The following is a 288,358-nucleotide window of genomic DNA, read 5'->3' as shown; positions in this document are numbered from 1 at the left end:
TTATTCCATTCAGTTGCTGAGCCCACTCTCTGCTCTGGATGTACAGACAGAAGCGGGGAGGATCAGAGGCACAGTGGAAAGCGGCAAAAGGGCGGCAGATAATAAAAATCAGTGTGCGTCACAGGATGCCGTCAACGAGTACACAAACCTCGATGAGACTAACAGAGGAAACAGGGGGAAGATGGGAAAAAACAGAAGCAAGTGGAAGCATGAGAAGAGGACTGTTTTGTTGTATTGACCCCATCGAGTGCGAGGAGCGTGATACAAACAGTGCCGTGTGCGTCCTCGTGCCGACTGCAGGGGGCAGTGTTTTGAACATTTTCTTCCTACCGGGCAGGTCCCCTTCTACCCAAAGCTGTTGGCAGCTCAGTGTTGGGACTCTGTTGGATTGGTAGAACACAGAGAAAGAATTCCCTCTGCTGACAGTCTGAAGGCACAGAGCAGAGAGCCGAGACATTCTTTCAGGTGCTACCTTATGCAGCCGTCTGAACACGAGTACAATGAAGAAGACAGCACGCCTTGGGAAGGAAAGTCTTGCCGACGAACCAGAAATACCTTTTTTTCATACAGAGTCCCACTACGGTTCATTTACACAATGCTTCAGCTGAAAACGCATCGTTATTTCCACTTTTGTGTACGCGGAAAGATTTTGAAAACAATGTCCATTTAAACGGAAAAAGCGGAAACGCAGAAAACGATATAGTTCACATGCTAGGCCACGTGTGGGTGCACTATTTTTGTAATGAAACCACACACACACACACACACACACACACACACACACACACACACACACACACACTCTTGCTGTGTGTCCCTCTGGAGGAAGCTCGGGCATCAAGAAAGCATATTTTAGCATCAGCACATGCATTACTTCCCCTCAGCTGAACGACAGGAGTGACCTTGCATTGAGCAGCTGTTATTTCTGACTCATCATTAATGGCTGAAAACAGTAATAGTAAAACTTGGAATCCGATGCAAACAGAGGGTCAGACTTTGTATTTCTGGGATCTTCAGTCCGACCGTATCTCTTAACTCTCTCAGTTTCACTGGAAACTTTTTGGACAGAACATAAGTGCAGACTCAGCTGTCTGCACAAAAATATTCAAAACTCAGCCGTGGATCCAGAATAACCAGTGCTGGAACCAAAATGAAACAATGTATCTTCAATATTTAGAACTACATCTCAGAAACCCAATAATGTGTTACTGTTCTTTTCTATTCGATAGCTTTTATTGTCAAGCCCTTCTCTATGTACATATTGCATTATTTATATGATATCCAACTTTAGCATGTATTTACTGGCATTTACTATTAAACATTAAGATATGTATTTCATTTTATATTTTCCATATTTAATATTTATTAATATTGTGCATGGTATATTATATTTACTGTAAAATAGTGCTACTCTGTGTGGAGCAATGCCTCATGGGATTAATAAAGTTTCTCTATGTTTTTTCATTCTTTTCTATTCTTTCTTATAAAGCAGTGGTGTCCAACCTCAGGTCCAGGACCCCTATGAGGCCGGTACCACACAGTCTCTGCCTGCTGAAATTACATAATGCCACGTCAGTACAAACCATTATGTAACTCTTTGTGTTTGCAAACCAGAGAGCAGATAAGGGGGCTTCACCCATTCAGTGATCAGGGGTCAGGTAAACGAGTCACTCAGTAATGTTCATGTTGAGTCACTTTAGTACTTTAATTTCAAATCAATGCAATTTTATTACTGTAGCGCCGAATACAACACGGTCCTCTCAAGGCAGTTTTACGAAGAAAAACTCAACAATTCCACATGAGAGGGTGGCGGAAAGGAAAAACTCCCTTTTAACAGGAGGAAACCTGCAGAACCAGACTCAGAGATGGAGACTTTCTACAAGTGCTGTTATTAATACACACTGTACAGTAAGTTGCTACTGTGGTCACAACATTTACCAGTGAAGTGGACTTTATTTACAGCAATCGGGTGCATAGAGTGTATAGAGAGTATTGACTTGCATATTTCAAAGTACCCACTGTTCCTGAAGGCAACACAATCCGCAACCCTGTCACCCCAATCACACCCCCCCTCTCAGTGGAAGCCACGACCCCACGCCAGAACAGGGCCAAAAGTTTGAACCTGAGAAAATCTGATCTGAAAGTTAAAAAAAAATGTGAAACTTGAAAACAGGATTTGAATGTGAAAACAATAAGATCCCAATTTCAAACCTTTAAACAAGCAACTGAAAATATAACACCTACATTTAAAAAAAAAATTAAAACTTATATATATATATATATATATATATATCTCAAATGAAGGTGTTATTTAAGAGAGAAAAGTGAAAATAAAGGATTTTATTAAAAGTATTCCAGAGCTGAATCAAAATTAGATGTAAAGTGAAAAAACTTTTCATACTCTTATTTTTATTTTGAATACAGTGTTTTTGTTTTTGTTTTTTTCAAAATTGAAGCTCAAACCTCAAAATATTTTCAATTAATTTTTTTTTTTCAAATGAACAAATCTTTTGACATGGATCTAGTTCCATAAGACTAAATTTCAAGGCAATGGCCATGTAAACCAAAAAGGTTTCTGTAATCAAAAAAATGAAGATAAATTTTCACTTGTAAACGTGTAAACGGAGTCTAATTCATGGACAGTTAAAGTACCCCAACTTAAAGGTAGTTGGACATCATTATTAAAGGGTTGGAGTACTTTTAAATGAATGACATAATGAGGTTTCAATATTTGTACTGTTTGATAGTTGGGGGCTTTGTACACGAAGGTAATGGTAATCATTTACCTTGACTTCTTTCCTCCAGCTAAACACTCCAACTAGTTGTCCTCACAATAGTTTTTGAGCAGCTTTGGCTTGAGTCCAATTGCAGAATGTCACTGAAGCAAGGACAAAGCAAATAACAGCAACCATGTACTGGGTTTCTCTTGTCACTGTGCCCTCATTACAACAACCACCGGCCTTTTTTTTTTTCTATTCAGACAAACTGCTGCAGGTAAACAATCCAACAGGAGCCTCTGTGAGCCGCTTTCTATTCGACATGTCCACCAAACAGTAGCTGTGTAGGTGGCGACCTGTCTTGTCTTTGTCGTACAATTTCCTCAGTGTTGCAGACAGGGATTTTTTTTTTCCCCTCGCTCTTTTCTTTATTTGTCGTCCACCTCCGCCTCTGAACTTTGACTACTGTCCCTCATGCTGAGAAAAGTTCCTCTCCATGACTGCAGGTTGGAGATTTCCAGAGGTAGAGGAAGAGACTGGAGGCTCAGGGGGAGAGAGAGTGATTGGCGTGAAAGCCTCTTAACGGATTCTGAAGGAATGAGATGCAGATGACAACTGAGAGGTGGAAACTCTGCAGGCAGCAGTACGCAGACACACACACACACACACACACAATGCATATACATATTGATCAGCAAAAGTGAAGAAGCAGCTTCTATCTTCATTAGCAGCTGAAGTTTAAGCCAGCGTGAAGGTGAGCGAGTTGAGGTGTGTGTGTGTGTGTGTGTGTGTGTGTGTGTGTGTGTGTGTGTGTGTGTGTGTGTGTGTGTGTGTGTGTGTGTGTGTGTGTGTGTGTGTGTGTGTGTGTGTGTGTGTGTGTGTGTGTGTTCTTGTGCTTGAAAAGCTTCATGACAAAATATTCTCTTTTCCACTTTACCTTCGTAGCTTCTCTCTGCTTGAGCAGCAACAACAAGTCATTCTCCTCACGGTGAAAACAGATCTGCAGAAAGTGTGAGACACTTAGTAACTTTTTTTTCCCTAACGTTAACTTCTCTCTTATCTCGTTATACATCTCCCCACAGCCTCCTTTTTTTTCCCGGACTGTCACATAGACAGTCATTCGGTAACTCTAGCATTCCATCAATCTTTCTATAACCTAACCTACCAGCATCAGACACACCCATTGTCAGAATCTATATCTCGGAACAGTAAACAAGGGAGCATGAAGGCCCTGTTAGAAAAAAAAAAATTATCACAACCATATTAAACTTAGGAATCCAGATTTTAACCATACAAGTTAATTTCACATCATTTTAGCTCTAATCATGTTTGTTCTTAGATGATAACACAGCTCATCACAGCAATTATCATACAAGAACTAATTCAACGTAACTCTGTTCAAGCTAAATTTAAGGGATATTTTGAGCCTCAACATACTGAACTAGCCTGCCCTGACTTTCGTTGCATCTTGGGAGTCCATTTATTTGAAAACACAAGGGAAATTGCTACTTTGATAAAATGCCACTACTGTGCATGTGCACCATGATGACTGTAGCTAATAGTTCTTCTTCACATACTCAAGTAGATGGACAATATCAACAACATCATTGTTAATGTTAAAACCATATTGTTCTCTGCATGCTTGTGTGTGTTGCTTCACCACAAAAACAACCAAAATCACCAACTCATGCTCTGGTGGTCTAACTACATCTTTTTCAGCATTTCTGTCATTTCCATCTAAACGTTTATTGTTTTCAAAATGTTGCACAAAATGTCTCTGAAACAAATATGCCAAACGACGATGTGTTTTAACTTAACACAAAAAAAACTGTTTATTTTGGACTTTTCAAACTATTTAAATCATAATAAAATAGTTTCGCCGACAAATTAGTTGCAAGGAATATTATTAACTATTCCCGCTCAGAAAACGATACTCCAGAAAATGCAGTCATCAACACTCATCTTCTCTTCCATGGTACGTGTTGTCATTTCCTCAAAGTTGATGTGTTATAAGCAGGAAAAGTAACAATGTTTAAAAAAAAAAACTTTGACAGAAACAAATCTCATAGTTTATGAACAAAAGTGTGTTTTACGAAGCGCAACCCTGCAGTTTTTCTTTTTAAACTTTCTAAAGTCATGCCACGCTGTGTTGGTTGCCATGGGGACAGAGGTCCAACGTAATCATTGCAACTCATCCACAACAGTTTGTAAGGCGATTCCAAGGCAGGCAGGACATTGTGGCTCTTATTAATTCTTAGCTTTGGGTGGGGGGGGGGGAGTTCACGAAGGAATAATGTCCGTCCAGCCGTGCTAACACCACAAGCAGGTGATTGTCTTTCAATTACAGTTTGTCTTTTATGTCCTGGAGGTGAAAAGACCAGACAGCAGAAATAAACCTGTTCTGCCATTGATCTCTGATTCAACTGCAACACGTTTAAGTGGAGTGAAGAAAATAAATTTACCAAATCGTGCGCAGGATGTGATCATTAAAGATTCACTCACAACCTTCATGTGTGATCTAGCATGTTGCAGGCATTATCAACCACACAAACAAGACCTTCGCACCATAAAATAACCGACCAGCTGCTGCTGCTTCTTACAGCCAGTGCTGAAAAGCATGTGTGGAAGTGTTTATGATCCTCTTCATGGCTGTCTCGAGTCATAGCACAGTCTTATCCCGAACACTCTTCAGCCCCTCATAAACACACTCCGTAAGTCACACACTATATTGTCTTTCAATACTTCAGTCACTTTATTCGACAAGTATAGCTGACCTTCAGAAAGAAGGAAAAAGTCACATAAACAACTTTACCAATGGTTCGATAGCTGAAATGATGTCTTACGGACATCAACATAAAGGGGAGGGGGGGTTCTTACCGCCTCTGTGAGCAGGCAGCAGACTGTAGCCCAGACGACTTGCCCTTTATTCTGATGCTTCTCTTTATATCAAGTTATTCTTTGTGCTGCAGAGAACTGAGACTTTTCATTTTGATGAATTCTTCAACAGCAAACCAACCAGTGTGACTCACTGAAAACAAGTCAGAGTTTTCATCTGCTAATAATTTGAACCAGCCCTCCCTCCTTCAATACCTTCCTCCAAAACATCCTGTTACCAGGACAACATCGCATCGCCTTCTATTCAAGTACCACCTGGAGCGCAGCAGGTTTGATTACAATATAGAGAGGCATCTGACAGTGATTGCCAATATGATTGCGGTTTAATTTTGCAGCAGAGTTCCTGATACAAAAGAGTGTATTTGATGAATTCCAAGTTTTTTTTGTGAATCATTGGCAGGAACCCTATCGAGGTGGGAATGCTAAGGCAAGAACGTTGCTGAGGCAGTTTGACCGTGCCAATGCAGCTGCTGCCATCTGACGTGTCCTGCCAAACAGAAACAGCCCGGCGGATGATGGTTAGATTAAGAAGGACCGTCTTCAAACAGCCAAGCACCTGGGAAGTGTGAAGTGGTCGCTACTCCAATTTCAACCTTTCAAGATGATGGGAGGGAACACAGCAGCGGTTCATCTGAATAAGGAGACTAAATAATCTTCAAAAGTCCATCCATCCATGCATCTATCCATCACGTGCATTTTAAAAAGGGTTTACACTTGCACACACATGCTGTTGGTTAATCTGCTAGCAGTACTCGCATAATGAATGGATTGTATGTGGTCTCTACCAGAAACGTAAAACCAACAGACCACCAAAAAAAAAAGAAATGAAAACCTTTGCCGCAGCAGTACCTGAGCGCCTGCACAAAAGAGACTTGATCTTTTTAAATACTATTTGACCAATAGGAAACTACCTAAATGATACATTTTCCATCGGACTGACTCACTTCCTCTAAGAGGTTACTCCACAAATATTTGCAGGATCTCACTAACTCCAGAAATGTTCATTATTTTTCATGAATGACAACTATTTCTGGAAGAATCTGGAAAATGTTCCACTGGGAGTCAGAACCGACGAGAACATCAGGTAAAAACACTGCACACGCTTCCAAACTGTTAAGATTCACTTTGTGTACATGGTGAACAGCTTAAATCTATCTTCCATCATACTTTCAAAGACATGACAGGTGCACCACCTTTTAAATTACCACCTTGGCGCCGGGCTCTCAGCTTCGGGAGTGCTGTGATCTGCATTGCTTCTTGAAAGCAGAGCCTGTACTCTCCTTCCACTATATGTTTCTTCACTTTCACTGCGCACATCATGACAGCAGTAATGTCACTGTAGATGGCTCGGACTGTAACCGTTCTGCCAGGTCTGCTGCTCCTGGCCGATGTCCTCTGTCATCATTTTCTTTCTTTTACTTCTGACATTATCTTCAGATAGTTCTCACAAAAAATGCAAACTATCATCATATTTGATTCAGAAACTTGTTGGTGGAATTAATAGAATCTTACAGTAACAGAACAATAAATGATAGGGCTCATATAATGCTTAAATTCCTTTATCAAAGTTTTCTAACAGCAATATATGTCCCCAAAGCCTGTATGAGTCCCCAGAAGGGAAGAGAGTCTGTTGTCTCCTTCACTTTCTAGCTCCAACTTTTCAGTGAATGTGTGCTCACACAGACAATTCAGAGATTTTCCTTTTATGACCTCATGCAGGGAAATAACCCATCCCTCTCGGAGCACATATTCACTTTGAACATCACATTGGTAGATGGAAACTTACAAAGACTATTGACGTACTGAAGAAATTCATTATAATGTGAAAAACTGCAACAGTCCCTCTTACAGTTAGCGGGAGCTTGCCTTTGCTACTTGCTAAACTGAATAATATGGGACCTTAAATAAGTCACATGCAAAATGCACTCAAACTGAACATGCAATCTGCATGTTCATTTCCTGCAGGATCTTAGTAAATCAGCCCCTCTGCCTTCAATTAATGTAGCCATTTTGTTGATAGGAATTCTTAACCTTCTCGAATTGTTGGCACTTAGAAAGCCCTGTCATCAAATCAGGTGGTGACTGTTGAGCTGACACGCTGTTAAAAACACAGCCTGCATGCGACACCCATCTCTATCACACACAAGATCAAAATCTTCCCATGAAAGAATTGAATTTCTTTATCGGACTTTCCCTGTGCCTGTCAGTGTCTTCTGAGCAGAGTCTCTCCTCTCTCGACAGAGTGTCACTTCCACCTCGAGGTGTCAGATGTCTTACATGCCCTAAGAAGTGAAGATTAGAACTTAAAACAAGGGATTGTGTTACTCCCTTTACACAGCTTTCTTAGCAGTTCCACATGAGCATGACTCCTCACCAGAAGGGGCCATTTCAGTCTCACGAAGAAGAGATTGAGTTTTTCAAAAAGTGAGATTACAAGCAAATTTATGAACAGGGGGCCATTTATCATCGAGCTGTGCCATTTTGCATGGATCAGGAAATCAATAAGGACCTGCACAGAGATTGATAAAACACTGAGTAAGTGATAAAACCCTTCTGACATTTCTAGTACCAAAGCTGTTTTTGCTGGATGGTAATGATTATGTGCAGTTTGCTGAATGTACAAAATACTGCTGAAAGTTCACATTTGACTGATTTCATACTGGTTTGATTTAATTCATCTGCATCTCATGATTAAGACTGAATAATTTACAGCAGAATGGTTTGGACTGTCTACCACAGCAGAGGTGCACACATTCACTCTATTGCCCATTAATGCAAACTATTGCTGTCAAACGGTGAGCATTATTTAATCAGATTAATCAGAGTTGCCGTGGATTAATTTAGCTTAATCACAATTGTATATCATTGTTAATCTATATTAATTATGTTTCAGTGTCCGTGAGTGTGTGTGTGTGTGTGTGTGTGTGTGTGTGTGTGTGTGTGTGTGTGTGTGTGTGTGTGTGTGTGTGTGTGTGTGTGTGTGTGTGTGTGTGTGTGTGTGTGTGTGTGTGTGTGTGTGTGTGTGTGTGTGTGTTAAGCTGACAGTGATTCAGTGAAAAGAAAACCACTTCCTGCAGTGTGTGCAAGACTTTGTCAGTCAACTGAACAATTTGTGTATCTTTTTAAGAAAAGGAGAGTTAACCATTAATTTAGCATGTTCAAGTGTTTAGAAGATAGTCTATTCCTGACTGTGTGTGCCTTTTTTATTTATTGTATCAGTCTATATTATTTAGGCTGTATGTTGTTTCAACCTATTCAGTTTGTTCAAGTTGAATATGTTTCATGTTTGGAAAAAATACAATTGTTCCTTTTGGTGCAGAAGACAACTGCTTTTTTTTCCCCCCTGAAAAAAAATACTCAGCAATCAGTAGTAGAATTAATAAGGAATTGTATTGAAAAGCAGAATCAACAATGGCATTAATATTGATAAAATCTCATGAATTCCCACCCCTAGTTCTGGCCACATTCTGAAAACTGTCCTCCGTGAAGTGCTGGAAGCGACATACAAAACTTTGCAAAGTGTTGTTGTCAATTCCCATTAAAAATAAAATGAATCCACTGGGTCCTCACAGGTTCAGATGAAGGCAGTAAAAATCGACTCCTCTGATCGTTGATACAGTTCATAACGGTTCATGTGGCGTATTTTGCTTGTGTCTTCGCTACACCTACAGGTAAACATCCGCACCTGTCACAAGGGGGGAAAAAAAATAATAGAGTGGAGAATGATGCTTGTAAGCGGGTCAAAGCGAGGGTCTATCTGGATTGGGGTTGGCTAAAAACTGTGTTGACGACACCGAGGGTTTGCGTTCCGATTCGCTCATTGGAGGGAACACTTTAGAAACAATTAAACAAGCCAGAGAACAAGACGGCAGAATTTCCTCACTTCTGGAGTGTCATTTCCAGGTATGGGGACGCATATTACTAAAACCATTAGAAAGTGAATTTTGCATAATATGTCCCCTTTAATTAAATCTGAACTTCATAATATTCTAATACATTGCTGAACTAAAACCAGGACAGAGATTTACAGCTGTAGTTATTTATAGATTATGATGTAATTATTTATCAATCCGTCGCGCTTGAGATCAAAATGTGATGCATGTGGAGCCTGAAATGAAATCACTTGGACAGTCCTGCTCTGAGAGATTCTGTAGAAAACAGGAAAACTACACACCCAAATACAGTGTGCGGTTGGCTTGTTGTGTAACCAATAAGAAGTGATGAGACAAAAAAAAAACGCCTTTGCTCGAGTTTGAGCAAGTCATAAATTGGTCTCAGGGGGCATTCAGTCTCAACACTTTGCCTCAATAAAGTTCATGTGTTGGGGTTTGCATGTGTTCTCAGTACCTTTGGGTTTGCTACTGTTATTCCAGCAGCCTTGCACAATGCAAGGACACATGTGAGGTTACTTGGTGACTTTAGAATAGTCATAGGAGTGAATTAGGCAGGTGATCTGGCTCCTGTTCTGTGCTGGTTGGGATGAGCTGTGGCACTTCATAAATCTAATGTTATGAACCAAATGCGGAAAATTAACGGATGGGTTTTATGTGATAGAAAACATCTTGAATACACATCAATGATGTGAATGCTTAATCTGCTTTTACTTATCCTTAAAAAAATATGATTCCATAAATTCCATCTCCCAGCATAAATCATGACAGTAATGACACTGATAAAGTTTCGGTTTAAATACCAGTGAGATGACTTCCCAGTTTCTAGCATGAATTAGTCCTGAAACAGAGTCGAATCTGTAGGGTGATGATTATTTACTTCAGACATGCAGATCGTGATGATTTAAATATTTGCACATTAAAATATGAACTGAGCATATATATAATAACTGTAATGTAAATAAGCCCGCACACAAACAGCAAGCGTTACTGAGAAGGAGTGGAAAGAAGCCAATCTTACTTTATCCCAACTTACTATTCAGTGTGTTCCTGAATGAGTTTCACTACTGCCATATTCATTCAACGGTTTTCATCAAACTACTCAAGTCTACTTTTTAATGAAGGCCGTCTATATCTCGATCCCAAGGCCTCAGTATGTCACAGGCACGCATAGTTGAACTGGTGATGGAGCAAGTATGATTGTCAATACTTTCATCAAAAACAACATTTACACAGCAAAGGATATTTTAATCTTCAATGAAAAGCATGAATGGCGTGCAGTTATCCAAACGTGTCAACATTTTGGAAATGAAAAATTAGATTTATCATGGGTCTACAGAATTTGTCCCGCCTTGGTGGATTCCGCAGATTGAATTCCTCAGCATTTTGGAAAGAAAATTCGTCCAAATTCTTTGCCTCTGCCCTGGCATTTCAACGCATCAGGATCAGTCAGAGAATTACGAACCAATAAGAGGCCGATTTCAAAACATATATACCACATGGTATCATTTGACCAATCACGTTGCTCGTTACTGGTTGTAATACTAAACTGGAAGTCAGTTGTGAGCCAATAACATGCTGTATTTAGGCAAAAAAGATACATTTAGGCAAAATTAGACAGTGATAAGTACTGGTGGCCATTATACGCATATTTTCGAAGGCTTTGAGCAACACATCCACAATTTTTTCAGCCGTCTTTTAAAGAAATGTGCCCATCTGAACGACGGCTCGACACCTCGCTGCCTAAAACCATGCAGTCCCTTCAAGTCAGGAGTCCACCATTGTTACACTATCATTGTCCATAACTTGGTGCCATACCATTTAATTTAAAAGGAGTTTTTGTTGTAGCGCAGAGCCTATGTGATGTCACCTACTACAGACAATAACTACAATCACAACATGAGGCCAATTTTAATGAAACCTTCTGGTGGAAAATACAATGGAAGGTCCAAAACACTCACAGCCCACAAGACTTACTGTATATCATCAAGCCAAACTCAAAGGCAAGGATCCTTCGCTTTCCCAATGTAGGTTTGTACCAGGGTCCACACAGGCCTTGTGTCTACACTGGAAGTAATATGAAAACCAGCAGGGTGCCGGTGGCCCAGGTGGTGAAGTGGAACGCCTTCCTGTCCCACGGTTGGCTCCAAGCTGAACCCCACACTTTGCACAGCTGCTCTCTAACCACTGGTGGTCAAGAAGCCAGTTGCAAGTCAAGTCTTCTCAACTATTTATCAAACACAGAGCAGCCTTCTGAAGCCGTGAACTGCTGATTAAACAACATGCCATCTTAGACACACAGATATCTGCTGGATTTGTCAAATAAGGAAGAGGAAGAGGCTTCATCACCGTGAGGAATGACAGCAGAGAGGGTGACATCAGTTCACCTCCCATCCAAATATCAATTCACATCTCCTTGAGATTTTGTTTATTCAGTGTTTGCTGTAGAGGATATAAAGGGATAAGAGACGACTCCAGCATGACCCATAATGTTGTGTGTGTTCTTCATTGGCAGCTGTGGCAACATAATGAGATTATGTTGCTAAATTTGATCGATTCTGTGGGTTATGTGACAGATTCCAGACACAGTAAAGAAACACAAATTGAAGCTCGAAGGCCTCCAAAGCACAAAATGCTTTAAGTACAGTGAGAAATGAGTGTAGTGTGACAGGGGGATAAAAGTGAGGGGAGCAGGGGCCAGATTTTTTATTTTTTTTTTGCAGCCCAAAGCTAAAATAGTTTTATCCTCTTCTTCATGTGGACTATTTTTACCTCCTGCCTTAATCTCGCCACTTCAAGCAGAGGGGCTGGATTCAGCAACTCAAGACTATATATTTTTTTAATTTACTTCTTTTTAGATGTGAAAAATGAAGGCAGAGTCCGACCTCATTATGGGAAGTAAATCATATGCAAACAAAGACACAATTCAAATACACCCTCTAACTGTTTGAATTCCTTTTGTGTCCGAGTGTGCGACGACTTGCACACTGGTAGCTCTGCACGGGTATGTGTGCATTCAAATGACACAGGGTTGTATTTGTTCAGCCTGTGCATATGTATTTTTACTGGTGTGCTTCTTTGATCAAGGCGAGCAGAGTTAAGCTTGCTCCTGTCTGCCACGAAGGCTAATCGCCAGCTTAATGGAGCAAAGGGGGTATGGCTGATTTTATATATGTATAGAGAGAAGACACACTTTTCCAGAGCCACATATTACATTATGGATTACAAGTACAACAATAGGCATACTTTAATCTGCAAATTCGATTCGTTAATCTGTACTCTCGAGTGATGTGTTCCGCCGGCAAAGACAGTCCAAGCCTGTGTTTTTTTGGTTTGCATGAAATAATGAAAAGAAGATATAGGTGTGCAGCAGTTGGACAGACTCAAAATAACATAAAAGCCTTGCTGCATGTTCAGATCTGAAAGTCGGTGAATCTGACGTGTGCACTTCGATTAAAGTCCGCTAAGTGTAGGAGATCAAAGCTTGATTGACCACAGACTTCGCTGCTTGTTGTTCGAGCTAGCTTAAAACCAGTCCGCGTGCCCGAGGAAATGTCTGCTTGTTTTCCTACAATAAGTGGAAAGAGTGGTGCAATTAGTCATCAGGCGAAAGTCACATTGCAGACAAGTCGTGCAGAGTTGCAGGCTGAAGTTGTAGCAAGAAGTATCGTCCCTTCACTGACTGCAAAGTAAATAATACGTCCTTGACAAAGAAGCCAGATTCATCTCATACATTTAATATCTTCAAAGATCAGACTTATAGATCCATGTAATTATAAACTGCCAAGATGCAGTGTTATAGATGTTTCTTTAGTGGAACATTACTACTGAATCAGCAGCACCAGGTTCATATGTCAAACTTTCATCTTCAAATGATACAGTGGTGGATAGAACTGATTGATTGTCAATTGTGACAAAGTGTGTAACAATCAGTCTAATTTCAGAGTAAACGCATAAATAGCACGATGACAGCCATGCATAAAGCTGCAGCATGGGGAGAGCACACTGACTAGCTGTCGATGGGGATGTCTCTTCTGCTCCAGCTGCTTTTATTAGGATGTATAGCTATAATGTACAAACATACTACACTGTATGGACACCATAATAAAGTGAGTCTCTTGGAAAGTCTCATGCAAAAAAAAATCCCCCAAAAAACCAATGTAAAATTGGTAATTGTTTTCAGCGCCCCTGCTTCTCCAAAACCTGCCTTAAAAGTGATATTTCTGCTCTTCGTGACCTCGTCGTGTGCTGTTTTCCGTGATCCAGAACTCCAGCAGCTGACGGCCGTTAGTGTTGTTCAGGTGCATCACATAAAGCCAACCTGTTGCATCCGTGGCTGAGAAATCTTCCTGCTCAGGATCACAATCGGTAAATAACCGATAAAATACTTTATCAACAGAGATAAAACAACGTGCTTCTCCACGTTGGTTACAGACACATGAAAGGATTTGGCTGTATCCCTCAGCATTGTCCATTCTCTCCACAGGCTAATTATGGCTATTAGTGTACAATTAGCAAGTCCTAAAATTAACTGGGGATTAACCATGGAGAACCAGATTGGCAGTTGCTCTCCCTTCTTAAAACGATTGGGAATCAATGTGCTATGTTGTAGTATGCCGCGCCTGGAAGTTTATTTCCTTCATAGAGGGAAGGCCTTAGTTTGGAGAACGTGTATACAATTGTATTATGAAGACACACACTTATTCAAATCTTTGAAGACGGGTCGCTCAGTTTCTTTCTTTCAGTTAACTCCTGCATAGTTGGAAGCCTCGCTATAAGTAAACAGGGATGCTCGAGCACTGTCAGTATCACAGATTGTTATTGTTACCGCCATAAAAGATCATTATGTTTCACTTTGACAACTATTAATGTGACTCATGCAAATCGTACAATTCTGCATTTACTTTTGATTTCACCAAACAGCAATCCCCATCAAGCACCAACCGGCTTTATTTCAAGTAATTCAAGAAATATGCAACAGGTACATTCGTGGTAACCGCCAGATTGAGGTTCCAAGCGAGCTAAGGCAAGTAGACAATGTGATATTGGCGGATTGGCCAGCGTGTCACGACACAGACGATTCATGAGGACAACTTGTTCAACCCACCATTTTTTAAACTCAAAGACAACAAAAACACTCACAAACAGAGATAGACGTAGGGAAATAAACTCCATGGAGCAGCGACAGTGTGCAGGCGGTTTTTTTTTTCCAATCTGGTGGCGACGAGAGGATTCAGTGGCAGCTCGACAGACCAACCCACTACAAGTATCAGGAGGTCTCTGAGCCATGGTGTTTTGGATTAACTGGTTTCCATGTTCACTGGTGGCCGGTTTCCTTAAGCGTCCCCTTTTCCCAGCAGATGCTAAAAACCAGGCCAAAATCCGTCGCTATCCTGGCGAACGCTGTTCCATTAAAGCATTTCCAATAAAGTTTAAAGTATTGTACCGTTTGGTTGTCTTATATTAACATCAGCTGTGACTAACAGCTTGTGGCAGTAGTCACCAGTTAACAGGGGCACCAGTGAAACCAAAACACCTCACAGTGAAGCATCATATTCGAGGTGATCATTTGTGCACAATGGGAAAAGCTCAAATTAGCTTAAATTTGCTATACAAATAAAGTTGGATTGCATTGGATGCCTATTGTCTGAACAGCCATGAATGTTCAGAATCTTAAGCAGCTCACCAAAAAGGACAGCGGAATGTTGAAGCAATTTCGAGTTAAAAATGACCGATACTCTTCCAGGAGACTCCAAAATCCATTTTCATTTTCCCACCACGAGGAAGTCAATATTCTAAGGATTTTACCATCCTGCAAGATTATAAAGTTGTTGAGATGTTTTGTCAGAGCTCTGACAAACATCTCCTGGCAATACATGACAAAAAGCAAACAAACAATAGGAAAACAAAAATATACATTAGGAAAATTGTTCACAGCCATCCTTCTTGTTTTTGAACGTATAAAAGGACGTTATGTCTCCTTACGTTCATGCTTTCCCCACAAAAATCTCAGTGTTCTGCCCCGAATCGATCTTTGTGGATCTGTGGGCCCACAATATGAAATTACCCTGCATCCTTTGGGGCTTGAGTGTGTCTTTATGAAATATATGAACAACGTGAATGTCTGTGGACTGCCAGTCTGCTCTGCTCTTCAATTCTGACTCCCAACCTTTTAGGTTGGAAATATCTTTAACGCACATCACTCGAGCCACACATTTAAATGCCCTTTGTTGAAAGTTATTAGTTGTGCAAGTTGAGAAGACAAATAAACATCTCTTCTGGTTGTCTTATTTCTCAGCCAATGTCGAATGCGCAAGTACAAAAGCTAAGCCGTAATTTAAAAAAATTACTCATACTACAGCTCAAAGTTAAGTATTGATGTTGTAACTGTCAGAAAAAATACTCAATACACCACTTTGTGGTGCATATTAGTATTGCAAGTTCAGTTGATCTTTAATGTCTGATTTTTTAAACTGATGTCTTTTTATGTAGAACTGTCAAAATTGACACGTACAAAAAAAAACCCAAGATGGAACAGTCGACCAACATAAAATATTCTGCACACTCTGCAGGAAGGAGTTTTTCCACGGAAGCACTTCCAGATTAAAATCCCACATTAACATGAAGCAAACTTTAGTCTGGGATTGTGCCGATTGTTCTCCGCGACAGCAACATTGTAAATGAGAAGCTCCTTTCAGACGATGTGAACATGTTAGTTTGTCTTAGTAGCTGCTGAAAAACAAGAACAATTAATGATATTCAATTGCGATTAATCAAAATTAATCCACAGCAACCGGGTGAATCATGTGATTGAATATCTCAACCTTTTGACATCACTATTTTTGTTTTTAAAATTAATTTGACACTTTCACGTGAAAATAAAATGATGTCATCGATGTCCTAGTAGGAAGAACAAGCCCATCTTCTCTTCCCGCTTCCTCCATCCCCACTGTCAATCCCACAAGTTATTATTCTCGGTATCCCGCCCTCTCTGCCAGACTCCCAATGTTCATTCCCTGAACACACAGACTATTAATTAGATGAAGACCCAGGTGGTGATGGAGGAGACGGCGCAGGGCCCCAGCATGAACCTTTGCTCCCAGAGCTCCATCCACACCACGCAGCTCGTTTCTTATCCCATGGCAAAAGCCCACGGGTGGACAAAATCTCATCTCCTCAGATTGTTTTATTTTAATTTTCCCTTAATTGAATTGACGAACGCGTTTCGAAACCCCAGTAGGGTGGAGGTTGGAGGACGGGTGTGGCGGTGGTTGGGTGTCTTTACTGGGGATTTTATAAAGACTAAACCAGAGTGAAACATTTTCTGCTTCAATTCTCCCTCTCGTTTGATTTCGACACAAACTTTTATATTGTGTCTGCGAGAGAAGAGAAATTAGATTTAAGCTGGCACAGCACCACCAGGCAGCATCATGTCCTCCCTGAATCTGGGACTTCTGAAACGTTTCATCTCCTACATCTCCAGGTGGGGATGGCGAATAAACTCGTCGACAGTCTCCAAAATGCCTCACGACACAAAGTACAGACCAAACTCTGCTGTTGATGCTGATTACAGATGTATACAAGCCATCACCACCTTCAAAACGCATGTAAAATTCATCCACCTTGCCGTCATCTCAAACCGAGGGTTACGTGTGGTTGTGTGAAGTCATACATTGTACGCTGCTCTCAGTGAAACATTTTGACAACAATGTCACCTGTCAAACCATTTTGTGCCTCATCAATATCTTATCAGTTCTGCAAACAGTCGCTAATCAGACACAAACACCAACACACATCGTCTTAATCACAGTGGCTGCGTTTTCCTTCCGTCAACCGGCTTTGTTTGGACGTGAAGGAAATTTTGCTTCCTTATACACACACACACACACACACACACACACACACACACACACACACACACACACACACTTTTTGTGCTTATACATGCACAACACTTTTTTCAGCTGTGATTGTTTTTGAAATTCAATGTGTATGTCTTTGGAAATTAGCCTTTGGCAAAATCCAGCACCCACATTGAAAACACGCAAACAAAGTAAAGCCCAGAAGTCCAGCATCCAATCATGACTAGTAAAACACTGCACCACTATGTAGTACAGGTGACCAACAAGAGACCCATGGGCCAACGCCGGCCCACAAGAGATCAAATTTGGCCTCATGTTGAGATTCTAGTCATTTTTCAGTTTTGTGAAATTGTGAATTTTCATCACATCTACTCTGCACTCTGTAAAAGTTATTATGGCACAAATTTTTTGCAGCCGGGTCCATGAGGAAACGAGGCTGCATGTGGCCCCTGAACTAAAATGTGTTTGACGTCTGTGGTTTAGAGGAAAAATATTCAACATGAATATCTTCAGTTCACCTCTCCATATATTCTCCGACCATCATTTCCTTAAAAAAAAAAAAAAAAACTACTTCCGAATAGTTTAGCCTTCAGAGAACACTTGAACGAAGCTACATAACAAGTGTGCATTAAAGCATTTTGCTTTAAGAGGGAACAACAATCAAAGGCAGTCATACAGTCTGTATACTCCATGTGCGCACGACGGAAAAGATAATGCACTTGTGTTTGCACAATATATTGTGGATATTTTCAGGACAATGAAGTTGCTTTCCTTGAAGTTTCTATGAAAGAGTATCAGAAAAAGCCCTTTGAGGAGGTGAGACAACATCCTTTGAGTATGTATGTACCTTCAAAGGACAGATCTGATTGAACATTATGAGACTGTTTACATGGACTTGTCTCATCTTTGGCCGTGGTTGTAACACAAGAAACATTGTGTAACCAGGGCCTGGATATCCAACGGACATGCAAGTGTCACACGCACGCACATTTGACACATGAAAGTATAAAAGTTGTGACATTTACACCATTTGAAGTGCACACATCAGTTTTTAACCCACTCGTAGAGTCAAAATACAGCTTTGTACTTCTATTAAGACATGAACGTAATAAAGACTTCATGAGACTTGAGCGACAATCCTTGATTGTTACTTTTGTAATCTCCTCTAGCTGACATATTCTTAAATTGACATGGGGGGGATATAAATCTGTGTTTCTTAACTTGAGCCAGAAGTCACAAGAGTGCACAAAGGCTCTTCGATTTCGATGTCCACCGATTTATGATGTTGGTGAGTGAACGTCTCCACCAGCATTGCAAGGGGTTCCAAGACCTGTCTGAGGGAATGTATGGGAGCTTCAGAGGAAACAGAAGATTTAGAACCAGAACGTTCCGTTTGCTGCAACAATTTTTCAGAAGAGAAACTTTGACTCAACTGAAACCCAGTTTGCAATCTGTTCGTTGAACCGACTGATAGTAGTATTTTTTGTTCCCCTCCACAAGCAATCTGCCTCATTAGTAGAACAAAAACTTTAGTGACAATCGGATATTTCATAGGGGGAGATGAGAGCTTGTTACTTCAACTGTTTTCCATCCAAACAAAAACTCTCAGGAGAGCAGAAAGACGAGGCACAGTCACGACAGAAACGAGGCAGAAGCAAATAATTCAGCTTTATGTTTAAGATACACTTTTCTTCAAGAACACTGCTGGGATATTCATAGTCTGGTTTTATTGTGTATGTTTGCCTTTCATGGGCTTGGATTTGTTCCACCTTCTGTAGTGTGGCATTAAATGGGTCAGAGAGGGTACGATAAAATAGAGTGCACAGGAGATGAGTCTTTTTTTCACCTCGCTTTTATGGTGTGTTTCAATGACTGGAGTGACTTTCTGCTGTTGTTCAGAGATGAAGAAAGTCGTAAGTTTTTGTTTGAATTCATCGCACAATGCAAGTATAAACACAAAGTGATTAACCTGATGCCACAGAAGCATTTGCAGCTGATGTCTTTATCAAGGACAGGCATTACTTTCCATCTGTATGAAGGATGTGAAACGTCCTGGTGATGACTCAAATATTAGCTACTTAACAAATCTGACCCAAAACCCGATTCGAGCCAGGTTATGATGAAAATCATCCCGAAAGACTTCTAAATCAATATTTGATCACTAGCATCAGAACGCAATGGCTTGACTCCAAGGTCCCCTTGAAACATTACAAGAGGATGAAGAAATAGAGATCTGTGAATTAATCACAATGAAATTGGGCCGGGCGCAGGCTGGAGAAATTCTTAGGTGGGACATTTTTGGGGCCATAACAATTTGAACCAAACTCTTTCAATACCTGCAGACCTGCCCGATGTTCAGAAAGAAAGTTGAATTATTTCTCCTTTGACAAAGCTGCTTCCGCTCAGTAAGACTCGTCATAAAGGCATTGTACAACATTCAGGCAGCTCTGCAGGTCGTGACAGAGCTTGGTTTAGATCGTTACGGCCAAAAGAGGTTTGACAAGTTATTAACTTTTTTGCGGCCTTTGTGATTCTTTTGAGTTTCGCATTAAAAAGGCAGTTATGTGGCAAGTGAATATGAAGTCAAACACAGAAACTACTTCCAAAGTTGTAATATTTTCACTCTTACAAAGTACTTTAAGCAGTACAATTTGCTGGTGAGTCTGAAATGCCCGTCAGTGTAGGAAAGTGTGTTTGGTTGTCTGGTCCTATGTGTTTGTCCCCTCATGGGCTGACAACCTGTCCAGGGTGTACCACCCTGCCTAACCGGCACATGCTCATGTGAAATTGTTGGGTTTTTCTATATACATATGTATAGAAATTTAAAAAACATTGAATTGAAATTACAGGGGGAGAGACGAGTCAAGACCAAGACCAGAGCCTCTCAAAACAAAAATCAAAAAACAAGACTGAGACTGAGTCAAGACCAAGTTTTTTAAAAAGAGACCGGTCTCTAGTACAACACTAGCTTCCATTACCTTTTAACGTGTGGATTTTTGCATTTAATCTTCACAACTTAGCGCACCTTGCTAAAGCAAAGCCTGCTGATGCATCAACAGGAAGAACATATGAACACCCAGACCTATAGAATTGAATCAGGGATAGATAACAGTGCTGATCACGACACAAAGAGTGGCTCGGCTTTTAGTTCGATGCCGAGTTTGTCTGTTGCGTCGGGCTTGTGCTCACTTCCATGTTGGCATTTAGCTGCTGGGCACAGGAAGTGCTCCTGTAATGCCAGACACTTGGAGCTGGGAGCGTGCTACAGGGTGTGTTAATGGAGACTTTGTCAGTGATTGAGGCTTTCCCGTCTCAGCTTGAAGCCACTTTGATGTGAGAAAAAAGCAAAAGAGCATTTTTGAAAGCAAAACAAATTAGCTTAAAGAAGCTAAACGTTCAATAGAGCTGACAGCGGCTGTAGAGACAGACACGGTTATTATTTTTCACTGTGTGTATAAGAATATTGATCAGTACAACTTTAATACAGAGGGATAACTTCTGTACTTTCTCCTCACTCTTACCATTATTAAGTCCCATGACTGACTGATATTTGCTCGCACTCTTGAGCTTCGATCCGTTCAGGTGTGACTCACCGCCTGCTGGACTTCCATTGTTCTCAAAACCAATTAAAAAGCAGCTTGCTCACACAAGGATGACTTGACTGATACAATCCATCATATTGCACAGCACCTGTATTGTACCGACCACGAGCATCACTTCATAACGCCGCAGTGAAGCAAACAGTGGCTCCACCAAACCAGAACTGCAGACGACTGCGTCTGAAGCAGCCACGGCCCACACCGCCCACACCATGCCCACCACCACCCGCTATCCCCCTCAGTCCTTGTTCCACTTCTCTGTTGCAACAGGGTGCACTCCAGCAAAAGACTGCTCTCAATACCATTAAAAATCAGCTGCAATAGATGCTCTTGTTGATGTTTCGTTAATGAAAATGATGGATGGTGCTCATTAGTGCAGCAGTTTTTCTCTGTAAAATTTAATGGATTTTTTTTTTTTGAAACAATGGCAACCTGCCATGGAGCAGGCAGTTAAAGTTGAAGATTTTCTGGGGGTCGTGCAGAGGTGTAGTAGTTAGCACTCACAGCGAGACGTTTCTCCATTCAATTTTAGGCTTGGGGTCTTTTTGTGTTAGTATTTCCCTGTGCACGCATGGTGGGTTTTTTTCCTGCTGGAGGTTCAAAGACATGCATAACAGTCATTTGGTGTCTCTAAATTGCTCTGTGATGGCTCGGTAATATGCCCATAGGGGGGGGGGGGGGGGGCACAGAGAGTATTAAGCAGCAGCAGGGAAGATCTCCAAGATTATTATGCACCTTGTTGGCGTGACATACTTTCATTTTTATACAAGACTATTCTTGTGTTTTAATGAGATACATTGGCTATTATCATTTAATTTGAATGCATATGATGAGAGTAATTTGCACCGAGGTGACTTTTCATGTATTTGTGCCCATCTGACTGTAACCTGCTGCCTTCAGCTGTTGTTGCTGAGACAAATCTGCTCACATTTAGCATTAATGCGGAACTGCTGCTAGCGCCGAACGTAGACGAGCCATGAGTGTGTGTGTGTGTGTGTGTGTGTGTGTGTGTGTGTGTGTGTGTGTGTGTGTGTGTGTGTGTGTGTGTGTGTGTGTGTGTGTGTGTGTGTGTGTGTGTGTGTGTGTGGAGTCCCCATGGTAACCACGTGGAGGAACAGTTCAGTTTGCCACCCGACTGTGCTGAGATGCACCATCTGCTGTCGTGTGTGTGTGTGTGTGTGTGTGTGTGTGTGTGTGTGTGTGTGTGTGTATGTGTGTGTGTGTGTGTGTGTGTGAGTGTGTGTGTGTGTGTGTGTGTGTGTGTTTCCACAAACAGGAAAAGGGATAGCTGAGCGGCGTGCACATATGATGAGTGCAGTGTGCAGCGCACCGCATGCAGCAAACTGTGTGTCAGATCAGCGGCTCCTGAGATATTACCGAAGAGAGGGAGAGTAATTGCGGTGTTATCTGGTGACCTTGCAGAGACGCAACATTGGTATTTAGGCATTCAACAACGCCATGGGTGCAGTCATTTTTGTTGGCGTGTGTGAATGTGTGTGTATTTGTGTAGTCACCCATCTGTTGTGTTCACCCCGGGGGACAACAGCAGCAGACAGTCCTGAAACCTCACATTCACAAAGATTCACACACACACACACACACGCACACACGTGCGTCGGAGAAGAGAAATGACGGGTAGGCGCTCTTGGATACAAATCCACAGATTGTGTTTATGAAGAAACTGTGATAATTAAACATCTTTGAAGGAACTCGCAGATGTGAGAGCAGTAAATAAAAACTCTGCAGTCCCCAGAGCGAGTGCAGAGTGTTTTGCTGAGGAACATTTCCGCAGGGTCGGTGTAATAATGTTTAATCTTTACTCGATTCATTTATTAAACAGTTTAATTAACAGACACCATGAGAGGAAACGTACTGCAACCAGTGTTTTGTCCTGTCTGCCATTTTACGTACAGACTTTTTTTTTCTCCTTCTTTTTTATTTTCTGAAAAGAAAAGGTCACTGGATTTCTTCACAAGCACAGGAGAAAAAACCCCACCTAATTTGGGTGCAGCGTGGATGGTGAGCAGCAGGCCTTACAGGATGACTGCAGGGAGAGAGAGCTTGAAGAAGAAGCCAGCGAAGACGATGCATCTCCCATTCAAGGATTCGTCCGCAGTAGGTATCTGCATGCAGCCCGCAGGCACACACACACACACACACACACACACACACACACACACACACACACACACACACACACACACACACACACACACACACACACACACACACACACACACACACACACACACACACACACACACACACACACACACACACACACACACACATATACATACACGCCACACATCCCACTTTTTCAACACTTTGTCCATATTATCAGAGGCGTGCAGTTTTGTAGACGGCATAAATAACTGGATTTTATTTCCCCTGCCACCGGACAGTGTGTGCTGCTCATTTAACTGCTTCGTAGTAGAGTAGACCAATCCGCGACAGTCTGCGTACGTCACCTTCCACTCTGTGCCACGTCGATACGTATTTAGAAATTCTGGGAGGATGCGTCGGGCTTGGCGGCGGCATTCCATGGCAACAAATATTCTTTGTGTAGGTAGTATGAGTCAGACTTGAGTTAAGGCCACTTTCGGCTTTTTCAGCTTACATTTGGGTGAAAGTCTCAGTTTGTTAAACATGGAAACTCCACTTAGAATCAACCCAGCTCTTAAAACTGGGAGACAGCAATGCTAAAAATAAAACTACTAACATATCATCAGCCAACAATACACTTCAATGTGCTATTTTATGATTAACACCCATTAGTAGCCGTTCTGGAATCATCAGAATTTAACTTCTGTGCAATTCACTTTGAATGAGTTTTACCAACATATGTTTTTCTTATCAAAAAGGCCTGAAAACAAAATTACAGCAACATGAAAGAAGGAATAAAGCATTTAAAAATGATTCATCGTCCGCTGATTCCCCTCAGCAACATAAAAGAAGCTCACAGCAGGAGAGCTGGCAGGTACGTACAGGAGAGCAGCTTTACCCTTAAGTGTTGAGCTTCGAGGAAAGAAGAAATGTTCTGTCTGAACTGTCTGGTACAAGCAGCCGAGACAAAAAACCAACCGAGCAAGTGATTGGCCGGCTCGGTGTAATACATTCAAGCACACTGCAAGGAGCAGGAGAGTGTACCCAGTGACACACAGACCACCTTTAAAAGCCGAGGCAGTGCACGTCAGCTGTGATAAAGACTTAAAATACTGCGAGGGGAGCACTACAAATGCAGACAAAGTATACACACACAGAGACACACTTACAGATAAACAAGGAAACACATGTTTAATTCATAGCTTTAACCGAGTCGGGCTTATCTGGTTACTGAGGGCGATGCGCCAACACACACACATGCTTTAGACTTCAGATACAAATCAAGAGCCATACATTCACGCAGAGAGAGCAGGGAATGGAAGCAGAGAGCTGCACACACACAAATTATCACCGATTATACTGGTAAATAGACCTAGTGTATGTCGTGCCTGAGCATAGCCACACACGCGCACGCAGAAATCAAGTTAAAACATTATCTTTCCTTCTTCACTTTGTCTCAAAGCTGTTTATCCATGTGTGGCTTCATTCAAATACTGTTGTTGTGTTTTAGTGTGTTTGTGTTTGGTTCACACTGGTAAAATGACATAGATAAAGGGACATGTGTATAAAAACATTTATCCTCTTTGGCTGGAGTGACTCACACAGCCACACAAATAATAATCATTACTTCGATATAAACCATTTCATTGTGGTTTCTGCCTCCTCTGTCCTTGTAATTCCTGCTGTGACAAGCTCTGATTATATTAATATTGCTCAGTAACCAAGCTCATAACGAACTTTTTACACACTCACACACACACACACACACCCCGTGAACGTCTTCCTTGTTTTCGTTTTGTGTGTGTATGGACGAAGTGTTTTATAATTGGCTTATTTACTCAGCGGTTGCAGTTGCTTTATGTGCTTCAAACTAAGGTTACAGTGACCATTTAGTTCCTAATTGGTTTCATAAATCAGTTAATTAGCAGAGTGCAGCCTTAGGGCCTTGCTTTGTGTTCTCGGCGTGTTGTAACTGTGGGAAGGAACCTTCCTACGAAGGTTCTGGGAGGATTTTCTTTCAGCTTGCAGACAGACTTGTTTAGAAATAATTCATTCCAGATTCAACCGGGGCGATAGCTTCAACCACCTGAACCCGGGGTTTTGCAGTCTTTTCTAAGCAAAAGAGCCTTTTTTTCCCCACCTTTTAGCAATAGGATTTAGTTGCAGCCTCAATGCCTCAATAAACACAGTAGTTTTGCGACATATATAAAGAATGTTTCATACATGTTGGAATTTAAAATGTTCTATTGATTCCAGATGGAGTTGATGTCTTTTTCTTCTCCACCCTTTTCAAACATGTAACGCACGTATTGGAACATTGGAGTGTGTCGAGTGATCTCTGGATTACTCAATTAGATAAGCATCTCTCTTTTTTTTTTTTATTCATTCCGTTTCTTATTTTTATACATGTTTGGAAATAAATAAATAAATCAAATAAACAAGTTTGCAAATTGAATTTAGAGAAAACCATGATAAAAACCACTAAACTGCTAACTCCAGCATAGATCTGGCCAATGTTCTGAAAACACTCCTCCTTGAAGTGATGGGAGCGACACGTAAAACTTTATGAAGTATTGTTGTAGATTCACATTAAAAATCAAATCGATCCATTGGGTCCTCACAGGCTCGGACGAAGGCAGTAAAAACAGAGTCTTCTGATCGTTGATACAATTAATAATGGTGCATCTGGCGCGTCTATTTGAATTGGGGTCGGCTAAAAACTTTGGTGATGATAACGAGGGTTTGCTTTCCGATTTGCTCATTGGAGCACACACTTTAGAACAAATTAAACAAGCCAGAGAACGAGACGGCAGACTTTCTTCACTTCCAGAATGTCCTTTCCAGGTATGGGGACGGTTATTACTGTAGGAAAACCATTAGAAAGTGAATTTTGCAAGATATGTCCCCTTTAAAAAAATCTGTCTTAGTCTATTAAAGACTACAAACTGTGTGTGATCATGCCTAAAAATCTTGCCAAATTATAACATTAAAGTGGCATATACTGTGATTATTTAGAGACGTGCATGGGGACTTTTCAGTACTTTTAATTGCCAAACTTGTTTTGTCTATGCAGAACTATGTGTACAGTAAGAGATATTCAATGTGCACACTGTCCTGTACACCCCTTAAAAATAACAAGCAAACACTGAAACACTGACATTTACCTTTTCGTTCCACCACTGCGCCTCGCCACAACTTTTGTCTGCATTGGACAAGTTACAACTGTGTCTGACTGAAACAAGCAAAGAAACCTCATCAGGGGATGAAGTCAAGGCAGGACCCTGCAGACAGTGAGCTCCACATGTAATATAGATTTTGATCTAGCAAAGTAAACAAGATTCACTTTGAAAGGTACATAAATAACACATTATTGGGCGTGTCTCCCAGATTGCACAAAATCCTGGGAGTTTATGGCAATATGTTGTATACAATGCCTTTGAATGGGAGGTACAATTGGGATCCTTGTTGAAAGGTGTTGCCTTGCAACCAAAGACAAAACTTCATCATTGTCAGACATTTGTGTTGATGATGAGAGCTGCTGTGGCCTATTGGTTACACTTCAATCTCATGCGTATTGTTGGAAAATGAAAAACCATAATAGTAAACGCTAACATAAAATGCTGGTAGATGCCAACAAGTAGTTACTTCAAGATTCTTTTTGCAAAATTGGCATCCAGAGTTGGCCTCTCTTTACGAACTACGACCGCCTCCGTATTGTCCTTCTCCTTCTTGGGGATTTCTTCCCAAACGCATACCTAGGGCTTCATTCATGATTCTGTCCCATTTCATGTTTATGACGCATTATTTTTGCGCAATCATGTCAAAGGCTGTGATTCAGCTTGTGTTTTCATCATGCTATCTGCACATGGCCAACTTCCACCGTCATACAGCGTGGGTAGCTGTGAACTTATAAGTCCACAGGAGACTTAATGCAATCTATTTGTGTCTATTTTGTATTCATAATCTATATATATAATATAGATCCAACGTGACCAAATGATCCACATTTTTATTACGATGCACATGAATTTTCCTCGAGATTAATAAAGTATCTATCCATGCAGCCATCCAAGAATCAAAACTTGAGTCTCTGTAAGTGTTGCAGCACAGATTGTTCAAAAAGTGCTGAGTATTTTCTTGTAAACAGTGTTTTCTGGAAAGTGTTTCTGGCTCGGTTGTATCACACACATGGTTTGGAGGGAACAGGTGTTCACAATACCCAAACATTCAAAAAATAGAAATGAAAGTTTGCGGTTGCATTTGATTCCATGGCAAATAAAGTCATTTACAAAGATTACACGGGTTTATGTGCAGGCAAATGTGGGTTCGACTGAGACAAAGATGAGTAACAACGCTGCAGATCCCAACATGAGCAAACATTTCAATTTCCACACACTATAGGGAGTTTGGTTTTGTTCAGGCTGCAATAAAATTGTAAAGTTTATAAAAAAGATTTTTGTAATCTTGTGTGTTTAACTTCCTGATGTCTTTGACCAACCTGAATCTGCTCCTTCATCTGAAGACCATATCAACAAAATACATGAAAATAAGCTATTACATTTGATGGAAAACAAAGCCCGACTACCCAAAATATCCCTTTGAATTACCAAATCAATCATTTTCCTACAGCTCATTTAAGAAAGTCATTGGCTCAGTGGGCACAAGTCCCAACTTATTCCTCACCACTCCCCTGATGGAAAAGTGGATTTAGTCTCAGAAGAAATGACTGGGAATCCCTGTTTGCACACATGGAGGCTTGTGTTTTTAGTTCGTATTTAAGGGGAGAAAAGCCAACAGATGTTGGTTTGTCAAAGATTCGCTGCTGGTCTCATACAGACTTCGTATATTGAGAAAGTTTGGAAAGTTTCGATGTGTGTGCGCATGTGTGTGTTCATCACTACCATTTCTCCCTCATAGCCAGTGTTTCCTCACCTCCATCACCTCGAACAGCCGTGGAAACTGAACCTGCAGCCGGGGTTTAGTCATCGATTTACAATTTGGACAAAGTGCCTGAGATACAGACTGTAAGGCAGGCCAAGAAAATATACACTCATCAGCAACTCCTCTGCCAGGATAGAGAATTAGAAGGAAGCCATTGTCTTGTGTTGGCACAGCGTGTGCACCGATGGAGAAAAAAATAACTTTATACAGTCCAAAGCCATTTGAGATTATTAGAGCCTGGAGGTAAAGCATGGGAAGACAACACATAAACATTTCATTTCATTTTATTTATTCTTTTTTCAAGGTAATGCAACCTAAAATAAAGCAACAATCCAACAAAAAACAAACAAACAATACATTCCATGAAAAGAAGAACAGGAGTTGGATGAAGAAAAAAATCTTATAAACTCCAACCCCATTCTTGAAGAAAAACGTACAAACTAGATGGCCTAACCGATGTAAAAAACAGCAACAACAAAAAAACAACAATTACATATACACATACATACACATACACATATACACACATATACATACATTCACCACCGTCATCATCATCATTATTGTTGTAAATTTTAACGTTTTTCACATTCGTCTCTGTACAAGTTAAGTGTCCTCTGTTTATACTTATATTTAAATTGAAGAATATTTGAACAACATTTTAGATCATTTTCTAGAGAGTTCCACTGTATCACACCAGATACTGAAACACACATTTGTTTAAGGGTTTTTCCTGCGAAAGGTTGTTTAAAGTCATTATTTCTTCTGCTTGTCTCACTGTTTACTGTAAAAAGCGCTTGCAGTCCATGCGGTAACAGGCAGTGTTTTGCCTTGTGAACAACCAATAAAGTTTGTAAAGAAACCAAGTCCTTCAATTTGAGTAGTCCTGACCTCAGAAACAGTTCTGTAGTATGTTCCCTTGGAGCAACTCCATGAATTATTCTTATAGCCCTTTTTTGTAAAATAAATAAGGGCATTAAATTTGTAACATAACAATTTCCCCATACCTCCAAACCATACATTAAGTATGGCAAAATAAAGGAGCAATATAGGATTCTCATTGCCTTATAATTCAACATAAACTTTACTTTACTCAAAACTGCAATGTTTTTACAAATTTTATTTCTTACGTAAGCTATGTGTGACTTCCACTTAAATTTATCATCAATGAGGACTCCTAAAAACCTAAATTCTGACACTCTCTCAATACTTATTCCATTTAAAGTCAAAGTAACACTTTCAGGGCATTGTTGATTTGTGAACAACATAAATTTAGTTTTGCTTAAGTTTAAGGACAATTTGTTTTTATTAAACCATTTCTGAAGTTGAACCATTTCTTGTTCAATAGTTTTCATTAATGTTCTTAAGTTCTTCCCTGATACAAAAAAATTTGTATCATCCGCAAAAAGAACAAAACGTAAAATCTTTGATTCCTCACAGAGGTCATTAATATATAAAGTAAAGAGTTTAGGCCCCAGCACAGAGCCTTGAGGGACTCCACACTTTACTGTTTCTAACTTGGATTCATGGCCTATATGCTCTACATATTGTTGTCTATTTTCTAGGTAACTACTAATCCAGTTTAACACCACACCTCTAATACCATACGTCTGTAATTTAGATATCAATATACCGTGATCGATCGTGTCAAAGGCCTTTTTAAGGTCAATAAAAACTCCAACTGTGTGATTTTTATACCCCAATTCTGTTGTAATGTCCTCCGTGATTTTCATCAAAGCCATAGCTGTTGAGCGGGTGCTTCGAAACCCAAACTGATTGTCATGTATCAAGGAATGTTTCTCAAGGAAATTGTCAAATTTATTAACAAAAAGCTTCTCCAGAATTTTGGAAAATTGAGAAAGCAAAGATATAGGCCTGTAATTTGTAAGACTATGCCTATCACCAGATTTAAAAAGGGGGACAACCTTAGCCACCTTCATTTTATCTGGAAAGAAACCTGTATTAAAAGACAAATTGATAACATATTTTAATGGTCCTACAATGCAATGTATAGTTTCTTTGACAATGTACATATCTAAGCCATCACTATCACATGAATGTTTACTTTTTAATCTGGAGACAGTAGAAATAATTTCACTCTCACTGACTTCGCCAAGAAATAGAGATTGCATGACTCTGCTTTCACCTGTACAGCTTTTATTTTCGTTATGTAGTGGTATAGATTTGGCCAGGTTTGGGCCAACACTGACGAAAAATGAATTAAATTCCTCAGCCATTTTTTCACCACTTACCTCAGTATTCTGTTGATTCATTAAGTATAGTGGCTGACTATAATTTATTTTACCGCCCATAACCTCCCTTAAGACTTTCCACATTCCTTTGATATTACTTTTGTTTTCCATTAACAAGTTTGTATAATAATCTTTCTTTGCACGTCTCATTACAGCAGTCAACTTATTTTTATAGGCTTTATATTTTTTTTCTGCATTTATTGTCTGATATTTTACAAAGTCGCGATAAAGCTTGTTCTTCATTTTGCAAGACTTCAATATACCCTTTGTTATCCAAGGTTTATTTATTTTTTTTCCTGCTATATCATACCGTATTTTTGTTGGGCAATTTTTATTATATAACCATAGATACTTTTTTAGGAATGACTCATAAGCTTTGTTTACATTATTTGTACTATAAACGTTTTCCCAGTGTTCTTTCATAAGATCATCCCTAAATTTATTTAGTCTTTCCTCAGTTCTGGACCGAATGACTTTGGGGCACTTTTCTTTGTTTGTTTTCACTTTACAAAAGTCAGTTACAAATATGGGTAAATGATCAGTTGTATCATTTATCAAAAGACCACTTTTGACAGTTTTATCAAGTATATTAACAAAAATGTTATCAATTAATGTGGCACAGTTGGAGGTTATTCGGCTAGGCCTGGTAATAGTTGGATAAAGGCCTCTGCTATATATTAAATCTAGGAAATCTGAACTACTGGAATGATTAGACACATTCAAGAGATTTATGTTGAAGTCTCCACAAATTATAGATTGTTTGTTTTCATTCATCCCAACTAATAATTGCTCCAACTTGTTATTAAATGCTGTAATGCTAGACCCTGGAGTTCTATATATGCATGTGACAACAATATTCCTCTGTTTGTTCATTTCGATCTCAACGGTTAAACATTCCATTAAATCTTCTATTGCAGTAGTCATACACTCAATTGTTTTGCATTTCAACTCACTATTGACATAAAGAGCAACCCCCCCTCCTCTCTTCTTGATCCGATTAACATAAAACAATTCATAGCCCTCAAAATTAAATTCTGCACCTTTCGCATCCGTTAACCAAGTCTCAGACAGAGCTATAACTGTAAATTTATTTTTTAATGTGTTCAAATAATCATGTATTTTACTAAAATTTGAATACAGGCTTCTACAATTCAGATGAATAAGAGAAAATGACCCAGCCGTTTCTATGTTACTATTAAATTCTGCGTCTGTATAATATTTACATGTATCATTTGTGTTTGGAAATAAATTTGACTCGGAGTCCAGTTCATCCTGGTCATAGACACGACCTTCTGTGTATTCAGCTTGTGTAAGGATATGTTCACACACTGCGGACATCGCACTTAATTTATACAAATAAGCACTAGCCACAATGTTATATCCATACCTTACTCGTCGTCAGTCTTTTCATTTTCATAGCCATCCAAGGAAACTCGAAGAGATTCAACACTGGCTGTTATTTCCCCAGCGGGAGCGTGTTTGCTCCTACCGCGGGGGGACTGCCATCCCGCAGCCCGCAGCGCTGAGTCCCAATCCGGTTCTTTTCTTGGGACTTCCATCGTTACACCAAAGTCCTTTAGGCCCTCTGCTGCTTCTCGTGGGTTTCCAAAAATCTTAGTCTTTCCATCCTGCAGAAACAGCATGAGTTTTGCGGGATAGAGAATGCGAGACTTGATTTTTCGCTCCTGGAGTTGTTTCCTTGCGCTCCTGTATTTTGCGCGCTCCTTAAACACTTCGGTGGTGTAATCCTCGTCAAAATATATCCGTTGATCCTTGATACGAATGTCCTTTAGAGACCATGCAGCATGTAGCACTCGTTGTTTCTCCTTAAAACTTCGAAAACAAACGATAATAGATCTGGTGAAGTCCGCAGCAGCGCGTCCCGCGGAGACACCTGTTGCTGCGACGCGATGCGCCCTTTCAATGTAAATCTCCTCCCGGATATTAAGGTGCTCACGAATTAGCTTTTCTAAGAACACAATCATATTGCTACCTTCTGTTTTCTCCGGTACTGCGTAAATTCTTAAATTATTTCTCCGTGAACGGCCTTCAAGATCCTCGCACTTCTCCTCAAGGTACTTTTGTTTACGCATCAGCTGAAACAGCACTTTAGTCAGATCCATGCTACGGTCCTCGTTATCTCCAATCCTCTGTTCGGCGTCATTCACCCTTTTTTTTAATTCTTCGAAGTTCAGTTTTATGTCGCTCACCTCCTTCCGAAGCACACCAAAGTTCCCTGCCGTTTCAGTTCGAAATAGTTTGAGTTCCTTCAGTATTTCAGACGTACCATCGACGCTGCCAGCGCCCTTTTCCTCCTGGCAGGTTTGGCTTGCTGGCGTGGCATCCAACTCGACTCGTTTTGGATTTGTTTTTGGCATTATTTGTAGTTCCTTTTTTCATTGAATGATAACTTGATGTTTCAAATTGACATACAGTTTATCTGAGTCCACAAACAGTAGTCAGTGTTTCAAGTTTTAGCTTTTGTTTGTCAAGCGTTTCACCCTGGCACCGGCTGTTCGGCCATCTTTGCATAAACACAGATGACTCTATAGACGTCCTGACTTTGTTGTTTTAAGTCATTTTATTTATTTTTCTGTAGATCTGATTTCTGCTCACTTGCCACCGAGCATGATGAAGTGTTACAATCTGATTGGCTGAATGTGTTAACATGAAGGCAGAGTACATTAAAACATGATTTACTAATATTCAGTCTGTATAATGTGATATGTATGGTATTTTGTCTGTGTGGAGTACAGAAAGCATTAATTTATTCATTTAAATTTGTTTATTGAGAAAATTATATGAGCTACCATGTTAGCGCTCACTTCCAGTAAAACCAGCACATGGTACTAATTGATGTTTTAGAGAAGCGCCCTCTTGTGAATTCAATTCAATTCAACTCATTTAAGTGTTGGTGTTTATGCCATTTGGAGGGCGTGTATCTGTTTTTGTGTGTAGCTGAAGCATGAATGAGCCTTTACTGGGACTCTTGGCAATCCACGAGCCATGGTCAGCAGAGAGTTGATGTTGTCACTTGTTAGGTGGCAAAAATCTAAAAGTTAATGTGCGCCACAAAAGCTGTGAGGAGACAGTTAGTGTGCCACTTTACTTGTAGGGGCCAAAGCTCTAACATCTCAATCCTGGTGAGAAACTATTAGCCTTGAAGCTGGCACAGAGGAAGATAAATTCTCCTTTGGACAAATTGATTGGATCAGGAAACAGCTGCAGGTTCAAATCAGATTGTATTTCCATTTGCTGCTTTATTGTAGCACCGGCACAATAAAGCCTCCCGCCAATGAATTGCTTTTATTAAAAGTGGTCTCAGTCTGTTTGGACTGTGTTGCTGGGAAAGTGAAGATCTGTGTGCAGTAATGCACCGACACTGGTCAGATCCTCCAATGCCGGTGCGTATTTAACAATCTTGTAAGTTCACAGCGATCAGCACCATATGACGTCAATCTAATAAACTTCGGGCACGAAATGAAGCCACCCCAAACAAACTCACAAGTTAGACTTCTGTCCTTTTCCTCCCAATTGTTAAACGTTTCTCTCTGTAGTGCAGAGTATGACAGAACCTCCTCTCCCACAAGCATCTCTGGAAAGAAAACATTTCCCTGGTTATGGCATTGTATAAATACGCTCATATAACCTACCATCTGGCTTCCGAGGGGATATTTGCATAAGAGTTGCTCAAGGTCGTCACAAGGTGATGCAGGTATATTTTAAACGTTGAATCGATCCAGACAGGTTTCCTCCTGCGCTGCGTCGTTACACGGCGAGATGCTGAAACCATATAATGAAACCTCTCGCTGCTGTGGGTGTGGGTTTATTACTCACCTTGCATAGGAAGGAACTAAAACATTGTTCTTTAAACTGGCACATCGAGTTCAGTGAGTCCGTGTAGGTTTGTTAAACATCAACAGCCACAGAAACACGAGGTCGGCACCTGTGTGGGTGTTGCTCATATTTTTCTTGCTGCCGTTGGAAAAGTGGAAAAGGACACGGATCTAATCAACACTGGGCTGTATGCAAGTGTGTACTAGCGTCACTGTGCTCTCAACACGTGTGATCGCTGTCACGCTTAACCGTGACATGTTCATTAGGACCAGGCGACAGTTAATTTACAGCCATAACACCACAAAGACGCCAGTTTGACGTGAACGATATAAAAAGTAGATTAATGGGGGGAGGAAGCAGCATGTCTGGAGGCTGCCAAGGAAAAGACTCAGTGTGGGGTGGGGGGGGGGGGGGGGGGGGGGGGGGGGTTGCATGGCGGCAGACTGAACCCACTGTAGACCCCCCAGACTGGGCCTGTGAAAAGGATGAGATGAGGAAACAGAACGATCGGTGCTCAATGAGATTAGATTATGATTCTAGGAAAGTGGGAGGTGAGGGGGAATTAAAGAGATGAGGATGAACAGATGAATTCACTGATGAAAAGATTCGGGGGAAAGTGTGAATGGAAACACAAGACGAACGCATGAATTAAATTGTGCTTTTTGAGTGAGATAGATTGGGCATGATTTAAATGATGATGGATGAATTAAAGAAAGGGTGGACATGTGAGAAATGAGAAAAGACGATGAATTGATGGTCTGAAGCATGGGGGACGGAGCAAGCGGTGAAGATGAAGACATGACTCCAGAAAAAATTGACTCAGGGATGGTGCAGAATGAAAGAATGAATGGATGAATCTATGGATGTAGAGGTTGATGCATGATGGTAAATTAATCAAATAAGGGATGGCAGGTAAGGATGAGTGGATGAAATGAGGGATGCTACAGAAGGAAGAATGGTGAATGGATGACATAAGATGAGGGATGAGGATGAATGGATGAACACGGCTGGGCAAATGATGGATGGTAAATTAATTAAATGAATGGTAAGTGAGGGAGGGGGATGACTGGGTGAATTTAGTGATGAAAGACTTGAGATGATGAGGAAATGATTAAATAAAGGATGGCGTGACTAAGACAAATAGATAAGGAGAGATGAGTGAGCGAAGGATGAAGACGAGGGCAGATGATTGGAAGACGATGAATGGATGATGGATAGAAGATGAGAGGATGAATTTACAGGTGGACAGGTTTGGATAGGAATCAAAGGAGAAGACGAATGGATGACCGAGGGATAGCTGGAGAGAGGATGAATAGATAATGAGAGATGCTCGATAAGGGATGGAGATGAAGGTATGAATTAAGGACAGATGATGATGGTGATTGACGATGAAGCGAGGATGAATGGAGGAGGAATATGGAGGAGGTGGTGCTGGTTTGTTGTTGTGCAGCAGTTTGAGACAGCGATGAAGGCTGGGAGCTCCAGGGTACCCGGTCAGGAGTTGAAGGATCAGGGAGCAACCTGCTCATTTTTTGTCTGGCATTTGAGACTAATTACTTAAAAAAAACAAAAAACTAATTAGTAGCCATTTAGTGAGTGGTTCTATATTTAGACAAAGTTTGTCTCAGTTACCGTTTTTTAACTTGGGGGGGGGGGGGGGGCTCGCGCTCATCATGGGCCTGCTCTTCTTCTTCTTCCAACCCTGCTGATGTGTTTGACGCCAGTGCCCCCCGGTGGCGACTTTCCCGCAACTGCGCCCGAGATGCTGGCGCACGTCTGTACAGAACAAAGCCTGTGTCTCTCCTCGTTTCATCAAACCCCATCTCAGGTAAATCTGCTCGGCGACACAGCGCTCTCCCTCCGAGCGGTTCGATATCTTCCCTCCCTCGCCACCATGTGTCTCACCCAAGCTCTCACCCGTGTTCTCCCCCTTTATCCTGTAAAACGTGGCTGCATGCGGCTCAATAAAACCCCTGCGGATGACGAACCTGCAAAGCACAATGTTGCCTTTACAAACACAACTGATTCAGGATGCCATGGTATTGGATTGGAGGGGTTTTGTTTCATAACGGCGTGAAGGGAAAGTGTGAAAATAGCCTTTCCCTCTTCATTTTCTAAGAAATGCAACATGATGGAGGGAAAAGAAGACAAAAGTGTGGCATCAGTACCTCTAAATCAAGGGTGTCAAACATAAAGCCTGCGGGCCAAAACTGGCCACAAGTGGCTTCAATACTGCCCAACATCCCACGCAGCAATTTGGATAAACTAGAATTGAAAGAACAGATTTTTTTTTTTTTTTAAACAAATGTTTTGAGAGTAACAGACACAACATTACACTGAGACTCAAGATGAGACATCAGTGATGCTGCCATGGAAGCAATCAAACTATCCTCAAAGCTACGCTGTCAGGGTGAGTTTGTAAAAACATGCAGAAAGCAAGTTTTCTTTCGACATTTCACTCTATTTTGCATTGGAAGGTTGAATTAAAATAGGTTTTATTTTGAGATCGTGATCATTTTCAGTCGTAATGAGAATATTCACATTTTCATCACACATACTCTGTGCCACAACAAATAAGAAGTTTAAATTTGAAGGGTATTAAGGCACTATTTTACTGAACCGGTCCGCTCAAGATGAAGTTGTGATGTATGTGGCTCCTGAATAAAAAATGTGTTTGACACTTCTGCTCTGAATGGAGGAAAATACAGATCACTATATGTCGGCTGAAACGCCATACATCAGGGGTGTTCAACTTTTCATTCCTGCAGAAACACAATACATTAATCCTCACTACCTGAGGGGCAAATTCTGACAGAACACATCTACCACAAGGATGTATGGGAGCCATGGCAACAAATTCAGTGAAAAGGACAAACTGTACGTCTCCGATTTTAATCATGTGAGGATTATAGATTTTTCACTTTGAAATACACAGAGTGATAGTCATTTGGAATCACTTTGATTGATACCTAGTTCAATGTGCTTGAAACATTATCTTTCTATGACCCATGAATCCGGAAAGCCATTAGTTTTCTGGAAAATGGACAGGATGGCCAGTCGCACATCTTCCATATAAGCACAGAAATTATACGATTGGTTTACTGTACATGGTGAAACCAACTTCAAAGTGCTGGATTTTAACATTTGGTCCTTTTTTTCACCAGAACAGAGGCAATAAGAAGAAGAAGAACGCCATTTTTAAGTAAATGGCCATTTATGGCCATTTACTTAAAAACTACTGAAACTACTAAAAACTACTGAAAGTTTACCCTACCAGTGCCGACAGGGCCTTCAAGGCCTTCTCTGCAGGCTTAAGAGAAAAAGATCTGAATCACAGACTGATTATATTTTGTCCATGAATACTTATAAAATAATTCCAAATGGTCAGTCTGCTTCTTCTCAGAGCTTCTTCCCCTGGCTGTGCTGTTTCCAGACACGTATTTCCATATTAAAGCTTTTAACCAATCACATTTCAGCCATCACCTGTTGCCAGGGAAAGAAATCTGCCTGAGGCCTTCACTTTCAGTTCTGCAGGTCGTCTGCAGTGTAAAACTAGTGTCGGTCACGTAGCTGCTTCAACCAATCAGATTTTGATATTGGCGAGGCGGAGTCTTCTAGAACAGTGTTTTTCAACCTTTTTGAGCCAAGGCACACTTTTTTGTTTGGAAAAATCTCGAGGCACACCACCACCCGAAAATGTTAAAATTTTAAACTATGTAGCCTCTATTAACAATATAAAGTCATTCTCATCAAATTTTTATCAACAAGAATCAAATAAATACAGAAAAAAAGTATTTCCCAATTTCTTTTTTTTATTTTTACTCAGTGTGAAACCTGGACCTGATGGATGAAGAGCTGATATCCTGGTTAGATTCTTCCTTTTCAAAAACTTCTCCATCACTGTCACTGACTCAGTACTTTGATACAAGATGGTAGCAGCTGCAGGTGGCGGTGATTAACGAGACTCACGTCTGTTAAGTTTCGATTTTACTGGCAAATGTATGTGCTGCCATCTAGTGGCGAAGAGTATTTATACATGATTACTCTTCAACACACTGCTCTCACAGCTGACAGCGGCTGCGAGAGCGAATGATTTTTAGAAAAAAATTTGAAATTGGATACTTTCCCACGGCACACCTGGCACACCTGACTATATCTCGCGGAACAGCAGTGTGCCGCGGCACAGTGGTTGAAAAACACTGTTCTAGAAGGCCAAGTATGACGTCAGTGTATTCAAGCCCTCTGGTTGGATCGTCAGAGAGTTCGCTCTCCAGCGCGATCTGGCTGCATCTGTAGCGAGCTGCCTCGAACAACAATATAGTTGTATTCATTTGATAGCGGTTTTGTCAACCTACAATGACTTTTCCATTGAACGCACCGCAGCACTCGAGCACATGGAGATCAGTGTAATTTACTTACACTCACTACAAACTCCATGGCTGGATTCAGGATTATATTATCTACCATTATATTATTTTCAAGACCACTAAAAGCTGATGTTCGTCACCCTCCTCGACCCCCAAAAGTTTCGGGAAAAGCAGCCACTTTTTTATGAAGCTACAGCAGGAGAAGAGACATGAACATGGATTTTTTTCATTCTTAAAGATACTTATTCTGAGCTACACAAGTATCTATCTGTGATGCAAAGGCTTTTTATACGACATTTCTGCATGGTAACATGGTTTTTGTAGCCATGAAAAAGTCACTGAAGGGCAGCTTGACTCAGACCAGCAGTGAAGGCCTGCTATTGTGTACACTTTTGCTTTGGCACACGTCTCATAACACAAGCTTTAATAATAACCGAGGACATTTGCCACCAGCATCTTCACCCAGACAGCAGTGGTAAAAGCTTTTACTTAAAAGCTGTATGGATGAATTGACACTGAGCGGATCTCACTGGGGCCACAACAGTTTCAACAACAAAAGTTCTTGCTATAAATGTTATCAATGCCAACACTCTTTTCTAGCATCTCTGCCGTTTCTGTGGAAACGGACATTATTTCTAAATGTTGTGAAACTTTTCTGTAATGAAAATGCAACAACAATGCATTTTCAATCAAAGTATTGTCATGTAAATGAAGGGCCTTCAAATCATTTTCCATTTTAATGTTTACACTTTATCAAGCAATTTAAACAAATCTTAAATTTGGCACATTATCTGCTTGTGTGATTGAACTGTTCCAGCTGTCGCACAGAAATACAATCATACAACACTGACAGAGGATGAAGTGTAATATTACATAACTTCCAGCTTGCTGTAGATATTGTAGGTCCCGAGGCAAACAATGTGTACATGTACTTGTTCAGACAGATCTTACGTGGAACCTTTGTAAATACTGAGATGAGAATCCTGCAGACGACCTTCAACCTCAATACTTTCTTCTCTGCTTATATAAAAGTGGAGTTTATGCTTTTAAAAAAACCTTGAGTATTGAGTATTGACTTTTGTAATTCTGTTCTTACATTATGAAATAATAAGGGATAATAATGTCCCTTAAATGTATGATTCAAATAATGTAGAAATCTGTATAGTCGTGTTTGGGATTTTATTTATTACATGATACATTGACGTAGTTTACACTTGTATCTAAGACAAAAACGGAGTCTGGCCCTCCAGTTTGACCCACATTTAATTGGATAGTTTGACCGCCTCAATAAGAAAGCTACAGAGCTTGTTCTTCCTGTGTGTGGATTTTTCTTCTTTGGTTTCTTCCCCAAAACAAGCATATTCAAGGGATTAATGTCGTATAATTGACTGGATCTGTGTGTAAATTGCCTTTCATGTCTGCCTGTGATGGACCGAAGATAACTGGAGGCATTTGCACGTTTTTCTTCTTTTTGGAACATTCTGCAGGTGTTTGTGAACTGAACAGAGATGTTATTATAGTCCTTAAGAGAAAATGTTGCTCAGGGTTTCAGTTTCAGGGCTGAACTCTTTTACTGAGGAGTCTCTTATGAGCACCATCAATAATAATGAACACCAGAAATGTCTCTCATACAGCTGAATGTGTCTCCAAACACCAGAAAAGGTCTCCAATACACAAAACAACCTCGCAAACACCAGGAAAATTCTCCAAAATAGCATAACACTTCTCCACAACACCAGAAAAGTCGCTAACCGCAGCTGGCTTCACCGTGCTGTTTTTGAGCGGTCATAGGTCAGACCAGGGGGGGATCCACTCCATCCCTGAAAGACAGTCTGAAGATTGCTCCAAGAAAAACAGCACACAAACCACTGTCCATGTTATTTACAATTCAGAAGATTTACTGTTATTTCAGTGACAAAGTCACACATTTTGCTTCCAGTTGGAGCGACTGCCGTGTGCCAGACTTCCTCACGGACCTTTGTCCACCTTAACTCCGTCCCACGCAGTCGTGCCCCCTGTGTTTATCTGTATGATTACCACTGCCTCTTCACCTCTGTCAGCGCCTCTCTGCATCTCTTCTCATCACCGTCTCTCCTCTCCGCCGTTTTAGAGTCATTCCTTCACGCTCCTGATCTCCCCCCCCCCCCGACCCGCTGCTGCTGTTAGTGACTGGTCGCGAGCTGCGATCAGACAGCGGGATCTGCCCCTCGTGGCTCCGTCTCTCTGCCTGCCTGCTAAACTGTCTGTCTCTTTCTATCCGTCTGTGTGTCTTCTAAAGAGCTCATCATCTACACTTCAAAGTCTCCCTGCCTCCGTCCTCTCCTCCTTCTCCTCTCGTGTTATCTGGGTCTTCCTGCCAGAGAGCTGCCTGTACAATGAGATGGGTAAAAAACCTCCTTCGCCCTGCTTGAAACAAGTAATAACTGGTTCCCAGTAGACGGATTCGACCGGAATCCAGAGGCTGTCTGTGCACTGAGGGGCTCCCTCCCTGCTGGGAAACAAAGAGGGGCCAAGAAACTGGCTGAGAGCTTGTTTGTTTTTTAATGAGATTTTTGCTTTGGATAATAATGCATAAATAGATTTATCATTGGGAGCATCATGACAGCAGCACATTGATTAGATCATCAGCTGAATTTATAACATGAAACATCACCGTATTTGTGTCAAATCAGTGTGTGTGTGTGTGTGTGTGTGTGTGTGTGTGTGTGTGTGTGTGTGTGTGTGTGTGTGTGTGTGTGTGTGTGTGTGTGTGTGTGTGTGTGTGTGTGTGTGTGTGTGTGTGTGTGTGTGTGTGTGTGTGTGTGTGTGTGTGTGTGTCATGATATATGCACATTTCAATCTGTGAACATATTTGTGTGAATGTGGGTTTATTTGCTACTTTATATGCACATTTTTAACTCCTAAATTTTATATATATAAAATCCCTTAAATGTTTTGAGGGAAATGCTATCTCGGTTCTCTATATGTGTGAAAATGTGTAGCAGAGTTCAGAAATAAAGCAACTTTGACTACTTGTAAAGTTGTATAATGGCAACGGTTGTACAGTGATTAAGTGTCATGTCATATAGCATATAGCATATAGGATATACATACATACATACATACATACATACATACATACATACATACATACATACATAATAGTTGTGGGATAATCAAGCTCGAATTAATCCATTACTAGATTAGTCGAGCTGAAAGGGGGTAGGAATAAAAAGTGTAAAGTTCTTACTTTTTCAAAAAGTGTGCATTAGAATTTGCTTGATAATTGTACATTTTCCTATATGAAAAAGAACATTGTACTGTATTTTTTTCTGTGGTACCTGAAAGAATAATGCTTTCATTTTTTACGTTCCGTCTCAAAACTGGCCTTTGTATATTTACCTATATTGAGAGTCACGTCTTGTGCCTACTTGTTTAAGATCACCAGTCACTGTTGCTCAGTCGCTGTGATTCTCACACACTAACCTCGACCCACTCTGCCTCTTTCCCCATGTGTCAAGACATCAACTTTCAATGGATTCCCAATGAGTACGGTGACATGAAACATTCCCAGTCCAAGAAGTCCCATATAGACGTGAAAGCAGCGGGAGTCTGGAGGATTATGATATTTCCTGCTAAGCAGCTGTCGGTGCACTCGGAGGGGATCGTTCCACACTGAATGAGCCTCAAGTCTCACTGCAGACTCGATTACACCCTTCTTTTCCCCAACGTTTGTCACTCCTCCACGGAAGGCAGACATCTTGACGGGATTACCTTACATGCAAAAGCGTCGCACGCTGACCCATAATGCACTTTCAAACAAGAAAAAGTGGGATTTAGCTTCTGTGGAGTTTACTCTCCAAACTGACGGAGGCTTCCTGCTGATATGCCTGACTGCTTTGAATTCTTGTGAAACTTGTGAAAGTAAGAAAAAGAAAAAAACTCTGCAATTAACTCATCATGGCCTGTGGGAAATACAGCATTTTCCTGATAGCTGGTAATCAGCTTCTGGGCTGGCTGTCTTTCACTGTGATCAGGTTGTTAGACGTGTGGTCGGTGCTGATTAAGGAAAACTGTGTTAATCTGTCATAGCTGCAGTGCTAATAGTTTGATCCTAATATCACATGATGACACTGAAATGACTGCAATATGTTAATGGTAAATATTCCAGAAATGGGAATGTTAACAAATAAGACACACAGTACTCAGGATTGTGTGATCAAATGTACAATTAAAGATAAAGATATACTGTGGGAAAATGCACTTGCAAAACATGTTTTATTCTTCAAAAGGTCTAAGGTGCCAATATGTCCCTTAAATGTGTATTTGTTTTTAGTTTAAAAATATGGTTTTGGCACAGTAGTGATTTATTTACTTACATATTGGATATGTATGTATATATGTTTTATAAGGGGTGAGGTTGTTAATTTTCTAAATTTGTATTGTTGTTAATGGCTACATTTAGGTCTAAATGGGAAAAAGTTAACATAGCATATATCAGTATAGTATACTCAGGCAATATCTGCCCCACTGAGAGGAGAAATTATTATTTTGTGAATAACATGGAAAGGAAAGTCAAATCTCTGGTCCCCAAACCACAAGAAAACGGATTCCTTCATAAATGATCCAGTGATTTATTTTACAGTAACCATCTGATGACACAAGCCCCTGGCGAACAGCTCCTGTCATTACAAGATGACTGAAGGAGAAAAATCCGCAGATGTATGTGATCACTGTTAAACATGACAATTGTGAGGAAAAACTAACTACCTGAACGTAAAAGCCGACACTGACATCCTTTGGTTCTAGAATAAATCAAACTAAATGTAGCAGAATCACTCAAAAAACAAACACGTGTCTATCTCGAACATAGGATGCGGTTGTGAAAGTTTGTGGTACAAAGAACTGAAGGTGAAACGGCTGAACAAGTCCAAACGTCCATCAGTGTAACCCGCGAACCACAACCCTCCACCTGAAACATCCCACGTACAGAAATCTACACGTCTACAACACACAAAGCCATCAGTATTTTATTGGTTCCCTTGGGGAAATGACTTATCTGCATTAAACCCATTCTATTCAAAATCAACTTTAACTGTACTTACTGGTAGAGGTGGACTGCCCATGGCGTGCTGCCCGAGGAACCGTTTGAGTTCAGCGCCCCATACGGTGGTGATCTGCCAGCAGTGGGATGCGAACCTGTGATAAAAAAACAAAATAAAACACACATTTGAAGACGAGGATCAAGAGCCAGGGGTTTCTCATCACAAGCTGTTATCACCATTATCTCGCAGTGTTGGGTTGATTTTTGTTGTGGATACAGCCGTGTGAACCCGGAGCCCTCCAATCCCTCAGGTGTGTAACTCATGTTGTATGCTAATGTTTTAGTTTTTAACACTTTTGAATGAAGCCCAGGAAACACGGCTGTGGGGTCGAGTTGGTCCAGGACTCGAGAAAAATTTGACAAGTTCCAAACCTGCTTGTGTGTTCTGGATTATTAATTTACGCAGGTACGCGTGGTTTCAGTACGAAAACAACGCCAACTGGGATGAAAAATACATGATTTTCATAGTTTCTGCCATTTCCACGATAAGGGATATGGATAGATGAAAAATATACAACATGAAACAATGTGTACTGCTCCCTACTGGGTTAGGGTTCGAATCAATGACATTTATTAATAGAAAAACCCTTAAAAAGGCTATTAATTGTTGTAACACAAAGTTAAAAACTAAAACAACAAAAAAATCACCCTTACTTATTGAAAGAAATGCAATAAATGCAAAAAAAAAATACTATTTTGACTTTTATTATCATGAAAAGAATGTATTTAATGCATATGAATAGTTTAAGCATCCCAGTAGGAATAAACTCCACATTAAGTGTCATTATCAGGATCTCGGTGGAATAAAAAGTGGATACCAGCAGAGAGCTTCACGAGACATCAGCAAGTATAATAACAGTAACATTTGTCCTCTTACAAAAACCCAGAATTCTGGTTACAACTATGAATTTTGTATGAGAATGCGAGCGAGTAAAATGAGCAGCGGGAGGTTTGTGATGAAGGATTCTGTGTGTAACCTCGTCTTCCTTCTCCTTGTTTCCTTTTCTCTGTTCTCTGTGGTCAAACCACAGGAGACGAGACGAGTCTGAGAAAACTCTGGCTCAGGGTTTTTCCTCCCGCGCTCTCACAGAGAGAAGACTCTAATTGGATTTTGTGGAAATAGTGAGACAGACGATGCAGGGATGGATGGATGGATGGATGGATGGATGATGGATTGATGACTAAGGTTTCAGTTTTAGTTGCGTGAACTGCGGTGAGCACAGAAAGGCAATATTATCTGACTCCAAACTGGGTTTTTTTTCTGCATCAACAAATTGAACACAATCTGTCAGTCAACTTTGTAAAGACGTCCGTTTCCTTCTGTGTTTTAGCTACGCTGAGACAAATCTCCAACACCTTCAGTTGTTCAGCTTTCTTTTTTCATTTGACGAGTAGCATTTACCCAGCAACCAGCCTTAATTAATAACTATAGACACAGAAAAATATGATATTTGCACGAAAGGTTTTTAATCTTTAAGAGTGAGATAGCCATTATGAATTGAATAAAAAGCAACAACACTGGAAGGATGAATTATTTAACGTTATTTTGACAGTGTTTATGACAACAATGTGGAGATGGATAACCCCAACACAACTTACCACCCTTCAAATCTGGCAGTGAATAATAGTGTCATGATGAAATGTATCTAATAGTTCAAATATATGTATGTCATAACCATTAAATTACTGTTTGCCATTTTAAATGTAATAAAGCTGCTAATGTAATACTTGTCAATAGTGTATTTGATTCATTATCAGAGTTACCGTTTTTCAATTGCCAACCAAATGACTCCCCAGAGAAGTAGAATTACTTCTACTTATCAAAAACAGCGATAATGGATGGGATAGTATAGTACAGCTTCTTAACCAAGGATGATTTCCATCCACACTAAACGTGCTATGTTGCTGCCATTTCATGCTCTCATGCTGGCTTTAATGTTGCTTCGGTTGGCCGTGACAAAAGTGTGACTCTTTGTCTGAAAGGTGCCTGTAGGCTGCGCCCTCCTCGCCAACCAATGGCTGGAACATTGGACCTGTCCATGGTGCTGAAGGCCCTTCAGGTTTCTCCGTTTGAGCCCTTGGACCAGGCAGACCTGAAATGGCTCTCCCTTAAGGCAGCCGTTCTTTTGGCCACGGCCTCAGGTAGATGTGTCAGTGAACTGCAAGCCCTGTCTGTCCATGGGTCCTGCCTGAGGAGGGAGCAGATGGCTCCGGAAGGCCCTTGTGGACGGATGCATCTTTTGTCCCCAAGGTGTTTTCCTCTACACAGTGTGCTCAACCGCTCCAGTTGGCTCGGTTTGGTACACGGGCCTCTGCTGATCCTGTGTCCTGTCCGTGCACTTCAGGTGTACACATCGGCCATGGCGAGCATGCCAAAGTCCAATCGACTGTTTGTGTGCTATGCCGGGCCGCGGAGGGGTCTGGCCTTCACCACACAATGCCTTTCCCACTGGGTTGTGGAAATTAATAGGCAGGCCTAGAGCTCACAGGGACGTACACTGCCCGCGTTAGTGATTCCTCTGGACTTTGTCGTTATACGTAATCCGGTGCTTAAAGCTGAGATTCATATAACCGTAGTTACATACGTGACTTTCGTTCTTCTACACATGCATGAGTAAATGGATTTCAAAAACAACTCGTGAAAACGTGCAACGTTTCAGAAATGAAAAAGTAAAAAATTATGCAGAGCTGTGACCACATGGACCTGATCACCCTCTAACCAAATTGACGGTGTCAAATCTCCAAGATGGGACTGACGGGACGTGACCCCGGGCCACTTTTTCAAAGCACTACGTCACCACTCGGATGAGAGCAACTCAGTGTATAGTCATCACAGTCTTTCCAAAACACAGCAACATTCATCATGTTGATGCTCTTTTCACCAACATTGCGACAGTGTGAAAGGTTCAGCTGTGGATTCAGCTTCGCGGCCCGGCTGTGCTTTGTGTCCTTGGCTTTTAAAACCAGGAGCAGCACATAAAAACTCTGCAGGAGTGAGTGGGCAGCATTTGTTGGCACTCTGCATGTGGATGGATACCAGAGCATTAGTAAATTATAGAGTAGACTTTACTGTGTCTGGTGTCCACTATTAAAGGACTTTTTTTTTTTTTTTTTTTTTCTTTTGACAGCAGATAAAGCAGAGACACATTCTGGAAGAGATTTTTTCACATGAAGAAGAGCAATCATCTCCGGGTAACTTCAATTATAGTGCGTGCACATGTGCGTGCGTGCCAACATCGGTTATTATAATTGAACATTAAAGAAATGCATTTAAAAAAATATAAACAAAAGAGCAGCAGATGTTTCCAACAGAATAACGACCTACTCCAATCACAGGACACACACACGCACTCACAATGTCACACGCACTCGCGCGCACACACACACACACACCTTCCTTGTGTTTCATACTGTCTGATCATTAAATAATCAAACATATGAATCCAGACCTTAAATCAGCTCTTTTCAGTTTTTTTTTTAAACTGCTCTGTGTGTTTTTCTTGTGCTCTCTGTTTAATGAACTCACTACGTGAGGTGCTTGATCGTAAACCCGGAGATGACTGAAAATGATCACAAGCAGCTGTTATTCTCTCTCTCGCTCCACTTTTTAGACCAGATGCACCACTTTTTCTTTTTTTTCTTTTTTCTTTTTTCTTAATTAAAATTGGAGTCTCAGTTGCATTTGCACATTCGATGGAGGCTGAGAGCGTTGCATTGCACATTCCAATTACTTCCACGCACTGTGTTCACACAGCTGCACTTTTCCGCTCACAAGTTGTGACTTTTCAGCCGTTAACTCTGCTCTCTGGCAAACGAGGGAGCACTAAGTGAAAATAAACAGAAGGGAAATGCTCGCCGAAGCCGGAGCCGCCTCTCGGAGAATGATGAATTTGCCTCCCGCCGTTGTTTGGTGCACTCTGGCCCGCGACAAATGAACAATAAAATGGCAAACAAAGAAGCTCCTAAGTCCTTTGTTAATTGACGGCGGAAACATGCCTGTTGACTCGGAGCACATTTGCCGGCTTTCTGATCTCTAATCAGCTCAGTTGGGATGGGAATACCAGACCAGACTGCAGCTTCGCAGAGGCAGCAGCCAGTTTAAGAGTTTGTTGCAGCCGCCACGCAGCTTCAAAGATTTCCACCTCCATTCGCATCAGTGATTACAGCTATCGCGAAAAAAGGTGAGGATTTTTTTCTTTCACCGCGCTCATTCAGACCGCATGAATCCGGTTATGCTCAACCGAGATCAAGTAATTATATTTGTGCTGATATTTCTTTTTTTAAAGCCACCTCTGCAGGGATGAAAGCATGTGTGAGGTACGGCTTGAATAGTCGCTTACAAGCCTTTCAGGAGGATTCTTGCGCTGAATAAGAAATGAAATTAAAAGAAACCTTTTACAGACAGAAATATACGCCTGATCATTCACATACCTGCAGCTCAATGGCAACACATGTCCCATATCACATTTAAAAATGTATTATCGAGCTTTCTAGTGAAAGTGCTGCATTACGGTAGATGTTAATCCAAGGCGAGCGCCCGACAAGAAAGGCCGAGTCCAGGGGTTCTCAAAGTTTTGATGGATGACAGCCGATTTAGGAAACCAACATTGGACCGAGGGCCGCCGAAGTAAAAAAAAAAAAATAAGGAAAAAACAGACAAAAAAATCCAATCTGCAATCATTTTGATGACCAGTTTGCAATGCAAGACATTCCTTTGCAGGATAAAACACACATGGTTATTAACAGCCTGATGCTTTCTTGGGGCGTCGCTCCTGGTGTCCACCAGTAGGGGCAGCCGTCTCACAGCGACTAAACAATGGATTGAAAATCTTTTGATGACGTGAATTTTTCCACAAAAAGGAAGATAGTCACATGATTTTGCTATGCTGATGCAATCATTAAATCAGTATGGGATCGGTGTCCAATCGGTATCACCGACACCAGCTTTGGTTTTACTCAGTGTCAAATTGGAAAGAAAACCTGTTCTTCATCGTTCTTCATACAGCCTCATCAGACGGGGTGAAGAAGATGTCAGACTAGATGTCGGCCCAATGACCACAACTTGGATACATGATATTTGAACATGTCAGCCCTTCACAATCATCATCGCGGCACGTTTTAGAGCTCGACTCTAAAATTTGTCTCCATGTTTTCTCCAGGTTACGACGACCGGCCTAAACTCTTTCCCTTCCCGCTCCCCTCGCTCTGGTTGCTCTCGTCCTCTCTGCCTCACTCCAGATCTTCTCCACTGTAACCTTTGCCAATCCTTTCTAATGAGGACAGGGTTTCCACGGCAACCGGCGGCCCCAGGTACAATTGATCGCCGAGGGTCTGCGCACGTTGCCTCCGCTCTGTTTATTTGCACAGTCCGTCTTTCAAGTCGAGTCAAGGCGAGTGTATTTATAGAGCGCCTTTACCAAACAGGTGTGGCGCAATCTGCTCGGCAGCAAACAAAAGAGGCGCCGCGAATCAAAGGCGGGATAATTAATAAAAGATGCCAAACAAATGCAAGGGAGACGAGTTCAATGCAGTCTGGTTGGTGAACTACTTCTCTGCAGAGGTGTCCTTGAGGGGGGAAAGAGTGTGTGTGTGTGTGTGTGTGTGTGTGTGTGTGTGTGTGTGTGTGTGTGTGTGTGTGTGTGTGTGTGTGTGTGTGTGTGTGTGTGTGTGTGTGTGTCTCCTGAGCTAAAACCTGCCGAAGAGGTGCTGAAAAACATTAAAGAATGTCAAATAAACTACTTTATAAAGTCTAACTCCAGCTCCAGTGTTTGAGTGTCACGGTGCTGATGGATGTTTGGTACGTGATTGCAGGGTCAGGCTTTTTGTTGTCGTCGTTGTTTTTACGTGTCTTAACACCATGAAGTATTTTGAAAAGTTTGGAACATGAAGCAGATTTGGCTGTTCAGTTTGTATTTCTTTATCTTTTTCCACTCTTGACATTAATATTGGACCGCGTTTACACAATGTTTCAAGTGAAAACGCATCGTTTTGCCATTTCTGTACGGCAGCGACACTATACATTAACGAGTTGGAGTGTATGGTGGCACGCCGCCAGCTCAGTCCCTCGGTCTACAGACCCAGTAATATACTGGAGCCTTCAACGCTGTTAGAGGTACGTGACTTTTCCCATATAATGTCACCCGGCCGAGCCTGCTGGATGTTTTCCCCTTGTCTTGCTGTGACAGGTACAAGCCCGGAGACGAGGACCGGCCGTCACCTGACAGGAGAGGAATCAGGATCCAGCAGCTGCTATGTCGTCTGGAAACGGCACAGAGGAGCGTTTCCCCCTCAGATAATCAGAGGAGCTGCTGGACCGACGTCCATCAAACAACACTCTGCATTGACGGGAAGCGGCTTTCTTTAGTTATCGTTTTGGTTTTGTTCTGGAGCAGAGGCTGTTGTGTTGACTTGTGTTTGTGGGATCTCTGCCGCAGAGAGAAGAAATCAAGCCTCCCCGCCCGCCCGGTTGATGGACTCGTAGCTCAGTTACACACCATCTGTGCTCCGATTATCCAATGGCTCGCCAAGTTATCCATGTGTCGTCCCCCCCTCCAGCCAACTTTTTTTTTTTGCTTCACTAATTGATATGTCAGTCGGTTTGGTTTGGCTCCGTCACTGAGGTGGTCATTGAGTCCTTTTATTTTTTTCTTTTCTCTAAACTTTAACCACTCTACACGGGAACGTGTTTAGCCTCCACTGAAAGAGAAACGTGAGCAAGTTTAGATATCGGCTCAGAGTTTCCACACTGTGAGGTAGAGCAGGATCAGGACATCTTCTGTGAAGTGAAAGGAGCGAGTTAATCACTGATGATTCCTGGACTCCGCTCACAGATATGGCACCTGCTTGTAGGTGGACTTCTAATTTTCTACTCGCGAAACCTCAACAACAGACTGATGTTTGAGTGAAAACTATTCCTGCCTTTTGAAAACAGCTTTGCAGACTGTTGTCTCCAAAGCGCACTGACCACTCTCCGTCTCTGTGTGTACGGGGGGAAACTTTTCTGAAATAAAAAATTACTACAGAAGTGCACCAGGTTCTCCTGCAGAAGTTTGTGCTGCAAATATATATATATTTATTTTTTTACAATTCTTCTCTAGAACTGTGTACCTTCACTGACATTTATCACACCATCATCTGCACACATGGAGCCTCGTTTCTCACATACAGCAGATACTGACTGGATCTATAAGACGACTAAAGATAGTCTAAAGCAGCATGATTGTCTATTTTGTTTAAATTAGAGAAAGAGATTTGTTGGAGTTCCGTTTTATCTTGACACATAATACATTACATAATAATCAAACATAGCTTTGGGAAAGAATCAATATATTAATAATAGACAAGAAACTGGATATTCTCAGTGAGAGCAGAGTTTCTAACCACTTCAAGACTGTGGAAAAGACATTTAACGAAATATTCTACGTTATAAAACGTTACTTTTGTGGAAATGGACTTAATTTCACTTTAAGGAGAGAAAAGCCTCCATCTCTTGTTTATCTCCGGGTTTCTTTCTCCCCGGTGCGTCCTTCCTCTCACTCTCCTGCCTGCTAATCTTTTTCCTCCCATCTCTCCAACTCTTGTTCTTGCTCTCTGAGCTTGAAAATGTTTTGGAGGGGTTTTTTTTCCTCCCCCCCCCCCCCAACAGTGAGTAGAAAAGAGAGCAAGCATGATTGCGGATTTTCTGCTTGGTGGCATCTTATTGGAAACCAAGTAGTTATAATTAGAGAGCTGATAATGGCTTCAAATGTTTATCTGTCCTCTGCAAACACACACACACACACACACACACACACACACACACACACACACACACACACACACACACACAAACACACACACAATATGAAGGGCACTGCAATACTTTCGCAACCATTTTGCTTATTTTATCTTCTTTTCATTATGGAACCATCATCATATATATATATATATATATATATATATATTTATTTATTTTTTTATATAGATTTTGAGTTCTGAGTAGATGTACCAATATCCACATTTACACGTATTCAGGTGCACATAGAGCTAAATGCAAGTTAAAAATACACAGATGGAAATCAGCAAAGCTAAAAGTGCTCAAGAAAGCAACATGAACCGATTTCACACAGAAATACTTAAACTCTTGACATTTTGCGCCCGACTGGAACAACTCAGATCAGAGCTGGGGGCGGCGGCACACCTCACGGAGAAGATCAAACAAATGTGACGTGAAATGTGCAATAACACGCTCAGTCACCACGGGATCATTTAACCCGGCGGGTCTACGGACCCCCGCTGTCACACAATGGACGCACTTCGCTGTGACGCGACTGGGTACAATCACGGGTTGGTCATGCTCGTAGTTAACCTGTGATGAGCCTTCAAAAACATGAAGCCATTAATGCTGGGAATTGTGTTTTTCGCACAGTTAATATATATGCAGAAGGCAAAGTGTCCTTCAAGCCTCAAGAAAGACAGCCTGCCTTTTAAGATGGAGCAGCAGTGACTTTAAAGTTGCCCTCCACTCACAAGTGTGTGCTTTGTTTTTTCTTCAAATTTGTATTCAATTTACATTTTTTACCCGTCGGTGTGTAAGCTGAGAAATGTTTAGTTTTGTCCAGGAGGCATGCTGGGTAATGATGGGCTGATAATTGGATGTGGCTTTCAATTAAATTAAAGAATTTGGGACATTATGAACAGGGACGTTAACGGTAAATTAGTTTGCTGATAAAAAGAATAAATGTTGAAATAAAACATTAACAAAACACTTGAATCTCTTCATGATGCATGTGCTCATGTGAAAGTCTTATTTTCACTTACAGAGGTAGTGATTTGTGGGTTTTGCCTCGTGTTTTGGCTGAAAACTTTTCAAATCTGGATACCCTGGAGGTCACTGCGAGAAAATCTTGACTGCCTCTCTGTGTGGGGTTAGCATGTTCTCCCTGTGCATGCAAACCATAACGCAATGTGTCAGCATTCTATTTGATGCACCTATAATAATAATACAAAATATCCCATTTGACAACACATATTAATAAACAATAATGTCTTCACATTATTGTTTATTACTTCAATGCAAATCCCGAGGTATGCATCCAATGTCAACTTTTAATCTCAAGTTTCCACACATTGTCTTTATAAGAATCAATAAAACAGTGATCAAATAAAAACTATAGGAGAATATTTAGAAGAATTAGCCTTGAAAAAGAGTCTTCTCTGTAAATTCTGGAGGGGAAAACTGACTAATATCCTTCGCTGGGATTATTTGAATACTAATCAGTCAAATCTGATCATTTAAACTGCAAATAATTAAGCACTTGGTATTTACTTTATATGCAACTCAGAAACGGTTTAGTTAAAATACAACATTTGAAAACCCATCATGTTTTCCTCCATGGTTATTAAATGTATCTTTAAAGTGTGACATTTATAAGTGTTTAACATTCATGAAAACTGAATAAGCTTGAATTAAATCCACTGTTGGAAATTTCCCCATGGAGGTGTGAAATACCCAATTTAGCATTAAACTCGACATCTGAACTTTAGAAATGTACAAAAAAAAACAGATCGAGATATGTGTATACATATACATATTTTTTGAAAAAAGTTCTTCTGCTCCCCCTGCTGAGAAACAACCTTTTCGGAGGGAGAGTATTCCTCAACGGGGGTTTAGCATTTGCTTTAATGTTAACTGGATGTGAGGGGAGATGAGCCCACACACTGCTCCGACAGAACTCCCACACCAAGTGAGACCAAGGTAAAGTAGATAAATGAATGATTTTCTTTGTCTTTTTGTCACATTGTAAGATCTTACCAAATGTAGCGATACAACAATAGAAAGTGCAACACTTCTCGTGTTGCTACTTTAAATGTGAAGTCTCTGCATATATCCAATAACAATGTTTGCTTGCAGAGTGTCATGACTCCCAGTCCATATTCTCTGTGGACTTGGTAGTTTTATAGTCGAGTCACCCAGAATAACAATCCAACTTTGTCGTCTGTCCGTACGAATGTCCATGTACGCGCCTTTGTTGGCGTTCATACCGTATTGCTCTCTGCACACAAGTGTGTTTTTTTCATTACAAAAACAAACAGACCCAACACGTGGCCTGACATGCACATTACATTGTTTTCGGCATTTGCCACGTAAGCAGACATTTTGTGTAAATTCGAAAGTTCTCTGGAAAAAGCAATGCATTTCCCTGATGCAATGCATTTCCCTGATTGAAATTATTTGTAGTAAACTGGGCCTAAAGCTCGGAGGACTTTCTCCGTCAGCCTTTTAAAGGTATCGGAACAGAATACACACACAAAAACACACACACAAAAACACACACACATGCAATTTGCTAAATAATAAATGAGTTGATATTGTCGCAAAGGTACAAAGGACATTTCTTCTGACCAGAGTCTATGCTGAGTCAGTATTGTTCTTCAGAGCGTGCGTGCGTGCGTGCGTGCGTGCGTGCGTGCGTGCGTGCGTGCGTGCGTGCGTGCGTGCGTGTGTACCGACTCATGGAAATTCAGTGAAAAACTGCTTCTGCATAGAAAATGCGTCCTGAAAAAGACCCAGAAGTCAATTTCAGCTTCAGGTTACTGCAAACGAAAGGCTGATCTTTGGCAAAAGATAAAGACAATACTTTTTTTTTATGCTTGTCATATACAATCCCTGACAAAAGTCTTGTCACGTATCCATTTTGTAGAAACAACAGCGAATAGATTTTCTTGGTTGAAGAAATAGCTCATTTGGAAGCTGAAACCCTCCCTAATGATGTTTAATGTAAAAAAAAAAAAAAAATTTGATCATGATCATGTCAGGTGACTGGGCTGGCCAATCCTGGAGCACCTTGATATATTTCACCGTCTGGAACTTTGATGTAGAGATGGGAGTAAGTAATGGAGCACCATCCTGCTGCAGAGTTTGGCCCCTTTTATAGTTGGGCATGTAAGAGTCAGCTCAGACTTGTTAATATTTCAGACTATTAACGTTGCCTTCCACCCTACAGGTCTCACACACCTCCATACTGGATGGAACCCCAGACCAGGATTCTTCCACCACCAAACTTGACCGTTTTCTGGGTGAATCTGGGAACCATGTGGGTTCCAGTAGGACTCCTGCATTATTTGCAGTGACTGTGATGTAGTTCAACAGAAGATTCATCTGAAAAATCCACATTCTGCCACTTTCCCAACGTCCATCCTTTTTGCAGGCTGAGAATTGGACAAACGGTTCTGGTTGACACTGAGATTTCAGGCGACCAGTTCTGATGAAGACCTACTGCAGTGGAAAACCGACTTGCCTTGGATTCTGGGGCCAACAATCAGTCCTCAGTTGTCTTGAGGGTTCTGTCTGACCTGGGCTTGTCAGAATCGTTTCCAGTGTCTTCATATATTGTTCTTATCCTCTGTACTTGACGCTGAGACACGGTGAAGGTGTCCACCATCTCAGATGTTCAGCCTCTTGATAATAAACACTGTGGTCTCCTGGTGAACGTGAAGCATGCTGTCAGATTTATTTTATTTGTATATTTTATTCTATTTTTTGTGTATATACTTATTTATGTATGTCGGCTCCAGGGTAGACGGCAAAATAAGAATAAGAAAATAAGAAAACGTGAAACCTGGCTTTTACTGGTGATATGACAATAAAACACCTTGAACCTTGAGAGGAAATGTTGCTGTTGATGTGAAGGTCTGTGTTCTAAAGGTTCTTTTTGTACATGCCTGAGAATTAGTTGATCCAATATTTATAACAAGTGATGTTCTAATCTAGGACTGGGTGCATCATATGACAAGCCCAATAGACTTATGTCTTTGCAAATACCGACTTGGTGAGTTTGACCAAGATGTGAACATTAGAATACTTTGACAGTTTCGTTTTGCACCAAAACATTATTCCAGAAGCTGTTTGGATTAAAACGATGCATTTCCTGGGGTCTTCAGGCCAATGTGTGCCAAAGCAACAAGACTTTTGCCAAGGACTTTATAAGTGACATGCTTACAAAATTATTGTCAGAATTAATATGATCGGGCGTGTGCTGTTGGTTGAGTGGATAGGAGTCTTGTCCCATGCAGACGTCTTGTTTAGACGTTCGTACGACTTCCGGACAGAACCTACATGCAATGTCCAGGAAAGACGTACAAAACAAACTTTCATTCAGCCTCCCTGAAGACGTCTTCTGGAGGTAAGGAGAAGTCATCTTAAAGACGTGACTTGAACCACTCTTTGCTCAGTGGGGCTGCTCACATAAAAGTCAATCTGCAATAAAAGTATTAAGTCGTAGAAAAAGTAAATAGTTAATAATCTAAATGAAAAAAAAATACAGAATGACATGGTTCCCGTTAGTTACCGAGGTTACTGTTTTTAAACCTAAACTATCTTCCCTATGACCAAGTCCAGTTGACCAGATCAATTACTTTGAGACAAACTCTTATTAATTGTTGTTCATTTATTCCCCACAGGCATCGGTGGTGTGCGTACATGTACATGCCTGACAGGATGTCTGGAACACCGTATGTAGATTTACAAGAGCCGAGTCTCACCCTCATGGGATATTTGTTTTCAGCGTTTCAGCCTTCGCCTCCCCCTGATTGATAAAACTCGGAGCGGGTTCGAGAGTCGGCCCGGCCCGATCATCCGTGACAATGAATTTAGTTTTATCAGGAACTCGGGCGTTGTCATTATCTGTGGTGTACGCGAGTGTCTTCACGTGGCTGCAGCATCATATTACACTCTGCTGCCTGTCAGTCACCTGGCAGCCTCAGGACTGACGCTGATGCAGACTGACTTCGCTTAGCATGGTCATCAATCATTTTATATTACCTGGCATCGACACTGAGAACTGTTCCATATCCATATCATGGTGTTTGTGGTGGTTATTGGCACCGGTTTATTTCCCTCAGACTGCAGGCTGCAGGCTGAAGAGGACTGAGGGTAAGATACGAGGGAAATGATCCAGTAGAAGAGATCTGGGTGGAGTGAAGAGGATGGACCACGTTAAAGAGGTTGCGATGCGCCGTGAATGCGTGAGAGGAGGAGAATCACTGTTGAAGCGCTTATTAATAATTGAGTGGACGACCACACCTTTACTGCCCTCGAGCTGAGAGCGAGGATCACAAGGTGGAAGATGTGGAAGGCATGTCGGATAAAGCATTTATTTACTTTAAGTTTCTGAAGACCCAACAGGGCAGGAGACAGTGCAACCGCCACGAGCAAACGAGCCGTGACTAATTACATGATGCATCAAATAGCTGGCTATAAAATGACATAGGTGGAATTTGTCATAATTTCAAAATAAAATCTACATTTTTGCTTTAAATATGGAAATATTTGGATCCACGAAACATGTTCAAACTTTGCTGTTCAACAAGAAAAGGTTTATTAATGCATTGTTCTATGAAGGGAAGGGGCCTGCAGAGAAGAAAGTTTAAAAAAAAAAAAAGAAATGAAAAAACCCTCTATTAAAACATACTCACACCTTGCTATACATGAGATTAGGAGTTTAGGAAATTAAAAAAAAAAAAAAAAAAAGCTAAATTCGTAGCACTGATAAACGTGCTAATATGACTTGTTCTGGCCTGTCAGCACTGTGTTCTTCTTCTGCTTTGTAAAAAGAGTGACTGGAGAGCTGCACGCTGCCCCTCGGGCTCACGAATGAGTTACTGCAGTGTCTCACTTCGTCTCCTGCACTCTGTGCAGCAGTTTTTCCTCTTCCTGTCTGGCAGCACTGAGCCACGATGGAAACGAGCCTGTGATTGTTCTGTGGTTTTAATCCCCTTAAGTTATGTATCCTGCACACACACACACACACAAACGCACACACCGACGAGCGGCTGATTGCGCTGGAGCGTGTGGATGGATTGACCCTAATATAAGCACAGACACGGGGACAAAGTGTAGGAGGGGGAAGTTTTACAGCGCGAGGCGAGATTCCTGCAGGGCCGCTTTTACTGCTGCGGTGGTGTTGTGGATGCAGTGCATGATGTGTGGCCTCATTAGCCTGCATTGTAGAGTGGAAGAAGTGACAGCACACAGAGACCTGGAACGTGTCGCTGGTCGTGATGAGCCCAGGGAGAGTTGTCTCCCGGCTCTTGCAGAGAGCGCCCCGCCATTTTGTTTTCCGCGGCAGCGCCGTCATTTCAGCACGTCGGCAGGAACCGCTGAAAACAAACAGTCTGAAAAGACGAGAGACGCTCCCGGTGGCGTGACGGAGAAGGCGGGAAGCTCGCAACCAAAGTGTAAAACAAGAACGTGGATGCAGAAGAAGTGGGCCGTGGCGACGAGGCGGCGCCACACTTCTCAATTTCGAAGGTTGGAGAGTCGCCCTCATTGGTGTGTGTGAACGTGATTATAAAGCACTTCGGGTACTGTTAAAGAAGACTAATGGCGTTAAAACAAAAAGACAAAAAACAAAAAATAACAGTAAACTAAATGGTTACATCGACCTTTCTCACAAACAATTCTGTAGTTCATTTTCATTGTTGGTTGGCAATAAATAAAATGCCCTTGTGAGGAAGAGGAGGAGGAGAAGCAGAAGAAGAAGAAGGACTTATATTCCTTGGAATCAGAGCTGAGGCAGCTGTGTCGGAGTTTTGTATATTAGGGTTTCATCTTCAGATCGTGACTCCAACCACTCGGGTTCAGAACCAAACGAGTGCTCATTTGCACCAGTTACTGTTTCCATGATGAAAATTAAATTGAACCAAAGTCTGGCAGCAGATCGCCATCAAAGCAGCGCTGCCATTAAACTGGACTGCAAATATGTGCGTGCGTGTTCCTATAATCCTACAGATAGAAATAACAATTAGTATCAATGTCTAAAGTCCTCTGCAGGACAACAGTTGAGAAAGTTACACACACACACACTCACACACACCCTCCCATCCCGGTCGATTTGCAGCAGCAATAGGATCGCACTCTTCCACTGTCAATAAATCAGCCCTTTAAATCTAATGGAGAGATTATTGCTTCCAGCACAAACTGCATTTCCAATTTCACCTTGTTTTGCACTCGGCAAAAAAAAAGAAGAAAAAAAAAGAGCTCTGCTTTATAGCAGCGCTATGAGAAAGCCATTAATTTCTACGTAATGGAGTATGTCTTGTAAATAACAACTCTTCTTAAAATATGTACTATAAGTTGCATTATGCTGTGAACTGAAGATCCGCTCCTGTTTGGTTAAAGTGTCGTCAGGGAGGCCACGGTCTGGATTATGTGCGACTCATTTCAATATTAGACCGTTTGTTCCCGCCCGTTTTTTGCCGTCACGTCAGAACAGATGCAGGCAGCCGCTTGAGGACGGATTCTGAAACTCCCGAAGTGTGCTTTTAACCAGACAAAATATGATTTGAAAGCTGGGAGGGGAGTCCCGTGGAAGGCCCGGGTGGAGAACGCAGTCCACTTCCAGGTAAACTTGTATTCTGCTCGGGCCTAAATCCTTGAAAGTGGATCGCAGCTGTGAGAGGTGATAACGGCGAGTTGACAGTTTGCAGAGAGGATATCAAACTGTGTTACTTTAAATGGGCAGATTACCGAAGCCGCCTTCAACTTGTTTAACCTTTTTTCAATCTGGAAGGACCAGATAGTTTTCTTATCTGTAAAGAAGAAAAAATAAAACACAATCCACTGACACTTTTTTAAAAGTATCTCCTGGCTTCGTGAGAAGAAGCAGGATTGTGTTTTTCCTCTGAGTTATCGTCAATTAGATCAACAGATTCAGGACCATCAGTACCTATTTTGATATACAAGTCCAAATCTGCAAAATTTAGAAGAGAAACAAATGCCTTGAGGCTCCATTTACAATGTTTCGAGTGAAAACTCATTTGTTTCAGAAAAGTGAGAAATGTTTTGAAATTACATTATAAAACAATGGGGTCCCCCTTGTCCAAAGGGACTGAGCATTTTTTTAAAGTAGCATTTTGCCCGTTTCCATGGAGATGAAGCCAAAGCATTTTTTTGAAAAAGTTCCATCTTGGGAACCATTTTCAAAAAGTTACATTTTCAGAAAATTGGTGTCATGTAAACAGACACCCAAAACACAATGGATTGTACAATGTGACTATGAATTAAATGTAATGCAACATTGTTCAATTACAATAAAAAACATTTAAGGTTTTTTTCACATGTACTTCCAGCACCGCCTGAGAAACATCGAAACTACCGACGCGTCAGATTCATTACAATTACCGACCTGAAGCTGCTTCGCTTAAGATAAAGCTGTGAATCGCCGACCCGTCTGTGTTGCTGGAGAGTTCCAGACGTACCAGCATCCAGATAAAGACGCTCGCTCACAGGTGGCCGTAATCCTGAGCCTCCTGTTAGTTTCCACTCCTTTCTAAATATTTGATACACTTGAAATCCCTGTTTGATGTTTCAATAAAACGTGAGAGGAGGAGTCAGATGGTCGAAGAAAGAGCCAAACTGTTGTTTGGAGAAGTGCTGGCTGACTACAAATGGCTGCAAATCGACAAAAAAAAGCCTGTAAATTTTAGAAGACTGGAGGAAAAACAAAAAAAAATCAACATGACATCTAAAATGGCTTAAAGAGTCAAATCAGTTAAAACCATTAATATCAATAAAAGTTATCAATAAAATATCAATAAAGGTTCCGAGATGTTAAAAGAGCTGGAATGACTGCAAAATAATAAAGAAGTAAAATGCAAATGCCTAAAATGTTTGTTCTCAAAGATAGAAAAACAAGGATACTTGACATTTCTCCCCCCAAAAAATATGCATTTAAATTTACAATGACCATAAAATTAAAGAAATATTGTTAAAAACTATAGATGAAAAATCATAAATCAGTAAAATTGCCTTAAAAATAGGCAGAGACAGTCTGAAGACACTAGAAAAAAGAAATTGTGTCAAAATGGAAAGAAGCTACCGGGGAAGAAAAACATCTCAATCGTCAAAATATTTAAGATAATTAAAATGGTATTAAAAAAAAAGGTGGAATGGCTCAAATGATAACAGAAAATACTGAAGAAGCAAAACAACGAAAAGGCGGGAAACATTACCAAAATGGATGAATAACTGCATTTATAAACCATTTGCAGAATTCTGATGTGGTCGTGTGGTTTGGAGCGTCGAGCAATTCAACACTCGTTTTTATGTGTGTTGTTTTAGCTCAGGAGGAACACATTATTCAACCTGAAGTCAAATAAAACCACATTAAATTAACAAAGCAGTTAAATAAGCAATCAGATACACATACTGCATGAGGCTGGGGTAAAAAAAAAATAAAAAATCTAAAAACAGCACACAAATCTGCATCTAATTTAATTAATCCACTCTGTTATTCAAACCATATAATAACTACAAACCTTAAAAACCTTGTAAAACAGAACAAAACAAAGTAAGTTACCCTAATTTAATATATTAAAAGTAATTTAGTCATTTGTGGGAAAAACTTTCTTTATATATGTTGACTAAAGTAAACAAAAGCTATTTAATATATGTGGAATAAAAAAAAAAGAAAAGAGTAATCAGATCGTTTGACATGACTTACTTCTTTGCTCCAAACTTCAACCAATGTTTTCAAAGATTCTTCTGGAAGCCTCGGTCACCATGACAACTGTATGGAGAAGTAATATGTTATTTTCCAGATAAAAAGCTTAAAAAATTGAACAACAAACAATTGCAGACCAGTGGTCTGCAACCAGGTGTGTCTCAGTGCAGACAGGAAGCTGGGTTGCCAGATTTGCCAGATCAGCCAAAACACAAGACAAAACCAGTAGGAATCCCAACCTCCCTCGGTAAACCAAAGTCAAACTGGTCACAAGGTTATTAAAATGAATTCATGCATATAGAGATTCATGAATGGTTGAAATAAGTGACGACCAACAAACATGAAAACAGGTCGTTTCGTGGCGTCTTCGCAACCCAGATTGAGGCGCCCTCCCGTCTTTAGAGGCTCTGCACACCTGAAAAGTGACTCCGCTGCCTTCACGTTGGCTGAGATTCATACAAGGATGTGTTTATGCAAATTTCTTATAGATGCTGTACAGATGCAAAATCCCAGCTAAATCCCCATTTAACATTTTAAAGTAAAAACAGAACATTTGTCTCAAAACAAGAAAAAACTGCTGAGTATTTTATAGAAATCAGTGTATTTATGATTAAAAGTGACGTTTAAGGTATTTAATAAAATGGAATTTTTCCATAATGTGGTTTTTTCGGACATAAACTGATCAAATCCAATTTTTTTTAATGTTATTTAAAGATCGTTCATGAGAATAACCCATAACTATTACAGCCAGATTCTGCGTGTCAGTGATTAATCCAGCAATAACCACCATGTGAAGAAAACCCACACTATTATATTAGTCTGCTGGAGGAAACATGTGATCCTGAATCCATCCCATCCTCAACACTGTAATATTTGAACAACCTCTCGGTAAGTGTGCTCATTTGTCACACGAATGAAAGAAGCTGATTAAATTTCTGGTGGATAAAGATAAAAGGTCAAGACGGGAACCTTTAATTTCCACTTTTGTCAATCCTAAATGATGGTGTTATATCGTAGCTAAGAAAGGTCACCAAAATCATACCATCATAGGTCGAGGCTCACCTGACTCGTACTTATCCAATTTTTATAATACGGCATCACATAAAAATCAGAAGAAAGAAAAAGGTGGTCATTTTCAACAATTCTAAGTCGATGCTTCATGTATCTTTTCAACATCTACTCATACATGAAACACCTTTAATTGACCTTTGGCTAAGCCCCGCCCCCCATCTGGGCAGTTGGTAGTTGAACGCTATTGGTTCCTTTGCGTCGGGGGGCGGGGCTTAGCCAAAGGTCAATTGCGACCAGAGTTTGCTGGCCTCGAGGATAGAAAATCGGACTTCTTTAATGGACTTCGGGAGCTCGCAGGTTCGAATCCCACAGCTGCCGTGTCACCCCCATGGGTCCCTGAGCTCGCCCCCCCCCATCAGCTCCTTGGAGTGCCATCATGTGGCTGCACCCCCGCATCAATAAAATGGGATTGATTAATGTGGAAAAAAAATGTATTTCCCCAAGGGGATTAACGAAGTATAAATTCAGTTTATTAGTTCCAAGATTGTGAGGTGGTTTATTCTGATTACCTGATATGAAAATAAAGGTACAAGCAGCCTCTTATGTCAACATGTCAACACAGCTCACTGAATATAAATCAGTGCGATTGTGTTTTACAAGTCTCAAACTGTTTTATATTTCTGTCAGGTCAGCGTGAGGTTAAATCAAAAGTTCAATCCATGCATCTTAAGAATTTATTGTAAGACACCAGATTTAAAAAGAAACAGGCAGAGATTGACTCGGTGGCAATAAACTTAATTAACACTGAACCTGTTTGGCCCAGAGTTTAATTCCGAGGGTTTAAGGGAGCAGACGGAAGCAGCTCCAGAGGCGCCGGGACTGAGAACTAAAGAGCAAGATGCTGCAAAAGAACAGCTTACACTATTAAAACTGGATTTTTGTTGTCATTTCTTATCTCATCCATGGATGTCACACAAAAAAAAAACCTTCGCTGAATGACGTGTTTTATCGTAGGCCATCTTCATGAAAATTAAATGAGTCTATTTGAATTTGCTAAACAGCTGCACAATCTGTGGTCTTGGTTGAAGGAGCAGATACAGTTTATGTCCTCTTTATGATTTTACCACCTCAATGGGTCCTTGATTAAAGCAGCCAGGTGCCGTCAGCAGCTCACTGTGGGATGTGCTGCTAAGTCCAATCGTGATAAGAGTTTATTAGTGTCAGGACGGAGCTTCCTCTTTAGTACCGCCAGCGTCTTTGTGCTATTTAGCACTAACCTTTTGTGAACCGAAATACTGGACTCCATAAAGTTCGACTTAATTTAAGAGGTACGATAAGGTCTTCAAAGACAAGGTCATAATAAGGGGGCGATTGTCAAACTCACTTGAGTTGAAAAGTCACATAAAGTCCAGTTTGATCCAGAGTGAGCCGGTAAAAAGAAGCATAACCACCTCGACTCTTTGTTTTAGTGCAGATGCACGAGTGCATTCGCAAATGTATATTCACTGAGCAGGTTCTTATGAAAACGTTTTTTTAAATTCAACCTCAACATTTTGTCTTGATTTCTCATGATAAAAATCCAAATCACTTGACCTCTGTTCATATTGTTGCATCAAGAAATGTGCTTGGGGATGTTAAATCGTATCTTCTGCTCCGTTTCTCTTCAGGACGTATGAGTTCTTCGACCTTCAGTTCAGTGCTTTTTCACAGGCTCACTCCGATCATTACTTTAATAAGGCAGCTTGCTCTAAATTTTGCATTTAAAATTTTAAATAGTCTTTGACAGGGTGGTTTTGCCCTCAGGCTTTAGGTTTGACACACCGGGACGGCAAATAGAGAAGGAAACTATTCTGTGCATGCATGTTTTAGTGTTTAAGTGTTTGCAGGCCTGTAATCTGTTTACACATTATGGTTATTTGTCCTTGAACAAAACTGAAGCACATATGAGAGCAATCATTAATTAGTAGTTTTACACTAAAGTTAAGACTCCTGTGGGAAAACAAAAGAAAAGCGGGATAAAGGTCATAACGATGGTTACATTTATAATAAGTCTGCAGAAAATGAATCAGAGGCCTCGCAATATGGCCTTAAACACAAAGGGCAGCATTGTTTCTGCAGATGCTGGTTGAAATGTGAGGAATTACGTGATTTACACTAAGAGTCACATCATGTGGGAACAGGATTAATTATATAAGGGTGTTGCAAATATTATAGTTTGGATGTTATTGGAGTTGGATGTGTTTCTGTGGTGGAAGCTAAAAAACATATCAGAGCAATTAAATCCAAGTTTGAAAGAAGTGCAATCGAGGAGCTGACCTGTTGCAAAGTCTAAAAGTGCAGCACAAGAAGATTGCAATGTCAAACATACAACACAAAAAATAATAATAATTTGTATCATAAAAGTCATTGGAAGCCAGCTGAGGAAGTGTTTGCTGAAATCTGAGCTGATGTGCATCTTTTCCCAAACAGTGAAAACATTTTTAGATTAAATTTGCATAAAGTTCAGCAAACTCACACCTCATAGTCCAGATTGATAAATCCAGACGGGCAAAGGACCTGTTTCAAGTAAAAACACATCGTTTTTGCTTTTGCATTTCAGGAAAGTTTTGCATTTATACAACAATGTTTTAAAAATGATGTCTAAAATGCTGAATTTTTATTTTACTTTCTTGTCAGGCCACTAGTGGGTGCTGGCGGTTGTTTTTGTAATGAAACCAAGCAAACAATATGCTGTCAACATGCATAATGGCAAGTACCTGGACATTATTATGGACAGATCAGACTCTCAATTATAAAATTACCAAGACCCAGGATTCTGTGTGTTTTCAAAGAGCTGCATTTCCGACCGTTTCCATGGAGATGGAGTGGGAACGGTTTTGAAAAGTTCCACCTTAGGAGCAGTTTTCAAAAAGTTGCATTTTCAGTGACTCCGAGCACCGTTGTGTAAACAGATCCTCCAAAAATAAAGTTCTCCATTTTCACTCTCACTTCCTGACTGTCTCCCTCCAGCCGTCACAAACAGTGAGTTTGTATTTGGAGTCATTTTTTGTTTCAGTACCTGCAGAGCGTCGGTCAATCTTGCTCGGTGATCTCTGTTATTATTCACAGATTGAAGTCTTTAAGTCGTTTAACTCTCCAATCCAGCCTAATAGGGATTGAGCCGGGTTTCGGGGAGGATTTCGGATATGCTCAGACTTCCGGTGTAGGATTTTTGTGTGTGCAGCCAACCGGAGAATAAAGCTGCAGAGCAGGATCATTAAGTGAGTGGATGACTCTCCTCTCACAGCCCTGTGAGCATCATGAAGAATTTAGGTTTCTGTTCAATATTCCCAGCAGGAACTGGGCCCGTCTTGAAGAATAAACACTGCGATGAATGATACATTGCAATGGTGAAGCCTTTAAATGATTAATGGTGTTGTTGATACTCCCGTTTGGAGAAAAGTGAGGTGGCAGCATGACTGTGACAAACAGCCTCATGAGGAAACCAGCGCCGACAAATCAAGTCTGAACTAGGTTCTTTTGGGGGGGGGGTTGCGAAATTTAGATCAAACAGTTGAGTTCATGGTCATTTTTGCTCTGCATGTATCTTGACAGGATGGACTGAAGTTTCACAGGTGGAGAAAAACATTTTTACAATAATCAAAGCATGCAGTATTATTATGCAGTCTAGAATTGTAAATGGTTTAAATGACTCCAGGCAACTGGTGGTCTACAGGCCCACAATCAGGCCCACAATACGAGTGTATCCGCAAAAACTTTCTTCACTTTTGGGGGGTCCGTTTACACAGCACCATTGTGCAAATACAGTTTTTAATCCGGCTCACAAAGGTGGAAAGATTCTTTCACGGTTGCTGTTCCCTTCTGCGGAGACTGCCGGAGGCGACAGAGCCTGCTACTGCGCATCCGCACCTCTCCCCCTCCCTCCTGCTAATGCAGTTGTAAACAAACATGGCGGCCCGTAGTGGTATGACTCGCGGTCTGTGTTCTCGTTTTATCGTCGTTTTATCGTTTATCCGTAGTTTAATAGTTGGGACTCACCTCTGATATCATCCGATGCGTCATCAGTCCATGCGGATGCCGGACGCTCTCCATTTTCTTCACTTGACAGCATATTGTTCTCTGCACTCGTCTGTGTGGTTTCATTACAAAATCAACCAACAGCGCCCTCCTGAGGCCCGGCATACTAACTACACCCTTGTCTCTGTGTACTGCTGAGTGTAAACACACTTTTTTTTAACGGATTAGGTGTTGCCTCGTGAAACATTGTCATGTAAACAGGGCCTCAGCGTCCTTTAAGTCAATTTCCATAAATGAATAAAGTCTCATGGCTTATTTGAACGACAAGGCAAATAACTGAAAATAGGTAGATTGGTGTATTTCTAGGTTTATCTCAAGGTGGAAAATATACAACGCATGCATTTTGACTGAGATTAGACATTCACCCTGTTTTCTAGTCAAGTGAAAACACATAATTTCTGCTTTTTCGTTTCAGAAGAGATTTACGTCTACAAGACAATGTTTTGAAAAACGATGTTCGTTATTCAAAAATTGCAATATGCTATGAACATTAACACTGAGAGAACACAGACATTTGTATAAAGAGATGACCATGTTGGTACTGGGAGTCATGATACTCTGGAGGTCAACCTTGTTGTTAGTGACCATCTACTGAGTGCGTGCACAAGAACTATTTATTACAGCTGTGGTGCACATGGAACCAGAGCTGGAGCATTTTCAAAAAGTTGCATTTTCAGAGATTCCATCCACTGTTGTCATGGTAATGAACACCCAAAAGGCATTGCAAGTTTTCCATTTTCACTTGCAAACATTGTTGCGTTAACCTTGATTAATAAAATATCAAACCATCTAATTTAAGTGTTAGATTCGAGTCCATTTGAGATATTTTCTTTGAGTATATATGTAAAGTATAGGTGCAGTCACCAGCTGTTTTTGATTATCGGTGAGTGAATGAAGGTTCCTATTTACATGCGATTCGGCTTGTTTCTCCAGTTCTGAGAATGGCTGATGAGATGGAGGGAAAAAACGAGCCTGCGGCATCTCGTGTTGTTCTCCTTCACTCTCTCTCTCTCTCTCTCGCTCTCCCTCCTTCACTGTCTCTGTGTCTTATTTCCCAGGCTGTGGTTGCCAGGCAAACTGCCATTAATTCATACAGCCATCGATTCGATTGCTCCACTTATTACTGTTTACTTCTGCAACCCTGGAGAACAGTTTGTGGATGAACAGTACACCTCTGCTTCTCTGAGTTTTGCCAACTTCCATCAGCATCTCTATCTGCATTTGAGGTTTGTCCCTTTCTCACGCAGACTGACGCAGCGTGCACTCGGTGCTCAGACTCTGCAGCTTTTGTTTGGAAAAGAGAAACAAATGTACAACGCAGACACAGGATAAACTTGCACGCATAGAAAAGTGTATAGAAAAGTGTTGAATGAACAAGAAGTTGACGTAATGTGAAGATCCTTTCTGGAGATTTTCCTTTGTTCCTCATGTTGATTCACAACACCACCTGGTGGCACTAAGTGGTATTACCCATTTGGTTGAATCTGAACTAGTTCGTCAGCTTTGTGATTTCATCACGCGGGACAAACCCAGATTTATAATTTAAGTTCATATGTATTTTTCCAAATAAAGAGTTTTAAAAAGTCACACTTTAAGCCATCACCAAACCACTTCAGTGTAAAGGACACACGCTGAGCAAAGAACAATGAAGGTCTTCACTCCGGTGTTGCACTTCATTTTGTTCACATTACATGAATTTGTGGAGCAATTTTATAATCTCTGTGCCTTTTTTTAATTAATTTGATTTCATTTGTAGCCTTGGTTTCCTTTTTCTGCCAAGTCTAAACCAAGAGTGACTATTTGAAATGAAAACTGGATTAAACAGAACATTAGAAGACCAAAAAGGGAGATTAAATATCAAAATGACCAAAAAAAAGGTAACCGACGCAAAAAAAAAAAATTATTATGAATTTCAAACACAAATAGGTTGATAGCTCATGAGAATAGTGAAAAGAAATACATTTAAAAAGCTTTTATTTGACTGTTTTAACACTGAATGATCATCTTTTTTCTCGGGGCTAGCACGATAAGGCCAGTGTCAAATTACAAATGGCGGCCGATCAGCGCTCAGGAGGTGGTTTGGAAACAGACACAACGAGCCGTCACACAATAAACTGATATTTTTCACAGCTAAAATGTGAAAAGCTTGGCTCCAAAATGAAGTCAAATGAGTTTAATCACTCCCCCCTTTCACAACATGCATTTTACAGAATGATGTGTTCCTGCACACACACGCACGCACGCACGCACACACGCACACACACACACACGCACACACACACACACACACACACACACACACACACACACACACACACACACACACACACACACACACCTGACTTCATTATCTGGGATGTCAGCAGCAGCAGCAGCCATGGTAACGAGTCGGCAGAGCAGAGATGGTGCGATTGTTGAGATTCGCAGCCACTTCACACCGACGCATCATTAATGTCATTTAACTCGCCCCTCGGTGACACGTCCTCTTCTCCCAGTGTGTTTTCCTCTGCGGCTGCTGCTGCTGCATGCCCCCTCTCCCCCTCTCCCCCTCTCCCGTCCTCCTCTCTGAGTCAGGTTTCTTTTGCTGATGACTCATAGTACCTGGTTGCTTCCCGGCGTGTGAGCCGGAGCATGTTTGTGTGTGCCGAGCCCGATCCTGCCTCATTACGGCCCAGCTGCACCGGAGCAACTGCGAGGCCTAATTACTGACTTTTATCCATTTGCTTCACTTTGCGCATGAGTGACGAGGAACATATGCAGCTCCTGCACCATCGCCGCAGCACATTAAGTGTCGAAAATATGCAGCAGCGGGAGCAGCTATATATATGTGTGTGTGTGTGTGTGTGTGTGTGTGTGTGTGTGTGTGTGTGTGTGTGTGTGTGTGTGTGTGTGTGTGTGTGTGTGTGTGTGTGTGTGTGTGTGTGCGTGCGTGTTCTTTAATAGGAAAAAGAGAGAAGAGAGAAGGTGGCTGCTCAATAACTGAAGCAAGAGTGGCATCTGCTGGTCAGAGAGGAGCGGTGTCACAGAACGAAACGTTTCTATTAAAAAAAAAAAAAAAAGGCCTGGAATCTCCACCATTCGTGTCTGATGTTGTTTCTGTTTATTTCAGTCCAATCTAATGGGATAATGCCCTAAAATTGTCACTTAATGAGACTTTTTGTCCTTTAATTACAATATTCACACGCTCATCTTCTTAAAACGATATCAGAAGTCATATGAAGTGTTGGAATTTTCTGTTCATCATGATCTTATATTCACATATGATATCGGTTTTAATCAAAAAGCTTAATTTCGCTGTAAACGCCACGGAAATGATGAAAAATGTATGTACATTTAACCTATCAAGGCAGAAATACATACTAGAGCCACACGTTTCCATTCTAATTTAGAATTGTATATATTTGTTGCCATGATAGGTTTTTAATGCGAAATTGTATTCACAATTAATTTAAAGAAAACTTTTTTTCTTTTTTTTTTAATCCAGATTGTTTCTTGTGTCCAAAGAGGTTGGACAGAGATGAAATTATGAGGGGAAAAATACAGTAAATACTCAAGTAAAATAGAGATACTGTAAAAATGTGTAAGTCCAGGAGGAGGAGAAGGAGGAGAAGGAGGAGAGCTGATGGAGTCAGACTGCAAATACAATCATGTAGAAGCGAGTGGGATCATCTTCCAGAACGCTTCATCTGACCCGGCCTCGGCCAACATGAGAGCTGTGACTGAAGGAATGATTACATTTTCATACCCTCACCTCTCCTGACCCGCTTCCTGCTCCAACCCTCCATTTCTCTACGATCTCCACAAACACAAGCAACAAAAGCAACCCAGTAATACAATTGGCACATTTTAAAGTTAATAAAGAAAATTGTGTAATAATTAATGTATTGGAATAATGCCAACAATCTTAAAGCGTTTGGGCAAATGTAAATGCAATAAAGTAACAAATTTGGCAGTTTTCAATCAAATTATTTCAATACATGTAATGTCATAATTTTGGCTATTTTTAATGAAATAAAATAAAATAGTGTAATCAAAAAGTTTTTTTTTCTTCTTTTAAAATCTTTGTAGGATTTTATTTGTTAATATTTTGATATTTTCCCCCTATATTTTTATGACTTCTATAATTAATTTTTTTTAATCTTCAAACTTAGTATTATTAACTATATCTTTTTGGTTTTTATAAATGTTGTTTGTTTATGCCTCATGTTAGTATATTTGTATTCTGTTGGACGTTAGTATTTTATTATTTCATCTTTACCGACTTATATCATCTTAAAGTTTTATTATTTCACCCTGGTGTTCAATTATTTAGTCTCTTTTCATTTTTTAAATGTATTTTATTGTCTAATTTTAGTATTTTAACAGTGTTTATGTTATCTTAATTTTAAACTTTTAAAACATATGCATGATTATTGATTATTTCTAATCCTCTGGCTCTTGTCCTATGTGCTGTGGAGAGGATTGAGAGGGGAAACAATTATATTTATCCCTTTGTGTTAATTTTGTTTTATATAGAACTGCATCTTGATTGAATTCAAGTTGCCGTTTAGTGTTTGTCCAGCAGGGGGCATCAGTGAGATATCAGAAATTACATTCATGCCTCCAATATGATTTTTCTTTTTTTTTCCATCAGGGTTTTACTCCTTAAACTTAATATAGCGTCACTCAATGAGTGCATTTACTGAATGATCACCACTGTTGACAGTATGGATGATAAACGTGGAGTTATAGAGTGGTGTACGACTTTGAAGAAGAGGGAAAAACATAACTGAAGTTAAGTGTCGTCATGGAAACGGGCCAAACTCCCCACCAAGACAAACAGGAAGCCAAGCAAGAAACGAGAACAGAGAGTGAAACTGAAACAGCAGCTTTGGTTTAACTGAAAGAACTGAGAGACAGACAGTCACAGTCACAGTCACAGTCACAGTCACAGTCACAGTCAGACACACACCCACACAAACACACACACACACAGGGCAGGTGGGTCTGATACCTGCAGAGACTTGCATGATCGTTATTCCTCTCTCCGTCCTCTTTTATCTTTACAGCAGCAGTTATCCACGTGGTGGCCGTGTCATAAAGCGGGACTCTGATCTCTAACGAAGCTCCTCTCCGCCTCCCTCGCTCCACTTCTCCCCCCGCCAGGAGGGGAGGTGAGGGGTTACAAATGACACGCAACACCTGGGATTAAATACAAAAACAGGTCTTTATTCATGATTCACACAGTTTGCTGGGGCGAGACGGTGGTGACGGGCCAACAGAGACAAACACCGACTCTCACCTCCATGCAAAGCAGATAGAATACTCTTTGAAAAGAGTACAAAATGCACTTCAGTATTCATGTGTAGAAAACCTGTTTTTAAGGCAAACCATGGTCGGGTGTGCGAGTGTTTCTCTCTTCTTCTTTCTTTTTTTTTTCCTATTCAGATCACACGCATCATTTGCACAGGAGGCATTTGGCACATTTAAATATCACCTGTTATTGATCACATGCAGCAAACACGACGGCTGCAGAGACGAAAGGCTCACAAGCAAGTGGTCTGTTTAAATATCTCCTCTGAGGTCAAACAAAGGCACGAGGAAGAGACAAACCCCCCCCCCCGGAAGAGCCTGCAGATCAGTTCTGTGCATCCAGTGTTGGCTTCTCTCAGGAGGGGGGGGGGGTTGCTTCAGAAACTATTTCCTATAACGTGGCTGTGCTTCAGTCTGACAGAGCTCCTTCAGCTCAAGTCAACCACCGTGACTTTAAACCAGGAGTTCAAATGTTTGGTCCAAGAACACAATCCCGGCGAGGCAAAGTTTGCACCTCAATATTCTTGCGAGGAGTCAAACATTTAGAGGAAAACACGAAAGGAACAAGAAAAGCTGAGAAGTGAAATACAACGACAAGAAACTTTGAAAAAGTTGAGTTTAGTGAAAATACTTCAACTCACTTCCTTTTCGGACTTGCTATCGGATTATATTGTTCTGCTGTAATTATTCACCGTTTGTGTGGTGAAATATCTTTGGTTATCTAGTGTGCACTGTGGACTGGATATTGATTCTGAGCATGTCCGAAATCAAATAGAAAAGGATAGAAAATGAAAATACAGCAATAAAAAAACATTTGAATTCCACAAGAAATTGAGAAAATTGTGAGAAATGTCAGAGGTTAAGTCAACATACAACTTATGTTTTGAGAAATTAGTGAGGTTTTTTTTTTCATAGAAAAAAATAAATTATAATAATTCCTATGGGATTGTTTTTTGTTAATTAAAAAACTAATGTTAAGAATGACAGGAAAACATCTCGATTAAAGACGCTAAAAGGTGTTTTTTGTGAAATACATGATAGGAACGGGTTGTTCTCTTCGACATGATATAGCGCTTCCCATTCATCGTCAATGATTTCTTTCTTTTCATACGTTACATTAAAAAAAAAAAAGTGTCATCTTAAAACTGAGTGCAGTCTTCCTGACTGCAGCCTGTCGGGTTAGGAACCAGTCTTTCTCTGTACTCGAAACTCATGAAGTACTGCTCCAGAGGAAAAAGCTTGGATTTGCTTCTTTAATACTTTAAATCGGAGTTTTTGATGATTTGAACTGAAGAATAACTCCCAGACTAAAGCACAGATAAGTTTGAATCAAGCTGTGGAAGGCACACATTAATCTATAAGGCTCGCTTGACACACACACATACACACACACGCACACACACACAGTAAGGTGCTGAAGCTGCTTGCATTCATACATGAGAGCTATGTACACAATTGAAGGGAGAAGACATGATCACATTGTTCACCGTCCTGAGGTCTCCACACACACACACACACACACACACACACACACACAAATCAGGTCGTTCTTCATCTGAAGGAACGACACGATTCCGTCTATAAACAAGCTGCTCTGGTCAATCACTTTCTTTTTTGTATTTTAGTGTGCCTGACACTTAATCCCCACTACAGGCTTAAAAAGCCACATTTCAAAACGGTTTCAGAGGGATTGGATTTCAATTAAAAAAAAAAAAAAATCTAATTTTTAAGGTTATTTAATAAAAGCTACTTCTCTGAAATACCAGTTGGTTAAAAGTGTCTCCAAGGTCTTTGTTCTATATGTTCAACTTAATGAGAGTCAGATGTTTTTTTCCAAAGCAAAGATATTCCTGGCACTGTGGAAATCCTCGGAATGACAGCAGACGGTGCTTCATGTACATCAGGCTCCCAACAAAGAGGTGTGAATAGTGTGTCGTCACGATGGATTTGGGTTGGAGCTTCAGTTTCTGCCACGTCGACTGGAGATGCCAAAGGACCACCTGGTGTTTTTTGTCCACACATTTCATTCAGGTGCCAGCTCAGGTGCGACTTATAGTGCAGAAAATCTAGAAGTGTCCAAACTGTAATAATTACATGATTAAACGCTTTGCTTTCCATGATGGTTTCTGTCTCTATCGAGTAGGTTTTGCTCATTTTTCCAATAAAAACGTGTGATTTCAGCAGATTAATATTCAGGCAGCTTGAAGGGACAGCTAAAGGAGTCGGATCAGACGGGACCTGGATCGGGACTGAACCACCAGTGACTGTGTGATCTGGAAGCTGCAGACTCTTCGTGGTCCACACTTGTACAGAGGAGATACCCATTTACCTGAAGTGCTAACAGAAAGAGGACGCGTGGAGCCGGCGCCGACACAGAGAAGCTACAGTAAATCCTCGCTGTGGAAGTGCGGCGCTCCCCGCGGCCCCCGCCGGGACCCCCTGGAGGTCAGGAGGGGGTGACGTCCGAGGTCTTCATGATGACGCTGGCGCGCACCTCGTGGCCGCCCCCGGCCGACGACACGAGAGTGTTCTGGCCGCAGGCCGCCACCCAGTCTTCGCTGTGGTAGCTGATGAGGGGGGCGGGGTCCCGCGTGCTGGTCACCCGGAAGTTGGGCTTGCTGGGGCTGACGAAGGTGGCCATGCTGGGGAGGGAAAACGAGGGGATCCGGAGGACCGTGGTGCTGCTGCTCCTCCTCCAGGCCGCTCCGATGCCCTGACAGCAAGAGGAGGGAGAGGGGGGAGATGACACAAACTGTGAGAAGAGACAAACTTCTTTACTGCGTAATCACACAGGAGGCGTTTGAGAAGCGTGGGTCACCACTTTCCAAACACTCCACACATGTTTGATATCGCAATTATTGATAGGTTTGCAGAGTAAAAGCTATTCTGTGTGTATTTCGTTTTCTTTAAATCTGGATTATTGGCTTCGAGAGTTGCTGCAAGTGTTGGAATCTGTGTGCCGAGCTCAAACCATCTGCTGGGTAAACTCGTTTAGTTCAGGGGTGTCAAACACATTTTAGTTCAGAATCCACATTGCAGCCCACCCTAAAATAGTACCAGGATAACTTTTAAATTTAAACTTTTTTTTGTTGATGCTTTGCAGAGATTGAGATAGAGATTGTCTACATTTTTGCAAAATCTAAAGAATTAGTACAGAAAATTATGGGTGTTTTTTTTTTTTTTTACAAACTCACCCGGACTGCACGGCTCTGAGGCTAACGCTCGATTGCAACCCTTCATGACAGCATCACTGATATCTAAGCTCAAGTCTCAGCGTTGTGTTGTGTCTGCTAGTCCTAAGAAAGAAATTTGTTTAAAAAAAAATCCATCTTTTCTTTGAAATTTTTACCATTTGTTGGTGATCTGTTGGACCGTAGTGGAGGCTATTGCAGGCCCATTTTGGCTCACAGGCCTTATGTTTGACAACCCTAGCTTTAGGTTAAATAACAGTTTCAGGAGTTATCTATGTGGCAGTAAATGTTTATTGAACCCTCACGCCACCATTACTCCCTTGTTATTGTTGCACATGTGCAGAAAAAAAAAAAAATCCCACAGTTTCATCACAGCTGGAACACACAGAGTCAATTTCAGCAAGTCCAAATGCTGTTGTAGACAAAAAAAAGTCATGTAACATCCCCAAAAAAGCTTCAACTACTGCATAAGTGGATGTGAGTGGAGGTTTGCTAATGAAGGAGCAATAAATCAGAGAAGTCGTCATGAAAACTCTAAATTCATGGCCACTTACACTGACATGCTGCAGCTCCACGGGCCAAAAGTGTGTTTACTTTTCAAGTTGGTGGAAGCGCGTGTGTGTGTGTGTGTGTGTGTGTGTGTGTGTGTGTGTGTGTGTGTGTGTGTGTGTGTGTGTGTGTGTGTGTGTGTGTGTGTGTGTGTGTGTGTGTGTGTGTGTGTGTGTGTGTGTGTGTGTGTGTGTGTGTGTGTAGAAGGAGCTACAAAGAACAACTTCAAATCACACTGTTAATGTTTGACAGTAGCAGTTCCCGACTGAGCCCTCCCTTTTCTCACTCTTGCAACATTACAGGAAGGAACGAACACGCACACACTAACACACACAGTAACACACAAACACCGACACACACACACACTCATACACACACACTAACACACACCCAATCTAAGCGCGCAGAGCTCAAACAGGTAGCAACCTGTCGCGGTGAGGAGGAATCGTTAGTGATTCAGAGGCTCACCTCTTTGATTTCTTCTGTATCGCTGTCTGTCTCACTGTCTGTGTGAATCGGAACAAACACGTGTTAAAAAAAAAGAAAGAAAAGAAAAACACAAACACAAAGACAAGGAAGCAAAAGGGAAAGAGGAAACGCTGTGATTTAAAGCACAAGTTCGTGATTAGAGAAGTAGAAGCTCTCAGAGGGTAAAGATTAAGTAACATGTGGAGTGAGGAGCGAAGCATTGTGAGGCGACGATCACATCAGAGGTTTCTATAAACTCTGCACAGTCACGCCGTGCCGGCTCTCTGAGGGGGGCGACAGTGAAGACGTGGGACCGGTTGTCTCACCGCAGTAGGAGGACACGGGGGAGATCTGCAGCGGGTACGAGTGGGAGGAGCTCACGGTCTGCTCCTCGTTCTCCGTGGTCACCTCGATGGTCTGGCAGACGAACGGCAGCTGCTCGCTGGTGACGAGGCGGTCGTCCTCCGAGCTGTGGATGACTGCGGGACAGAGACAGGCGGGACAAGAGAAGACGTCAGACCAGGGACGTCAAACGTAAGGCCCGCGGCTCAAAGCCAGCCTGGAAGAGGCTCCAATGCGGCCAAACCACAAGGTTTAATGGACATGTCTCTGTACTGTGCATCCTGAAAACGCCACTGTCAACAAATAGCCGTTACCATAGAAACGGCTTATTATCGATGAATCGGAAATGGCGTGCCGTCTACAAATGGCGCCGCACAGCTTAACCCGAGGTAACTATGTGCACCTAATGAACAAGAAAACCCTTCATGATTTGTCACGCCTGAACGTTTCAGTCCACGAATCAAGAAGAGGAACAGGAGGATTCGCCAAAAAACTTTTTTTTTTTAAAAAGCTGGAGTTCATTCCTTCCTGCGTTTCAAAGACCCAGAACAAATATTTGTGCTCTCGCGCACAAACCCGAGGACAGAGTACAAAGAGAGGACGGCGGTTGTGGATACCTGACGTTCCGTCGATCACTGGCAGCTCCTCCGGCTCCTCCTTGACGTCCTCATGGTTCAGCCAGGACGCCGGGCCGGCCAGAGCTTCCTCGTGGGTCCGGTCCGGAGACGGAGAGGACACCTGTTGGACGGAGGTGCGTTGGAAACAGTTGTCCACAAAGATAGCCAGCTGACAAGACGCACAACCCTGACGAATTATTGAGGGAAATACAAAACATGTGGATTTTAGACGTTTTTGACACCAAGCTGAAGCAGCCTTCTCACTGCATCTCACTTTTTGAAGTCATTCCAAGTGTTTCCACACAATATCTGGTGTTTTCCCATGTTACGATGAAGAATGACTGATCAGATCCAGCAGATTTACATTTGCTCCATCTGAAGCCAATTTCTCTTGAAGCACTTGGCTGTTTTGGGGTTTTAACTCCAAGATATTTTTTATTGGTTCAGAAACGTTTAGAAACACCAGGAATAAAAACACATTCAGGTCCCGTGTTCAGGTGAAAACTGAAGATTTTGGTTGCGTTTTGGGGGTCCGTTTAGATTAAAAACAACTTAAAAAAAAAAAAAAAGCTCCCATCTCCATGCAAACAGTGTAAAATACAACTTCTTTAAATGATGCTACTACACGTCACCATGACCGTAGTAAATAGTTCTTCTGCACATGCTCAGTAGATGGACAATAACAACAATGTTTTCCTCCAGAGTGTCGTGACTCCCAGTTCACAATCCCCTGGGACTAAGTGGTAGTTTTTATATTTGACAGTCACATAAATAACAATTCAGTGTTAACGTTTATATTGATCTCTGTCCAGATGTGTGTGTGCGCGTGTGGTTTCAGTACAACTACTAACGGAACTAACTAGTGACAAGCCACGTGCTAACCAAGTCATTTCCCGCATCTCTGTTGCCATGTAAACGGACATTCTTTTCAGAACGCTGCCACGTCAACACGAAACCTTTCTGAAACCATTTCCACTTGAAAGGTTTTTGCGTAAACGGGTCCTAAAATGCTCCAAACACACATAAATAAATGATGTTGATACCCTGAAACGAACAGTGCTCTTTCTCTTGCCCCATGATTTACAGCGGCAGAGACTGGACCGTCCACTTTGTTATCCCTTTTGGCATAAAAACATGTTGAAGTGAGAGAAAATCTGTTTTTCAGCACAAGACGAGAAGGACTGGATTCTATTTCCTGTCTGGTTCTGTGGTGACGTAAACGTTACGTCACCGATGAAAAGTCATATTATCCGCGGAGCTGGGGAATGAAGATCTGAGAATGGCCGGGAATGATTCATTGGGACCATCCACACGCTCTCACGGCGTTCTCCTCACACACTTTGACCTGTAAATTTGTGGGTCATGTGGGAGTCGGGAGCTCCAGATGATGATTCAGCTGAGATAATGTGGCAGTGCGCCAGCGCCAGGCCTCGGACGGCTGCAGGAATGTTTTATCTGCGGCGCAGACAAAGAGCAGCTGCCTCACAGGAAGGCAACGAGCTGAAGGAGCAACCCGAGACCAAGGCGACGCCTCTTACCTCTTTGCTTCCTTTGCTTCGTCCCTCCCGGTCCGTCTTCTTCTTTCCTTTCTTCATGCTCCTCTCCTCATAGGAGAGCATCTTATACACTCTGAAGGCGTTGGTTCCCTTCTTGATGCTCTTGTCCTTCACCTCCTCGATGTCCGGCAGGCTGTTCATGGCACAGCGGAAATTGGCCTTCCACGTTTTGGGATCGGGACGGTCCACGCCCGGCTGGTATTTACCTGCACGCGCATACACACACACACACACACACACGCACACGCACACGCACGCACGGAGAAGAAATCCAAAGTTAGTCACTGTAACTTGTTCCTGACTGAACCAGTATTACCTGTACGCTCACAGAGATTATTACATAACCTCATTCTGTGGTTTGTTGGTTCCCTTCAGCCTGTTTATGGCTTTAATAAAGCAGAAAAAAATCTAACTTTTGTGATTTTGTTTTTGACGATTTATAATTTATATATTTGGTCACTTGGACTCCAGCTTCACAGTCTTGCAGGGTGGACCTCAGTGATCTGGATCAACAACGGATCTTTTTTTGTAGTGTGGAGATTTTACAAGGAATTGAGAAGCGGTGTGTGTGTGTGTGTGTGTGTGTGTGTGTGTGTGTGTGTGTGTGTGTCTGTGTGTGTGTTACCAGTGTGTACAGCCCATCTCATGAAGAGAGGAGCGTCCTTCTCCAGGTCCCAGCCATGACGTGCGGCATGCATCCACGGGATCTGGAAGATCCTCTTTTCCTGCACACAATTTATATGTTGTCAGAGCGAGCGCGAGAGAGAGAGATTGTGTGTGTGTGTGTGTGTGTGTGTGTGTGTGTGTGTGTGTGTGTGTGTGTGTGTGTTACAGTATTATGTCTACCTTGTTAACCCATTTCAGTCCGGGAATCTGGCAGGAATTGATCTGCTCTTCCAGCCATGGTCGCATCCTCATCCTCTCCACTGGCATGGTGACCTATGCACACGCACACACTGCTGGTTAAGATTTAGATTGTTTGACATTATAACGCATCATGATAGGAAACTATGACCTTTATGAGGCTGTTAAAACACTTTGATTTGAGATAACTCAACCTTTTTTTAACTCAGATAACTCTTCTTTTTTTTAAAACATATTATGTAAATGTCCATTCAGTTTCTACGAGTCTATTGAAGTCTTTTTAATCCATTAACGGCGTTCTTCTTCTGATCACACGTTTGTTGTTATTTTGAATTCCCAGGTCATAGAAACACAATAACCCCTGTTCAGTCTGAACTTCTGATGAAGATAAAATTGTGCATCTCTAATAAGCACTATCCATCCGATCAAATCAGACGCGTTTCACTGCTTCAAGCTGAAAAAGGTTTGTCTGTGAAACTGAGTGACACTGCACCTCAATACCAGCGTCATCAAGGAGAAAACAAATCCTAAAAAGTATTTATTGATCACACCGAGTCTTTGTTGAGCTCGTTCTCGCACCGTCATTAACGTCATACTGTCAGCCTGGTCTTTATTAATCAAAGCCAGACTGAGCAAACAGCCCGATGCTGTGAGCAGACCAAAGATCCCATCAGTCGTAAAGATAAATAATACTTTTACTCGTCACAATCGTAAAAACCAGGTGTTGTAAAGGTCAGAGGGAGATAACGAGGGCGCTGCGCCTTGCCATCAGTTGGAGAGGAAGACGCTTTTAACTTTAATGTAACAAAGTGAGAGTGACGTGTGGCGAAGCGGACACTCCCCCCCTGACGGGTCAGCCCGGGTGACATAGCGGCGCTTCAAATAAAACGCATCAGGCCATCAATGCTGAAGACACACCAGCACAGCAACAAACCTCACTTTAAACTAAGTTGTTACGTCAAGTGAGTCCTTTTACTGATTACTTTCTGGTTTACATAAATACGGAGTGAAAATGCTTCATAAATATTAGTTACTGAAGCTAGGAGTCGTATTAAGAGTTCAATTTGGAGGTTTTTCCATAATTAATAAACCTTATTATGACTTATAACGCAGTTAAAATACATTAATGCAAGTATAAATCTCATTTGTGTGCAGTTTAAACATGAGACAATACTTCTTCTTTTTTTTTTTTTTTTACCATTTTGTGCATGAAAAATTTCAAAGTGGGCAAATTTCCTGCCGGATTTCTGCGAAAGTTCAGGTACAACAGATGTATAATATCTGCAAAGAAAAAGGAGCCTCAATGATATTACCCAAGAGTTTTTGCATCAGTAATCAGCTGTATTATGACCTGTAACACAATTAGAATCGTATAAAGTCTGCATAAAAGATCTCTGTGCAGTTTAAATATGATAAAATACTAATTTTAGCTATAAATATATAATAAATATAGCTAAAAAAGAAAATCACAAAAAAAATGTTTAAGTTATCAGAATTTATGCAAAAGCTCAGCTTCAATCTACATGTACAATCTCCACAAACAAGACTTATTAACATTTCAAAGGTTTATCTTAAGATATTTTAATGATAAAAGCATAAATGAAGTGAACCAAGTGGAAGGAAAAGAGGCTTTAACAGGGAAAACTGCAGCAGATTAACATTCTAATGGATTATTTCATTGATATGATATTGTGATACAATTCATGACGAATTTGACTTAGCAACAGTGTATATCTATTCAAAACATATTTTAGGAAACTTTACAGATAAAAACCTTGATTAGGTGAACTGAGTGGAAAGAACAGAGGATTTAACAGAGAAAGCAGCAGCACAATAACAATCTAATGGATTATTTTGCAGCCACAAAGTAAATTAGGACAAGCACGATAATAACGCTAAGCAGTGATCTTTCTCTTGCCCCCTAATTTACAAACCTTTTTTTTTTTAATGTCATCACTGTCAACTTTTTTAAAAACTTTTTAACTTTCCGACTGCATGTGCAGCTCCGAGACTTTGTTTTGGGTCGGTTTTGCTTGATTTCTATGCTCCTGAGAATTATTTCAACTTTTCTTAATATTTTGGATTCTGTTAGCATGGATGCTATTAGCATGGAGACTCTGTGTGTGTGTGTGTGTGTGTGTGTGTGTGTGTGTGTGTGTGTGTGTGTGTGTGTGTGTGTGTGTGTGTGTGTGTGTGTGTGTGTGTGTGTGTGTGTGTGTGTGTGCGTGTGTGCGTGCGTGCGCTAATGGAGGTCACGTCAAAACTTCCTGTTTGTCCTCCGCCGCCTCGCGCTCCCTTCGAGCCGGACAAAAGTGACAATAACCGGGGACGGCTCATCAACAGGCGCCGCGGTGGAGGACGAGCCCGCGGCTCCGTCACGCAGTCCCGGAGGAAGTCTTTCTTTCTCCGGGTGAGTGTGTCAGAAAGAGAGACGCGGAAATCAGACGTTACCTGCTCGGGGTGGACGGCCGCGCGGCTCCGCTGTCCCGCCGCGGGAATGGAGGACGAGCGCAGCCCCGAGTGGAGAGAGGCGGCGCGGCGGGGACGGAGTTCGGAGAGGAGGCAGAAAAGGGAAAGTGACGCCGGGTTATTTCTGTTTCTGAGCGCAGAGTGAAAGCAAAACAACGGCCGCTCCGCAGCGCTCCGCTCCGGGAAGTGGAAATCCCCCGACCCCCCCTCCTCCTCCTCCACCCCCCCATCTCTGCTGCGCGCGCTCGCGACTTGAAGAGCGATCACTCCGCTCACTTTTCTGCTTGGCTCTTTCAGAAGAGTCGCTTCTTTTGCCTCAGCTCACTAAAACTAGTCCAAAAGTACAGGCTGTCACTGTTTGGCATCTGTATGTCGCTTATATACAATGTTTGTTATCATTTTTCTGATCATACTCAACAATGTAGAGAGCGTGGCCGATAAAAGGTAAAAAAAAATTGATATAGAATTAATTACAATTGTGTTACGATATACAGACATTTTCAAATATAAATCATATGTAAATGAAAGAAGAAGGGGGAAAAAAACACTTGGTGCATAATGTAGTTACCAGCTGCACCTGATAGGTCAGTTCACAGAACTCGCTCTAAGAGCCGAGCCGTTCACTGTCAACACATCGCTTTTAGTTTAACATTAACCAGAAGCTCTTAATCCACCCCCTCTTATCTCCCTTTTACAGCTTTTCACTTGTAGTTTCTGTAGTTTGTGTCTTGGAAGGAGGATATATATATATATATATATATATATATATATATATATATATATATATACTGAGTATAAGGAGTAAAAAATGACATACAGTATAAAAGGAAACAACAAAGTTCCCCATGTCTGCTGCTGTGCAGCTAGAAAACCACATAAAGATGCAATGGGAACTCATATGAACACACAAACAGCGGTAAAAGTGACAAATAACTACATAATAGACATATAATGGCCACAGACAGCCAATCACAAGGAGAAATAAAAAGACAGTAATGAATAATGAAATGACAAAAACCTATCACATAACTACAGTAGGGGTAAAAACACACAAAGAGACGTGAAACAACCACAAACAGTGACAAAAAAAAGACAAATCAACACAAAATGGACAGATGATGACTAAGGACACATAGAATAACAAGGAAGAGTATAAAGATATAGAATGAAACTCATAGATGGATCTCTTCACGTCAATAGACGATCTTTGGCTGGATTTTCATTTTCACTTCCTCCTCCCCTTTCACCTCCTCCTCTTCTTTCAGTACTGCTGGAAACGAAACCAGAAAGTTGACAGAAGCTCGTGAAGCCTTTGCTGAGGGGCACCTGCACTCCAAAAAAGACTGACAACAGTTTCCAACCCAGAAACGAACAAAAACACAAAGGAAATGTCATTTTAATACGAAGATACAGCTGGATGCTGCAGATTCAGGATGCACACGTGGAAATGCAAACGCGCGCGCTCACACAAACAAACAGAGATGTTAAATGTGAGGTTTTGCATGGACACCAACTGCTGTACACTGCTTATCTCTGTATAATGTATGAATCCAAACCCCACCCTGCTGCTGTTTGTCCAGACTGCAGACATGTTTGCAGGGTGTGTGTGTGTGTGTGTGTGTGTGTGTGTGTGTGTGTGTGTGTGTGTGTGTGTGTGTGTGTGTGTGTGTGTGTGTGTGTGTGTGTGTGTGTGTGTGTGTGTGTGTGTGTGTGTGTGTGTGTGTGTCGGGTTAAACCCGGCCACGGTTTCAGTTCCTGGAAAAGACACACTGCTGATTCATGAACGCTCCACTCGCGCCTCTCTGCCCCCCTCTAGTGGCAGCTCAGAGTCACAACGTCTCAAACAGACACTTCGTATTCGAAACGATGTTGCACGAGGCTGTGCTCACTTTAAAAATACAATATCACAAATGTATGAAACCCTCATTTCTTTTTAACACAAAACGGAACCTTATGGAATATTTGCTATTTTGAAATGATGCCGTCTTGAGATTTAGGCAAAATAAAAAATGCATAATCATGAATTCAACCAAGCGTGTCAAAGCTGCAAACAACAGTGTATGTGGAAATTCTGTTAACAGAGAAAATGAGAAATTCCTGATATCCAAAAGCATTTTAAGGTGTTTTGTATAATATAAATGCCAACATCTTTTATATTAATATAAGATCATGATATATTGCAATTCTTGACAGTTTCATTGCAATATTTTAGGCCTTGTTCATTCTGTCATAGAAACAAACTGATCTGTTTTTTTCTGCTATGATGATATGGAATTGGGTAATTTAACAGTTTTATCCAGGAATTTATTATGACAACCAACTGTTATAGTGTTAAAAAGCAAAAACAGGTCAGGTTAAGTTATTAACAGATAATTGCTGTACAAAACTTAAAGTCTTTAATAATGAAATGCAAATACAGGCTGTATGTTTTATTTTACATCAAAAACAACTGATCTGTTTATGTTCTACATCTTACAATGTACACAAGAAGAAAGAAATTGAGAGTACGATAATAAAATAGGCAGTAAGTTATTGTCGATAAATTTATGAAGATGGCCAATGTAAATAATCCTTTGAATAATATATTACTGAAAAATTTAACTAACATGTAACATACCTGATTCAGATAAAATACTGAGCTGGAGTGTCTCCAACACAACTTTTCTGCCAAAGCAATAGAACAAGTCTAAAACCTGGATCTCAAAAGGCCTTATATCCCATTACTCATGAACTCATAAAAGAACATTCTAAAGTTTTGAATTCCTTTATCAAATCTAATGTCAATCAAATCCAGAAAATACCTGCTACGTGAAAGAGATGTGGGAAAAGGGTGGATGCTTCAATATTTCAGAGGAAAAACAAAATCAACCTGTTCAAACATGTGGAGAGAATTCAGTTGAAGACATGTCATTGAATTCTTTACTTCAGCTTGATCAGGGAGGATGAGCTGTTATTGGAAGCTGTGTGGGGAAAAAGGAAACCAAACCTTTCCACATGTTTTGGAGTCAACCTCCCATTTAAATTAGAGAACGTATTTTTATGCTATAGTCATTTTGATGAGTAATAATGATAAAATGTTGGCGTAAAATCTGCCGATTGCAAGCAGCAGGAAGGAAGTGGCTTAAATATCATTTGCACAACAAGGTTGTCAGGTGAAAACACAAACGTTTTGAATCTGTTTAAACGACGACGACGCCTGGAGCCTTTGAAACCACAAAATACTCCCAACTCAGTCTCCAAGAAAACGGGAGGAAAAACGATATGATTTTAAAACACTTGAGCCTCGTCTCTGTCGAAACAGTGGAGACGCTGCGACTGTTGTTTGTTCTCAAAGTCCAGAAGAAAAGTTTTTTTTTTAATTGTATAAAATGGACTGAAAATGTCAGAACTATAAGACCCCATTTTTACTTAATTTGAATGTAAAGAGATGTAAACATTAAAATACCTACTGACTGCTAAACCACTCTGCCTTGTATTTTATCGTTTCTTATTTGATCTAAAAAAAACCAAACACGTTTTGCTTCTTGACGTTGCAGTGAGCTGCAGTGCACAACAACAGAGGATAAAGTTCACTCATTCATCGGCTTACAAACACATCGACTCCTCAACATTCTGTTTCTGTCACAGTTAAAAGGATCTGAAAAGCCATTTGATCAAATCTGTCATTTTTAATATTGGAAAAAGTGCAGAAGATGTAAAAAAACAAAACAACAACCTCGCACTCATTATTCTGTAAAATTAGTGCTTCAAAAAAAATAAAAATAAAAACATTCCTAAAACCCAGTTGAGACTGATGATGAGCCTCACTTAAGATTTAACGGGAAAGTAAAAGTCTTTGGTGAGCATGGACACGATGCAGGGGATCTGCTTCTTGCAGCTGAAGCCGGGCAGGTTGGAGGAGGACTCGAAGCACAGCGCCACCTTGCGGTTGACCCGCGTCATCACCTGCATGAGCTCCAGAGACCGGTGGAGGAGCAGCATCTCGCACAGCGACTGGATGAACCAGGAGCCGTTGGTGGTGTTTCTCCACGAGTAGTAGCCTGCGGGAATGGCGGGAGGGTTAGCGTTCGCGATAAGCCCAGGCTCAACTCCTGTTTGCTGGAGGCGCACAAGAAGCAACCGATAATGACTAATGGATTCATTTTGGCCGTTTTTAAACGTCAATAATGTCATGGAACAGTAAAACAAACAACCAACGCTGAGAGAGAGCTGCTTAGTATGTATCCTCATTAAATGAATGGTGGACCATCACATCCACGACATCCATTTCTGAATACACAATAATTTCCAGGAAATATTTGTATTCATGCCTTTCCACCACATTCCAGAGCATTCCCCCCCCCCACTAACTGGTGTGAATTCATCTCACATCCAGATCATCCTGGAGTGTTCGTGATACCTGGAGCGGTGGAGTATGCATACAGGAAGTCGGCCTCCACGGGGATCCTCTGCGTCACCGGCTCGGCCACGCTGTCGGTCTCCACCTCAGCGCCGTCGTCCAGAGCCGCGCCGCGGCATGCCTGTGAGCAGGAGCCAGTGAGGACTCGGATCACACGCCAACGTGTGCAGATTATGCGCGGCGTGTCGGTCGGAGGCGTCGCCCCGCGTGCCGGAAACCGACCTGTATGAAGAAGAGCTTGGGTTTGCCCAGCAGCGTCCTGCAGCGGTTTCCTTTGAAGCACTGCACCAGGGTCTCCAGCCGCTCGCAGCCGTCCGTGCCGTAGATGATCCCGTCCTCGCCGTGGCTGAGCAGCACACACACCACCGAGGCGCTCTGGCTGTGGTCCTCCTCGGACACTGCGTACGGAGCGGAGCGGAGCGCGTTCAAGTCCGACCGGACGGATCGTTCGTCTGTGTGGCTCCCCAAACATTTCACCTCATTTTTACTTTCGTGACATTAGCGGGTAATGTTTCCGCCACCCGCGGATAAATCTAAACAAACAAGCCTCAGGACTCGAGAGAATAACGGTTTCATTTTAAAAGGGATTCCGTCACCAAATCCACCTTGAACTCCTGGTTCAACGTAGAGAGGCTACAGTCACTGGTACAAACTTCAACTGGATAGAAAGTGACACCAAAACTTAAAAGAATGAAACAAACAGAGGCACGATCAGAGTGGAAACAGTGAGAGATGCCACCTAAATGCAAAGCTCTATTTCATATTCTCTCCTCAATATGAAATAGACCAACCAGATTTTTTTTACATGTATTTCAGGGCCCGTTTACGCGACAATCTTTCAAGTGAAAAATGCACGGCAACGTTCTGAAAACTATGGCCGTTTCCACAGAAATGCTGAAAACGATGTCGTTGGCATGCCAGGCCTCGAGTAGGTGCTGTTGATTGTTTTTGTAATGAGACCACACACACACACACACACACACACACACACACACACACACACACACACACACACACACACACACACACACACACACACACACACACACACACACACACACACACACACACACACACACACACACACACACACACACACACACACACACACACACACACACCAAAACTTGTCCATTTTCACTTGAAACCATGTTGTGAACGGAGCCCGATTCTCTCAGCAGCTTCAGATGAATAGATGAATGAATGAATGAGCTTCATTACCACTTATCATGAGTGACTTCATCTGGCGCACAGTCTGGTCGTTGGCCACTCGGACCTTGTAGCCCAGCTGGGAGAAGGTCTTCATGACGGAGGCGGCGTCCAAGTCCGTCCCGTTACGGAGGGTCATGTCTGCAGTACAGAAACACGGCACGGTTTGACGACACGCCAGCGCCAACGTGCTATAGCACTTTGAGTAAATAAGATCCTGGAGGGAAGATTTCAGTTTGAGTGTGTTTTTGCAGAATAACACTGTGGAGGACGTGATGCACAAACATTGCAAAACTAAATGAGTTTGTTTTTTTTCACCCTTCAGACCCTGATTGAACAAAGATTTACACTTGTAAAGTTGGAGCAGAAACATCACGGGCATGTCGGGACTGATCTGCAATGCTGGCATTAAGTGGGAACACTCCAAGCGATTATGTAACCTGCAACATGAGTCCACCTGTCTGCTACTGCGACATGACAGGCGTTTCTCCGTGGAGAAGAATGTGCCAGTATGAACGAGACGAGAGGTTTGCATTATGCTGTAAATATGTGGCATGGTAGATCTCTCCAGAGACACTCTACAAACCTGGACTATAACGGGTGTAATGCATGTGAACACGTGTGTCTGTGTGTGTGTGTGGAAGCACTGATCACTGAGGTGAAAATGTCCTGCTGCAAGTTTGAGCTATAGTGCTGAACACGTGGATGATTTTGGTTTTTAGGGATTGTGAAAACGAGGTTAAGGGACTATTTTGTTTTTGTTTGCGTCTTTCTGGGGCTGGATTGAGGATTCAGAGACCAGACGGTGTCAAAGTTTGTCACCTCACTTAAATCGGCTTCCAAACCACCAACTTTCCTTATAAAATACGCGGATCATCCCCGATGCGTGCCATTTTCGGGCTTTCTTTCCATTGCCTTCACACAAGCCCGACATGAAGCGTGACGGAAACCCGCTGCCCCTGCTTGTCTGAGCGTCAATAAAAAGTTGAGGCGGCGAGCGTGTGTTTACTGGTGCTTTTGTGGAAGTTCTTGTTGTTGATGATCAGACACGTTCCAATGCTGGCGTAGTCCATCTTGTAGCAGAAAGGGTCCGATGCGCTCTCGATGGGAGAGGAGTCCACCTCCTCAGAGGTCTTATTCCCGTCTGGTGTGACACATGCGCCGTTCGACCTGGGACCACAGAGACACACACACACACACACACACACACACACACACACACACACACACACACACACACACACGTCAGTAAAAGCCCGAGGAACTTGTTTGTCACCTTTACGAACCCGTTTGGCTCATTTCAGCGCACACATCTACACCCTAATGTCCCGATAATTGCCAGGATATCTCAATAAGTGAGTGCATCAGCGAGTGTGTGGTGGACTCTCGATGTTCACATGGAACCTCATAAACACATTTCAATAAGACGATAGGAGTTGCCTCTTTTTAAACCATTGCAATGCGTCCACAGCGTCTCCAGCACTCTGCGGGCCGCTGACGTCACCTTCCTCAGACATCTTCTCACAGGGGCAATTAATCACAGCCGGACACCTGCAAGTTGAAGAGAAGAAGAAGAGGAAAAGTGCAATATAATATGTATAAAATAACTAGGAAACCTATTCAATGAAAATAGCAAGAGTGGGGTAGAGATTCAGATGATGCACTACAAGCAACTACTTGTAGAACCTTTAAGTTGGCCCAGTAATTCAATTTATTCAGGTGCAACTATATTTGTGTTCAAAACAAACCTACGGACAGAAAATACCTATAAAAACACACATTATCAAAGTGCACGGCAGTAGATTCCGATCAAGATAATAAATTCAGCTCCAGTCTGTATATAAAGAATTGCCCAATATCTAAATGAGTCAACTGTGTTTTATTGCCTCTGGCTGTGACAAAAAGAAACCGTTTTGAGGGGATGATTCTGAAGAAGTGTGGTTTCACAATTTGGTTGAATAAAGGTCAGACTCAGTAAAATAACAGCAGAAACTGTGGCTCACTTCCAAGTTTCCGGGGAAGTCTGGCTTCTGCCAATTTGAAGCAAAGTACATAGGATGCAATAAATAAACGGATTCAAATATAGCCCAAAACCACTATTCCACCAACCAGACCTCTTCTTCTTTGAAAGTGCCCACATGATAACTACTTTTTTTTATTTGTAGCCTACAGATTAGACCTGCGCCTATTAAACAGATTGTAACTATATAATATTAACGATAGACCAGGACATAGTGCACTGTGAGACAGGAAACAATTTCCAGCTGTTTTACCACTGTGCTATTTTTTTTTTTTAATTCAGTAATTCCAACAAAAACATGCAAGAATATGTGGTTACCAGCAGGATTTCAGGATGTTACACCTTAAGTCTTAGTATTGTCTTGATCTTGACCAAGTCTTGGTTTTGTAGATGGATGCTCTGGTCTTCACTACACTAGTCACATCTATAAAAAGGTTTTGTGGCGACGTGTGCGAATTTAATTTAGTGATAAAAGACATGATCAGTGTCACAGTGGAATTAAAACCACAGGAAGTTACGTTTTACTTCCCATTGAACATTAAAGTAATATAACGCTAGAACTCGGTATCATTACGCGGGGACGTCCCACTAAACACAACACATAATACACACATTTTAAAGTCATTTTAGCTTCTTTGAAGGAACTTTCTGACCCAGAAATAGTAAAAAGCGTGACCTCCTTCCGAGGTAAGGTGTGTCGTTCAGTGAGTAACGCACCTCCGGTTTACCTGAGACTCTACCGACAACAAACACGACACGTTCACGTTCGCCGTCAACTCTTAAATGTGACAGTAGTTGAATATGTTGGTGTTGTTGACAATAAAACACGTACCTTTGTTGGAGATTCTTCACAGCTCTGCCGTCTCTGTCATGAGAAAGTGCAAGAAGAAACTTCCAGCCAACCAGGAGCCCTGTTTTATATGGAGGCGGGACTTAACCGCTGCGCAGCACCTTGACCGGGAAGGCACAAGTTGATTGGTTGACCGAACTCCGCACAAGCATTTCGACCAATTACCAGCGAGGGTCTGTAAATAATTCACTTGGCGTGCATGAAGTCATATTTCAATAAAAGTTGATTGATACAAACTGTATGTGAATACATATAGACACACACTTTATTATCATAATGAAATAAGGCACATGCATCCAGCAGAACTGTCCAAACTGATAAGCTTTATTATGCACTTAAAATGTGTGTGTGTGTGTGTGTGTGTGTGTGTGTGTGTGTGTGTGTGTGTGTGTGTGTGTGTGTGTGTGTGTGTGTGTGTGTGTGTGTGTGGCTTCAGACGTGCTCATTTTATTTCTTGGTCCGGGTTTTTTTCCTTGTCAAGGCGTTGCCTCCTTTCCTCTGAGGAAGCGCTTCCTTCATGTGTCTCGTCTCTAACAGCAGAGCCGGCAGGCTGGACGCTCCATACTGGAAACAGAACAAAACAGGATAAACTGTTCATAATCTCCAATCAGATCACTTTCTACCACCATATTGAGGGTCAGTCCAGCTTTGTCCATCCTACCGTCTCTTTCTGGTGAGGGTGCCGGCGTCGGTGGTCCAGGTACCGTCGGTTGAGCTCTCGGATGTCGTGGAGGAAGGACTGTCCTCCCCTCAGAAGAGTCAGTCTGTGTTGAAGTTGAGCTTTCTCCGTCTCCAGCTGGCAGATTTCTTTCTCTGTCCTAATGGACCAAACACTCACCGTGAGAACAGCTGATTTCAGCCACGAGCGTCAAAGTCACTCTTAGTATCATCATTTGGGCACAATTTGTGAAAAGACAGCATCGTAACCTTGAAATGAGAGTAAATCCAAGTTTTAAACATATATATACAAGCGCATACTGAAGATGTTCACGATATAATGCACATTTTTGATCAATCTGAAAAAATTTTACAAAACAAATATGATTCGTAAAGAAACTTAAATATTGAAATGGGCAAATTATACAAAATTTTAACCTGAGTTTGACAAAGGCTTCAAGCAATAGTAACAGGTCAGTGTGTCCTGCTCAAAGAAGGGCAGCTGGAGAGTTTAGAAACTTTAGGAAGGAAACGTGAGTCTAAAAGTCCCCCTGTACTTGTTCGTCACTATGATATGAATATGATGATTTCTGTGTGTGAGTTGTATATTTATGTGGCTGCTGATTCTCACCCCAACATCTCTTGCTTTCGATCCAGAAGTCTCTGAGTCTTTGTGCGGATTAAAGAACACGTCTGAGAGACACACGTATATAAACACACAATTACTGTACATTACAAAGCATCATTACATAACAAGTCATTTAAAGCATTAGCGTCAGCATGATGGTAGCGAACACATGAACAACTCACTTTTTAACATATTTGTCGACATGATCATGATCATAATGAAACTACACATGAGAAATATGTATCATAGGTTTATATATCCCAACAACCACTATAGACCAATGCTTTTAGTTCCATTAGATGGAATTGGACCCAGCAGTTTGTAGTTTTCACATAACTACTTGTAAATGCACTTTTCCAAGTGCACATTTCAGAAAGCTCACCCTAAATGAATACAAAAAGATTGAACCCCTCCAACTAAAATATTAAATGTGGTCAGTTGGACCAGTAAAACTGTACCATAATAACCTTTCAGTTTAAACTTTAAAGTTTTTCTTTGTCATGATGGACAGTATATGTGACATAAATGTCTATATTTTCACAAAAAACAAACAAATACGACTGAAAACTACTACAATCACAATGTAAAGTCAATTCTTAATCAGACATTCTGGTGCAAAATACAGTGAAGTATGTAATAATGTCATAAATGTTATTAAAAAGAAATGGTTATTAAAAATGTGGGCGTTCCACTTTCTTTTTTTTTAAGAAGGTATAATCAGGTCAGGTTGAACTTTTTAGATCACCTGGCATTGTGGCTGGTAGATGTTTAAAGTTACAAGCCAATCAGGATTTCCACCAGCCATTTCTATTTTCTTAGAAAGAAATGAAACAAGATTCGAAGTGCCACTGAGTGCATTTAAACATTCAACCTGCATTTTGTAATAACTGTTGCAATATGTGGCTAATTTATTACAAAATGTGACAATTTATTACAAATTGTGGCATTATTACACAATGAGTAGAAAATGTATTACATATTGCACCGTTATTACATAATCCAATGCTGCAGCGTATATTTCTAAAAATTGTTAAAATAGTCTAAAACTGCTGACGTGGCATTAGAATTCTTACATTTCATCAATTCAAACATAAACTAGCCATACCCAGACACATGAGAGTAGAAGCTCTTATCTCCATATTGAAGGTTAAACACGTTTTGCAGCCACGTTCATTTCATTTGCTTGTAACTGTCCGAAAATGTCCATATTAGTTATTAGTTAGTTTGAATTATTCTGCACTCAGAAGACACAGACAGAATCACATGACATGGTTACCTTGGTGTTTTCTCTTTTTAGAACTTTGAACTCCTTCAAAGAAGAAATCTGGAAGACAACGTATTACAACTGTAATGGGAATCAAACACAATGTTGGTATGCATGTGTTAGAAACACTGAGTTTGAGTATAAACTATTTTGTCACAACATGACTAAAGTGTTGTAATCGAACCTTTTCCAGGAGCTGGGCTTCCACATTTTTGGAGAAAGTAGAAATAGACTGTCGGACCTGTTGAGGCTCCACCGACTCCCTGAAAGCAAACATGACAATCTAAATAACGACAACTAACATTTCAGAGATGTCCATCAGTCCTCGGAGACGTTGTTATTTACCGGTACTTGTCACAAAACTCAAGGAAGGCGTCAAGAACGACGTCGAACTCGGTTTGTTGACGAGGTGGAGGTCTCCTCCTCCGCCTCGGTGTGTCGGCTGGTCGTCCCTCTGCAGATGTACTGTCTAGAGATTAGGAGACAATTAATGGATAAGATATGTATAAAGATGCACCGCAGACAAGCTCAAAATACTGAATGTGCCAAATGATGAAGAGTTAGAAGAAAAAAAACTAGTTTAAAACTATAACTTCCAGAAAAAAGAACTGCTAAATAATGTCTAATGTCACCGTTTGGTCTGTCTCACATCTTTCTCAACTTAATCCAATACCTCTCATTAACATTGTGTCCCATTATTTACAAAACCCTCTTAAAACTGAGTATAACGAGAACAGTGATCCTGTCAGTCCATGCTGAGGGGAAATAAAACCCTGCACTCTGGTCAAACCTATCACTGCCTCAGAGGAAATCCCTGCAAACTGCAATGAAGGAGACAATAACACATCCTTTTTAAGATAATGAACCAACACATCTAAGAATGTGCAACAGACACACACATAAACCCTGAAGCACACTGCCAATATCAATATGCACCCACAAATATTTTCCACCTGCCTGCACAAGTCAACGTTGAAAAAAGTGAAAATGTTGTCGATAACGATGTGATTTGCAATAAATCTAAACACGTCGTCTTTGGGATTTGTTCTGTTAAAAATGTGGTTTCTTACCCCTTATTTACAAAAAACTCATCATTTAGCGAGTTAGTTGCACTTTTTTTTTTTTTTTGAAATTACTTGATATTAAGAACTTTGCCTTCACAAAACTAAGGTCGGCCTGAAATCACTGATTGACATTTGGCGAACTCGCCTTTACGTCACTTTTGTCATTGCGACTCTGGTTTTACACAGGCTCATATGTGGGGAGAAGAATACTGCATATATAATCCATAAATGGTAAATTCCCTACAAATTAAATCATGTAGTCGTTATTTTTATTCACTCTGTCAGCACACTCACCTGTCGAAGAATTTCTGTTTGATCTCAGTGTGGTTTTCTTCGGACTTGGCTTCTGCATAAACAGCAAAGACCGCAGATTATTAAGAAAAATAATAAATAAATAAGGGGGTAATGTGGGCTGTTCCATTTACACTTTGAGTGAGTCGTACCCAGCTGGTATCCTCGTTCCCCTCTTCATCGGAGGACAGCACCACCCTCTTCCTCGGATTAGTTTCATTCACGTCTCTCTGCTCCTGGAGGAAAACAAACATTCACTCCCACTCTTCTACCTCTGGTGTACACAAGGCTCCACACTGGGACCACTTTTTTTTTTTTTTACTTGTAATGATGAGCTTCTGTTTTGCTGCAGTCGATGGAGTCAGGATTTAAAAACACTACGATGGGCTGACATTTGACTCGAGTCAAAAACGTCTTCTTCCACTCCAGTTAGTTTAACACTCAATGCTTGAATATGACATTACTGTCATAGCCTGACATACATGAAGTCATCACAGCTCTGATTTAGTTTAATTAAAAAAAGAAGAACTTGATTTTATAAACTGCATTGAGTTAATAAGTCAAAACGAATCTCCTAATGAACAAAACATATTGTTTTGACTATTGTCACAAAGGAGTCATGTAATTAATTACTTTCATTTTACTTTAAAATATCCAATGACAACAGCCAATGGAGCCTTTTTGTTTCCACATTCAGTTACATGTTTTACTTTTTTTATGCAGTCTTTTGAGCTTGATGATTTGTTGAGGACATATTATTCCAGTGCCGGTAGTTGACAGACTGAGATTTTGTGAACAAGATTGGTGACTTTATAAGCAGCGTGTTTGAACATTTTCCCAGTTAAAAAAAAATAACCTGCACAATTCCATGTTTAAACTCCAGGGGGCGCTGTGGCTCCACAATGTGAGCGGATGACTTCAGACAGCCAATCTGAACTGAAGGTACAGTGGATTGACTTCAGGACTTTAAAGTGAATTAAATATCAGACTATATCTGATATCATCAGCTAAGTTTACATCGTCTAACCTCCGATAAGAAGACATTTAGAGAATGATAGCCCAACAAGCCATGAAAGCCAGGGTCTTTACGACTTCAGAAGTGCAGTTTGTTTGTCATTTCTTTACCTGTGATGGATTGTTTGTGGAGTTTTCACTTGCTGGTTTCACCGACCTGGAAGAGACACAAAGACAGACACAGTAAATGGTCTGACAAAGTAAACATGAAGGATAAAGAGACGGGACAGACTGAGAGCTGCACACTGGATTGATTAGGGCTCTAAAAAGAGAAGTTCATGTTATTGTCACATGTCTGACTGTATTAGGATGTCCTGACAATGTACACTGAATCGTATTTTTTCTGCATGCCTCATATTGTCACATTGTTAACAAGAATTCATGATGGAAAAAAAAGGAAACGAGAAGCTATAAAAAAATTTATAAAAAAATCCTGTCAAGTGTAAAATCACAAGTGTGATTTGTGTAAAGAACGTGACTATATAGACGAAATACTCCTTTATTAGTGACACGGGAGAAAAATCCTTGTAACCAAGTTGGTATCAGACTGTGAATCTAAATATGAGCTCATAAAGCAAGTTATGACTTCAAATCAAACTGCGTGAGTTCAGTGAATTGGCGGAAGATGCTCTAGAATCTGAATGTTGGCACTTTTTGAAGGAGAAATGTTTATTCAAGACTGTTTATGAGTGTTGCACACAGTCTGACCTTGGTGCAGAGGTCTGGGCTGCACTTTTCCTCTTCGCAGGTTTTTTCCCCACCAGGCGTTTTGCTGCTGCTGCTGCTGCAGGCCGACTGCTCCCCTTTGGGACGGCGCTCTTCTTCCCTGGAGTCTGCCCTCCCGCTGTGACCCTTTCTGGACTGAACAAGTCTCATTGTTACAGTATTTACTACGATGAACAAAAATGAAGAACTACTTATTGAAGTTACCTGGTTTCGATCCCTCCGTCGTTTTTTTTTTGCCTCTTTATGTTCGGCTCTTTCGCCCTCTCTGCTTCTGCTGTCTCCTTCCTCTGAACAGCGGCTCCACGCTGCTTGTTGGTGGTTTTCTTGGGAATTTCTTTTTTTCCAGCTCTTCCTTCGTTCGCCTGCCCCGCTTCTGCAATGTTTAAATCCTCCTCTATGGCAGTGCTGTGCAGCGGAGGGCTTCCTAGGCCAGGGCAGAGTTTGGTCCGGTAGATTGACATCAAAATGCCTCAGAATAGATCCTCTATTTGCATTTGTGGGCTTTTAGGAGCTATATTGATGAGTCATGGTGACATACTGTTTGGACTCACCATTTAGACCCTGGATGCCATCCAGGAAACTAAAATTGTCAATAGAAGACAAGTTGGGAGAATCCATGTCATCTGCAGGCGGAATGTTCTGCAGCCAAACAAATTAAAGACAAGACATTATTGCAATATCCGGATTCCAATTGGAAAGAAAAGAAAACCTTTAAAACACTTTACTTTACATGAACTTATAATGAAATGCCATCTGCAATGCATCTAAAAACACTTTACTTAATTGTACTACACCAGAGACGCACAATACAATGCTAAATGTATTGTTATTGCCATCATGGAATATGTGCAATATACAAATCGCAAAAAAAAAAACTGGAACATGTATGGAAATTGTGTTTCCATACAATGTGGTTCCATGATCTGCATATTCAGGATATAGGACATAGAAGTGGTTTTTGAGCAACGTCACATGTTCCTGTTTGCACACACACTGACCATTGACCGTCTCACCTGTTTTTTCACCGCTGACCTCACGGGCAGCCTGGATCTTCCTCTCCCTCTCCCTCCCCTGGTACTGCAGACACAAACAAACAGAAAATGACCACGAGTAATGATTAGAGCAGGACCGTTGGGAGGGACAGCTTTTCAGTACAGTGGAAGATCTGTTCAACTCCAGTGAATTACAGTAAATCAAGAAACGCAAGCAGCTGTGGATTAAGCTCAAGATTTACGTAAATCATATGTTTTCTGATGAATCGGCCCTCGAGGAAATTGCATCACTATTGAAAGAAAACCATGTGAAGTTCAGCAGATTGGAAACTAGTTTCTTAAATTGGCAACGACTTGCAATCCACACAGCAAATGTGTGGTGATCACAACATCAACCTGTTCAAGACACAAAGTATGACAGTCGAAATGCACTGTGATCTGTGATTTTTTTTAATGTAGTGCTGCACAATAGCAGGTGAATATACAACAATGCCGTTTATCATTGTGACTGGGGCCTTTGTGTGGAATTTGCATGTTCTCCACACGTGTGCTTGGGTTTCCTCCCATGGCCCCAAAACATGCATGGAAAAGATTATTGTAAATACAAACACTTCAATGGATGTTGTTAATGTCTTGTGTTTTGAGATTTGTTCTTCTCAGCATGAATGGACCGTTGCATTAAAACATCAATTATCACAATACCATCATATTCCACATTTTGAAATCTCTATAAGCTTGATCAAGTGATAACAGTACTTAAAACGACTATAGATTCAAAATATCAATATTTTTCTACAGACTTCTGAACAGGTTGTGAGTGACTTTTTATATGAGCTTTGTAACAATTATTGTAGCCTGTTGGAAAATCTACAGGTTCTCAATGATTACAAGTGAAAATCTCAGTTAGAAATATTCCCACATTATAGATTAATATTTCTTTACTGTCACAAAAATTGAAAGCTCGTGAGCTGCAGTTTGACGCCCAAATCTGTCACTGAACTTTGAAGTATTTACGCGAACTGCTTGACTCTAGCCACACAAGATAATGTTATCTATGAGTACAGATATGCATTATACTCTTACATGGAATATTTAAAGAATATAATGAATAAAAATCGTTGCGTACCTCATTATGAAGCAGTTTGTAAACACTCCGGACAGCTGAGCTTCCCGCTTCGGTTCAAGCTTGGACTGTACCATCATGACTGAGACGCGGGGGCGCTGCCGGACCCGATAAAACAAACAGATCAAAACTATACCCCGAATTAAACTTTGGTGTAATTGAGAAGCAGTGTAAATAGACATATTTTCGTAATATAATGTTTTGGTAATTTTAATTAGAACTAAGCCAATCTGTAATAATTATGGGGGGGGAAATCCCCCACAACCGTTTGGTCTCGTTTTCTTTTCTATGGGGAGCGAAAGGGTTCAATATTTACAGTCAAGTGAAGAGCGAAGTGCTTTAAAAAAGACCCATCATTATCATTGGTTGTAAAAAGAAGAGGAAGAAAGAAAGAAAGAAAGAAAGAAAGAAAGAAAGAAAGAAAGAAAGAAAGAAAGAAAGAAAGAAAGGTGATTGATACATATTTTGATAAACAATATACAGGAACTGGGAATTGTATTTTCTAGACAGAATGTTGGTGGTTTAAATTATTTACCTTCTAATAACTACAGTAAAAACGTCTTAAATAACTCCCTAGCAGGGTGAGGTGCTGATTGAATCAATTTCAAATCTGACTGAGCCATTAATCTAATCAAAAAATGTTCCTGTGAAGTACAGAGATCACAAAGGACAAACCTTTGTGAGTTTGAGTTCATTTTAAGAATTGATTTTCTGCAAATTATAAGCATATGTCAGTCAGTGTCAGTGTTAAAATCCCCAAAAGTTGAAAGTTTGGCATTGTTGTGCCAGTACATACATGGAATCATGTGTACAGTCATGTAGTAATAGAAAAACCAGACCACAGTGCGCTTTTACATTTTTTTAATTAAAAATCTTCACAAAACAATTTGAGTACATTCTTAAAAGAATTATAGTGTGACTACAAACACTATCATGGAATTGCAACCACACCATTCAGGATTTTTAAAGATCTGCTTTTCATTATTAAGACAAGTGATTCCCTGATCAGATCGTTTCCGCTTCTTCTGCCATCATAAATAAATTCAAACGCAGTTGTTCTGTAGTACCTGGATTTTCTGCCATTGTGTCTTTTTTCACAAATAAAAATCCACCAACACCTTGAGACTTTCACCCATTCACACACTCATTCTCCTCCTTCCAGCTCCCCACTCTCTTGGAAATATCACAATTCATCTAAAAATCCACTTGTCAACTGGACCCCCTCCCTACACATCTGGTCAAATCCTGCCTCCCGTCTCTGGTCCCACTCATTTCTTTCATCCACTCCTCCCTCACTACTGGAGCTGTTCCCACAACCTTCCATGCCAACTGCCATCACCCCAATTTAAAAAAAAAACAAAAAAAAAAAAACCTGGTGCCGACCCCTCCAACTCCAACAATTATCATCCCATCTTCAATCTATCCTTCATCACCAGAATACTGGAAAAAAAACTTTTGCATCCCAACTCCACTTTCACCTATCCCATAAAAACTCGTAATATTTTCTGCAAATTTATCATTTTAACAGAGATCCTCCTCATTGGCAACAAGTCCACTTTATCCAAAACCAGCAACTTCTCCATCAACAATGACAATTCCTCCATTTCACTCTCCCCCCAGGTTAAGAGTCTGAGTGTCATCCTCAAGCGTTCTCATATCAGTCTCATATCAATAACGTTGCCTGGTCTGCCTTCTTCCATTGATAAAACGTCAATCGTCTCCGCCCTTCCCTCACCCCCCACGCTGCTGCCATCTTAGTCCACAGCCTCGTCACTTCCCATCTGGATTATTGCCCTCTCAACATTCAAGGCCATTCACAGCTTCGTCCCCCCCCATTTCTGTCCGACCTCCTCCATGATTCCACTCCCTCCTGTTCCCTCAGATTCTCTTCCTCCATTCGCCTGTCTGTCCTCTACGTACGTCTCACCACCGCCGCTCTGCTCTTCATCTGTGGAACTCACTGCCCCTCCAACTGAGAAACCTGGACTCATTCCCCCATTTCAACTCAGAACTCAAAATACATCTTTTCAAAACTGCATATTCTCTCTGATGCTAATTGACCTGCAATTAAAAAAAAAAAAAGTTTAACCGTTTTTAATGCACTGTTCTAAATATAAATGTATGACAGTACGGTGTGCTTGAGAGCAGAGAAAGGTGCCTTCAAATAAAATATATTATTATTATTATTATTATTATTATTATATGGCTCATGTGTTTAAGATTCACAGTTTTATCAAAGAAATAGGATACAATGTTCCAAACTACAAATATATCAATGTACAAGCTAGACAATTGTATTAAAGATGTCACAAAAACAATTTCAGTTTAAAAAAAAATCCTGCTTCCAAAAAAAGTGATACTACAATTTTAAGCAGGGGGTGTCAAACACAATTTAGTTCAGAGGCTACGTACATCCCAATTTCACTATTCATTTTGCATTTCATTAGAGTGAGCCAGACAGAATGTCGCATAATTACCTTTAAATGTAAAGTAGTTTTTTTGTGACGCAGCATAAATGTCAAGAAAATGTTGATATTCTCATAAACACCAAACAATTGCAATTGAAAATGACTACAACCTACATATATAAAGCCAATTTTAATGAAACCTTCTGGTGCAGTGAAACATTGTATCAAGAAAGCACAATCCAAATATCAGTTTCTTGCTTTGAAATGTTTATAATTTGTTTGGTGGGCCAGATTAGAGTCTCTTGTGGTCTAGTCTTGGCCCACGGACCTTATGTTTGACACCCCTGAGTTAGAATAGGAGAATGTGCTTTTATATGTTCAAAATCACTCTGATTGACTTTGTGTTGAGTTTTCACCTCCATGATCACAGCGTCTCACTCACTGCTCTGCAGATTAAAGCTGTGTGCTAAGTGATCGGTTTTTTCTTTTTACAGTTTTTTAAATAATCTGAGAACCAATTCAAGAAGACAAAGAAGCAGGTGCACACCTCTAAACCGCCCTATCAGAGACTGTTTGATAATGTTTCTAAAGTGTGCTGTTCTTCTATAGCAAGTGTTGCTATAGAGGAAAATGCAGCTTTGAGAATCAATGTATTCTTCTGAATTCGGCAAAGGCAAACTCATTAAAATAATTAGCTTTTACGTTCAGCATGAATTCTTCTCTGGACACTTGAATATGACGACTCTGCGTCTTTGGCTCCTCCTCCTCCTCCTACATATTGGTGGTGGCGTACAGCCCGTTTATATGGGACCGGAAGCACTGGAGCATTTCGTTCCTCTTGGATTTCATGGTGGGAGTGAGCAGACCGTTCTCCACAGAGAACAGCTCGGTGTGGATGTGGATGGATTTCACCTGAGACAGAAGGTTGTGTTAGTGGGGTTTTGCTTCGGGTGGGGCTCGGGGGGGCTCGGTTGGAGTTTCACCTGCTCGAAGGACTTGAGGCCTCCCTCTGTTCCCAGCCGCCGCATGTCCTGGAGGATCGCCGCCTTAACATCCTATGAATTGACAGTAAGGCCTCAGAATAGACTCAATGTCTGTTTAAGACCAACAACCAAAATATAGTTCACTTGCCTTCATACACAGTGTCTTTGATGTTTAAACTCTGCTCTTTTCAGATTCAGGTTGGTTTTATATCATCCTTTGCCATTCAGATTTCACTCCTTGACAATCTGGCAGAGTACTGGTGCTATCTGGTAGTCTAAATTTCAAATACCTGACGTGGTTCAAAGTGAAGATAGGTCTCCAAAGAATATATTCAATTCTCTGTTTTAGAATTAAAGCAGCTCTGGGCCAAAAGTGTTACAAGTTAAAAACATCTAACAGGGTGGTCAGGAAGAAAACCTGGAGAGCATTTTGTAATATGTGTCTATTTGACAAAACATTACAAACACTGATCTAATGAACTGTGGAGTTTGGTTTAGTATTTTCTTTCCTCCAGCTCACAGATTTAGTCCAGTTTGCTTTCTCACCTCTGATTTTTGAATTTCAGGCCAGATGTGATCATTTTGCATCACCAGAGAATGAAAGAAACAGATTATTAATACTCATATTGCTGTAAATAAGTAGTATATTAGCGTACCAGTATTTGGTACTGAGAGAGAGAGAGAGAGAGAGAGAGAGAGAGAGAGAGAGAGAATCACCGAGTGTTTTATCTGTTGATAAAGGATTTTATTGGGTTTTTTTGCTGATTGTGATTCTGAGGAGGAAGATTTCTCAGTCACAGAGTCCAGCAGGACGGCTTTACGTGATGCACCTGAATGCATCACTAACGCCAGTCAGCTGCTGGAGTTCCGGACCACAGAAAGCAGCACAAGGCGAGGTCACAAAGAACAGAAATATCGCATGAAGCCTGTTAACCCATAAAAATCCATAAATTAGCGACATCATATTATAAGCCACAGGGTTCAAAGCGTGTGAAAAAAGTAGTGGCTTATCATTTGGAAATGATGGTACTTTTTTATCTAATAGTGGGACATGTGTTATTTTGTAAATATGTATTTTTCTTTCAGCCTCATTAAAAGCCATATTGGTTTATTTAATCTGAATTTGCACGTCCTAATGTAACAACATAAACACGAGGCTACGCAGCAATTACTTGCTGCTTGAGTATGTTTTAATCCAAGTACATCATCACTCTGACTCAATGCCTACCCTTTACTTTTACTAGAGTAATATAGGCTTCTGTGTGAACGGATATCGTTTTCAAAACATTGGAAAGGTGAATCTGTTTCGAAACGGAAACGCAAAACGATGCATTATCACTTGAAGCATTGCGGAATGTGTTCGTGCTGTGGACTCACTGCTCTGCCACACAGCTCCTGGTAGCTGCCCTGCAGCTTCAGGGTCCTCTTGACCCATCCACACAGGAAGTCCGGGTCCGGTACCACCACTGCTACCAGACACGCCTGGACACAAACGACACCATGTAGCCTCGATCAAAGACTTCCAACGCGTTCCTCCCGCCGCTCTACCGTACCTGCAGGCTGTCTCCGTGCACGAAGACCTGCGCCACAGCGTCGCTCCGGGTGTACACGTTCTCGATCTTCTCGGGAGCGATGTACTCGCCCTGCGCCAGCTTGAAGATGTGCTTCTTCCTGTCCACGATCTTCAGCGTGCCGTTCTGTCAACAGAAAACTTGACCGTCAACCACATGGAGGTGCATCCTGCTGCAGCAGCGTCTCCTGAGGCACAGGATGTCAACCCTTCTTAAACGATTTTAGCCTACTCATCCCGATACTGATTTTACTAACGAGTTCCATCGTCATGCACACGATGGCTGAGGAACTGTAAAGTGAGTGGGACCCACCGGGAGCCATTTCCCGATGTCTCCGGTGTGAAGCCACCCGTCTTCATCCACAGCCTCTGCAGTCTTCTGAGGGTCTTTCAGGTAGCCCTGGAACACGTTAGGGCCCTTCACACACACCTACACACACACACACACACAAATGGACATCAGCACCCTCACGATACATTAAAAAAAGTAATTTGAGGATGTGCAGGTTTCACCTCTCCCTCCCCATTCACAGCGTGGTAGTTCATCTCGGACACGTCCACCAGTTTGATGGAGTTACAGGGGAGAGGAGGTCCGACGTGACCTGCAGAAACGAGCTGGCTTTTTAGTTCCCGTTCAACTCAGAGATCAGTTTCAGATTAAGTTCACACCGCTGAGTGCTGTGAGTTATCCAGACAAAGCCTCAAGGTAGTTAAAGTTCAACTTTACCAGCGGTCCAGTCGCCGGGTAACGTCACTGTGCAGCCTGCGGTGCACTCTGTCTGTCCATAACCCTCATAGACCTGAGACACAGAAAACCAGACACATTGACTTTAACATTAATAAGGCTGGATGAAGGAAGAAGAGTAAAGGGGGTAAAAAAAAAAAGAAGAAAAATGGAAAAAGGAGAGGAAAAATGGGAAAAGGGAACAATAATGGTAAGAAGAGAAAAGGGAAGATTAAAAGGGAAAAAACAAAAGAAAACAGGGGGGAATTGAATAAGAGAAACAAAAGAGGAAAATAGGAAAAGAAGAAACAAATGAAAAAGGGATTTTAAAAAAGGAAGAAAAGTGGAAAAGGCAGGAAACAAGGGGACAGTTTGAAAAAAGAACAAAAGGAAAAGCGAAAGGGGAAAAAAAAGTTTAAAAAAAGAGGAAAAATGGGAAAAGGAACCAAAAAGGGGAAAAGACAAAAAAGGAAAAGGGAGATAAACAAATTAAAAAGGGGGAAAAAAAAGGGTGAAAAGTTTAAAAAGGAAAATGAGAAAAAAAAGGAGCAATGGGGATGAAAGGAAAGGAAATTAAAAGAAGGAAAGAATAGGAAAAAGGAGGGGTGGAATAAAACAATAAATATCTGTTTCGATGTTGGGAAGAAAGAGAGGAGACAAATCATTCAATAAGGCAAACCCGAGGTGAACTCCCCAGTGTGTGTGTGTGTGTGTGTGTGTGTGTATGTGTGTGTGTGTGTGTGTGTGTGTGTGTGTGTGTGTGCGTGTGTGTGTATGTGTGTGTGTGTGTGCGTGTGTGTGTTACCTGACAGCCCATTGCAACTCGAAGGAAGGTGAGGACAGGAGCAGAGATGGGAGCAGCTCCAGTTAAAATCAGGCGCACCTGCCCTCCAAGGCTGGCCTGTAGGGGGCAGCACATCACTATTTACTACACACACATCTCTGACTAAATGCCACAGGAATAATAAAAGCCAGTCGAGTATCAGGCTTATTTATTCCTCATTGTTTCTCATAAATGCTGCTCGGTCAGTTCTGAGTTCACACTGACTTCCGTAGACTCAGACACACTTTTGTGGAATTTTTAAACGAAGGAGCCTGTGACAGCTTAACAGTCAGAAACTGAATCAAACTTACCGAGACGGATAAAAGCATCTCTCACCTGCACCTTCCTGAAGATCAGAAGATCCCAGATGCTGTTTCTCCTCACGATGCCCTTCTTCATCTCTGCCTCCTTCCTCCGGAAGGCAAACTCCAGCAGCCAGCGCTTCCAGGAGGTGTTGGCCTGGCCCAGGATCTGCACATGGCAAGAGCCCATACAGCTGATCTGACCGAGAGACGGGCCTCCTGTGTCCCACGTGATCACAGTACCTTGTCATACATCCTGTTGAGGAGTCGCGGGACGACAGGAAACACGGTGGGTTTCAATGTGTGCAGGTCGTCCGACAGCTTCTTCACGTCTCCCTGGAAGAAGCCGATCCTGGCTCCCTTCACCAGCATCACTCCCTGGAAGGAGACCGGAGAGGTGAGCAAAGGACCAATCTTCACTCCTTAAACACAAGGTGCTACGGGAAACTACCTGAACTATTCTCTCAAACATGTGAGCCAGGGGCAGATAGGAAATGTGGGCGTCGGAGGGACACAAGAAGCTGGACATCTACAACACACACACACACAGACAGACACACCACCAGATGGTGGAGGACAGTGTTAATCGGAGTACCTCCACCACTCGCTCCAGCATGTGGGCCAGAGGCAGAAAAGACAGCATGGCGTCCTCTGAGGAGGTCTGAACGTACGACTGCAGAGACAAGGAGGAAGAAGCACTCTCCGTAAAGAAGACAGGAATATTAATGAGTGAATTCTGCTCTCCTCACTCGGTGGATGGGTTAAAGCAGAAGTGTCTAACATTTTTTTTCCTCTTTTAAAGGGTGATGAATTTAATAATAATAATCAATGATCATATGAAAGCTTTTGGTTGTGAATTTGACCCCATTTTCCCTCACATTCATCGAACACTGACTCCTCAGTGACACATGCCAATTATTATAACTGGCTTTACATTCTATTCCAGTGAATTCCAAATAAAACCAAAGCAGGTGCTTCCAATAGCTATACTACAGGGTCAGGAAGACGTACAGTCATCTCACATATAAGATATTTTTATAGGCATTTAGAAGTGTTTCTCTCGTTTATCTCTGATTCAACCTCACATCTGTGATCTTGATGAAGGCTGAGCAGTTGCTGACAATGTTCCTGTGAGTCAACATCGCTCCTTTTGGGTTCCCTGAAAACACACACACAACACACACACACACAACACACACACACACTTCAGTCCATGTCTGAGTTGTATTATTTGAGGCGTATTGTGTACGGCTCACCAGTTGTTCCACTGGTGAAGCAGATCACCGCCATGTCCTCGGGCCGTGGATGCTGAAGAGATCATGTCATCACAATAAACACACCATCACTGAATTTTACGAGAAGACAAACATTTAATGTATTTAAGAGATGCAGTGCGTCGCTGTAAAACTGTAAAAAAAAAAAGATGTTATCAAGCTGTCTTGTAATACCAGTTTGAATCTCAAGGGGCAAAATCCAAGAATGGAGAAGCAGCAGCTGATTATGACGTGGGTGAAAATGGGAAAGAACATTTTTGGGAACAACTACCAAGGCGGACCTTTCGGAAAATGCTCCATCTCCGTGGAAATGACGGAAACAGTAACTTTTCAGCATTTTATTTTTGTGCTTTCGGTGCATTTAATTGACATCATTGTCACAACTTCACAATTTCATGAACAAGAATGAATAAAAACACGCTAAATGCTCCAAGTGAGATAAACATGATGAATGGTGTTTACTTACCACTGGCTCACGATAGTTGGCCTTCCCGATTGCCTGCAAAAGAACATGAATCGAAGTGATTGTGGTTAGAAAGTAGAATATGGAGCTAAAGTCAGACAAAAACAGTTGTTCGTGTGGCTTCAGCTGAGAAGGGCGTGGATTGCGAGTGACAGCATCGCAAAGAAAGCTCAGGGCCTTCCCTAATTATGTTGCCTTTTTGAATACAGTGTTTTTAATTTCTTTAAAGATTCAAGCTTGAACATTAAACATTCAGTGGCAAATTACATTTTTATAAATAACTTTTTTTGTTTCAAATGAACAAACCTTTTGGCCTGTATGTAGCGCCATGGTGGAATAGATAAAAATCTAAAATAAAGGTGAAAGAGTGAAACAAGTGTGGATAACTGATAAGTGTGGATGCTGACCTCCATCTCCTGCAGACTGAGGATGTGGATCCCGGCCTGCTGGCCTCGTCTGACCAGGCTCTCGCTGGGTCTCTCCATCAGGACCACGGTCTTCACCGTGTGTTCCTTCCCTTCCATACAGTCCAGCACCAGGTGCACTTTCGTCGTCACGTCACACACGATGGTCGAGATGGCCGCTGCGACGAGGAGACACACACACACACGCACACACAACGACAATCAGACCACCGGCAGCTCTCCGCTAACATGCAAATGTTGATGTTTACCTTTGTCGACGATGTAGTCGATGGCCTCCGTGCCCAGTGTGTCATATAGAGGGACGGCCACCAGAGAGTAGGTGTAACACGCCAGCTCGCTCATGGTCCACTACACACACACACAGACACACACATGTTAAGACATCAATCGTATCACTGGAGTTATTTCTTCTCTCATGCATGTCTTGTGTGTGAACCTCAGGTCTGTTTTGGGAGAATATGCCAATGTGAGGGTCTGCCGTCTTGGAGTGTCCTTTGTGCAGGAACGCTGAACCCAGATGCTCTGCTCGCTTCTTCACCTGTCACACACACGCACGCACGCACGCACGCACGCACGCACGCACGCACACACACACACACACACACACACACACACACACACACACACACACACACACACACACACACACACACACACCTCGTAAAAACTTACAAATAGCTACATAGAGCGAGCCATTACTGAACTCGTAAAGTATTACAAGGTGAATAATCTCGCAGTGAAACGGCTACTTTCGTCTGGATCAAAGCGGAGTTCAGACGACATGTCACCAAAAAGGCTTGAACCGTGTGACACTCTCACCTCTTGGTAGGAGATCCACTCATACGGCTGACCGGGTTTCCTGGAGCCCAGACACGGACCGTTATCTGCGGGATGAAGAGAGTGTGACTGTGGTGGCATGCATGTGTTCAAAGTTAGAAAAAAGAAAAGAGGAAAAAAAAGCACAGCGCCAAATCTAATCGAACAGGTTGCCTTCATACACCGAAGCACAGTGTGTTATTGTACGATGGAGATCTGCCTGCTCCATCGAGTAATAGTGTCATCCTTCAGCCTCATCAGGAGGTTGTTGAAGCAGAGAAAGTTGCCAACCAATATAATATTTAAATATCCATCCATCTTTTGTCTACCGCTTTTCCGGGGCCGAGTCACGGAGGCAGCAGTCTAAAGCACGGATGCTCAGACTTCCCTTGCTCCCGACACTTCCTCCAGCTCTTCCGGTGGGACCCCAAGGTGTTCCCTGGCCAGCTGAGAGACACAGTCCCTCCGCAAGTATCCGGGATCTCGTGCTTTCAGTCGTGACCCATAGCTCATGACCATAGGTGAGGGTAGGAATGAAGATCGACCGGTAAATCGAGAGCTTCGTCTTTTGGCTACAGCTCTTTCTTCACCACGTTGACCGATACAACGTCCGCACAACTGCAGACGCTGCACCGATCCGCCTGTCGATCTCACGCTCCATCTTGCCCTCGCTCGTGAACACGACCCGGAGATACTTGAACTCCTCCACTTGGGACAAGGGCTCTCGACTGACCCGAATGGGGCAAGCCACCGTTTTCAGGTTGAGAACCATGACCTCAGATTAAGAGGTGCTGATCCTAAGTCTGCGTCACTTACCTGTTTGTCTCTTCCTGTTTTATCTTGAAGTCTCATTCCCATCTGTCTTTGTTCACTTACCCTTCCTGTTTTTAACTCCCTCTGTGTGTGTCTGATTAGTGCTGGTTTGTATTACCTGTATCTGCCATTTCCTTGTGTATTTAAACTGCTCTTCCTCTTGTTTCTGTGCTCGATTGTCATTGGAGCTCGTCTCATGACTCCAGCCTTTTCCCTGAGTTTTCCTTGTGAACTTGTCCGTGTTTCTGACCTCTGCCTGGAGTTTGACGACTCACCTTTGGATCAGACCTCTGGTTTTGTACGCCTGGATTTAAATAAACTCTGTCAATAAACTGATCTGAGTCTGCACTTGGGTTCACCACGAATCGTGACACACCAGAAACGTAATCTTCGGAGACATTTGGAGTGAGCTCTGTCCCCCAGTCTACAGTTTGCAGAGGGCTGTACGGAGCTAGACACTCCAGTTATTGTAGACTATAAAGTTTTTGGAGGTGTGCATAACATTGGCACTGAGGCTGTGCATAAGTGGTTTGCAGCAACACCTAGCTTTTGTGTATCTTTTGCGAATGGAGTATAGATTAGGCTTTATGGCATTTAATAAGTATTTGTATCAGTACTCGGTATGGGCAAGCAGAGAAAGGTTAGTGCTGGTACTTGTACTTGTCCTTTAAGAAAGAGGTATCGGTGCATCCCAAATATTTACGTCTTCAAAGGCATAAAACATTTGGCCACATGGAGGTGGAATTCAAAAAAATAGGAAGCTAAGTTCACATTTTGATTGCAAAAACTTTCTCGAAATTATATTTCATGACGACACGTTTTAAATTGTAACCCTGATCACCTGACAAAAGAGCGCACCTGTAAATGTCATCATTTCTCACAGTCGAAAAAAAAACAACTTCTTTCTGGTGGATTGGACTGACTGGCCTTAAGGTTTCAGGAACCAGGCCAAGACAGCTTGATGAGTTCTTCAGTCACACTAAGACCAAGATAAATGAAGGTATTTGCAGCCTTTCATTGAGGAAAAACAACAAGATTGAATGAGGAGTGGCTTTCTAGTCATTTCCTTTAAGCGCTGACGTTTTCGTTATTTGTGAATCATTCCAAAGCCTCGGTGAGCTGTGGTGGATGTAACGACCTGAGACTTACTGGAGATTTTGACTCCTCTGAGGAAGAACTCGTACATCGTCTTGGCGTCATCGTAGATGTGTGTCAAGTGACTGTCTCCATTCCAAAACACCGATTGGCGAACGCCGTCTCTTCCCTGAGAAAAGAAGAGGAACTTAACTCAAGCAGCAGTTTTAGAATTGGAAGCTTTGCACAATGCAGACTCACCTGCACGGACTGCTCCTGCAGGTTGCAGGCCGGTGGCAGGGCTTTGGGCCGGGTGGCCAGGTAGTAGACGGTGGTGGTGGCTACGGCCCCCACGCCGATCAGCACGGGGGTGGGGATGTTCCTCACATAGCTGCTGACATGATCCAGATCCGGAAGCTTGAGTTTCTGCATGAAGTCCTGCATGATGCTGGGATGATGGGGCTCCTCTGGTCCCGAGCTAATACTTTAGAGGTGTGTCCTGTAAGGAGTGTGTGGCCAGCAGCTGACCTCCAGACAGAGAAACAAAGTGAACAAAGTTAACTCTTTGACTCCAGTAAGGAAAGGCTTTGTGGTGGCTAGGGCTGGGCGATGTATCGAGTTTTTACGATATATCGATATATTTTCAAACAAGATATGAATTAAGAAAATCTCGTAATATCGATATAATTTATTTCACGTTAAAATTAGCAAACTCCGCTTATTTGCTGTGTTCCTTGATTCTCGCCCGCCTCCCACTTCCTCTCCACACTCACACAAGCTATTAAACCCCTCCCCTTCCTCCTTCCAAGACGCGCTTGCCCTCTCACGCCCACTACACTTTCACTGACTCAATACAACAACAACACACTAGCAAAGATGGAGTCTGAATGTGCCACCGGCGACACGTGTGCTAGTGGCCAACTACTTGTAAGTAAAACGCGAAATTCTGGCTCGGTTGTGTGGCAGTGGTTCGGATTTAAGCCACTGGACAAAAAGCAGGAGAATGTGTCAGAAATCCGTGGCTACAAAAAGTTCGAGCACAACGAACCTATTCCACCACCTTCAACAGCGGCACCCAATACAATACGAAGAGTGCATAAAACTTCGTGGCACGACAGTGGCAGTGCAATCCACGTCCCCAGCACTAAAACAATGTACACTGCAAGCTTCGATTTCACGCGTAGTGCCTTATGAGAAAACCAGCAAAAGATGGGAACAGATAACCAGAGCAATCGCATATCACATTGCTAAAGATCTAGTCCCCATTTCCACCGTCGAACGCGACGGGTTTGTTCGCCTCATCAAAGTCCTCGACCCCAGGTACCAGTTGCCAAGCCGGGCATATTTTTCACGAGAAATGCTGCCAAAAATGTATGCCGAAGTGAGGAAGATCATTGCCGCACAATTAAGTAAAGTCACTTACTTCGCGCTGACCACAGACATGTGGTCTAGCAGGACCACCGAACCGTACATGTGTGTGACAGTCCATTACATCGTCGACTGGGAATTAAAAAGCGCCTGCCTGCCTGCCTCTATTTTATTTATGTTATGTAATTCTGTGCTACTTTTTCTTTTCTGTGCTGTTAATACCCATCTTGACTAACTGGGTTAATAAAGGTGCCACTGACTGTTTACAGTACAGTTGTCATTCAGTCCAATGAAGAATTTCAGCGAATTTCACTCAAAAATGAATATTTTTTTATGCATATTTTCACCAGAAAATATATCGAGATATATATCGAATATCGAGTTTATGTAAAAAAATATCGAGATATACTTTTTGGTCCATATCGCCCAGCCCTAGTGGTGGCTGTATGTCCCTTTTTTGTTTCAAATGAATCTTGAAGGTTCGATCACAAATACAAGCACCACTTTCAGTTTATTAAATGGGTTGAGGTTGAGTCAAGCCACCCCTTTTCAAATGCTAATTTAGTCCTGCCATTGAGTTGACATTTGTCAATATTTGATCCAGACAACTCTGATTATTTGAGAGAGTTAGACATTCATATTGATCTTCCACATGCAAGCGACAGGGAAAAGATTCTCTTTTTGCGGGAAACCAGCTCACGAGAGGTCCGTAAGTTTAACCCAAACACAACCCCCCAGGGCAAGACAACTACAATCAGCTTTGCCAAGCGATGATGGAAGATTTTTCTTCTGCATTTGACAAAACTGACCGTATAATTGAAGTTCTCCAAATTAAACATTCACATCTTGAAAATCCCAGGGATTTTTTGATCAACGTTTGAGACACACGTACTTTGAGGGTAGACATTCTTGTTCTTGCGTAACCTTCACCCTTCCATACGCGTTCACGTTGCACTTATGGCACTTAGAGGTATTCCATCCATGCGTGAGCGGAGGAAGCTCACACAAGCAGTATGGGAAGCTGCAGCCACTTCAAAAATCATTTCAAAACCATCTGAACCTGCCAGTTCCACTCCGATAGTGTCAAGCAGATTTTCTCCCCCACAGCGCTCTCACAACAGGTCGAGGGGGGGGGGGGGGGGGGGTGTGTGTGAAAAGACAGCAGGGGGCCCAGAAGCGTAACCGCTGCATCCCACCACTGTCTAGAGATGGTCATGCTCAGAACAGAAGCTGCAGAAGACCATACTGGGAGACTCTGACACAAAACCATGACGTGCACAGTGACCGGTCCAACAGCGATGCTACGTAGAGAACTGTTTAACTTTTATGAAGAAGTGTTGATGTCTTTTTTAGCTTGTTTCACACACACACACACACACACACACACACACACACACACACACACACACACACACACACACACACACACACACACACACACACACACACACACACACACACACACACACACACACACGAGTCAATGAAGGGATTAGATATGAGAAGAATGTTCAAATGGTTAAAATTGTCGAGGAATTCCATAAAATGCACAAAGCTACATTTAGTTAGCAATAGCTAGCTCGGCGTTGATTAAATGACGCTTCATGAGCACTTTGTCGTGCTGTGGATCCCAGAGGGCAGCTGGTTCAGCGAAGGCTCACACTGCTGCGTAATTAGCTCATATATCGCACGCTTCACAGGTTTTCTGAAGGCAACGTTAGCAGGTGTGTTCACACAGGTGGGAATGAGCTCTCGGTCTCTACTTCTCTCGTCGTCATTAACAACAGAGAAGGAGAGAATGAGATGACTCCAAACAAACATCACCAAAACACATTTCTAACTACACGTCTGCACACCTGCATGCAGCTTTATGTACAATATCCTACAGATTTGTCATCACTGCCACACCGACATTCGATAATGGCTCCAGGAGTTCGTTGCAGGCCTGGTTCACGCACCTTTGCAAACATTAAAGGGACAGAGTTACAAACCCGAGTATACTAATTCTGATCTCTCAACACATCCCATCTGTGCACATACTTGCAGATCTCCCTCACTCTCTTACTATCACAAAGCCTACGAATCTCACAAACACGACTATGCTATCCACACTGTGTTCCATTTAATTCACACACACATTAAACGTCATATAGGAGCAAAACTTGAGCGTGTAAAACATTGCCAAAGCGTTGTTAATAACTTATGAATTAACTGTGTTGTATCCCAGCATAGGTTGTTATATGCTTTTCATGGAAGCACTTGGAGATCTTGACATGTGAAAAGTTCCTCTCCAAATCTGCTTTCTGATCCTGCGATTGGTCAGCAGCCGTTCACAGTTCGTGCATGAAAGTGAAAACGACAGAGAGGGAAATCTGCAGTAATCTGAGACTGCTGTTTGCGTGGAATATAGCCTAACCTGTCGGTCTCCATCTTCTTCCTCTAATCCCGTGTTGTTTTGTTCCTACCGACCTGCAGCAGAGAGCAGCCAGGTGAGGCGGGAGGATTTCTATTTTCAGCTTTCCAGTGTTGTTACTGCGGCTGCCATAGCATCCGCTAACTGAATATAACTCGCCGAAGCCTCAATTGCACTTTGACCCGGGCTAATCGACCAACCACAGACACACGCCGGCTTCAGGGAGGATTCTGGTTCATTCTAAAGCCGGTTTGATTGAATCAGACAGAATGTAAACAATCACTCAACTCAGACGAGAACAAACTATCTAAAAGGAAACCGTTTCTCCACCACCAGGCTCACCTTTGCCTTAGTGACCTCTGTCCCCTGGTGAGGTGATTAAAGAGGCTCTGACACACTAAACTACACGGTGGTAACAAACCTGCTGACCACATGGATTTAGTAGATAGGAGCCTAGTTTATCTATTTCCATAAAGTCACATATTCATGTTCAAAATGGAGTGGAAAGACATAGAAACTTGTTAAAATGCCACAAAGACTCACATTACATGGCATTACAATGATAAAAAAAAAAAGAAAAGCAAAAGAAAGCAATCAAAGCATCATAATCTTTATATTTTCTTTTAAACTGTTTTATGTTTGGACATTAATTCAGTTCAGGGGCCACAAGCAACTCAATTTAATCCGGAAAGTGGCTTAACTGGTAAAATAGTGCCATAATAACCTTTAAATCGAAACTTTAAAGTTTTTCTTTGTTGTAGTGCAAAGTACACATGATGAACATGTCAATATTTTCACAAAATCTAACACAGAAAATTAGTAGAATCTCAACATAAAGTCAATTTTAATGAAAACCGCTCATGCAAAATACAGCAAAATGTCCAAAAAACTTCTCCTCTTGCTGTTGCATTATGGGTGTTTTTACAAACTCGCCCTGACAGCATGGCTTTGGGACGAGTTTGATGACAACAAATAGCAATCTTTGTGCTTTTCCACTAACTAAGGCAGGCATAATAATGATCCATTCTATTTGCGCAACGCTTTTCAAAATACTCAATCACACTTTAAATAGCTACATTATAAATTTGCCAAAGTTACATTTCCCTCTCTTCACAATCTCAGGTCCTTACTTGTACTTGATTTGTAAAGTTCTGTATATTTTATTAGGTTTCATGCAGGAAAAGTAAATGAATGCGTGACCCAAAGTTAATGATTTGCTTGTGCAGCTATTACTCCAGATCTCAACACAATGAATATAATATGATTTGTGACAATAAACCATGACTACATCATAAACTGGTGTCCTCACTGACACATTACAGGGAGATAGAGTGACAGTTAAAAAATTAAGATGAGATAAGTTTGACTTCTACAATCAATCAGTTAAAACGTGAGCTGCATCTCAAGCTTTAATCCAGCGTGATATTTCATTAGCATGTCATCATAAAATCGGGCTTTTTGTCAATCAAGCTTTGGAATCTAGTCTTTCTGGATATCTTGATATTTTCACGTATGTATGAATCATTACAAAAAAGCTCTGAATGAATATGAACCTGAAGATGCATCAGTCCCTCAAAAAAAAAAAAAGGTTTTAATCATCTTAAAGTTTTTCTGCTTCTTCGTCACTGTAAAACTTAACGTGGATGGAATTAATAATCAGTGATCAGAATCTTTCCCAGCTGACATTGAGCCAAGGGCAGAGTACACCCTGCCCATCACAGGACAAACACAGTGAATCAAACATTCGCCAGACGACCCGAAAAGCATGTTTCTGGACTGCAGCAGGAGGAACGGTCCAAACAATGAACACTATCGATATTTTGTTTGATTTGATTGCATTTCTTTCGAGACTTGGTTCATTAGAATATCAAAAAAAAAAAAAGACGTACACAAGAGTAAAAAAATAATACATTCAAACACTATAATTGGAAGAAAGAAAAAAAAAGATCAACCAGAGCAATAATGTTCTAAAGCAGGGGTGTCAAACTAAAGGCTCGTGGGCCAAAACTGAGAGGTTCCAAAAGACATCAACTCGATATTTTGCATAAAAAGTAACTGCTGTTTCCAACTTGTTGTCCAAATATTGCAGTGCGTTGTTTAGAATAGTGAACAATGCTGTAGTTAAAAGAGTCTGAGGTGGCATCAGCAAAATCAATGCTGCACAAAGCAGCAAACGCAGGACGTGGTTTTTGGGGAATTCCCCTGCATTTTGCGCCAGGCAGCCCTCCCAGAGCGGCTTCATTTGGAAAGTGCACGTTTTCAGATTCTGGGAATATTATGATTAAAACTTTCGGTAGCTCTTTGCACTACCGCACACAAAAAGACACTCCCACTCTCAATGCCAAATACTCGTCTTACCTCTTCTATTCGTCTTTCCAGCAGATATTTTTCAAGCATACTTGCATAATGGTAAGTACATAATGGGTCATTTCAGTTGGCTGCGGTGCGTGAAGATGCTTTCGCTGTATATTTTTTTTAAATATTTCTCCAATTTCTTCCATATTCGTGAAGGCAACATACTCACGAGTGAGATACCAAATACAAAACACTGACGAGTAAATGACTGGCCACTTGGCCAGATTTGGCTAAAGTAATGCTAGAGGAAGGGCTCAGTTTAAGTGAAATACTGGTGAGTATTCTTAATAAACAGCCTGGCCATAATAACAAAAAAAACCATAATACATTGTGCTCAATAGCAGTCATTGTGTCCTGTATTTAATCAGTTGAGCAACGTTTTCATCATTTCAATATTGTACAGGAACATCTCAAACCAAATAAGATTTAACATACTTTTTTGAACCTGCATATCAATATCTGCCCACATGCTGTGTTCTTACTCAGCATTTTAGAACTTGCTGACAACTTCTGCTGGACAGTGAACTTATTTTTTATATGCAAACGTTAACACACATACTCAGACTCCAAAAAGCACAAAGTGTAAAAAACAAAACAAAAAGAAAGACTGAAAAAGAGAATACTGAATAATGAACAATGTATAAATGTGTCTTTAAGGCTTTTATAACATGAAAGCATATAGCAAATGGTATTGGGTTTATGTTAGTATATGAACATTTTCTTTTTTCATAAAGATTAAAGTGGAGAAAAGAAAGAAAACGTAGGATTAATGTCATAAAACTCAGTTTTACAGATGAATATAGAGCGATCGCAGTGTGTTCATATTTTGTCGTGTTGTTTTTATCATGTCCGGGCTCTTTAAGGCTGTGAAATCTGAAGCTGCATGTTTACTGCTGCTAATTGTATAATTAGATTTCTTTAAGAAAAACTGCAGCTCAGCTTTAATACAGTGTCCTTCTGCACACAGCCCTGAGAATAGGAGATAAGGAGGAGGAGCAGGAGGAGGAGGAGGAGGGGGTGGATGACGAGGGGCTGGCAATACATGGGGGGGGGGTTCGCCCACAGCAGCCAATGGCAGCTGCCTCAGTTCATGGCTGCCATCCAATCAGAAAAGAGTCACCTTTCACCTCAAAACCTGCAGGGGGTCCCACCAGTGTCTGAGACCACTGCTCTGATCACCTGGCTGAGGCTCTCGGCAGAAGAAACCACACATAGATCACAATGCAGGGAAGTCCCTACAGGATTTTACACTTTTAACATATTTAACTTAGAAACTGTCGTGTAATGTGACTTTTACCAACAGATAAGCCAGTTTGATCCATATTTCACACCAGCTCCCGAACACGAAAGTTATTATGGTCCCTTTATAGCAATAGAATAGAACAGAATATACTGTAATAATCCCAAAGGGAAATTATATATATAGCAATAAATTGCCCTCTCATCATCTATCCCAAAACTGCATTTAAAATACATTTCTCACCTGTGTGATTAATATTAAATTATCATTGCCATACAGACATAATAGAGAATATTTCCCATTACTTAATGTACAATTAAATCATGAAAACTCCATATATTAGTTTTGTTCTTAGCATCCACCAAAACAAACTTTTTTTTCATTATCGGCGCGTGCCTTTGCATTAACTGTACAGGTAATTACAACTGTTTATAATAAAGTTAGTTGATCAACGGACTTTTCCTCTCAAAACTTGTTAAATTTAAGGTGTTACGTCTGTAAAGTCGTTGTTTGGTGCGTGCGGCGTAAAAACCGTGACGCTTGGCTGAGTTTTTCTTTAGCATTATGATAAAAAAGGTCAATTTAATCGGAGTGAATGAAAGTCCCACCTGTAGTCAGACGCGCGGCTCCGTTCCTCAGCACGCGCTCACATCCACGACATTGGAGTGTATACGCCATACACATCACTTCCGTCTGAGACCTTCAGAATAAAATACTCCAGTTTGAAACCGCTTTGAAACATCTTCCAACTCAATTTGGTCACAAACTATATTTAGTTTATTACAGAAACAAAGCATATCTTTATCAGTTATATAGTTTTTTTTTTAAACAATATCGTCCCTGGTTTGGCACCAATAAAGCGAACTGAGCATTTATTTTGAAGGTCAAATGGCTGTTTCCGTCATATCATACGCGAAAGATCTGCAAACTTTGGTCCAGTTAAACATTGACAGAATAATAGTTAATTCTAATAATCTGTGAACAGCTCGTGAACTTCAGCATGCACGACTGTCTGGACTCTCTTGTGCAACCACATGCACACACGTGTGTGCTCTGCAAGGTTTGTTTTGTTGAGTAATCTTCAATAATAATTTTTTTTACTGCAGTTTGGACACAGATTGTGAACTGGTGAGATATTAAAGACGTGTTTTTAGTTTTTAACCAAAACAGAAAATTTAAGTGGTTTTATCTAGCAAGAACATTTAAGGGATTAAGGAATTTGGGGCAAAAACAATATACACCTGAACGCTTTTATGGCAACCACAACCCTATAACCACCACCTCTTGAATTTAGAGAGGCAGTTCGTCATAGAGCAAACACACAGACTCATGCTCACATTCACGCCCAAGGGCAATTAACTTCACAGGCATGCTGTTATACTGTAGGAGGAAACCACCAGAGAAAATCAATATAAACCTGATATAGCATATTTATTATCTATTATTTCATGCTCAGAACAGTCCCCCCCCCAAAAAAAACAACAACAACCTATATGTAGCTGAAGAAATGCCACCAACCACATTGCAAACAGTGATAATGATATGAACAGTACAGATTAAATTATAAATAAATAACATTTCATTTGGACATGAGTTTCTCGGTGGGAATTTCATAGAAAAATCAAAGTGCAGCAAATCAAGAAGCACAAAACGGAGCAGTTAACCAAAATGTCATTCACACTGGAATCAGATAAATAGAGGCTCTTTCAGAGTGTAAGACATTGCATTGTGGCCGTTTTAGCTTCACGACTATCACATCCAGGAGACTTTAAATACAGTGGTGACATAAATAACAAATAACAGGGCGCTTCTGGACACATCTCTCTCTCTCTCTCTCTCCTTCAGCCATCACACGCTCTGCTGTCTGGAAACTGCCGCGTGTTCTGACAACTTTTTCAGACAAGAAATACTCTAATACTATTGGTCTGAGTGGATACTGATACTGAGTGGTTCATGACATCAGAACTTGTCTTCATTGGGTCAAGTGACAATCGCTGCTCAGGTGATCCAAATGAAAAAAGCACTTTGTGACGCGTAATAAATAATCTTTGTCGTCTCTCCATCGCTTCTTCTCACATGAGGTTAAAAGCCCCTGAATACTCTCATAAGAACAAGAAAGGTTCGGCTGTGACGGCAGCCAGCTGCCGAAAAGAATTCTTGTTCGGTAGTAGAGTTCATACTCAGAGAAGCTGTCAAACTCGCAGGCAACTTTTCAACTGCACAGCTTATTTGTCGCTTCCAATGTTTTCAGAAATACATTTCGCTGAACCGTTTCAGTTGATTAAAAAAAAAAAAGTTTGCGTCCGAGCCACCATGTTGGTCCCGTTTTAATGGTTTTAAATGCAGCAGCTGATGGCCTTGAGTGATGCATTCAGGGGCATTACGTAACTCCCAATCACAAGCAGCGCTGAAGTTTGGGCAGTGCGGCACGGCCGGCGAAAATAACGTCACTTTATTCGGCAAGACGCTGGAGTGCCGAACTTTCTTCTTGTTCCCATGGAGTATGTTTCGCCCTTCTGTCCTTCAGTCTCAGGGCATGTTTTGCCCTCACGAGGGGCGAGTGCCTGACGGTCTGATACCCCGGTGGGTGGGTCAGCTGGGGCAGAAGGAGCAGTGCACGCCCCCCGTCAGGTCTGCGATGGTGCCCTCCCTCACCAGGCTCTGCAGGAGCTGGGTCTCTCTGTCCACGTTGTGCATCTTCTGGGTCAGCATGTGGCTCATGGACAGCTGGTCGTAGTAGTGCAGTGGCACCCCCTCCTGGGACAGGTTGTAGCCGAAGCCCGCCAGGCTGACCTGGTCACACAGCAGGCTGGCCAGGTTCAGGGCGGAGACGCCCAGGGTGGGCACGTTCTGCAGGGGCGAAGCAAAACACGAGAATTGTTACGAAAAACACGATGAGTGAGGCTTTCTATGAACGCACGTGTCCCATTTATTTCATTTACTTCCATCTTCTTCCAACTGGAAACTATCAGTGACAGACTTCCCGTGTGTAATAGCAGTGTTTACATTTTACAATTACAAGAATGAAACACGCGTCTTCATCGTCAATATGAATGCAGAGCGGAGAGAAAGAGAACCGAGTTGATTCACATCCACAACCTTCAGGTTCACAACCTCAAAAGGGGACAAGATTGTTTTATAATGTAGGTTTGCATTAGCAATATCAAACTAAAGGGGTTTAAAGGAGATAGTAGTTCCACTTGTGTCTCATAATGTGATCAGAATGTATTGAAGTTAAAGAAAACTGAATTTGAACGAGTTAAACTCAGACAGAAACTACTCAAGGAGCTGAATCTGCCTTCTTGAGTCAACAGCGCTGTTTCATCCACACCGGGATGAGCGAGGAACAGGAGCTGGGTGACGGAACGAGAACCACGGGGTGATACTGTATAACCGGCACTGGGGGGCGCTGCTGTTACACAACATGGAACCGAGGCTGGACTCTCAACCTCTTCTTAAATCTGTGCGGAAGTCCTAATTATTGCAGAAGGGGGTAGAGTATTGTTTGTTCTGCAGCGAGAGAGAGACTGAATAAGTGTGTTATTGCCTTCATAGGTGTGTCTAGAGAAGATTAGAGGAGTGGAGTTTAGCCTGTGTTTAGACGTTAGAGCAGAACTACTGGTTCCTAATGTGGTTGGTGTTACCTGGTCCCAGCCCCACAGGCGGGGCCTGGGTGGAGGGTACTCCAGCAGATCCACCGCCACCTCTTTGATGACCTGCGGGTTCAGGAGTCGGAATTTGGACGGATCGAGGGGGAGCTCATCTGGAACCTTCTTCCAGAAGAAGATCCAGTCAAACAGAGGCTGCGACACGAGGAGCAGAGGGAAGCATGAGCAGACGGAGCGCGCGTCACATTTGAAGGAAGCTTTCAATCTTGGATCATTTTTGTGGAGATGCTTGGACGGACTCAGGCTCCGATCCATCGATACAAGACGCGTTTGAGAGTCACTTCAACCTTGAGATACTGTCCGTCTGATGGGCGACCAAACCGTAAAACACAAACCAGGAAGTCAATGTGAAAACTACTTTTCATTTCTTCACACCATAAAGCCTAAGACACGTCACATGCCAAGTTGAATTTTCTCTTTGTCACTTGCTCAGTTTTTCAGTAATAAATTAAACCACTGAAAACATAGATTCCCCTCCACACGGTTACAAATCAAGGTTAGGTCAATACTTATACAGTATTTATACTTGAACGTAACCACTCAGCGCTCCCTCCTCTGGATGTTTACTTCCTTCAGCTCACATTTTGAATCCCTCCCCCTGGAGCGTTGGAAGTCCTGCGTTAGTGCAAAAACGAAAATAAAATGTATTTTTCCCCCTCTCGATTATATGGCTGCTCATTAAGGCCAACAAACCCTTTACCCACTCTGCTGCTTTCAGTCGTGCGCTGTCCTGATCTTTCACTATCACTCAGTCCAGACTGCACAATGTGGAGTTTTGATTTATGAGAAAATGTTCCTGGTCAATTATCTCCTGGATGCATGCAGCGGGTTAAAACTCCCGGCGTTAGTGGATCCGGCTGCTGGACTCAAACACTGCAGTCGCCACTCACCACAGTCGTCTTGGTGATCATGGCAGAGATCCAGCTGATGTCCACAGTCTTGTACACCACGGCGACAAACAGGCTGTGCGGGTCCGTGTCCATCCAGTGGAGCGGCGTGCCCTCCGGATAACTCATCCGGATGCTCGTTCGATTCCCAACGTCCACACTGAATTCTCCCAGAGGGCCACTGTTTAACCTTGAGCGACAGAGAAACACCGACGTGACCACAAGAATCTGGTACGTTACTTACCCACTCCCTCATCTGACAGTGACACGGAGCGTTACACTGATCAGCCATCACATTTCTATTCTCGTTGCACGCTGTACTATTTTTCAAAAGGAGTCTTGTGTTCTGACTGATAAACGTGAAGCGGCTGAACACACTATAATGACAAGAATAACAAAAAAAATTGGTTGACTAACCTGAAATGGTTAAGATGATAAAAAATGTCTCAAATTCTAGAAGACATTTCTAAAACAGGCAAAATGGCTAAAAATTTTTGGGGAAAAAAAGATAAATCACTCAAAATAGCTAAAACAGACGACAAAAATACACAAAAGTAGCGTGAAAGAAACAAGCAAAAAAGATAGAATTACAGAGCAAATCACTTGAAAAGGTAAATAAGGAAACGAATGGGCTTAAAACAAGATAAGAAAAAAAAAGAAACCCATTTGTAATTGCAGAATGTACTTTTATTTACCCATGGTACTCTGAGTATAAGCGTTCTAAATTGTAGTCATGACACATCAGACACGCTATCTTCATGTTAAAGGTTAAATATTGCGTCTGGTTCTGGCTGCTGCCTGCGTCTGCTGACCTGATGATGGTGTCGAAGCGGTCGAGCAGTGAGCCCAGCTCCAGCCCTTTGAGGATCCCTCCGTTTCCCACAACCACACAGCGGCGGCACTGGCCGGGCATCTGCTGGGCGGAGTCGGAGGCCGGCACCTGCGCACACGCATTCAGATACAGGACATCCGGGAATTTCAGCGCCATCAACTTCTACAGCTCGGGGGGCCTCCAGGAGCTTTTACTGCACCGCCCTGGGGGCTTCCTGCCTCGCCAGGAAATTCCAGCTTTTCTGGAAAACTTCCCGTCTGAAACTCTAAAACATCCTTTATGGACAAAGTGTCAGTCCGTGACAGCAAACCTGCTCGGCTACATTCTTCCAAGTTGATGAAGACAACACACATACGCAAGTGCTGAAAACAAAATGTGACACACCTTTGAAAACTGGAATTCAACTGGAAATGCATTTAGAAAATAAAGAAGGCTACTACTTTTTTGATTGAAGCTCAGATCACGTGAACTTTACTGGCCTTTTGTGTGCAATAGACTTCACATTCCACCGAGTACAAAGCAACTGAGGCGCTTTTTTAAGCAATCTTAATTTCAAAACGACCTTCAAACATGTACCGGAGATGATGAGGTGGAAGAAAGCTGGAGCGTGTCGGACGGCCCCTTTACACGCACATTTTAACTCGAGTAACTGAGTTATGATAGAACACTTGTGTTTAATGTGTCTCTGAGCTGGCAGTTAAAGGAGGAAGGCTTCGGCAGTCACCAGCTTCAGCAGGTCCTCGACTTTGCTCTGGAGCCCTCTGAAGCCAAACGGAGGAGGGTACAGGAAGAGGTCGTCAGGGAGCTCCTCGTCCCTCCACAGGAAGGGCCGGGTCATGTGACTGGAGGCGGGGAGGCGCGACAACAAGCTCTGTCTGGAGCTGCCGGGACGACACTGACCGGCCAGGACTCTGTGCACGTTGTCATGGACGAGCTGTGTGGGAGACAGGGGGGGGGGTTCAAATACATAATCACACAGTAGCTACGCCACAACACTGGCTCAGTCAGATTGTTATTTCTACCTTACACCAAACAAAGACTCAACCACTGTATTTAAGTCCACCTGCTGGAGCTTTTCGTCTCAGTGGCTTGAAAGCAAGTGTTAAATCACTTCTATTGTGCAGAGTTTGGAGCAGCTTCACTAAATTTCATGTGACATAGTAGCTTTTTTTTAGCCTATATAGAAGAAAAAAAATGTACATACTGATATTGTTCTGTAATAATGACGCCATATTACTGCTTTAATGTTTATTATTTGCAATGCGACAAATATGGCCTCCTGAAGATTAATAAGTTATACTGTGAACCCCTTTTCCAATGTCTTTAAGGAACTATGGAATTCCTCACATCTTATAGGCAATGACTATAATATTATCTTGCAGCACAATTTCAGGTTTTTCTTTGTCGTGGCGCAGCGTAGGGTATGATGTTTTCACAAAACCCAACATCTGCTGAAAGTACTCACAATCTTAACATAAAACCTATTTAAATTAAATCTAATCTAAAGAAATGTGTTCAAAAAAATCTATGTTTTCCTTGAAATAGTGACCATTTTCTTGGTTTGGCTGCCCAGCTGAAGCCTTTTGAGGCAGAGATTAATATGTAATGTTAGTTTTACTAGCATTATCATCGGTAAACGTCCTCGAATGAGATACCTTTTATTCATGTTCCTTCTTCAAGGTGTGTGAGTCATATAGATGTTATTGCACGTTTCTTACGTCACACCATAACTCAATGTAATCCCTTGATCCCCCGACCAGTATGGCGACACTTAACTTTTCGAGCGAAACACACACACGCATGCACAGCTTCTTGCGAAATCTACAACAGCCGAACTTTGCTCTGACCTTCTTAAAGGCAGGATCAATGGTCATCTTCAACGGTTTGCTTTTCCCCGCCTCCATTAGTGGGAGAGAGACCATCCGCAAAGCCAGGAACACTAAAAACACCACCAGCACCCACACATACCTGGACACACAGAGAAAGGGAAAAAAACAAAACAAAAACAAGGGTCTCAGTTGACATCAAAACGAAAATTGAGCAGTGAACTCCCTGGCTGGCCTCAGATGGTAAAGATATAGAACCTGAGAACAGACGCGCTGACAGGGTTTGAAAGGTTTCACTACATGTCTGCTCTGAACATATTGAATGGAGGATTTTCAGTTTGCCTTATAGTTTGTGTTTGCAGCAACGCCCAGTTCTTTACAGCCGAGCTCGTGCCACTCCATCATAAGTCACGGTGTGTGTGTGTGTGTGTGTGTGTGTGTGTGTTCGTGTCAGGCCCTGCCGGATCCAACCACAGAAACGTCTGTAGCTTCTGAAGGCAGTGAACACACACGTGCACGCTGCGCGTTTGTGAAAGCGGCCAGAAATGAAGCCCCGGTGACCGCTGCAGACAGTGAACGATCGGCCCGACAAGGCGAAAAACGTTTAAAATAAAGTCAAAAACATCGATGATCCAATGTTGATTGAAATGACCTGACCCAACCAGAACAATGCTTTTAAATGGGCTTATTAAAATACTTAACGAGAACTTTAGATATTCCTGTTCCACATTATACTGGGGCATTTGTCTACAGCAGCTGTGTCAGATCTGATGCCTTTAACATCAGGTAAAACTGGTGTCTCAAATCAGGTTGTTTTTTTTGTTTTTTTACTCAACTTTCCTCCCTTTTTGTGGCTGTATGCATAATTAAGTCACCACCTGCATATCGCCATTTATTATTTTGTTTTGCATAAACCCATCTGCGGGACATGGCTTCTTGTGCAGACAGATCTCATTTCGCCATCTGCAGTGAGTTGTGTGTCGGTCGAACCAAACCACAGGTGCTGATGCAGGAAATGCAGCCCGAGCGGTTGCGGACCACAGTGAGAACTCTACCTGTGTGAGGCGAGGCGCACATGGAGCCTCATGTCGTTGTCTTCAGGTGAAAGGCCGTGGCGACGCTGCTCGAGTCTATGGAGTCGCCTGGCTCTCAGCGATCTGGGCCTGAAACACACGGGTGACAATTAGACGGCCATCTCCGGTTAAATTTGTACTGCGCTGTGGTCAAAACGACAGAAAACACAGTCAGACGGCAGGAAAAGAAAAGAGTTGTTATTGGAAGAGACCGGCTTTGATCGGTTTGATCATTCGTTTAAAACACACAAATAAGAAGAAGAGTCCGCGTCTTTTTAAACACTCGGCAAACATCACACACATATTGTATATGCAAACATTTGGATAGACATGAGGGCTTCACTGTATTAGTTAAATATATCAAGAAAATACGACTTGTGATAAATACAAACGCCACTTAATCTACATTTGCATGCACGAAAAGGAGCAGGAACAAGTAAAAGCGCATTTACTCCTGCTCCTCAAACACTCCGATATCCCCGTCAACAAGTCATGACGAAGGTTCCTTAAATGTGATTCAACACCAGCAGTTGCTGATATGTTTACAATAAACTACGGTACAATTTGAGTCGATATTCTACCTTTAACAAGCAAATCCTAACGATAATTAACTATTGTACCTGTCAAGAATCAGTCCTTTAGGGTTTTGTGTTTTTTTTTATTAATTATATTTGAAATTCATTTGAACTCTATTCCCTATTTATTCCACAGCTTTACTCCGCAGATTGTGACACACAAACGTTTCAGACTAGTGCGCACTTTACGCATCTTGAAATTTGACTCCCCTTTAAAATTCGACGAATTACCCGGTATTAAGGAATTCTTTGCTTTGTACAATATTTGAATGGTTTTAAACGCCACTGGATCAACACATTATATTAACATTTTTATATTAACCATTTCTATAACTTGCTGTTAGTCAGTGGCTTTGAGAAACTATTAACACCTAATCACTATGATATGATAGCGGAGGAGTAATTTTATCAGCCAGTTTTGGTCTTGATCATGTAATTTATTATAACATTCTTGTTTATATGTTCTTATAATATTAGTTAACTGGTTTTTATATCACTTATATTTATTGAGCCTCTTTGGTTCTATACTTATAAAATTCTATATATAATGTTTTTCTTTTTACCTGCATTTCTTAAATATATTTTCCTTTATCTCCACAGTTTATAACAGGACAGTGTTTATTGCATAATAACTTGAATATTCTCAAAAATCACAAGTATTGTCAACATGTTTTCAACATGTTTAGTTATATTACTACAATTCATTTTTCAGTTTATTCAAGGATTCTTCAGTTCTGACTCGTCCGCCATGATAATTATTGTCCACCTTAGTATTTCTGTGGTTGCTGTTATAAATAGTAAAAGCTGGAAGGTGGTCACACATTTTTTTCCCCCTTTTCTTCAGAATTATTTCTATAGTTATACATTCCAAAACATTGTCCGCCACTACTGACATTTTTTTCCACCACAGTGAATTCAAGGTTTCTCTCTACAAACAAGGCAACCCCACCCCCACTCTTGTTTTCTCCGTTTCTGTGAACCACCCATGTTAAAGTCCATGCCCTGATCACTGTGTAACCAGGCTTCAGATACAGCAATAATATTGAAGGGCTTTTTTTTTTTTAGCTGACTTAAAAAGTGTTTGATGTTTTGGAAGTTGGCGGACATGCTTCTGCTATTAATATGGATTATTGATAAAAGCATTCTCTGTGTTAATGTTGTATTTCTGTTCTATTGTTCTTGGGTGTAAAGATTACTATTTTCATTGATGTGACACACAAAAAAAAAAGTTGTCCAGATCAATGTCATTGTCTAACACTGTCTGAATAGTGTTCAGTGTAGTGATTTTTTTTTTTTTTTACTTCAAATCATCATGGTCTGTGATATCGAGTAAGGAATGATTGAGTCCAGTGTGAGTGTTAGTCACTCCTGTAACCATCAAGGACGATGAGTGTCTGTTCGCATAGTTGCTGAAACCTGCCTGGAATTGAAACGTCACTCTGCTGTTTTGAGGAGCTTCTGCTGGAGCAGATGATCCCCTAATTACATCGAAATAAAGGAGTGACCCAGGGGAAAATAGTGCATAATTCAACTTGGATGGTTTAATCAAAACCACAGTTAAAGCCATCAGAAACAGTTACAACAGATAAAGAAAATGCTTAAAACACACACACACGCACAAAACAAAAGGCATAAAAGATGGTCAAACTAAATACATACTAAACAAAACAATTAATGCTGCAAGGAAGACTGAATAGGTCCTTGCACATCCATGCATGTTGGAAAGTGGCGCACATCAGCTACACATCACTTCCTGTTTCATGGCGAACCATCATCTGTGACCACACCGTTTGACAGTAGAATTGACAGTAACATTTCTTAATATGTTTTCATCACAGAGGCCCGTTGTATACACTGTACTGGCCAAATTCCAGACCTCTGGGACTGAACCCCGAGGAGGACTGTGTTTAATGCTTTTCACGCAGAATGCAAAATCCAAAATCCAAAATCCAAAATGGACTCCCTGTTGGTAAACATCTGCAGCACCTTAACAAAAAATGTGTGGCTTAACGTGTTGCATATGTTTACCACGTTTTCGGAACACAGGTGAAATGTGTTTAGAGTGTTGCTCATAGTAGATGTTACAAATGTGAAAACAATGCTGTCAAAATGCAGCTGATGCAATATACTTCACAGCAGTTTGCACAGTACCAGAAGAATGTAAAAAAAAAAAAAAAGAATAATATCTTGTGTTCCAATATGGTCTCACCTTGTTCTGCGTGTGTTAGGATTGGAATAGAAAACTGCTTTCAAAAGCTGAGAATTCAATCTAATAAAATGTATCCCATTCTGAATTCTAATTATTAACCTGTAGAAATTCAGACTTTGTATTCATAGAAAACTTCATACAACTTTTTGAGGGGTGTTATTCACTTTTCAATGGTTATGTGTTCTATGGCTCCAGAAATAATGAGATTTTCTTGCTGTGAAGCAGATTAAAACAGCTTTTTAGGTTGCAGACCTTTCCACCAGTGCAACCCATAATTTTACTCTATTTATTAATCTGTCTTCATTGGTACGGATTATACTTGGAGAAATAGAGTTTAGGTATACATTTAAAAAAAATAACCAAGTGTTATAGTAAATTCCACACACATTAGCTACCGTGCAAATGTTTTAGTCCAGTTATGATCTCAAACACACACGAGGATTATGCAGTATGATTAAATTTAGCAAGGCAAGCTTTTGCTCTGCACTAAACCCGCATGGTCAGTTAAAGAAAAGTCCTCCGTAGTGTTTGTGTAGGATCACTTACATGACCTGGCCACTGAGGTGTCCTACTTGCGCTCCAGTTTATTCGTTCCGACGCCTTCAGCTCGTTAATGGCCAATAAAAAAATACCAAAAAATGTTAGTTCAACGTTGAACGTCGAGGCTGTGGATCCGTTCTCACCGTGGACAGTGACGGGGGGAAAGCATGTCGCGCACAAAGACGAAAACAACGAGTTTAATCCGTCGAAACTCTCCGCAACCGGACAGCTCGAAGCGCCTCTGGGTGCGTTTGGAAGGACCCCTGTTGCGGATGAAATGGTTTCCCAGTTATCTAGTGACCGACTCTGCTTTAGGTCCTATGTTGAACCAGACTGTTTAAAAAAACAAACAAACAAACAAAAAAAAAAACCCGAAGGAGCTCCGGGGGTCCACGTGAAGGTGAAAAGGGTCCTGACACGTCACTGAGGGGGCGGGGCTCGAACCCCGGTCACAACTTAACATGAGTCAGTAGAGATGGTCACCACTGCACTGAACCACAGTCTCCAGCAGCTGTTCCCAATGATGTTGATGAGTTGTCGATCAGCTGTCATGTATAGTGGTGATGCACAGTAGTGGCCTGACATTGGATTCGGATTGCGTATTTACTGTAAGACATAATGTGTGCGTGTGTGTGTGTGTGGGGGGGGGGCCCTGACCGAAACACCACCGCAGGCTACTGGGTCTGAAGTGACACTTGGAGCCTCTCACCTGGAGTTGAGAAGCTTTCAGCATCTGGGTCCACAGAGAAGTAGTTCACGATGAAGCCGTCATCAGTCTGGAATGAAAAGGGGCTTTCTTTCTTTCTTCTTCTTTTTTTTGAGCGGTGGGAACAAAGAAGAAAAAGAAGGGAAACAGTCAACAGGGATGAAAAAGCTGCTGATAAGAGAGGGAAACAGTCATCAGGGACGACGAGAGCGGTGAGGAACAATGTAGATAGATAGAACCAGCAGATGGCATGATGCAACTTTATGGATGCAAACTGCTGTTAAACCCAAAAGAAGATGTAGTAGACGACATGGACAAAGGACGTCCTCTACATCTTTGTGTGCCTCCACCAGTCTCTCAGTATCTCTGTTCCACCTGCTGATGACACTCTGTGACACTCTCAGCTCAGCAGCCACTTCTGAGAACTTCCTGTTTGATCATTTGCATTGATCATGTACTGTTGATCAGTGGTTCGGTGTGATCCTGGTCCCAACAATGTGAACAGCTTGATGAGGAGGACCGTTTAAACACCAAATTAAAGAGAACCGGGACATTTATTGGTGGATTTGCAGATCAAACACCTACTTTTTTGTCAAGCTCCTTGTTAGACAACGGAAAGTTGTGCAAAAAGCACTGAAACGTTGAAAAGTTGGACATCTGCATTGAAAACTATACAGATCACATTAAGATCACCAGTGAAAGTTCAGGTTCGTCTTGAAATTTCACCTGAATGCCAAATATCCCACAATGATCGTGTGTTCATATGCTTCTATATCACTTTTATTATACTATTGTGTCTGCCAAGGACAGAATAAAATCATCAGCATATATTTAACTGTTTGTATGACTGTCAGCAGGATGATATCAAAACTACTGCAAGGATTTTGTCGAAATCTCCAGATATACAGTGGTATGAAAAAGTTTGGGCACCCCTGTAAATTTTCATGATTTTCCTTTATAAATCATTGGTTGTTTGGATAAAAAGTTCCAGTTAAATATATCTTATAGGAGACAAACACAGTGATATTTGAGAAGTGAAATAAAGTTTATATGATTTACAGAAAGTGTGCAAGAATTATTTAAACAAAATTAGGCATGTGCATAAATGTAGGCACCCTTATATCTTATTGAGTTTAATACCTTTAGCACTAATTATTGGAACTCAAAATTGGTTCGGTAACCTCAGTGACCCTTGACCTCCATACACCAGTCCAGTCATGAGAAAGGGTATTTAAGGAGGCCAATTGTAAGTGTTTCTCCTCTTTGCATCTTCTCTGAAGAGTGGCAACATGGGAGCCTCAAAACAAGTCTCAAATGAGCTGAAAACAATGATTGTTCAACATCATGGTTTAGGGGAAGCATATAGAAAGCTCTCTCAGAGATTGAAGCTCTCAGTTTCAACTGTGAGGAACATTGTGAGGAAGTGGAAGACCACAGGCACAGTTCTAGTTAAGGCCCGGAGTGGCAGACCAAATGTCAGATAAACAGAGGGCAGGATGGTGAGAACATCACAGTCGACCCACAGAGCAGCTCCAAAGACCTGCAACATCAACTTGCTGCAGATGGTGTCACTGTGCATCGTTCAACTATTCAGTGCACTTTACACAAGGAGTGATGGAAGAGTAATGCGGAAAAAGCCTTTTCTCTGCACACACCACAAACGGGCTCGCTTGAGGTCTGCTGAAGCACATTTGGACAAGCCAGCTTCATTTTGGAATAAGGTGCTGTGGACTGATGAAACCAAAATAGAGGTATTTGGGCATAACCAGGGGCGTTCTGCATGGCGGAAAAAGAACACAGCATTCCAAGAAAAGAACTTGCTGCCTACAGTAAAAGGTGGTGGTGGTTCCATCATGCTGTGGGGCTGTGTAGCCAGTGCAGAGACTGGGAATCTTGTTAAAGTTGAGGGGCGCATGGATTCCTCTCAATATCAGCAGATTCTGGAGAACAATGTCCAGTAACTTAAGCCCCGGTCCCACCGCACACAAGTGCCGGGACGGAGCGGAGCGGTACGGAGCAGTACGGAATAGAGACCCCAACCGAAATTTTGGGTCGCGTCCCCACTGCTGAGAGGAGCGTGAAAAGTGGGCGGGGCTTATGAGCTCCGCAGAAATGTGACATTATAACAGAAAAGACAGTCATCAGATGTAGATCTTATGAATCCTCTGTTGTTGTTTAAATTCTCCACTTTGCACTGTTATTTTTTGCAGGGGGAAAAAAAAAAAGTTACTTTTTGCAGCAGTCATTTTTTGCAGCGGAGAGCCGCAGCGCAACTTCCTTGTTTGTTGTGAGAGAGCGGACGCTCCGGCCACCTGCCGGCGACTTGAGGCGACACGCCCCGCACTCGAGCGCTCAGGTGCGGGGTAAGTGGCCGGAGCGTTCCCCCCGGTTGGCTGAGGCACAGACACGGGAGTCTGAGCTTTCTGCTCAAACGCAGGAGGCTCTCCACTCCGGCGCTGATCGCGGTCCGGCAGCTCAGCACCGGAACACGGAAGCGCCGAGCTCCGAGCTCCTTTTCATCGCTTCCGCGGTCTGTCCCCACGATAAAGCGCCACTGACCGCGGCTGAACAGAACGCTGACCGCCTCTGGAAAGCGGAGCTGCCAGAGCGCGGTCAGCGCCGGAGACGAAAGCTCCAGACTCCGGTGTCCCGGACGCGCATCCACGCCACGGCGAGTGCTATGCTGCAAACAGACAACTCCAACGCGATGCAAAGTCCCGAGCCCCGGTCTCCCCCTGCCTCAAGTCGCTCTTTCACAACAAACATTAAAGTTGAGCAGCAAAGAAAAGAAAATGAAAATAAAAACAACCAGTGCACAGCTGACCACACTGACAGCAGAGGATTCAGCCGGCACATTAAAATATTGAGGGCGTGTAGTAAATCACTGACCAATCAGCAGACGGCTCCTCAAACTCAGACCCGTTCCATGGTCCCCGGCACCCCAACGGAAGGGGAGCGGAAAAGCAGTCGCCTTTGGAGCGGTCGCCTTTGGAGTGGTCTGGAGCAGTTTAGACCGCATTCCTGTCGTGACACGGGACCCGGAGCGGTTTAGACCGGTCTAGGCAGGTGCTTTTTGTGCGGTGGAAACGGGGCTAAAGTTGAAGTTGTGCCGGGGCTGGATCTTTCAACAAGACAATGATCCTAAACACTGCTCAAAATCTACTAAGGCGTTCATGCAGAGGAACAAGTAGAACGTTCTGGAACGGCCATCTCAGTCCCCAGACCTGAATATTATTGAAAATGTATGGTGTGATTTAAAGCGGGCGGTTCATGCTGGGAAACCATCAAACCTGACTGAACTGGAGAGGATGTGTAAAGAAGAATGGTCCAAAATACCTTCCACCACAATCCAGACCCTAATTGGAAGCTATAGGAAGCGTTTAGAGGCTGTTATTTCTGAAAAAGGAGGATACACAAAATATTGAGTCATTTTTCTTTTGTGATGCCTAAATTTATGCACATGCGTCATTTTGTTTAAATAATTCTTGCACACTTTCTGTAAATCATATAAACTTTATATCACTTCTCAAATATCACTGTGTTTGGATAAAAAATTCCAGTTAAATATATCTTATAGGAGACAAACAACCAATGATTTATAAAGGAAAATCATGAAAATTTACAGGGGTGCCCAAACTTTTTATACCACTGTATATTAGGCCATGGAAGATTGCATAAACTTTTGGAGGTGATTCAGTGATCATGATTCAGGATTTCATTTGATAGGCTTTTAAGAATTATGTCAAACTACTACTCTGGTTAATTGTTGCTTTTGTTTCTGCCATTTAAGGTACTACAATAATTCTGTAACTGTTGGCTTGTTTGGAAAACCCAATAAAACATTTTTTTAAAGCTCCACATGTGCGGGAAATATACAATATGTAATTATTTAGCATGCACTCGCAGTAGAACTCTCCATAAATACATAATTATGGATTTGCTTAGGGCGCATAAAATCCGCACTAAAAGCTTCCCACAGACTAAAATCCTCCTGCGTAAAAGGATCGACCACATCTGTAAGTGAAGCACAAACAATATCCGGAATGAAGGAATCTGTTTCGTTGGCTTCTGCTTTGTTTTTGTCAACATGTTGAAAAAAATGTACTATAAAAAATGGGAGACCTATTCATGCAAGATGTTAGAATTAAAGTACAGCGTTATGGGGACGGATCACAGTTTTATTAGGTTTTTTTTAACTGAGGTCTCCTCAGCACACAAAAAAACATATTCCTTAGAGAACAGGGACGAAAACAAGGCTGATTAATTCAAATAATTAGAAGTTTCAGCAGAAAAGTGGACGCTTTAATTGCTCCAAAATGGAGAAATCCATCGGGATCAGGCTGAACAGTCCCCGTCTGATCTTCCATACCAGCTTCTTCCACTCGTTGTCTCCCATTGTGGTGATCACCTGATGCCCTGGCGCTGAGACTCCCTCACTCTGACAGCAGTCAGATGACCTGGATCTTCTGGCTCCTTGCTTCAGTGATGTGCCACATGGATTGGTCAGCTGGCCTTCAGGTTCAGTAGATTATGGATCAACGACTCTCCTGATGGCTATGTCATTGATCCCGGACGAGCCCCCAAAATACTGTTACAGGTCCGATCTGTGGACTCTGTAAAACAGTGGAAATGACTGAGTCATGCAGTGTTGAACTCCGGCAGTTCTCACGCAGAAAGCAAAAACTGTGAAACAACAAAAAAAGTTGCGCATAAAATGTCCTTACTGCCCCATTAACATTTACAAAAAGAATATGAAGTTGCATATTCAGAGAAAACATGGGGGACCGAAAGACATCACAGCAGCACACCACCACAAAAGCATACTGATTGATAAAGAACATGGTTTGTATGCTGTAAAAAAGAACTTGCATGTCTTCAGTCTCCCTGTCCATGTGCAAAGGAAAACATTGGGCCTGCAACAAGTGACCAAATGTGAAGTGGAGGACTGTCGGCAGTATCACTTGCTTGCTTTACGAAGTGGCCGTTCTGACAGTACATGTGACCACATACGTTCCATTGATTACTGCTCCAAAACTGCAACTGATGAACCACTTCAACCCGAGGTCCTTGATGAAATGCTGAAAAACAGGTTTTTTTAGTGAGCCCAAGGCAGCATTGTGCAAGAAGAGGCAAAGGGAAGCCGAGGAAGCACATGTCCCATTGTGCATGATGCTTGATTTTTATAGTTCAAAAACTAAGATGTGTTTCTCAGTTAATGAACCAAGATTGTCTCGTCATAGCACTTTGGGCAGAGTCATGGTGACTTATAGCATTAAGAATAACACATGGCATTGCCCATGTATAAAGGCCCGTCTATCATGTCCACACAAGAACATTGCAAAGTGGCACCTTTTTCAGACCCGCAGAGAACTTTTTAGGTCTCCTTTGATAACCTCAACAGCGGCACCTGTAGCAACTCATTCTGCAGCTCACCCCCACAGTGAAGAGATTGAAAGATGTGTGAGATATGTTCATGAGAACAAGAAGATCCCAACCACTCTTCCCGAGGAGGTCAAATTTTCCAGAGCCAACACAGACTACCTACATCACTTGTTCCCAGCTGAAAGAACATGCAAGATGTGTCCTGGAAATCCTGATTTGGAGGAGGCCATCCGAATCACAAACAAAGCCAGAATTATTGGCATGGGTGGTGTAATCCAAGGTAAGTTATACATGTTTGGGTTTTTTTCCTCAGCATACAGCTTTTTTTATGTGTTAATATCTTGTATTCATCTCCATTTCAGATGTCTCAACTTACAATCGGAAGTGTCCAAAGTGCAGCATGAGGTACCGCTACCAGGAGTGGAGAGATGGTCTGCACAATTTCAATGACCATCTAATCCTAACTCTGCGTTTCTGTCTGTATTTGAGGCAGAACCTCCAGGTATGTGTAAACAATGTTTCTATGAAATGATACAAATGCTCTGCTCATTTTCCATAAATATTCATACTTTATTTGTCATTGTTCACAAAATTGTCGCTCGGCCCTAAAAATAATGTCTGTTTTGTTTGTCTATACTGCAGTTTCTTTGGCTTGTGCTGTGTAGTGTTTCTATTTTTGACTGCATTTTGAACAACTTGATCCTTTTTGGTGTATTTGAAATCCAAATATTATTTCCTTCTCACCATAGAAACACATGACTGTTTCAAGGGTGATCAGTTGTCTGGAAACCTTGGATGAAACAAAGTTTCCCAGTACCGGCAGAATTCTTCATGGATACTGCCACTTTGAAGCACTTTGCAACACACAGTACAAATACTCTTGCATACGCTGTGGCTTCTATCCTCCTGTTGTGGTGATGGATCGCCACAGAAAAGGAGTATTTAGTTTTGAGGGTATGTCTCTTACAGTTCCATCTATACAAGTAATTTAATAAGACTAATGAGGTATTTGTCAAATAAAAGCGATGTACAGTAGCATAATTACTCCAGATGTAGGGTTTTTTAATTTTGTCTTGTTTATGATAATTTCAGTGAGTGAAGTGCAACAACCAAGTGATGACTTCATTGGAGAGCACAGCATTGAGGCATTCTGGGAATCTGTTAATCTGCACATGATCAGCCGAGGATTTTTTGAGAGTGAGTATTGAATTTTGAAATATAGTAGGTAATCAGTTGCATTCTGTGTTCTTATTTTGAATAAATGTCATTTTAATGCATGTGTTCCTTTCATGAAGCCCCCTCGCAGAACCCATTTGTTGTCAAACCAACATATGACTACTGGGCACCTTGGATTGGAAGAGACACTCGCAAAGTGGGACTGTTCTTAATACGGAGTTCGAAAAAATGCGAATGAAGTCCTGTCCTGGTAAAGCCCAGCTTGCAGACTTGGCTGAGGACCACCTCACAGATCAGCTGATGAAACAAAGGGTACTATCACTCGTCAAAATTTTGTTTTTGATTAACATCAATGTGATCCAATAGAGTTACACTATTTGTTGTTGTGTGTAAAATTAATTTTTGCAACATCTATTCTCATCCAGGTATCTGTTGTCCGAAAGCTGTGTATTGCCTGCAACTTGGACTCAAACGGATCCCGTCTGGACCTTGTTAATCGACTGCGAGGGGAGATGATGAGCAGGCAGACCTATGACAAGGTCTTTCAATCCATTTGGGGTGCTTCTGGTAAGTGTAGAAATTCCTGTTGTGTTTTGTTTTCTAGATAAATACATCAATGTGAGACTGTTTTCAACATTCTTCCATTTTTATATATACATTTCCATAGGAGGATGGTGTGTCATTATGTGCCCACACGGAATCGTGTACAGTTTGAAATTCAACCTCCGAGCAGAGAGCCCCAGGGATTTTACAGACCTCCTGCTGTCATGGAAGCATTTACCAAATGTCTGCGTGTACGACTTTGCACGAGGCTTGGTGGCTCATGCTAACCTGCGAGTCCCGGACAACCCTCCATTTCAGCCTTTTGAAGGAAGGCTGGCTGAGTCGACAAAGGACAATATTGAGGCTGCGGCCAAAGGCTCCTTCAAAGTTTCTCTCCCTTGGCTACTTAAGAAACTTGAACACGCAGAGCCAAATGGCCACCCCATGACCGGATCCAGCCAACACTATGTCCTTTATGACAAGTTTCATCAGGGAAATACAAAGGACCCTCAAGATGTTCTGCGAAGGATCGAACTTGTTCCGGAGCTTGATCCGACGCTAAACAGCCAGGCTGCTGAGCAGCTTTTTGCATTTTTCAGGAACAACAATTATTGTCTGAACAACATGGGGCCATCTGCACATATTTTCCTCATGCGCAACATGATAGAGCACAGGAACAACTATCAAAATGAAGTACTGCTGAGTCGCCACTTCAAAGGGGTGCGCCGGCTGGACAATGTCGCTCGGTCAGGCTTGGGCCACGCCTTCATAGGTAAAACAAAGTATTATTAAATTTAACAGCAACATTGATTGTCCTCTTACTAAGGCTATGATCAAAATGTATGCATATATATTGTGTCCCACTATACTAAAGGTAACAGGAACTGGTCTGACGACAGTTGCAGTGACCGAAGCTTTTCTGACTGCAGTGCCAGCATCTCCGCACATTCATCTCCACCCCAACGCACACAGACCGATTGGGACTTCCCTGATGCAGGTATGTCTGTATCTTAGTCTGGACTAAGCTATATAAAATGAAGTAAAGGTTTTTTCATTTCAGTTTCCTTTCTCCTTATCTTTATAAGCCACATCAGAACAAGAGCGACCGAAATGTTCAAGTGAAGGAATCGGCTGCGGATTTCACTGTGCGAGCACCACAAACCTGGCTTCTGTGGAAGCTCAACGCTCTTCCTGGTCGTTTTCCTTGCATGCTGGTCAAGAACAAGTGGTGAAATTTTGTTCTAATTTTAGTTTTTTTATACGTGTGTGAGGAGGGTCATGAATGTAAACCTTTTAATGGATTTTAATTGTTGTTTTTTGGTTGTTTATTTTCCCAGCTGAAGTATGTATTGGACACAAAACGACCAGGCAATGAGTTGATAGTGAAGACATCAAAAACTTGCCTGACACGATCCGACTTCCTGACCCTGGGCCTTTTGCGAGATATGGAGGCCACTGTGAGTTAATTAAACAACATGTTTAAATTATGACAGCATGCGTGTTGTTTTCCAACTATTCACAACTTTTTTTGTTTTTTAGATTGGAAATGCTTGCATGGAGTTAATAGAGAAGATTGCTCATTCTAAGGTACTGTGTCCAGTTATTGAGTTCATTGTGAATCTGTATGAATTTTAACATAACACTTTATTCATCCCACATGGAGAAATAGTGTAATAGCGTTTTCTTGTTACTGTCTGTTGTGATGCATTTTCTCTGCATATATATATATATATATATATATATATATTTTTTTTTTTTTTTCTTAAGGGGGCTCAGGGCAAGAATATCTACATAGTGGATCTGTATACCCCTCCCACCTGGCTACCACCCTGTAATAATGATCCCATGTCAACTCTACCCGTAAGTATTCTTTGTGCATTTTCGATGTTATACTTCACATTCACACATTAATCTGAAATATGCCATTTTTGTCCTTTGACAGATTGACGCTCATCAGAAAGACACCATTTTTATCCCTCTGTGGATACCTGGTCATTTCCAGCTGTGTGTAAGTCACTGTTTCCATGTTTGGGTATGAGTGCCATATTTGCTATGTTGTTTGTTCTAACTAAAGTAAATATTTTGTCGGGCAAAAGGCAAAATATAATTTCTGTTGTGTGTGTTCATTTTCGCTTTCTCAAATATTCACTTTTCCATTGAGGCTCAACTTGCGTTTTGGGGCACTTTCTCCTCAAATGCACTGTGAATCACTGTATCATTATGCTGATGTTCCTTGGCTATAGGTCATCAGGCCAGCTCAGAAAGAGCTCTTCTTTCTGGACTCTCTTTACTCGCAAAGCGAGACAGGATTTACAGGCCAGCAGTACAAACCGCTCTTGAGGTCACCCATCCACAATGAAAAGAGAGCATTCTGATGACCTTTGCATGTGATTTGGTCACATTCTGGTGACGTTTGCATGTTGTTTGGTTGCGTTCAGGTGACGTTTGCATGTTGTTTGGTCGCGTTCAAGTGACGTTTGCATGTTGTTTGGTCGCGTTCAGGTGACGTTTGCATGTTGTTTGGTCGCGTTCAAGTGACGTTTGCATGTTGTTTGGTCGCGTTCAGGTGATGTTTGCATGTTGTTTGGTCGCGTTCAGGTGACGTTTGCATGTTGTTTGGTCGCTTTCAGGTGACGTTTGCATGTGTGTGGCGCACATTCCTATTTTTATGGACTGTTGGATTATTGACTCATTTGTGTTTTTATGTTATCACAATTTACAGGAATATGGCTGCAAAGATTGTGTCGGGCACCTGGACTGAGAAAACTGGCAAGGATTTGAAGGTACTCATATTTAACTTGGGAAGTAAAATACGCAATTATTGTATGTGGAAAAGGAATGATTTAAATTTTTGCTTTTCTCTATTCAGGATTACCCGAGGCAAACCTTTGGACGGGACTGTGGTGTGTTCATATTGATGGTAGGTCACAAGTTTGTTGTTTCATAAAATGTTTCTTTAAATGAATGTAAAAGTATTTAATTTCTGTTTTTTTGTTACAGTCCACTTTATACATCTCCTTGGATGCACAATATGACTATACAGTGGTAAGTATATTTCTCCACGTAATTTGCATATTAAAGCTTGCATTTTGTGTTGTACACTAAGGTTGATTGCTACTTATGATTTCAGTATGACATGCCACTTTTACGGAAGTGGTGGTGCCTGCTGCTCCTGGAGAACTGGGCATTAAACAGGTATGCTTCTACATGCATGCTTTGAGGGATCTTGCCCTATCAGAATCCAATAGAATGATTAAAAACAGTTTCTGACAACTTCTCAAGGCCTTGGCTTTATTTTCTCACACTCTTTTTTTTTTTTACTCTTTATTGAATAAGTCCGTGTAGGACACCATGCAATTTTGGACTTGACTCACATGTCTGTCTAGTATGTCTGTAAAATAGGATATTAAAATGAAAACCTTGGAAATGAGTAAATAAATGTACTTTGCAATGTCTTTATTTTGTTTTTTCATGTAACATCTTTTCAGTTACGGGAAGGTATTTGCTCATTGGACAAATGAAAGCAAAAAGCTTCTCGAAGGGCAACATTCTCCAGTCTTCAGGCTGAAGAGAAAGCTGGACCACGACACTGCGGTTAGTTAACACACAAATGAGACTTTAGAAACTAAAATACTATGAACAGAACTTTTGACATGATATATTCTATAAATGCAGAAGAGCATTATGGTTTTTGTTACGTGTATGTCGGATAAACATGGATGTAATAGTTCGAACCAACTTGTTCAGGCAACCATGGCAAAGAAGGCCACAACCAGCCAACGTGAGTGCATGGCTGACATGATGCAGTTCTGCATCTTCCAGAAGTCCAGGAGCACAGGAAGGAGGTTGGTCGAAAAGCTGTTTGTTGAAATTCAAAGAAGTGACAAATGGACCTTCTGATTCCTTCAGCCTCGTCACTCAGGCTGCCAACATGGACCCGGACTCTGCTCAGCATAGTTGGCTTTGCGTGTCACTAACAAAATCAGCCGTCCTCCTACATAATCACTGATATGAAGATCACACCTGATCCATCTGGTTCTTGAGCCCCTGTCAAGTGAAATGATGTTAGAGTATAACTATAAGATTGTTCTTCTCTCCTTTTCATCCATTCATATAGTTGAATTTTTTTTTAATCAAGTCTTTCTGTTATTTTTAAGATGTAAACAAAAACAATTATAAAAATAATTTTTTGGAACTAGTGTTTTGTTTTGCAGGATTTTATATCCATTTGTTCATATTCTGGAATGGGTGGAGTGCACAATTTGCAGAGGCTGGCTGCATGTCGATTGTGCCGGAAAATCCACTAATTTATCCAGCGCATCATTCAGCTGCGGATGCAACAGCCAAAAAGAGAGCACAAGGTACTACAATAGTTGGTTCAGTAGTTCACTCGATGTATGTTGTATGGCAGAAATGACTGAGACACCTGGCTGACATATTTAGCTTGCACTCTTTTGTATTGAATATAACAGTTGTTTTATGATCATGTTGTGAAAGCAAAATGTCAGCTGATTCAACAGTTGGCAGATTTCTTTTGTTAAAGAACAGGAAAAAAATTTAATCCCATAGTTTGGACTTTAATCAAAGTGTCAAAGTCGCAGTTTGTGCTTCATTTTATGGGTTTTCACAACATGTTTTTATCTGCAGGATCATTGAGGCTGTCGAAAGGGGAGGAATCCTGACTGTCTTTTCTAGAGAGCAGATCAAGGTGAGTAAAACAAACTGTGCTGTTAGTGATTTTATTCTCTTGTGCTAATATATGTTCTCTCTTCTCAATTTGCTGTTTGCCTTCAGACCTTACATGATGATCTGATGCAGTTGAGGGTCCGTTCAAATAGGCTATACCTCTGGAAGATGCCATCAGCTTCACTTGCCCTGAAGCAGCACCTCAAACTGAGGACGTTGCCATTCAGTGACCAGCGGGTGATAAAAAACCTCATCAATCAAGTTTGAGATTTTTTATGCAACATAAGCTCAATTTGTTTATTTTTATTCATCTGTATTGCAACAGATCTTCGAGATGCTGAAAGAGATCGAGGAGGTCACGGAAATCCAGAAGGGGGACCTGAGACTCATCGATTACATTTTTGATGTTATGCTTCCAGAAGTAAGACGATCAATCGAATGGAGGACATCATAGTGGTCAATATTTTGTGTCTTTTGAAACCTATCTGCATGCACCTTGTCGATCTTTTTCAGATCATCATCAACATCCTGATGGCTGAAGGTCACACTAGGCTTCAAGCAGAGGTCATCATAGCCAGTGGGAGAAAGTTTTAACAAGCTCCTGTGGTCTGTGCTCTCATCCTCCCTGCCGGATGTCTAACAATATCGTGGTTTGAAGTCTCCTGTCCCGATTTTCAGAGTGTATCTTTTATATATCTGTCTGTCCTCTCCTCTATCCTCTCACCCCAAACGGCCAGCAGAATGCCGCCACCTCTGAGTCTGGTTTCTGCAAAGGTTTCTCCCTGTTGGGGGAGTTTTTCCTTTCCACAGTCGCTCACGCTTGCTCATGTGGATTTGTTGGGTTTTCTCTTTAAAAGTGCTTGTAAATATAATAAAGAACAATGACATGATTCATGGATGGTTTTATTCTTTTAAAGTTGTCAGAGGTACTTTTTGAAGGTTTGTCATGGATATTTACTCTGAAGTAACTACAGTTACTCTCCATTCTTGTAGTTAGTTTTGTTTAATGCACCACACATTGTCACTGCATGAATGAAGCAGGCAGATCAGTTTAGTAGCTGAACTCTACAGATGTAGTTCCAGCTGCAGTGTCTTGCTGAAATAGGTTCAGAGAGATATTGAATATGGAATATGATGGGGGGGGGGGGATTCTCCCTCTTCAATCCACTTGGCTCTGGACCTCATAAACACTCTGAGCTTTGTTCACATAATATCTACTGGATGTTCCTCCAGTGTTCTTGTGCTTCTTCAAACTGAACATGATCCATGAAACCGTGACGGAACTGAAGCAGTGACGTCACTTGTCCTTTTAAATATGGCGGCGACCACAAACACGCATGGCGGCAGCCAAAAACAAGTATGTCGACAACCACAAACGAGTATGTCGGCGCCCATAAGCCACCATTGTGATACCGCAGTGGCGAGGTTTGCGTTTTGAGAGTAGTATGGCGCTGACCCTGAGCAATAATGGCGGCGTCCACAAACACGTTTGGTGGCGTCCACAAACAAGCATGTCAGCGGCCGTACACCACCATTTTTATACCGCACTGGCGAGGTTTCAAGTCTGGAGGAGCGCGGTTGCATTGCGGATCATGTTCTCTTGCCTCCCACCGACAGTGACGCTATAATTGTGCGTCGGAACAAAACATTGCATGTAGTACTGCCTCCCACCAACAGTGGCGCTGGGGTGGTGATTCGGATCAAAATGGCCGAACAAGATGGCGGCGGTGGATTCCCCACCAACGGTTTCTCCCAGAAGTCCCTGACGGCAGCTGGATGAGTCACTGTTCTGCCACACTGCCTCCTACTGTCTGATTTAAATAACTACAGTCACCTCTCCAAACTGACACAGGATGGACACTCACATTAAGTCCCCAAATGAACAAAAATACAGACATTGAACTTTAACCTCCAGAACATGTGACAAACACACTTTGTGTGCTTCACACTCTCCCCGACAACAAAAAATGGCTCCGGCCATTTCTTCAATGTAACCATCAAATTCACATACATGCTATAACCTGAAGAACCTACAACTTTACAACATTACAATATATATATATTTTTTTTTTCCACCCATATATACCTGTGTTCGTGTCTGTTTTCACTTCAAGCCACAAATAATGGATTGCCATAGTTCATGACTGGTGTGAACGGCAGAATGGGGTATGAAGGAGGATGTGGTAAGGCTGTATAAGGCAAGTGATATGCTGCAGGGCTTGTCCCTATTCCCCACATTGGTGGAACTTGTGACATATAAGCACCTACTGTGCAAACATCTGGTGATGGTCGGTAGGCGGGCAGGTACGAAGGCTGACCCAGTGACTCATATGTGAACATTTGGGTTGGTATTCTCGTCCGAGTGGACCGTCTGGTCTGTGGCTGACCATTCTCACCATCACCCTGACCTGTGTGAGTCTGCTCATCTGGTGAAATTATTGGATTAGCAGGTGGACAGTCTTGCTCTTGCTGGTCCTCATCTGATACCATGTTTGAAGAACCCCAGTCCGCTGCAACAGGTACATTTCTGCTTACTTCACTGGAATGACATTGTTCAGTTTGCTCCAGTGTGGGAGTGGTTGCGTCACTGTGATTGTTTTCCTGTCTTCTGTCAGTCTGTTGTGTTGCGTTGGGAATTCTCAACCAGTAGTGAAATCTTTCCTCCTCTGAATCTGAAGATCCACTGCTCGATGTGTTTCTTGAAGAATTCACAGGTTTTGAATGTCGCTTACTGATTCTCTTTTGACCGTTTTTCCACCTCGGTGAGGCAGGCTGATGCTGGTGTAGGTGTCCTTGTTTCTCCGCTGGTGCTTTCTGAAGCAGTTTTGGTGACTCCACTGGTAAGTCATTTACTAGCAGAAGAAGGTTACGGTGTAATGTTCGCACTCTATTTCCCCCTGCTTCTGCAGTAACCTTGTAAACAGGTCCATCAGCAACTCTCTCCTTTACTACATGGACTGTCTCTTCCCAGAAAGACCTTAATTTTCCCGGGCCACCTCTTTCACCTAGATTACGCACCAGGACACGGTCACCTGGTTCAAGGACCACACCCCTCACGTGACGATCATGGAACTTTTTCCCCCCGAGAACTTGACTGCAGACTGTTCTCAGATGCGATTCTGTAGGCCTCTTTCATCCTTGCAGCCCATTTTTCTGCATAGCCTCTGGGAGAATTTGGCTCTTCATCTGTGGCCAGTCCAAATATCATATCCACTGGCAGCCGTGGATGGCGACCATACATCAGATAGAAGGGAGACATTCCGGTTGCTTCATGTCGAGTGCAATTATATGCATGAAGGACATGTGGCAGGTGCTCTCTCCATCTTTCTTTCTCCTTTGCTCCCAGGGTTCTCAGCATTTGGAGCAAGGTGCGGTTGAACCTTTCGGCTGGATTGCTCTGAGGATGGTATGGCGTTGTGCGAGAATGACCCACTTTGAGTTGTTGCAGGGTTTTGAAAAGTTCGTTTTCAAATTCTCTCCCTTGGTCATGATGTCATTTGCCTGGATAACCAAATCGTGGGATGAAGTCGTCATACAGTTTTTCTGCAGCTGTCTTTCCCGACTTATTTTTGGTTGCATAGGCCCGGGCAAATCTTGTAAAATGATCGACAACGACCAAAATGTATTCAAAACCCCCTTTGCTCGCCTCCAAGTGGAGGTAGTCAGTCGACACAAGCTCCAGAGGAGAATTTGTTGAAATGCTTCCCATGGGTGCTCTGACATGTGAAGCAGGTTTCTTACTTTTGATACAGGGGCACATTCTCAACACATAAGCCTCAACATCTCGTTTCATGTACGGCCAGTAAAATCTGTCTCTGACCAGGGTTAAGACTTTTTCCGTTCCTACATGACCCATATCATTGTGAAGGAGTTTCAGGGCCATAGGTCGATAACATTCCGGTAAGACCAATTGAGACCTTTGACTCGTCTTCCTGTAGAGCAGGCCTGTTTTAAAGTGTAGTTTATCCCAGTCATACAGAAGTTTTCTTGATGGCCCACTCACTTTGTTCCTCATGTCACGGGTTAGTGTGTCAGTTGTCTCCTTTAGTCTAATAACTTGGCCGATAGTTGGATCATTCCGCTGGGAGTTCACAAGCTCATCATAGCTTATGGTAGGGAGTGGGCTTGGTACCAGGGACACCGGACTATTCTGTGAAAGATCCAAAGCAGCAACATAAGCAACTTCTTTCAACTTAGCAGCTCTGCTTCCATCCCAAATAGTCTGAATGGTGTCTCTGGACAGCTCCATGGTACATGAATCAGCAAATGTGTTAATGTCCAATGGTAGCCTGGACAATGTGTCAGCATCTATATTTGCTTTGCCTGGTCTGTATTTGATTTCAAAGCGAAAATCAGCCAGTTCACCTACCCATCTATGACCAACAGCATTTAGTTTGGCTGTACTCATCACATATGTCAACGGATTATTATCCGTATACACTGTAAAGTGTGGTGCATAGAAAAGATAGTCTCTGAACTTTTCACAGACTGCCCATTTCAAAGCAAGAAATTCAAGTTTCCCTGAATGCAGGTGATAACCCCGTTCTGCAGCTGTTAGTGTTCTGGACCCATATGCAATAACTCGTAGCTTCCCTTCCTGGCGCTGATAGAGTACCGCACCGAGTCCTTTCTCAGAGGCATCAGTGTGTAACACAAAAGGGAGCTCAAAGTTAGGATAGGCAAGCACCGGTGGGTTGGACAAAGCATGTATGAGCTGATCTAGGGTTTTTCGATGCTCATCAGTCCACTGTATTGGGGTTTTGGATGCCATCTGTGTGCCTTTCATCTCTTTTTTCTTTGGCTGAGGTGGCGCAGTGGTGGATGATTTTGCTTGCAGTAACTCATACATAGGCTTGGCAATCTTGGAGAAATCTTGTATGTAGGTGCGATAGTAGCTGAGAAAACCCAGGAGTTTGTGAACTTCTCCCACTGTGTTGGGGGTTTTATCTTTCAGGACACGGATGGCCTCTAGATCCTTGGGGTCGATCCGAACACCTTCAGCTGAGACTAGCCTTCCAACATAACGAACCTCTTTTTTGAAGAATTCACACTTTGTTGGTCTGAGTTTTACACCATATTTCTGAAGTGCCCTCAGGATACGTCTTAATGCTTCAACATGTTCTTCAAATGTTTTAGCATAACAGAGAACATCATCCAAGTATGGTATGCAACACTCGTCTCGCAGAGAGTGGAGTATCTCTTCCATGCTTCTCTGAAATGCAGCAGGAGCATTAGACAAACCAAAGGGAATTCGCACCCACTCATACAATCCCCATGGGGTGATGAATGCTGTCATGTGTCGGGACCCTGGTGTAATAAAGCCTTGGTGATACGCTTTTCCCTGATCTAAAATGGAAAACCAGCTGTAACCCCCAAGGGTGTCAATGAGGTCTTGGATACGTGGTAATGGATGTCTGTCCGGTACTGTCTTTTTGTTCAGAAGCCTATAGTCAATGCACAGTCTTAGTGTCCCATCTTTCTTCCGTACGCAAACCACTGGAGCCGCATAGGGGGACCCTAACCCTTTTACGACCCACTTCTTTGCAATCAAATCCTGGATGTAATTTTTTACTTCTTGATATATTTGCCTGGGGATTGATATATAGGCTCTCTGGACTGGGATATCATCCTTTAGATTTATGTCCATTTGGAGACTTGGGACACACCCTACGTCATCTTCATCACGCGAAAATGCATTTGATTCTGCGTAAAGCATTTCTTTGACAACAGCCTGTTGTTCATCACTTAGGTGGCTCACATCCACTTGAGGGTGCCATAGAGTCACTGATGGCTTAATCTGGTCATTTTGAGACTTGCTGGTGTGTTCAGATAGGTTGACATTTTTCACATCTATGTCATCTGTTTCGTCTGTCTCCACTATTTTGTCAATTTGTTGGATGCTGCCTAGCACAATGGAATGGTCTAGAATGATGTCATGGTGAGTGTGGTTTGCTACTGGGATCTCCACATATGGCTGTTTTGCGTGGTGGACCTCAACCAAGCCATCACCCAGGTCCAGTTGTTCCAACTTTGGCTCAATGCTGTTGGTTTCAAATAATGCCACAGGTAAGATGAAATCACTCGGGATCTTACACTTAAGGTGGGTGACTGTGCCGGGGTGAATAACCATCCCCTGCCGTCCAACTCGAAGCTGTGTGTGGTTACAAGTGGGCTCCTGAGTTTGTACAAAGTTAACAATGGCTTCAGCTTGTTCACTTTCAATGTGCATGGCATCTTTCAATAACTTAGCAATAACAGTAACAACTTGCATTCCTCCCTCCTGTCCTAGGATCAGCTCCTGTATTACATTAAAGCCTAATATTGGTCTGGGTAGGCTCACACTGCTGACTAGGAAAGGCACGCAGATGGTGAGATTTGGATTGTCATTGTCAGGTAAGTTGAAAGTCAGTTCCGTCCAACCATCGTTTGGAATAGGTTCACCATTGGCTGCAGTAAGATCAAGTGCTCTGTCTCCTAAAAGCTCAGTAAGAGGGTGTACTTCCTGCTGGGGCAAGAACTTCTGTTTCCAACTGCGGTCAATAATGCTAACCTGAGCACCAGAGTCTAGCAAGACTGGGACAGCGTAACCATTAAGGTTGCATTTTAACAGGCATTTTTGTCCTATAAGCTACTCGCTGGGATACAGATATATTGACATAATTTGCCTGTGTAGGTACAGTGGTGTTTTGTTGGGACTCAGTATTATTGCCGGTCACAGGATGTCCCGCTGCTGAGACCGAGTCACGTTTCCCTGCTGCCTTGGTCTCTTTAGGCATCCCAACGCACGATTTCCTTCCTCTCCACAAATAAAACAGTGGGTGCATTTGGTGCAGTTATTAGCAACACAGCTGGGGCAGCCATACATCTTTTCTTTCCTTAGTGGTCGTCGTGGTCTCTCAGGACATTGACAAGCACATTGGGCTCTTGGTCCCCCCGTTAGTTTTTCCTCTTCTCCCTTATCGTTTGTCTGGAGGGCATTTACGGCTTGGGTAAGAGCCTGTACTTGAGCACTCAGTTGGTGAATCAGTCCATCTTGGGCCTTAGTTTCAGGATTGGGTTTAATTTTGTTAACCTCGCTGATACTCACTTCACTGGTTTGGGCTGAAGCTATTTTTGGGCGAGTGGCACGCCCCAATCGTCTCTTTCTTTCGCTCTCCTCATTTGTAGTTTTCGTGATTTGCCTGAGAAGGATTTCATCTGTGACTGCCGGGTCGGAGAGCAAGGGCTTTAACTCTCTTCTTATGTCTTCATGCTTCTCATTCAAACCTTGGTAAACTGTGTGTAGAAACACATTCTGGACTGTTTGGACCTCGTATTTAATTTGAACTCCGGTTTTCACGTAGCTCCACAGGTAGACTTTTAATAAGTGAACACAAAATCAATAAACCAAACAATACTCTCGCACTTGTTGCAACAATGACGACTTTCAAATCCATACACAATCTCTGCATTTGAATAGCATATTCACAACAATATTTCACATTGACATTTCACTATGACCAAGTGGGTAAATCACTGTAACTGATTACATAAGCTCAACACACGAGGGCATGTCTGGGAGCCAACAATAGAGATTCAACTAGTACACCGCCATTTTGCTCGAGCTGAACGCGGGAAAGACTTGTACAACAAACTCATATACATTCATCACACACGATCGCCACTAATACACTCCGAACATTCATTCACCTTCTTAAGATATATATACAGTTCACGTGTTTAAACACTCTACAAACCTGTAAAACAGTGGAAATGACTGAGTCATGCAGTGTTGAACTCCGGTTTTCACGTAGCTCCACAGGTAGACTGAAGAAGCCACGCGAGAGTTTGTTCCCCAGAAGTCGCCGCCATCTTGTTCGGCCATTTTGATCCGAATCACCACCCCAGCGCCACTGTTGGTGGGAGGCAGTACTACATGCAATATGTTTTGTTCCGACGCACAATTACAGCGTCACTGTCGGTGGGAGGCAAGAGAACATGATCCGCAATGCAACCGCGCTCCTCCAGACTTGAAACCTCGCCAGTGCGGTATAAAAATGGCGGTGTACGGCCGCTGACATACTCGTTTGTGGTTGTCGACATACTTGTTTTTGGCCGCCGCCATGCGTGTTTGTGGTCGCCGCCATATTTAAAAGGACAACTGACGTCACTGCTTGTTACGTCACGGTTTCATGGATCATGTTCAGTTTGAAGAAACACAAGAACACTGGAGGAACATCCAGGTAGATATGTGAATAAAGCTCAGAGTATTTATAAGGTCCAGAGCCAAGTGGATTGAAGAGGGAGAATCCCCCCCCCCCCCCATCATATTCCATATTCAATATCTCTCTGGACCTATTTCAGCAAGACACTGCAGCTGGAACCACATCTGTAGAGTTCAGCTACTAAACTGATCTGCCTTCTTCATTCATGCAGTGACAATGTGTGGTGCATTAAGCAAAACTAACTACAAGAATGGAGAGTAACTGTAGTTACTTCAGAGTAAATGTCCATGACAAACCTTCAAAAAGTACCTCTGACAACTTTAAAAGAATAAAACCATCCATGAATCACGTCATTGTTCTTTATTATATTTTACAAGCACCTTTAAAGACAAAACCAAACAAATCCACATGAGCAAGCGTGAGCGACTGTGGAAAGGGAAAAAGTCCCTCTAACAGGAAGAAATCTTTGCAGAAACCAGACTCAGAGGTGGCGGCATTCTGCTGGTCGGTTGGGGTGAGAGGATAGAGGAGAGGACAGACAGATAGATAAAAGATACACTCTGAAAATTGGGACAGGAGACTTCAAACCACGATATTGTTAGACATCCGGCAGGGAGAATGAGAGCACAGACCACAGGAGCTTGTTAGAACTTTCTCCCACTGGCTATGATGACCTCTGCTTGAAGCCTTGTGTGACCTTCAGCCATCAGGATGTTGATGATGATCTGAAAAAGATCGACAAGGTGCATGCAGATAGGTTTCAAAAGACACAAAATATTGACCACTACTTCTATGATGTCCTCCATTCGATTGATCATCTTAATTCTGGAAGCATAACATCAAAAATGTAATCGATGAGTCTCAGGTCCCCCTTCTTGATATCCGTGACCTCCTCGATCTCTTTCAGCATCTCGAAGATCTGTTGCAATACAGATGAATAAAAATAAACAAACTGAGCTTATGTTACATAAAAAATCTCAAACTTGATTGATGAGTCATAGGAGTGTTCTGCATGCAGACATGCGACACTCAATTCCTTTACGGTCTCTGGATCCGTGGTCAGCACAGATGCTGTGTGCATTGTTGGGTGTGCATATGAATGCTCCATGCCCACGCATTCGGTGCTACGATGACGTGACATTCTGATTGAACACTGCATCTGAAAAAATATTTAAATCAGAATCATTAGTATTTGTTCAAATGTACTGATCTCTCATTGATGATTGCAAACTGACAAGCATCCAAGTGATTCATTGCAGTATGTTATATATAAGATATTCGATCTCCCTCACAACCATTAAACTTTCTCTAATTTGGATGCACTGATAACACAGAAATCCCAGTCAGGTTGTAAAAATCCAGTAATGCAGTATAATAAAAAATACCAGTACGGGTCTAAATAAATCAACACATGGAACAAAGATAAAAAAAGAGCAACATAAACTTTGAGCTGATCTTACTTGAATTGCTCCCAACATAACTATACAACGACTCTTCCTCTCACTAATACTGATATAATGACACCTATCAACCATGTCCTACTTATTAGTGCAGGCTGATGCACACCGTTTTGAGGCTTTTCACCCACGTGACAAAATTCAGCCATTTAGGACGTAAACGCAACTAAATGTTGTGATGAAACTGCAGTTAGCAGGAGTGATAAGTGAAGGCACACAGTAAACTGTGAGTTGTCTGGATGGAGAAATAAAGCAGCAGAGATATGTGGACAGACTGACACAGTTGGGGATAGATGAACATGTCTGTTCCCTCATGGAAGGTTGTGAAGCGTGATCTGGCTACGGTCTTCCAGTGCGAGTATAAACATAGTCTCTAAATACTGGTATAACTCCACCTACCATTTCGTTCTTATTAGTGCAGGCTGATACTTTACACATAGAAAAAAATGCAATTATTTACCTGAGCAGAAGACAATCCTTTACTCTGTTGAGCTTCGAGTACACGTGTGAAGAAAACAACGCAATGGGAACAAATGTGCGTTTGAAGCGCGGCGCACAGTTTTTTTTCCGGCGAGTGGGTCCTCCTACGTCACTTCCGGTGGGTGGGCCTCCGAAAACGTAATTCCCGACGTTCCGCGGGGTCTGATACGTCACTTCCTGTATGTCGCTTCAGTAAACGTCACTTCCGGTACGCATATTTTCAAAATGGCGGCGACCGGTAAATAAGTATGGCGGCGCCCGCAACACCGCCATTTTTGATTCCCCACCGACATCTCTTGGAAGTCCGTGACGGCAGCTGGATGAGTCACTGTTCTGCCACACTGCCTCCTACTGTCTGATTTAAATAACTACAGTCACCTATCCAAACTGACACAGGATGGACACTCACATTAAGTCCCCAAATGAACAAAAATAGACATTGAACTTTAACGTCCAGAACATGTGACAAACACACTTTGTGTGCTTCACACTCACAGTGCTATACCTATGAATATTTCAATACATACCTATGTAAAAGACATTAAGACGGTGCAGTTAATCCGGGTAAATGTAAGTGAAACCGCGCTTTAATAATGCACCACGCCATCGGCTGCTCGCTCCGTGTGTTCAGATTTCAGAGGAGCAGCAGGCGGTGACCGTTAAACCGAGCGGTCCGCTCCCGCACCAAGCAGCCGGGTTTTTTTTCGTTTTTTTTTTCCCCACTCACTCCTCTCCTGAAAAGCAGCCCGTCTCTTCCATCATGTGTGGAGTCCGTTACTTACTTTCTCATGGAGAGACGCGGTCCTCCTCGAAGCCTCCTTTCAAGTCTGAGAAAAAGCCTCAGTTCGATGTCTGCGTAGCTCTCCGGAGGACCCCCATCTTCAGCCTCCTCAAAGAGACTGACCAATCAGAGGCCGAGAAACCACTCGCCACATCCGGTTTCACAATATTATAACGTCCGGTCAAGAAACATCTTAAAGGTTTACCAAAAAAAAAAAAAAGCGAGATTCACTTCAATAAAATGTATTTTTAGACGGTAGAGAAAGTCTCCACCTACAACTGCTCCGATGTTCCGCAGGTTTCTTCCTGTTAAAAGGGGAGTTTCCAATATCTCTGATTTGGTAGCAATTCCCCCCCAACACACACCTCTCCACATACCTCCGTGATTGTGCATTAAGATGACTTGTATTTAGTACTACAGAAATAAAATTACATCGAATAAAGCTAAATAGTTTTTACACATTTTATATTTTATTATTAAATACAAACAATTTAATTTGTAAAGACATTTGTTGATTTTTTTTTTTTTTTTAAGAAACAAACATGCATCCTTTTAAATTATGATACAGAAACTGCTCACGTATATGACTCATGCCCAATGAAACTGAAAAGAGCTCTAAATAAAAGTGGCATTTATTTATATTCTTATCAGTGAGTCAAAGCTTGTCACAAGACTGGAGTCACTTTATCACATGATTTCATATGAATCCAGTGTGACTGGTGACTGAGTAGTCTGTTACTGCAGGGGCTGTTTCAGTTCAAACAGCCCAGTCCCCCCTCGAACCACTTTCCCCACGACAAGGCAGGCAGACGGAGACATCAACTGGTCATGTGACCCTGAAAAACGAAAGAAACGGCCATGAGCACATCAGAGAAGCCCCATTCAGAGTTTACCTTTACAACTTTCACTTTTTGATCTTAAGACCCACTTTTATTATTTGATTTGTAATCCAGTTTGAGATACTGCCTCAATTTTACTGCCTGCTTTTTATTGTTTGCACTTTAAGGTAAGTGCTATTTAAACCAAGGTGACTTGGCATACGCAAAGGGTGAACTTCAAAATACGACGATCAAATGAACATTCATGTCAAACAGTGGTTGTGGTGAACATTTCTGATTAAATGCTGCAATGCGTTTCATCCACCATGCAGAAAGTACCGTTAATTTCTCCACTCTATTAACTGATTTCCTTATGGCACCTTGTATGAGTACTGCATAACCACGGAAGCCTATTTCTACCACTTAATTATTAAAAGGTCTTCCATAAAACACCCGAGCTGAGATATCAGTGATGCGGCCATGCAAACTAATATTGGCCTCAAAGCCATGTTGTCAGTAAAGATTTGGTGAGTGTGTGTCTGCCAAAAGCCTATGAAACTGCCTCCCAGCACTCTTTATACATCGATACATGAGTGAAATGTACTGATACTTGTGTTATTTGTGCACATGCAAAAATACACTCTTTGAAGTCATAATACTACTTGTGTAATCTTGGGATCAGGAAGGGGAAAAGATGTTTGTATTTTTTTTTTCTTATGCGATATTTATTGTTTCCAATTGACTTCATGGTACCTTAAACACAAAGATCTAAAATAACTAACTAAATATATATATATATATATAAGCTTGTTGACCCTCCTGTATGTCTCCATTGTGTTCATGGCTTTGTGATTGTAGTCTCTTTCTGTGTAACAACCAATAACGAGTAATGAAGTAATAATGAGTAATTTTGGCCATTCTAAATATAATAAAGCCAATAATGTAATAACAGGCTAATAATGAAACCAAATAGTGCTGCATCATATGCATCCTCGATGTAGGAATATGACGACTATTTGATCCACTGTTATTTTTGACAAGGCAACTGCACAAAAAAAAAAAAAGAGTATTTATGTATTATTACATTAGCTTCTTTTGATCCAATCATATAACATCTTATCACACTAATCGACAAGTTATTACCTTAATGGCTTTATTCCGTACGAAAGGCAAAAAAAATTACATTATTGACTGTCATTGTTTTTCTGCATTTCCATTCTTTTCCCTCCATCATTCGCCTGACTGGTGCCCGTATGGAGATTTAATGATTACAGACACTGTTGAATGCTCCCTGTAATCTTCTTGGCTGAGAGTTCTTTCAAGCTGTGGAGCTTTTCTCCAATAAGCGTATTACAACCATCCGTATTTCCTCACCCATCATGGTGGCATCTTTGAGAAACTTGTAGCTGGTCTCGAAGGTCATCTGCTGCAGCGGGGAGGAGTTGGACCTCATGGCGTGGCGGTTCAAGGGCTTGTACACACCTTCGAAACACATGTAGTCTGCCACCAGAGACAGATGCCTGGGATCCACCTCGATGCCTGGAGACACGCAGAGACAGAATTGATGCTGTGAAGGATTCCGACAGTGTGCGCGAGTGTGCATTTGTGTGTGCGTTTGTGTCCAAGTACCGTAGACGGCAAAGACGTCTTTGATCTCCTTCTCGATGACTTTAAAAGCCACTTCGATCCCGTAGGTGTTCGCCATGGCATGAACCTCGTTGGAGTACAGTCTATTGACGTCCAAGATCTGCAGGGGAAGAAAACAAAAACAACACTGTAATGTTGTTACGCTACACTCAGAGATGTTTATTAGAATTGAAGCTTTGCCATAAGTTTAATGCTTTCTGTTGCTCCAAAGCAATAATGTCACAGATTGACTCATACCAAGATGAAGCCCCTCTAACTAAAAGAGACCAAGGAGGCGTATTCATCAGCTTGGATTTGTTCTGAAGTTCTGGCGCTGTAACCAAAAAGCAATAACCTGAAAAGACCCGATCATATTTGAAAGTGTGATGACTAATCTGGTGAAGTCCGAGAAGAAAATAAGGAAAAACAAGAACACTTGGGAGAGTTTATAGCTCCATTTGGCAGGACAATTTAATTCTACCAGCTGTTTCCCCCTCGTTGTTCACTTTTATATCTGAATCACAAGATGGTTGAACACTTTCTCATGGATTTAGTATAAAGAACATGATTCAACTTTCCCGCAAAATGTAATTTCCTCTGCCTCATGGCCAATCAGGCTATTCAATTTGATTAAAGAAATCATTCATAATTTCTTCACCATATTAAAAGACCATGATTTTTTTTCTTTCGAGGTCTTGGATTCAGAACATGATCTACACCATCGATTTGCACATTATCAGTTAGTATGAGGAATTTGATCAAAATCCGTTTTGTGGTTAAACGACAATCAGCAATGACAACATCATTAAACAGGTTTCCCTTCAAATCAATTATCAGCGGTTACATGAAATGTTTGTAATGGTGACGTCAGTGGAGGCCAGAGACATTTTGAGCGATGAGAGGACCAATATTTGACTAATCAATGGCTTTCTTTGTTCTGGATGTGAGCCATTTGTCAACTATGAACAAACATTTGCAGAGTGGTGTGAAACCTTGAATACGTACGTCACTGTACATGAAGATCTCCTGCATGTTGATGCCCTCCGTGTTGAGGAGCGTCTCCTTCTCCCCGGTCTTCGTGGTGGTTTCGCTCAGCAGGCAGCGGGTCAGGCCTCTGGTCTCCATGATGACGGCGTTCTGGGCCAGCGAGGACAGCACCGAGGTTAGGTCGAAGTGCACTTTGCTGACCGGCAGCACCAGGTCCACCTGCGAGGAGAGGAAGCGCAGAGACTCTGAAACAGTGAAAACCTTCTGGAACGCGACTTTAGAATGCTCACGAACATCCTGCAGTTGTGTCCTGTCATCCAGACAAGCGTGAAACCAAAAGACATGGTGGGGAAAAAAAAGTATTTCTGATGGGAGGTCTACATGTGCTCCTCCACAATGTGTATGTGTACAAAATCGTCTGGAGTCGTTTTCTTGACACGTGGACACGAATTTCCTGCAACGATGCCGCGTGGACGGGAAACTTGTTAAGGCACGACGGGGAGAAAAAGGATTGTTTCAGCTCGTGTGGACAGGGACTGAGAAAGTTCTATTGTTTGCAAATAAAACTATACGACTTTAACAAAATAAAAGCTCACCTCACACCAGAGCTCATGCTCATGGTCAAAGCTGTATTTCTCGATGGCCTGGTTGGACTGCACCACAACGTTGACTCTGGTCTGGATCCAGGAGTCTCCTCGCTTCTCTTTTTTGGACCCTTTGGTGCTCTTCTCCGGGGTCACTCCCACTCCCACTGCCTCCACCACCTCCTCCGAGTAAATCTCCTCTCCCTCCACCTCGTCCTCCCTCTGATCCTCCTCGTCTTCGTCGTCACCTTCGCCCTCGTCCCCACTGTCATAGTCCACCTCAAGAAGGAATGGTGAGGATTTTAGACGGTGTCGTATAGAGCAGGCTGGAACCAGACGAGTGTTGGGGCGCTGACTTGGAGTTCATACCTCTTCCTCCTGCTTGTCTTTTCGCTTGGCGTCCGTCGCGTCGGCGTCTCCCTCGTTGGCCTGATCGTCGACGACCTCCCTCTCCTCCTCCAGGTCGCCGTCATCGAGCTGCAGAGAGCGTCACAGGGGATATTTACAATCTTACAACCCAACCACAAAACACCAAGGGTCCCGTTCACGCGACAATGTTTCAAATGAAAACGGTTTGTAATGAAACCAGACACACATGCATGCAGAGAACAATAGGCTATAAACATCACCACACCTTTGTAAGGACAGACGACTAAGTTGGATAGTTATCATGGTGACTGTCAACTATAAACCTAAAAAGTCCCAGCAGACAATGGACTCACGACACTGGAGGGAAACATTATTTTCCATTATGCCTATGACGAAACTATTTATTACAGACGTGGTGCACATGCGAATTAGCAGCATTTTAGAAAAGGTGCATTTTTTTCAGTTGTCACCCAGACGGACTTGCAGTATATTCAGTAGCTCCGAGCACAGTTGTCGTGGAAACGGACACCCAAAACGCAACAAAAGTTTTCTCTTTTCACTGGAAATCGTCGCGTAAACGGGGCCTAAAAGACTGCTGGGACGCCACAGAAGTGAAACCGCACCCCCGCTAAGTCGGCTGCTCCATCGTTGCCGTTGTCGTCCTTGTCCCGGGGCGTGGCCTTCCTGGTTTCCACGGCGATGGAGGCCAGCTTGGCTGAACGCTTCTTGATAGCTGCAAGGAGGAGATGGAAAAATCTGGGGGAGTTTGGGGCGGGGGGGGGGTTGGGGTTAGGAAGTGCGAGTGCCACTGTTTCTGACGCATGGAAACACACACGGACACGCAGACACACCTGGTCTCCATGTAGCGGAGGATCTTAGCGGGGGTCAGCAGCTTGTCTTCACTGTAGCGGTGGGGAGGAAGGAAGTGGAAGGTGACCTTGAAAGTTCGCAGCTTTTGGAATTTGTCCAAGCGCAGGCTCTCGACCACGTCCACCTTCTGCAGCACCTGCTCTCACACACACGCAGACGCACACACACCCTAGAGTTCAAAAACTTAATGCGGGACACTCGTAGCAGCTCTTCAGCTGTAAACCTCCACCACTGTGTGCAGGACATATTTATCCCCAGCAGCCACGTTGAAGCACCGCGGGGTCCATGAACTAAAACTTCACTGTCGCAGCCGTTTGGGCCAGTGGCGTCCACGGAGGAGGACGCACTGAATTTGACGAGGCTGCTTATCAAGTCAAGTCGGCTTTGTCAGTAGAACACTTTAAAACAACTCATGACTAGGGATGTCCGATAATATCGGAGGGCCGATATTATCGGCCGATATTGACTTAAAAATGTAATATTTGGAAATATCGGTATCGGATTTTTACAACCGATATTGGAATTTCCGAGTCTCCTTGAACGCAGCATTGGACGTTTACGGGCGCCTGCTTGATGACGTTTAACAAAAACAAAGACAACATGCTAGACTCGTGGCTAAGAAGGAGAAGCCCGGTGAATGAAATGTCCGTGGAGGACTGGAGGCTCAACCAGGCCCTCTTCCCTGCTGGTGCTCGTGTTGCACGCAAGTACCTGACTGCACCCTGCACCAGTGTTGACAGTGAACCAGTGTTCAGCACTGGTACCAGTACCTGACTGCACCCTGCACCAGTGTTGACAGTGAACCAGTGTTCAGCACTGGTACCAGTACCTGACTGCACCCTGCACCAGTGTTGACAGTGAACGACTGTTCAGCACTGTTGCCCACATCATTGATGAGAAGAGAAATCACAGACATTGCGACAATGCTGAGACGCTTGTATTCATACAGAACAATCTACCTCTTACACACGAGGACATGTGAAAAAGAAATAGACCAGTTATATGGACGAGTCAACTTCAGTCTTTGTTTTTGTTGCACTTTATAGGAGGGCTGTTTTAATTTTGTGAGCATTTCTGTGCCTTTCTTGTTTATATTTGCACTATTTTGTTACTCTTAAAAGTGATTGAGCCCAGTTTGAGTCTATTATTTGACAAGTTATGGCCAGTTATTCATTCATTGACTGTTTACAACTAATGGACTGAAGATATGCCTCTTCATTTTTTTTTATATTGTCTGTGGTGTTGTTGAGTTTGTTGTTGAGGTTTCTCTCTAACACTAAATAAATATGGCACTTTTTTCCATAATTTAAGTTGTTGTTCTCTTATTTTTCTCAGTGTGTACATTTGGAAAGCCATGTTTGATTCACATATGCATCCAGTGGGGCATCACAATAAAATTAGGCATAATGTGTTAATTCCACAGTAGGAGATATTTTATGTTGTTGTTACCTAACAGTTTTGATGTAAAAAGCCAGCATACATCGGTATCGGTGATATCGGTATCGGTGATATCGGTATCGGAAATTAAGAGTTGGACAATATCGGAATATCGGATATCGGTAGAAAAGCCAATATCGAGCATCCCTACTCATGACCATAAAAGAGTAAACCATAAAGCGATACAAGACAGTAAAAAAAACAATAAAATTGGCACCGATAAAAGCGGGCGCAAACATGGCTAAAAGCCAGGGATTAAAAACGGGCCTTAAGATTAGTTTTAAAAGTGAACGGTGAAGGGGATTGTCGATTAACGTTCAGCGTGTGGCTGTGTGCACTCTGGATCAGTCTTTCTTCTACCTTTTAATTGTTGGACTGGGACTGAATCTGGTGCAAAACGTTACTTTTGTGGCCACGGTCAGAAACCAACTGTGGTTTCGCTAAAGTGGTGGTAGAGATACAATTTACACACGGGACCGTAAAAAGGTTATGGAGGAGGCCCGTGTAAGACAACTCTTCTGAAGGCCGACCACTTCTGTTCCCTCGTCTTTGCATAATTAGTGATTTGAAAAAGCCTCAATGCTTTCACATCCTTATTTCTTCTCACCCGCTTGAAACATCTGCATATATCTTTATATTTAAAAATGCAGTACAACCTCGTCATCTCGCTCATTGATCCCAGGCATGAGAAAACTGGACTGTTGGTCTTCAAACACTGTAACATGCAGCCAAAAGTGAGTGCAAATATTTTCGCATGAATTAGCAAAAGTGGACCTTGGCACAAAGGAAGAAAAGAGGCCGTTTGTAGCCAAAAGAGAAAGAATAGCAAAGATGAATACAAATGTACTGACCTCAGCCAGGCACACCCTGGTGAGTTTCTTCCGAAGCGTCTTTGCTTTCTTCAAGGCCTTCTTGTTGCTCAACACGGGGACGCTCATCATGGGGGTTTTGATGTTGGAGCTCGCCACCATCAGGATCTCTCTCAGTCTGCGATGAACACATAACAGAGTGAGGCGGAGAAAGGTCACGCATCATCTTAACTGTGGTGATTAGTTCCAAAATGAAGCGGAAACAACTCGAAATGTCTCATAATCCACAGAAACACGTCGAGTTTTACACAAGGGCTTGAACGGGAGGCAATGAGGAGCGGGGATTCCTTACCGAGGGATCCCCAGAGTGACGTTCATCTCTCCCCTGCCGGCAAAGTGGAAGGTGTTGAGGGTCATCTGGGTGGAGGGCTCCCCGATGGACTGAGCGGCCAGCAGCCCCACAGCCTCCCCGGGGTCGCACAGCGAGCGCTGCCACTTGTAGAGCAACAGCTGGCGGAGGCTGGAGACACAGAGGAGAGACGAGGGCGGCAGCAGCGCATCAATAACAGCTGAACATGCACCAAGCAGAAACAACGTGGGTGCAAATCACATACACTTATTCTGGATGTTGTGATGAAATGAGATAAAATTAGAGAAATGTGAGATGCAGATAATACTGCTGCTATGCATGTCAGGGCAAATAGCTCTGAACATGCGTGAGAAGGAGTCATTCATAACAATGAATGCAACGTGCGATCTTCACTCTAGAATTTAACCTTGCTTCTCTATTAAAGTGAACATTTACTACATCCATAATATTCATTACTAAAGTCAATATTTAGTGCATCATCCTGTGGAGGCACATTTTATACCTTACATATAGATACTGAGCGTTCCAAAATAATGAGGAAAGAAAGAAAATGTTTGCAGGGTACTGTTCTGTGTGCATACAATGGTGGCTTCAATACATGAAAACAGCACCCACTCGTGGTCCAACATGAATATTACACCGTTCTCCAAAACTTGAAATTTTCTTAAGACGAAAATCAGGAGTTAACAGGGCCATGTTTGTGTGTTGAGCCCACCTTTCCGTGTCCACGCCGTCCTCGCCCGCACCGCTCCTGCTCTGCAGGAACTTCTCCGTGATGTCATGGAAGTTCTCCGACACGGAGCCGAAGCAGACGTCGGGCCTGAAGAGGCCCAGCGAGGGCTCGGGGCAGCGGGACGCCTTGCGGTTGTACTTGGCCTTGCCGTCCTCGTCCAGATCGCGCCACTGCTGCACGAGCTGCGGAGCGAGCAGAGCCGGAGTCACGCAACACTGCAGGAGGCTGGAGGGGCAGAGCGGGACTCAGAAACAGTCCTACCTTCAGCACGGCAGGGGGTCTGTTGGAGGGAGTCTCTGCTGCGTCTGAAGCCTCTTTTAATTTAGCCAACTTCTTCTGGGAATACAGCAGGAAAGCACCTGAGAAGTTAAAGGGACACGAGCTGGGACATGAAACAATTCCTAAATTCTCTTGCGCATCTTCAAAAACCACCCTTCAGCCCCGTTTCTTCCATGCAGCATGACATTTGACATGTTTTGGCAATTGTATGATTTTAGTATTGTAAGACAAATGAAAAAAATAAATAAAACATTGTAATTCTAAAGCTTTTTTCCAGTATTTTATTGATTCTAACCAAACCAGGGTTGGATAAAATTTGTCCTCATTCTTCCTGGAGCTTTTCAATGATCTGGACTCCCTCTTTTCCCAATCAAATTGTTATAGATGTGCTTGCAATAATACTTTTTTGGTTTAGTTTCTCAATGATGATGTGAGGAGACATGCATCCTTCCATAAGACAGGAGGTTTTTATTCAAGCTCCAGAATCTGACAGAGAAAACAAGAAGTGACGGCATTATGCCACATCAATAATGTGAAAAATAGTGTATAAAGTTTCAAAAACAGCATCTAGATGTGGAAAAAAAGTAATGAAGCTTTTATTGAAAGTACTAGAAAGCTATCGATTTGGCTGTGGAGTCGAGTCAAACAAGGCTGTCTACCTTTGCGTGGACATGCCGTCTCTCTCTTGGCCTTCCAGCGCTGCACGGCTGCAAAGTGTTTGCTGGCGGTCTGAGAGTCCAGACGAGCCAGGATCTGGTCCAGGCCTTGAGACCTCTTAATGACCTGTAGAGGGGGAAAAAAAAGCAGCTCAAGGCCTGCGCTGAACGCAAACAGGATTATGTAGCACTGAGGTACATCGTGAATGTTCCAGACCTCGTAGTTGTCTTCTATGAAGGGAAACTGTCTGGGCTGCAGGAACTGAGTCTTGGGGATGTCCAGCCCGTCCTCACCGTACAGGAACTGCACCACCGAGCCGTCGCTGTCCCTCACAGTCAGGTCGTACTGCACCACCAGACCCTCCAGATGTTTGATGACACACCTGTCACAGGAGGGGGTACGGAGTATATTTTACTACCACGTTATTTATCTGCCTCAGCTCAATTTTGAGTGAAGATTCTCTGAATTGATGTTTTACCTCTGCAGATATCCTGATCTGGAGGTTTTCACAGCTGTGTCCACCAGACCTTCTCTGCCGGCCATGCAGTGAAAGAAAAATTCCTGAAGAACAGATCACACAACAAATACTTTACCTGAAGAGAAACAGTTTGCAAACACTTCTCAGGTAATCTGAGAAATCTGGAGATTTGATTGTAGATTTGACTCCAGCCAGAATAATGTGTTTGCCTCATCTACAGCTGAGTGGTATTCAAAAAAAATTGTGTTGCTCCGTTTCCACGGCAACAGACCGTTTTCTAAATGTTGCATTTCCCACAGAAACTGAGTTTGGCGGTTAAGGAAAAGTAGCATTTTCCCTCCTTTCCATGGAAACTGAGTCCAACAGTTTTCAAAAAGTTGCGTTTCCCCCAATTTCCACAACGACAGAGTCAGACTGTTTTCATAAGCAGCGTTTCCATGGACGCAGAGTCGGACCGTTTTTAAAAAGTTACATTTTCCCGTTTCCATGGACACGGAGTCAGACTGCTTTTAAAAAGTTGCAATTTCGCTGGCTCTGAATACCAACGTCCTGTAAAAGCAACAACATTTTTCTATTGAAGACTCTGTGGTGTAAATGGAGCCTCAACCAATCGGTCCCGTTAACGTGATTTCAAGAGATCAATGACAAGTCAAATATTTTTCAAAGACAATAAAAATTATTCTCCTCTCTCACTGTGTACCTGTGGTTTGATGCCCGTCAGAAACCTCCCGGACACAAAGCCCCCAGCTCCCGGTGACGGATCGTATGGCTGGAAGCACGGCAGGAACTTCCCCGAAGGCATCAGAGGAGGTCTGCGACCCTCCAGCTCGATCTGGCCGAGCAGGCATGAGATCTGAAACAAGCAGGACGTCAGCCAGAGTGGTGATACTCGGAATCCGTGGAGCAAAGGGGGGAAAGTAAAGGTGGATGTGGCTTTGACGTCTGTACCTGCATGGTGTTGACCGTTGACCCTTTGGCTCCGGACTGGACCATCAGCTGGAGGTTGTTGTCTGGGAAAGACGTGTGCAGACCAACTGGCATACAAACCTACAGAGACACGAATGGAGAGTCACTGGACTGCAGCTCAGCGGCAATGGAGTGAGAACCTGCAGTGTTTCTTACCTTGTTGATGTCGTTGTTCACCTGGTTGGCCACTTCTTTGAACTTGTGGTCGGCCAGGGTGAAGTCTCTCTGGTCTGGGTTGAGGTGAGCGTCCTGCCAGCGGCCGCGGGCCTCAGCTTGACCCACGTCGGAGGGCAGGTTGAACGCAGCCTGAAGGGCCTGAGGATACATTTCATTTCATCCATGTCATTTGTTTCTGCGCTGAATATTATAAGAATCAAATGTGCTGCACCCCGACTGGTCATTTACAAAACGACTTTACTATTGAAGAATATGAAATTAATACATATTAAGCCAAAGTTGAAATGAGTTTTTGTTTTTTTCAGATTCTACGCTCTTGTTGGCACATTATCTTCTCTCCTCTAACCTGAGGGATCAAACAAGACGAATCGCATCAGCCACAACACAAAAGCCCCAAAAGAATCATAAAATACCATACAATATATCCAAAATAACACCACAATAAACACAAAGAACTATTAATTGATCACAAAATCTATTTAAAAAATGACAAAATTATCAAAACCAAAAAGTAACTCAAAAGTTAAACACAAAAAACACAAAATGAACAAGTAAGCTATAAAGAACATGATTTACCTATGTTGAACTTGATTTTTTTCTTTGTGATTATTATCATTAGTTGTAACAGTAGTATGTGTGATGTTATATTTCTGTGTATAATTTTTGTCTGTTGCACAAAATCACTTGTTTTGATCAAGCTTTATCTCTTTAAATATAGTATTTTTATTCAACATTGTTTTTAATCTGTACGTTTTAGACTGTGAAGTACTTTGAGCTGCACTTTAAATACAAAGTTATTATTAAGTTTTGATCATAAACAGTATAAATACCAACACTCATTTTGACCTCTGTATGCAGTACATGTAGATCCCCGGCAGCCACGATGAAGCACCGCGGGGTCCATGAACTCCACCTTCACTGTAGCAGCCATTTGGGCCAGTGGCGTCCACGGAGGAGGACGCACTGAATTTGACGAGGCTGCTGATCTGTATGAAGCGGCTCCGACTCACCTTGGAGCCGACCGTCAGCGACTCCCTGATGATTTTCTTCCTGCGTTTGTTGGCGCCTGGTTTGACCAGGATGTCCTCCACTCCTGGAAAAAGACGGGGTCGTTCAGATCTGCCAGAGCGGGACGAACGTGTGCGTGTGCGTGCGTGTGTGTTCAGTACCCAGAGTGAAGCCTCTGTAGAGCTGCAGGTAGGCTGTGAAGAGTCGAGCCAGACAGCTGAGCAGCTTCCCGCTGGTCTCCCCTCCGTACAGCTCGTAGCAGCAGTGCACCAGACCGTAGGCCGAGGAGCCGTAGTGGGCTTTGTCCAGGACGCCGACCAGCAGCTCGCCCTGACGGATCACCACCTGGGAACGGGACTGGGACTGTTACAACAGCCCTCCGCCTTTACTGTAGTGTGACATGTGTGTGTGTGCGCTCACCTGAGATTCACACATGCTGTCAGGTGAGTATCCTGGAGCGGCTCGGGGGGGCTCCTGGATCCACGCTTTGCCCGGGATTTTGGATTTTCCGACCAGGTTGAGAGGAACTGCTTTGTCTGGGATTACATTCAGCAGCAGGGTCGACACCAACTGCAACACACACGCACACACACACACCAAAACACAGCAGAGTCAATTATATTAGAGTAGCAGAGGCTCCTGAAATAGCAGCTCTGTGAAAATCAACAATGTAAATATCAATAAAGAATATCGAAATACTATATTTCATATATTTTATTAATATCACAATTTTTCTTCCTTTTTATTCTCATGAATCCATATTTTAATTGCTTTTTCTTGAGATGAGATGGCAATGATATTGGATTACCAATTTGTGGTTAAATTTAACTATTGAACATGTGAAATGAAAGTATAATATGTGAAATTCAAGCTTAAACATGCTAAATTCAACTTTAAAGATATTTAAGCAGTAGATTTGTCATTGCATTTGTTATTGCATCTTAGAAATAAAGGAAAAGTGGAATCTGTCCATGTTCTCTTCCTTCGCAATGAAGGTTCCAGGAACAACCACTGACAAACCGGTGTGCTCATCCTCTATCCTGCGAGTCTCTTTTTTTTCTTTTCTTTCTGGAACTTCAAATACTAGTCATGACAGAAGAGCCCAGACGCTTCCTGCACCTGTTTTCCTGTCCAAAGCTTCTGAGGCTTGAGGATGGCCGGAGGCAGCAACTTCACTCGGCCCGGCCGGTCGGTCAGTCCTCGGTACAGCAGCTCTGTGTACTGGTCTCTGGAGAAGAAACAGCCCCGGATGGTCATCCTGGTCCCCGACACCATGTGGTCCTGGATCAGACCCGCCAGAGGCTTCCCATCCTGGAGGTGAGGGAGAGAGGAGCCAACGCTGGTGAATGACCGCATTTAAAGAGCTTCAGCTATTGCGACATCTACAAATTTGTGAATGCTTGTAACTTTTAGGGCCATAAAATGAAGCTGAAAGAAGGTAAAAATGCACATTTCTGTATGAGGGTCAGAGGGGGGGGGGGGACCTTGGGGACGAGGTACTGCTTGTCGGTGCTGACGAGCGTGTATGCCTCGGCTCGGGCCAGCTCGCTCTGAGGGAAGTGCGCGTTCATCTCGTCCCCGTCGAAGTCTGCGTTGTAGGCCTTGCAGTTGGCGTAGTGGAGCCTCAGCACCTGTGACATGGAGCAGTTTGAGTCAGTTTTTACTCTGAATACTGCAGAGCTCGGTGGAAAGGAAGAGCGGGCGCACCTTCTCCCCCGGTAAGATGCGAGCACAGTGGGCCTGTATGGAGGGCCTGTGCAGGGTCGGCTGTCTGTTCAGTAGCATCACGTCTCCATTTTTGATGTGGCGATTCACCTGGAGGCGCCAAGAAAAAGGGTTTATTCAGGCAGGCTGCAGTAATTCAAGTGGAGACATTTTCCAATGCAAATATGACGAAATAGACCAACAGGAAGACAAACAAGCATCCGTTTATTCTTTATATGCTGTAGATATTCAGTGGTTTCGTGCGCTCAACAATCAAACCTGTGCCATCAGTCTTTAAATCAGTTTTATTCCACCGATTAATATCAATATATAGAAAATGTTATTCTAATGGGCAAAAACCCTTCACATGATCTGACTCACTATCTTCATGGGCATCTTATGTGGACCCGGCGAGGGCGTCAGCAGCTCCTTAGCAACCGCCTCCCTCTGCGCCGCGTCCTTCGCCGACAGGATGATCCTCCGGCCATCCTCGCTGATCACCATGGAGGCGCCCGGGTGCACGTTGGGCCCGTTGATGACGGCCTGGCGGAGCTCCTTGACGTTCCACGGCGTGACGGGCTGAGGGTAGGTCAGCTTGGTGGCAAACACCTGCCCGCGAGGGAGGAATGGGGAACATTCCAATTAGTCCGCATCACATTGTGGCGCTTTAAAGAGGAATATATCCCATTTTATTCCGGTGAGGTCTGAAGACACTTTAGTTCAAGAGGCTCATGCAGTCCAATTTCATGTTGAGGAATTAAATAGTGCCAGAACGACTTTTGAATTGAAACTTTCAAGCTTTTCTTTGTTGTGATGAGATCGTCAAGATTTTCACAAAAACTTTATAGATTTATATTATGAGGATAATTAAAAATTACACATGCTGCTTCAATTCTGAAGGTTTCAACACAAAATTCATTTCTCAATATCTCAATAGAATATTCTTCAGGATAAGGAAGTTGTTGGTGAACTTTCTCCTCATCCCCATCACCCACAATTTCAAACACTGTTCTAACTCTTTTGTTTTTAATGTATCAATTCATTTGTTAAAACCCGATGTCACTGTAGTAACCCTGCTGCTTCTGAATATGGATGTTGATATAACTGTCTGCTTTTACATTCATGTGCTGTAACTTCCTCGTGTCCCTTTAGAAACACATTTTAATAAAAACAAAGAATCAAAAATAAAAAAATCCATACCGTATATTCTGCACATGTAAACCTATCTCCTAAACTTACTGTTTGGAATAGACAACACAGTTTTGTGAAGTTAAAGTGATCAGTTTGAGGAACAGGAAAGATTCATCTGCTAAAAACTCAGGTTAAACAGCAAATACGTCACTTTCCCTAGAAAACCTGGATCTTTCATTCCAAATCGTAACGTCCCGACGATAAATACTAAAAATACTTCAAAGAACGGCTGTTGCTTATAGTAATGTCTCAGCTGTACCATGGGTATTCCTATCTCGTTGACTCCGATGTACATGTCTGGGCAGATGACGGATCGAGCGGCGTAGTCCACTCGCTTCCCCATCATGTGTTTCCGGAACAGCCCGTCCTTCTTCTCCAGGATCTGTCGGGACGGAAGGCAGGAGCGTCTTTAAAAATAACGAAGGAGAAATGCTCTTTGCAACTGCCATTTTTGGGTCTCGTACTTGTCTGATCCCGGGGTATTTCTCCGTCATCAGTTTGTCCATCTCGCTGTCGAACACGATGTTGACGTGGCTCTGCAGGCGAATCCACATGTTGTACAGTTTGTCCGTTAACGTCTGACCGGGGATCCCGGCCAGGAAGGTTTGGTCCGTCGGCTCCGTCTGCTCCGTCTGCTCCGTCGGCTCCGCAGTCTGCAGGAGAGGACAGCGCTCAGCATCCACCGCTGGAATCAAACTGCCTCTATGGAAGTGAATGGGACAGCTGAAGTCGCCCCGCTCTCCTCACCTCTGTCTCCGCCGTGAATTTCTCCCCCGCGATGAGAGCCAGCAGCTTCCTGACCACGTCACAGTCCTTCATGGCCGCCTGCATGTTGACCGTCTGGCCGTTGGTGAACAGCTGATCCCCGAGCCGGTTGATTGGACGATACCTGAGGAGAGGATGTGGTGGTGCTCAACATGATCGCACCAATACCTTATTCTATGAGCAATAAGGTCCCCATTTTTACGACAACGTTTCAAACGCAAATGCTTTGATGTCGTTTCGGAAAAGTTTTGTTTTTTTTGCGACCACACGGGCTAAACGCACCCGCCGTGCATGCATCACAGCAAAGGACAACAACAATGGATGCCTACTTCGAGAAGCACTTGTGTGAGGAGATCCGCTGGTATCTCCATGTTTACAGTCCTGACTTGAAAGAAAATAAAGAGAGCCAGAACTCCTGACGTTGTTATTGAACATCTACTCGCGCATGTTCAGAAGAACTATTTACTTCAATTATGGTGTGACTCCGAACACCGTTGTTGTTTCAACGGACCCCCGAAACACAACAAAACATTTTTGTTTTCACCTTAAAATGAGGTGTAAACAGGGCCAAGTCACACTTTTATGCTGGTTATGTGACTTGTACATCAATTTATACTGGTGCATACCATCTGTGACCACTAGATGTCACTGTATGGCAGTGTTGGATGATGCATTTCTGCACAGACACAACTTCAATCTATACTAGATGATATAATTGAAATTCTAAAGCATCACTTCATATGAATATATTTGGGAGTAGTGTGTAAGCATGTAGATATACTAACCTGCAGGGAGGAACCACCAGCAGCTCCAGGAAGAAGAGGTCAGGATGGAAACCTCCATCTCCCCCCTCAAGACCCGCGAACAGACTCTTCAGGAAGAAACCTGGAAACATTGGACAAACAAATTAGGACTCAGCCTAAAATACAGGAGATTAAAAGTTTGATGATTGCTGTGGTTCAGTTCAACAAATACAAATAACATGTTGGGCTAATTTTAGTAGAAATACATGGCATAAACATCTGTTAAGAAACATATTGATATGTCTGGTTAAAGAAAATACACTTTGAGCTTTATAATGTGATTTAATGTCAGTTGTAATCTTCTTTACTCAGAAATCTAAACATTTTGTTAATTGACGAAGCATATGCAGGGGCTGGTAAACACTAGTTGACTAAATGTTATTTAAGTTTAAGCCCCAGCCTCTTATTCAGGTTTCTGTTTCAATATTACACACCCAAAGTGAACAGCTTATATATTTCTAGAATGACAAGGTGTTTTGCCTAAAAAAAAGGCATAACAATCAGTAAAACCACTGTTGATTGCTCTCAAATACGATGTTTCATCGCAACACAGCAAAAATAATCACTTTATGTGATTTCTTTTTTTCTTTTACTTTTATGTTCTTTAGCTGCTGGTTTGCAGGGTTATGGTTATAGAGTGGAACTGCTGGAATCGCCACAGTCTCGGCCTACATTTGATACCTTGATTGTGCGTGTAGCGTGACGTAGTGGAAATGTGGCGATTGGAAAAAAAAAAAGGCTTATTTTGTTCTTGCAGCTGAGCTTTTTCTGTGTAATTTGATGTGCGACACAACTCCATTTCTACTGTAAATGCTTTTTTGTTGTGATGTTTTCTTGTCCTACCTTCCATCTCCCACATTTTGTTGATGTGCTCTTTGGCCGTGCTGGCAGTCATGTACACTCTCTTTCCAGCCAGCAGATCTCCTGCGAGGACGAAAACCCAACAAGACAGAGGAGGGAGTTCATCTCGTGGGCGTGTTTTCTGCAAAAATCTCCTCCTCACATGTCGTCTCAGGAAGGAAACCCCCTCTGATGCAGTCGGTGGTCTGCTCTACAGTACTCACCTTCAGCTTTGTCGGTGAATGAAGCTCCCGATGGCATCGTGATGATCAGCTTGCTGTTGTGTTCACGTCGCACCGTGGACTTGCTGCAACTGCACACACATACACCGCGGCATGTTATGGAAGAAATAAATAAATAGAAACATTCAAGCCTCTGGGGATCAGAACCTGTGAGTTCAGCTTTAAATAGATAAATGTAGTTTACTACAAGAATGAGAAAGACACAAAAAATATTGTTTCAATCGCTGATGCACTGTTATATGTATATAGCTATAAAAAAAAAAAAAAAATTTCAATTTGACAGTATTCTGTCTTCACACACATAACAAATACAAATATTTATATGTATAAAATGTAAATTTTTACAAAAAATGTGTATTCATAAGAAAAATATATACATAAATGTTATTACAAGTTTGAATTTACAACTAAATACTTTGTCTAATAAAGAGGAATGTATACTATTAATTATTAAAATGTAAATTTTTTAAGACACGTTTTTTTTATTTGAAAGAAAATATAGAAACATCTATAATAAACATTAATTGCTAGAAATTACATTTTTTATTTAGTTTTTTGATTAAAAAAAACGCACGAAAAAAAAACTAAATTCAAAAAGCCTCTGGCTGCATTTCTTCAAGTTAATGTAAAAAATGTTGCTGTAAAAGGCTCTTTATTTCTTATTCTTCTCATACTATACTTGTTTTAAACTGATCACTACTTAATGGACAACCTTTCCTTTTATTTTAATGTATTCTTCATCACGTCTCGATTTAAAGTCTTATAAACTTTCAGATTTTCTTAATTCACCTGCAGTGAGGACACTTCCTCGATTTCATCTCAATCTTCCAGAAGTCATTTATCAAACTGCCCTTCTTCTCAACCAAATGTTTGATCTGAAACAAACACAGACACACACACGCAAATTAAAGCTCTTTTCTTCAAACATTAAAATGTATCTGTGCGTCTTTGTGGGTGTGTCCTCACAGGTTTGATGTCATTTGACGCTTCTGCATCAACACCAACAACCGTGTCTGTAAACTCCTTCAGCGCCAGCTGCAGCTCATCTCCTGTGGCTTTCGGGTTCAATTCCAGGTACTAAAGAGAAACATGCATGCAGGTTCATGAAATCTGTGCAATCTCTTCCATGCTCTCCATCTCTCCCCCTGCAACCCACCTGGTTGAGAACCTGCTCGGCCTGGTAGACCTCCTGCATGGCTCCATGCTCCACCAACTTCAGCTGGCTCTGCAGCAGGTGGATGGCAGCTCGGGGGCACGTCAGCCCATGGCAGGCCAGGCACGAGCCGCGGATCAGCAGGTAGAGTTTCTGAAGGAGGAGAGGAGATCTTTACAAACATACTGTACAGATATGTAGATGTGTGTGTGTGTGTCAATGCTCACATCAAAGAAGAGTGGGTTGTATACAGGCAGCGGGAGGTCGATGTGACCCAGGTGACCCGGGCAGTTGTTGAAATCCTGACAGCAGGTCGAACACACCTGGTAGATAACAATAAAACGTTCATAAATTCAAGAAACCAAAGAGGTGTGGCTGCACAAATATTACAAAAAATAGACTGAATGGCATTAAATTACACGTTTCCACTGTGCATTCATGATCTGTAGGTATGTTGGTATCGTTCAAACACGATATTGCAACTTCACAGACGTCCACCACATTATTGATTTTTTATTTATTTTTTGTTAAATTCTTGCAGAAGAGTGACATGACATGAAACAATCATCCAGATTAAAACAAGTCAGTCTCAAGGCAAGTGTTTAATATAAGAGTGGGCAAAGTATTCATCCTCACTACCATCTTCTCAATCAAAAGTTCATACCAAGACACTTTGTGTAAATACAACATGCTTGATCACAGAGGTTAGGTTAAACAAGCTGGTGTTGTGCAGCCACAACAATTCTGGCATCGTATCACACAGGAGAGACACACAACAAGGACTGTGTGTGTGTAATCAAAATGTACCTCTTTGGAGTCTGCAGGCCCCAGGGCCAAATCATAGAGGCTGTTTGGAGCCACGTTGCCCACAGCGTCGAGGAACCTGGAGTTACTGATCAACTTCACACTCAACTTCCTGATGAAGAGATTAAAAATCACAAAAACAATGAAGTTACACTGGATTTTCTGGCATTCTGAAGCAGTTTCATGACTTCACGGAGTAGATGACTCCTTTTTTCAGACGTGTGTTAACCCACTTAATAATGTGTTTCTATATATATATATATATATATATATAAGAAATCTCATCAGATCATTGTCTGATCTACTACATTAGTCATTGCACTTAAATCCAGAGTTATATATAATGATCATCGCGTTTCACCATTTCCTTTTTACAAGATTTACTTGGCCTGTGTGTATTACCTTAATTGTATTGAATATTTTCTGACATAAGTCTGACACAAACATGAAATCAGTCTCTTAACTCAGGACTTAGACATGACTTTACTATCATGTGTTAAGCTAAGAGTTCCCCTCTGTCAGTCACACCTGAAATAGACAATTGTAGATTCAATCAAATAGATTTATCTATCTTCATCTGATTGGCTCCTTGATATTATATAGGATCATTATACAAAAAAGATTTGTATCAGAGCGTCTGCATCATATGACTGAATGAGAAACGAGCTTGTCAGATGATCAACAAGGAAATTACAAAAAGAGAAAAGAAGAATAGAAAGTCCACTCAATTTTAATGCAGGATGAAGAATAAAGTTGTACATAAGTATAACCTTGCATTGCATAGAGAAGCTTTGGCAAAGTTAACTTTCTACCATACCACCAAAATGCATAAAAAGAGCAAGTTAAAGGTGCAGTGTATTGTCACATTAATAGATTATGTGTGACTATCGTGATCAAAAAAGAGCTATGCTTTTTAAAGATCGTGTTTGGAGGCATGCTTCAAGTTCCTAATGGGAGTGTGTATGATGTGGCTGCACTGTGAAGTATTAAAGTCATCTGCAGAATATATGCAAGTAATTAATCCTGATTGACACAAAAACGGAGATTTTATCGTGTTTGCAGCACTATCAGTAAATATGAGGATAAAATTAGACGACAACTTCAAAATAAATGTGCGGATAAACTTAAGAGTCCACATGTTGTTTTCATGTTTAGCATGTAGCCCAGAGTTAAAGTATGCCCTCCCTTACCTGATCTCCTCGGCTGAGTACATCCCAAACGACATACCCTCCAAACGGCGCCATGGTACTTCTTTTCCGAACAACATCTTGTAGAATTAATGACCCTTTAATGACTTTTCTTTCTGAGTTTAACTCATGTCGCAGAAGGCTAACCACACGAGCTGCAACTTCTTCTGGGTCACACGTGGGACCGTAACATCACGCTTCACGCGGAGAGGGGGCAAACGCAAAAAAAGATTAGCTTTTTAGAGTAAATTGTATTGTTTTTACAGATATATGAACGTAATTGCCAAAAAAAACCAATAACAACATACAAATAAAATAGATGAATATTCTTTGGGGTATTTAGTTTTCAACAATAGCAGAAGTTAATCTATTCAGAGGTCACCTCCCCCTGCTTTACGTTAGTGGAATTTCCCTCCCAGAATGCTTCACTTCGTACCAACATGGCGGCGCCCTGCAGGCACGTAGGGCACAGCATCCGAAAAAACGGAAGAATTTTGTTTTATAACCTCGAGCAGCGGCTCGGGAACAGGTAAAATATATTTAAGTGCTTGTTACAGCACACATATACTGTGTGATTGTTGATATGACGTCATTAATTTGCTAGGAGAGTGACAGCAACATTGAGGAGGTCATGTCTACATCTCGTTAACTTCTGTCAGTTGGACGAAGGCACAACATATCTACTTATCTCTTCATCATATGTCTCTGTGCTCACTAAACCTGATACATGTATCTTATGGCATACATATGCGCTTGCTGTCGTGTGAAACGTTACCAGCGAGAGACAGGTGTGGACCTCTGACACTCAGGGTTCTTGTATCATGCAGCCATGTTGTTTTCTTTCCTGCAGAATAATCTGCTTTCTTTTTTGTTGTAATAAGTTTTTTAACTAAATATACATTATCCATCATTTATTCTGTGCAGTGATAGCATAATTCAGGTATATTGCCAAACGCTACCAACATTATCATGCAAGAATGTAAGATTGTCTTGTTTTAATGTGGTTGTTATTGTTATTAGTTTTAATATCCATTATTTTTGTTCCTTTGCTACTCTTTTATTAGTGTCCATGGCATAGATTATTTGTTGTTTGATGTCTTCATGGAAGAACCAGGCTGCTGCTTTTGTGTGCTGTTGACAGTTTGTATGTTGGCTCGTGCTTCAGTAAATGTTTTCTTAAGCGGTTTCCTTTGGGGCCTTTCTGAAACACCAAGATGTCTTGGGGGAACAAACACAAATCAGAAACATGAGAAAATCAATCATCAGAATGAAGAATCTTTTCTTCATTAATTAGTGGGGATGTGCACATTCTAATGGTGCCTGAAGAGTCTCACTCAGCAGATCATCCATTCATTTATTTCTGGTAAATATTATTAACCAGTGTGAACCGATCTCTGCTGAGAATGATGAGTTCTCCTTAAATGTGGTTTCCTCCAAAGAATCCCAACTCTTCTTTTCTTCATTTTGACCATTTCTTTACTCCGGGTTACTGCAATGTTTCACTCTGATCTTCTTTTTCATATTCTGAGGGTGTTCAGGCTTTGACTAAATGTGCCTCTAAAAATTGACTCTTTGAATATCTGCTTTGTGTAATCGAGTGTTTCTGTGTGTTCTTTTTGGGGTTTTTTAGGAGCTTCAGTGGGAGTTCAGCTCTGCAGCAGCAGGCTGCAGAAACTCAAAAAGGTAAATGAAGAAAAGGGGTTGAATCATTACAAAAAACACTTCATGACAACTGACTTCACTATGTAATAAATGCAAAGCTCATGTTATTTTCACATGGAGTGAGTTCTTGATAATAGATATACTCTCACTTTGTCTTCTACTCTGCTATTAATGACTTATTAATAGAGGTAAGGCACATTTCTTTCAGTAGTACCATTCAGACCCAGCGCTTTATGAGGAAATATAGAAAATTCATTCATTTAAGGCAATTAGAGGGTATTTCACTATTTCTGTGTCACGGTGTGGCGTTATTACTATACTCTTATCTTCATAGCAATACATAGCTTACAATGATCTAATCAGTATTCTATAATCATGTTTTTGTCCACCTGTTACACACAAACCCCTCCCATTGTTCATTGATATCAGCAGTGATTTTGGTGTTTTCATGAGATTTAATGAAAATTGCAGAGAAAACCTTTAAAGCAAATCCTCCTAAAAATGACTGCATTGACTGAAGCAGTGATGAATGTTTGTTTGTGTTATGTTCACAGAGTATACAGAAGTTATTGTCATCCCCAAGAAGAAGACATGGTATTGTATCGTCATTATCCATTAACTCTTCTTTCTACCAGCCGTAACGGTGCATGAATTTAATTTCTTTTTGGATGCAACAGGAGCAACGTGGCGGTGCTGGAGGCACTGGCTTCCACCGTCAGCAGGGTGAGGCTCCCTTTTGTGTTGCGTTTTTCAATCCTCATTTCTGTTTCTTGTGCTCGCTCACCGTCTTTGCTCTCCCCTGCAGGACTCCACGGCGTATCCATACCAGTTCCAGGACGACCCCTACCTCTCCCCCAGGACCGGTGCTGAGTTTGTACGTTCAACAAACACATTGAGCCTGACAGCGACGCAATTTATCATCCAAGTTATCACACATCAGTCTTCTTTTCCTTCTAATCAAATATGATGGGGTGAAAAAGACTTGAAGCCATAAAAGAAGTTACAGCAGTAAAGTATCAAGTTCTTATTCTTAATCAGTTCTTTCTGTCTCTCTGCAGAAGCTGTACGCTCTCTCTCAGGAGTCGGGAAGTGCTGCAGCCAAATATTTCGTCAACAACAATCCCAAGTTCTTCACCAAAGACTTTGCAGAGCCACATATACCCGTAAGAAAACAATGCACCACTAACTGAAAACTATAAATAATTTAGTGGTTCGAGATCATAGAGCTTCTTCCTCCCACTGATGTAACTTCAGCCATAAAGTCAAATAATAAAAACTTTATCGGTTAATTCCACTGGCTTTTGAAGATGCAAGTAAAGAATCACTACTTTTCAGTAACTTTCTAACCGTGTGCGTGTGCATGTGTTGCAGTGTCTGATGCCGGAGAGTGTGTCTCTGCATCTGGAGGAGGTGAGCGAGGAGGCGCTGAAGGAACGAATCAGCCTGAGGAAAGTTACAGCTGCTGTTGAAATGTACGATCAGCTGCAACAGGCCGGTGAGCGAGCGCCCGCACACGCGGTTACACACCTTCCTTTGACATTGTGTTGAAATATTTAAATTCCCTGTTGATTTAGTCAAAACTTAACCAGAAGCTCAATCTCGATGTAGGCACGGCGGTCTCCATGGAAACCGTCCACAGCCTGCTGGACCTAGTCTGTCTGTACTGCGATAAGGACCCGGTTCAGGAGGGAGAACCTCAGCAGGATGACACGGTGAGTCTTCAAAACACACCCCGCTCCGGTATTGGAAAGCCTCCCGCCCGGCTGGTGCTCAGGTTTTGTCCGCGTGTCCGGCAGGAGGTCGGGGCGGAGCAGAGGAGGAGGCCGTCGAGGGGCCGCCGGGCCAACGACTTCCTGAGGTTGACGTGGAGGGAAAACAACAACGCGGAGAGGATCTTCAACCTGCTGCCGGAGAAAGACACCCGCTGTTACTCTGCTCTCATCAGAGGCATGGCGAAGGTAGGAGGAGCTCCCCCTGCTGGTGATGTTCTGCTGCTGAAAGGAAGATCTGATCCATGTGTGACCATCCACAGCACGGAGCGTACGCCAAGGCCTTCAGTATGTACACAGACCTGCTCAACAACAGACTGACAGGTGAGACTCGACCTGGGGCCCGGGGCCGGGGGCAAAGAGCAACAAGGGTAGCAACAAGGATTGTCAATAAATACCTGAATTGAGATTCACAATAATAACCAGAGCATCCTACTGGAGTAAAGGAAATTCTGTCAGAATAATTCTGAGAAATTACAAAGTACTGAAAATAGAAGATCAAATGAAAAAGATAATACCGAACTGAGGTAAGTGAATTATTAGAATACAATCGAGTAGAAAACACTCTATTCATACCAAAGGGGAATTCCAAGGTGTCCAGTAGCTCACCTAATAATGATGACGTTAATGTTAATAATAACAAAAGAAATTCACCGTTGCAGTCGTGACAGCGATAAAATAGAATTTAAAATATAAGAAAAATAAGGGTGGCAGCACTTTAGGTTGCTAAATGTTGCACACAATGATAGTACCAGTTATTGTATTATCTGAATAAATAGTTTAGTTAGGGTTTATTATTAATTTGAAAGCTGTACAACTGATAAAATAAAAAAAACACAACTAAATCAATCAAATCAAATCAAAACTACCTAATATAGAAATGTTACACAAACAAAATGTATGTCTGCACAATATTAAAAAGAAACTATTGGAATTAAAGTATTTAATTAATTAACCAAAAATATTCATTTTATTATGATTCATGTTATATTAATCTTAACGATTTAAAAGGTGACAAAGGTTTCTTTATAAATCGTTATAAAAAAAAGAGGTGTGGTGTAGTTTTGTATAAATGTGTGTGTAGAAACAAGTTGATATTATTGTAGAGGCATTTAAACATGTATAATGATTCTTCAATATAAAATGTATAGTATTATTCAGTTGAGTGGTATTGTTGAATGTAGTTATTTTGTTTCTCCTAATATTTTAATCAGTTGTATCAGGATTTAAAAGTCTCATTATTCACCTAATCACATTTTTCTTAAAACTGTCTTCAATATTCCCACGTTAAATGCATGAATCAAGTGCCATGATGAGGAGAGAATCACACTTTAAAAAGAGCAACTTGTTCAGAGTTTAAAATAAAAGTTTAATCACGATTGTCATTTAGTACCAATAATTTGAAAAAAAAAGAGTTAAGGGTTAATAAAGCTTTTTATTTTATTTCCCAGCTCAAATGAGCATACAAAGGCAGGAAAGCAACTGAAATCATGACTTTTAAAGAATAAAATAGGAGTAGTGACAAAACCTGAAGACACAAAAGATGTTTGGAGGAAGAAGAGGGACTAATTAGTCCACCATCTCTCCTCAGCTGACGTCCACATCTTCAACGCTCTGATCTTGGCTGCGCCGGATACCCAAGACAAATACATGGGGAGATGGGAGGTCATCGCTGTAAGGCTGATAATGCAGTGGGTTTATTTCCAGTGGGAGTCTGCCTTGCCCCATACGCTTCCTCCTCCGTCCCGTGCAGGACCTGCTGAACCAGATGAATCAGCAGAAGCTCCGCCCCGACCTGCAGACCTTCAACAACACGCTCAGAGCGCTGCGCCGCTGCGGCATGCAGGCCAAATCGCTGACCCTGAACGTGCTGAACGAGATGAAGGCTCTTAGGATCGGTAGCTATCGCCACACACTCCTCAAGTCATTTCTGACCCGGTGTGTATATGCTGCTCCTCATACACACACACACACACACACACACACACTGTTCCTGTCTGTGTGCAGCTCCCAGCGCAGCCACCTTCGACCACATCCTCAGGATCTTCCACAAATCAGGTACGCCGAGCGACTCTATTCATTCCCTCCTGAAGTGAGTTAACGCACATTTAAACACTCGCATTGAAAACGTGTATATTTAGGTTTTAAAGAAAATAACTTGTTCATAAAGGGGGAAAAAAAACCTCTGGAAAATAGTTAGAATCAAGCAAAAACAGTGGGGGGGAAAAGGAATAAGAATAAACTTTACAGATAGAATAATGAGATAAATTAAAGTTCCAATATATGAGCCTCAGCGATCATTTCCAGCTCCCCTCTGTTCTCTGCAGTGTCGTTGGACCAAAACAACAGCAGCATGCTGCAGGAGGTGATGGCCGAGGTGGAGGGAACCAGCTTCACCTGCAGGGACCCTCACGATGGTCGGTGCTTCGCCGCAACTCCTGCACCCTGCACACCGACTCAATAGTCACCCGATTTGTTCTGTGACCTCTTACTCTGTCTCTTTTCCCCCCAGTTATGTTCTTCCTGACTGCAATGAAAATTGTAAGTTCATATATTGAAATTGAGTTTCTGTACGTATATCTTCATAGATTTTTACACATTTACAGGCCGGGGTCAGTTTAAAGTAGCTTTTTTTTTTTTGTTTCACGGAAGGAAGGAACTCCTTTTGGCTCCTTTTGACATTAAAATGCATTATTTAACTTTTTCATGAGATTAGATCAAACATAGTTGATGTGTTTGGGACAAAATCCGGATGTAAATTGATATTCCAGCAGCAATACAGTGGAAAACGTGTGAAAAATATGATTAAACTCCATGGATATTTTGTAATAATGCTCTGCTCAGCAACACGAGTGTCTTTAAATATACATCACAGTGTCTTTAAATATACATCACAGCAGCTTTTCAGCTTATTGTTTCTGATGTTAGTCTAACAGTGAACGCTGCTGTAAATGAATGGACTTTTATTGCAGACTGTCTTTTATCATCAATGACTCTAAATTGCCTTTAATACCCAGAGATGGAGAATCAGAGTATAAAACATTAACGGATAGTCTTATGTTTCATTGCTATTCTTGTAATTATGTATTTATTCTGCATATTTAGGTCTTCAAAGTCAACAATTGTTGCTATTTCAGTGGCAAGGGGGCTGGTAGAAATGCCATGAGGCAGTCAGCACTGAGACAGACAGGATGAACATGAATTAACCAGTATCAGGTCATGAGGATTTGTTTTGTGGACTTCAGCAGCTTTTTAACCATTAAGTGCTTGAAGCTGTTGTTTTCCAAAGATGAGGTCTGAGATCACACAGACTCCTGCCATCCAATGTTCTTTTTTTTCTCCTTGCAAGTGTTTAGACAATAAAGACCTGGAGCTGGCGTATAAAGTCCACTGCCTGGTGGAGGTCGGGGAGAACTGGAGGCTGCTGGGAGATTCCTACCATCAGAGCATTTACTAGTGAGTAATAGACCTGTAGCTGTGTTTCATCCAGTGTTTGGCTATTGTTTGTTTATTAATCTAAATCCCTCCTCCGCCCTCTGCAGCTCTCGCTTCTTCAGCCTGCTGTGCATGATGGAGCACCTCGACGTGGTGATGAAGTGGTACAAGCGGCTCGTCCCCTCGGTCAGTGTGCCTCCCTGCCATTTTCACTTTTGGCAGTGAACGAACGCTCGAGGAAATATGTACCCGTGTGTGTGTGTGTGTGTTTGCAGATGTACTACCCGAACTCGCAGGTGCTGCGAGATCTGCTGCAGGCGCTGGACACGGAGAGCCGCCTGGACCTCCTGCCCGCCATCTGGAAAGGTCTGCTCATTGCCTCCACTGTCAGAAGATGTATCCTGCTCCAGACCTGGTGCTGTCAGACCCTCAGCAGTCTCTTCTCTCCCTGTGTCACAGACATCAAGTTTCTGGGTCACGATAACAAGCCCGACCTGGTGGGGGAGCTGTTGAGGCTGATGGCTCGAGACCAGCACGGTCCAGAGGTCAGCCAGATACTCTAATAATCAAACGACTATGAGTTCACACTGAAACTATCTCCATACAGCTACTATTTTCTTTGACTGCTACCTGATCCTTATCATCATTAAAAAGTCAATATTTATTTGTAATGTGTTAAATTACTATTTGGGACATTTATGAGATATTAAATCCGTTGGTTTTGGTTTATTTTCAATGAGAAAGTCTATATTTATAGCATAACACAATCCTAAGTCCTTATTTTAAGTTATAAATCACTATTTGGGATATTTAATAAAGACTCAGATCTTTATTTTGAATTTTAAAAATCTATTCATATTTAGGACATACATGATATTAGGTCCTTTAAATTAAACAGTCAATACTTATTTTGTTAAAGAATACCAAGTCCCTACTTTAATGTACTGAATTACTGTTTTCAACATTTATCAGCTACTAAATCCTGATTTTAATTTACAAAAAAAAAGAATATGTATGATATATTAGCATCCTGATCCTTATTTTATGGTGCCAAATCACAATTTTGACAAAATAATCCACTGAGCCTTTCTTATTTGAATTCCAGTCCAGGTTTTAGTTGCTATCTGTTTTTTTTTTTAATTGTTTGATACACAGTACTTGGTCTTTATTTTGAAGCACCAAATTATTTTCCTGTAGGACTGGTGAGAGAGTGTTTGTGGGGCACTGATTATTATTATTTAGATTTTTATAAAGAGATTTGTGTAGTACTAAGTCACAGATTTACTTTTGTTTGTTTGTTTATAATTAGTCACATAGAAATCACTTTTCTGAAGTTCCAAAGTGACAATTCCTGACATGTAATATTCAAATTTTTGATTTTGTATTTTTGATTGTTAATATTGGAGTTTGTATTTCTGATGTGTTTGTGCGTTTTGTGTGCATTTGTGCGTGTGTGTGTGTGTGTGTGTGTGTGTGTAGGTGCAGGCCTCCTTCGCAGCGTGTGCTCTGGATGTGAAGGCAGTGATGGATGTGAAGACTGTGGTGGAGTGGAGCGCCTCCTCGCTGTCGGACATCACCACGCTGCTGCTCCGAGCCGACCGGAGCCTCGAGGCCTGGTGAGAGAGACACTCTGAGTTCGCCCGCCTGCACTGGGTACGTGACCTCTGACCTCTGACCTCTGACCTCACCCGTTCGGTGTCTGCTCCTCTGTGCAGGAAGATGCTGCAGCTCTTCAAATCCAAGAACCGAGTCCCCTCGTAAGTCCCCACAGCCTGTTCAGTTCTCCTTTGCATATAAACAGACGAAGTGATTGACGCCGTGTCCCCTGCAGTCAGAAGCTGCTCCACGCCTTCCTCGCTGTGTGTCACCGAGACGCCGCCCCCGAGAAAGCCGTGGAGGTGGTGCAGCTCTCCGCCGCCTTCTGCCTGCCTTCAACCACGAGCCTGGCGAAGAGAGTGCTGGAGGAGTTCCATCTGAGCGAGGAGCAGAGGTGAGCAGCACACATCAGCACTTTCCTCCACTTTTATCCCCCGAGCAACAAGAAGATGAGCACCTGTGGTCATGTGTTTCAATGGAGAACAAACACGTTCATGGTCTGACTGCCTTAAAAAAGAAAAAAATCATCATTTAGCTATTAGCATTTGCTCCAGAGCTGTACTTTTTATCTATACTGAGACGGAATTGGTGCTTTTACCGATGTCTCTGTGATTCAGTAAATAATGTGAGCATTTTAGAGTCATTTTGTTTGTTTGATATTTGCTTTTAATTTTCAATGGAAAGGATTAATTGAGATGAAGGGGCTGATTTGATTCATTCAAGAATTTTAAAACTTTTGTTCTGTATTGAATTGTTTTGTTTAAAATTTTTTACAATGAATGAAATACATAAACTAAACGTTTACCACTTCTGCATACCTGTAAACCAACATTAGTGTCTTCATTGAGTCTTGATCTTAAACATGAAACACCTCCAGTTGAAGGGACCAGCAGGGTCACATTTCAGATTTGGTGCATATATTAGTAGAAAAAAATTACTTTAAATGTCTAATTTATCAAATCAAACAGTAAAATAACCCTCTGAATGTTTGTATTTTGCATGAGCTAAGGGTTTCATATCCCAGTTGCTCAGTTTGATATACGTGTCGTATCATTGACTGTTTTCATCATCTGATTCTTGTGAATAAATCCCCTCCTGTCGTCTCTCCATCCTCCACCAGAGCCGTTCTATCTGAGCTGGAGTCTGCAGGAGAGACTCTGACTCAGCAAGACGACACCAACTGAACCACGTCGACTCCTCCACACATCCATACCTGTCTGTATAACCTGTGTAGTAAAAATAAATGTGACCGAAATACAACCAGAAGCTGCTTGTCTGCTTCTTTTCCAGTAGAGGACGCTGTTTATCCTTCATGGGGTAATCATCAGGTCGTGTTTAGAAGTTCCATTTTAACAGAATATGTGCTTCAAGTTCTTCTTCTTCACCCTCCACATACTTGGAAGTCATGCAAATGGAGAGGAGCATCTTGAGCTTCTGAAGCTACTATTAACGTCACACACCGTATGATATCTGGCCAACTTCCTCACATCCCCGACGAGCTGCTTCCTCAAGCTGCTTCGTCTCATTCGGAGGGCGAAGAATGCTGATATAGTGATGGCAGTGTGTCTGCACATGCCAGTGGGGCTTTACACGCAGCATGTCTCAACAGGTGTGTGTTCCTGGCAACTTTAATGGGGTTTTTGTTGGTTTTTTTTTTGGTTTTTTTAACATCAGCGAGACATTTTAAACAGCACCTCGAGCGCAACTCACTCCACTGGTCGTCTTACTTTCAACTGAGGCGTCTTTATAATGTGTGTACCTGCTGCTGCACACAGAGGGAGAGTGTGTGTGTGTGTGTGCTTGTACTAAAGTTCCATACAGGTGAGTCTTTCAGGGATTTTTTTTCCCTTTTTTTTTTTTTTTTTGAAGGTGTGAACCAATCAGCAGCTGAGCTGGCAGCATGACCAAATAAGGACAAATGGGCTAAAGTGAGTGAAGGGAGGCTGAGTATGGGTGTGGTCTGTAGACCCACACACACACACACACACACTGAATGTGACACTATATCCAAGCACTTATAAAAACTATGCCAAAACAATTTCAAAGGTCATTTTTAGGGAATATGTCCTAAATGTGTTAATTCATGAGTTGTCATCAACTATTCTTGCATTTGTCTGTCCTGGAAGCTGGCTTGGACTCTGAGTCACCTCAGTGTAAAGTTACAAAACAACAATGGCACAGGTTGGTTTTCCCTTGGAGAAGAAAAGGCGGGCGAGCATGTCCCAAAAAGAATCTCTGTTCAGCAGAGTTTGCAAAAAAGAAAAGAAAGAAAGAACAACAGTGGAAGTGGCTGGTCAACCACATTCCTGTCTTGCACTCCATGATCCTGCAGTGTGGCGGAGGTCACAGATCCAACCTGTCCACAAACACAGGACGTGATGAAACATCCTCTAATGCTTCCGATCTCTTAATTTAGTAAAGCCAGATCTGTGAGGGTGTGACTGTGTGGTGAAGTCATTGTTTTCTCCCCGTGAGGAGAGTGTAAACAAGTGGCAGTCATCGGAGGAAGGTAAACAAAGAGGCAGAGAGGAAAGAACAATGTGTTCAATTATATTAGACAATATAATCTGATTGAACATCAGAGATTGTGTAAGTGATATTTATCCGAACAGCGCTGCATGAAGTGTGCTCCCTTTATGGTTTTAATCATTAAAAAAAAACATTTATGAATGAACATTTAAAGGAGCTCTGATAATGCTGTAATACATGAATGGAAACCACTGATGCTGAAATGCAGTACTAATATAGAACTTATGGTAATGTAGAAATGCATTAATGTAAAGTGGAGTGATATGTAAATATAGTCATGTAGACGCCACAGTAATGCAGTAACAGTAATGTAAAATCGATGGTCATGCTGGAACAAGGCAATGTATATCCTCTGATAACGCAGGGATTATAGAGCATATGGTAAAGCACAAGTACAATAATGGCAAAGTTAAGGCAATGTGGGAATAAAGTTATGTACTGATGTAAAGGAGGTATTGAAAGAAATATGGTGCGATAGAACCTATGACAATGTAAACATACAGAACTGAACTCGCCACAGTAATTTAGGACCTGCGGCATTGCAGAATTACCTTAATCTAGAATATAGAGTTATGTAGAAATGCGGTTATGTAAAATGTATATGAAAGTAGAAATACATTAATGTTGAACCTCCGGTATCGGACAAATACAGTATTTGTCAAATCTATTCTCATGTAGAAATACATAATGTAAAACCTCTGATGATGCAGAAATACAGTCATCTAGAACCTATAGTAATGTAGAAATGCAGTAATGTAAAGCCTAATGTAGAAACGCAACAATGTAGACCCTATAGTAATGGACGAATACAGTCATGTAAAATGTAGAGTAATATAAAAATTCAGTAATATAGCATCTATAGAAATATAGAAATGCAGTAATGCAGAACCTAAAGTAATGCTGAAATACAGTAATCTATAAATGCAGTAATGTAAAAGCTATGGAAGTGTATAAACTAACGTGGGAATACAGTTAAGTAAAACCTGCTTCCAGGAAATATTTCACGTTTCTTGCATTTAGTTTACTGGCAAATATTCTCACCATTTACTTGTTTTTAACGATGATGTCAACGACCCTTTGACATAATTCAAGTATTATTAATTCAGTTAATTTCTACAGTTTTGAAAGAATGAATGGCATAAAAGATGATAAATGTTTACTCTCTCGGAGACAGACGGATAGCAACTGGCAGTGAGTGCAGCCCGTCCCACACAGTGGAAACAGAAAAGGCTCAGAATTCCACAGATCTGGAGTCATCCTGGCTCAACGTCTGCTTTTGAACTGTGTCATTAGATTTCCAACTGGAGCCTTAAGGCTCTAAAACCACTGAAAGCAGCTTTTATACACCTTTAATAGTGTCATCTATTTAAAAAAAAAAACAAACCTGTTAATACTCACTTGGTCGTTTTTCTCACGTAGAAACAAATGACTAAATATAGTAGAACTAACAATAGGATGATGAAAATGTTTGTCCAATCTAGTTTTTGGTATATGAAGAAATTTTCATCGATATCCATCCATCCATCCATCCATCCAGCCATCCATCCATCCACCCTGCACACTAATACAGATACTAAAAAGTTTTATAACTAACTGTAGTTATAAAATATTATTCATTTGAAATGTAATTCAACAAATCAATGATTGGCCTTGTCAACAATCTGAATCTGGATGAACTTATCCATGCATGGTGTTTTGGATGATGGAATGTGGTACAATATGTTCTGTCAATAATATACTTTTAAACAAGCGGAGCTCTGCCACTTAACTTCTTTTTTAGCCGATCAATATGTTTGTGCTTTATGGATGAGGCTGTGCTAATCTTAACATCCTGAATACACAACAGACATGGCTGAATGATAGTTGGCCAGGAAGAATTGATTGATCGATTGAGGTTAAACCTGGTATCAACAGAAATTATTCCTAAATTATCATAAAAGTAGATGGATTTTAAGGTGGAAATGATTGAATACACCACTTTCCTGTCAACAAACGTCCTTAAAAACTATTCAGATAAATGAACTACTATAGCTCTAAGGGAGTGGGGGCAGTTATGGCCTTGACCTTGCAGCAATCTAAATTATGATTGTGTAATCTCGCACTATTTAGGCTGATATGCTGTATTTCATGGAGCAGATTCTTAATTATTAAAAAGAAAAAAAACCTGTTAAATATGTGCAGTAATAAGGTGTTTTGACTCATACAATGTGTCATTATAGTTTTGTAATGCTGCATGTTTTTACATGATAGGCCATTGAATAATGTCCTCAGTCTGCCTCGCCCACCGGATGCTCAACGTACATTATTGGCAAATACAGTTCCTCTCACATCTGCAGGACTTCTGTGGAGTATCTGCCGACGCGCACTAAATGTTCATGCCATTGCATTGACTAATTTCCATATGTGGCTGGAGTGCTTATCAGAGCAGGGCTTTGCATGTGTGTGTGTGTGTGTGTGTGTCCAGGGTGTAACCTGGTTTTAATCAGCTGGGAATCTCCTCCAGCATCCAGAAGCCTTGAGTTCGAGGCAACATGTTAAAGTATGACTTATAGAGTTTGCACAAAGAGTTGGTTAAAGTGAGAAACTGGAAGTATTTGTCAATCATCCATATTATTGGTCACACTTCAGCCTATATTTTGTGTAACTCCTCTGTCTGCTGTCTCAGAGCTCCGCAGCTGCCAGCCTGGACATGCAGGAATTCTTTGTCCTCCTCCTCTCATACCTTTCTTTCCCTTTTTTCTCTCTCTCTCTCTCTTTCTCTCTCTCTCTCTCTCTCTCTCTCTCTCTCTCTCTCTCGCTGTCGTTCTGGAGTGATGTGCTCAATCTTGTCAGAGCAAATACCACAGAGGGAAGAAATAACTCTGCAGGAAAGAAAGCTTTTACCTGCATGAGCACAAATGTGTATTTTAGCATCAGACCGAGCCTCGGTGCCTGTAAACTGTGTGACTGGAGCCTGATTCTTGTAAATGAGAGTGTGTCCTTTAATCCCACCATGGAAATAACAAGTTTTCTCTTAAACTAATGAAAACCCTCCTCTTGCTAGGCCGTGGATATCTGAAGACCAGACACTGATGGCATTGGCTTGCAAGCAGTGACCAGATTTGTCTTCAAATAATACAACCTCACAAAAAAGATGCTGATACACTAAAGTGTTTTGTATGTTTCTTCCAACTAAAGACGTGCAGAAATATAATTAATTTAACATATTCTATCGTTTTTTTTTTTATTTCACAGAGTTGTGCAACAAATACAAAAGAACTTTGGTTATACACTCTGTCCTGTTAAATGAAAAAAACTACACACGCTAATTTACTTTGTGCATTTTTTTGGACTGTGGGAGGAAAAAGGATTAAAAAGAGAAAAAAATGCAAACTCCACACCCACATACATAGCCAAGATCCAACATGCTGCTGGAAATCCTGTGAGTGGAGTATTAAAATCCACAAATTAATCTCAATTATCTAAAACAAATATCATTATGAATAGGATGCTGATTTTGCATGGCAGCTTTTCCATAGTTTTTCTCTATAAATGTCTTCTTGTTGGTTATTTCTTATAAGAATTTTTGTCTCAACTAATGATAAGAACTTTATTCGTGCTTGGGGTTGTGGATTTCTAATATCGTCTTTGATTATCAGATGCTGCAACGACTTGAGCCAAAAGGTAAATTCATTCATTTGAATTAAGAAGGATTCATTTAAATCAGGCATTCACTGCTGCAAGCTTCTAATAAATCATGTGTCTAACAGTTCAGCCTCACATTCTCCATAATTTAACCCCACTTTTAGGATTTATAACACATTTATTCTACCTGATCTGTGTTCAGCGTGCATTTGCCACACAGTGGATTTCATGTTTGCAATTAAAGTAAAACCACATAGCGTCACATAATGTCAGCTTTTCATTGTGTTTTAGGAGACGATTGATGCGTCTGCACAAAATTATATTGTCATTTGTGGCATGTGATGTTCACAAATTGACCTCAGGGCAACACATTTGCCCCCAAAATGCTAGAATGCTGTCTTTTTGATTTAATAGAGGAATAATTTCGCAATTACCATCTACTATTTATACATTTATTTATCTGCTTGGATTTATTCTATTCTGATTATCTACAAAAAATATGTAATTTGTCTGCTTGGACTTATTCTATTCTGATTATCTACAAAAACTATGTCATTATTTAATTCTGTAGAAGTGTTGCTTATTTAATTAGAAATTAGAAATATATATATATATATATATATATATATATATATATATATATATATATATATATATATATATATATATATATAGTAAATTTGACTATCATATAAGCATCTCAGCCAAATGTCCTCTATTTTTAGAAATCCCAGTATGGTCACTTTGTATGGAGCCACTGAACCTGCTTCAGTTCAGTACTGTTCATGTGTTTATACCCCCTCAAACAGAATAAAAACATGAAAATCCCCTTTATAGGAGGTTCAACACATATTAATGTGTCTCATCGCCTGACAGTTGGAAAAATAAATCCTCACTGCGATTGAAGGACTGGAGCTACTTTTATCCATTAGCTTCCCATAGCTGATGGGCGTCAGCAGATACAAACAGGGGAGTCAGGTGACGTGTGGATGAGCTCTTTTTCTCACACATTTGTTTGGAGCTTCCAAAGTCAAGTTGTGACACGGCAGCAGCGGGGTGGTTGCCACACCACTAAATATATTTGGTAACAGGTGAATCACTTTGTCTTGTCATTTTGCTGTAACAGGCTATTATCGGGAAATAACTTAATCTGGGAGAGTCAAAAATATCACGAGCGGAATGATGGGCGCACTGATGTCATGTAGTCAAAAAATCTGCAGCGAAACAAAGACCACCCTTGATGATCGGTGCTTCTTTCGTAAACAGCAGCCCGAGGACCTTGGATTGTGTCTGCTGGTGCATAACTGGGTCTGCGGGCAGGCGGCCGGCTCATGTGATAACACTGATAGTATGTCCGCCAGCCCAATAAACTGTTGGCCTATTCACTATTGTTTGTCCCTCAGCAGTGTGTGTGTGTGTGTGTGTGTGTGTGAGAGAGAGAGAGAGAAAGGGAGAGAGAGAGAGAAAGACTGTGGGAGGAAATTATGATTTCAGAGAATAAGAGTGAGAGAAACTGACGCAGCGACTATTGTGCAGTTTTAGCAGGATGCTGCTTCAAACACATGACTCATAAAAAAAACAGAAAAAAAGCTTGTGGCGTTTAAATTTAAACATTTGATGACACCCGTGGACAATGGTGAGCCATAATGCTTCCATACATGAGCTGCAATGAAGCATTTCCTCAATATTTCTGATGCAAGGTGCTAATATGTACTTTTAAACATCAAACCAGTATTTTTTATGAGACTTTTTTAAAAGCCTCGGTCTTTCTTTTTGATGCATGCATCCTTTTTTTTTTTTTTATAGGTGCTTTATAAAAGTTCAATATTCTACAGTTTTCTAACATTTTCACACACGTGTCAAAAGTCCAACAACATTGTATTAGAAGTGTAACAATCCAAATTGACCCTGGAGACGACTTTCCAGTACCTTGTGCTTAATGTTTACGGTGGATTTATCGCTATGGCCCACAGAAACACCGTTTTTCAACCTTACCAGTTTGAACTATAATCTAACCCAGAAGGAGAGGCTCCAGAAGAAGTACAGTTGTGCTACAGGACATTTCAGAATGGTTTGTTAAAAGCATTGTGTGTCTGAATATGTTACTTGTTTTTGTTATATGTGTTGTTACAGTAACTACAAAGTAGCTAACGCAAGCTCCTGCTAACTGTTAATGTAACTGCTACAATTTGTCATATTGTACTGATTTTATTCAGTACCTCAGTGATCTCTGTGAGTTTCTATCTATCTGTGGGAGGGTCAAAGTGAATTTTATGTCCCTGCATGACATCATGAAGGGAAAATCACTGCCTCGTCTGTGTGAGTACACGTTCGCTGAAAAGTTGGAGCAAGAAAGTGAGGAAGATGACAGACTTCCTTCACTTCTGGGGCCTCATACATAGGCTATGGGGACACATATCACCGTTAGAAAACCATGGTAAATGGAATTTTGCATAAGACGGGACCTTTAAGTGGTCGTGATGAGGAAACCAAGAGGAATGGTGGAGGAGGAATATGCTATCGTACTGACCAGGCACCTTGCAGAATATAAATAGCTCATGTGGTTAAATGAATCATTCTTCACTGTGTGGCTCATTCAGGCAGGAGAAGGGTTTTCTGTGGTTTCATGAGTAGCCAGAGGTCTCACTCTCATTTGATTCCATTCATCTTCTATAGTACTTTATCCAAATCAGGTTCGCTGGAGGTCCCATCTGACCACGAGTCAATCCTGCTCTTTCCTGTTCAAATAAAACAAGGGTCGGTTTTAAAGAATCATCAAGCCACCCTGAAATATCCCCTCTTTTGCATATCTCGACGGAACTTTACTACAACATCAATACAAATCATAATATAAACAACCCACCAATGCCTGTCTGAGACCGAAGATAAGAGAAAACAAAAACTCTTTTTTTTTCCACTCCTGAAAAATGACTGGTTAGCTCAGTTGGTTAGGGTGTGGTGCTAATAACCCCAAGGTTGCGGGTTTGATCCCCATAGGGACCACACAGTTTTTTGCCCCCAATAGAGAAATTCAGTTCTTTTTTTTAACGCTTTAACCTGCTTTCGTACCACGTTCTTGCGTAATGACGAAGGTGTAAAACCCAATTTTTACTCAAACTAGTCCAGAAGAAGTCAGGTTTTTGATGAAACCTTCCATTGCTAGCGCAACATAGCACGTCTGTTCGATTCTCGCACCTGGCTCTGAATGTTTCCAAGCTCTGCAGTTAAACTGAGTCAACGCGGCTTCAATAAACATGAGTTAAGCCATACGTGCAGCTAAAAAGCGCTGCCTTCTTTAAACTTAACCAAAACTAGATAAAGACTAGATAAAGGTTACCACGATACAACGCAACCTTCTGTAAATTAATTTTTCATATTGGTGACACCAAACAATTATATGTCCCAACACAGGAGATCTCATTCCTCAACCCACACTCAACTCAGTCAAGTTTTCACATCTCAGACATTTCTATTAACCATCTTTCCTGCATTTACAAAATGTATTTTTCTCCCCTGTCACATTCACATTAAAAAAATCCAGCGACCTCCGTTCCGCGAGATGTAGTCAGGTGTGCCATGGGAAATTATCCAGTTTCTAAAAAAACATTTAAAAAAAGGTTGAAAAACACTGATTTAAATCACTGATTTGAATAGTTCGGATTTAATTAATAGACTGAGATAGAAATGAGTTTTTGAGCAGAAGGTCATGTGACACAGTCCACCTCTCCCACACAGCCATAGAAGGGCAGATTTAGGTGCTGCCACAGGAGGATTTGCAGGTTTGCATGGCAGCAGATTGTGACCTACAATTTGTAGATAGTAACCTGAAGGATTTTTGACTCATTATAACATGACCAAGTGACAAAATGAGCAGTTTAGTAGCATGAGGTTTAATTTTGTAGAGTACGATCATTTCAAAGCAATGAATAATAGTGGAAGTGGAAGCAAGAGAAGATAATATTGCAGCTATATTATTTGGGAAGTTGCACATGAACTGCAAATGATTCATTCAATAACTTTGCTAAACACAATGATCTTTGTTCTTAACTTGATTTCTATCTTATAATTTACTTCCTTTTTTCTATTTTCATGAAGTTGCATTTATTATAAAGTTATTTAAAAACCTATTCTAAAAGAGACAAGCAGCTAGTTTAGAGGTTCGAAAACACATTATATGCTCTCTCTTTATGTTTACTTAGTAAATACCATAAAAACATTACAATAATAAACTTTTGTAAAAACAAAATAAAAGCACGAGTCCGTTTCTCAACTGGTTCAGGAAGGTCTGACTGGTGAAATGTTCCTTCAGCAAAAAAACGTTGTTTTCGTGGGATTTCAAATCAATAAAATTACACTAAGCTTCTTAAGTTCATCTTTTCATTGTACAACCACACGTTCTGTCTGATTTTTTTTTTTTTATCAGCCATTTAACTGATCACAAGAAGGTTTCGGTAAAATTGGATTTATATTGTGATTGTAGTCATTTTCTATAGTAATTGTTGTTGGGTTTTTTAATATTGAAAATATGGACATTTGTTTATCACATATACTCTGCACCACACCCAAGGAAAACTTTAAAGTGTAAATTTAATGATTAAAATGGCACTATTATACTAGTCTGACGCACTCAAGAAATTGACACCCTTTGGTATAAATTGAAATTAATAGAAAAAAATATATCTGGTTTTGCCCTGTCAATCATATAATGGATTTAATTAGAAAGACATGCTCTACAATTATTCTATTAATCATAACTGAGTTATATATTTCCAGTAGTCAACATACACATCCATCTTCTTTAACCAGGGGTTAATTTGAGTTAATTAGGGTTAATAGGGTTAATTAGGCCCTTGTGTGAATGGGCGTGGCTTGTTGATAATTCGGACAATTAACTACAGGTAACAAGTCCTGGAACCTTCTCTCAGGTTTCCACTTTATCTCTTTCTACTGTAAACACTGAACAGGTTTCTGGGTTTTGTTTTCCCACAGAGGAGGTCAGACATGACTCCTCCTGGAGGAGGAAGGAGGAGAAAGGAGGGGGAGGTTTGATAAGGGAAAGGGGTGGCGCAGAGGGGCGGGGCGTCTCCTCTCCCCGGGCGGTGTCGGCAGAAGAAAAACGGGACAGAGAGGCAGAGAGAGGCCGACAGAGGGTTTCATTTCCCCGGGTGGTTTCACTGAGCTGCACCAGGAGACTTCAGGTAAGAGGAGAAACACGTTTTTTTTTGGCATTTTGGTGCATTTTGTTCCACATTGAGCAGCTGCAGACTGGTGTTGTGTTCACGGGCTTCACGGAAAACTGACTTTCCAGGTCAATGCAGCACGACCGTTGTTCATCAAATCGGGATGAATTAAATGAATGTTTCCTCTTTTAATTAATAAAAACTAAACGGAAAAATACTGTAACTACCTTCAAAAAACATTTTTTTTATGTCACTCGGGTTGTGCGATGTTACTTTACACAATGAAAGCTTATTTATCCCACTTAAAATGCATCTCAGGTATAAACTAATTACTAATTTACTAGTTTTATATAAAACTTAAACATATAGATTCATCGATTTTGGAATGGATTCATTCATGCAATGATACTGACTGCTTAAAACCACAATCACCTGCAAATTAGAGGAATTTAGGCATATTTGTGAATATAGTGCAGACAGTGTCTGTAAATATGATGATCTGAACTGCAGTGTCATTCTATTCACTGCCATGTGCTTTTAGCCTCCACAGGACAGAAATCTCACAACCAATGCATGTTTGCTGCAGAACCTCCAGCGTTTATCCACACGAGATTTATTGTGCCTCATGCAGATCTGTGCTGCACATGTGCTTGGTGAAGTGAATTCAGGAATGATCTCTCTCCATTCACAAACGGACATCTGAGCTCTCAGATAAGGGCAAACCCCAGATCCCTTTTGAAATGGACTCTTTGCTATTGTTTTTTTGTTTTTTCCCCCAAAGCAGTGACATCTGGTGGCAATGAAATGCACACTTCTTGTGTAATCCAGTGTCTGCAAATGAAGGTCCTTGAACTGGAGCAGCACAATAAATGTATTAGATTTATGGTTGTGGAGTCACTTTGCAAACACATTCCAAAGGACAGACTGAACTGCGTGATGATATTTCTGCACAAAATGCATGCATACATGCTCTGAAAATGTTAAAATATGGACAAAATCCTTTTTAGATATATCCACAAAAGTTGTGTGATTAAGCACGAGTGATGGGGGCAAAACTAAAACTTTAAAAGTCCCAGTCACAACTGATGTTTCTATCAGATGCAATACAAGGGACAAAGGATTGCTTTGAAAATGCAGTCCAGTAAATTATTAATTGCTCTTGATCATGATTTTTGCTTGTTTTGTGTCCAGGCCAGACTTTCATTAGATGTTTGTCCATTCATTATTCAAATAGCCTGAGGTGCAGTTTGTTATCATTATGCAGTGTACCATGCCTTTGCCCCAAAACTGTTAGTTTGTAATCTTTTATTGTTGTCCGTGTCTTTGTCTGGCTCTGTTTTGCTTGCGTGACAATGCCGCCACACAGTTTGCATGTCTGCCCTGAAGCTGGGCCTATTTGTTTGTCACCTTTTACAACGTGATCACGAGATGTGGGCGAAAAATCCTCAGAGCAAAAGAGTGCAATTCTCAAATGAGCATGGGGTTGTTCCGGGTTTTACAGCTGTTCTAATTTAGATGTCTTTCCCTGCATGATGTCACGGATATCTCTGGGTAATAGAGCCTGATTTGTCTGAACAGAGGGTTTTATTGATTGTCTGAGTGGAATCTGTCAAGTTGACTTAACTCCTCTTTAACAGGCCTTGTCTCTGTGCTGTTACCTTCTCTTATCTGCCATTACTGAACTTGTATATCGTTATTCTTTTCTGTCATATCTCATGTGTTGTTTGATACATTAAGTTGTCAAGTAACCTCCATAATTCCTCAATGTATAATTGCTTAATGTTTATGCAATAAAATATTAATCTTGCTCAATGAGATTAACCCTTTGAGTTAGTGTGGCTATTTATGCCACAATAAAATGCCATTTGAACTCTGAAAGTGCACAACATACAGTTAATTAGCAGTCTCCCTTGATATTTTGTGCAGTTAGAATAAAGTAAACGAGTGTATTTATCCAAGATAATTAAAAGTGATATTTAATTTCGCCAGTAGATGGCAGTGTTGTAATCTATTCTCAGCCATTTCTGACAAAGAAAGAAATCAAATGAACATGTCAAGCCATACTGATGTCATGAGCACAAAGGTGATTCCTAAATTACAAAAAACAACTATTTAAATAAATCATTAACAGCCATAAGTAATCTCAAAGGAACAAAATGCATCAATCTATTTTGACGCTTAAATGAAAAGATGTTGTGAGTGTGACGCCATCTAGACACCGTGTTTCTTATTTTTCTGAGCTTCCACTTCCACTCTGGTCTCACTCAGCAACCGCAATTAAGAAATAAACTGGTCTGAATAAAATGAAAGAAATATGAAAGTAAAGAAGGAAACATTTAATTTGTGTATCACAGTTGATGGTGATAAACTACTCATTAATATTTATTTTAATTATTTTACTTTACGAGTAGGTGGCAACAGAAGTCGATGTGATTATATAACAGGTCACGCTACTGTATGATGCAGAACATTCTGTAATATATTTTATGTTTTCTTACAGTCCTGCGACGAGCTATAGAAGTCTCATTGTACTATTTATGGAGACCTCCTGAGTTTGTGTGGCTGTTCTAAGACTGAACTCCATCTGAGACTAATTGTTGAAGACGAGTGTTTTCATTTAGGAATGGAACCCTGAAGTCTTTTTACATAGTCACTTAATGCCACATATTCATGTCGATTTACCTGTTTTTGTCCAGTTACTAAAATATAAACGCATCTATCTCCATAATCTACAGACGCCGCCTCCCCTCGCCTCCATTATAGAACGTTGTAATGCTTTGAGAGGCGGCGTGCATCAATCTTTCAGAAGCAGTCGGGAGTCTCTGTGCTGCTAAAAGGCTCTTTGTGTAATAGATGGAGCTGCAGCCCGCTTCCTGTCTGACTTACTGTAACAGAGCTGTTTGAGCCCCAGGCTGATCCGAGCCGTAAACACAACCAGGATAAATCTGACTCTGATGTGACTTATGTGGATTTATTCACAGCATCAGGCCCATGTTGGAAACCACTTGATCATCAATAACTGATTCTTATAGAGCTGCTCAATTTTAAGTAGCTCTCAATTTAACTCGGTACTCTCTTAAGTCATCATGGACCAAATTAGATTTTGGTGGTAAACATTTCTCAACAATGAATCCCTAACATTGTTTTATTTTAATCATAGCTATAAAATAGAAAGTGTAGCTTTAGACCTTTTAATCTGAACTGAATTTGGTGATGTACAAAATGAAAGGCAATAACACTCAAAACGTGTTTTTTTTTTCTTTGTTTTTAATGTTGATTGCAAAGGTTAGTTTTTCTGTTCCCTTTCCTTCACGTTTCTGCTTCTGACTTCTGGACCATTGCCACCAGTTACAATTTAAAGTTGAAATTATACATAAAGTTAAATCTATCTACTGCAACACAATCTCTCAGTGGTTGCCCTGCAGAGCGTGGACGCACAGTCGGCGCATGGAAAACCTTTACAATATTGGCATTGCATAATGCAAAGCTATATACTTGCAATTCATTAATCAAATTCAATTCATTAATCAAAATGTTTAGCTTGCCAGAGTAAAAAATTCTCACATGCCAGTGAGTGTGCATTGAAGATTATCAAGTAGTCTGCAATGAGATGAATCGGTCCTACGAGAGATTATACATTTTGTGGGCGTCTTCAACAAAACTCAAACCGTATCAGATGTTTATATATAAATCAGAAAGAAACAAATGGGAGCATTACGTCTCTTGATGTATTTCCCCGTGTGTCCCACAGGTGTCAGGATGTCCACAAGCAACTGCGACGAGGAGATGGAGGAGATCAGGCAGACTTTCCAGAAGGCTGGTTAGTGTGTGTGGATGATTTGCATGATTGACGTGACATGTTTTTCTTGGTTAATGTGAACACTTTAGTAGATAAAAACAAACTCGGTCATCATTTCTCACTGACGCACGTCACTGGAAGCCCCTCTTTACCACTTCTGCTGTGGACTGTACAAACATAGACAGCAGATGTTGACTGTTAATTTGAACTTGTGTGATTATAGCAGCTAAAAACCAGTGAAGTCCATATGTAATTGGACATTGACACAGTTTACCCTATCCGGAGGCTCTATGCCACCACAGCAGGTTTGAAATGAAACCCTGAAGATGTGCAGCATCAGCTTTAATTTCAGGGTTTTTATGTCTAAATCGGGTGAACAGTGAGTGAAGGAATGAAAACATCTTAAATATGCTTTTTCTTGGACTTTTCCCCTTCAGTTTGGTTTCAGAAAGTAGTGTTTCTTCCTGATGGCACGAATACAAATGATGCGTACCATCACAAGACACCGGTACCCAGAAACACCACGCCACTACAGACCTGATTGTTCACATTGTTAAACAGTGATGTGCACTACATCGGGGTTGTCCAACACATTTCAGGGGCCACATACAGTCCATTTTCATCCTGAGTGGGCCGGACCGGTTAAAATAAAGCCACAGCAACCTTTGAATTTTAACCCTGGAGTTTTTCTTTGTGGTGCAGATTATACATGATAAAAATGTCTATTTTCACAAAAAAACTGAGCGACTCTATACAACTCCAAAAAGATCAAGCAAAAAAAAAAAAAGAAGACTCGTGTGGGACTGATCTTTGGTCTGTTAAAAAGAAAATTAAGGAAAATCGACCGCAGATCATTTTGAGTCAAATCATTTGATTTGGGCTCAGCAGCCATCCACCACGGCAGATTCATGACTTGTTGTCTTCTCCATGTAGCTGAAACCATGAGGGATGAAGACAAATAAGCACAGTTTTGGTTCCTTATGAAACGAGTTATGATTTTTTTCTTGTTTCTTGACACTGTTCTTGTACAAGTCTTTATGGAGGTCATGATGAATTCAAACAACAAAAAAACTCCCTAGATCATCGCCCAAGAGCTAAAATAGATGAAACTGTGGTGACGAAGCTACTTAATTAGATTTTTTGGAAACATATTCATCTAAAACCCTCAATCTAACTTGTCATGGTGAGTTGGAAGGAGTATTAACTCTTCTGTTCATTCTTTTTTTCCCCCCCGGCCCTGTCCTGTGTAGATGTAGACGAGAACGGTTACATCTGTGCCTCCGAACTCAGCAGCCTCCTCCAGGCACTGAACCTTCCTTTACCAGGGTACAAGATCAGAGAGCTCCTCAAGACGCTGGACAAAGACAACGACAGCCGGATCAGCTTTGAAGAGTTCACGGCTGTAGGTAACATTTACAGACTCGCCCACTAACCGGCGAACACGCACACACTAACATCCTCGTTGTCTGTTGGGTCGACTCGACATCTGTAATCTAATGACTAATACACGGGAAAATCAGAAAAAACGAACCCATCGAGGTATATTGTCTCCAGAAGTATGGAATAAGAGATTTCACTGTTTTTCATTTATAAGTCCTCATTTAACTACGAAAAATGAGCATTTCTGCATTTAAATAGAGAAAATAAAGCTGTTTCTTGTCAAAAAAGAGCTTCAAACCAACAAAAGTTTTTATATCACTATCAGAGCTGCTGATGAAACGGATTCTGCAGATAACATGCGGTGCGAGTGACGCTAATCTGGGGCGTGTCTTTTTGTTGTTGTTTTTGTTTTTTTTTAATGTCTCCAGATCCTGACCGACTTGAAGGATGACAAGTTGGCCCAGCAGTTCAAGAGAGCCCTCAACAAGAGAGAAGGCATTGTGAACCTGGGAGGAACCAGCGAGATCTCCAGCGAAGGAACTCAACACTCGATCTCTGGTGAGTCTTTGTCGGTGAGACTTCATTGTTCCTTCAGTTTAACGCTCAACCCGAAGCTCATCTCTGAAATTCTTTCTTGTCTCTATATTTAATCATTTCTCTTTAATATTTATTCAAAACTGAAACTGAGATCACTGTCATTTTGTCTTTATACTTTCCTTGAGCTGGTTGAAGTAATTAAAATGGTCCGGCTGCCTTGTTTTGAATGTGATGGGAAAGTGTTCTCACTTTATTGAGGCAAAATATTGGGGTCGACAGTGTTCCAAGCTCTTAATGGTGCTTTTTTGGGGGGCGGGGGTGGTTTCCGAGCTGTTGTTCTTCATGTGAGCTTTCTAAGTGCAGTTATAATCGGATTTTGACTTATTTCTACCCAAAAGATATACAGATATGCATTTCTAATGTTCTGTATTTATTCTGCTCCTTTTAAAAAAAAAAAAAAAAAAAAAAAAAAAAAAAAAAAAAATGTTCTTCTTTGTGTTTCAGAACAGGAGCGCTTTGCTTTTGCCAACTACATCAACTCCAGTTTGGAGAAGGATCCGGACTGTGCAAGTCTCCTGCCCATTGACCCAAACACTGAGCAACTCTTCAAAGCTGTGGAAAATGGCATCTTACTCTGGTAGTCCCATCACCTGAACTGCACCTGTACAGATTGTTGTTCATTTTTCCCCTGAGCAATCCAGTCCAGTTTCATCACATGTTTCTCTGACCTTCATCGTTTCAGTAAACTCATCAACCTCTCGGTTCCCGACACCATCGATGAGAGGACCATCAATAAAAAGAAGCTCACTCACTTCACCACACAGGTTAGTTTGATGCTCGACTACTGAATCGGGTAACAGAAACATGTACGCAGTGCTGACCGCAGTTGATCTGGTGCACAGTATTACTGAAAACACATTGGTGTTTTTTTCATGTTTTTCGTTTCAAGCTCCAGCGTTGTGCTGACTCCCACTTTTCTCCTCCAAACAGGAGAATCTGAACCTGGCTCTGAATTCGGCTTCGGCCATCGGCTGTCAGGTCGTCAACATCGGAGCGCTGGACCTGAAAGAGGGGAAACCTCACCTCGTGCTCGGACTCCTCTGGCAGATCATCAAGATCGGACTGTTTGCCGACATCGAGCTGAGCCGCAACGAAGGTACGGCACGCCGTGCGCAGAGTGGAACACGTGCTCCTGCTTTGACTGGATTATCATTCGCCTGGTTCTCTTGCAGCGATCGCAGCGCTGCTGGAGGAAGGGGAGAGTCTGGAGGAGTTGATGAAGCTCAGTCCTGAAGAGCTGCTGCTGCGCTGGGCCAATTTCCATTTAAAGAAGGTCGACATGTCCATATCCAACTTTTCCGGCGATATAAAGGTGAGAACAAGTCGCATGGCTTTTCTGTTCACACGGTCTGAGAGACACGAGTCACGTCTGTGTCTCTGTCTTTTCCCTTCGCAGGACTCTCTGGCGTACTTTCACCTGCTGCAGCAGATTGCTCCAGACGGCAGCAAAGACGACGCTCCCAGGATCGAGGTCGACATGAACGGTCAATATGTGAGTCATCTAGAGCTTATTGTCATTTCTATGTAGGAGGAAGCATCTCAAGGCAAAGTGAATCAGATGAATGGGACTGGTTCATGAGTCTTTTAATTCATGCTGCTTACTAGATTATTATTATTATTCACTTTGTCTTGAAGATGCTGTGAAGTTCATACACCCACTAGTATTTTTTTTTAATCTCTCCTGAACTAAAAATGGAAATATTGATATATTTTCAGATTAAAGTCTCTGTGTGGCAGCCTCTGTTGGCATCACAACTTTAGTAACACTTTAGTTTAATGTTGTCCATCCTGTATTTAGGAGAGCATTAGTTCATTAGGGAGTTTTTGTCTGAAGATGTGAACATTTTCCCCATTCAGATTTATCACGAATGCCATGACATTTCAAATAGGGCTGACGAATCAAAATCATTGTCCTTATAACGACATGCTGCAAAAGACTCACTTGTGGTGGATGAAGGTTTCCAGGCTCTCCAAGTTCAAAATGACATGACCCAGCCTCAGCTGGTGTCAATTAGTGGCATGAGAGAAATCACTTCAGACGTCAGACAAAACAGAGCAAAATATATAAATGTACACTTCACCGCACAATCATTTGATTTGAACAGCTGAGACATGTTACACGTGTTACATTTCCTTTTTCTTTTTTTCAGATTTCTGAACTGCCAATGGGCTTGTTAAGGTCAAATTAGGAATAAATTCCCTTAAAGTTGTTTAAAACAAGCTCATACTTCATATAGAATATATCAGTGGAGCTGCAGGGACTCTAAGTCTAATAGGCCTGCTGCCTAAAAATATATATATTTTTTTTGTTTGTTTTTTTTTTATACTTCCAGACGCCTTTTCTTTTCTCAAGGACCTGGCCAACAAGCCTGGAGTAGTAAACATGTTGCTCAATGAAATGGGGAATGGCAACAGAGCTACATTTCTCTGCTCTTCACTTGTTCTGATTCCATTCAATCGGGATGAGCAAGAAAGCTTAATATTGACGTGTGTGTGTGTAATATATGTGAGCCGTTTCTTTCACTGAATTGCAAACATTCAGGTACTCCTGTGCGATAATTTTTCGCCAAAGTCACCGATTCCAAACAAGGAGGAATCTCTTTTCCAGTTTTACTCCATTAAAGGATTTCCTGATCCCGTTTTCCCACTAACAGTAAATTCTCTCTCTGCCGTCGCCAGCAATCGGATCTTACAAAGAGAGCCGAGCTGATGTTGGTGCAGGCCGACCGTCTGGGCTGCAGGCAGTTTGTCACTGCGACGGACGTCGTGTCCGGAAACTCGAAGCTCAACATGGCGTTCGTGGCCACGCTCTTCAACAAACACCCGGCTCTCACCAAACCGGAGAACCAAGACTGGACGCCCATGAGTAAGTACGGCCCGGCGCTCTCGCAGATTAGAAGCCGCTTTCCTCACGCGTGACGGCTACTGATGGGCGTCCGTCTTCCAGGTGAGACCAGAGAGGAGAGGACGTTCAGGAACTGGATGAACTCTCTGGGAGTCAGTCCACATGTTCACCACATCTACGGGTCAGTCAAAGCAGCCGCCGTCATTATTAAAGCGTCGACGTTCGACCTGGAGTGTAAACACATTTCATCTGCGTGTGTTTGTTCCTGTTCAGTGACCTGATAGACGCCATGGTGATCCTGCAGCTTTATGAGAAGACTAAAGTCGACGTGGACTGGGACTCCAGAGTGAACATGCCTCCCTTCAAGGGAATCGGAGGAGGACACCTGAAGAAGGTAAACTACTTTGTCAGCTGTGCTCCAGTACTTGGTGAGCACATTTCTTCAGGTTATATAGTACAAAAAACAATCAAATGGTTAAACCGATCAAAATGACACTATACAGCACAACTTTCTCACACCGTTTACAAAACACAAAACGTGTCTGAAACAAAAACGACAGTGCGTAAACTATCTAAAATTCTCACTGGACATCTTTAAGAAAAAAAACTGTTCCACCAAAATCACCACATGGTGAAGTTTATTTACCAGAGAAGTTATTGTTCTGTAAAATGTTTTACCTTCTACATATTGGTTTTAAAAGAAACAAGAAAGTAATGAAATATAAGCACTTCCCCACTAAAAGGCTAATAATAGAAATTATTTTAACATTTGGTCTTGTAATGAAAAAGTGACATTGTCAAACTAAGGAGACCGTTTTGTATATTAATGATTTAGATAAGTGTGTCAGTGACGTGAGTTTTTTTGTTTTTTGAAATATACACAACTTACTTGGTACAACGTAACACACAGGTTCTCATCGTTGAGCCACATGTCGATGTTTTTCAAGACTCCTTTTTGCACCATCCGCTCCGAGACTAAACTGCAGGTTCTTCATCTGCGTGTCTCCACCCACAGTTCAAAAACATGCTTGAGGCTAATTTGTGACTGTGAAACTCTCCGTAGATGTAAATGCCCTTTTGTCTGTGCACAACAGATTGAAAACTGTAACTACGCCGTGGAGCTGGGGAAGGATAAAGCCGGTTTCTCCCTGGTGGGAATCGCTGGACAGGACCTGTACGACGCAAACGAGACTCTAACCCTGGCACTGGTGTGGCAGCTGATGAGGAGGTGAGCCCCTCCTTATCTATACGCACCTTATTCGCCATGTGAACCCATGAAGTACAGTCAAAGTCTGTAGGCGGTGATGGAGCTGCAGTTTTCTTCAGTACAGGAAGGGGGAGCCGTTTCACTTTCGCATGAAGCAGTTGCGCTTCCAATAGATTCAGAGTTTCACTCTCCACTGCTACTTTCTCACTGCTTGCTGAGATTTGATTTAGAATTTCCCACCATAGATGATAGTTTTGTGGCACAGCTCAGGTTTTTGTCACCTTTTACGAAGTCGAACTCAAAGTAATGTCGCTCGTTCTGAGCATCAAACACTGCGGGTCCTGTCGTCTCCTGTTCACCACTCTGCTGCTTACACTGATGTTGCCTGGCTGATACATCATTGTTGCGAGACATTCTCACAAAACAAACACAGTTTAGTAATGCAGTAACGTGGCCTGCTTGTGGGAAATTAACAGTAATCGAATTGCTTTTTGCTAAACTTTACTCGTTACTCGAAAAAAGCAATCAAACTACAGAAACATGTTAATAAAATCCGGGGTAAAGACGGTAAAGAAACAGAAATTCCATTGAAAAGTGTGTGGGATATTTCACTTGGGGATTGAGGATAAATACACTGCAGTTCTTGTGGGTTTCTCCAACAACGACCGTCCTTTGTGATCCTGTGAAGGTACACTTTAACAATCCTGGAAGATCTCGGAGGAGGAGAGGGAGAAGTCGTCTGCGACGATCTGATCGTCACGTGGGTCAACAAGACTTTGGCCGGCGCCGGCAAAACCTCCTCCATCAAAAGCTTCAAGGTAAGAGAAGGAAGAGTCAAGCCAACAAGCAGCCTGACATTTACAAACGCACAGCTCTGGGAGTATTCTGGTTGCCGCTTGATAATGATGCCATCAGATCCGTCCTTGTTCCTGTCAGTGATGATTTATTAGTCATCCACAGTGCTTCACATCCTTAAATGTAGCATGCTTTCAAAGAAGCTAAATTGGAGGAATTAAACTAAAAATACAAGTACGACGGATAAAACTATAAGGACATTCAAATACAAAGATTATCAACCTAATATCTACATGTTCCCAATCTAAATGAATAAACAAATATTGTGCTTGGAATTTAAAAGAAGTAATGTAAAGCCATAAATGAGATTATGAATGCATGATTTACTTTTGTTACACATCAATGCCCCAAAATATGAGCAATATATATAAAAAACAGAACTCACTGAAAAAAGCTCAATTCCATTTTCCTTATCCCTTTGCTATTTTCAGCTTTTCTGAAAGTTAACAAATAACTACTTCAGTTAATTTCAACACTGAGACCCACCCTCCCATTTAATGTCAACCCATTTATTGTTATTATGTGTGGCAGTAAATATAACGATATTCAAATTATTTGACACTGAGCCAATGGAGCGACTGAAGTGCAGAACTGATGTGTTGGTTTTGAAACTGATCAGCAGCATTTAGGAGAAGTTTGAGGGAGAGGAGAGTTTTAAATTGAGATCATTGCAGTGCTCTGTATGGACGTCTCGGTCATCCTGGTCATGAAGTGTCTTACTTTGGATTAAAGGTTAATTTGGGGATCTTTGTGATCAACAGCAGCTTCGCTGGATGCATTTATCTGGTTTTATGTTTCGCACGCGTCCCAAACTTGTGTCCGTTTCACTCTCCAGGATAAATCGATCGGTACCAGCCTTCCAGTCCTGGACCTGATCGACGCCATTCAGCCGTCCAGTGTCAACTTCGATCTGGTTAAAAAAGAAGTTCAGTCAGACGAAGATAAACTGGACAATGCAAAGTGAGCCGCCTCTCCCATTGTACACTTCTCCTCTTCTCCTTTTTGATGTTCTTGATTTCACTCTATTTTCAAGTCTTTTTTTTTCTGTCCTTCTGTGGTTTTCACTTGATTTTCTTCACATTCAGGCAATGTTGGTGTGAATTATGTACAACAGAACATGGGAAGCTTACTGGAGAAGTATAATGACAGACATTTTTTTAATACATAGCACATTCAAAAGATAAGTCATCATTAAAACGGATATAGCATTTTTTTTAAGCTCTTGGCACCATCGCATTTTTTTCAAATCTGGATTTATAGATTTCACGTTCTTGGTCCTTTAAGATAATTCATCATAACATTGTAGCTTACAATTAGAACAATTTCAATCAACTTTTTATCCTTGATAAAATATTAGCTTAATATATTGTATCACATCTAAAAGGATGTTGACTCATGTTTGAGGATTTCTATATAATTATTTCTGGAAAATATGATGATGGTTAACAGTTAACAGTCTCCAGAAACTGCTCCTTTCACCCTGATGTCTTATTTTGCCACGTTTGAAAGGGTTGAATTCCTCCAATATAAAAAATCCTTTTTCTCACTTCTCTCTTGTGCCACTCGAAATCCATTTCTTAGCTTGGTTATGTCTCTATAAACTCAACTAATGTCACACAGACGACTTAAACTGGATTAAAAAAACCAAAACGTCACTTACTTCTAGTGAAAAGTGAGATGAGCTCAGTTCTCGTACTCACAGACCTTCCTCCCTCCAGGTACGCCGTCTCCATGGCGAGGAAGATCGGGGCGAAGGTGTACGCCCTGCCCGAGGACCTGGTGGAGGTCAACACCAAGATGGTGATGACCATCTTCGCCTGTCTGATGGGGCGAGGCATGAAGAGGGCGTGAAGTGGACGCTCACCGCTGTACCTTCGGTCTGCTTTCATGAACTGGGCGTGTTCGTCATCTGCAGGCTCAAACGAAGCCAGAACCCAGAAATCACTTTCAAAACTTTACCGTGGGACTTTTCCTGCTCTGTCTCAGTTCTTTCTTCCCTTCTTGCCTTCAAAGTCTCTCACCTCATCGAGCATGTGTTTCTGTGCAGCTTGTCTGTAGACAAACAGCTATTGTACTTAAGCCATAATTATCTTCTACCTTTGGGCCTTTTTTTTATATATATACATAACCAAAGCTGGGCTCAACTGTTAAAGTGTAGGCGTGTGCAGAACAAAAAGTTGACCAAATAATGTATAGAATAAAAACATTCTCTGTGATTTTAAAGTCTTTCATCAAATTAGAAATGCCTCATTTCAGCTTAAAATGCATTAAATGTTTGCAATCATGTAAAGCTATTAAAATGATAAATTAGATTTCACACCTTTTGAATAAAAATGTCCTAAAACAAACTCGCTTCATTCAGGCCCAGTTATGCAACGCTGTTGGATTTTATTGGCAAGTCTTGATGAACTGCACACATGCTTGTAATTTGACCCCAGCATCTGTGTCTTGTTGGCTGCTGGTGTTCCTGGAGAAGAAGATAGTTTCTAAAAGCTGATGTTGATTTTTGGGAAAACTAGTGTTTTTCTCGTCACACTAGTCTCATTAACATGTCGAATCTTTACATGTAACAGAATAGATTCACTTTACATATCCTCACAGTCTACAGAGAAATCAAACATTTCAGCATCTGGAATAGAACAAAGCCGCGACCGTTTTATTCTCATGTCATCCATCTGAGGGCGCTGTGCATCACTGCAGCCGCACAGCAGATTGTTGTTGCGTTAATCCTTTAACACTGAATTTTGCAGTTGAATATTTTGAAATATTTAGTTTTGCAATTTCTTTTCTCCTTCATTCCAAATAGTTCCCTGTTACTTTTCCTTTTTAAGCACCACTCTTAAATATTGTTTCTCATGTGAGCAATACTTCCATATTTTAGTGTGTACAATCAAATAAGATCAATAAAACACTTTTCCATATGCTATTTGTTCAGTGTGCCTTTCTTTCAGTCTTTAATATCACTTGTGGTTAATTACCTCAGAATGGACTACAACCGTATGTAAAGGAGAATCCTCTTCATTCGTCCTGGAAAACCTCGACATCCTCACTTCAGCCTCTTGTTCAGTTTCAGAGCCAGAGCAACGGCTGGACATCCGACCTTCAGGAAACCCTTCAGTCAGAGAATATCTCCATCCAGTCACACTGAACATCGACTTCTTTGCACTGTAGTTCACTGTTCATCAGCAAACATGTTCCCTGGAGACCCTTGTCATGCTACACCATCTGTCCCCACTGCAGAAGACAAATGGCTTCGTGGAATTCCACTGCCACTTTGAAAGCTTCTGTCACACCAACAGCACAGTCCAGGATCTTCTACTTCTACCACATGCTGCGTGCTATTTTTTTGCCATTTCGGTGCACGCTGCTTGGATTTGATCAGGTATTCATATTTGGTAAGCATGTTTGTGCATCATGGTTTCGAAGGTGGTTTTCTTCCATTGCAGATTTGTGAGAATAAATCAACACGACTCATCTGTTCATTCATTCCTCCGTCCTTCTTTAGAACAAGTTCAATCATATTTCACTCCATATTGTTGCATGTCTGGAGTCTGTGGCCAAAGAGAGCCAGGATAGCACGTGAGTTTTACGGATGCAGGTGTGCACATCACACACTTCTTCTTCCCAGTAATCAGACGAGTCCTCGCAGACAAAGACACACTGCTGGTTCAGAGGCCACTTCAAACCTGGTTGTTGAATTCAAATGAGCCTGCTGGCAAAAAGGAATACACACACACGCGCACACACACACACACACACACACACACAATTTGCAATTTAAATTCAGCTTTTTTATTTTTTTTGTAAAGACCATGTGATCATTGCTTTAGTCAGATACATTTGTTCACTCCACATCCATGAATTCATCTGGTGGTTGTTCGCATTTACAGAGAAAGCAGAGGAACAGATGGACACATGAGGGGAGCCGATGAACGGGCTGAGCGGCTGAACGCAGGGACATTGGGAAATTGATCAGGTTGTGTCTTTTTTGTCTTTCCCTCTTAATAACTGTTGTCATAACTACTACACCTCCTGTTGCCATGCCATCGGGTCCCCGATGGAGGATGACCTCGGAGCGGATGACCTTCCTCTCTGTCTTGCTGATCCGTCTGTGTGTGCAGGTCTCCTCACCGTGGTGACTTACATGTTGTTTTTCCCTTCAGGGATGTGTAGAAAGACTTGTTAACTTTGTGTGTGTGTGTGTGTGTGTGTGTGTGTGTGTGTGTGTGTGTGTGTGTGTGTGTGTGTGTGTGTGTGTGTGTGTGTGTGTGTGTGTGTGTGTGTGTGTGTACGTGCAGAATGACGGGTCATGTGCAGGATTCGCAGAGGCTCTCTGTGAAAACATGGACTGAAGAGGAGAGCGAACGAGCCGACAGCACTCTGAGCAGGTACACACACACACACACCTACGCACATGCACACACAGTAATTCTCTCACATTAGGGAACTTTTATATAATATCAAAAGCAGTTACTTTTTATTTGTCCCCATGTCAAGAAAAGACTATATAACTTCAGCGTGTTAACAGATTTTGGTACAAATGATGTGGGTAGCTGCCTTGAAGCCACTCCCAAATGTGAGAGTGAGGCAAAAAGCTTGCAAACACTTTCACCATCATACAAGATTTTGAGGTTTTCTTTGTTTAATTTGTTGACCATGAAAAAAATATGAATGTTATTTGAAAGACGAGGCTTTTCAGCTAAATCTCTCTGTAAACGTTTAATGCAGACAAAAAAAAAGCAAGACTATATCAATGTTAGAGGTGCATCAAGTGCTAATATCTAATTTACCTTTCAGTTCAAATGATATCTTTCCTTTTGAAAATAAAGAATGTCCAGCATTTAAAAATGTGTCACTTGCCATAAGACAGTGAGCAGTGTGATTTCTGTTGTTGTTACCAATAGGTGGCGCTCTTGCCATTCAAAATGAATGTGTAAGTTCCTGCGGTTGGATTACATGTCGTTGAGAATCTCAATAATGTTTTAACATCCTGTTGAAATGACCTCAAGTGGCCAGTGGTCAGATATGAGCTTTGTTACTGACGTTTATGACACAAAGCAAGAAGTTTCTTTCGAAGCTAAGAGACATTAAACAAAAGGTACATCTATATACTTGTTTTGTTCTTTGCACTTACTGGATTGTTTTTGTGGTCCGTAGAGGACAATCTGTGTGCGATGACAGTTCTTCAGAGCTGCAGAGGATGGCGGCTATCGACAAAAGAGAGATTAATTCTCAGAATTCTCTTCATGGGCGAGGCGCCCTGTCCAGGTAAGACAACAGGACAACAGTCAAGATTCAAGGAAATCTAATGAGTTTCAGAAAGGGATCCATATGTGACACCGTAGAGACGGTCGGCGTCTCGTTGTTCTCTGCCCTCAGGATTGTTGGCATGGTGATGACTCTGAGAGAGTGGGCTCAGAAGAGCCTGAATGAGGAGAACGAGCGGCCAGATTCCTTTCTGGAGCGCTTCAGGGGTCCCACCAATGACATGCCGGCCCCGCCCAGCCGCATCAGCCACAGCCACACCGGCTCAGACGCAGAGCATGAAATCAGACGCCCCAGACGAACGTATGAAAACTGAACTGGAAGAATACACAAAAGACGAAACGTCAAGCAACATATTAATGTCTTTTGACTGACTTTCAGGAGGAGGAGGTGTACTGTTGTGGTCATATCGCCATCAGATGATGCTTACTACTACTGGCTGATGGTGATCGGGGCTGCAGTTTTCTACAACTGGACACTATTAGTTGTCAGGTAAGAATTTGTTGAGCTATTGGGAGTTCTACTCAATCGTATTACGACATATCTTTGATCCGGTCTTAAACATCACTCAATAAAGATTCCTCACGATGGAGGTTTCAGGTTTTGAGAGAACAATTAGGATCTGCCAGCAAGAAAACTACAGTTCAGTTCCAGGCTCAAGGACTTCCTTGTGCAGAGTTTGCATGTTTCCCATGTGCATATTTCTCCAGGTCAACCAGCTTCTTCACCCCTTGCTAATTCAGAAGTTTTTGGAGAAGTGTGTGTGAGAGGTGTGTCAGGAAGTTCCTTGCTTTTTGCCCAATGTCAGCTACAATATTCTGCAACTCATTCTGACCCTAACTGGATGGATTGATGGACGACACCAGACCGAAAGTTTTAAGAGTAATAGTATTTGGTTCCAATTACAAGACAACGTTTTAAGTGAAAATGTATCTTCCTTGGGTTTATGTTTCATAAAATGTTGCTTTTCCACGTCAAAATTTTAAAAATGAAGTCTGTTTCCACGTAAATGGCACAAACGCTGAAAATGATGTTGTTTGCAAATAGAGCCACTATGGGTGCTGTTGTTTTTTTATGAGACTACAATATATGTGGACTGGGAGTCATGACACCCTGGAGGCCGCCATCGTCCGACTTGTGCAAGAACTATTTACTACAGCTGTGGTGCGCACGCACAATAGCAGGTATTCCAAAATGTTCAGGGACATAGGAATGTTTTTCAGAAAGACGAAGTCGGAGCCATTTCAAAAATGTGGAGCTTAGAAGCTGTTTTCAAAAAGTCTGGTTTCAGTGGCTCCAAGCACCATTGTTGTGTAAACAGACACCCAAAACACAAAGAAAGTTTTCTGTTTTCACTTGAAGACCTTGTTGTGTAAACAGGGCCTTAATTGTCTCAATATACATTTGTAGCAGATCACACTGTCATCTGTCAAAGCCTCAATCTGGACAAAGCACCCACATGATAAAGATTTTTAGATTAAAGGGTATTAGAACACATACTACAAACGTATTTAATGATACAATATGACCCAACAGTATGGATCCAAACACATAATATACAACTGTTATCTGAGGTGGCTGCTTGAAAGAGGATGACGTTTGCTTTCACTGATAGTATCACCTCCTTCTGTTTGAAATGTCACTGTCATATCTGTTCGCTCTCTGTATGTGTGTTTGCAGGGCGTGCTTCGATGAGCTCCAGATGAAGGTTGTGCTGGCGTGGCTGGTGCTGGATTACATCTGTGATGGAGTCTATATCCTGGATATCGCAGTTCGCCTGCATACAGGTTCATTTTGACTTCTGAGCAACAAACTATAAAATTAATGGTTCTTTTTGTCGTTGAGTAGTAATCCATGTCTAAGTCTTCAGGATTTCTGTGTTTGTTGATAAATATAACTGGGTTTTAAAGTACTCTGGGTATTAATTGTGTTTGTGAAGGTTTCCTGGAACAAGGCATGATGGTGAAAGATGTGCGGCGCTTGAGAGAAAACTACGTCCGAACACAACAATGTAAACTCGACGTCTGCTCCATCCTTCCCACCGACCTCCTGTACCTCTGGGTGGGAATGAGCTACAAGCCTCTTCTTCGGTTCAACCGCCTGCTGCGACTGTCCCGTCTGTTCGAGCTCTTCGAGCGAACGGAGACGCGGACGGGCTACCCCAACGCTTTCCGCATCTGGAAGCTGGTGCTGTACATCCTGGTCATCATCCACTGGAACGCCTGCGGGTACTACAGCTTCTCCAAGGTTCTGGGACTGGGTTCTGACTCCTGGGTTTATCCCAACGCATCTGACCCCGAGTTCGGCTCCCTGACCAGAACTTACATCTACTGTCTGTACTGGTCCACTCTGACGCTGACCACCATTGGAGAGACGCCACCTCCTGTTCGAGATGAAGAATATCTCTTCTTGATATTTGACTTTCTGGTAAATTTTTAATACCATGCTAGGACGAAACAAACAAAATCTTACAATGTGTAGCTCTGTACACAAGGACTGCACTTTTTTATTTCCCTGTTCCAGATTGGTGTTCTGATCTTTGCCTCCATTGTGGGAAACGTGGGGTCAATGATCTCCAACATGAACGCAACGAGAGCAGTCTTTCAAACCCGTGTGGACACACTGAAACACTACATGCACTTCAGACATGTGAGCAAAGTGCTGGAGCAGCGCGTCATTCGCTGGTTTGACTACCTCTGGACCAATCAGAAGACGATAGATGAACAGGAAGTTCTGAGGAGCCTGCCGAATAAACTCAGGGCCGAGATTGCCATAAATGTCCACTTGGACACTCTAAAGAAGGTAAAGAGCCTCACCATCAACAGCTTCACTTTGTCCTCAGTTGTGTTCTGACTGTGCCCAACCTTATGCCCTATGTAAACAGGAAGCAGCTACTTTCCCATAACTCCACTCGAGATAAATTGTTACTATAAACTTGATGGACCAGATCAAGAGATTCTCAGACTGTGTTGCATCAAGTATTACTTTTGTGTTTATGAATCTGTGTGCTTTTGGATCAAGGTTCGTATTTTCCAGGACTGTGAGGCAGGCCTTCTTGTGGAGCTTGTGTTGAAACTTCGCCCTCAAGTTTTCAGTCCTGGAGACTACATATGTAGGAAGGTTAGTATTCCCTTTTGGGCTCTGCAACATTTTCAAAATGATGTGATTGATTAAACTGATAAACCCTATCAGTTCCAAGTAATACAATTCTTTTAAATGTGGTACTCCCAATCTTCCTGTACAGTTTGATTTGCTACTCATGCTATACAAGCTGCCTTACAGTCCCAGTGTTCCTGCTTTCTGCTAAATGTTCTAACACACCGGCTCTGGTCTTCTTTCCAAGGGAGATATTGGGAAGGAGATGTACATCATAAAAGATGGCCGTCTGGCAGTGGTGGGGGAGGACGGAGTCACCCAGTTTGCTGTGCTGACCTCAGGAAGCTGCTTCGGTGAAATTAGCATCTTGAACATAAGCGGCAGCAAGATGGGGAACCGGCGCACAGCTAACATCCGGAGTCTGGGATATTCTGATCTCTTCTGCCTGTCCAAACAAGACCTGATGGAGGCGCTGCAGGAGTTCCCCGACGCCAGAGCCCAGTTGGAGCAGAGGGGGCGGGACATCCTGAGGAAAGAGGGGCTTCTGGAGGAGGTGAACGTGTCTGCCGGGGAGGAGATGGAGGCGAAGGTGGAGAGGTTGGAAACCAGCCTGGACCGGCTGCAGGTCTGTTCTGACCGGTCAGCTTGCAGGAGACACTGAAAGATCTCACCATTTCTTGCGATGATAATGATGATGGATGTTTTCTTTCAGACATGTTTAGCTCGTCTACAGAGTGAGTTCAACTCCTCCCAGCTTCGACTGAAACGGCGCCTGACAGCCCTCGAGCAAAACACCACGGTGGCCACCGGAAGTGGCTTTCTGTCGGACGTCGATGGCAACGAGAGCATGTCAGGTGATGGTGCGAGGAGTGAAATCAACATTCGGCTCTGATGGACATCGCTATTTGTTTTCTAGCATGTAGTTGTACTCCATTTTAAAGTTGTTTTTTTTGAAGGGTTTTCTTTCTTCAAGATGACTTGTCATGCTTTCCAGTATTGCATATTACACATATAATAACGTTAAATGTTTTGCTGGACATTTGTACTAAATGTGGGAAAAGTGCCAAACAATAAGGTTAAAGACACGCTTAAGTAATTTATATAAAGAAACTTTTATGGTCATCCACTGATGGTAACACAGTTTTTTTTTTGAATATAGAATGTGTGTTTTGATCAAACAAAAATTCCACTTTATACTTACTCCTTTTTAAAAAAAAATTTGAACACTTCTCAAAATTCCAAGGCTACATCTCTTTATTTATGATTTTATGTTGTATCTTTTTAGTTCATGAGACCAGACCACAAATATTAGAGTTGGTTTCAGTGTGTCCCATTAGATTTATTGAGCACAGCCTTGTTTCCATGTTCTCATTAAAGATGTAATGTTTACCCACTTCCTGTCTCTCTGTTTTTTTATATTTATCGTGGCAACTCATATAATTCATAAGTTTATGAGTGGTGTCACTAGACCTGAAATGAAATCTTGTCCCACCAAGGATTGACATGTAGAAACGCCACAGTCTATTGCCCATAAACATACAAAATAAACTTTTCTTTTTACTTCTCTACTCTAACAGATGAAATGAATAATGTGTAACTGAGAGATTAGCAAACCTTTGAGGAGTTATCATCTTCCTTTGAAAAGATATAATGTGCTAAGCAAAGCTAACAAATTCAGCTGAAGTCCACTAGTACATCAAAAGTTCAGCTTCAGTAATACATGGAAATATGTCATCATATTTCATAATGTAAGTGTGATTCTATGACATTTTTCTAAGAAAAAAAGACATTGTGTTTGAAATTATGTTTTTATTAGATATAGATAGCTGAGATGAACAATTCCATCAATGTGTGTGTGCCTGCAAGTGTGCTATAAATTATAAATGAGCAAACATCTATATTTTTCAACCACATTTTTTACTAATAATTGAATGTTTGTACACAGATTTAGTTTTTTTCCCCAACCCTAAGACTTGGTGGTGATTTGCTAGTTCAGCTTCCTTTTGTGCGTCACTGTGGTTTCTTTTCTTGACATCTTCGTATCCATTTCTGCACAAAAACACAAAAATGTGTCATCAATTCTTGTCCCATAAAGTTTATACGGTCAAATGACAGTCTGCCAGGAACCATTGGCCTGCTGAAGGCAGTCAAAATGATTTCAGAATGTAAATATAACACAATACCTTTGTTGTCCTTCTGTAGTGTAGACTCGGGATCATCCGGCTGAGGATCGTCACACTTCTTATAGTAATACGGCTGATCAGGAGGTCCAAACCTCTGGATGTAAAACACACCACATGGTTGAATTGTGTAGCTCTGGAAGAACAAGCAAAGTCCCCCCCCTTGTCCTGAATCATCTGTACCACACCTTATCAGGCCACATGAAGCTTATGAAGAGAATGACGGGGAGTCCCACAGCGATGACGTAGACACCCAGGAGCCAGGGGCGCTTCTCCAGGGCCCTCAGCAAGGTCTCTATCATGCCGAGCTGCAATGCATCGACACATTATTTTCCGTTATTCCATATAACCTATGGAGTTTATCAACACTCCTATATAAACATATATTATATTATCACCAAGCTACAAATAGTATGGAGACCAAGATTACAGTTATAGGATGAAGGAACCAAGATCCATTCATCTTCTGTGCATCTTAGACCCTGTTTAAAAGATGTTTTCAAATGAAAATGCAAAATGTTTTTCGCGTTTTGGGTGTTCATTTACAACACAGATGTTCAATGCCACTGAAAATGCAACTTGTTGAAAATGGCTCCAAAGGCAGAACTTTTAAAAAACACTCAACCTAGTTTGGTTTGGTTTGTTGGATGTTGGTGTGCAACCATGAGTGAGAAATGTGTTGTGTGGAGTCTGGTCCTGTTATGAAGTTCCCGTTGCAGGTGTTCATGTCAAAATAAAAGCCTCTGGGGTTCAGCTGGCAGAATAGAATCTCAGCACAGCAGTGCTGGCCACAGTATTCATACACGATTATTCTGCACACTGTTCTCCCAGCTGAAAGCGACTGTGAGAGTACATGGTTTTTTAGAAAGAATGTGAAATTGGATAATTACCCGGCAGTGGTTGAAAAACACTGACTTAACTCATTGACGCCGCATTGACTCAGTTTAACTACAGAGCTTCGAAACATTCAGAGCCACGTGCTATGTTGCGCTAGCAATGGAAGGTTTCTTCTGGACTATAGTTGAGTAAAAAATAGGTTTTACACCTTCGTCATTACACAAGAACGTGGTACGAAAGCAGGTTAAAGCGTTAAAAAAAGAACTGAATTTCTCTATTGGGGGCAAAAAAATGTGTAGCCCGTATGGGGATCAAACCTGTGACCTTTGGGCTATTAGCACCATGCCCTATCCAACAGAGCTAACCGGTCATTTTTCAGGTTTGGAAAAAAAAGAGTTTTTGTTTTCTCTTGTCTTCAGTCACGGACAGGCAAACTTCCGTCGAGATATGCAAAAGAAGGGATTTTTCAGTGTGGCATTTTTCTCACTTTCTCTAGAGTCTAGAGAAACTGAGAAAAATGCAACTTTTTTGGAAAATGTGTCAGTCTCCATCAAGGTGTAGACGAGGAAAAACGTAACTTTCCTAAACTATTGCTGCTGCACATTTTCACATACTCAGTCCATGTATGGTCGAGTAGATGAACAGTAACAATATTGTCTTGACTCCCAGTCCATATTCTCCTGGGACTTGATAGTTTTATAGTTGAGTCACCATAATAACAATCCAACTTGTTCGTCTGTCCATACGCATGTTGGTGTACTCCAATGTTAATGTTTATAGTGTATTGTTCTCTGTGCACGTGTGTTTTTCAATGCAAAAACAACCAACAGCATCTACTAGTGGCCCGACATGAAAACTACATTCTTTTCAGTGTGAAACTTTTCTTGAATCCCAAATGCTCATGCCCTGCTCCTCTGCAGCCTCATAGGAGGGTCATAGTGCTGCAGGTGTGTTTCCCACTCCTCTGCAGCATGTTTTTGCGGTGGTGCTCAGAGAGGGGAGAGCTGGCTGAGGAATTATCTAGATTGGGCGCAGCTGCGGTTACCAGGTGGAGGTGGTTGAGGATGAGAAGCTCCACTATTTAACCCGGCTCCTCACACCGCTCCATGTGGGACTGTAGTTCTTCAGCAGTCTCCAGCTCTGTCTAAGCTCTTGCTCCAGCTAGGTCCAAGCTCAAGCTCAAGCTCTGTCCCAGCCGTCCAAGACGGGTTATTATTTCAGTTTCAATGAACCTTTGGTTTAATCGTTCATTCTGTTTCCTGGCTGCTTCCTGCACTTGAGCCTCCGTCCACCCCCGTTACAAAAATGCAAAAATTATGCATTTTCACTTGAAACATTATCGTGTAAATAAGTCCCAGATGTGAGAAAACACTACTATAACACCTATGAAATGCCATAAAATTATTTTTGAATGCATTGTGTATTCATTGGCCTGTCAGATTTGTTATGCCTGACGATCCCCGCGTTGGAAAAAAGAGGGGAGTCATTTTTATGCTTGAGTCAATAACAGAAAGACATTAACTTCATGTATTTGCTAATGTTATCACCGTACAAGATGATCAAATATTGCAGGTTTTCTTGATATTAGCCTGTTCCCTTGCTGCTGATCCTATGCATTTGCAGACGTCAGTGTAATGAGATGATCGTTGTTAATCAGTGTTGTTGCTTCCACTGCTGATCCTGACGTCATCTGTACAAATGTCAATACCGTTCCTGGCTGTGAATATATTAAAAATTGAAGTGCTTACCGGACCTGCAGCTGATACTAATTTCACACCGTCTGCTAACATCAGGGACAGCAACACAAAGCTGGTATCCATCTGTGAAACACATGGCCGTATGCACATACACATTCACATGAGTGGAAACAAAGCTGTTTGTTTTCCCACGTATACTCTCATATAAACATTCAGGGTCATAGCAGGTTGGACACACAAGGACAGACACAAACACACACACACACGATTGACACAACTGTTCATACAGGTTTACGCAACAGATAACAACCGTAAACCACCTGTCCTCAATCCACAATGAAATAGAAATAGAAAGAGAGAGGAGTAAGGCAGTTTTCTGACAAAGAAATATGACAGACTACAAAGTTGCAAAAACAAAAAGCAGACAAGTGAGGCAGAAAGAAGATATGAAGCTAGTACAAAGAAAGAGCAGCATTGTACTGAACTGAACATATTTACCTTTTTAACCCAGCGATTATCCACAGTTTCCTGCTGTTCCTTGAATGTCTCTTCCTGAAGTCTTACAGAGACACAATGTTGGACTTTGGCCCCCACTCACTTGTTACACAGTTACTACATTAATGGGGTTTAACGCCATTATTAACACACACCTGGCAACCGGGTCAGCCTTTCAGTTAAAAGCCTTATTTACACTGTGGTTCATCATGCTGGTAGTAAATTATTAGTTTGAGGGCTAGCCTAGATTAATGGTAAAGTCTTACATAAAAATAATATTATTAGTGAAACTAAAAAGAGGTTTAATCCATAAAAACTGTAAAAGACAATGAAGTGACTTGTTGTGAAGCTGTTTGGGGGGGAGATGGCTAATAGTTACTGCATAAAAACTCTGTCAACATGATTTTCTTTTTCACAAGAGGAGATCAAATATAAAGAAACACTTGAGGAGATGAATTGCAGGAGGAAAGCCTGACAGAGCTGGAGAGATAAACTTTGCAAAACAAATCAAGTGACAAAAAATGTAGGTCATAAACCCAATTTTATATATATATATAATAAATTAATAAATTACAAAACAGCCAAATACTGGATCATACACACACTCTCAGGAGCACGTGAAAACAAAGGTTTTAGCGTCGGTTTATTTGACATGTGGAAATCTGACTTTTGCAGATTTTCCACACTTTATAGAACATGTAACTGTGTTTACGCAGCAATGTTTTGAAAACAATGTCTGTTTACATGGACACTTCAGAAACAATGTAGTTTCATGTTTGGCCAACGGAGGGTGCTGATGTTTCTTTTCAAAATGGGCACATGAGCACAGAGAACAATACCCTATAAACATCAACAATGGCAAGTACAGGGACATTTGTTTGGACAGGTGACGAAGTTGGATTGTTATCAAGGTGACTTTCAACTATAAAACTACCAAGTCCCAGGAAAAGATGGACTGGTTGTCATGGCACTCTGAATGCAAACATTGCAGTTATTGTTTGGCACTCCTGCATTAGAGTGATATCAATCACCTCCTTTGATTTATCATGTCAAGAACTCTTGTGACAGTGTGACTGGTAAAGCCCATCTGCTTTTCATTTTTAATTGAGTAAAACAAGTAACAGCCACTCAGTCCAATTGAGTGTCTGTGTAATCCCTGCAGGCAAACCGTCCTCTGCTCTCAGCCTTGCAGTGAGAGGTGACCTTCAATGGCATTTCATTGCTTGCCGTGTTTACTCGAGTTGGCAGAGTGCCGCTCGTCACCAGGGTCTGCTCGTGTCTTTCAATGGCACTCACAAGGAAGTGGAATAAGTGGGTAAAAACTCAAGAAGCTGGCGAGAAGAGAGGAAAATGCAGGCAATCTGATAAAAACAAAAGTGAGCAATGCTGAACTCCAAGTGAATGTGGTCTGTTGGCATCAACTTCCAGAATTAAATGCTCGTGGAGTAATACATTTTTATTTCCTGTGTTATTTTTTTCACCAAGATCAAAAGTGCTTTCTTGAAAGTGTGGCAACTTTTGAGCAGCGTACATCTGTTCTGGACACTCCCTGCATACTTGCTATGTTTTATAACTGTTGAGAATCAGGTATTTCATCAGGTTGTCCCTGGCCTGTTGCCCTGTTGCCCCTCACATGTGGAAAAGGTAAACTGCAGGCAGGAGTCAGACAGATGAAACTCAACTCAGAGAAGTAGAAGTCTCCCTAAGAAGAAGATGAGGGTTCCTCTGTTTCTGCTGGTCATCGTCACTGCAGCGCAGTCTCTCAATGTAAGTTTATCTTGTTCAATTCTTAACTTTTGCTCTTTGTTTATGGTTTTTCAGTGTGTCCAAACCTTGAATCGTGTTGTTTCTCACGCCACTGATTTATTCTTTACAGCATTCCTGAATCAAGACTAAAGGCAGGCTTATATAACTGCGTGCAATTACAATAAAGCACAAATTCTCGCTTAACAAACGAGTTTGCTCATACAATCTGTCCTGCTTCCTTAAAATGCTATTTAATCACTCTGAATTAACTTTCTAATAAACACTCAATTGTGAGCGATGTGTATTTTCTTGTAGATGATAGACACAGAGCATATAAAGGGATCATATGATGAAGGATCCAGTGTTGTGCATGTTACTAACCAATGATAAATGTATTACAATGTCTGATTAATGGTGTTGTTATAGTGTTTGCTGAGCAGTGTAGGACAGTTTCGTTACTGAAGGGAGGAAGATGCTTAATATTCCTCAACCTTTTGCGTGCATGATCTCTTATGGACTGATTACGTATGGATAATAATAGTATGAAAGCATGTGCGTAGGCATCGGACGCGTGCCGTGAGGAGGTGGACCGTCTACGGGAAAAAGAGAAGCTTCTGAAGAGCCAGCTTCAGAAACAAGAGCTCCTCCTACACAGATTACAAGTACTGAACCAACCTGGCAACGCGGACAAAGTGAGAGGCGACCAGAGCAAGGACGAACAGCACACAGGTCAGGGCCTCAGGAATATCACACAGTGTGTGAGAATAAAAACTAAAAACTGTTTAAGCTCCCAAATGTCGAACTGTGTATTTGTGTGTGTCAGATTGTGCCCAGCTCTTCAGGGCTGGCTCTAAATCCAGTGGTTTGTACACAATCAAGCCCGTTGCAAGCCCTAATCCTACCGAGGTCTACTGTGACATGAGCGATGGCGGTGGATGGACTGTCATACAGAGACGGATCAATGGATCAGAGGCTTTTAATAGGTGTGTGTGAACAATATATCAATGTGTGATCATATAAGACACAAAATCATCCATCTGTGTGTGTGTGTGTGTGTGTGTGTGTGTGTGTGTGTGTGTGTGTGTGTGTGTGTGTGTGTGTGTGTGTGTGTGTGTGTGTGTGTGTGTGTGTGTGTGTGTGTGTGTGTGTGTGTGTGTGTCAGGTCTTGGGCAGAGTATAAGGACGGTTTTGGAAACAAGGACGCAGAGTTTTGGCTTGGAAATGACCTTCTGCATTACATCACCGCTCAGGGTAAGTCGGTATGACCGATTACCCATTTACAGTGTTATTACTTCCAGTAACAAAGAATATCAACTCGCAATTATACGGTTTGCAATTAGATCTGAAAAAGCCCTGAGAGAATTTTTTTCTCCTGTTTATTTCAGGGAATAATTCTCTGAGGATCAACTTGGAAGACTTTGATGGCAATCAGCGCTATGCCGAGTACAAGAACTTCAAAGTAGCTGATGAAAAGGTGTCAATATGAAATGTCTGCTACAAATTATACTTCAAACTCAACAATTGATTTGGTTTTGAATGGTTCATCATCAGTCACCTTGACTGGATCATTTTCAGTTTGGGAACCTTGAGGAGTCTGCATGCTGTGTCTGTCTCTGTGTGTTTGCCACGTGACAGTGGCTCGAGCAGGTATAGATTCTTGATTATTACAGTTACTATAGTTGTCAGGTCGAGCTGATTGCCTGAAAGAAGCGATATGGTGGCCCCCAGTGGCTATATTAAGTACAACCGAAACAATGTCAGCAGGCAGGAATCAGGTGTCCATGGTGTCTGGAATTTGCTCATAGCCAGGTGGGATTGGCTCCAGCACCCTGCTGCTAGTTTGATAATGTCCAACAGAGGCGTGAACGCAGTTCAGAGCTGGAAACAGACCAGGAGTTTTGAGTTTAAAATCCATCTATTTTAATTGCTGTTTAAAACCTGTGCAAGGTTTCTCATCCCAGTTTAGGGTATATATTTGGTATAACTGGGACATAAACACACTCAATCACACCTAAGCTCAATTATTGCTCACCGTTTAACCTCACATGCTTGTTTTTGCCCGGTGGGAGAAAACCACAGTTGCACAGACAGCCCACAGCACCCAGAGAAAACCCATGTGTGCACAGGGGGAATGTGAAAATGCAGCAAAGAAAAGCTTATTGTTGATTTAATCCACAACTTTCTCACAATGAGGCAAAAGTGCTCCCTACCACGCCACCGTGTAACCTGTAAAGAAAAGAAGAAACATTGTGCACATATCTAAAGAAACAACATATCTTCAAGTTGATTGTATATTTACCAGAATATGAGTAATTTTAGATCTAATGAGACTGAGATCATTGCGGTCACAGATAAAAAATGTGTAGTTTTTCTTAATCAGAACCAAACAAAACAATAAAATCTATTTATTTTAATTGTTAAGTGAGCGTGATGAAAATGTTCAGCATGCATTGTACTCCCTGTATCTATAAAAGTAGTTTAAAATGACCCCCTGAATAAACTAAATCATGTTGGTGGGCCTCATTGTGCTTTATTAATAACATTGATGACATGAAACAGGCTTTAAACCAGGGATGTCAAACATATTTCAGTTCAAGGTACAGCCCGATTTAATCTTGAGTGAGTAAAATAGTTCCATAATGACCTTTAGATTTAAACTTTGAAGGGTTTCATTGTTGTGGCACATACCTCATAAAAATGTCTATATTTTCACAAAACCAAACAGTTAGTACAAACAATTACTGCAATCTCAACATAAATCCAATTTTAACAAAACCTTCTGGTGCAAAATAGAGTGAAATGTCCACAAAAAAAAATAGTTGCATTATGTATGTAATTACACAATCACCCTGACAGCATGGCTTTGAGCTTTCAGGTCTTTCATGTCAGCATCACTGAAATCTCTGCTCAGGTCTCAGCTGTGTTGAGGCCACTGCCCTTACGAAATGTGTTTAAAAACAAACAAACAAACAAACAATTAATTTTTTTAATCCTTTGCCTGGTGGTTTAGCAGGCCAGATTGGTGCCTCTTACTAGCCAGCTTTAGCACACGAGCCTTATGTTTGACACCCCTGCTTGAACAAAGAAAGGAATGTAAACTCTTTATTGCAGACAGAAAAGATATCAATACTTTTAAACATGACTGGGTGAAGTCATACTGGAGCTTTCAACTCGAGTCTCATTTTAAAGCTCATAAAGCTGACCAGCAGCTTGTGTCTTGTTCTGCAGGAGAAGTACAGCCTGACTTTTGGAGCCTATGTGGGAACTGCTGGGGATGCATTTTCTGGAAGCTTTCAGGTGGGAGTGTCAGAGTGGGCCAGTCACCAGGGCATCAAATTCAGCACCCACGACCAGGACAATGATAACTACAAGGGAAACTGTGCCCAGGAAGACAAAGGAGGCTGGTGGTTCAACAAGTACGGATTTCCATGTTATTATCAAAGTCCACTTTTTGTCCGGCAGCTGTTACTAAAGATTTTATTTTATTTTTTTACAATTTACTCCCAATAGGTGTCACTCAGCCCATCTTAATGGCATGTACTATCCCCACGGGCACTACAGCGCTCCAACAGATGATGGCCTGGTTTGGTACCCTTGGAGAGGATGGTGGTACTCTCTGAAGACCAGCGTCATGAAGCTGCGCCCCGCTGACTTCAAAATCCATCCCATTGATGATCCAAATGCAGTTCAGCGCAGCCCACCTTCCTAGAACATGATGCAACACCCCCTTGGCTTTTAATGCAAGTCGATGAATTCACAGTAGAGGGGAAAATGATGATAAAACAGCATTTCGTTACATGTTTATAAGTGATCCATGATTAGAACTTGTGAAACTCACTGATGATGAGACACTGATGTTGCAATAGGAAGTAGCATGCACACACAGCTGTCTGTTTTGCTGGAGAAAAGGGAAATCTGTGTGTGTGTGTGTGTGTGTGTGTGTGTGTGTGTGTGTATGTGTGTGTGTGTGTGTGTGTGTGTGTGTGTGTGTGTGTGTGTGTGTGTGTGTGTGTGTGTGTGTGTGTGTGTGTGTGTGTGTGTGTGTGTGTGTGTGTGTGTGTGTGTGTGTGTGTGTGTGAGAGAGAGAGAGAGCCACAGGCAGAAACATTGCACCCAAGGCACTGAAAGGCCTCATTATCAAGCAGCTCAACTCTGACTCTAATATGTGTTTTAGCCCTAATTTACAGTAAAAGCAACAGGCTGCATCATTTATTGAAGCTCTGATCAATGTTTAAGCTACAAGTGACACTTGAGGATGTTGTATGCGGTGTTCGCTTCAAATCAGTTTCTGAACAAACACACAGCTTTACAGTATATCTAAGTTATAAACACGACTCAAGAAATAAAATATAAACTCATTGTGGTTGGATTTATTTCAATGATATCATTAATATAAGGAATTTGCTTTTTTACTGAAGTGCTAAGACTATAAGTAGACATTGTGCTGTCACTCTGACATTTTAAGTGGTCTAGAAGATTCTCATAATATTCATATTTGGATATAGAGTTAGGGTTAGGGTTAGGGTTTAGGCTATAGGATAGGATATACCTGTTCAAATACGTGTTGATCCATTAATCAGCCAATCAACCAGCAGCAACTGAGTGTGTTCAGACATGTAACGAAGTTGAAGGTGAGCATGGAATTGAAGACGAAAGGTGACGAGCATGGCCGAGTTGTTTGTCTGAGTCTTTGACAAACTGCTGATCTGCTGGGATTTTCACACTCAACCATCCCCAGGTTATACAAATGAGAAAATACCCAGAGAGGAGCAGTTCTGGGTGAGAACACCTTGTTGTTACCAGAAGTCAGAGGAGAATAGACAGACTGGAGAATGTTGGGGATGGTGGAAAGACAACAGGACATCAAATAACCACAAGTTACGACCTGCAGTTTGTAGAAGAGTGTCTATAAGATTTTCCGCTTTTGACACTGATGAAGACCACTGGGTGTCCCCGCTGTCAGTCAAGATCAGGAACCTGTGCCGACACTTCACCCATTACCACCAAGATAGAAAAACCTTGAAGGTGTGAGGCATTTCTGTAGAATTTGATGTGAAGACTATAAAAGCTTGGCACTTGTACTCATGGTTCAGGCTCCAGGTTTAATGGCACAAACTTTAGGCTTGTTAGAATCAACTCAGGATTGTTTAAACTCTACAGTCTACTGGTTCTGATCCCGTATGACCTCAGTGTACCGTATTCTCATGGGAACCTCCAGTTGGACAACACACTAAGTTAGAAAGCTCAAACCGTCTTAAATATTTATTTACCACCACATGAATGTTGTCACACTCTCAATGATTTTGATGTTTTGCGTGGAGAATGTCGTAAAACACTTCAGTCCAACATCTCTAAATGGCGTTTAACTGAGTTGACAGCGTGTCTTGCAGACTTAACTGTAAGCTTTTGCAATTTATTTTTATAATTGGTCTCCGGCACCATAGCAATACAGTGGTTTCTTGTAGCAGGGAGTTTATTGCTTTGGAAAGTTGCATGTTGTCACTCTGCTTGTTTGGATTCCTTAATTGTCAGTCAGATTGTTTTGGAGTGTATGAAACATTGTCTATCTGTATTTAGAATCCCTGAGATGAGCTGAAGACCTGTCCAGGGTGCTCTGTGCAGTGAAATGTGTGTGGATTAACATTTATGTAGCTTTTTAATCACTTTTCTGACACTTAAATTCACAATCAGAAGAAAAACGAAAGTTAATTTGCCTCCTGTTGTTATATAACTGCTGCTTCTTTTGCAGACCAAAATAATTCACATTTTAAAAATATAGTTCAAGATCAAACATTAGTTGTCATTTCTACAAGTTACATGTAAAAAAAAAAAATACATGAACTCTGGATAGTAAGTTGAAATACAAAAATATATTTAAACACATTTTAATAATGATAAACAGATGCGTAAAACAGTCTTGGCAGCCACCAACATTCTTATAAAGTGCATAGGGACAATAAAGTAAACTGCATTTATCACCAATGACTAATTGCTCAATTAATTAATATTAATAGTCCTTTTTAGAATATCTATCTATCTATCTATCTATCTATCTATCTATCTATCTATCTATCTATCTATCTATCTATCTATCTATCTATCTATCTATCTATCTATCTATGTTACTTGCAGACACACACATATACAGTACATACACATACATATACCCTGTACATATACTAAAATATACACATACCTAAAAAAAAACCCTTGTAAATTATCTATATAAATAAACAAACCTAAATTTTATGAAATTACTTAATCACAATAAACTAGAGGTTTGCATTCCAAGAAAAAAGTGTGCTGAAGGCTGAGTTACAGTAAGCCAATCTATGTCCAAGTACATATAACACTTATATCTAATCCAACATGTCTGAAAAGGGGTAGGGATAAAACTTTTATAATACGAATGATGAATTAATGTGATGGATAAATAAGTTTAATTCCTATAAACTTTTTTTTTTTTGATGTTGAGACAATGAAGTCTTTGTACAAATAAATCTATTGCAATACAAGCCAGGCAGGGACCTGTATCTGGAAGTATGCGTCTTTTATTGAAAACAACTCTCCCAGGAAGGCGGTGCTTTCTAATATATGCAGAACTGCCCTCGGACGACAGGCCCCGCCCATTGCAAACTGCCGTGATGATAAAAACGAGCGCACAAAGAGGGGTTAAAACGGGCGCTGATTGGCTGACAGTCCTTCACATAGGTCAGTCAGCTGGAGCTGGAAGGAAAACAACACTTTTCTTTATCTCTCGGGGATTTCTGGGACCTGCCACGCTTTACTGACAGTTTTCATTCATTGCACAGCTTCGTTTAGGTTATTTTTTTAAATATAGCCATTTAGGAAGCGAGGATGTAATGTTTGTGTCAGGCCGGTTATATTGTTTTTAGTAAATGCTAACGGTAGCCTAGCCTCCTGCTAGCTGCTGCCACTAAGCCTCGTTCTTCCGCCTTGTTGTCTCCAAGGTGACGGCGGCCGCTCCATCCACGCCGTCACCCCGGGGTATACTACCCCCCGCCGTCTGCTTCCCGGAACCGGGACTGTGGATGACCGAGCCGCTGGGCTGCGAGCCTGTTTCTGCCGGGCGGGCCGATGCGAGGACGGAGGGGGACGTAGCGCCGTGCGGGGTCGGAGAGGAGATGTCCGTGCGGGGATGCCTCTTCCTGCAGACCGTGCCGCTGTAGTCGAGTGTGCACGGTGTCCCTCCGACCGAACCAGCGGCCACACATATATGGATGGTGGGGTCGCAGCATGCCCACCCCCTCAACTATTCACACCACCACGCCGCCGGGAGGGAGCATCAGTGGGGCAGGAGGAGGAGGAGGAGGAGGAGGAGGAGAAGACGGAGGAGAAGAGGGGCCCATGTCTGCCACTTCCAGCGCTCCCACCGACTCCTCGTTCCGGTTCGTCCCAGCCTTCTGCCTGGGCGTGGTGGCGGCGGGAGTGATCCAGCTGGCCTGGGGCGGCCTGACCCTCACCTCCGTCTTCCTCAAGCTCTTCATCTACGTCTCCTTCGCCCTGCTGTGCGTCCTGGCCGGGAGCTTCGTCCTGCTGGTGCGCAAGAGTCCTGTCAAAGTGAGCTGCTTCGACCGGAGCAGGAGGCAGTCCGCCGTGATGCTGGACTTCTTCAACAAACTCATGGTAAGACGAGCTCCCATCAAGGATGAGTCAGGGGGAGTCTCTGTTTAGGTAACCAGGAACGAAAGTGACTCTTTGGCCAAAGATTAGGGAAGTGTTGTAACTCATTCCATCAAAAGTGGAAGGAAAGCTTCCATCTGTCCACGTTCTATTGTGTGTGTGTTTTTTTCTTTCTCCTCTCACAGCACAGGGGACTGCAGGACTGGGACCAGACACTCAGACACAAGTCTATCTTATTTTATTTACTAGGGGTGTTAAATACAAAGCCCGTGGGGCAAAGACCAGCCCACAAAAGGCTTCAATCCGGCCTCACCATCCACCAAGGAAATTGTAAAAATTGTCAGAGAAAACATTGATTATTTCGAAAAGAAATGTCTTAAGAGTAGCAGCACACCACTCAGACCTGAGCTGTTAGTAACGCTGGCACAAAAGATGTTATCAAACTCGTCTCAATAGCCTCGCAGTCATATTGAGTTTATAAAAACATGTATAATGCAACAGCTATAATAATATTTTGTTGTTCTTTATATTTTGGACTTTTTACTGTATTTCACACCAGACGTTTTCATTAAAATTGTCTTCATGTTGAGATTTTAGCAATTATCAGTAGAAATTGTTTGGTTTTGTAATAATATGCACATTTCTATCACGTACACTCTGCGCCACAACAAAGAAAAACTTTTAAACTTTAAATTGAAAGGTGTTTATGGCACTGTTTCACTAGCTGTATATTATTACTAGAACCTGAACTAAAGTGTATTTGACACCACTGATCTATACCAACACACATTCACATCTAATTGCAGTTTAATGTCACTACTTTCATTTAACAAGCACATCTTTGTGGGAGTACCTGGACAGAACATGCAGACTTACAGGGGATATTCTAGCTTTAAACCACGAAGTCAAACCAATATATCATTTTATGTCCCCTTGCATCATCATATTTACCAACAGTTTACTCATTCTGAGCCTTTAGACTAATTATTCTGCTTATGTTTTTGGATACTTTATAGATATGATCAAAATAGAAATGAAGAATGAAGCTAAACTACTACTTTTTTATCAGGGTGTAATTATTGATGACTAAATGATCTGTATGCATGAATGTGTGTGGTTGCATTGGCCCTGTGATGGACTGATGACATTTAAGGGTAGAAAGCCTCTCATCCAGTGTCAGCAGGGATTAGCTTTAACCCTGTGAGACCCTGCTCTGAAGGAAAACAGGATAGAAAAATAAAAAATAATAGACAGTCCTCAGAAGGTTCTACCATGATGAACCCTAGTAGCAACAACAAAGGAAGGAACCATAGATTTCTATCCACAATCTGAAGCTTTTGTCACTCGTGTCTAAATTTAAAAAAATAAATAAATAAAATAAAATAAAAAATCTGAATACATTTGGTATAAAAGCCAGCATACTGACCCCATAATGTGTCTCGTCCCACACGGATGAGTGAATTCCCGTGGATCTCTAATGGCCTCATGTCGAAGCCATACTGCTGCATCACATCTCATGAACACTTGCTTGTTTTCTCTCTTTCTTGCCCCATCTCTGCTTCCATCTCAATTATTTCTCGTCTCTCCATGTTTTCCCGTCGTCTCCCCGCCCTCCCATCCTCACTGTGATGTTCTATAATAGATGAGGCAGACTCAGGCCTCCGGATTTAGGCTCACTTGACACACACACACACACACACACACACACACACACACACACACACACACACATACAATGAATGTTAATGTATTCTTCCAGAAAAGGGATTGCGTCCTTGCAACCTGCCAGCGGCCGTTCCTAACGGGCAAGCTGCAGCCCAGCGGTCGTCTTTCAGCCGCAGCTGATGACTTATTGATGTGTGCAGCGGAGGAATATTGTCACAAGCATTTGTCTGGCGGACATGTCGGACGAGGGAGGACAAATCAGAGGCGCCTCGTCTGGCAGGATTTGAGGCTTATTTAGACACACGGGTCTCACTCTTCTCTTTCCTCGTGTTGCTTTCCAGTGTTCGAGGATTTTATGCCCCCCTCACTTTCTGTGATTCAAATGAAAAAGAAGTGTTGTCCTGTTTTGCAGGGTCGTTTTGTGGTGCTGCCTCAGGAGTCCAGTCAGGGCCGGAAGGTGGTGGTGTCACACAATGTGGACAAAGCCCTGCAGGAAGGTAATGACTCACCTGTGCAGTGGATGGTGTGTTTCCATGTTAATGCTAATGCATCAGGGACTGTTGTGAGGGACTTCAATCCAGACTGGGCATTCGCTCTTCTTTACGAAGCAAGCGCGAAAAAAGCAGCAAGTCAGGATTCTTACGGTGGATCACGTGGCAGTCTCATGACAGCTTGACTTCACTGGAGAGTTGAATGTGACTGTTTTTAAAAAAAGTTGCTGCTCTCATCAGAACAATATTAACTCCACCAGCATTAGCATTTATGTTGATTTAGGTTTAAATATATGAGCCAAATTGGATCTGAAAGCATGTCGTGAGTCCTCAAAAAATGTCAAATATCTGAGAATTTATACTATTATTTGATTTTATTGACATTTAAATTTATGATGAAATGGGTCTCTGTGTTGCCAGATATAATCGTGTGGTTTATTCCTGCTCCATTTGTGACAGCTGTGTGTTGTCACGGCATAAATACTGCACACTCAAATATTCTAATCTGTTTGATATGGATATGCAATCCTTGTTTCTGCCATGTGCAGAGATGCGTTTATCCCTGGACAGTACATTTGCTGTTCCATACGTATAATAGTGGTTTAATAAAAAAAAAAATCACCCAGAATTCAGGGTTTTCGTTTGATTATATTTGTTTTTTTTTTTTTTAATTCTTTGTTACATTTCATGAAGTGATTCCAACTGCTGGAAACAGTCTAAACTTCTGTTTTTTAGAAAACTGCTGACTTATGGAGCTCTGTGACCATCAGTCATTGATCCCTCCCACTCATGACACTAGCCACACACACACACACACACACACACACACACACACACACACACACACACACACACACACACACACACACACACACACACACACACACACACACACACACACACAGTCTGTGGATCAGTCATTTGGCTGCCAAGTAACAGATGGCTCCAGGATTTACACTGATAGTGTGTATTTGCACATGCTCTCATTTGTGTTTCTGTGTTTTGAAGAGGTCCACTGGAAGCAATGTGCTTGAACTTTAAAATCCTTCCGTTCATGGACCAGACCTGTCGAGTCAGTGAGCGCGTACTTTGGTGCATCGGTGTGTTTTTTTGGGGTTTCGTTGGGGTGTTTTGGGCAAAGATTTCCTGTGCATGTATGGGTTTTATGCACAAACATCAGATTCTTCCAACAGTTCAAAAACATGTGTTTGAGGTTAATTGGTGAGCCTAAAAGGAGTGAGTGTGTGTTTACCCTGTGATAGACTGTCTGGAGTGTATACTTCCTTCACCTGTCGCAAGCTGAGATCGGTTGGATGGAAGCTGCAGACTAAACAGATTGTTACTGGTTCGCATGTCGAGGTCATTCCCACTGACAGTCTTTACATCAGGGGTATTAAACATAAGGCCTGTGGGCAAAAAGCCCGTGCCTGTGGGATCCCATCAACAAAGTGAAGTGTAATAGAGGACGAGGCCGTCGTTTTCTCCAGGTAGTCGTGCTTCCCTCCACTCTGTTATGCTGTGGCAGAGCTGTGTAATGACTGAAAATGTGTGTGGCCTGAGGGTCATGTGTCACCACCATCTGCTGATACGTTATCTTTATCAGTGCTGAAGGCTGGTTCACTTATTCGGTAAATCAAAAAAAAGGAATAATTGATTTGATTCACAGCTTCTATGGAATCCCTTTCCAGTTCTGATTCAAAGCACCACGCTCTGTCCTTCAAAGCCAAACTGAACTAACATCATTTACATGCAGTCATCAAAGCTGTCTCCGGTAATTGAAATTTCTGGGTTTGATTTCTTCTCCAACGTTTAAATCGACATTTGTGATACTGAAGCGGTGGTTCATGATACTCTGGTCGCAGCTGATTGTAGATGCGATGTTTCCTTCTTTCCTCTGGTTGTCGGCTCATCGGTAAAAGAGAGTGAGGTGGTTCCCTGGTACACCTCGGCCATAACTCGGCTTTAACGAGCTCTCTGGAGGAAGCAAAGGGCAGATGAAGGAGCAGTCCTCGCACTTTGGCGTGGCGCAGCTGGGTTTTGGGGAAACGAAACTTTGTGTTGTTCAGCGGAAAATAGATTCCCGATTGCTCTTTTTGTCCATCTAACACGGCACACTTCCCTCTGTTGCTCCCCCCCCCCCCCCCTAGTGTTTGACTATGCCTACCGAGACTACATCCTGTGCTGGTACACTCCTCTGAGTCACGATAAGGGACAGTTGTACTCCATGCTGTCGGAGGACTGGTGGCAGATGATCGGGCAGCTGCGATCCCGGCTCGCCAACATCGACCTGGTCAACGTGGTGTGCTACGACAGCATCCGAATCCTACACACACACTTCACTGACCTCAAGGTTGCGTCTGCCAGGTACAACACGCAACATGTTTCCTTTCAATCTCCAAGGCTATGAACCGCTGTGCAATCGGAGGGGAAGCCGCTGGAATAATGCGACTCCCGAGGTCTGACTCACCGTTGTTTATCAGGAAATGTGCTCCACCTTTGATGTTTTCCTGAAAAGAGCTCTCCTCTCACCCGTCTCCTCTCACAGCAGTGCAATTTCATGTCCACAGTCGGTGTGAAATTACTGCTACACAGTGTAAACAGCATTAGAACATTTTCTACTCACTCAGGTACGCACGCAGACGCAGTGATGAGCAGACACAGTGGTGATTCACGCATCATCTGCCTTTATTATCTCTGCAAGTGAAGCGAGGCTGATGATTTGATCACCGGCTTCCCTCATCTTCACTAGTTTGGGAACAATATAACGGCACCGGGGTCGTGTTTTCTGAGAGCAAGCAGCGAGCTGCGATGTAGCCAAAGTCTGAATTGCCGCAGTGCTCAGGAAAGCTTTATCTTATCTGATGTGATACGACGATGTCGAAACCGTCCCTGTCGCTCCCCGTTTCAGTCTCGGTGTTAAACTGCTTCCCTTTCACGCTCACTCGCAGGCCAGACGAGTGCACCCGGCCGTTTCCTCTCCATCCCTGTTTGATGAGCCCGGACTCAGAGCTGGCCTTCCTCCGCTGTGTGGCCAGAATCCTGCTGCTATGTCTGCTGCCACAGAAGGACGCCAAGTCACCCACACTACGCTGCTGTCTCACGGAGGTCATCACCACCAAAGGTACTGGAATCACAGGAGGCCACGACGGCACCAAGGCTCTGTCACTCAATCATACTAAACCGGGGGTTTGTCAAACATGTGGTCCAAAACCAGCCTGTAAGAGGCTCCAATATGACCAGACCACCAAGCAATTTGTAAAGAATTCAAAGAAAATACATTTATTTATTTATTTATTTTTACCACATTTCTTAAGAGTAGTGAAAATGACACAACACCCAGACTCGAGCTGGGATATTAGTGAAGCGGTTGTTATGGCACTATTTTACTGGGCTGTATGTGGAGCCTGAAACAGAATGTGTTTGGACACATCTGAGCTCCACTGCTCTATTTCCATTTTATCAGTAATGAAACAGGGCTTATTGTGTCGTAAGGTTTTGCTAATATCACATTGCTCCAAGTCCTTTTGATACCAACCTGACTGCAAGCATTGCTCCAGTCCAGCCGGGGTGTGACGAATTGTTGTGGACGACTGCCTGACACGGCACGCACCATTTGTCTCTGTTGCTCTGCCAAACGTTGGGAGCTGAATACATTACGGGGATGAATTTGTGATCAAACTTTGTCCCTGGCACGCTCGGACGGTATTCACAGCCGACACGGCAGCAGGAAAAGCACAAGGGCACCCTCGCTGGTGTCCCAATGTGCTGCAGTCAAACCCTCTGCTGACGTTTGTCTTCGATCTCCAAGGGAGAGCGGGATTTGTGAAGCTGCGGAAAAAAAGTCAAGCAGGCTTCTGTTGAAAAAGCTCCGATGCTGTTCTGGTTGGAAGGGTTGTTGGATTCTGAAGCTAGGTGGTAGAAAATGGTGCACAGTTTGCAAGATAACTTTGTGATTTATAAAGAACAATTTTTGTAACACATTCGTCTGTTTTTCATTTAAGTTTCGTTCCGAATTATGACGATACTCCCTCTTTAATATGTAATTTGAAGAGAAATGAATGTGGTGCGCTGAAAGGACTCAACGAAGTCTAATTCATTATCACATTTATAAGGATTTTTTTTTTTTTTTCTTTCTTGTGTGTCCCAGTGCTGAAGCCTTTGGTGGAGGTGCTCAGTGACCCGGACTCCATCAACAGAATGCTGCTGTCTCAGCTGGAGCAGCGGGAGCAGCAGGCTGAGCAGCAGAAGAAAGCCTACACCTACGCTGCCTCCTACGAAGACTTCATCAAGCTAATATCAACTTCTGCTGATGTCAATTTCCTCAAACAACTCAGGTCAAGACAACACATAAACACACAGGTTGCTCGACAGTATAAATATCTATGCACTCTATATCCGAACGGTGCCTTGTTAATCAGCCGGAGTAAACCAGTAATCTGTTCATCTGCTGACTTGTTGCCATGGGAACAGACAGCGTCTCCTCCGTAATGTGCTCGACGCGACCGTGGGGTCGGCGTATTACTGAAATGTAATCTTGTTAGGCTGGAAAAGTATGACTTCACACTGATGTCTTTCGCTACTCATTGCATGATGTGCATTGTGTTTCACAGTAGTGATATTCCATTCGATTTTCATGAATGAATCAAGACAGTAGGTTGTATTCTCTCTGCGCAGGTATCAGATCGTGGTGGAGATTATTCACGCCACCACCATCAGCAGCCTGCCGCAGCTCAAGAAGCAGAAAGGTACCAGCAGTGCATTTCACCACCGTGACGCATATTCACTGAAAGAATGGCTGCTTGAGAAATGTGTGGCATTTAAGAAAAGCACCGTTTTATGTTGTCTTTCTTTCCACTTTGAAAGCGCTGGCTGCTGTGACCTTTGAGCAGTGTCAGTCACAGACTTATTCATGACATTCCCTAAGACACAACACAACACTGAGCCGCGAGCTGAGATATTGGAGAAGCTGCTATGAAAGCTTGTGATCAAACGAGCCTCAGAGCCATGTGGTCAGGTTGAGTTTGTAAAAAAAACATAATTCAACATCTATAGGAAACGTTTTTTTTTTTACTTTTCACTTTATTGTACACCAGAAAGTTTTGTTAAAATCAAAATGTATTTAGATTGTAGTGATTTTTCATTAGATTTGCTAAATAATTGACCATCCACCATGTATACTCTCCCTCAAGAATGGAAAACTTTAAAGTTTAACTTTAGGCGTTGTCATTGCACTATTTTACTGGTCCACTCAAGATGAAATTGAGCCATATGTGGAACCGAAACTCACAAGTCTGACACCCCTGCTGTTGACTCTTGCGTTTACTTCAATGTTTAAGACTGAAACCCGAGAGGGAAACCTTGATCTGGATCTCAAGGCTCAGAACTGGTAAACACCTGCACCTCCCATCTAATGCAGTGATTCATTGATGACAGTAGCTAGTAATGTAAAAGATTTATTTCAATGCTTTTAATATTGAAAACTTCAGCAGGGAAAATACATAAAAAAAAACATTTCTTTCTAGTTAACTAAGTTCGGTTTTGTCTTGCCTGAATTCAATCTGGTTTTCAGGCAAACAAGAAGAGAAAATGCAGATTGTAAATATGATGGGAAAGCTGATGGTCAGTCCAGTCTGCTAGATAAGACCCTCTGTTAAGGTGATCAAAGCAAAATAGATGTTTCCCAAGAAGCTTAAGAAACTAAAAAAAAATAACAGACATTTCCCTCTGAAAATGTCAAGGCAACCAAAAATCACATGGCCTTTGGCATTTAAAAGGGAGATTAATCTCATCAAAACCACATTTTTTCTTTTCAAAAAACTTATGCAGGAAAATAAACAAGCAAGATGTTGACAAAATTCATGGTCTCCTGGTTATATTGTTGTCCTATTGAATTTGATGTTTTAGTAAAAAAAATAATATCCATTTATTAATTTACTTATTTCTTTATTTTTAGGGTTGTAGAGGCAGGTCAGGATGTATTGTTAAATTACTTTAAGTATGAAAACATTACATATGTCAATATGAGTGGGTCACAAGTCTCTTTTTAAAAAGAAGAAAATTACAGTTAAAGTGTGCTCCAATGTTTGACACACACACACACACACACACACACACACACACACACACACACACACACACACACACACACACACACACACACACACACACACACACACACACACACACACACACACACACACACACACTACAATGAGTAACCGGTCCCTTTCACTGTATCTACAAGGCAGTCATTATCCTCACTGTACCAACTGAGGCACCATCACCCCTACAACAAAACACTTTTGTTGTTGTTTCCTTTCAAGTTTGGGATTTCCTCTTTCATTTTGCTTCCAGCTTCAAAATATTTTGATATTTTTTCTTTTTTTTTATGGTGATATTTAGTTATTTTTGGCTGTGTGCATTTATGTAGTGTTATTTATGTGTAATTCAGGACGAGACTTGGTGAGGAAGATGGCTTGAGAGATTGGTTTCCTTGTTTTTCCTTCTCAGAACGAAAAGGCAAAGAGTCCGCAGCGATGAAGGCAGACCTGCTGAGGGCCAGAGATATGAAACGATACATCAATCAGCTGACCGTTGCTAAGAAACAATGCGAGAAGCGTATTCGCCTGCTGGGAGGACCGAACTACGAGAACAACGAGGAGGGAGGAGGTGACGACGGCGACGAGCCTCAAAGTCAGAAGGTAAGCGACTGAAAAATCAAATGCTCTCCTGAGCGGAAATGGTGTTTGGCCTCACGATCTGTTGCTTTGTTTTGTCTCTCTTCTCTTGTCCAGATTCTCCAGTTCGATGACATTTTGAGTAATCCAGGTTACAGGGAGCACTTCAGAGTTTACATGGAGAGAGTTGATAAGAGAGCTCTGATAAGCTTCTGGGAACTAGTGGAAACTCTTAAATCTGCCAATAAGGTACCTGCACACACAGGCCCCAGGATTTCACCCAACTTTGTCTCTAACTCGGAGAAAGAAAAATAAAAGAGCTTCCTGCTTTCAGCATTTAGAGGAGTTCCACAGGATTTCTCACAGATGTGATGACAACTTGTTTCGCAGAACGAGGTGCCCCAGATCGTCGGGGAAATCTACCAAAAGTTCTTTATGGAAAGCCGAGAGATCCCGGTGGAGAAGGTTCTTCTTAAGGAGATCCAGCAGAGCCTGGTGGGCAACAGAGGGACACAAGTCTTTGTTCGATTACAAGAGCAGGTAAATGCTCCCCTTGGTACTTTGGTACAGGCGAGAGCCTTTTGTTTGTAAATGTGAGTCATGAGCTTGTGTTGTTTGGCTTCATTCTGCAGGTGGCCGAGACCATGAGAGAGCGATACTACCCCTCCTTCCTTGTTTCTGACCTCTATGAAAGGCTGATCAAAAGAGATGAGCAGCACAGCCAATCACCGTGCAGCACGGAGGAAAAAGAGGAAGGCGTGAGAAACACACACGCCAAATCTGACACTTTCATTCACTTCTAAGTTTAAATCTGATGGTTTATATAAAAAAAAAAAAAAAACACTGATTCCCTGTGCAGTGCCAGGGTCTGGATGCAGAAGCGGAGGCGTGTGACGAAGGCAGCAAAGGAATCAATGAACAAGCCAGCTACGCTGCTACCAAGCTCCGGCTGCTCTACGACAAACTGGAGTACAAACGACAGGCTCTGGGATCCATCCAGAACGCACCCAAACCCGACAAAAAGGTATCAGGATGCAAGAGTTGATCGAAAGGTTTCTTCACATCTGCAGCGGGATATCAAAAGTCACACACACCCAATAGATGGTATTTCATTTTCCCCCATGCTGCATATAAATCTAAATAACTATTAAAGAGTTTGATCAATATGAAAACCTTTAATTTTGTGATATGAGGGTTGGCTAATACTGTAGCCGATGGTCCCGTTTCCAGTTTATAATTATTCCTAAATTTATAAGCTTCTGAAGATGTGAATCATTTTCAATTATTTTTTCTCTTTTGTCCTGAGTGACTGATCAACATTCTTATTAATTGACTTTCCCTCTAATGAATCTCAGCTGGCGGTTTTGCTCTAAAAACTGTTCAGATGATGGAAAATAGGTCTGATCCACTTTTTCACGCCTCAAATTTCAATACAAAATTTTTTGTAGGTGTCATTATTTGCAGATATCATAATCAAGAATCCAAGATTGTGGAAAAACAAAGTCCGTTGAGTGATAGTCCCTTTATCGCAGCAATACAACATCCACTCTGAATCTGGTTAAAAATAAATAAATAAATAAATGATTTGATCTTTCAGGCTGATGTGTTTTTGTTTTGTGTCCTGACCTGCAATTCACTTGGAAGTATATAAAGTCATTTAAATTCATCCAAAAGCATACATCATGGTGATCTGAGTTCTGAATACTCAGAATTGAGGTGAAATGTGATCACAGAATGTGAGATTGACCCAAAACTGTATTGTGTTGCATTGTATCTGCCTCATACTGCATCTCTTTGAAACATGACACAATATCCACAGTACTCATGATCAGAAGGCTTGCTTCCCAACTAAACTCATTTTCAAGCCAGTTCTTCATTTAACTGTGATGATTGTTTTTTTTGTTGTTTTTGTTTTGTTTTTTTTAGATCGTGAGCAAGCTAAAAGAGGAAATCGGAACCATGGAGAAGGAGCACAGTGAGCTCCAGCAGCATATCACAAGGACGGACTGGTGGTGTGAAAACCTGGGGCACTGGAGGGCGACCATCACTACTGCCGAGGTAACAATGACTCCATTGAGCACATCACTTGGTTTCTATGCTGGTTGGAGCCCATTTCATGCTTCACCTCTAACCGAACACCCTGCTTTCCAGAGCTGTTTGCAAGGTGAGGCCGCCGTGCAGAGTAGAAGTAGATATCCAGGTCAGCCACTTCAAAACATTTACAAGAAGTGTGCGAGGATGATCTGCAGAGTCCACACTGAGCATCTAAAGAGATACTTTTGCAAGTGCATCAAATCGGACTACGCAAGCAAGTCATGCCACGCAGATTGTGAAACGCCCCGATCCAGCGCGTTGAATAAGTGTGAGACACGCTTGATAGGCTGCAGTAATTGTCTGTCCCACCACCACGTGACCTTCTAATGATGATTTCATGGCTCCCAAGAAAAACGCACTCGTGTGTGCGTGTCTTTCAGGCTGCTGAGGAAGGAAGTGAGACCATGGCTTCGTACTGCATCTGCGTCAGCCTGGTAGAAGGAGAGGAGACGGCCAACAGTCGTTGGAGCGTCCACAGGAAGCTCATCGAGTTCCAGATGCTGCACAGGAAGCTGACGGAGGTAACTGAGGCCGACACGTGGATCAACGTTTCCCTCCGGGCCGCCTGCGCCACTCTTCCATTTACAGAACTGAGTTGGAAAGACTAGAAATAATGACGTGATGATTGATTTATTGCAGATACCAGTGTGTCTGTTTGAAGCCTTTGCAGCATGCCTCTGATGTTTAGTGAGCTACAGTCAATTTAGCTGTGACATCTGAAACGCTACCGGCTTTTATTCAGCGTGTCTCATGTCCCTGGTGTTTATTAGTGTGCCATGGCTACATATAAATTATTCTTTTAACCTGTGTGTGCTTCATAGTGTTTTCCTTCACTGAAGAAACTGCAGCTGCCGTCGCTCAGTAAACTCCCCTTCAAATCCATCGACCAGAAGTTCTTAGACAAGAGCAAAACTCAGCTCAATGCCTTTCTCCAGGTAAATCACCAGTCTTTATTTCACTGTGTGAGACAATTCACTTCAGACATGCACAGATATGTCCTCTTTTTACTCATTTTACACATACACAATGAACTGTGGGTCAGTGTGTCGTTTCTATCAAAACCAGCGTTAACCTTTTTGCAGAAGTTTGGCCTGACCTGTTGGATCAATCGTACACAAATAGTGGTATCGGTATAAAACGTTCTATATTTTCTGACTCCACCAGATGGCACTCTTGGTTTGCGGATCGAGTCTGAAAGGCTGGCAATGAAGTGCATTTTTAAACATTTGTTGAACAGCGCCATCTGGTGGCTTCAGAAAATAAAGACAGTGGTTCATGAAGCTTTATTGAAGCTTCATTTGGTCGTCACTGGGTATCGGTGCATCCCCAGTTACAAGTATTTTGGGAATTGCAGCCCTAAAGAGCCTTTCAACATCTGTTTCTTCTAATTGATCATAGCTGTGGATGATGACTTTCAGTGTGTGTGTGTGTGTGTGTGTGTGTGTGTGTGTGTGTGTGTGTGTGTGTGTGTGTGTGTGTGTGTGTGTGTGTGTGTGTGTGTGTGTGTGTGTGTGTGTGTGTGTGTGTGTGTGTGTGTGTGTGTGTGTGTGTGTGTGTGTGTGTGTGTGCAGCGTCTGCTGACAGATGAGCGGCTGTGCCAGTCCGAGGCCCTCTATGCTTTCCTCAGCCCGTCTCCAGAACACCTCAAGGTTTGAAGCGCTTCTAAATAACACGCCGTCGCAGAGTGATGGCTACATGTCGCACGTCAAGAATTCATTCCAGCGTTATTGTTTATTTACATCTTCTTCAATTTGTGAAGGTGATGTCCATTCAGAAGAAATCCTCCTTCTCGCTGGCGTCCTTCCTGGAGCGGTTACCTGGAGATTTCTTCTCCCACACCGAGGTAAACGCGAGTACAGCTGTGGTGAAGCTGCCACCGCTGTCTCCTGTCCTCTGTCTCACTGTTTGTAAACGTCTTTAGGAGGACGGAGACGACGACAGCGACCTGTCGGACTACGACGAAATCGACGGGAGGAAGGACGCGCTGGCCGAACCCTGCTTCATGCTGATCGGGGAGATCTTTGAACTCCGAGGAAGTGAGTGAGCACGCCGAGGCGATCGTGACCTCAAACTGTCACCGAGATGAATTCATCTGAACTCCTCCCTGTCTGTCTCCACACTCAGTGTTTAAGTGGGTGAGGAAGACTCTAATTGCACTAGTCCAGGTGACATTTGGACGAACTATCAACAAGTAAGTGGAGCAAAGTGTGGAAGTTCTGAACCAGGGACCCAGGGGTCCACAACCTGAGGCTCTGGAGAAATGTGTGGCTCTAAAATGTCAAATTTGTCAAATAAAAATAAAAAGATGAACCTGCAAAAATCAGGTACAAAAACTGCAGGAAATGTTTCTCATCCTGAAATTTTATTGAAAAATTGTGACATAAGATCTAAAACTGTATATGAAAGTCTCTAAGTTGTGTTCATTTCATTTTACAAGTTAAACATGTCCAACAACAAGCTTTTCTTCTTTCTTGGTCAATCTGAGATGAATTTGTTATTGTTCCCAGGATCTTTATCTTTATAAGTTCTTCTCCAACTTCAACAATAAAGAATTCATGAATAAATCACAGTATGCAACCCCAGCAGTTATAAGAAATTCTTGGGATACCTAAAGGATTTTTTTTTCTTTTTCTCCATGTATCCTGAATTTCTGTGAGATCAAACTTTAAAGTCCCTGCTTCCTCTCAGACAGATCCGGGACACTGTAAACTGGATTTTCTGTGAGCAGATGTTGGTCTGTTACATCAGCGTGTTCAGGGACGCCTTCTGGCCAAACGGGAAGCTGGCTCCACACGTCAAGGTCCGAACCGAGTCTGAACGGACCGAGACCAAGGAGCGGGCTCAGCAGAAACTGCTCGACAACATACCGGGTGTGAACACACACACACACACCGAAAGTAGCATTTTCTTTTAAATTGTCTTCAATATTCACAAATCACTGAAGCATAACTTCACATTTCTTTAAGATCAGCTGAAGAGAAACCAGATTCTATCATGGATCAATGGCGCCACCTGGTGTTGGATTTTATATCAGAATTTGGGATTTATTTCGAAACTGGAATGTATAGATAGATAATAACTTTAATCATCCCCGAAGGGAAATTGTTTTGTTGCAGCAATCTGGTACCTAGGAATGTAATAAAATACAATACAATAGAATATAAAAGTAGGAAATAAAAATATACAAATATAAAAATATCTGGGTAGGACATAAAATATCTATCTGTATTTATATGCCATATTTTGAAAATTCTTCCATAATCATGATTATACTTTATTATATTGTATTTACATTTAAAATAAACTATATATGTATAATATTTATACCGTTTCAACAATTAGTCTTTATATATTTCTAACATGTTTAAAAAAAAAAAAAAAAAAATATATATATATATAGAGAGAGAATGGGCTTTATTATTGTACTTCTTCCCACTCCTTTTCAAACATGCAACCAGATTATATAATTTGCTGTTACCTTTTTACTGAAATATCTTTGATTGGTGTAAAAAGCCTGTTTGAAATGTAAAAATGAAATGGGGTTGGGGGGGGGCATTTATATAATGTATAACCATGGGTTTTGTATTAAAAAGAAAAATACATTTCGTAAGCTTACAAATGTTTGCCATATTTACTGATTTCTCATGTTATTTGTTATGTTTTCCCTCAATTTAGATGCACTAGCGAATCTGGTGGGTCAGCAGAACGCTCGCTATGGGATCATCAAGATCTTCAACGCTCTGCAGGAGGGGAGCGCCAACAAACACCTACTCTATGTAAGAAGGTCTCTTCCACCAAACCGCTGTACCGTTGTCTCAGAGCCATGATTGTAACGATTCTCTCTCTCTTTTTTTTGCAGGTTTTAATGGAAATGTTACTTAAAGAAGTGTGTCCTGAGCTGAGGGCAGCGGTGGACAACATGTGAACACACTCAGTCTCGGCTGGTTCATCTTTCAGGCCTTTCTGTAGCCGACCAATCACAAACTGCCAAGCCAGAGGGGAGCAGGCCTTCTCGGTGTGGGTCAGAGCCAAGTTCCTCCACGACGAGATGGTGGAAAGCCGACCTGGCTCCGGGCCGAGAGGGAGCGAGGTTTGCGCCGGTGCGGATCTGAACCGGGAGAGGTCACACGGGAGTTTTGACCTCTTCCTCTCTAGACCATCACACTCACAACAGAACAAACTCATCGTCGTCAACTGAAACAGCATGTCTGTACCGGAACAAACTGAAAGCAAATCTCTGTGTTCTGGTGTGAATCATGGCGGTCTGCTAAAACAACTTGATTGTTGGGACGCTAATTTGTAGAGCGGATAATCCACAGACCTCGAGTAAATCCAGCAGAGGTGGTTGATTTCTGTCTGTAGGTTTGGGACCTCTCAACATTCCTTCTACACACAACCTGAGCAGCAACATTTGTGTTCTGTGATTCTGATTCTTGTTTAAAGCTTATAATTGTGCAATATAATGTCATGTAAAAGTAATGGTGATCATTTTATTTATGATTATTATTGATAGATTTTATTTTTACCAGAAATTGTTTAGAAAGCGTTTATATAAGCAATAAAATGCAAACAAAACATCTCACGGCGTTTCTGAAGTTTCTGACACACAAATGTTTTGACGTTGTTCATCATAAATACGGACAAAGTGTCACCTGGGGGGGGGGTATTTTTTTCAGCTTGATACCTATGAGGTTGCTGGCTTTTAAAGATGTTTTGCTGGCCAAGTCCATGGAGTTAGCCCACGAGCAGTCATTGGGGCTAGCCTTCCTCTCCGCGGCCTTGCAGGACACGGCATTCCAGAAAAGAAAAGAAAAAAAAGTAGAAAGCTCTCTTTGCAGGTGACATCGCTCTCGCGGCCCACTCAGGCGATGCTCTACAGAGGCTTACTAACCTTTTCTCAAAAGCTTGTGATGAGTTCGGTCTTCCCATGCATCTTGCATCAAGAAGACTGAGATGATGGGTCCAACCATTGACCACCCGCTAAGCATCCATCTTGGAAACCACGAGCTCAACTTAGTCGAGAAATTCCAGTACCTTGGGTCCATAATTAGTGCCAATCTCTCACATGAACCAGAGATCAGTGATCGGAAAGGCCTCAGCAATCATGTCCAAGCTCCACAATAGAGTATGCTCCAACAGCAACCTTACAATCTGTACCAGGTGTACAGAGCTTGCATCCTGAGCACACTTCCCTACTCCGCACAGGAGAGAAGGCTCAACAGCTTCCATCCTCGCTGCCTCAGACGGAATCAGCTGACAAGATAAAACCCCTAACACCGATATGCTTGAGTGCGCAGAACTCCCATCTATCTACATGCTCCTCAGCCAAAGACGTCGTCGCTGGCTGGGCCATGTACGCTGGATGGATGACTGTAGAATACCCAAAGATCTACTGTACTGTAGTCCACTGAAGTGGATGTTTCTGTAAATTAAAATTTTCTTTTTTTTTTTTTGTGAGGGGGGACATCTTTTATAGCCTGAGAAGAATTAACAGCATCTCCAACTCTATACTCTAAACTATATATATATATATATATATATATATATCTCCCGATACAATTCAATTTAGTGAAAGTGAAAATAAAGTAGTTTAAAGATGTTACATTTATTATTTTTTTTAAATTAGTAAATATAAAAATATCTATATCATCTGGCTGGACAAAAGAAAACTAAATAAAAAGAATGCGTGGTTAAAAAAAATTATATTTCCATTTCATTTCACGCTTCTTTCTTTTACACAGGAACAGCAGAGCGGAACCTTCGTGTTTCAGTGAGAGTCGGAACCGGAAGTACGACCGCACCGTGTCGTGCAGTTAATATTTGAGCAGGCGTCGCTTAAACTCTGGATAAAACTCTGGATAATCGTGGCTTTCGTAACTTTAATATCCCTAACTACACTTGGTAGTTGGTGAGTTTTATTATTAAGTTTCAATTGACAATGATCGCCAGTAGCAGATGAGGCGGGCTCGAGTGTAGCCAGACTTTGGTCTTTTGTGTTGTTGTAATTCGCTTCACTTCGGTTTTAAACACCTTTTTGTTAAATCCAACACGCCAGTGAGCGTAAAATAACGTCAAACGAAATAGCTAGAGCATCAAAAGTTTTGGTTTAGAGCCGTTCTGTCACTTTTTTTTTTTTTTTTTTAGTTGCTAAGCTGGCACTGTGAGCGGGTTTAGCAAAGAATGTGACGCGCAGGTTGCCCTGACAACTGACCGGAAGTGAAGCTGTCAGTGAGACACAGCAAGGCTGTCTATGGTTTTCTGGCCTGTCTGCAGTGACAAGTGTGGGAATGGTGGTTGGATCTCTCAGAATGGTAATGGATGACGAACTGGAGCACTTCATCAAGGAGCGCAAGGCGAGAGTGGCCGAGGACAAAGCCAGTTTATCCCGCGATCCCCCCTACATGGAGATGAAGGTAGGTTTGATCCATGGCTGCCAGGGGAGAGAATATGATACTGGTGTCAAGCCAGCCCACCAGTTTGATGATCAGGACATCCAGACAGATTGTGGGTAGGAGTTCAAACCCTTGTTCGGGGAGCATGTAGGGTTATATATGCAATTCAAAAGACGTCAATAAATTCATCCGCAGAAGATGAATTCAGAGAAATTTGTTCATGCATTTATTTTCAGCAGGCTGGATTGTTATGACTTGTGTTTACATGTCTCAGTGAAAATGTGTCAGACAGCTGCAGCTCATCAAAAACGCTGAGTCCAACACCAAGAGGCTGGAGCACTTTACACATGAGCTTCAAATTCTGCACTGTGTGTTAAAGGATCCAGTTCAAAATCTTACTTATTGTCTATAAAGCTTTGAAAAGTATCGGGCCTGAGTAGGTCTCAGATTTACTAGTAGAATATGAAACGTGTAGACCCCTGAGGTCCTTGGGTTAGGGTTCACACCTTAAACACAATTATTTGCTCAGGATTGCCAATAAACAGTAGGCTTTCCTTTTGATTACTTTTATCTATATAAAGTTTTAAAGCCTTATTCTCATTTTTATGCTTCTCTTAATTGCCTTGTTTTAATGTATTTTCTTTATTTCTTTGTGATGCGTTGTGAATTGCTTTGATACGAGAGAAATATATTTGCCTCGCCTGACGAGTGTTGCAAAAAGCTGGCAGGATACACACTTAACTGTCTGAAAGATGATCTTATCTTCATCCGCAGCCAATTTCTATTCATCAGCTTATGTCTGAAGATTGTGGGACAAAAGCATAGAAAAAGCACAGGAATCACACACAAACAGCATTGGGTTTCAGATATTGAACGACGGCTGCCTGAGGCGACCATCTGATAATGTAAAGATTAAGTATTGCAATGATCCAGGTTTCCATGTTCTCTCTGTACACAGTCCAAAAACAAGTGTTTAAATGGTGACTGTAAAATGCCTGAAAGTGTAAATGTGAGTGTGTGGGTTTCTCTCTCTCTCTCTCGCTCTCTCTCTCTCTCTCTCTCTCTCTCTCTCTCTCTCTCTGTCTCTGTCTCTGTCTCTGTCTCTCTGTCAGTCTGGTGACTTTTCCAGGATGCTCCCAGCTTTTAATCATAGTTGGCTGATATAAGCTTCATCCTTGCATGACCTAAACTTTGATGAAGTGGTATAATATCGGAATATGGACTTCTGAAGGATCAGGGTTGGCATGATGAATGGATGATAAAACGGAAATGGATCGATCACTTCTGCTGTATCCAGATTTTAATGTGTGCTATCCTTCTTGTTTCTAAACTCCAGGCCAAACCAGACAGAGGTTATGTGTCCAAGGAGAATATCCCCCCCATGTCCATCACACAGGGAAAAGGTACCGCCATTTTTTCTGTTATTGTTCTTGATTTAAAAAAAAGAAGTTGTTCCTTTATGACAATCAACATGGTTTTCTCACTCTTAAAAAGAATTGAAATGGTTTTTCTAATTGCAATATGATAAGAAATCGGTAAAGTTTTCCAATAATACTGTATAGTATAATACTGTTGAAATGACAGTTATTTTATAGGAAATTTGGGTTTGTCACGTGTTATTAAACAATAGTTCATTAAATGTGACCGTCTTAATGATTTATGAATACTTTTTTGCACTAAAACAAAGACAGGGATTTTGACTTCCAGTTAGGTATAGATTATAATGCTTTTATTTACTGGTCTGACCCACTTGAGATCAAATTGAACAGTATGTAGCTCCTGAAGTAAAATGTATTTGACACCCCGGGGATAAGTGTTGTAGAAAGTATATCTAGAATCAAAGGGGCCATCCTTGTCTCCTTCAACATTTCAGGAATCATATTCTATGTTTATAATTGATTTCATCTTCATTGACTTGTAACATCCAGTGATATTGTGAGCATTTATATACTGTGGAGATACTCGGCAAGTTACTGTTGCAGGTCTGGCAGTGACCCTCCAGGATTCAAATACAATATATATTATTTTATTATTAGTATTATATATATTTTATACCAATATAAATACCTTTAACTTTTGAGCTGATTCATAGCGTGCGTCCTGACAAGAGTCCTAAGTGAACTCTGAGAGGACGTTCCAGTAGCATGTTGCAACAAAAAGAAAATCCAGTTTTGTCCCATTGCTGATGGCTCACTTCACGACAGAACAGCATTGGTGCTTTAACACAAAACTCCTGCTGATATGTGTGTTGTCAGAGGAGAGTTGCAGCATCGGTCTGCCTCTCGGTGTGGAGTATGAAAGGAAGAAACAGCGGCTGCAGAACGAGCTCCGCATGGACTACAGACGCTACTTGGCTGAAGTAACTCTCTCCTTTTGTTGGCTGTTTAGTAGATTAACACACTGATTTCAGTTTGTTAGTCATGCGCTAAATTGCACAACAACGCCTTCACATTGTGGGAATAAAGACATGCTGTGTTGCAGAAGAAACATATAGAGCCTGTAAAGTCCAGACCTTTCATCCACCTGAATAACTGCACATCTGCGGAGGTATGTCATGCTTTTTAAAAGACTTTATCAGTCAGTACTATAGTTCAGTCCCCAGAGTGTTCATCCAGACGGCTCATGTTTGGATATCCCTGCATTGCCAGAAACCTAGTGAGCATGTCATGTCTCTCTTTTCCAGAAAGACCCTCTTGACAACCCGGCACGTCGGCCCGCCCTCCAGAGAGATGCAGCCACGCTGACGGAGGAGAGGATCGTGTCGCACAGGCCTCTGCGCTTCCGCTACCGGGAGGAGGACGGCGAGCACTCGTCACTGCTTCACAGGCGTCACGAGAGGCTTCAGTCCGAGTCAGAGGAGGAGCTCTTCTTCAGAGAAGACCAGGAGACGACAGGAGGCATAAGTTACAGACACGTCGGGGTGGAGGCCGGTCCTGAGAGGAGGCGAACAGCCGGGATCCAGAGCAGGTAGTGGGAGTTCCTTTTGTGTCCTTGCTGTTTTTATATGTGAGCATTGTAAAGGCGTGTTAAGTCCCAGTTGTTTTGATTGTTCAGGGGAGATTTACAGGAACTACTGAGGGCAACAACTGCAGACATGTGTAAATTAAAGAATTGGTTTAACAGGAATCAATTATCACTGAATATAAACAAAACTAAACCTATGCTGTGTCAAAAGGAATAGCAATGGGAAGAAATCAAATTTTTTGGTGTAACACTGGATGAAAACAAAACAAATTGTCATGAAGCTTTTAAATATTCAGTAAGAAAAAACCCACTTTCTGGACTCCACATTCACTACTCGTCACTCATATCACCATATTTAAGTGACTGTGCAGAGAGTTTGGGGTCAATAAGACATGTTTACTACATTCACTCTCTCCACTGTAGAAAAGGCCATAAGGATCGTTCACAACACCAGGAGAGATCACACTGATCCACTATTCTTACTATCAAAAACATTCAAATTCACTGATTTGGTTCTTTTTCAAACAACACAGTTGATGTAAAATGCATCAAATAACTCCCGACCAGGGAACATCCTTAAGCTGTTTGTTGAAAGGAAGGTTATACATTAAGTAAGGAAATAAATTATAAAACATTCATGTGCACGCACAATTTTCAAAATATTTAGGATTTCTATTTGTGGAGTGAAACTGTGGAAGAAAATGTGGGGCAGCTCAGGCAATGTGCAACCATGAAGCTGTTCAAACAACAAAACAAATGGTGTTCAGCAGGTACAGAGAAGGAGAAGGAGAAGGCTGGAATATGCATTACAGGTTCTCATATTTGGTTTGTTTACCTGTTTGTTTACTTGCTGGTTGCTTTCTATTCTTTGTTTTGTGGTTATATAAGTTTATAAAAGCTATAAGCTGTGATTGGTTAAAAGAAAGAAGAATCACAGGATGCAAACAGCCTGACGAGAGAGGGAAATATTTAATCAGCTGATGCTTCTTCCTACCACTTTTCAAGCATGTTAAGCTATAATTTTTGATTTCATTGTATTTTTTTTCCCCCCCAGTGAAAGAAGAGGGAATCCTTCAGGCACTGCCAGAGATGGAAGGCGATCGAAAGCGCAGAGCAGAAATGAGGAGGCTGAATTTGCCACTGGTCTTATAATAGGTAGGACAGGGTTACTTCTTCTGGAAAAGAGCATCAGCACTGAAACAACACTGCATTTCACACACAATGAATGAATCAAAACATTACTGGCTCATTACTGGTTAACATGGAAGCCCCAAAATACCCTTTACATTTTGTACGGTAGCTGCAACAGCACAACTTAATTATCATCTATATAAAACACACAAAAAGTGTGTACATTCACTGTTGCAGTATAATTCCTTCTCTACGCACACTGTTTCACACAGAGATCAATCATTTGATAACATGTTTAGTTCACCACTGTAAACGTCAGTAAAACTCCTCAGATTCTTTCAGCAGGAATAATGTCACTGTCCAGGTCAGTATTTCTTGGTAACCAGTCCAACCATTGAAACCACTTTCTTCTCTTCAGTGAGCAGTGAGACAGACAAACATTCGCACTCATTGCCACACCTACAGGATATTTATAGGAAACTATTATCCTCAAATGCATATTTTTTGGACTATAAGAGTGATCAGAGTCATCAGAGATGTTCACATTTGGATTGGTTTAGTCCATAAGATACCGTTTTTCAACAATTCCCTATAGTTGTCAGAGGTCCAACACCTGTCACCCACTTGTAATTTTAGAGGGGAGAGCTCATCTACCTGTGAGAGGGTCAAAGTGGGTATCGACTACCAGAGGAAGTGGTTATTTCCCCACACAACGTCATGAAGGGAACATCTGTATGAGCACACATTTCTCAAAAAGAGGAGCGAGCCAGTAAGGGAGACGACAGACTTTCTTCACTTCATACACAGTCTATGGGGAGACATATGACTGTTAGAAATCCATTCTAAAGTTACAGTCCCATAACATGGGACCTTTAATGTGTAATCATTAAAGCTATAATTTATATAAAAAGCCTAATTTTAACCCAGATTTGGTGGTTTCATATACCATTGTTGTCCATGGCCGAGCCCTTCTGTGCAGGGTTTGCATGTTCTCCCTGTGTGCCTGGGTTTTAAGCTGCTTCCTCCCACAATTTCAAAGAAATGGAAAACTGATCGATAGAAGAAATAAGTCCAAGCACACACAGAATTGCAGCTGAGGTACAGAAAAGCTCCATGATGGACACGACTAAACCCAAAGTGGCTCGTCAAACGAGTATCGCCTAATACAAGGTACTGTAGAAAATGTAGGAGTGATGAAGGAATGTTTGAGCTCAGAAATATAAACACCAAGTATTTTTGAAAAAAAGAACTTTTCAGATATAGTTGAAGAATGATGAATTAAAAAAAAAACATGTTGCCTTCCTGTGGTGGAAATTGAGGGACATAACAATACCTCACCTTTTCAGGAGCAGCCGATACAGACGAGGTCCTCCAGAGGAAGAAGGATCGCTACAGAAAAGAGCTGCAAGACCAGATCGCTGAACAGCACCGCAACAAACAGAGGTACATTCTCGTGATTAGTGCCATAAAACCTGCATTCTTATAACATTTGAGATTGCAACAGCTGATTTTCTTTGTTGCAGGGAGAAAGATTTAGAGCTGAAAGTTGCTGCGACGGGAGCAAACGACCCAGAGAAACAGGTGAAATGAATCATGAGCCCGAGTGGTGACGTGTCGCGTAACTGAAAGGAAATCTTCTGTGAGAATCATTGATTTTGTTTCCAACTTCAGCCGGATCGAATCAGGCAGTTTGGTCTGAGCAGGAGGAAAGATCTCCATGTTTCTGAGCCCCTCCCAACCGGAGAGAGCGCCACGTCGTCTCTGTGTCGACCTCCGCCCCGCAGTGAGAAGATGGCCGTCAGGGAGAGAGAAGTCCCGCCTCCCGATCAGCCTCACGTGGCCTTCCAGTCCCCTCTGCTGGAGTACAGCTCCGCCCTGGGCCTGGGGGGCCTTGGGGGGCCGGGGGTTCTCGGGGGAGGCATGTTTTCTTCAAACAGCCATCCTGCTGCACCCGCCTTCCCCACGGCCATGGACATTCACAGGTACTTCGACTCTTAACGAGTCAAGGCACAGAGACATCACATCGTTTTAGATTTCTACAAGATAATGTTTTAATAGTTCCTGGCATCATTGAAAGAAATTTTCTTGGTTTAAGATAAGAAATGTGATTTAGGTTCCGTTGGTTCATAAAATATATACATTTTCAATAAGCATAATTCTATTCAATTTCTTTTGCTGTATTTTCTGCTCTATAAATCTCCTTTTTTGTAGTAAAACTTTAAAACACGCTGGTTTTAAACTAAAGACTTCATGACGTAACACTTTTAAAAAGACAACATAAGCACAATGAACGCTTTAGAAATGCATGCTGTTATATGTATTTATCAAAATTAAAAAGTAGAAGTTCCCAGGTTGAAAGGATAACACATGAGCAAAGTAAAGGTGATGGTTTAGAAATAATCTTCTCATAACGAGAAGGAACCTCCAACAGAAGCAGCTGGGAGGCTCTGACAGGATTGTATCATCCCACACATGCATGTTCCCAAGAAATGTGGCCTCGTTTAATAGGAAAATATGAGTTTTAATGATAAACAGAAAAAGAGATAATCTACAAAACAAGAAAGCTCAAGACAAGACAAGTGCTTGATTTTGAATTGAATCATTGTTGACTTTCCCTCTCCAGAAATCCTCCGTTTGGTCTTCACCCTCCGTCCTCACTGAGTGAAGCCTACAGAAGCCCGTACGCTGAGCCTCACCACTACTACGGCTCCAGAAACCTCCCCGACCCAAACGCAGCCTACTGTAAGCTCTGCTCTCTAAAAGGACAATGGAAAGTTCTATTATTCGTTTTTTTTTTTTTGCATTGACATCAATGTTTGATTCTTTTATCCAGATGGTCATTTGTCCGTCCCCGGAGTTGGCCTTCCAGTGTCCTATTGGACTTCACCACCAGGGGGAGCTGTGCCCAGCCAGTTTGGGACCCACAGTCCTCACAGTCAGTTCAGTGGAAGCAGCTTTCCTGAGCCACAGTTACTGTAAGTAAAACCTTCTCCACTTTGGATGCAGGGTGACAATATGACCGTCCTCCAGCGACGTGGCCACTCTTTCTGCTTTTTCAGCTCTACTGCAGTAGAAGGGGACCCATAAGGGGCTGTAATGTATATACCAGGAGTGTCAGACACATCTTAGTTTAGGGGTCACAAACAGCCCAATTTCATCTCGAGTGGGCCGGACCAATAAAATTAAACCATCATAACCTTTAATTTAAACTTTAATGTTTTTCTGTGTTGTGGTGATGAGTACACGTGATGAAATTGTAGGCCGATTTTAGCCCACTGGCCTTCAGTGTGACACCTGCTGCTATTCTGCTCTGACAGGCTAAACACTGAGGCTGTCACGGACTCACACACCAGGAATGTCCCGTCAGAGGTTCCCAGATCGACCAGGGAAAGGATTCAGAGCTACAGAGATGCTCTGAAACAACAGGTGGGTCAAGATGATGTCAGATTAGCATTTTAAATAGAAGGCTTTTATGAGATTGAGTCAAGGAATTCTGATAATCCTCTTGAGGCCTGAGCCACTGGGGCTTTAGGTCAACGCAGAACTTCAGAAGAAAATTCCTGGGAATCACAACTGTCCAGTGTTGATTGGTTAATTATAGTAGCATGACATTATATGGATGTGTGTATATTGATCAGCTATATGTGCACTTGATATGTAATCCCAGAGGATTATTGGTGGATCTGGATTTATTGTAAATTAGTTATAACAGGCAGCACATTTTGACATCTGAACCATTCAACCTTTCTTTTGAAAAGAGCAATTTAATGTCATAAATCTCAACCTTCACCACATTCATCAAACATATTTATAGGTCCATCTAAAAGAAAGTCATTTTTCCCCATAATGGGTTATTCTAATTGTATTCTTCCATATATTTAAGATTTTAGCAAATAAACTGAACTAATCAAAACCTCTTAAGCTTCTGCTGCAGTTAAGATTAACTTATTTATCACAATAGAAATTGTCAGTATATAAATAACAGACAAAAAAAAGAGTCTTTTTTAATATTTTATCTCTTTGAGATGAACCTGTAACCTGAACTGTGCATCACCTTGGATCAACTCTTGTTTGGATGCAATCTGGATTTGCAGAAAACCTTTAACTGCATGTTAGCGTGATGTTTTGGCAGGAAGCTTTCATTGGAGGGAGCAGCGAGTCTTACAGCAAGGTAAACTGGCTCTGGTTCAGACTGAAACGATGTTAGCGTCTTTAGATGCTCGTACGTCTGTGATCAGAGATGTCATGATAGTGTCTGACAAGTTCTCCTGCCCAGGTGATTCTCAGTCCCACCCTCATCCTGCTTCAGGTGTGTTTCCTCCTGCCTCATCCAGTTTAGTTTACACAAACTGGAATTTCAAGGGGAAACATCCTTTTATCCTTCCTAATCCTACAGCAAAGAACCCCCCACCAGGCGCTTTTGTTCCTCCCTTTAGCTTTTTCAGGCAGACCCTCAGTGGTATAGACCTTTGTCCTTGTAGTATATGAGTTTATATTGACTGAAGAGTCTCCCTGCTGTAGATCCAGGAGCAGCAGGAGCGGAGGCGTCGCGAGAGAGAGGACAAGGAGCGCTACGAGGCCCAGCTGGAGGCCGACATGAAGAAATACCAGCCGTGGGGGAGAGGCGGAGGAGGAGCCCCGCTCAGGGACAGCACGGGAAACCTCATCAGTACGTCCCAACATCTGTCGAAATAAGCAGGAAGTGTCTGCTCCGACTCACAAGGACCTTTCTCTGTCGCCCAGCTGACCTCAACCAGATGCACAAGCTGAATGAGGAGGCCTACATCAACCCGGAGCAGTGGCAGAGGAGAGCCACCGCTGCCACTGCTGCCCCCGCTGCCCCCCGGACCGAACACGTGGACCCCAACGACAGGGTTTCTGGTACTGTATCACAGTGCACAACACCTTAAATAATATAATGTGTGCAGGGCTAAGCATCACTGCTTAGTAAGCAGTGACTGGTTTAAGAATAGAGAATGAATTTAGTATAGCTTTACTTGTCATATGTGTCATAAAATGAAAGGTGCTGCTCCCTTGTGACGTACTGTAGTAGATAGTCTCCATCCTCATTGGTACAGAGCCACAGATGATGACATTGTATAAGTTGGATTTCCCCATATATATAAAACCCGAGGTGTGTAGTTTTTTTCCCCCCACTTTTTGTGTTCTTACTGTCTTAAAACACTGTTACTTTTGTAGCTACAGTATGTTCATGTCAACCTTGTTGTGTTTTAGGTTTCACTCATGTCCAGACCTCCCAGTTTGCGAGAGGCAACGTGTTTTCCAGCCAGCCGACTGAGCAGCAGCTCCACGAGCGGGACAAATACAAAGCCTGCCTCAAGCAGCAGGTAATGGCTGCTCAGCTTCATCGTGCCGCCTGCGTCCCAGAGAGGTTTTCAAGCTCAACGTCTGTTTGCAGATCGAGGAGAAGATGCGTATAAAGACAGAGGAGAAAGAACGCGAAAGACTGGAGGAGGAAAAAGAGGAGAAGAGGCTGGCGGAGCAGAGGGCCCGCATCCAGAGGGAGTTTGAGGAAGAGCAAGAGAAGAAGAAACAGAAGGACATGGAGGTGAGGAGCTGGACAGCTTCTTTCCACTCATTCTCTGCCTTCTTCTTCTTCACCTCTGGCTCGTCTCTGCGTCCTCAGCAAAAGGCAAAGAATGAGGAGCTCATGCAGCTGGCCGAGCAGAAGAAGAAGGAGATGGAGAGGAAGAAGATGGAAGCCGAGGAGAAGGAGAACGAAGCTCTCAGGAAACAGAGTGAGAGAGAGCGTTGGGCCCAGGTGGAGGAGGTCAGGACAGAATACTCAACACTCTCAACCTTGTTTGTATTGTCATGATTTCATTACGAAGTGATTACAAGGGACCCCACCTACCTTCTATACTCATCTCCATAGTGCAGAGGAACCAGTTCACAAGGCGTTCTTATTTAAACCCTGAGTGTTTCCATGCAAAACAGCCTTCATAGAGCACATGGTAACAACAGTTGGTCAAAAACTGAAACTCAGGCTTGGTTTTGGTTGAGAATTGAATCATGTCTTTGTTTTGAGGCCAGTGAATGTTGCTACCACATTATTTTGTGAACGTAATCCATTAGATAGACTCCCATCTCCACCTGATGATCTTGTTGATATTTCTTAGTTTCAGTTAGTTTGTCCTGCTTGAATGAATGTTAACAGAAGAATTAGACACACATGCTTCTGGTGACAATAACTAATCCACCACATGCTTTTTCAGTTCCTTCGTAGTTGGCGAAGACGAGATTCAATTGTTCAGAGTTGTTAAAATGATTCGACTCGTCCTCATGTCTGGAAGCAGTAACGGATTTCAATGTTTGAGCCCGTTTTTGTTGAATGTGTCCTCTCAGGTCTGCAGGCAGCCCTCGCCTCCCATCCCCACTCTGCAGAGGAGACCGTGGCAGCAGCAGTACACCCCGAGACCCCCCACTGTGGACAGCCAGCACTCTGCAGCACCCCTCTCTGTGAGTCTACAGAGGCTTTATTTCCTCACATTTTATCCTCTGCATGTATGTATGGCATACATACAGATGTATGTTATGTCGTTTTAGGAGCACTCCGTGTCCGACCTCCAGTCTCCACCCGTCCCTGCTCGGAGGAACCAGCTCCGAGCTGCAGGTGAGCAAACAGTCACTGCAGACTGGGATCAAACCATTGGGTTTGGTGAAAATGTTTTGAGACTGATATAAACTGTGGCTTGAGGATCAGGGTTTGATTGTGTGTTTTTTAAGGAGATCAGGGCGACCTGATAAGTGAGCTGGCACGGTTACGTCGACATCTTTGCAATGAGCAGAAAGTCCTGGAGGAGCGTCTGCAGCAGGAGGAGCGGGAGGAGTTAGAATCTCCACTGAGCTGCAGGTCAGCAACATTAATGGAGATTCATCATAAAGGCAGCTCTGCATTCTTCACTAAAAAGTTTGAATTCTGTTGGAATAAGTAAATACTGAGTATAATAAACAACCAAATTCTACTATATTCATACATGCATTGTTATAAATAGTAAAAAGATTACCTTTAAAAGAATTTAAGAAGAGGTGATGGACATCTGACCCAGACACATCACCAGGCTGGAACAACCAAAAACATAATGGAATAGTAAAAAGAGGTTTTACAACCACGATTGAGACATTGTTGCATCATATGTTTCCTCATTGTGTGAATATATTGCCGATAGTGTATGTGTGTGTGTGTGTGTGTGTGTGTATATGTGTGTGTTTTTCCAGACATCGGTATCGTCCCACAATGGATGTATTTGAAATGGCCCGCAGGCGGCGCCAAGTCCCGGTCAGAAAGCCGAGCCCTGGAAACATGGAGCCACATAAACTGATGCGGATTCACGACTCGCTGCAGCTCAGATACTCAGGTAACAGTCAGTCTGACATGAAGGAACGTCAGATCGTCTTCCATCCTGACCGCTGTCCCGTGTCCAGACGCTGAGTCCAGGCTGGAGGAAGAGGATGCAGGAGAGAGGAAGAGGCGGGACATCAGTGATCCGTATCGGCAGGCGAGCAGGTCGACATTCCAGGACGGTACGAAGGACAAAGGGAAAGATTCAGTTTGAGCTGTTTCTGTAAATGTTGACTCTATTTTCCTGTGTTAATGTATCACTTTGTTTTTAATGGATGAGTCAGGACATTTTGAATCCCTGAAATATTCACTTAATTTCTTCCACAGTTTGACTTTCTAATAGTCGTCATTGTTCAGGCTGTACTGAATGAAAGAAACGTCATCTTTGATGCAGGGGAAACAAACCGAAATGTTTCTGTTTTGTTGCAGATTATTCTGACCTGTCTCTACTGCGGCAACATGATCATCTGGTGAGACGCTTCATTCCACATTAAAACATTGGGAGCAGTGGTGTCAAACACATTGGTCGTGGGCCAAAACCGGCCCACAGGAGACTCCACTCCAGCCGAACCACCCAGCAAACTGTAAAACTTTCAAAGAAAACATTGATTTTTAAAAACTAAATTGTTAAGAGTAGCAGATGCAACACAGCACTGAGACCTGAGCGGGGATATCAGAGATGCTGCCATGAAAGATAGCAAAACTAGCATTAGCCTCAAAGCCATGCTGTCAGGGTTGCATTTTGCAAGTGATACACTCTTTTTCTTTTTGATATTTCACTGCATTTTGCACCAGACAGTTCCATTAACATTGCCTTTATGTTGAGATTGGTGTCATCTTTGGTGAAAACATCGACATTTTCATCACGTACACTCTGCCCCACAACAAAGAAAATCTTCAAAGTTTAAATTTAAAGGTTCTTGTGGCACTTTTTTACCCAACTTAGATGAAATTGGACTGCATGTGGCCCCTGAACTACAATGTGTTTGACAGCCCCGGTCTAGAATATTCCACGCTGTGCTACTTAATAAAGTCACTGTGTGTGTTGCAGAGGAGTGAGATGGAATCGGCCCGAGGGTCTCTGCTGGAGTCGGAGAGTGCATTAATTGGTAAGATCACTGATTTTCTGTCTCTGAAATTAATATTGGACTAAAGGTTGACCCACACAGTCTGACAATAGACCTGAACTCGACTTACTCATACGCTTCCTCAGTGAAACCATATGTTCTGTCTGTTTCGTTATTTAAATATCTAATTATAGCTGTCATTTGATTCCTGACTCATATTTACCAGCACTTTGAATCTTTAATAGATGAGTTCAATAAAGACCAGATTTTTTTTTTAACACAATTTCAGACATTTTCATGCTTTGTTTTATACTTGATGTTTCTTCATGTTCATGTGGATCACTACTTGTTATAGTATCTACCTGATGCAGAAAAGAAAGAAGCTCTGTATATACAGTATCTACTTCATTGGTGAAAAAACACTACAAATGAGCATTTTTATGCTGAGAAGTAGAAATCGTTAAAACAGATAAAAACTAATTTTCATATTTGACAGATTTTGACAAAAAGTCTTATTTAGTTTCATACAAAGCACTGAAAGTAATGTTTGTGATCCAGGAAGAGAAAGCTGATTCTCTAAATCTGTAAAGAGTTTTTTTTTCTGGTTATCCTGTTATAAAGTTGTAAGATTCAGTCAGCAACATAAGAGGAAACAATACATTACGTTAGACACATTTTATGACTAATTGACTATTAATATTGAAAATGTCTCATGACATGATGTGAAAAGCAAAGTTTTATGTATTTATTTTAAGTGTGTGGGTCATTTGTCAGCACATCACTGAACAGTTCGGTGTGTTTGGTCCTGTGTAGGTGTGTTTTGGTGTGTGGAGCTAAAATATTTTTGTGTTCAGACCCTCTGGAGGCCTTGTCACTACCTCAAACCCCCGAAGTGGAGAAGAGTCGGTATCTGTCAGCCAGAGAGAGGAGGAGGCTGAACAAGCACAGTCAGCAGGTACACACACACACACACACACACACACACACACACACACACACACACACACACACACACACACACACACACACACACACACACACACACACACACACACACACACACACACACACACACACACACACACACACACACACACACACGATTCGACCTGGAGTCTCTAGTTTCTCTCCCTGTGTTGTTTCAGCACCGAGCGTCTTCCAGCCATCCCACCGTCCACACAGGAAGTCAGCTGCAGCAGGAAGTAAAGCAACTCGGTGATTGGTCGAGCTGGAGCAGGGGGCGTCGCCTGGTGGCTCTCGGTCAGCGTGGAAACACGGCCGGTGAGACCTCAGAGTTAAATCCACAATATGCTGAAGCTCTGCAGCAAGATTGAGTTCCCAGCTGTCTTTTCTCCTCCTTCAGGACCCTCAGACATGTCAGACGACGAATTCCGCCCTCCTCGCTTTTCTCTCCACGGCCTGAACCGTCAGAGCTCAGAAGAAACTGTGGACACGGACATCTGGACGCGCCCGGAAACCTCGGACACCTTCAAGTATTTCAAGCGTCCTTAAGAGAGCCTGAATCTCCCCGCAGACTGAAAGGTGCCTTAACGGCTTCATTTAAAGACCAGAGGACAAAACACTATGTTCACGGTGGAGGGATCTTCCGACAGTGGGCACTTCCAATCTGGATGAAAATATTTATTTTGTTGATTCTTTTTGGAATAAATTATATTTTAATATTTTCTGTCTGTGCTTTCATTTGCTTGTACCACCGAACTTAGAAAAACAATACATTTACAAGTGGACTTTACTTCTGATCTACTCACCATTATTGGCACCTCTGAACTTTAAGTACGTAATGTGGACTAGTGATTCAACATTGTTCTATCAAGACCGAGTGTTTGATACAAAAGAGTAAAATCTAAAGACATTAACAATCGGGGGTAAGAATAGAAAAACTTAAAGCCTGCTTGAAGCTTGGGATCCTTTACTGTGAGGCCACATTTACACAACAACTTTTTAAGTGAAAATTCAACATTATTTATATAGCACTTTAGAAAACACATTAAAGCCTAAAGACATGAGTGGCAAACATTAAAAAAACAAAATGGCAATGCTAAAAGCAGGAGCACAGTCTCAATGGGATCAACAGCCCAGGATTGAAAATGCTTTTTAATCAATTCGTTTAAAAAAAAAAGGACAGGTTAAAAATAAAAAAGATTTTGTGTTTCCATTTCAGAAAAAAATTTGTGTTCATATGGAAACTTTTTGAAAATGATGTTTGTCTATACGGAAAAGACAAACGCAGCTCGCCCTGCTGATGCTTCTCAGGCTGTGGCTGCAACTGCTGCTGCAATTTGAGGTAGAAAATGAGAGGATAATGAGGATGTGGCCGTAAAGATTAGCAACACAGACAACCAAAAAGAGGCACTGAGATGTAAGCAAAGAGAGGTGATTAAGCCCCTAATAGGAATCAGGTGTGCAGCAACACCTCTCTGCCCATAAAAGGAGGAGCCGCCCAGACGTCTCTGTGGGGGAACCCGGCGGTGGCATGGTCAACTGCCACACACTCACCAACAAACAGCAGCGTGCAGTGGTGTTTGAGTCAGGGCCAGCAGTTATACATATGCATTGTTTTCAAAATGTTGCTGTGTAAACTGAGAACTGTTCTCTTCAAATAAAAACACCCCAAAACTTCTCTTTCTCATCGTCACGGCCACATTTCTTCCTCTTTCTCATCAAGTTATCCATAAAAATGTAGCTACAGAACATGTGCTTCTAACAAAGGGCCACTTTTGTCTGGGAAATAAGTGGTTCTCTCTGAAAAAGACTTAATTCGCAGCAAGTGTGTGATTTCTTTCCTTTGACTCCAGTATATTTCTGGGAGATATTTTCTAACTCAAACCCAAAAGTTGAGACATTTGTCAAAAATTACACTTTCCATCTGTTAAGCAAAATAACTGAGTCAGACAACAGCAGTTCTCCACTTGTGATACATACGCAACTCTGTCATCACACCAATGCCTAAGCAGTATTCATGTCAGTCCTTGACTATTATTATGACTGTGAGTGTCCATATTGATTTCACAGTCATGTTCGGTAGTAGATAAGAGACCGTTTCATCTGTCTTCCTCAAACACCTTTGGTTTTATCTGAGCACTCTTCCTTCATGGTCTGACCTTGGTTGGTCATGCTTGTTACTCCTGAGCTGCTTTTGCAGTAGGTTTTGGGTCACTGTCCATCTATAATGTGAGGCACCCTCAAATTAATGGCAGACTGTTTATCCTTGTTTCCTTCAGAATTCATACAAGTGTTTCTCTCATCTTTCACATCATTCATGAGCACTTGCGACCCTGTACCACTTGAAGTCATGCAGGCCCATCACACTGCCTCCACCATGTTTAGCAGGTGATGGCCTTTGTTTCAAATCATGAACTTTGACTTCTACACATTTTTCTTTCAATCATTCTGACAGAGGTTGGCTGTTTTTTTTTTTTTTTTTGTGTGGGTTTTTTTTAAGATGTATTTTGGTAGTCTAATCAGGCCTTCCTGTTCTTGGGGTTTGTGACTGGTTGCACCTGGTGGTGAACCAGGTATTTGCTCTTGTGAAATCCTCTCTTTCTGGTAAATTTGAAAATCAATAATTATACCTCCTGAAGGTTGTTTTTCACTTGACTAGATGATGGATTGACAAAACTTGTTGGTGGCCAAATGTATGTGAACCTACCTGTAGTGGGTGGTTAAGCTAATTACAACAACACTAGCGAACACATTCATTAAATGGACACTTTCTCATGGTCTCGTGGTCCAAAAATGTTGTATTCAAAGTTTGCTCCCTCAAATCCAGCTTTTCCTTGATTTTCCTCCATTTGAATATTGGATCATAGGAGCCGCATTCAGAATCTGCTGTGTCTATGTGAGCTGGACTGGCTCCACCCACACACGCCCCATCTATGGGAAGAGGAGGAAACATTTCCTCTCATGGTGCCATGTGCCAGAGCAGAGCTGCCTAATTGTGGGAGAGTCAAAGGGAGGAGCCTACCTTGATTGGGATTGGCTAAACCCCTGGTGACACGATATAGGGTTTGATTTCTAATTCGCTCATTGGACCAACACACTTTAAAAAATTTGAAACAAGCCAGGGAGAGAGATGACAGACTTTCTTAACTTCTGGGGCATCACTCCAGGTATGGGAACACGTATTACTGTTGGAAAACCCATTAGAAAGTGAATTTTGCATAGACAAAAGCTGTTTAATATGACTCCTTTAAGTTTGAAGAGTTGAAGGCAGTAGCGTGTGGTGGTGTTTCATCAGGGCCAGCAGGCCTGCATCAGCTGAAAGAAACATGTCTCTTCGGTCATTTTAGGTGTGAGATAATTATCCAATGATAGCTCACTCGCTCCCAGGACGAACATCAGCGGTTGTGACTGAGGCGCGAACGTAGATGCTGGTTTTTCTATAATTTTACATTATTTGAGGCTTCCAGCTGAGAAAGCAGCTTGTTGGAAGATTCCCACTGAGATCTTGTTGGATTATTCATCTGACTCCTCTGGAAATCACCACTCAGATCTGTTCCCGGATTGTTAAGCAGGAAAAGACACTCGCACACATTAAAAGAGGAATTATTGAGTCTTTCTGGCAAAACATTTGAAAAGCAATCTCCACTTTAACTTTAATTCAGTTCAGGTAAAAATCCTTGTTCATCTTTACTGGCCTTAAATCCTTGAATCTGAAACAAGCAGTACTAATCTCTCGCTTCCTTCCCTCAACTAAAACTAATATGAAGGAATGGGGATTCAAGTCAATAGAACCAATCTGAGGGAAATGTGGTCAAATTCTAGAAGTTTTACGTCCTCCATTTCGGGTTTGTATCATTTAAAACCTGCTGTTACACGTCTGTACATATTAAACTTTGAATGCAGATGCTGTAGTACTCAAGGTTTTTTATAAATATGAGTTAAAGTTGTGGAATCTAACTTTGCTACAATGCTAATTTATAGCCACTGGATGCTATTTGCATGTTCATTTTGGAGTTGCATTTGCAGAAATCTCTGTTCATTTGTAAAATGAAAGCAGAGAGAAAGTTAATATATTTCAGTAATCTGATGACTTGTCTCACGTCCAGGAACTCTAACTCTAATATTAAGTAGTACAGCAGAGCTGAGTGTCCTTCAGAGATGAATGCAAATCAACTTCTTGAAGGTCATGAACCAGGAAATTAACGATTCCTCATTCCACATTTACTTTCAGATTGTAATACTGTCAAAGAGCTTTTGTCCCCAAAACATCACAGAGCAAACTGGAACAGTGGGAAATTAACTGTATTCAGCAGAAATATATGAAAACAATGTTTGTTTGAAAATACAGCAAAAACAGACACGTGCATTTAAATTCAGTCACATTTGCAAAAGCAAACAAATAAAAAGACAAGCCTCGAAGTGCCATCATTAAAACCAGAATATATAGTGCCAATAGAATCTGAAACAACAAATCATTGTTAAATTCTACTCGAAATTAAACTCTACTTAATACACAAGGTGCCGTTTTACAGTTTATTTGTCTGAATCCTTAAAATGGCCTCAAATTAACAATAAATTACAAATTTAGCTTCTTCACGGCCGATTGGGAGAAGTGCTCAATCATGATTATCTCTGTGTTCCCTCTTGATACACTCACAACGTTTACCTCCATTTCCTAGAAAATGACCATGAAACGCATCTCGTCTCAGACTCTATGTGTGTGTGAGTGTGTATGTGTGTGTGTGTGTGTGTGTGTGTGTGTGTGTGTGTGTGTGTGTGTGTGTGTGTGTGTGTGTGTGTGTGTGTGTGTGTGTGTGTGTGTGTGTGTGTGCACGTGTGTGTGAAGAGAGTGCGAGACATCCATGTATGAGTCTTTCACAGAGTCGCAGGAGTGTAGTGAAACTGACCATAGAGAAATAGATGTTGTAAAACTGGAGTGAAGACTTTCTGCTCATTAGGAAGATGGAGTACTGGCCTCTCACCACAGGAGGACAGTAGTGTATTAAAAAATATCCTCAAGGAAAAAGTGTCCCTGTAAAGACTGAGTTAACATATTCACACAGGAGCTAGACCAGGCTCATTTCACTGGGCACAATGTGGACGATTAAAGCTGTGACAATGTATTTAAATGTATTCAGACTGGAAACTCGCACTTAAAACATCTTCCTCACTCCTTTTCCCTCCTTTTTGTCTTTCTCCTTGTCCTCTCCTCTTCTCCCACTCCTGTCCTCTTTTGGCTCGCTTCTCCTCCTCCATGCACCTCCTCTTCCTCCTCATCCTAATTCTCCTCCAGTTCAAGCCAGTAGGCATCAAACTAAATTTTGGATCAATTGTTTGATCATTCCATATACAACATCACCGCTACCCCCAATTTAGCTGACACACACACACACACACACACACACACACACACACACACACACACACACACACACACACACACACACACATCCACACACACACACACACACACACACACACACACACACACACACACACACACGCACGCATTTGTGCGGCCTATCCCTTATGTTACCTCTGGGATGTAGCTGACAAATGACAGCGCTACTCATCTGCCAACCCTGAATCTCTTCCTCGGCAGGGTGTGTGTGTGTGTGTGTGTGTGTGTGTGCGTGTGTGTATGATCGTTGAGGGACATGGGGAGATGGAGGGGAGCGTTTGCAGGACTCCTGCTCTCTGATTGGTTGAAGTGCACATCCTGCAGAGTTATGGATTTTTGACAGAAAAGATAGTTTGCTTCGACCATGTTGCTCAGCAGACTATGAAAAACAGGTTATTTTCTTTCGAGCCGAGTACAAACCAAATATTTGTGCTGGTAAAATCTGTTATTTGGCCTGTTATGGATTTTTCTTTTTCTCGTGAGGTGCAGGGACTGAGTGAAAATAACAGAATCTGAATGAAGAGGAGGAGGAGGAGTTGCAGAAACGACACAAAACCTAAATAAATGGTAAACCTGTGCGAACATACCACATGACTGTGGTTGGAATAGACTTGTCTGACGGGGTTTTGTTTAAATCTTGAGAGTGCGACCTTGTGTCGTCTGGTCTGGACTCAGGTATTAGGACACATCTTGACTTTGCGTCAAGCTGCGCTGAATCTGAATGAACAGATGTTTCATCTCAATACCGATCCAGGAGACTGTCAAGGTCACGGAGGCAGAAGGGAAGGCGTGGACACATCTTCTCAGGCCCCGGATTGCTTCACAACGCTTTCAAGTGACAACGTAACACTTTTGTTGTGGTTTGGGGTCTTCTGTTTACAACATGACAACAGTGCTCGGCTCCAGAACGCTGTCCTGAGGAGAGAAGGAGCACGCCTTCCCTTCTGCCTCCGTGACTTTACTCTCCACCAGAGAACAAAGATGAAAATGATGGTTCCTTTATGAATGGGAATGTGTTGAACTAAAAAAAAGACCCCTCCAGTCTACGGTTGTCGCCGATGCTCCTGAAAGTTAAAGAAAGGCGACTTTGTGTGTGATTTCGTTCAAAAGCTACAAGAGAAATATTGCCGTCTTGCTTTGCTTGTGTGGAACGCAGACGAAGAAAGAGCGCTCTAATTTTTTTAAGGCTGATGGCATTAAAATCTGACAGCGTCTTTCGTTTGATTAGTCACAACAAAGACAAGGATGGACGTTTTCCAGCTGCGAACCAAGGCACTTTAATCAATGCGGAGAAGAAAAATCACGGTTTTCATCAGGTATCTAACAGGAACTCATTTGTGTAACAGACTGCCAGTCAAAGCAGAGTTTTTCTATCCGAATGAACTCGGATTCACATTTTTCCAGCAGTCCGAGCTTGAAATCTCCCCGAAATTGTGAGGAGCGAGACACGGAGCGGATAAGTCCTTTATATGAAACTCAACAAAACGGCACAACGGGAGAGGGAAGCACACGAGGCCAAAGTGTGAGAGATCAGGTCGAGACAGACGCTTTAATTAGCAGACTTAGAAATGCCCACAGTTGCTTGTGTGTGTGTGTGTGTGTGTGTGTGTGTGTGTGTGTGTGTGTGTGTGTGTGTGTGTGTGTGTGTGTGTGTGTGTGTGTGTGTGTGTGTGTGTGTGTGTGTGTGTGTGTGTGTGTGTTTGATGGCTTTAATTAGTTGAAGTGTGAGATGAAACACTGAGGAAAATCAACAAAGTGGCATCTCCATAAAGGTTAACAACCGCTCGCCTCCTCCCCTTTTCCTTTCTTCACAACAGAGAAGGAAGGAGGAGGAGGGGAAGGGGGGATGTGGGATGAGGAAATGAGAGTGTGGAATGAGAACGAGGGAGCAGAGACGAAGACAAAGTAAATATCTTTAATCAAACCGGTGGCTCAGAGCGCCAGCAGCTTTATTAGCCACACACACACACACACACACACACACACACACACACACACACACACACACACACACACACACACACACACACACACACACACACACACACACACACACACACACACACACACACACACACACACACACACACACACACACACACACACACACACTGTTGTTCCAAGGCATACAAATTGAATTCTGCCCTCCAGAAACTGGGGAGAGCTTTAGTTTCAAGCCTGTGTCTCACTGTACAGATTACAGGTAGAAGCGCAGAGATTACTGTGAAACTAAAATTGAGTGTCGAGCTTCTGATGTCTCGCCCGCGGCATGAATCAGGAAAAGAGACAGGGGTTGTTTTTTTTTATATATATATATTTATTTTCCCTTTCTCTCCTGTCTATCCTTCCACTTCACTGCTGTGATATTATTTAGGCAAAGGAGGAGGTTGATGAGATGGGATGATGTGCGACATGTTTCAGTCTATGGAGGCTGTTGCCCAGAGACCAGAGACGAGAGACCATCGCAGAGGAGACGGGACGGAGGATTTTGTGTGTGTGTGTGTGTGTGTGTGTGCGCGTGTGTGTGTCGTCTGTGACTCATCACATCGTGAGTTGCATCAGCTCGTCCTCAGTACATTCGACAAGATGATTTCCTGTTTTCATTCCGCTTTTGGGAATGACATGTGAAAGCAACTTTTTGAAAATGTCTCACAAGGTGGAATTTTTCAAAATGCTCCAACGCCATCTCCGTGGAAATGGATGAAAACGCAACTGTTCTGAAATGCTGCTGCAGTGCATCTGCACCACGGACATAGTAAATAGTTCATCTGCACATGTTGAGTTGATAGGACTTAGTTTGATAGTTGAGAGTCACCGTAATAACAATCACACTTCATCGTCTGTACATACAAATGTCCGCATGCTTCAATTGTTAATGTCTGTAGCGTATTGTTCTCTGTGGACGTGTGTTACTACAAAAACAAACAACAGCAATCTGTAGCCTGGCATGAAAACAACATCGTTTTTAATCTTTCTGTTGTTTCTGTGTAAAGAGACACCGTTTTTAAAATGTTGCCGCATTAATGCAAGACATTTTTGAAATGAACATGCAAAATCAATGGATTTTGAAACATTCTGGTGTAAATGGGGCCTTAAAGAGCTGCCCGCATGTTCCTAGTTTATTTCAACAATTTATTCTACTTTACAGAGATACAACTATATGTACTCTGGTCATCCATCAAAGAGTAAACAGCAAGAGCGAGAGGGAGGTATACTCTATAAGCAGGTTTTTGTTTCCCCCCACAGGCAGAACATGCCAGCCCCACACAGAAAGGCCCATCCAGGACACATTGCTTCATCCCTATGAGGAAAGAGTGTCAATCAGGGCCCTGCATGTATAAAATATGAAGTCGGCCAAATATGAAAAAACACTACACTTTCAGGTAATTCATTACTTTTAATTCTCAAGATTTACAAATTCACTACATTCGAAAGATGTACCTAGCAACTCTAATCAAGATCTGATTTTCATTAACTTTGTCACTTAATAGAGACACATTTAAAAAAAATTATTAAAATTACTTGTTATTCTTAGCTCAGTCTAAAGAGGATAAATTGTTTTTATCCAGCGGCTCTACCAGAATCTTTTATTTTTATTTTTTAATGGATCAAAATCAATTAAGATACTTTGAAAATACAAAGTGATTTGTTTCTCTGCAGATAATCATGTTTTTGGGCTTGTATTGAGATTTGTTAGTACTGTACACACGATGACTTGTGACGACACTAATCTGTCTCTGTCATGATTCTGTCTATTTTAATTTGTGGCTGTTATCCAATATCTGGGTGTGTGTGACATGTTATAGTCACAAATATCCACAGACACACATAAATGTATGCACATATCTAATTTCAGACACAAACATCTCAATACAAACATACATCTGTAATTACACCGCTTCATGCTCATAAATACCACTAACACAGTTAAAAAAAAAAAAAAAAGTGTGTTAAAACACAGAATCTCAGTCTCAGGTTGAAAAAGTAAGTCAGGTCAAGATCTGAAATGAGCTCTGAAAGCTCTGGAGACCAACAGCCCTAATTTTTTTTTAACCGTACAAGGTCTCTTTGTATATTCAATTAGGTGCACTTTGTTATAAACTGATGACGAAAAGTCTCTTGAGCAAGAAAGTGTTCAGAAAGGATGGTTTGAAACTATTTAATATGCCTATTAATTGTATGAAAGTTACTGTTTTCACAAAGTGAGCTGAAATAGTTTCAGACTGTAGCTGTCAGATGAAGGTTAAACGTACTGAGACAAAAGGACATGACTGGAGATTCTCAATTCATACAAGAGGTGTTACACAATTTACATCAATATGTTTGAAAGAAATTCAGCTTCATTAATCCAATTCTGGATAATCCAATATATGTCTAATTAAAAAAAGTGTTTTCATCAAGTTAAAAATGATCATGTTTTTAGCAGCTGTTAAAGGTATAGTAGAGTGGATCATCAAAATAACTGGTCCTCCCAATTGTCAATCATTCTGGTGATATATGACGTAAGCCCTTCGTACGTGCTCGTCCCTGCGCGCAGCTCACTCCACACGGTTCTCATCATGCCGGTGGCCGACCCGACGCATTATTCTCGGACATTTTTACACAGTTTCACCCCCTCTGGTGCAAATCTTCTTGTAAAGTGAGCTTATGTGAGCGATGCCGACTTGTGACTTGTAAACAGAGCGTGCACGAGGAGAACTGGGCTCGTGCATGTCTCTCGCACGCGTTTTAGTAGGCGTTCCGTCCCGGGAGCAGGTACAGCGTTGCGCATGCGCATTTTTTTCAAACGGTGGAGAGGGTGGTTCTTTCCTAAAATTCCTGAAAATCCTCCTTTAAGAGAATAAACTTATTTGTCCAGCAAATATGCACACCGCTTTCTTTCTGTCTTACGTCTCACTTTTGTTATAAAACACATAAAAATATGTGTTTTAGAGTTACTCTTATTTTAGCTTGAGTTCAGAAGCCTTGTTTTAATTACAGTGAACAAGTGTTTAGATTACTTTTGTAACTTTTGCAGCTTTCTTTTACAAGATCAGGTTCAAAAGGTTCACCCGTTTATGTGTCTCAAAAATTCATTTTCGTTTTAGAAAAGTGTCGCCTTTATGCGGCAAAGTTATGAAATCTGTTTAGATGGAAAGAGCAGAAATGCTGGAAATCCTGTATTTAGCACGCCAGGCCACTAGTGGGTGCCGTTGGTTGTTTTATTTTAATGAAACAGTCTTTCGCAACTGTTTATGCAAAAAAAAGCAAACTATTATTTGGCAGTTGCAACTACTGTAAAAAATCTGACTCTCACTGAGTCATATTCAATGTAAATAACACCAAAAATAAATTAATACATTTTGGCTATTTTTCAAGTTTTTGTTTTTTTTCCCCCAGGAAGATGAGTTGGTCCACATGTTCAGGAAGAAGCAGACTGCCTCTGCTCTCACAATAATATAGTGATATTGTCAATATCACCTGCTGTGCTGAACACCAGTTCAGAGGAACACTTGTGGCCAGTGTATGGTTTAGCAGCATGGAAAGTCTTTACAAACCGCAATTCTTGTCAAGTTTACAATCTTTCTTGTTAAAGCCAAACTACTTCTAAACACACGATTTTACGTTTTTCAGGGCATCAAAGATCTCATCTACCTGCTTTATGCTGCACATCGATTAATCTCCACATGCTTAGTGTATATGAAGCAACTTTAATCAGGTTAGAGTGAATAACTGCAGTTCTGTCGTCTTTTAATGTGATGATACGGAAATGAACAGATTTCTACTACTTGACAGCAAGTTCAGAGTTAAACAGGTCAGTTTCACTCCAACAAGGTTTAAAATTACATTATTTCAAGTAGCTTTAATCAGGAGGTTTGGATGACACATTATCTTTATTTATTTAAAAAGTGTAGATCAGGTGACAGAATTTCATGCTCACTCTTAAGAACTTTAGAGTGGTGGGTCTAAAAATCTAAAAATAAGTCAAACCTGATACACCTTCCAATTTATCCAGATAGATTCAGAATTGCTTTAATTTAACTGGAGAATTGTAAATGTTTTTATTGCATATATTGCTGTTGTGTGATAATCAAACACTTGACGCTCTTTCAGGTCTTTTAAGGCTCCATTTTACACAACAATGTTTTCAAGTGAAAATTGAAAACTTTTGCCTTGTTTTTGGTGTCTCATTTCCACGACGACGGGGCTCGGAGCCACTGAAAACGCAACTTTTTTTGGAAAATGCTCTGTGTGAAAATGGGGGAAAGAGCAGCTTTTGTGAAAAGCTGCTACTGTGCGTGCGCACGATGAACATAGTAAATTGTTCTTCTGCACGTGCAGCTGAACAATAACAAGTAATGTGTGAGTGGTTTCATTAAAAAAAATTAAATCCCCTTTAAATTATTGTGAAGTATTTTAAGTATTTATGACATTTGAGCTTTTCTAACAAGCTGGTGTGTGATAGAATCGTATAAATGCTATTTTAATTGTTTTACAGTACCTATAGCCATGTTTCCCTGTCCTGGAGTACCACTTTCTTCTTAGTTTCCAGATGTTTCAGGAAGCAGCACACCAGATTCTAGTGATGGCTAAATGAAGCTTCATGAACCACTTTGTATATTTTCTGACTCCACCAGATGGCACTCTTAGTTTGAAAATAGAGGCTGAAAGACTGGCGGTGAAGTGTGCTTTTAAACATTTGTTGAACAGACAGCACTGTCTTGTGGTTCATGAAGCTTCATTTGGCCATAACTACCAGATTCCCGCAGAAACTGGAAAACTCAATTTGAACAAAATGCATATTGAGCATTAAAATCATCATAAACTAATGTATTTCAGAACTGGTGTGTGTCATGTAATAGTTAAAAACTTTATACTCTCTACGAGTTCAGCCCACATTTAAAAGCTGTTGAAGTGAGTAGAATCAAACTGTTCCATACATAATATTCAGCCTCCATCGCATTTATATTCATGTCGGTGCACTGGAGGCACTTATTATCACAATCTCCGATTTCCAGATTGTGTGAAAAAATGAGGGAGTCTTGACGAACATCTTGGCCCCGCTGCTGTCATCTCAGCATCTGTCTGAAATGATAAACGCAGCTAATGGATTTTTAAATGGAAATGATGAGCAAATATTAAGCGTCTATCTGTCCGCGGTTAACAAACAGGAATTAATTTACCTCGACGCTGAATATCAAAATGGGCGATTTCACCAAGGCAGAGTGTGTTTACAATTACGTGTTGTCGAATGTTTAGGTGGGGAACTGAAGGCGCTGAGGATGCAATGGAGGGTTATATAGGAGGACGGAGTGGCAAAATGACTCGAGGCGGTCCTGAAAACTAAAGCTCAAGTTTTTTCATCAGGGCTGTGTGTGTGTATGTGCTGTCTGCTTCAATAGAAATTCCAAGGGGTATCCCACTTTTCTCTTTCCCTGTATTACAGTCACTGACTGAAAATCACTTTTCAATTGTGGGTCTGATGGCAAATAGTTTCATTTTCCAGTGTTTCAGTGCTGTTTTCCAGCTGCGTGTCTTTATTTAGAATCATTATTTGATCTACGGTGGTCAAAAGCAATTTGTTCAAATAGAGCGCTGTGCGTGCGTGTGTGTGTGTGTGTGTGTGTGTGTGTGTGTGTGTGTGTGTGTGTGTGTGTGAGAGGGTAACTGTGTGGATTTTACTGCTGTTTTATAGTCCATTAGAAGCTCTTTACAGCAGCCTCATGGCCCCATTCTGTTCTTTTTATTCGGTATCTCTTTATGGCGTTAAGTAGCTAAATAATGGCAGCAGAAGGGGCCACCGCTCACTCAAAGACACAGGCAGACACATTTTGGCAGAAGTGTCAGCCAACAAGCACTTGCGTTGTTTCTCCATCCAACTGTCTGAGCCGGATTTTGTTAAAGTGGAGAGGATTTGTATTTTACTCCTATTTGTCTAATGTGTGTGTAAGTCAGATATGATGTGGGTACTACTCATTTCATAACTTTTGAGGCCTTGTTTGTTCAAATTCTTCATTTTGTTGATGTAATTACAGAAAAATCATTTGGATCACTCTGTGGTCTGGGTTTTACACAATTCAGTAAATTGGTTGAAAAACCTGTCAAATGTTGATGATAAGAAATGTATAAAGCAAAAATAAAATGGCAGTTTTATGTTTTAAGCTATATTCTTTTAAAATAAAATGCATTTCACAGAATGCAAGTTGAAGATTTGTAATGAAGACAAGTTTAAAAATTCTATGCTATGCTAACCAATAAGGTCATGATGGCCAATAATGTCACAAAATTGTAAAATATTGTTTCAACCATGATTGAGTATTCTTAAAATAGTATTCCAATAATGGATCAAATATCTTATAGCACTTTTGACAAGTTATTGTAATATTGGCTTTATTACACTGAAAATGACAAAAGTTATTATGTCGTTGGTTGTTCAACATCTTTTAAATTGAGTTTAGTGTAATGATGTGAGTTTCACAATATTCTTCTTCGTTTGACTTAATGTACCTTTTTCAATGTGAATTACATAATAATGTATAGAAACCATGGCCTTCCACAAAACAGTTCAATTGACCTTTTAAACATTTATTATGACATAAATTTAGGATTAACAGATAGAAAAAATGTTTTACAAATGAATCTCTGATAGGTAATCTTGTTAGTATCATCTCAGACTTGGCCGTTTTTGTGTTTAAAAATTGAGTGAAATATCTAATTTACTTAAAGGTATAGTAGAGGATTTTCTTCTTCCGGGTGGATCATCAAAATAACTGGTCCTCCCAATTGTCAATCATTCTGGTGATATATGACGTAAGCCCGTCGTACGTGCCCGTCCCTGCGCGCAGCTCACTCCACACGGTCCTCATCATGCCGGTGGTCGACCCGACGCATTATTCTCGGACATTTTTACACAGTTTCACCCCCTCTGGTGCAAATCTTCTTGTAAAGTGAGCTTATGTGAGCGATGCCGACTTGTGACTTGTAAACAGAGCGTGCACGAGGAGAACTGGGCTTGTGCATGTCTCTCGCACGCGTTTTAGTAGGCGTTCCGTCTCGGGAGCAGGTACAGCGTTGCGCATGCGCATTTTTTTCAAACGGTGGAGAGGGTGGTTCTTTCCTAAAATTCCTGAAAATCCTCCTGTATACCTTTAAATATTGATAAAAATTGGAGGTAATAAAATGTCTCTTGTGATAGTTCAGCTTGATTAAGAACCAGACTGGAATTCCAGTTGCTGAAAAGCACTAATCTGTGTTTCCACAGTTACTCAAGGCACATCACAGTTGAATGACGTTTAAGACAATAGTATATATCAATCTATAGAGCTTTGACTTCCTCTGTCTGAAACCTTCACCAGTGACTTCAGCCCAGAAACATCACTAACTCCAGGTGGTTGAGCCGCTGTCCACCTGCACGTCGAACTCTGCAGCAACAAACAGAAGGAAAACATCCTATCTGACAGATGTTAAAGGAGCTCTTCAGAAAACACAGACGGCTCTGACCCTTCTTGTAGAGGCCCTCAGTGTGTTTGGAGATTGTTTACATGGTTGAACACTACAAATATCTGGGAGTGTTCATGAGAAACACCACAGGTGAAACCTGCGCCCCTCAGTCTTCATAACACTGGGCTGCAGATGGTTCAGTTCACACCGAGCAACAACGTTTTTCACCACATTGAGGAGGCAATACAAGACATTGTTGATGCGTAAGATGCTAATTGAGACTAATTAGTATATTTAGATAATGGATAAACGGCGAACAGAATCAATCCAAGAAAACATGGAACATCATGAAGCTGGATTGTTATTACAGTGACTCTCAGCTCTGGGATTCCGTTTATGCGACAACTAATGTTAGTGTATCCACAAAACTTTCTTGTCTTTTAGGGTGTCTGTTTACACGACACCGGTGCGCAGATCCACTGTATCTGTGAAGTTTTCATACCGGCTCCTAAGGTGGAAAGATTCTTTGACGGTTGCGATTCCTTCCTGCAGAGACTGCCGGAGGCTATGGAGCGCTCTTACTGCACATGTGCATATCTCCCCCTCCCACCCTGTTGAAAATATTTCCTTCTGCTCCTGCGCCTGCAAACAAACATGGCGGACCCATGGTGGTATGACTTGTGGTCCATGTTCTAGTTTTCTAGTCCATATGAGTAGTTTTATAGTTGAGATTCATCCCTGATAGCATCTGATTCGTCATCAGTCCGTACAGATGTCAGATTCTCTCCGTTTTGTTCCCATTTTATCACGTATTGTTCTCTGCACACACGTCTGTGTGCTTTCAGTACAACAACAAGCAACAGCGCCCTCCAGTGGCCTGGCACACAAACTACATTGTCGTCAATGTGTCCGCTGCTGCAGTGTAAATGCACCCCTTTTAAAAAAAATTAATTAGGTGTTGTCACAGAAATGGTGTGTAAACAAGGCCTCAAACTACCAAGTCCTAGATGAATATGGACTGGGAGGTATGACACTCTGGAGGGAAACACTGTTGTTATTGCGCATCGACAAATATTTACCATGGCCAAGATGTACAAGTACATTAGCTGCAATTCAGAAAAGCAGTGTTTCCCCAAAACTTGAGGTGGGGAATATGAATGCGGTCGCAGCCCAGAGAGACAGGACAGCCTGGAGGGTAAGGCTGTAATGGGAGCTTGACGTAAGTATCGACTAGCATTTCATGTTAGCATTTCCTGTTCTGGTCTTTCATTTTCCAACAAAACACACTCCATGTAAACACAACAAACAAGTCACAGCACCAGCTATGATCACCCCAAGTGTCTGGCACTGTCCGGCATTGATTGCAGGCTTACAAGCACCAACTCGGCCATCTGGTGAACTTTACACGCGGTGCAACTTACAGCCACTGATTAGAACCCCGACCAGAGCTTTTACTAACGATTCTCCCTCAATCCAATCTTTCATCTCAGATGGAAAAAAATTGCACCGTACATTTGAGCTTTTAGAGCCTGTGTGCTCCAGTTAGAAGCTCAACTTGGTTTGACTTCTTCTCTAGAAGAAACAGCTGAAGCGACATTGCAACACTTCCACCGAGTGGCCAAAAGAGTTAACTGCAATATATGATTTTGTTGTTATTATTGTCAAATAGAGCACTTGTGGCATGGCACACATCTGCTGGTAAGACACATGGTGAGGGATGGCTTCCAACCTTCAGTCCAGTATCGGATGGAGAAGTCTTGTTGCCTCTATGTCCTGTGTTGGGCAGGTTTCAGCTCTTTTCCACATCAGTGATGCATGTCGGTAAAAGCTGAGTTGGTCGGCCCTGGTTAGAGCTGAAGCTTTAAACATGTTAGAATCACTCGACACTGAAACCTGCAGCTGCCTACGAATCTGCTCAATCTGTGAGCACATTTACCAGCCTGTAGACCAGAAGTGAGCACATCTAACTGGTCTGGAGGGCAAAGCCATTCATTCCACTCACTTTTGCTCAGTATCAATTCAACTCTCCCATAAAGCAGTATGTCGCCGCATGAAAATTGTGATTCTGTTTGTAATCTTTCAACACAAAGAAAAAGAAAAAGCTCTAATTCCCATTTCATTTATAATTTCTCATTGAGGGCTAAAATGTACCTGTCTCCAGGGTTTCAAACGCATACTTTCTCAGCCCCTGTGGTTCCTGCGCTTAAACAACTGATCCACTCATTGAGATGGCCTGCTTTGCAAATCTCCATCACCGAAGACATGAAATGATATCATTAAATCATGTGCACTTAAGCACTCATAGCATGAAACACGGCTGGAAAAACGGTCTCAAGTGTAACCACCAGCTTGTGGTTATTAATCAAAAGATGTACGTACTTCAGGGATGGCGAGCTGCAGCCTTACGGTTTTATCGGCCCAATGAGTGGCGGCTGGAGCGAGGCAGACGGTCAACGGAAGTTAATGCATTCAAGGTTATAGCTGGCAATAAAAAAATACAAAAAATCCACCGATTGAGTGATTTCAAGCCACAGACATTTTGTGAGACTTGTTGCAGCAAAGCGTCATCGTACAGGGGAGCATGCAGCCGACCCGAGAGGCCGCTTCCTGTTGAGTTTAAATGGAGCAGCTCCAGGTTTCATGTGTCATTATGAAGCATCTGTTCAACAAACAAGGAACAAAAGAGGGAAGAGACGCTACACTCTGCCCGGGCTGGGTGCAATCCATCAACACGCATCGCAAACTGTGTGTGTTGGGAGTGTGTGTGTGTGTGTGTGTGTGTGTGTGTGTGCAGCAGAAGTGATTAGAGAGTGTTTTCAGCTCTCAGAAGTGTCATGAAGCGGGCAAGTCAAACACCACTCGTTAACACACACACACACACACACACACACACACACACACACACACACACACACACACACACACACACACACACACACACACACACACACACACCGCGGCCCAGCACAGTTTGACCCTCGTCTGTTGTCATCAGGATAGGTTGCTAATTAAGAAGAGATTCTCTCACACTGACACAGCACGCTGACAGCTTGTCGCTTGTCTCCCTACCCGGGGAGTCTCGTGAGACGCTGGGTATGTATATGGGAGTGTACATGTATGTGTGTGCGTGTGTCAGGGCATTGTGGTGTGACAATTTCAGTTCTGTCGAAGAGCAGTCCCTGGCTGTGAGGGGCCTGAGAGGTGATTTGTCTCCCTCAGCTGCTCTGTGTGTGACTGAGTGTGTGAGTGTGTGTATGTGTGTTTGTGTGTCTGTGTGTGTGTGTGTGTGTGTGTGTGTGTGTGTGTGTGTGTGTGTGTGTGTGTGTGTGTGTGTGTGTGTGTGTGTGTATACTAACACGAGCGCAAAAGCACCACAATCTCTCCTGAAAACTACCAAGGAGGGGTTTCAGTACGAAGAAGTTGGTGAGGAGGAAACACGCCAATAAGCTGCGGAAACTTGCTGCCTTTGGTGGAAGGTTATCTGACATTTCCAACACCTACAGACTAGAATCTGCCATTTTCACACTGACCCGCCAACCTGCTAATCTTAATCAGAATCTGAATCAGAAATACCTTATTTTCCAGACAACAAGTCACACATTTTTAGATAGTTTGATTGGTACTGTAACTTATATCAAAATATATAACACAGCTGGTATTGTGGTGAGCACCTGTGGAGGATTTTGTGGACTTTTATATGTTTTTTTTCTCTTAATAGCGCATTTTCTGACTGGTGCGACATATACTCAGGAGCCACTTACAGTTCAGAAAATATGGTACTTTATTAATCTTGAAAAAGCCCAAAATACTTCAATAAAGGGAGCAGATGAATCCCAAGTCAGTCAACCCGGGTTCCTTCCATGATCGGTTTGTGGGTCAGATGCTTGTTTGCTTCCAAAAACGAAGTTTACTCAAAGTTGTGTTATAATTTGAATACATTCCATGTCTGTTTCAGTTAAATAACTAGTGATTATATTTTCATAAACAAAGACACCAGTTCAGATTAACCTCCCAGAGGTCACTTGACATGTTTTATTATGCTTAAAATATTCTCTTTTCAACGCTCAAAGAATATGTGGAAGAATATAAATAACCCATCATCTGTCTATAAAAGTAAAACACAACAAAATCATTCCTCTCTTTTCAAATGTTGCATGACAAATAAATCAATGAAATGGGGAATTATTTTTCCTTCAGCTGCTCTGAAAAGCAGCACTTTGGTGATTTTGTGAGCAGATTAGAAGCGACGCTGCGCTGACGTCTCTTCCCTCTGCATTGTGAGCGTAGTGGTACAGTTTGGGATTAGATCACACAAAACTGCCACATTACACAGAATATTTATGGTGCAGTGTCAGCGTAAATACTTTGTCGAAAAATTGTGAAAATTAGTTAATAAACCCTCCTCAGAATAAAAATGGGCAGAGAAGTTTGGATTGTAAACTAAGAGTTGATCCACAACTGCAGTCAACTTTGTGATCATTTACCGTCACTTTTTGCAAAAGCAAATCTTCTGTTCGTTTTTCACACGGTTTGTAGAAAACTGGCAAAAGGTAGAACAGAAAATTTCCTGGTAATTTCCTGGAGAATGTTTTTGTGATTATTGTTATGAACAAATATGTGACATTGTGCACGAGGGAAGGCGGCCTGAAAGGATTAATTCAATAAGTTATTTGTAGATTTGCATGTTGCAGAGAAATATTTTCTCACAGATCAGTTGTAAAAGGAAAGGTGCGATTCCAGTTCTGTCATCAAACTTAGCCCACAAAAGACCAAATTGATCCCATCAGAGATTGCTTTGAATAGTAGTGAATCTTTTTTTTTGTTGTTGAGACAAACCAATGCTGAAGCAGTCAGAAATGGATAAAAGTAACTTGTATGCATATTTGTCATCATTTAAAGACCCATTTAAGACATTCTGTGTGGATTGTTCTTTCTTATTTGAATCCAAACCAATTTCTAAATCTGTCAAAGCTGATCCCAGTGTTCCTATTAACTAATGGAGGTATGAGTTTGTTTCGTCCTCAATAATAGACTGAGTACTTGTAGAATTCAAAATGACAGGTGAGGACAAGGCTTGTATTGATCGTATTCATGTGATATCCGCAACGGCTGAAGCTGAAGTGGAAGCAGTGAAGAATACGGGTTTAGCTGATTTCAGGAAAGTATTTGACAGGATCAATAAAGACCTATTGACATATAACCTATGATGTCAATAGTAATTTTAATAATGTGAACAAAGCCTTGTATAAAGGCCAAAGTATTAGATGTTAGGAGCTGCTGCACTAAAACCAGAGATGGACTTTCTTCTGCTTTAGTCACTCTTTATTAAACAACTCATTTGAAGATATTAACTGTTAATATTAACAATGTATATAGATGTTCCATATTTATATACAGTCGACATATTTTATATTGACTAATTCTTATTCCTCTTTGTGTTTGAAGATGAAATTGTAAGTTTGGGATGTGATGCAGTCATCAGGTAGAGTTTTAAGTTCAGTAGTTGATAAAATGTTTATTCTTATTGCCTCGCTTTCTTTTCCTCCTTTCGCTGAACTGATTAGTTGGTGAGTCCTGTAATCCTTCTGCTCTGGGAGTACGGGGACCTGAGCCCGCCCTGCATAGTGATGTTATTGAGCTTTCTGGGGGCCCATCAATTTGTTGCTAAGTGAGCTGTGTAGGGCGACATGAGCTGGGAGCCACATATCGTACAACAGAGGAGTGAGATGATCAGGTTATTTCAACGCTCTAATCAGCTGCTTGAGGAAAGACTGACGAAGAGGAGACTTCGTTGGGATTGTGCACATATTCCCTCTTGATCTAGTTGTTTTGCTGAATTTCATTTTAGAAACGATTTGCATCTATACTGTGGGGAACACATGTGGGAGGATGTTTGTTAAAAAACTAAAGCTCACAAACTACATTCAGCTTAAAGATGATTAAGATAAATTGACATATTTCTAATGAATCAAACAGAAGGTGAATTTCTGGGTTCACGGCTGAGAACTGATACCTTTCTCCCTGTAGATGAGGTTTCCAGGCTTTAAGATTTCCCAAAGAGCAGACTTTCTATGTTTTCTGTGCCTTCAGAATCCCAGTGGGTGAATTTCATTTGATATTTCATGGCCCGTCGTATCATAGCTTGAGGAACTGCTTGAAAAGATTCAATTGAGAATCCACGAAACCTGCTTGGTGTTGGGATGCAGAGACATGGCACTGCTTTTGTTTATTGACAAAACTCGGGAGCTCAGACAAAGTTTATCATACTCACATCATATGTGACATGAACAACACATGCCACAGTAGTTTCTATGTAAAGTCTGGAAAGTGTTATTACCAGAGACTGTTGTATCAAGTAGAAAAATATATATATTTGTGACCTTTTCCCTTTCATTTCATATTAAAATACGTCATAGATAATATGGTTTGAATTCTTTGCACGTGTGGAATATATGGGTAGTTGCATATATCTGGTGAAACGTTCACGTTATTGGCACCTTGAAAATAATTTAACTTAGGTCCGGTTTGCATGATAATGTTTTGAACTGACAACATAAAACGTTTGTTGTGTTTTGGGTCACTTGGGTTAGGGTTAGGGTTCTGTTAAAACTGAAGTCAAACCAAAAGTTAGAGATAAGCTAATCCTCCGTCATTGGCGAGCGCACTCTTCATGCCACCGAAGAAGGGGAGTGAAAATATGAAGGATGATATGATAAGGAGATGACGAACGAGATAATTGTCGGTAAAGTCCCACTCGCTGCTGTCTCTTCTCTTCATCTCTTTGAGTGAATGAATGTCTGCATCGCTGATACAATAAACATTCATACAGCTGTTGTGAGTCTCCTCGTGGGAAAACACAAAGCTAAAAAGAAACAGGCAAATTATCTTTAAAAGGAAGTGAGCTGACAAACAGATGAGAGAGTCCATTTATGTGTGTAAATGAGACTGAATTAGAGCTTCAGAGGGAACAAAGCTCATCCATATTAATAAAGAGTGGGGCTGTTTCTTCACTCCTGGGACCCACAACTCTCCTCGCTCTAATAGATCACACGCCATCTCGGATCACATGGCTGTTTGTTTCCACAATTAACTCAAAATCAACTCGGTCTGTGATATTTCAGCTTTATGACATTTGCTTGGCATTTTAGCTTCATTACAGCTCCTCCCGCCTCCTCTGCTGGTGGACAGCATCGCTGGTCTGCCCCGAATGTCGATCCTGAAAAGACTTCATTATGTTGATGCTCGTGGGGCTTCTCAATGGAATTGTTTTTCTGACACTGATGTGTGTAGAAATGTTTTTTTTTTTTTTTGAGAGGGGATAAACTGAAGAACAACACAGTCTTCATTATGTTTTTTTTTTCTTCCATTGACAGTAAAGGTTACCTGAACTTAGTTGCCTGACATATGAGTGATCCGTCAAATCAGTTACTCTCTGTACTTTAAAGCCATGCTTGATTCTGTCCCACAACATTGACAATAAATCATATTGACTTATTGAAAAGAACTGAAATCATTGGTTTTTCACTCAGCTGTCTCTCCACTGCCCAACATGTTGTTTACTAATAGCAGTCAAGCGTTTATAAGAGATTGGACTGAATTACATTGGGATCAATCAATTCTTGGTTGATGCCGCAGTCCACAGCTGTTGACAGTTTTTCATACTTTCTTTTTCAATTGATCCAGTGGATAGAGTTGATTCAGTTCAAGGCAATTCAATTCAATTTGATTTCCATTGTGCAAAATACAACACAGTCATCTCATGGCACTATTGCAAAGAAACACACAACAATCCCATATGAGCAGCATAGGAGATGATAGAAATGAAAAACTCCCTTTTAACAGGAAGAAACCTCAGAACCAGAACCAGACCCAGAGGTGGACAACTCTAATCTACACACTACTATCATGACTGCTCATATTATGTTCTTCACACACCTCTTGAAGTAGCGGTGCTGAACCTTGAGTCTCTTTCTGTACCGCTGATGGAAAATCACTGGTGCATGACTGAATTTATTCTAATTTCAACCGTAAGACACCATCTTCTCTATTACTAAAGCAAAAGTACAAAGAAAACAAAACAAAAAAGAAAACCTGACTTGACTAAGGATGACACAAAGGAGAAATTATATATTTATATAATATTATACTATAATATTATCTACATAAGAAATTAGCTGGCAGGTGTCCGCCAGGAAATTGGAAAAATATAAAACAAAAAGCACAATAATGAAGACAGTACAGGCTGACGTGACCAGGAGCCACATGTCTGTAACTTATTGCATGGAAACCAGAGATATTTTCACAGACAATTAGTAAAAGAAGAATGAGAGGAGCATTGTGATTACAGATTATAGGAAAGTAAAGAAACAAAAGTAAACAACCTATCGTACAAAGTGTAGTTTGAAGGATAATTGGAATCTGAAAAAAGTCAGAGAGATGAAAGTTCAGCTTCCCATTATTCTCTGAGAACCTCGAGCAACCTACCTGGTCAATATTGATCCATAAGACACATTTTAAGATTTTCTTGATTTTACATGAGACTGATGACCGGGAGACAAATGTATGAGCATAATAACAAGTTAGTCTAAAAACAGAATTCGGAAAGTGGCTTTTCAGATCAACTTGATTCTTATGAAAGACTCGAGTCACTCACATGACAGACGTTTACGTCGGCCCGGCTCACACAAACGGCAGAACGAGTTTTCCAGCAGCACTCTGAGCCAGAAATGATTGTTTAATTGTTTCCTGATTAAATGTTTTGTGACTACAGAAAAATGCTGCCTTCTGTTAGGTTGAGTGAGCATCATGCGCTACGCAAATCAAGTTTGTGAAGACTCTGAAAGACTCAATCTCAGTGTCTGACATGTTAGTATTAACTCCAAGTGTCTCGGATTTTGTCTTTTGTGTACTGATGACAAGTGTCATCACAATCACCGATCTTACATAGCTGTTTGAATAGCAGAAAACAGAGCAAGATGCATTTCATGACATAACAATACATCCTTTAGTCTGGTGCTGACTTTTACTTTAGTTTGTTCCTGCTTTGGCGTCATGAGGCTCAAAATGAGAGCTTCATGTTGACATATAGTCTCTTCAGAAGGTCTTGCTCTCACAGTAACATAAATCAAACTCCTCTAATCAGTAGCAATTTTTGGAATGAGGACTCCCACATCACCATAGTTGCGTAACGGCCACAGGCTCCGGTCGGTTGTAGTTCCCAGCACTCCTGTCTCTGCTTCTCAGAGCCTCCTTGATTGCCTACCCCTCCCACCTCATGTAGAGATTGGCTTCACCTGCTTGGGGCCTTTAAAAAGCTTGGTCACTCGCTCTCCCACTCCCTTGACGAAGGCTGGTGCGTTTCAGGCACCTACTTTGGAGTGTATTGCCCATGTTGAGTATTGGTTGAGACAAGTTGTCTCGCCAGTACAGACATTTTTCAGGTGGATGAATACCCACCACCAGTACACACGAAGGCCAAGGTTCATTTTGGTAGTTTTGGGTTTGGCAGTTCGGAGGGAAAAATTGAGGATAGTGAAGTAGAGTCCAGTGAGAACAGCAGGAAATGAGACGAGTTCTCACCACCCTGACATAAGAGTGGTGTAATGTTACCTTACAGGTTGAAGCATGTCAGTAATGTTGCCACCAGATCATTCAAAGTTCACAAATTCAGCTGCTGACACTGAGCTCCCTCATCCGTTGAGATTGCACGATTCAGAACAAGAGCTCATGCTTTGGATAATGACAGCTTTGGCTTTTCCATTGCTCACATCACGTCTCATTGTTGTGTTTTTGTGGTGTTTATCTGTCGATCATTTGTAGTATTTTATCTCTTGTCCTCAACATTTCAGCCATAAAAGCATTCTATTCAGTTGTGGAATGTGATGAATTCATGCCTGACATCCTGAAACTATAGTAATTGGTCACATTTTGCAATGGTTGTTGCTCTGAAGCTGTTGCTTAAACCTCTTCAAACTGTCATACTTTATTTTGTCAGTGACTCCACAGTCTTATGTTGAGCTCAAAGTAAAAAACTACAATTTGTATTTCCACTCTGAGCTACAGTTGATGGGAATCCGGGACAAGCTGATATTGATTCAGTTTGGTTTCTTACAGCACGAGATATTCTGAATTCACCTCAACTTTTTAAAGGTTGTTTTTCTTCATTTTGATGAACAAAGCTGCTTTAATGCTGGTGAATGTGAGCCCGCCTACAAGCCTACCTGTCTCAGTCTTATCTAAAAATATCTTCTCTTTACAATATTATGATTATTATGGACATTTGTTTTCAGGCTTTTTAGGGACATTTTCATTGATGATGTATGTTAAGTCAAAGTGGATTTCAGCTAAACATAGTCATAAATATGACCATAACAACAACTTTAACCTAAATATGGCGACCATTAACAACTGATCGGGACTTCGAAAATTGCCTTCAGCCAGAGATGCTGCTGTTGTTGGGGTTAGAGAATTTTCCTCTGCTGACATCAGTCTATAGCAGACTTTATTACCTCTGTCATGAGACAGGTTAGTTTTACCCTACTGATGATGTGTTGTTGCAATAGTAAAAACACAGGGGGTAGTAAAATCACCCACGTTTATTTGTCTGCCTGTCTCTTCATGCCTGTCATCTCAAACACTATTGAGCTGATCATCAAAATTGGTACACAGGTGCATTTTGATCAAAGAAAGAACTCATTAAATTTAGGTATTGATCCAGATGAAAAATAATTATTAAAAATGTTCATTTCACTATATATTGTTACATGCGTTTAGCCTGTCACTTAAATTACAAGTGCATTGTGGGAAATCGTAGCATCATTGGTTTTGGGAACTGTAGTTTGTTGTCCTGTTGCTCAGGTGCTAAAAGAGGAATAAACGGCCTCAATTGTGCACCACCAGCGTCTCCCTCCATTCAACTCCACATCAGAATCCTCCCCACAGATTTTCTTACCAACAGACTCCAGCCACATGTTGGTGAGTGAAACCCCATAATGAGCCAGGCTTCTCATCTGCATTTCGGATGATCACGTGGAAGAAAGCAACAACATTGTCTTAATTTGCGCTCTTTCAAATTATGAATTAAAATCACCAAACTAAATAAATGAATCAAATCCTTCGTTTAATCTCTTCTACCACTTATATTTTCTCTGCAGCTTCCACTTTGTAACCGGTCATTTCTCATATTGTGATTGCTTAAAAACTGGCTGTGTTTACATGACAACGTTTCAAGTGAAAACGTATCGTTTTTGTTTCAGAGAAGTTTCACCTTTAGCCTTTAACGGTTTGAAAATTATGTAGTTATCCTGTAGGCCACCAGTGGGTGCTGTTTGTATGTGGTAAAACCTTTGAATGCCCGCAGACAATAGTACGCTGTAAACTTTGAAGCTCCTTTAAAGTGTCTTCTTTTGTCGTGTTGTTTCACTCGGTATCGGTTGTTTATCAAGATTTTTTTTAAAAAAAGGCTCCAAGTGATCCAGATGATGTAGTAGTGAATATAAATGTCATCGGTGAAGCGCAGTTAAAATCAAGAGGGAAATGTACACACCATATTCATTGTGATGAATGAATTCTTCTCGTAATGTTTTCGTAACGGTTTTACTTAAATGTTGTCTTGCAAGTTCGGCCTGACATTTGATTAATGTTCTGTGCTGTGTGACTTCTGAATAAAGAATTAACATCTGGTCACCTCGAGGTCGCTGACTGACTGTTGCATTAGGAAAGGAAGGATGTTAACACTGGTCACTGGCCATCATGTTTATTTTAATTTAACATGGTCACCGTGGTGTGGTGGATAGTGCTGCTACTTCAGTGTGTGTGAAGTGTGTCTGTCTATGGGGAGTTTGCAAATTCTCTCTATAGGTGTGTTGGTTTTCTTTGGGTATTTTAATTTCCTACACTGATGGCTCTAAATTGTCTTTTTGTGTTCACCCTGTAATAGATGGGCGATCAGCTCAGGATGTAGTTTGGTTTTTGTCTAAAATTGGATAAAGCCACTGTATAAGATGAATTAAAGGGATTGCATTTTTCTCTCATATCAAGTGTATTTACATATTCAGATCCCCACAATCTAAGTAAATCACGCTTCCATACACACACAGAGTGTATCAGTCACCCGCATTACGTGGGTGATGAAACACACAACAAAACGCACCCTCATGTATGTTACAAGTGCACCCACACTTCAATTCAGGGTCTTCTCTCATGAGTGCTTGTGAAAAGCACAATCACACTCAAACAGATGAAGTACAGTCACCACATATTGCAAACACACAAAGCTCATCACGGAGACAAATCCATTCTTCCCGGCGAACAAAAAAAAAGGTGATGGCGGTCTGAATCATCGACGCCCCCAGAGCAACGACAAGCCGGGCTTACAGGAGGGAGGACAACGGTGGCAATCAACCCGATTAGGCAACAGTGGAGGCAGAAAGTCTTCGACACCTAAAGGGTGATATGACGAGCGGGGAAAGAGGCGGCGGCGGCGACGATTGAGGCTACAGTCTTGTCTTGTGCTCTTTCTGACGCAATGAGTTCTGAAATATTCCCAACCAGGCATGAAGGTAAGGAGAATAAATTTGTGTGTCATTGCAGGGTGAGGGGATGAGAAGCTCACTGTACTGTGATGCGATAATCTGTCGCTGACCTGGTGCTGGGAAGGGAAGGAAATGAGGAGAAAACTGGGGCAGGAAAGGTGATGAGAGGTTTGGAAAAAGTAGCAGAAGAGGAAAGAAGGCAGATGAAGTAAAGAAATATATGAAAAATCAATCCACCCTCTTTATGCTCTCAGATGGCTGAGGTGGAGGTCGCATGTCTAATTCCAAAGAACAATCTAGGTCCGGACACACACACAAGGTCGTAACACTACAGAGGTTCTGTTAACGCCACGTTTTTGGTGAAAATGTATCGATTTTTGTGTTTTTGTTTACTTTTGGAAATGCAGAATCGCTGACAATTGTCATTTGCAATGCCACGCCACTAGTGGGTGCTGTTTGTTTTTGTAATGAATCCACACATGTGCACATCCAACAATACGCTAGAAACATTAACAGTGTTATATACAGACATTTGTATGAACAGATGATGAAGCTGGATTACTGTCAGGGGCCACGATGCTCTGGAGGCCACCTTTGTTATTACTGTCCATCTATACTTGCATGGGCAGAACCATTTACTTACAGCTGTGGTGTGCATGACCAGTAGCAGCATTTCAGAAAGGTTATATTTCCCCGTTTTTCCACAGAAATGGAAAGCATCTTTTAGAAAGTTAAGTTTTATGTGGCTCCAGGCACCATTGTTTCATCCAAAACGGAACGGAAGTATTGCGTTTTCACATCAGTGGTGAGATCACAAGGTATAGTTGATGCCACAGGTCTCCTGGAGAGACTTTTCAGAGTGCCTCCTCTCTGCTGTGAATGTGGATTACTAATAGTGTTATAAATAGTCAAGATCGCTGAAGGATATATATATATATATATATATATGTGTGTGTGTGTGTAGAAATTGAAGCTTGAGGTCCTAGATCTTATCAAACACAATAATCTCTGCAGAGGATGTTTACTATTTCTCCTATTAACTGTATTTATTTTCCACATTAGCAAAATTACCATTTTTCACAACCACAATCCCACAATAAAAAAGCTTTTTTCTTGTACTCAAGCAGGAATGAGCAAGCTCGTTGCACCAAGTGGATGAACATCCCATCGCCCCCCGGAAGGCTTCAGAAAAACAATGACAGGCGCCTTTCCAGTGTACTGTATGTATAGTTTACTGCAAGACCAGAGACCGTATGTTTACATCAGTTTACACAGAGAAACGTCAGGGGTGCAGCTTCTCTCTGGAATAGTAGAGTCTATATATTGTCTTGAATTGAAGAAGGCTATGCGTTGTTATTATGAAGGACCTGGTAGAAGACAGAAGACTGTGCAAAAAAGAAACTTCTCATTCACTTGTACATCAGAAATTGTTTCTTTCTCAGACCCACCCCCCTCTCATCAGCCTCTCTGCAAAAAAACAACAACCTTGACCAATCTCGTCATCAAACTCAAGTTCGTCACAATTACACTATGTGCAAATTGTTTCATGAAATTACAGCTTCCCCTAATCCCTTACTCCAACGTATTGTATTTTGTGAAGGATGCTGCTGCATCGACCGTCACAGAGGTTCTGGCTGTTCGATCGCTCCCTCTGTCACCAAACTGTCCCTTCAATTTATTGCCAACTTTCTCTTATTTCATTTACTGTCAGGAATGGTGGTGAACAGGATTCAAACGCCAACTAGTCCGGGATGTAAATTGAAAGTAAAGTTTATTTTGAGTCGCTCCAACGGGGCGGCAGTCCGTGGCGAGGGATCGGAGAAGCAGAGGCGGACGTCACGGAGACGGGATCTCCCCAGGAGGACAGAGCGGCGCACACCGGGACTGTACGGGAGAACACACGGAGGTCAGAATACTCGGCAGCTTCCACACACGAAGCAAACAACCTCAAAAAACAATGAGCACGAGGGGCAGAGTCTAGGTACCGCAGAGTAAACGTAACGATCTTGCGATGAGTGCCTGGAATCCCGGTCCTTAAATACTGGCTTCCTCATCCGCTTCAGGTGTGCGTCCTGCTCCGTCTGCTCCGCCTACGATCACACACGCCCAAAAACAACAACACAACAGGAGACATCTGCGGGTTGTGACATTTACTCTCACTCTCTGATCGGGTCTCACTCCAGAAGAAGCCAGGGCAGTTATTCACCAAATTGCTTGCCTCCTTCCAAGCTAATTTAACATCATCTGGCCTTGGTGGCATGTTTGCTGTACAATATATTTAGACTTAGTGAATCTGCACTTTCCGCACAAGGACATCAGTTTCTTGCTAGCAGAGAGGAATCTTCTTCAGCATACCAGGAAAATGGACACGTAAAATGCTCTCTATTATATCTGTGATTACGTTACATATATGATTCATATATCTATAATAAACCTTTAATTTCTTTTTTGAAATATATCTATTCTATACCTTCAGAGTCCTTGGCAATGAATTCTGCTCTTTCACAGTCTTGTCTCTCAATGTTCCAGTTCATCTATTTAGCATTTGAAAAGATGTTTTGGAGGAAACCTGCTGCTCAGATTATGTTTGCTGGCACAGCCGGTTGGATTTTAATTGCCCAAGAAGAACATAACACATCTCAGTGTAAACAGCAACTTTTCAAAGAGTAAAACACTGCAATTGAATACTGATACACACTTTACTATAGTGTTGTTCATGATTACCCTTGAATGCAGACATTGCCATGTACTTGGAGGCAAAGATAAGGAAAGAAATGAGAGGGGAAAAAAACAGATTTCTCGGGCTCTACCAAACGAACACAATTGATATCCTGCTGTAAAAAGCAAAAACTTCTTGGACTCCATCCAGCCATCCATCCATTGTCTACCACTCTGCCCTCTACAGTAGATTCTTCAAGAAACTTTTTTTTTACATGTCAATTGTGGAGTGGAAGAGAGTGACCGTCTGGGTCTTTAACACTCAGTCCAAAACTTTGCATATTTAATTGTATTGAGTTGCATTAGTGGCTATACCTGTCAGGTTACTCATCTGGAAATAATAAATCAATCAACCAACCAACCAACCAACCAACCAATCAATCAATCAATCAATCAATCAATCAATCAATCAATCAATCAATCAATCAATCAATCAATCAATCAATCAATCAATCAAAGATCATGAGTATCTGGCCCAGTGCGGCACTCTGTGCAACCCACCACTCTCAAATGACTGTAGAGGAAACCCCCCTACAGGGTGTGGCCCACACCGGATTAAAGTGAACTGTCTCCACTAATCAAACGTTTCCTCCTTCACCAAGACATTTGACATTTGGCTGTTTGGACAGCTTTAAGGCATGGTTCCACGGCACTTTTTGTTGCGGACCATCATGGGGCGGGACGGGTTTTCACACGGTCCGACTCTAAAGCTGTGGATGGTACGGAAAGAACACACGATCACCGGGTGCAAACTTCTGCTACCCCTCTGTTGAGGTACTTATAGCACCGAGGAACGGGTCTGTGAGGAGGAGTGATGGCGCCACCATCTGCTGATTGGTAGAGACAGTTGTCACTCTCGACTTGCCTGCAATATTTAATTATTTAATCGGCCGTAACCCCTCCGTTGGTGTTTACATGCTCCACTTTGCGTTCACTGGTTGATTTGTTAACTGGGTTTTTTGAAACATCGGCGTGCGACACAACATCGCAGTCTTTTAATGAGGTGTACCTCATTAAAAGACCTCGGTGTTGTGTCTCTCCTCTCAGGAACAGGAGGAGGAAATTCAACAGGAGCTGGACGCTGCTGTTCACAATGAGAACGTTTAACCATGAGTCACAAGAGAACGACTTGACGGCCGCTGGCCACTTCTGTGTTCTTCCCTGGACGCGCCTCCAAGTCGTTCACAACCCCGCCTACATTTTCACCGTACTTTCTGTTGTGGGACCGCCCGACAGAGTTGGTCCTGGGTGAGCTTTGCCGTACCGTGACCTCCTGCTCTGCCCGGCTCCACCACGTACTGCCCGGGTGGAACAGCGGCTTTAGACTTGGCGTTTTCCACACCCCATGAAAAGTGGCAACAAAACAAACATAAATTACAGGTTTTTTTTCCTCATATCTGCCA

At 41.7% G+C, this 288,358-nt stretch overlaps 11 protein-coding genes across 14 annotated transcripts; 6 read left to right on the top strand and 5 right to left on the bottom strand.

Moving 5' to 3' along the window:
- Positions 1–71,330: 71,330 nt before the first annotated feature.
- irf2b (interferon regulatory factor 2b) lies at positions 71,331–81,580 on the bottom strand. The gene is made up of 8 exons (XM_080502297.1): positions 81,451–81,580; positions 78,982–79,074; positions 78,761–78,860; positions 78,118–78,341; positions 76,580–76,700; positions 75,947–76,099; positions 75,621–75,658; positions 71,331–74,125 (listed from the first exon to the last, which is right to left on the bottom strand). The coding sequence occupies exons 2-8, from the start codon at positions 79,066–79,068 to the stop codon at positions 73,859–73,861; spliced, it is 990 nt and encodes a 329-aa protein (XP_080358423.1). The 5' UTR covers positions 79,069–79,074; positions 81,451–81,580; the 3' UTR covers positions 71,331–73,858.
- A 2,381-nt stretch (positions 81,581–83,961) lies between these two features.
- Positions 83,962–89,977, bottom strand: LOC308134536 (caspase-3-like). Of its 2 annotated transcripts, none has more exons than XM_080502298.1 (7): positions 89,929–89,977; positions 88,517–88,627; positions 88,086–88,246; positions 87,089–87,217; positions 86,090–86,265; positions 85,868–85,988; positions 83,962–85,508 (listed from the first exon to the last, which is right to left on the bottom strand). In XM_080502298.1, exons 2-7 carry the CDS (start codon positions 88,591–88,593, stop codon positions 85,276–85,278), a joined length of 897 nt encoding a protein of 298 aa, XP_080358424.1. In that variant the 5' UTR covers positions 88,594–88,627; positions 89,929–89,977; the 3' UTR covers positions 83,962–85,275. The 2 variants fall into 2 exon arrangements, with proteins under 2 accessions (XP_080358424.1, XP_080358425.1); XM_080502299.1 differs by having other exon boundaries at positions 88,529–88,627.
- A 10,907-nt stretch (positions 89,978–100,884) lies between these two features.
- Positions 100,885–109,824, bottom strand: LOC308134144 (long-chain-fatty-acid--CoA ligase 1-like; the record flags this gene model as incomplete). Its single annotated transcript, XM_080501774.1, has 20 exons — positions 100,885–101,025; positions 101,097–101,168; positions 102,474–102,578; positions 102,650–102,793; positions 102,980–103,096; positions 103,180–103,268; positions 103,394–103,466; positions 104,196–104,291; positions 104,550–104,684; positions 104,759–104,893; positions 104,967–105,044; positions 105,601–105,674; positions 105,772–105,823; positions 106,256–106,288; positions 106,660–106,835; positions 106,926–107,025; positions 107,114–107,215; positions 107,497–107,561; positions 109,456–109,570; positions 109,642–109,824. 20 exons carry the CDS (start codon positions 109,822–109,824, stop codon positions 100,885–100,887), a joined length of 2,085 nt encoding a protein of 694 aa, XP_080357900.1.
- An 8,344-nt stretch (positions 109,825–118,168) lies between these two features.
- st3gal5 (ST3 beta-galactoside alpha-2,3-sialyltransferase 5) lies at positions 118,169–151,887 on the bottom strand. 2 transcript variants are annotated; one of them, XM_080502296.1, is made up of 9 exons: positions 151,783–151,887; positions 129,076–129,176; positions 125,025–125,132; positions 123,991–124,111; positions 122,868–123,077; positions 122,124–122,251; positions 121,315–121,501; positions 120,401–120,559; positions 118,169–119,606 (listed from the first exon to the last, which is right to left on the bottom strand). In XM_080502296.1, the coding sequence occupies exons 3-9, from the start codon at positions 125,054–125,056 to the stop codon at positions 119,349–119,351; spliced, it is 1,095 nt and encodes a 364-aa protein (XP_080358422.1). In that variant the 5' UTR covers positions 125,057–125,132; positions 129,076–129,176; positions 151,783–151,887; the 3' UTR covers positions 118,169–119,348. The 2 variants fall into 2 exon arrangements, with proteins under 2 accessions (XP_080358422.1, XP_080358421.1); XM_080502295.1 differs by lacking the exons at positions 129,076–129,176; positions 151,783–151,887 and adding an exon at positions 128,373–128,471.
- A 429-nt stretch (positions 151,888–152,316) lies between these two features.
- Positions 152,317–172,775, bottom strand: polr1a (RNA polymerase I subunit A). Its single transcript, XM_080502290.1, has 37 exons — positions 172,642–172,775; positions 171,455–171,563; positions 170,875–170,970; positions 170,651–170,800; positions 170,461–170,571; positions 170,284–170,369; positions 169,477–169,565; positions 169,256–169,336; positions 168,395–168,494; positions 167,592–167,733; positions 167,309–167,497; positions 167,104–167,226; positions 166,035–166,262; positions 165,657–165,764; positions 165,434–165,580; positions 165,069–165,260; positions 164,370–164,519; positions 164,111–164,294; positions 163,952–164,034; positions 162,921–163,079; positions 162,747–162,845; positions 162,499–162,651; positions 161,799–161,881; positions 161,537–161,702; positions 161,323–161,446; positions 160,646–160,743; positions 160,367–160,566; positions 159,634–159,801; positions 159,324–159,459; positions 157,017–157,171; positions 156,789–156,921; positions 156,166–156,273; positions 155,809–156,075; positions 155,231–155,431; positions 154,229–154,346; positions 153,974–154,138; positions 152,317–152,617 (listed from the first exon to the last, which is right to left on the bottom strand). The coding sequence occupies exons 1-37, from the start codon at positions 172,716–172,718 to the stop codon at positions 152,517–152,519; spliced, it is 5,079 nt and encodes a 1,692-aa protein (XP_080358416.1). The 5' UTR covers positions 172,719–172,775; the 3' UTR covers positions 152,317–152,516.
- Positions 172,776–173,054: 279 nt separating this feature from the next.
- On the top strand, positions 173,055–182,354 carry ptcd3 (pentatricopeptide repeat domain 3). The gene is made up of 23 exons (XM_080502294.1): positions 173,055–173,167; positions 174,269–174,321; positions 174,855–174,894; positions 174,978–175,023; positions 175,106–175,174; positions 175,359–175,463; positions 175,672–175,795; positions 175,909–176,012; positions 176,097–176,258; positions 176,333–176,393; positions 177,661–177,743; positions 177,823–177,967; positions 178,077–178,127; positions 178,397–178,486; positions 178,582–178,610; positions 179,419–179,525; positions 179,612–179,690; positions 179,780–179,870; positions 179,964–180,049; positions 180,984–181,120; positions 181,220–181,261; positions 181,336–181,494; positions 182,221–182,354. The coding sequence occupies exons 1-23, from the start codon at positions 173,079–173,081 to the stop codon at positions 182,282–182,284; spliced, it is 2,016 nt and encodes a 671-aa protein (XP_080358420.1). The 5' UTR covers positions 173,055–173,078; the 3' UTR covers positions 182,285–182,354.
- A 10,043-nt stretch (positions 182,355–192,397) lies between these two features.
- LOC308134530 (plastin-3-like) lies at positions 192,398–206,039 on the top strand. Its single transcript, XM_080502291.1, has 16 exons — positions 192,398–192,451; positions 196,185–196,253; positions 197,483–197,634; positions 198,041–198,170; positions 198,654–198,786; positions 198,892–198,973; positions 199,140–199,305; positions 199,382–199,521; positions 199,606–199,701; positions 200,889–201,075; positions 201,157–201,235; positions 201,328–201,448; positions 202,149–202,282; positions 202,950–203,079; positions 203,952–204,076; positions 204,835–206,039. Exons 2-16 carry the CDS (start codon positions 196,193–196,195, stop codon positions 204,965–204,967), a joined length of 1,869 nt encoding a protein of 622 aa, XP_080358417.1. The 5' UTR covers positions 192,398–192,451; positions 196,185–196,192; the 3' UTR covers positions 204,968–206,039.
- Positions 206,040–207,415: 1,376 nt separating this feature from the next.
- On the top strand, positions 207,416–212,369 carry cnga2a (cyclic nucleotide gated channel subunit alpha 2a; the record flags this gene model as incomplete). Its single annotated transcript, XM_080502292.1, has 10 exons — positions 207,416–207,504; positions 208,274–208,384; positions 208,496–208,684; positions 208,763–208,873; positions 210,062–210,168; positions 210,321–210,808; positions 210,905–211,183; positions 211,403–211,501; positions 211,725–212,102; positions 212,190–212,369. The coding sequence occupies 10 exons, from the start codon at positions 207,416–207,418 to the stop codon at positions 212,367–212,369; spliced, it is 2,031 nt and encodes a 676-aa protein (XP_080358418.1).
- A 5,956-nt stretch (positions 212,370–218,325) lies between these two features.
- Positions 218,326–222,566, top strand: LOC308134504 (fibrinogen-like protein 1). The gene is made up of 7 exons (XM_080502260.1): positions 218,326–218,453; positions 218,993–219,161; positions 219,256–219,415; positions 219,595–219,683; positions 219,818–219,906; positions 221,661–221,848; positions 221,943–222,566. The coding sequence occupies exons 1-7, from the start codon at positions 218,400–218,402 to the stop codon at positions 222,139–222,141; spliced, it is 948 nt and encodes a 315-aa protein (XP_080358386.1). The 5' UTR covers positions 218,326–218,399; the 3' UTR covers positions 222,142–222,566.
- A 2,639-nt stretch (positions 222,567–225,205) lies between these two features.
- On the top strand, positions 225,206–241,552 carry snx25 (sorting nexin 25). Its single transcript, XM_080501736.1, has 21 exons — positions 225,206–226,079; positions 228,154–228,238; positions 230,380–230,596; positions 231,181–231,353; positions 232,380–232,566; positions 232,907–232,977; positions 234,743–234,933; positions 235,027–235,158; positions 235,300–235,449; positions 235,542–235,667; positions 235,769–235,933; positions 236,836–236,967; positions 237,384–237,524; positions 237,825–237,938; positions 238,575–238,652; positions 238,763–238,846; positions 238,925–239,039; positions 239,128–239,194; positions 239,692–239,873; positions 240,679–240,779; positions 240,863–241,552. Exons 1-21 carry the CDS (start codon positions 225,690–225,692, stop codon positions 240,926–240,928), a joined length of 2,967 nt encoding a protein of 988 aa, XP_080357862.1. The 5' UTR covers positions 225,206–225,689; the 3' UTR covers positions 240,929–241,552.
- Positions 241,553–242,823: 1,271 nt separating this feature from the next.
- LOC308134254 (centrosome and spindle pole associated protein 1-like) lies at positions 242,824–257,525 on the top strand. Of its 2 annotated transcripts, none has more exons than XM_080501914.1 (27): positions 242,824–243,416; positions 244,732–244,798; positions 245,651–245,754; positions 245,877–245,942; positions 246,079–246,362; positions 247,414–247,514; positions 248,837–248,933; positions 249,014–249,071; positions 249,162–249,472; positions 250,114–250,232; positions 250,324–250,465; positions 250,808–250,916; positions 252,012–252,159; positions 252,234–252,371; positions 252,726–252,838; positions 252,910–253,059; positions 253,138–253,281; positions 253,857–253,970; positions 254,058–254,124; positions 254,238–254,364; positions 254,730–254,869; positions 254,937–255,035; positions 255,283–255,323; positions 255,905–255,962; positions 256,775–256,875; positions 257,066–257,201; positions 257,284–257,525. In XM_080501914.1, exons 1-27 carry the CDS (start codon positions 243,291–243,293, stop codon positions 257,430–257,432), a joined length of 3,309 nt encoding a protein of 1,102 aa, XP_080358040.1. In that variant the 5' UTR covers positions 242,824–243,290; the 3' UTR covers positions 257,433–257,525. The 2 variants fall into 2 exon arrangements, with proteins under 2 accessions (XP_080358040.1, XP_080358039.1); XM_080501913.1 differs by having other exon boundaries at positions 253,138–253,313; positions 254,246–254,364.
- Positions 257,526–288,358: the final 30,833 nt, after the last annotated feature.

This window comes from Blennius ocellaris (genome assembly GCF_963422515.1).
Source record: "Blennius ocellaris genome assembly, chromosome: 9".
NCBI lineage: Eukaryota > Metazoa > Chordata > Actinopteri > Blenniiformes > Blenniidae > Blennius > Blennius ocellaris.
The sequence above is the reverse complement of the archived record's forward strand: the minus strand, read 5'-3'. Positions and strand labels throughout refer to the sequence as shown.

Coding starts and splice junctions, on each gene's coding strand:
- irf2b (XM_080502297.1), bottom strand. CDS start 79,068: ATGCCAGTGGAGAGGATGAGGATGCGACCATGGCTGGAAGAGCAGATC. Junction 78,342..78,760: donor GAGATGGGCTGTACACACTG/GTAACACACACA, acceptor ATGCGCGTGCAG/GTAAATACCAGCCGGGCGTG. Junction 76,701..78,117: donor GAAGCAAAGGAAGCAAAGAG/GTAAGAGGCGTC, acceptor TCCGTCCAACAG/GTGTCCTCTCCGTCTCCGGA.
- LOC308134536 (XM_080502298.1), bottom strand. CDS start 88,593: ATGTCTGAGGAAGGTGACGTCAGCGGCCCGCAGAGTGCTGGAGACGCT. Junction 85,989..86,089: donor CCAAGCTCTTCTTCATACAG/GTCGGTTTCCGG, acceptor TCCTGCTCACAG/GCATGCCGCGGCGCGGCTCT. Junction 85,509..85,867: donor TGCATACTCCACCGCTCCAG/GTATCACGAACA, acceptor CCATTCCCGCAG/GCTACTACTCGTGGAGAAAC.
- st3gal5 (XM_080502295.1), bottom strand. Junction 122,252..122,867: donor TCGAGGACCTGCTGAAGCTG/GTGACTGCCGAA, acceptor GCGTGTGCGCAG/GTGCCGGCCTCCGACTCCGC. Junction 121,502..122,123: donor CGCTTCGACACCATCATCAG/GTCAGCAGACGC, acceptor CTGTCGCTCAAG/GTTAAACAGTGGCCCTCTGG.
- polr1a (XM_080502290.1), bottom strand. CDS start 172,718: ATGTTGTTCGGAAAAGAAGTACCATGGCGCCGTTTGGAGGGTATGTCG. Junction 159,460..159,633: donor GTCACTCTGGGGATCCCTCG/GTAAGGAATCCC, acceptor TGTTCATCGCAG/ACTGAGAGAGATCCTGATGG. Junction 156,076..156,165: donor AAGACAAGCAGGAGGAAGAG/GTATGAACTCCA, acceptor TTCCTTCTTGAG/GTGGACTATGACAGTGGGGA.
- ptcd3 (XM_080502294.1), top strand. CDS start 173,079: ATGGCGGCGCCCTGCAGGCACGTAGGGCACAGCATCCGAAAAAACGGA. Junction 176,013..176,096: donor AACCTCAGCAGGATGACACG/GTGAGTCTTCAA, acceptor CGTGTCCGGCAG/GAGGTCGGGGCGGAGCAGAG. Junction 178,611..179,418: donor TCCTGACTGCAATGAAAATT/GTAAGTTCATAT, acceptor TCTCCTTGCAAG/TGTTTAGACAATAAAGACCT.
- LOC308134530 (XM_080502291.1), top strand. CDS start 196,193: ATGTCCACAAGCAACTGCGACGAGGAGATGGAGGAGATCAGGCAGACT. Junction 201,076..201,156: donor CCAAGACTGGACGCCCATGA/GTAAGTACGGCC, acceptor TCCGTCTTCCAG/GTGAGACCAGAGAGGAGAGG. Junction 204,077..204,834: donor GATAAACTGGACAATGCAAA/GTGAGCCGCCTC, acceptor TCCTCCCTCCAG/GTACGCCGTCTCCATGGCGA.
- LOC308134504 (XM_080502260.1), top strand. CDS start 218,400: ATGAGGGTTCCTCTGTTTCTGCTGGTCATCGTCACTGCAGCGCAGTCT. Junction 219,162..219,255: donor CAAGGACGAACAGCACACAG/GTCAGGGCCTCA, acceptor TGTGTGTGTCAG/ATTGTGCCCAGCTCTTCAGG. Junction 219,684..219,817: donor GCATTACATCACCGCTCAGG/GTAAGTCGGTAT, acceptor TGTTTATTTCAG/GGAATAATTCTCTGAGGATC.
- snx25 (XM_080501736.1), top strand. CDS start 225,690: ATGCCCACCCCCTCAACTATTCACACCACCACGCCGCCGGGAGGGAGC. Junction 232,978..234,742: donor GCAGCTCAAGAAGCAGAAAG/GTACCAGCAGTG, acceptor TTTCCTTCTCAG/AACGAAAAGGCAAAGAGTCC. Junction 238,847..238,924: donor ATTTCTTCTCCCACACCGAG/GTAAACGCGAGT, acceptor AAACGTCTTTAG/GAGGACGGAGACGACGACAG.
- LOC308134254 (XM_080501913.1), top strand. CDS start 243,291: ATGGTGGTTGGATCTCTCAGAATGGTAATGGATGACGAACTGGAGCAC. Junction 253,060..253,137: donor AGAAACAGAAGGACATGGAG/GTGAGGAGCTGG, acceptor CTGCGTCCTCAG/CAAAAGGCAAAGAATGAGGA. Junction 255,963..256,774: donor GTCGGAGAGTGCATTAATTG/GTAAGATCACTG, acceptor TTTTGTGTTCAG/ACCCTCTGGAGGCCTTGTCA.